Source organism: Adiantum capillus-veneris, chromosome 6, assembly GCF_014529385.1.
Source record: "Adiantum capillus-veneris isolate H3 chromosome 6, ASM1452938v2, whole genome shotgun sequence".
Taxonomy (NCBI): domain Eukaryota; kingdom Viridiplantae; phylum Streptophyta; class Polypodiopsida; order Polypodiales; family Pteridaceae; genus Adiantum; species Adiantum capillus-veneris.
The window spans coordinates 3,203,494-3,491,851 of NC_140936.1; the positions used below are offsets into that span (position 1 = coordinate 3,203,494).

Sequence of the window (288,358 nt, forward strand, 5' to 3'; positions counted from 1 at the left end):
CATAAAATATCCCAACCATGCATCAACTCATCATCCACCAATGCAACTCTCATGCCTGCATGCATATCACAAATAATTTTTCCAGGAGGATTTCAATCAAATCAAGCACTACCCCAATGCATAAGCCAAGATTCTACGTATTGAAAGTCATTTATGCATGAGACTTTTCACATAATCATAACACACATGAATAAGATGTCATGACTTTGAAATAGCTAGAATTTGCAATACAACTCAATTTTGTGCCCCTTAACAGGCAATCGGACTCACATCCCACTCTGTCAATAATCCTTTCAACATAAGATTCAAGTGTTATTGTTTTGCATAAAAGCCCAAATTTTAATGCACAATCTTGACCAAGCATGAATGCATCATCCAAGCTCAAAAGTGAACAACTTGCATCTCAAAAGGAATTTTCTTTTAGTGCCAAGAAAGAAGCTTTCAAGTGTTATCATTTTGCATAAAAGCCCAAATTTTAATGCACACTCTTGACCAAGCATGAATGCATCATCCAAGCTCAAAAGTGAACAACTTGCATCTCAAAACGAAATTTTTTTTAGTGCCAAGAAAGAAGCTTTCATGTAAACCAAACACTGAAATGTTTAAGTGCTAATTGATGAATTTAAGTCCCAACTTTTGATTGATAGACTTTTTCCCCCCCAAAAAAGACAAGGTCACAAACAATGACTCAATATACCAAAACTTGAAATTTTAATGGAGCACGACTCATTTTGATCCAATTCTTGAGCAAAAAGCAATACAGGAAGGTAAAGAAGGAGCAAGCAGGAGTGGCGGTGTCATCTAAGATATCGTCAAGAGGATCAATGTTGGTAGAGAAAGTCCTAGAGCCATTAGATGCTATGTTGTAAGCATTTGAGGCTAGATTGAAGACCAACCAAACTCTAGAGCAATGATGGATGACTTACCCTCCTCTTGAGGTAGAGAAGCAGAGGCTAGAGATGCGAACAAAATTGATAGAGATTGCACAACCATTAATGGAACCTACACTATCTAGCCCACCTCTCAAAACAAAACAACAAAGAGTTCATTGCCAAAAACTGTAGTATATATCAAATGATCGAGCTAACCTACTAACACTAAGATCTTAGGCGGCTTTGGCACATGTCTGACACCTTGAAGCATAAATTTAGTGCCGTTATGCATGCATAATTTCACATCTCCAATTACACAAATGTCAAGCTAATACAAGTCACCAAGCTTGACTGAATCATGCAGAAGCATAGCTGGAGAACCATTCCCTATGGGGAGTAACATGAAAATTGGCAATTGAGTCAATGATCTAGTTTTTTGCATAACACTCATCAAAAGCCAATAATGCATCTAGACTCTATTGGTAGTGAATATTAAGTCATCTGATGGCTGCAACACATGCAAAACAACCTCAATTGGTGAAGACTCAATCATCGAGATCCTCTCTCTCGTCAAATGCAACAAACTCTCTTCAAATGGCCTTTCTTGCTACAATGATAGCATTCCACATTGCGTAGATCACATCCACGACACTTGTTATGAGCATTCTTACAATCTTGTGAATGGCCACAACTACGACTACAACCTCTTTGCATGGGATGACCATCACCAGCCATATATGCATCACCATGTCCACTAGTGTCAAGAGATAGACATCTAATCTCTTCTATGAGCGAACCACTAGTAACATCACTAAAAACAAGCTTACTCTTTGGGGTGGAGTTTCTAATGGCAGTTTTAACTGTGTCGTATTATGTAAGGAAACAACATATTAAGAAAATAGCTTTCATTTCATCATTGAAATTGAGTCCCTTAGGTGTAAGCTACAAAAACAAGTTATTGAATGTGTGAATTGACACTACTGCCCTCTTTCCTATTCAAATGCATGAGCTTTTTCACGAGAAAAAATTTGTTCGCAGTACTCTTGCTATCCCAAGCTGTGCATGACTCCCATAATTACTTTGTAGTAGTCTTATCCATAATGGTAAAGTAAATAGACTCACTAAGGTGCAAGAAAATGGTCAACATAGCACGAGCATCAAGCTCCTTCCTTTGATCATCAACGTAAACACCCTCTTTATGATTCTTCAATGGCGTACAATGGCGGTATCCCTAACAAAGTATGCATGAATTATAACACTCACTGCTAAGTGCAAGAGACGTGCTCAAACAAGTGCCAACATGTAACAGAATATGGCTATAACATTGGTTATACCGGAATTAAAGTAATAATAGAGAGCAGTTCCTTAAGATAATTCTTAAAGAGAATAAGGAGAGCACTTGATTAAAGGTAGCAAGATGAATATTATACCTAGTTAGCCTAGCATGAACAATATTTGTAAAAGAGAGAGAGAATTAGAGAAATTGACAACAATTGAGGACCATATTTACTTGGAGCCATGGTCCCCTTGTTGGAATTAGGGTTGCAGAGAAATGCACACTGCTTGGATAAGACGAAGGAAGCTCTAGACACACAACTAAGAGTGTGTTACTTAGTGTGCATAGCAAAATGAATATTATACCTAGTTAGCATGGCATGGACAATACTTGTAAAAGAGAGAGAGGATTAGAGAAATTGACAACAATTGAGGACCGGATTTACTTGGAGCCGTGGTCCCCCCCTTGTTGGAATTAGGGTTGCAGAGAAACGCACACAGCTTGGAGAAGACGAAGGAAGCTCTAGGCACACAACTGAGAGTGTGTTACTTAGTGTGCAATGGAAAGATAGATAGCCCTAGAGTGATGGATGTATATACAATGCATGGGGAAAGAAACCTCCTGAAGAGGGAAGAAAAGCCCCGACAGTCCTAGTGTGTTCACACACATCACTACCACATGTACATGGTAACAAACTCCTTGGAGTGATGCGGTGAACGAGAGCTAGCACATGAGTAAAGGGAAGTGCCATGCCCTGAGGACATGATCAGTCCACAAAGGGGAGTCAACCCAAAGCTTTGCGGAAAGCTTCGACCTTCTCACAAGACAATGCCTTTGTGAAAAGATATGCAAGGTTGTCCTGTGTTGGTACATAAGCCAAGCTCATCTCTCCTGCTGAGAGCCTCTTCCTGACATAGTGTTAATGCAACTCAATGTGCTTTGTGCTAGCATGAAAAATTGGGTTCCTCGCAACAACTGCCAATGTGATCTGAGTGTCAGTGTAGATAGTGTTGGCAGTGTTGGCAGTGTCCTGTCCAACACCCAAATCAGCCATAATGCGTCTGAGCCATACACACTCAACCGTAGCTGTGAAGACTGCCCTGTACTTAGCTTCACGACTCAAAGTGTCCACAGTAGGTTGCTTCTTGCTCAACCATGATATACATGAACTGCCAATCATGAAACAAAAACCACTTGTGGACACTCATGTGTCAAAACAACCAGCCTGGTCTGAGTAAAAAAAAAGCATGCAAGTCTGGCGGCAATGATCCCCCCTTGGGATAAAACAAGCCAAGACGTAAAGTGCCACTAAGGTAGCCAAAACTCCTCTTGACAGCCTGCCAATGCTTAGACCCTGGGCTATGCATAAATCTGATGACTTGTGAGACTGCAAATTGAATATCTGGCCTCGTGTTACATACATAAATGAGGCATCCAGCAATAGTTTTATAAAGAGTGACATCTGCAGGATCACCAACATCATGAGGAATCAATTTTAAACCTGTTTCCATGGGAGTGGCAATAGGTTTGCAATTCTCAAGTTCAAACTTACATAGCAATGTCTCTATGTAACTTTTCTGACACAAGGCAATACCACCATCACACTGCTTAGAGTGTATGCCCAAGTAATGATGCAACAACCCCAAATCTTTCATCTTGAAAGTAGCATTCAAATCAGCCTTAAATTCAGCAATATGTCTCTCATTTGGTCCAGTGATCAACAAATCATCTACATAAATAACCACAATGAGAAGTACATCACCCTCACGCTTTACATATACTGTGCTTTCTGTTGGACTGTTATGAAAGCCTCGTTTGACCAAATCGGTGTCAGCTTTCTCATACCAAGCACAAGGAGATTGCTTCAACCCATACAAAGCCTTCTTACATCTGCACACCTATAACCTTTGCTTTTAGCACTATAACCAACAAAAATACATTTGACACCCTTATCATCCAATTTTCTTATGGCCTTTTTGACAGGAGGCAAATCACATAAAGTCCATGTGTCATTTTCTATAAGTGCATCATATTCTGATTGCATATTGCAGCCATCCAATTTTTGAATTCAGTGCTTCATCAAAAGACAGATGTTTCTCAACATCATGTAAGCTAGACACAACCAAAGCATAACAATCTGATGCATAAGATGCATGGCCAGAGCCTGAACGAGTACAACTAGACAAAGGTGCATCCAATTTACTGTCACGCAATTTATGCACCAGCCATTTTGGCATACCTCTAACCTGCTCATTTTCAACCCTTTCCTCATCAAGTACATCATGTACATCTGCATCAGTAATACGTTGATATGTAACATTTTTGAAAACCCCCATAGGCTTTACATTTGCCTCATTGGAATTTACATTTGAACTTCCACCATTGAAAAGAGGCAACAAAGTGTCATAAATATCATGTGAGCTTGCATTACTGTCTCTAGTATATGACAGCAAGGGCTGAACAGAATCTTCCACAAAAACTACATCCCCTGAAACCAAAATACACTTTGTTTGCGAATGATACAACCTGTAACCTTTGCTTTTAGCACTATAACCAACAAAAATACATTTGACAGCCTTATCATCCAATTTTTTGCGCTATGTTTGTGGCACCAAAGCATATGCCAGACAGCCAAAAACACGCATGTGCTCAATAGAAGGCTTTCTATCATGCCATGCTTCATATGAAGTAATAGACTGCAAAGCTTTCGTAGGATACCTGTTAAGTACAAAAGTGGCATACATGATGGCCTCAAGCCAAAAAGAATGCGGCAAAGCTTGACTTTTGATCAAACATCATGACATTTTCGTAAGTGACCTGTTTTTTGTCTGAATAAAACCATTTTGCTAAGGTGTATGAGGCATTGTACATTGGTGTTTTATCCCACGACTAGCCAAAAATGCATTGAAATTCATGAGACATATACTCCCCCCCTTGATCGGAACGGAGGGTGCCCATAGTATATTTTGATACATTTTCAGCCATAGCCAGAAATTGTTTGAAGCACATAAAAACTTCAAACTTCGCTTTAAGCGGAAATACCCATGCATGCCTGGAGTAATCATCAATGAAAGTCACGAAGCAAAGGTAATGGAGTTTGCATAGGCCCACAAACATCTCTATGTACAAGTTGCAACCTGCATGTGGCCCTAACTGAACCATCCTTTGGAAACTTCGAGCATTGCATCTTACCCAAAATATAGCCTTCACAAACATGTTTGACAGGTGCTTCAAGAGGCGGCAAAGAAGCAACCATATAAGATTTTTGCAAACGCAACAAATTGGCAATATTCAGATGCCCAAAACGTGCATGCCACAGTTTTGCATCTAAAACATCCCTTGAATGTACAACTGCATTTGCAAAATTTTGTCCACACTTGTCATACAAAGTGAGCTTATACAGCCACGACACAAGAGGCTAGGTGCAACAATTTCATCACCAAAACTGAGATCATGAACTGTACATCTGTCATCCACAAATTTGACTACAAGTCCAAGTCTAGCAAGTGCACATACAGATGAAAGATTCTTCTTGATCCGAGGTACATAAACTTTGCATCAACAAGTGTGAAAGAAATGCCGTTTGCAGCAGTAAGCACAATTCCAACCCCCTGAACCGGATAAGAGGCATTGTTTGCACAAGTGACTGAATTCCTATTAGGGACAGACTCAAGAGAGGTGAAAATTTCACGATGTGAGGTAATGTGCTTTGTAGCACCACTGTCAAAATACCACACATAGAATCTGCAGCAACTGACATGCATGCATCCTGGATAGCAGGATTGTAAGTGCACTCTGCACTAAAAGCCCATTCTGCATCAACATTAGCATCACAATCTCCTTTTACATAAGACTCAACAATGGCTGCATTTGTAGTGGAACTAGAATTTGCAGTGGAACCACGCTCTTTCTTCTTAGCCTCTTTGGCCTTCAACTTAGGATCCTGCTTGATCAAGTGATCATTAGCTTTACAATAATGGCAACGCATCTTATTTTTGCCCTTATCACCAGAATTTCCATACGAATTGCTCCCAGCAGAAGCATTAGGAACAAAAGTTTTGCCACTCGCAAAAGAACCATAAGAAGTGATTGCATTATCACCCTTTCTTTGAGAAGCAATAAAAGTCTGTTCAATTGCACGCTGCCTAGTCCTGTTTTTTCTGGAAAGTGACTCTTGCAACAACAATGTGCATAATGTATCAAACTTGACAATTTCAGGATTTCCTTGGGTCTTAAGTCTTTATGTACTAGCAAAAGTCTGGTAAGAATCTGGTAAGGCATCAAGAACAATCTATACAAGGAAAATGTTTGAAATGACTTCACCTGCAGAAATAAGTTGCTCATTGATATCCTTGACACCAGTAAGGAAAGTGTCCATATCATCTTCCTCATGCATAATCTTCGATTCCAGCTCTTTACGCAGCAAAGCAATTTTAGCCTCATTACGGCTTGCATAAAGACCTACTAGAATATCCCAAGCTTGTTTTGCAGATTTCAGTGAACGAATGTGAGGAGTAATGGTGCACTTCACAGAGAACGCAATCAACGCATGAGCATCCTTTACATCCCAACGAGCTTGTTTTGTCGTAGGAAAAACAACTCTAATAGCAACAATCCTTGCAGCAAGACTTGCAACATCCTCAACATCGCCTACATCAATGCCCTGCACAATATTCCAGACTCCCTTTGACACAAGAACATGTTGCATCATGTAAGCCCACATAGGGTAATCGTCCCCATTCAATTTGTCCTCAACAACAAACATCTTGAACACATTTGTGTTATTGTTAGCCATGGAAAATGCCTGCACTTGATGTGAAAACTGCCCGAAATAAGGAGAAACTGAGTGAGACCAGCATGTGCTATATAGCACAACCCACAACAGACTATATGGGACATGTTATGCAGTAATTGGCGTTGACAAAAATTCTGCACAAAATGAAAAAATTGCTTGTGCAAACCTAGCTGTAGTGGAAAGGGAGGTCGAAATGAGCCCGAATAAGAAATCTGAGTCGATTTGCGAACGCTCGTCAAAGCTCATAGAAATCAGAGAAAGTGAGCAAGCGTGTGATGGAGCTGTTGGCAACTAAGCCCGAGAGGACGCAACTTGCTCTGATACCAATTGTTGGAATTAGGGTTGTAGAGAAATGAACACACCTTGGAGAAGACGAAGGAAGCTTGATGCACACAGCTGAGAGTGTGTTACTTAGTGTGCAATGGAAAGATAGATAGCCCTAGAGTGATGGGCGTATATACAATGCATGGGGGAAAAAAAACTCCTAAAGAGGGAAAAAATTCCCCGGCGGTCCTAGTGTGTTCACACACATCACTACCACATGTATATGGTAACAACTCTCCAAAAGGCTTTTGTATTATAGATTCTCCCATGGAGGAGGGACTTGGTATAATACATGTGTTGTGTTGCTTGAGACCTTGTTGATGCAATGCAGATGGTAAGCTTCATGCACTAAAATTATGCCTTATCTAACTTGCAAAAGCATTAACTTGTCCTTGGCCTCAATCCCAAGACCTCAAACACCTTCAAAGGCGGAGAGAGCTAGCAAGGAGTGAGGGTCCGGAAGGGAAGAGGAAGAAGAAGTAGCATACGAGAAAGAAGTAATTTCCTCACCATAGATTACTCTTGGATTTTAGCTTAGTATAATAATATAGATGGTAGAGAAGATGAGTATGCCATTGTAGCTTGGATCTTGGTTGGATTTTCATTCCATAGCCAAGAGGTGTTGGTGTAGGCTCTCTAGTTCTCAAGCTTAGAGAAGGAGATGGAGTTCTTGCTCAACACAATGAGAGAATGTGTGAGAGTGTGTGTGTCTGAGAATGAGAAAAAATCAAGTTCTCTCCTAGCCTTGGTCGACCCCTCTCAGTACCTACTCTTGCTTGCCTCTCATTGGCTCATGCCATGCTTAGCCAATCAAGGGCCTTGGTCATAACTAGCAATATAGGTATCATTTGGACAAGTTTCCTCCTTGCCCCTTTGAGAGAGAGGACTTGAATAATTCTTGGTTAATCTAAATTCTCATTGGACCTCTCTAAAGGTCATCCAATAAGCTTTAAGCACATTATGAGGGAAACCTTGCTAGGGGCTTGACATGTGTCCTATATGCCTCTTGTGGAAGGGGTGACCCTTGAGAGGGTGCATGTGTGTTCTCTCTCCTCCCTTACTTCTTGGGCTCACCCCCTCCTTTATAGACACCTTTTTACTTCAAGAACCTCAAGATTCTCAAGCATCTTAGTCATCAAGTACCTTAGGCACCTTAGTCAGCTCAAGCATGACAAGCACCTCAAGCACATGCCTACCTTGCCTAAAGTCTAAAGTACTTAAAGATACTAGGTCTAAGGAATTTTAACACTAAACTTTGAGGTCTTTAATGAATTCAACCTTAAGGTCTTCTAAGGTCCATTACCTACTCATTGCTATTTGGTAGACCATCTCCCTTTTGGACCCTTCATGAGATAAGTCTAAAAGCACATATCTATATTCTAACTCTTGTTCCCATTTATTTTCCCACATTAAATGATCAGTTCAATATCAAAAAATCATTTGGGATAGTTAGATATTGATTTTATGATAATACCTCTCTCTTGAAACTATAGTCGTCCTTGACTATGAGGTAGATAAGATAAAGCCTTAGTCATTAGTCTATGTTTCTTAGCGTGTAGAGGATCGATCCCTTTTTACCCTATGACATCATTCCAGAGTGAATGGCTAGTGCATTTGGTGCTTGGGAGACTTAGCTGCCGCAAGCATGTTTGCTCTTGAGTCCATACCTTACTCCCAAGTAGAGTGAAAAATTCTACTTGGTGGTTGGGAGACGTCGTCATCACAAACATGATTCTAAGTATGCATTCTACTTAAATTTGTGCACAATGTTACCATATACATGTGTTAGTGATGTGTGTGAACACACTAGGACCGCCAGGGCATTTTTTTCCTCTTTAGGAGGTTTTTTCCCCCGAGCATTGTATATACATCCATCACTCTAGGGCTATCTATCTTTCCATTGCATACTAAGTAACACACTCTCTATTGTGTGCCTTGAGCTTCCTTCATCTTCACCAAGCTGTGTGCATTTCTCTGCAACCCTAATTCCAACAATTGGTATCAGAGCAGGTTACGTCCTTCCGGGCTTAGTCACCAGCTGCTCCAGCACACGCCTGCTCACTTTCTTCGATTTCAGTGAGCTTTGGCAAGCGTTCGCAAGTCGACAAAAATTTTGGGTGACCTCGTAGAGCTCAATCTGCTCAGATTTTTGATTTGGGCTCAGTTCGGCCTCCATTTCCACTACATGTAGTACTGCACAGGCTATTTCGTCATTTTGTGCAGAATTTCTATCAGTGCCGTTTTTTGCATAACAGGTGCCTTATATTCTTGTACGGTTTGTGCTATATAGCACGTGTTGTTCCCGCTCCGTTTCTCCTATTTTTGGGTAGATTTCACATCAGGTGCAACATTTACCATGACTGACAACAACAACACAGATGTATTCAAGATGTTTGCTGTTGAGGACAGGTTGGATGGGGACAATTACCCTATGTGGGCTTATATGATGCAACATGTTCTTGTGTCAAAGGGCGTCTGGAATATTGTGCAGGGTATTGATGTACGTCCTGGTTCTGAGGATGTAGGCGATGTTGAGGATGTTGCAGGTCTTGCTGTAAGGATTGAAGCTATTAGAGTTATTTTGCCTATGACAGAACAAGCTCGTTGGGATGTAAAGGATGAGCAGGCTCATGCATTGATTGCATTGTCTGTGAAGCGCACCATTGTTCCTCACATCCGTTCAGCAAAATCTGCAAAACAGGCTTGGGATATTCTAGCAGGTCTTTATGCAAGCCGCAATGAGGCTAAAACTATTTGTTGCGTAAAGAGCTAGAGTCGAAGATTATGCATGAGTAAGATGATATGGACACTTTACTTGCTAGTGTCAAGGATATCAATGAGCAACTTATTTCTGCAGGTGAAGTCATTTCAGACAGTTCCCTTGTGCAGACTATTCTTGATGCCTTACCAGGTTCCGACTAGACTTTTGCTAGTACTTGGAGATTGATGACCCAAGGAAATCCTGAAGTTGTCAAGTTTGATGCATTATGCACATTGCTGTTGCAAGAGTCACTTTCTAGAAAAAACAGGACTAGGCAGTGTGCAATTGAACAGGCTTTTATTGCTTCTCAAAGAAAGGGTGGCAGCAGCAACGCGGCCACTTCTTATGGTTCTGCTGTGAGTGGCAAAACTTATGTTCCTAATGCTTTTGTTGGTAGCAATTCGTCTGGAAATTCTAGTGATAAGGGCAAAAAGAAGACGTGTTGCCATTATTGTAAAGCTAATGATCACTTAATCAAGTCGTGTCCTAAGTTAAAGGCCAAAGAGGCTAAGAAGAAAGAGGGTGGTTCCACTGCAAATGTTGGTTCCACTACAAATGCAGCCATTGTTGAGTCTTCTGTGAAAGGAGACCGTGTTGCTGATGTTAATGCAGAATGGGATTTTAACGTAGAGTGCACTTACAATCCTGCTGTCCATGATGCATGCTTGTCAGTTGCTGCAGATCCACATGTGTGGTATTTCGACAATGGTGCTACAAAGCACATTACCTCACATCGTGAATTGTTTACCTCTCTCGAGTCGTCCCTCATGGGAATTCAGTCACTTGTGCCAACAATGCCTCTTATCTGGTTCAGGGAGTTGAAAAGATTGTGCTTACTGCTGCAAATGGCAGTTCCTTCACACTTGTTGATGCACTTTATGTACCTAGGATCAAGTAGAATCTTTTGTCTGTATCTGCACTTGCTAGACTTGGACTTGTAGTCAAATTTGTGGATGATAGATGTACAATTCATGATCTTAGTTTTGGTAATGAAATTGTTGCATGACAAGTGTGGGCAAAATTTCGCAAATGATGTTGCAGATTCAAGGGCTATTTCAGATGAAAAACTTTGCCATCATGTTTTGGTCATTTGAATTTTGCTAGTTTGCTGCGTTTGCAGAAATCTGATATGGTTGCTTCTTTGCCGCCTCTTGAAGCACCTGTCAAACATGTTTGTGAAGGCTGTATTTTGGGTAAGATATAGCGTTCTAAGTTTACAAAGGATAGTTCAGCTCGGGCCACATGCAGGTTGCAGCTTGTGCATAGTGATGTTTGTGGGCCCATGCAAACTCCGTCCTTGGGAAATTACCTGTACTTCGTGACTTTCATTGATGATTACTCCAGGCATGCATGGGTATTTCCTCTTAAAGCGAAGTCCGAAGTTTTTATGTGCTTCAAACAATTTCTGGCTATGGTTGAAAATGTCTCGAAATGTACTATGAGCACCCTCCGTTCCGATTGAGGGGGGGAGTATATGTCTCATGAATTTAATGCATTTCTGGCTAGTCGTGGGATAAAACACCAATGTACAGTGCCTTATACACCTCATCAAAATGGTGTTGCTGAGAGGAAAAACAGGTCATTGACGGAAATGGTATGATGTATGGTCAAAAGTCAAGCTTTGGCGCATTCTTTTTGGCTTGAGGCCATCATGTGTGCCACTTATGTAATAAACAGGTGTCCTACGAAAGCTTTGCACTCTATTACTCCATATGAAGCATGACATGATAGAAAGCCTTTTATTGAGCACATGTGTGTTTTTGGCTGTTTGGCATACGCTTTGGTGCCACAAACACAACGCAAAAAATTGGATGATAAGGCTGTCAAATGTATTTTTGTTGGTTATAGTGCTGAAAGCAAAGGTTACAGGTTGTATCATCCGCAAACAAAACGTATTTTGGTTTCACGAGATGTAGTGTTTGTGGAAGATTTTGTTCAGCCCTTGCTGTCATGTACTAGAGACAGTAATGTAAGCTCACAGGACATTTATGACACTTTGTTGCCTCTTTTCAGTGGTGGAAATACAAATGTAAGTTCCAATGAGGCAAATGTACAGCCTATGGGGGTTTCTGAAAATGTTATAGATCAGCCTATTATTGATGCAGATGTACATGATCACTTGATGAGGAAAGGGCTGAAAATGAGCAGGCTAGAGGTATGCCAAAATGGCTGGTGCACACTTTGCGTGATAGTAAATTGGATGTACCTTTGTCTAGTCGTACTCGTTCAGGATCTCGGCATGCATCTTATCCATCAGATTGTTATGCTTTGGCTGTGTCTAGCTTACATGATGTTGAGGAGCCTCTGTCTTTTGATGAAGCACATAATTCAAAAAATTGGATGGCTGCCATGCAATCAGAATACGATGCACTTATAGAAAATGACACATGGACTTTATGTGATTTGCCTCCTGGCAAAAAGTCCATTGGTACGAAGTGGGTTTACAAGTTAAAATGCAAGCCGGATGGTGAGATCAATCGCCATAAAACTCGACTTGTTGCTAAGGGTTATGCACAGCCAAAAGGCATCGATTATGAAGAGGCTTTTTCTCCCACTTGTCGTATGACTACTGTGTGTTTTCTATGTGCATTGGCAACTCATTTTGGTTGGGATGTACATCAATCAGACATTGTTACTGCTTTCTTGAATGGTGACATATTTGAGGAAGTTTATGTAACGCAGCCTCGTGGTTTTGTCATAAAAGGACAAGAGGACAAAGTGTGCAGATGTAAGAAGGCTTTGTATGGGTTGAAGCAATCTCCTTGTGCTTGGTATGAGAAAGCTAACACTCATTTGGTTAAACGAGGCTTTCCTAACAGTCCAACATAAAGCACATTGTATTTAAAATGTGAGGGTGATGTTCTTTATGTCGATGATTTGTTGATCACTGGACCAAATGAGAGACATATTTCTGAATTTAAGGCTGATTTGAATGCTACTTTCAAGATGAAAGATTTGGGGTTGTTGCATCATTACTTGGGTATACACTTTAAGCAGTGTGATGGTGGTATTGCCTTGTGTCAGAAAAGTTATATAGAGACATTGCTATGTAAGTTTGGACTTGAGGATTGCAAACCTATTGCCACTCCCATGGAAACAGGTTTGAAGTTGAGTCTACATGATGCTGGAGATCCTGCTGATGTCACTCTTTACCAAACTGCTGTTGGCTATCTCATTTATGTATGCAACGCGAGGCCAGATATTCAGTTTGCAGTCTCACAGGTCAGCATATTTATGCATAGCCCACGGTCTAAGCATTGGCAGGCTGTCAAGAGGATTTTCCGCTACCTTAGTGGCACTTTACATCTTGGCTTGTTTTATCCCAAGGGGGGATCATTACCGCTAGACTTACATGCTTTTTCGGACTCAGATTGGGCTGGCTGTTTTGACACGAGTGTCCACAAGTGGTTTTTGTTTCATGCTTGGCAGTTCATGTATATCACGGTTGAGTAAGAAGCAACCTACTGTGGCCACTTCGTGTTGTGAGGCTGAGTACAGGGAAGTCTTCACAGCTATGGTTGAGCGTGTATGGCTCAGATGCATTATGGCTGATTTAGGTGTTGGAGAGGACACTGCCAACACTATCTACAATGACAGTCAGAGTGCATTGACAATTGCGAGGAACCCAATTTTTCATGCTTGCACAAAGCACATTGAGGTGCATTACCACTATGTCAGGGAGAGACTCTCAGCAGGAGAGATCAGCTTGGCTTATGTGCCAACACAGGACAACCTTGCAGATCTTTTCACAAAGGCATTGTCTCGTGAGAAGCTTGAAGCTTTCCGCAAAGCTTTGGGCTTACTCCCCTTTGTGGACTAATCATGTCCTCAGGGCATGGCACTTCCCTTTACTCATGTGCAAGCTCTCGTTCACCGCATCACTCCAGGGGGGATTTGTTACCATATACATGTGGTAGTGATGTGTGTGAACACACTAGGACCACCGGGGCATTTTTTCCCTCTTTAGGAGGTTTTTTCCCCCGAGCATTTTATATACGCCCATCACTCTAGGACCATCTATCTTTCCATTGCATACTAAGTAACACAGTCTCTATTGTGTGCCTTGAGCTTCCTTCATCTTCTCCAAGCTGTGTGCGTGTCTCTGCAACCCTAATTCCAATACACAAAAATTTCTACTTGGTGGTTGGGAGACATCGTCATCACAAACATGATTCTAAATATGCATACTACTTAAATTTGTGCAGAATAAAAAGAGAACTAATCTTACAAGACAAAAAAATTGTTCATTCAAAAAGAATTTACATTTTCTTACTTTAATGTAGCATTGTAAGCATTGCCAAGGTTCATACTATCCTTAACCTGTGTTCCTTGCATCCAACTAGCATCTTCAAAAGGATAGCTTTTGAACTTACTATGATACCCTCATATAATCTTACTATGTCTGAGTTCCTTGTCTTCATGTCAAAAGATGGATTCAGGTTGGATCACCTCTTCTTGATCATCGATCTCGGGCGGGTCCTCAATTATTGGTTCTCTTGGTGGCTCTCCTTTGTAAGGCTTAAGTAGGCTCACATGAAAAGCATTGTGTATGAGCCAATGATTGGGCAACTGTAGTTGTAAGGCCAACTCGTTGATTGGTTTTAGGATTTGAAAAGGACCATAGTATCTTTTTACTAACTTAGCATAATACTTTTGGTGACCCGTAGGATTATTGCCCGTCGTTTGCCTCAATCAAGCCTTGGGAAACTTGAGAAGGACCCAATCATTTTCCTTGAAAGTTAAGGACCTTCTGTGCTTGTTAGCAACAACCTTTTGCCTTTGTTGTGAGATGGATATGGCCTCCTTAATCGTTTGAAAAGATTCTTGTAGGTCTTGGCTATACTCATCAGCAGTAGCAAAGACCTTCCCATGTACCTTAAATAGAAAGGGGTTTTTAAGTATTCCCTCAATGATTTCAAAGGGTGCCTTCCATGTAGTAGTATGGACAGTTATTGTACGCATACTCTACAAGAGGTAGGTACTTCTCCCATTGTGAGCGTTTATTTACTTCCATGACATAGGTCTTGAGTAGATCTAGAATTGTAAGGTTAGCTATCTCACTTTGACCATTTGTTTGTGGGTGATAGACCGAAGAGAAATTTAGCCTTGTACGCATACTCTACAAGAGGTAGGTACTTCTCCCATTGTGAGCATTTATCTACTTCCGTGACATAGGTCTTGAGTAGACCTAGAATCGTAAGGTTAGCTATCTCACTTTGACCATTTGTTTGTGGGTGATAGGCTGAAGATAAATTTAGCCTTGTACTTAGATTCTCAAAGAAACCCTTCCAAAAATTACTGGTCATTCAAGGATCTCTATCTGACACTATGAATGTTGTCAAGACATGGTGTTTGAAAATCTGCGATATAAAGAGGGTTGCCATTTGATGTGCCTTAATAGTCTTTTTGATAGGTATGAAATGTGCTTGTTTACTAAGCCTGTCAACTATTATCCAGATTCTCGTATTCCCATGGATAGACTTGGGTAATCCAAAGATAAAATCCATGGATATACTTTCCCATGGTGAATTAGGAATTGGTAATGTCTGGAGTAATCTAGGATGCTTCCCTCTATCATACTTGGTCTTTGGGCATACCACACATTTTGAAACATACTCTTGTATGTCTACTTTCATGGTAGGCCAATAGAAACGCGTCTCTACTCCTTGAAGAGTAGGTTGAATCCCTCTATGCCCTGCATAGGAAGGAGCATGGGATTCATACATTACTTTCTTAGGAAGGGAGTTAGTAACACATAGACTATTGCCATGGAGAAGATAACCATCCTGCAAGGTGAACGGTTCTTCTTTCTTCTCTAAGGCAAGGGATGAAATTATAACCTTGAAATCAGGGTCAGTAGCATACTCATCTATAATAGAAGATAGATCATTGTGAGTTGCTATAGACATTGCATTTACCTTTGGTCATCGTGATAATGCATCTGCCACTTGATTGTGCTTGCCAACGATATGAGCAATATGAAAATTAAATTGCAAAAGAAACTGTTCCCACCTCATTTGTTTGTTGGAAAGCTTGTTTTGCATCATGAAGTACTTGAGACTTTGGTGATCCGTTTGTACGATGAATGGAGTCCGCAAAAGATAATGCTTCCATGTGTCAAGGACATCTACAATAGCTAGTAGCTCCTTTGTATATGACCAACACTTGCTCATCATAATTGAGTCTTCAAATTTTGTATGTTATGGCATGCCCGTCTTGAAGCAAAACTGCTCCAAGGAAATCTCAACGAGCATCACATTGGACCTCAAATGGTTTCGAGAAATCCGATAGTGTAAGCACATGTTGAGAGGTAAGATTTTCTTTGAGCTTGTCAAAAGCATTTTGATCTTTTGTAGTCCATGTATACTTAACATTCTTATTTGCTAAGTCATGTAATGGTCCTACGATTCGCGAGAATTTTTGTATGAAGTGTCTATAGTATGCACACATACCAATAAAGCCTCGTAGACAATGTAGATTCCTTGGGTTAGGCCATCCTTTTATCACCTCTAACTTTGTTAGATCCATACGGATACCATCTTGAGAGATAATGTGACCTAAGTATTGATACTCTTGATGGAAAAATTCACTCTTCTTTTGATTATTGAGAAGTTTATTCTCCCTCAAAGCTTGAAAGATTATGTGGATATGTTGCTTATGTTCCTCGAGAGAATTGGAGAATATGATGATATCATCAAAGAACACTCCAGTAAACTTACGATGGGATCTGAAATTTTTCTCCATTAGGTGGTTGAATGTGGTTGCAGCATTTGTCAAGCCAAAAGGCATGACAAGATATTCATAAAGACCAAATGTTGTGTGGAAAGCGGTCTTTACAATATCTTCATTCACTATCTTTATTTGATGATAGCCAGTTTTAAGGTCAATTCTACTGAAGTAGGTAGAGCCTTGTAGCTTATCAAAAAGATCTTCTACCTGCGGTATGAGAAATTTGTTCTTGATAACAATCCAATTTAGTGCTCTTTAGTCAACACACATACGGTATGTGCCATATTTCTTTTGCATTAATAGGATGGGTGAACAAAAGGGAGAGGAACTAGGACTCACCATCTCCTTGTCTACTAGTTCAGGCCTCATAATCTCCTCTTGTTGATCTTGAGAAACTCTATAAGAAGGCTTATTAGGCGGTGAGCTCCTAGGTAGAAGCTCTATCTTATGGTCATCATCCCCTCGTTTTGGAGGTAACTCTCCAAGGATGTCATCAATAATAACATCTTGGAATCCATTTAGGAAATTAGACAAGTCTAATTTATCTTGATTCCTACCATTTCCATTGTATAAAACATTAGAATAATTTATGGAATCTTTGACAAAAATCATATTCGCGAAAACTAAGCTTTTCATTGACTTATCAAAAGTAGGGGAATTGACAAGAGATATAGTATGACCCGACTCATTAGCATGTATATACATGTTCTTCTCCTTGTAAGTGAGATAAATTCTCCTTTCAATGAACTTCATATTGGCAGCCATGCGGTTGAACCATGGTGCCCATAGGATAACATCCTCATGTTGGAGAGGGGAGATGAAAAAGTACTCTTTGTTGACGTAGATTTGGACATGAAGCCTCAATTTCTCAATCAAGGGAGTAATGGAGGCTTGTTGTCCCTTGAAATCTCCATCGGCAGTCACAATATCTCCCATCTCAAAATCTTGTATGCCCAATTTAGTGGCCAACTCCGTTGATATGAAGTTGTGAGTAGAGCCTGGGTCAAAAAGGATAAAGGAATAATGCTCTCTCACCTTTCCCCAAGCATAGGAAAGGGATGATCCTTTGCAATAAGTATCCTCTTTTGGAGCTTCGACCTTGGAAGCTCTAGGAGTCTCATTGCGTGCATTTCTTTTGGGGCAAGAACGATAGCCATGTCCTTGCTCCCCACACTTGAAATGTTTATGGTCTATGAGAAAAGCTTCTAACTCTTCAGAGAGAGTTTATCTTTACTTTTTTAAACTCCTTTCTCCTTGGTCTTGTTGTTGTTGTTGCTAGGATTGCCTTGGAAAAAGAGTTTTGAGCATTGTTCTTCCCTCTAGGTTCATTTCGGTGTTTAGTTTCCATGGGCTTAAAATTTCTTTTAGCCCCTTGTTGGAAACTGATTCTTGAAGCAACCATAGTATGCTGTATCACTTCAGTGATGGTCCTAGGTCTTTGAGAGTTAACATACTCGTCCATATCTTCAAGTAGTCCTGCACAAAATTGTTTCTTTTGTTCAACAACGTCTATCTTTTGCTAGACGGTAGCTTTGAGATGTAAATCCCAAAACTTGTCCACATACTTGTGAGTAGACTCACTATGAGTTAGCTTCAAACTTCGCCATTTGGTAAGCACTTTGTCTTTGGTGTCGCTTGCAAGAAATTGCTTCATTATGGAAACTCGTAGAGTTTTCCATGTCTTGGGAGCTTTGACATTACCTTGTAGACTAGCCCACCATTGTTGGGCAGACTTTTGAAAATGCATAGCTACATGAAGTAGCTTGGAGGACTCCGTGAAGCCGTCATCTCCAAAGGCCGCATCAAATTTTTGGATGAAGGCCAAACCTTTTTCCATAGCACCAAAGGTGCTATCATAGGTGAGAAAAGAGATTCTCTTTCCTCCCTCCTTGAACTTCTTAAGCTTGCAGGACCTTTTCTAGCAGCATAGGATTTCTAATGACCTCCCCTCTTATATTCTCTAGGAGAAAAACCGCTGCTTTCATCGAAAGAGGATGAAGATGGAGAAGAGGGCGACCTCTTTCTCTCCTTTTTCATCTTTTGATTCCTCTCTTCCCTTTCAGAATGACGAGGAGAAGGACTATATGACGATCTTTTCCTCTTGGGAGGAGTTGGGGATCATTGAGACCGACGTCTTTGTGGAGCCACATCCTCTAAAAAAATTGAATATTCACTTCTTTCTCTTTCATAGGGTTCTTCTTCTTCTTCTCTCACCGGAAAGAGTCTTCTGTTGGGAGTCTCATTACGAGGTTTCCTATGTTGGAATTAGGTTTGTAGGGAAACGCACATAGCTTGGAGAAGGCGAAGGAAGCTCAAGGCACACAATAAACAGTCTGTTACTTAGTGTGCAATGGAAAGATAGATAGCCCTAGAGATGGGTGTATATACAATGCACGGGGGGGAAAACCTCCTAAAGAGGGAAAAAATGCACCGGCGGTCGTAGTGTGTTCACACACATCACTACCATATGTATATGGTAACAAATCCCCCCTAGAGTGATGCGGTGAATGAGAGCTGGCACGTGAGTAAAGGGAAGTGCCATGTCCTTAGGACATGATTAGTCCACAAAGGGGAGTAAGCCCAAAGATTTTCTGAAAGCTTTGAACTTCTCACGAGACAAAGCCTTTGTGAAAAGATCTACAAGGTTGTTCTGTGTTCGCACATAAGCCAAGTTGACCTCTCCTGTTGAGAGCCTCTCCCTGGCATAGTGGTAATGCACCTCAATGTGCTTTGTGCGAGCATGAAAAATTGGGTTCCTCACAACTGCCAATGCGTTTTGACTGTCAATGTAAATAGTATTGGCAGAGTCCTGTCCAACACCCAAATCAGCCATAAGGCGTCTGCGCCATACACACTCAACAGTAGCTCTATGAAGACTACCCTGTACGCAGCCTCACAACTCGAAGTGTACACAATAGGTTTCTTCTTGCTCAACCATGATACACATGAACTGCCAAGCATGAAACAAAAACCACCTGTGGACACTCGCGTGTCAAAACAACTAGCCCAATCTGTGTCAAAAGAAGCATGTAAGTCTAGCAACAATGATCCCCCTTGGTATGAAATAAGGCAAGATGCAAAGTGCCACTCAAGTAGCAAAAAGTCCTCTTGACTTCCTACCAATGCTTAGACCCTGTGCTATGCATAAATCTGCTAACCTGTGAGACTGAAAACTGAATATCCGGTCTTGTATTGCATACATAAATGAGGCAGCCAACAACAGTTTTATAAAGAGTGACATCAATAGGATCACCAGCATCATGTAGACTCAATTTCAAATCTGTTTCCATGGGAGTGGCAATAGATTTGCAATCCTCAAGTCCAAACTTACATAACAATGTATCTATGTAACTTTTCTGACACAAGGCAATACCACCATCACACTGCTTAAACTGTATGCCCCAGTAATGATGCCAGAGTCCCAAATATTTCATCTTGAAAGTAGCATTCAAATCAATCTTAAATTCAACAATATGTCTCTCATTTGGTCCAGTGATCAACAAATCATCTACATAAAGAACCGCAATTAGAAGTAAATCACCCTCACGCTTTAGATACAATGTGCTTTTAGTTGGATTATTACAAAAGTTACCCTTCTCATACCAAGCACGAGGAGATTGCTTCAATCCATACAAAGCCTTCTTACACCTGCACACTTTGTCCTCTTGTCCTTTCTTGACAAAACTGCGAGGCTGTATTACATAAACTTCCTCAAATATCTCACCATTCAAGAAAGCAGTAACAATGTCTGACTGATGTACATCCCAACCAAAATGAGCTGCCAATGCACATAGAAAATGAGCAGTAGTCATACAACAAGTGGGAGAAAAATTTTATTCATAATCTATGCCTTTTTGCTGTGCATAGCCATTTGCAACAAGTCAAGCTTTATAGCGATCAACCGCACCATCAGACTTGCGTTTCAACTTGTAAACCCACCTTGTACCAATGTCATTTTAGCCAGGAGGCAAATCACATAAAGTCCATGTGTGGTTTTCTATAAGTGCATCATATTCTGATTGCATGGTAGCCATCCAATTTTTTGAATTTTAATCTTCATCAAAAGACAGAGGTTCCTTAACATCATGTAAGCTAGACACAGCCAAAGCATAACAATCTGATGCATAAGATGCATGAACAGAGCCTAAACGAGTATGACTGGACAAAGGTGCATCCAATTTACTATCACATATTGTATGCACCAACCATTTTGGCATACCTCTAGCCTGCTCATTTTCAGCCCTTTCCTTATCGAGTACATAATGTACATCTGCATCAGTAATAGACTGATCTATAACATGTTCAGAAACACATTTGCCTCATTGGAATTTACATTCGTACTTCCACCACTGAAAAGAGTCAACAAAGTGTCATAAATGTCCTGTGATCTTATATTACTGTCTCTAGTACATGAGAACAATGACTGAACAAAATCCTCCACAAACATAATACCCCGTGAAACTAGAATACGCTTTGTTTGTGGATGATACAACCTGTAACCTTTGCTTTCAGCACTATAAACAACAAAAATACATTTGCCAGCCTTTAATCCAATTTTCTACGCTGTGTTTGTGGCACCAAAGCATATGCCAAATAGCCAGAAACACGCATGTGCTCAATAGAAGGCTTTCTATCATGCCATGCTTCATATGGAATAATAGACTGGAAAGCTTTTGTAGGCCACCTGTTTGATACATTAGTGGCACACATGATTGCCTCAAGCCAAAAAGAATGCGGCAAAGCTTGACTTTTGACCATACATCGTGCCATTTCCATAAGTACCTCTTTTTCCTCTCAGCAACACCATTTTGCTGAGGCATATAAGGCACTGTACATTGGTGTTTTATCCCATGACTAGCCAAAATGCTGTAAATTCATGAGACATATACTCTCCCCTCGATCAGAATGGAGGATGTCCATAGTACATTTTGAGACATTTTCAGCCATAGCCAGACATTGTTTGAAGCACATAAAAACTTCGGACTTCGCTTTAAGTGGAAATATCCATGCATGCCTGGAACAATCATCAATGAAAGTCACGAAGTAAAGATAACTTCCCAAAGACGGAGTTTGCATGGGCCCACAAACATCACTATGCACAAGCTACAACCTGCATGTGGCCCTAACTGAACCATCCTTTGGAAACTTAGAATGCTACATTTTACCCAAAATACAGCCTTCACAAACATGTTTGACAGGTGCTTCAAGAGGAGGCAAAGAAGCAACCACATCAGATTTTTGCAAACACAAAAAACTAGAAAAATCAGATGTCCAAAAGGTGCATGCCATAGTTTTGGTAAGTGACATTTTTTTTGGAAAGTGACTCTTGCAACAACAATGTGTATAATGCATCAAACTTGACAACTTCAAGATTTCCTTGGGCCATAAGTTACCAAGTACTAGCAAAAGTCTGGTAAGAATCTGGTAAGGCATCAAGAACAGTCTGTACAAGGGAGCTGTCTGAAATGACTTCACATGCAGAAATAAGTTGCTCATTTATATCCTTGACACCAGCAAGGAAAGTGTTCATATCATCTTCCTCATGCACGGGGGGAAAAACCTCCTAAAGAGGGAAAAAATGCCCCAGCGGTCCTAGTGTGTTCAAACACATCACTACCACATGTATGTGGTAACACCCCTCCAAAAAGCTTGTTTTGCAGATTTCGCTGAACAAATGTGAGGAGTAATGGTGCGCTTCACAGACAATGCAATCAACGCATGAGCCTGTGCATCCTTTACATCCCAACAAGCTTGTTCTGATGTAGGCAAAACAACTCTAACAACAGCAATCCTTACAGCAAGACCTACAGGATCCTCAACATCACCTACATCGTCAGAACTAGGACGTACATCAATGCCCTGCACAATATTCTAGACACCCTTTGAATGTAATCCCACATAGGATAATTGTCCCCATCCAATCTTTCCTCAACAACAAACATCTTGAACACATCTGTGTTGTTGTCAGCCATGGTACATGTTGTATCTGATGTGAAAACTTCTTGAAAAGTGGATAAATGAAGCAGGAACAGCACGTGCTATATAGCACAAACCGTAGAAGACGAAAAGGGACTTGTTATACACAAAACGGCATTGACAAAAATTCTGCACAAAATGACGAAACAGCCTATGCAGTACTGCATGTAGTGGAAATGGAGGCCGAAATGAGCATGAATCACAAGTCTGAGCGGACTAAGCTCTATGACCTTTCTAGAAAATTTAGTCGACCTACGAATGCTTGCCAAAGCTCACTAAAATCGGAGAAGTGCGCAGGTGTGTGCTGGAGCTGCTGGCGACTAAGCACGGGAGGATGCAACTTGCTCTAATGCCAATTGTTAGAATTAGGGTTGCAGGGAAACACACACAACTTGGAGAAGACGAAGGAATCTCAAAGCACACGATAGAGGTATGTTACTTAGTATGAAATGGAAAGATAGATAGCCCTAGAGTGATGGGCGTATATACAATGCACGGGAGAAAAAACGTCCTAAAGAGGGAAAAAATGCCCCGGCGGGCCTAGTGTGTTCACACACATCACTACCACATGTATATGGTAACATCCTAAGCTCTCTCTTGTCTTGGGGAGTTTTAAGAGTCCCATGGATATGAAGTTGTTGGGCAACTTTGGCTTGTAAAACGGGGTTGCCCATAGCTTGTTGCAACCTAGTGACAATCGTCAATATTCATTCTACTCTCCTTATTATTATCAGCCATGCTAACTAAACTTATGTTTATGCTGCTTTCTGCTTCAAAAACTCAAAACTTTAGTTGCTACTCTTCTTTACTTTCAAAAATTATCTCTCAAGCAGCCACACCCATGGTTTAGAGACTGTTGATTGCAAAGAGTAGTGGAGAGGGTCTAACATTGCTCGATTAATTATGGTTCCTACTGAGCTTGCTAGTAGCTCAATAATGGTTAGCAAGCCCCGTAAGACTCCATTATTAAGTCTATAGTTTCCAATGGTGTACCTCGAACAAAGTTCTTTTTAACCGGGATAATAAATCCCTATCCCACTTACCCTCTTGCAATGAACATGTCCAACCTTTTATGGACAACTTAAGGACCTCTCTTCTTAAGCAAGAAAAGAGAAATCAATGGCCCTGATACCAATGTAATGGAATATGGCTATAGCATTGATTGTAGTGGAATTAAAATAACAATAGTGATCATTTCCTTAAGAGAATTCTTAAAGAGAATAAGGAGAGTACTTGATTAAAGGTAGCAAAATAAACATTATACCTAGTTAGCTTGGCATGAACAATACTTGTAAAAGAGAGAGAGGATTATAGGAATTGACCACATTTGAGGACTGGATTTACTTAGAGCCGGTCCCCCCCTCCAAAAGGATTTTGTATTATAGATTCTCCCATGAAGAGAGACTTGGTACAATACATGCTTTGTGTTCCTTGAGACCTTGTTGATGCAATGAAGATGGTAAGATTCATGCACCAAAATTATGTCCTTAAATCACTTGCAAAAGCATTAACTTGTCCTTGGCCTCAATCCCAAGACCTCAAATACCTTCAAAGGTGGAGAGAGCTAGTAGGGAGTGAGGGAAGGAAAGAGGAAGAAGAAGTAGCATACGAGAAAGAAGTGCTTTCCTCACCATAGATTACTCTTGGAGCAAGAGAGGGATAATAATAATAAAAAACACTATATAATACTCATTAAGGGCAATATAGCAGTATGAAGCATTTAAAAAAAAAAACTCCCTCTCCTCTCCTACTCCCCTTCTACCTCCTTAGTTGAGCGCAAGGAGAGAGTGAGGAGTGGATTAGGATAGAAAGAGAGGGAGTCTTAAAGAGTGAGTCTCCCCCCCCCCCCCCCCTTCTCTCCCCTCAAACCCCAAGATCAGTGAGCGCCAAGGGGCCATTAATGGAGTGGATTTACAGAGTGAAAGAGAGAGAGAGAGAGAGAGATTAAGTGAGTATATCAAGGTACATAACAAAATACTTCAATTGGAAGAGTCAAAGTGTGTGAGGTGGATGGTGAAGTAGGCATTTATGTAATTCCCACCAATCCTATATTTATGGGACAACCATAGTTGATCGCCATAAGAGCTATGCAGCTAGAGTTAAAATGCAGAAAGAAACTGGTACAAAAGCCAAGGGAGTCCAATTTAGCATGAAGAATGGTAAGGAAGACATGGACTTGGAGACTATAGTGGATGAGTTTATCATATGATAACTCAACCACGAAGGGGAGTCAACAATGTCTAGAGAGAGTGAAAACTCAATCAAGGTAATGGGGTTGGTTCTAACCAAGCCTAACAAGGTAAATATGCCATACATCCCATTAGTGGAGGAGAATAGGCTAGCTAGAATGCTAGCTAAGGATGCCATAAAGGAGGAAATGCGAGCCTATATAGCTTTAGAGAGCTACCCAAGGTTTTCTATTGATTGTTATGATAAAAAGTAGCTTAAAGATATATACTTAGGCACAACTTATGCCTAGGTAAAAGAGATTTATAAGAAGCTTAAAGATATATACTTAGGCACATTGTATGCCTTGGAAAAAGAGATACTGAAGCAATTGAGGTCAATTATGTTAATCAATTGATTGGAATTAATTTATCTCTATTAATGGACAGTATTGGACCCCAGGAGTTAATTGACACTATTAATGGACCACTAATGGACTCCATGGAGAGAGAGAGAGAGAGAGAGAGAGAGAGAGAGAGAGAGAGAGAGAGAGAGAGAGAGATGAGTTAATTGATACCATTAATGGACCACTACTAGACCCCATGGAGAGACAAAAGAAGAGAGAGAGAGAGAGAGAGAGAGAGAGAGAGAGAGAGAGAGAGAGAGAGAGAGAGAGAGAGTAACATTCTTCATAATATGGAGATATTTGGAATTTCATATTGTCTATAAATACACGCTTGTAATGATCAATTTACAACAAACCAACGTTCATTTTCATCGTCCTACAAGGTTAGTCTGTTTGTGGATACTCTTTGCAATGTGCCAATTCTTTTGGATTGTCCAGCAAGATATGCAATGGCAAATTCTAAAGATTTTGGGGGGATCAGTATGAGTGAAATAATTTTTGTTTTGTCTACGCTGGATGGAGACATACATACACAACTAAGAGATGGTGTTTCTCTAGAAACCAAATGCCGTACATTCTAGACTCAACCTTGTCAAGGAGATTCCTGCTGGTCTTGGGAAATATCACACGCAGTGGTATTGGGAATTCTATCAATAAAATTCCAAATGTTATTTTGGTGGAGTTGTTTGACAATTTGTCTGAAGGAGAATCTCCATTTGATAGCGAGCCTTCTATGGAGGAGGTTCGGATAAAGGAAGAGAGAACTGGACCCACCACTACTAAAAGTAACACAGAGCACATAGTACTTAATGGCCACCAATACCCCAAGTTGAACAAAATGATAGCAAGATGCTCAATTAGGGAAAGGGTGGAGGAGGTGCCACAAGAATACAAAGGCAATTGTGTCTATGGGTTAGACTCAATACCTGATGGTGTCTCCAAAATGGTAGAAATGGAGCAGATGTATGATGGGATGTATGATGGCCATTGCCGGGTGAAACCTGTACACACGAGAATGAAGTATCCAACTATCATTAGGCATAGTAAATGCGGTGGACACTTCGTCTTCCCTAACATTACATGTACAATTAGATCAGTGAACCGACGTCCAAATGAGACTTCTTAGACAAAAAAATTGGTGACATCAATTGCTTCAATGAGCATGCTCAGCTCGACAAACAGAATCCTAAAATGCTTCCATTGTAGGAAAAGTTTGGTTCTACTTCGAGAGTGCCCCTGCACTGTTTATTATCAGCTTGTTGACAATAACTAGACATGTCTATTCATCCACCTAGAAACCCACAGTCACAAGGTAGTTAGAGGTGTTTCACGATCTTCGATAAATCGTACAAGAGAGCTAGTTTCTTGTATGGTCACCGATCTCTACTAGTGGTCCGAGACAATTGCATCTGAATATTTCTAAACAAATGGTTATGGGAGCAGTGGTTGGAGAGAACGGAGAAAAATTGAACAACAACAAACTCCTATCGATCTTGGAGGAGATGAAGCCTATAGCGGAGATAATGTGTCGTGCTCTCTATAGTTGGTGCTCCTCAATGCAATGTGCGTGAGATCTCACTCCACAAAATGAAACACTGAAAACATTGAAAACATTGAAAACAATGAAGAACAAAACAACAATAGCAAGACTTAGTAGTGAAACCGAACAGTGTGAACATCAACTAACTCAAAGAAACCAATATAGACATTGGCATGGCAGCACACTTACCTCCAGCCCAGAACTCATGGGTACAATGGGGGTGTCGATTCTCATCTATGTAGGGATCATGAAGATGTGTTGTGCGTGAACTCAAGATGATCGATTGTAGACAACTGACCACACAAAGTAGATGATGATGCGTACCAACCCTGGAACCAACCACTCATAAGTAAGGAGTCACCAATGACTAGCAGATATCCCAATCCAGCTAAGCCTATCTTCAAATTGAGGCGGTGGTGATCTGACCTCGGTGTCTACTAGACCACTATCCGTATCACTTGCCACGTGTCAGTGTGAACTCCTGACCAACTAAACTAATTGTCTGTCTTGCACCAATGACACTGTAGCCCTGCTACAGGGACAACTGGGAGGGGTGGATAGGGGCGAGGGGGGTTAGATAAGGGCGAGAGGAGAGGGGATAGGGGCGAGGGAGGAGGGGGTGGGTAGGGGCGAGGGAGGGCTCGATAGGGCCGAGAGGGACGAGGAGGTGGGTAGGGTCTAGTGGGTGGGTAGGGTCTAGAATGTGGATAGGGTCTAGCGGGTGGGTAGGGTGTAGGGAGGCTAGGTAGGGGCAAGGGAGGAGGGGGTGGGTAGGGCGAGGGAGGGCTCGATAGGGCCGAGAGGGACGAGGATGTGGGTAGGGTCTAGTGGGTGGGTAGGGTCTAGAATGTGGATAGGGTCTAGCGGGTGGGTAGGGTGTAGGGAGGGTGGGTAGGGGCGAGGGGTTAGAGAGGGATGAGGAGGTCGATAGGGTCTAGCGGTTGGGTAGGGTCTAGAGAGTGGGTAGGATGTAGGGAGGGTAAGTAGGGGCAAGGTGCTAGAGAGAGACGAGGAGGTGGGTAGGGTCTAGGGAGGGTAGGTAGGGGTAATGGGACTGGTGGACTTGTGCTTGGCACAAAGGGTGGACGCTTCCTGTGGTAGTACTTCAGAGGAATTAGTAGTGGAATTTGTTGCTCTTTTGACTGCCTTGTATGTGTCATACAATAACCAGAATCCCACCCAAGCTTGGGGCACAAAGGGTGGACGCTTCCTGTGGTAGTACTTCAGAGGAATTAGTAGTGGAATTTGTTGCTCTTTTGACTGCCTTGTATGTGTCATACAATAACCAGAATCCCACCCAAGCTTGGGGCACGAAGATCTGTAACTTTTTGAACACTGGTCCAGACGCCACTAGACCAATGCGAGTGACTGGACCACTTAGCTAGACCTGGATGAGAAAGGACTAGACCAGGCCGAGAGACTACTAGACTGAGACGAGAGACTAGTCGAGTGTGTCTAGAACTAAGTAGGTCAAGGTGAACCAGACTCGATCGAGCTGAAGCAACCCAAACCAGTCGAAACCAATAGACCAATACAGAGAGCTAAACTCAGTAACTCCTCGACTTGACCTTCCACGGAGTGAGACTTTATATGAGGTCCCATCGGGCGTGCCAAATATGAGAGCACCTGTAGCGAAGATAATGTGTCGTGGTCTCTATAGTGGGTGCTCCTCAATGCAGTGTGCGTGAGATCTCACTCCACAGAATGAAAACACAGAAGAAAACGAAGAACAGAACAACAATAGCAAGACTCTTTAGTGAAACCTGAACAATGTGAACATCGACTAACTCAAAGAAACCAATATAGACATTGGCATGGCAACACACTCAGCTCCAACCAAGAACTCATGGGTACAATGGGGGTGTCGAGGCTCAGCTAGCTGTATAGGGATCGTGAAGACGTGTTGTGCGTAAACTCAAGATGATCGACTCTAGACTGTTGAGCACACAAAGTAGATGATGATGCGTACCGACCCTAGAACCAACCAGTCATAGATAAGAAGCCACTGACAATGGCTAGCAGATATCCCAATCTAGCTAAGTCTATCTCCAAACTGAGGCGGTGGTGATCTGGCCTCAATGTCTACTAGACCACCATCCGTATCACTTGCCACACGTGTCACTACCCACGCGAGAGTCCGTCCACCAGTGTGAACTCTTGACCAACTGTAACCAACTTAACTAACTGTCTGTCTTCTTGCGCCAATGACACTGTAGCCCTGCTACAAGACCATTGGTCCATACGCAAAGGTACATTTGAAATTTCCATGAGAAACCACTCAATGTGCTTGGCATATTATGTTTATCTTTTGGTTGCTCATTTCAGATTCAAACATTGATGAAAGAAGCCATTGCTGCTAGAATTGGAGTGGGGACAGAGTCTCCGCTACTTCGGCTAAAGAACACATGTGGGTATAGGTATTTCCATGGCATGTTGTTCCCTGGACAGTGCAACAATGTAGGGAAAATGTGCCACGTGTTCAAGATGTCAACCACTAGGCCTAGTTCAGGTGTCGAGATTGTTAATAGACTGTGTCAAGATGGTATTGGAGAGTTGCGACTAAGTTGGGTTTGCTTTGACCACATTCGGAGGATCGTGGATGAACAACAATGGTCGCACATGTTTATGATCCTGCGTAAGTAGCTATTATGCAGAAGACTTTCCTTTTTTTTTTTGTCTGCATCATTTGTAGGGTTATCATGCAAATTTCACAGGATTCAAGAAATGCAAACCATTGCTATATGTGAGATGAAAGAAGAAGATACCCAAGCACAGATCAGTGATCCTAGATAATAGATATTTGTCAATTGATTTCAAAGGGTTCATGGTTAATGAGGCAGAAGAAAACTGTAATGCAATACACACAATGTTTAACGGAGGTCAAAACAATAAAATGGAGGGCAGAGAGCGTTCACGTCTGTTTCATTGGGAGCAAAGCCTCCAAATCCACACGAGCCAATATGTGCTCAAGAATTTCCAAGATGAGCACAAGCGTCTTTGTGAACTATGGCATTGTGCACAAAGTGAAGATGAATCCACAAATCTATATAGAAACATATGAGCTTGGCGGGCCTCGAACAAAGTGGCTAACTCAAATCTATGAGTTGTGGCATGTGAGATACCCTCTTTAGAGAAAACACTTTGTGGGGGTAAAAAGTGTCAGACTATGTTATTTGTATAGATTAAAAGCAACACCTTGTATCACCATTGAGAAAAAAAAAGCAAAAAATTGAGGTTTTGTTTGTTCGTTCCCACGATAAACTTGACAGAAACCAAGCATGCAAGCTGGTTGGCAGGCGAGGGCAATAGAGAGATGCTTAGCTTTGTATGACACGTGCACGACTTATCCAATTCCTTTCTTGAGAGTGTGAAGATACTAGAGTTTATGAAGGGCAGATATCGTGGAGCTGGACCCTCTGCAAAAAAGTTGTCTTGACGGGCAGAGCAAGGTAGAGAGATGGCAGCTGTTGCAAGAGAGATGGCCAAAAATATCAGGGGAACTCCTCTGTATCAACGTCCAATTGTTGAAGAAAATAATGTCACAGTTTCTAGGAAGAGAAAAAAAACAGGCCATGTAAGATACAAGGAAGAAAACACTTTGCATCATCCATAGTATCTTACATAGGATGTTTCAAGGAGGTGCGCATGAACATGCAGAATGGATATCCGTCAATGCAATGAAAATGAAGAGGGGGTGGTGGCAGAGGAGTCTAAAATACTTAAGACAATGTGGACAATTCGTCGGATCCCAAAACGAAGCAGAGTGCCATGTAAGGATGATTGGGTGGTGCACAAGGGGGAAAGTGCAAAAAGAGCATCCAAAACACAAGTGAAAGTGCAATAGCTCCCTCGTTTTGGGGAATCAGAACTTGGGAAAATGGAGTAGATAGTGTCTATGGAAGAGGTTCTAAGGCTCAATTAAGTGGTTTTGCAATGATAGTGTCGATTACACTTAGCACATCAGTAACACAATCACTCAGTGTCCAGCCAGAGTGCCCTCCATATGGCCTATCGAGAAAGGGACGAACGTGACAACCATTGAATTGATGAATGTGGAGGCTACCGAATACACAATCAAGAAGTGTACAACAATAGAATCGGTATAAGAGTATTATCAACAAAGAGTGTCGGTTGCTGGGTCGAAGCGAGTTGACTCAGTAGTTGCATTGGATGCTAAGATAGTGAGTCACACGGTTATTGAGCCTAATATGATTGATAAATTTATTGGGAAACATCTACCTCGCAAGTTCGAGGCAAGTTTTATGAGATTTACATCGCAAACAATCCCATTTGTACATGTGAAGACTTCACAGATAGCATATCACAGAACAAACCATACATAGCTTGCAAGCATATTTACTTTCTCTTCTTTCATGCTTTGGCTTTGATGTGAACCATAACATGTTTATCCATCAAAGCAAGCTCACCAATGAGGATTTGCTTCGAGTATTCGTGTGTCCTCAGACAAGGTAGTCAAGTATTGCGTGCTATCGTTAGCTCTTGTATCCCAGATACAATCAGTCCATGTTCTACAACTGTGTCTTGTAACATTACTGCATTGGATCATGTTTTTGTTCATTGTCTTTATGTGTCAATGTTCAATTGATTGCGATTTGATTCATTGTCCAATACAACGTGCCAAAATGATCCTATCCAATGCTTGGATGGTTTCACTCTCCCCCTCTCCCTCTCCCTCGTCCTACAGGGAAGAAGGTGAGGACGAGAGAGAGAGAGAGAGAGAGAGAGAGAGAGAGAGAGCGAGAAGACGAGAATTCTAACGTTGTAGGAAACTATCCCAAGAGACCTTAAAGATCTATCCGACGAGGAGAGAGAGAGAGAGACAGAGAGAGAGAGAGATTTTATTATCGTCCTTGGAGGTCGAATATGGCCAATGGGACCAAAGTTACATGTGATGTAGTATGTGTATGGTTGATGAGTGACTCTCGATGCTCCAAAATTGTGGTGATGAGAGTCGCAATGGAGAGTCCACACTGTGGCTAGGAGAGAAAAGTGTGTAGGTCTAAGTCATGGCTGAAAATGTGAGAGAAACAAGTTCGGATGTGACCAAAAGCTGAGCACTCTAGTAGTGTGTGGTACTCAAAGACTCTTGAACTTGCAGTGAGCATAATGTGCATAGTTGATTTGACTCTTATTCATTGCCCCAAGCCCTATCTCGTATCGAAGGGAATGAGAGCTAAGCCAAATGGCTGCAATAGTGCATATCGCTGACAAGGGAATAAGCCCAAGCATGTAAGTGCGAGTACGGTTTCCTCTTTCAGCGAAGAACATGGTTTTGTAGTTGGATGCAATATGGGTGGTGAAATGTATGAAGCGTGACCCACGTGATTTCTTTCAAGCCGTAATACATTGGCATTTTGAAAAGTTCATTTACTTGGGAGTCAATTGAAGGATCATGTAGCAAGTGTAATGCATCTCATCTCCCAAACCACTTCTTTATGTCTTACATCCATCCCGTGCTCAAGATCTTGCTTTTATGCATCTTTTGAACTTTTTTGTTTGCTTTCCATACAATTGTAAGAAGTCGATGTGAAGGGTTTTGACGCATCTTTATCATGTACATCACGACCCTTTCCATGTCCATAACTTCAATTAGAAAAAGATCCCGACTCAAGAAGTAGGAGCATATATGGTGTTTGTGTCTTAACTTGGAGAAAGTTTATAAAAAAACGCTTTTGAACATTCTCAAACTCTTTTTAAGTAAACTTTGAGATGCTCCCATCCCACTTTAACTCCATAAAGAAGAAACGGTGTCACAAATGCATAAAAAAGGTACTTTCAAAGAACCGAACACTTCATGTTTTTCACATTACACATGTTCTCAAATGCGTAATATGCTCTCTTTCTCGCTTCCAAACGACGCATAGCACATTCATGTCATTTGAACAGAACCTCAAGGCCAAGGTACTTAAAGCTCTCAACAACTTCAAGTGTCTCATTGTTATACACAATGCATGAAAACATAGAGAGGTTGAGACAGTGCGCAATGTATATGCAAATAGGAAGAGATCGACATATAGAGAGATAGATAGAGTGCGAGAGTGAAGGGCTAGAGACAAAGAAATATACTCTAATGCATAGAAAAGGAGGAAAATAGAGGTAGGAAAATACGACGGGATAGATTGATAAGATGAGAAAGATAATTGTCTTTGTAACATTATTGCATTGGAGACAAGTTGTTTTCATTGATTGCCTATGTATCAATGTTCAATTGATTGTGCTTCAATTTGTTGTCCACTACTACACGCCAAAATGACCCTATCTAATGTTTGGATGGTTTTGCTCTCTCTCCCTCGTCCTATGGGGGGAAGGAGAGAGAGAGAGAGAGAGAGAGAGAGAGAGAGAGAGCTATGTATATGGAGATCGAAAGAGATGGACAAAGAGAGGGATAAATGAAATGATAGAGAGAGTGCAAGAGTAAAGGGGGAGAGAGAAATAAATATTCTTTGATGCATAGAAAAGGGGGGGAATAGAGACAGGGAGATAGGACGGGATAGATTGATAAGACGAGAAAGAGAGATTTATAGAGAAAGAGAGCTACAAAATAATTACAGAAAACTCTCTTCAAAAACTCGCTATACTAAATGCTATCACTTTTTGAGTGAGCTTGTTTCTGAAATATGTCATTCAAGGAATATTTGGAAAAAGCTACCTCCGGAGCTCGCTCGTTATCAATCCCCTGAAATGTATAGCTTTCTTTTCTTGCAGCACCTAAAAACTCGATTGTAAAAAACAAAAATTTCCATGTTTATTCACTTTTTGAGTGAGCTTGTTTCTGAAATATGTCATTCAAGGAATATTTGGAAAAAGCTACCTCCGGAGCTCGCTCGTTATCAATCCCCTGAAATGTATAGCTTTCTTTTCTTGTAGCACCTAAAAACTCGATTATAAAAAACAAAAATTTCCATGTTTATTCAAGGATACTATATCATCAAATTGGGGAGTGGTCATTAGCAAAGAACAAATTAACTTGTTCTTGTACCATACAAGAAAGAACAAATCAATGCTATGGTATCAATGTTAAGCAGTTGCCCCAACCTTTTTGGGCTCAGCAAGAATAATATTTGGTGCTTCTCAAAAGGAGGCTTTGCTAATTTTGCAAAACATGAGACAATAATCTCCCTCATGTTCTGAAGATTCCACTATTGAAATGGGGCTACAGCATGCTTTCACTTGAAACAGCTCAAGAACTGAGTAGACTGGGAATGTGGTTATACCATCGAGCACAAATGTCAGTTCGCAAATGCTGCCGCTGTCGTGTTACCTGTGCCACTTCAGGGAAACGTACCTAGCTAGTTTTTTGCAGAGACCTTTGGAGGTCACCTTCAATCCAGAACCTGACAAGAAAGGAATCGATGATGATCTGCAAAAAACTTCCAACTTTAGTCTTAATGCTAGTATAGGTCTGCATAATTTCAACAAAATAAAAACCTATTGAAAGAAGCAAAATGCAAACGTGAATGGTAAGAGTAGGAAATGAAGAGTCTCACGAGAATGGAAAGTCAAAAGACATTTTGCTCTATATGGCCACACTTGCATGCACTCTTTTCTTCTTTCCCTAGCGTTTTCAGTTTCTTAGAGTTTACATTGGTTTACCATTTCCTTGGCCTTTTCTGATACTTAGAATTTCTTCGGGGGATTATGTATGATTCTTTTTTTTGCTTCCCCAAAAGAACAGAAAGCTTCCCTTTCCCCTCTGAAGTATGACACTAGGGGCTAAAAGCCTTAAAGTAGGATTAGTTACTTAACAAGCTACATTTCTAATGAAAAACCTTTAATTGCTAATAATTATTTTTGCAACGCCCTTCATGGATTGACTTAAGACAGCTCACATAAGCAAAGAACATTGGCACAACACAGTAGTAAAAGAAAAGTCACTTGTGACCACTACCTGGGTGATATGCGTGGCCATACAAGGTAGAACAAGGAGGCCTGGTTCACCCATCAAGCCGCCAACGCTCCCTATCACGACAATAACGACTGGCAGGGTTTTCTGCACGAAACCAACTTAAATGAAAAGTGCTTTACAGCCCAAAAACTTATGATAAAACACCTGTATGCAAACAAAAGTGAGACCTTTCCCTTGTAATATACAGTGCATCAGTCCTAGTAATGGACCCTAATCAAAGAACGTGGTCAGTCTCACATCCTTCTAATGTGTGTAACAATCATCACTAGATGAGAGTGACAGCTGATCGCGGCAAAGCTTCCTTCTCTCAAAGGAACAGTCAAAATATAGTCCTACTGTTTGGACTTGCGGGCGGGCTTTGGTCTACGTTTATGCTTCTTGGTGTGTACCTTCTCTAGTCTACTAGGATGCCTATGTGGCTTCCTCATGTGATAGACATGAATAGCATGTGCTTACTTTCCATCTAAGATGATGATGTGTTTGGTGTCACCCCTCTATGCATGCCTATATAAGAGGTTTATAATCTCTCTTTTCTAATACATATCAGGAATCCGTTAAGAGTTTACATTGTGTTTCTATCTCTTCGATTACTGTGGGTTTTAGGTTTGCGCAGGCTCTCCCCCCAACATTGCGCAACCTCTCTCTCTCTCTCTCTCTCTCTCTCTCTCTCTCTCTCTCTATACCGTCCCTGCCCTGCTCCCCCTGCTGCGTCCTGTCCTGCTGCCCCTGCTCCCACGCCACCCCCCCCCCCCCCCCCCCCCCCCCCCCCCCCCGGTCGCCTCATGCTGTCCACCGCCCCTGCTCCTGCTGCTGCCCCGCGCCCCTGCCTAGCCCTTCTCTCGCGCCCCTGCTCCCGCCCCGTTGCCCCCCCCCCGCTCCCACTGTCCGAGCGTAGAGAGAGAGAGTGGAAGGAAAGGAGGAGGCGCAGAGAGAGAAGCAAAAAAAGCGTAGAGAGAGAAAGAGAGGAAAAAGTTACGTAGAGAGAGAAAGAGGGCAGAGAAAGAAAGCTGGTTTTCAAGCGTAGAGAGAGAGAGAGAGAGGTGAGAATCGTAGAGAGAGAAAGTTTGCGAGAGTAGAGAAAGTTTGCGAGCCACAGGTGAGCGGATATAGATGGGAGACAGCCTGTAGACAGGAGACCAGATCGGAGCATTGAGGACGAGGCTCAGGGGGAGTGGTAGTTCTATTCAGGGAGGAGTTGCAGCCATTGATATATATAGCGCGCAAGGATGAACATGCTAGGTACATGTGGGTGAAGCTCAGGGCAGAGACGGGCAGATACCTCTACATTGCTATCTGTTACTTTCCTCCTAGTATGTCAGTATATGCATCACCTAGAGGACAATCCCCCTTTGCTAATTTGGATAATGACATATGGGAGTTTTCTAAGGATCGTGACATTATCATACTAGGGGATTTCAATGCTAGAATTGCCCACCACCAGACAATATTTTATGATACTTCCAAAAAGATGCTTAGGGAGATGGACGTTACAGAGATGGGCCTATCCAGATTATCACAAGATGAGGAATACACTGAGTATGGCAGATACTTGATAGATATGGGAACCGCACATAGATTGGCCATTTTAATTGGCCTACAAAGATTTTCGACAGCCGGAGGTTTTACTTGCTTTCCACACCGACATGGTGCCAGCACAGTGGATTATGTTATGGTAGGGAATGGATTCCGTTGTTACTATATGCTGATGAGAGTCGCAATCCATTTCCACACCGACATGGTGCCAGCACAGTGGATCATGCTATCGTGTCCTTCACCCTGACGTTTCCGTTCAGCACAGCTCCATTAGGAGAGGTCCCCACACACATCCGGTATACCTTCATCAAGGAGACGGATTCTGTGTATATGGATGAGATATACAGGAAGCTATGCACCCAGGAGCCAAAACGGCCACTAGATGAACTCACTCAGATACTGACAGAGATGCTCCATGATGCAGCATCAGCGGCATACCCCCACAGCCAGCCTACACGGAGACGATCTGGGAACATACCTCAGAACAGTCGGTATGATGAGGAGTGTAGAAAGATGAGGATCAAGTTACAGAGGGAAGCGCTCATAGGTATTACCACACATAGGCAGCCACGGATTATCTTTCGCTACCTAGTGCGACGAAAGAAAAGGGCTTATCTATCCCAGCTAGAGCGGGAACTGTATCAGCTATTTATAACTCAGGACTTAGGTGAAGCATGGAGGCTATTCCACGAACATTCACCACCACCAACGGTCACCTCCACTGAGACATGGGGGGAATATGCCACATCTCTCTACATAGCATCAGGACAACCACCTCTGCCGGACCCACTAGAGACATGCCCGGAGACACATGCTCTCTTTACTACCGAGAGGGTAGGGAAAGCTATTGACAGGATGAAGACAAGGAGAGCACATGATCATGATGGTCTAGTAGCAGAGCACTTCATCCATGCCAGAGATATGCTTGCAGAGCTCCTGGCTATGATGTTTAATCGAGCCATGTATGAAGGCATTCCTAAGACTTGGAGTATGTCCACGATTGTGCCTATTTTCAAGTCAGGAGATTCCATGATTCCCCGGGAATTATTGCACCATCATGGTTGGTCACACATTAGCTAGGCTGTATGCGTCCATTCTTGAGCAGGAGCTGAGTAGATGGGCAGAGCGAGAGGGCATAAGAGCACCAGGGCAAGTAGGTTTCAGGAGAGGTTTCTCCACTCTTGACCAGATTCTGACACTCAGAGCCATCATTGAGGAGGGTAGACACCATGGCAAGAGGATCTATTGTAGCTTTGTGGATTTCCGGAAAGCTTTTGACACAGTGCCGAAAGCCAAACTTATACGCAAACTACAGGACATGGGTGTGCCTATAGAGCGGATATGGGGTATTCTGGCTCTATACAGGACAGTGATGGGGCGGGTACTCACCACTGAGGGAATGTATGACATGGTCCTCTCCACTATTGGAGTAAAGCAGGGATGCCCCCTATCCTGACTCTTTTTGGGATGTATGTGGATGAGTTTTCGGACTATGTAGAGCGTCAAGGAGACAGGGGGGCTCAGCTAGCAGGGAAATGGATTCCGTTGTTACTATATGCTGATGATATTGAGCTGATTTCTGACTCTCCAGAGGGGATGCAACGTCATTTGGATGCTTTGCATGCATTTGCTCGTGATAGTGGATTGTCTGACAACCTGGGGAAAACCAAGGTTATGGTGTTCAACACCACACCACAGTGGCTCAGGAGGTTAGCGCCCACATTTACGTATGGCCAGGAGACTGTGGAGACTCACTTCTTTCTCGTTCCTTTGGTGGAGGCTCTTGAGTTCTCCTTTGGGAAGGAGATGCATCATCAAGGAGTAAATTCTTGAGCCCTTCGTATGGATTCTCTTCTTCTTCTTGAATCGGAGAGAGACCTCTTTTGGGAGTCTCATAAGGAGGCTTCCTAGGTGTTCTCTCGTCATGGTGATGAGCTTGGAGAATCCCGTGAGCACGGAGCTGCCGTTGCACTTCACTTTGGAGAGATGGATTGACCATGGCTTGTTGAAGCCTAGAAACAAGATAGTTAACAAGCATTGGAGCATCATTAGTAGCTTGCTCATTAGCAAAATCAAAGTTATCAACATTAATTTCACTCTCTTTACTATTATCAGCCATTCTAACAACTTTTAGGTGTACTTTGGCACTTCAAGCCCTAGTTGCTACTCCTCTTTACCCCTTTAGAAAAAGCACTCAAGCTATTGTACCCGTGGCTCGAATAGAAGAGAGGAATAGAAGAGAGGGTCTTTCAACACCAAAACAGCACCGGCTCCTATCAAGCTTCTAATAGCTCAATAGTGGTTAAGCCGTAGGCAAGCCCCGTAGGACTCCACTATTAAGACCATAGATCTCGACGGTGATGCCCTGTTAACTGCACGAAGGCAGGCGCACTACAAGGCTGAAAAATCCCTATTCTACTTACTCACAGGCAATTAATAATACCAACCATTTATAGCTAGCTTGAGGACCTCCGCCATTGTTTTTTTCTGTCTATTAGGGTTTTGAAACTGTTTTTTGCCGTTTTTTAAAGTTTTGCCACTGTTTTTTGCTATTTTTTAGGGTTTCAAAAGTGTTTTGGTGTTTTTATAAAGTTACAAAGCTGATTTTCTCTGTTTTTAAGGTTTTCAAAAGGTTTTCTTGCTATTTTTTAGAGTTTCTTGTATTTTTTTGGTTGTTTTAGTCTCTCTCTCTCTCTCTCTCTCTCTCTCATGGTCTCCCTCCATTGGGTTACCCATTGACCCCCTTTCATATGGCCTCTCCAATGGCTATAGCCCGCCTCCCTCTCAACATGAAGTTCTCGATTACCAACAAGCAGATATCAACATTTGGAAGTTGAAGTGAAGGAGTGGAAGAAAGAGATGGAGGCAACCTTTCTTCAAAAGATGAGGGAATGGAAAGAGGAGAAGAAGAACCTATGTGAAAGGATTTCTCGCGTCAAAGAGCAAGCAGCTTCACAAGAAGCCACAATACGAACTCTCCAAGGTGAACTTCTTGCAGCAAAAAGTGGGCGGCTCAAAGAAGGCGATATTCAGCCATCCATGATGGAAGAATTGAATACCATGAGAAAAGAAATATGGGATATCAAGGAAGATGAGGAGAAGAAGTCATGGGCCGCGGTCATCTCCGCAACACACAAGAAATAAGAAGAGGCCAAAAAATGGATTGAGGTCACCAAGAAAGGGAAAGGTAAGGAAGCTCCTTGTAAACCCACTCTTATTAACATGACCCTCGAAGAGGAACAAAGGAGAAGGATGCGGGCTCTACATGCGAGGGTGACTGGCCTCAAGGACACAAACAATGTGGAAAAAGAGGTCACAATCCTCACATCCATGATGGGGGTGGACAAGCCTTTACACAAAGGCATGGAGAGTGGGCAAGAAGAGTGGTGGCCCGGGAGAATCTTCAAAAGAGAGAGCTCTCATACTACGCTTTCCCTCCTTGGAAGAGAAGAAGAAATTCCTGAAAAAGAGGCCTACTCTCAAGAAGGCATGTATTTTCCTCGGTGATGATCTCACTCTCTCACAGCTTGCACATATGAGAGAGGTAATGCCAGAGACTACGACGGCAAGGGAGAAGGGAAAGACGGCCTTTTACAGAGATGGTCGGGTGGTGATTGTAGAGCGGCACTCTACATGACGGTGTGAGACCTATGGGACCACACTGAAGATGGCTAATTGGAATTGCAATGGATCTATGAGGTTGGACGTTGGTGCCTTTGAGGACTGTTTCAGAGAGAGGGACATTGTTTTCCTCTTAGAGACTCATCAGGCCCCTAGACAGCTTATGCCACATGTGATGGGATACAGACGGGAGACAGCCCACTGGACAATCGTGAGATCTGTGCATGGGAGTAGAGGTTCAGGAGGAGTAGCAGTGCTATTTAGGGAGGAGTTACATCCACTACTACATATTGTACGGAGAGATGATCATGCTAGATACATGTGGGTGAGGCTAAGAGCTGACACAAGCTGATCTCTATACATTGCCATATGTTACTTCCCCCCCAGAACATCAGTATATGCTGCATCTAGAGGACAGTCGCCTTTCTCTATACTAGATGATGATATATAGGAGTTTTCTAGGGATGGTGATATTGTCCTCCTAGGGGACTTCAATGCCCGAACGGGAAACTCTCAGATAGTCTTCTATGACACTTCAGATGAGATGCTTAGAGAGCTGGATGTGGGTGACTTGGGGCTTGACAGATGCTCACATGACAGAGAGCAGACAGAGTATGGGAGATACCTCACGGAGATGACGACCACACATGGGTTAGCCATACTTAATGGCTCACAACTATTTCCTGGAGCAGCCGGTTTCACATGCTTTCCACACAGACACGGGGCCAGTATAGTGGACTATGTTATGGCACAGCAGTCTTTCTCGACATCCAGAGTGCGGATGAGGATGGATTCTATTAGTAGTAGTAGTAGTAGTATTTTTGTTCTAGTCTTTTTGTACTCAGACATGGTATCAGATTCACAATTTTGTAACAGTTTGGTCTCATAGGTCATTTTGGCCTTTTGAAGATGTTAATATAACATTTCGTTTCATTTCTCTCTCTCCCACTGCGTCGCCTCTCCTTGTCTCCCCCAGCCCTTGGCGGCCGTGCCTATATGGGGTAACTCCTATGTGAAAAGAAAAAGGTGATGGCTTCTCCACACAACAAAACACCCCCTAGGACGCTGAAGGCGACTTTCATGCTAACACACAAACGGCTCGCAAAGATGGAAAAAGAGATGAAGAAGTGGAAAGCAGAGATGGAAGGTTGGAGGGAGGAAAATGCACGTTTCCTCCAAAAGCAAGCTAGCAAGGAGAAACAATGGAAAGGGGAGAAAGAGGACATGTGGGCTGAAATCGACACGCTTAAAGCTTAAAGTGAAGGTATCGGCCCTTAAAAAAGAGCTGGCTGAAGTGAAGACAAGAGGGGAACTCGAAGAAGGGGAAATTCAGCCCTCAATGATCGAAGAGCTCAAAGTCATCAAGTAGCAAGTGCATGCAATCAAAGAGGATGAGAAGCAACATGAAGCAAAGACGTCTACATGGGTGGAGGTGATCACCAAGACACATAAGATGGATGAAGCGGAGAACTGGATAGAAGTCGCCAAGAAAGGAAAAGGGAAGGAGGCATCAACCCCCACACCAACCATCATCAACATGACATAGAGGAGGAACAATGGAGATGCTCGCGTGCTATACATGTGAGAGTTACCGGTTTAAAAGGTCGAGATAAAATGAAGGAAGAAGGGAGGTCATGGAGTTGATGGGAATAGATAATACAACGCACACAGAGGCATGGAGAGTTGGTAAAAGAAGTGGAAGCGTTGGAGAGACATAGAAGGAACGTGCTCTCATTTTGCGCTTTCCCACTATTGAGGCAAAGAAAGAGTTTTTGAAGAAAAGTCCCACAATAAAGAAGACCGGCAGGCGATGATCTCACTCTATCACAGCTTGCCGACATGCAAGAAGTTATGCCAGAGATTAGGGCGGCAAGGGAAAAAGGAAAGATAGCCTTATATAGAGAAGGGAAGGTGGTCATTATGGAGCGACACTCCACATGACGGTTGGAGACCTATGGGACCAAACTTAAAATAGCAATGTGGAATTGCAATGGGTCTATCAAGCTTGATGTGGGTGCCTTTGAGGACAACTTTACAGACAGAGATAATGTGTTCTATTCAGAGACTCACCAGGCCCCGGGTCAAATGATGCCACATGTGACTGGATACAAATGGGAGATGGCTCATCGAGTAGATGCGAGATTTGAGCATGGGAGTAGAGGATCAAGGGGGGGGCGTAGCAATTCTTTTCAGGGAAGACTTGCAGTCGCTTGTACATATTGTTTGGAGATACGATCATGCCGGGCTGACACAGGCAGATTTCTCTATATTGCCATATGCTACTTTGCTCCAAGTACATCAACCTATGCATTACCTAGAGGAGAGTCTCCTTTCTCTTTGCTTGATGATGACATATGGGAGTTCTCTAGGAATGGGGACATCATTCTCCTGAGTTCAACTCTCCTCACCGGATAGATCTTTAAGGTCTCTTGGGATAGCTTCCTATGACGTTAAAATTCTCTTCTTCATCTTCTTCTTCTTCTTCCTGGGGGACTTCAATGCTTGAACGGGAAACTATCAGATAATCTTCTATACTGGATGGAGAGGCCCTTGGTATCTATGATTTCCCTGATGATTAGAGCCAAGGCCTCACTACCTCACGAGATTATTAGAGCAGATCTAGCTGCCACTCCGGTGGTGATTGAGGCACTTACTAGATTAATCTCTTTTCATACATAGCCTGTGGGACCTTCCCAAAAACAAATATGCCCGGCTTGCTCTTAAGTCTTCCCACTTACAAGGAGACATGACCTGCTGGTATGGACAGAGGACTTCTTGGTTTAGATGCATGGTTTAGCATGGACAGACTGCCTCCCTTCTAGTACCCTTTGGAGGGCTCCCCTCTCACTGTGACACAGACAAAGATTACTAGACTTATCTGCCAGGACTTGATTCAGATGGACACTACGAGGACTTGGATAGAGCCTACTTTGGAGTTGGGTACGAAGATGGCTTTTTAGAGAGAACATTTTCTCCAACTCACGAAAGATGGCTTTGTAGTCAGGCCCAGCTATATGGATACAACTTATCATATGGGGTGTGGTGTGCTATTGGCCAGAGCACATCATCACACCAGCTTGAGATCGAGACTGGCAGATATAGAGGAGTTTCGGCTGAGGCCAGGGTATGTCGTGCATGCCATAGGGACCCAAAGACAATTGCATTACATATATCATTGCTCCGTATACTATGAGATTCGCGGGCGATTCCATTGCTTATTTAGGGAGGGTTTTGGACCACTTTCCAGAGTTATGGGATACCAGGATCAAAGATGCTTGGGTCTGTTCTTGCTTGAGTTGAAGAGACAGAGAGATTGCTTGTTGAGGCGACCAAAGAGATAGACTCAACGATAGGTTACAGACTATTTCAGGCCACCCATTAGCACTAGACAGACAGGTTATGCAGAAGAGTTTGGATCCCACCTACAAGAGGCACATTGATTGACCGTGCGATGGACCTAGGGAGATCCAGGCATCCAAGATCATAGAGGAGGGCATCCCAGCATAGACGGAGATTACAGAGGAGGATTCATAGCCACGCACGATACCGAGTCAGTTTTTGACCATGGAGGACATCGAGGAGATCTGACACCGATGGATGCTCGATTTACTCTGAGCTGGAGGATTATGCCCTTTTTAGTAGCTTAAGTTTCTTGCATCCCTCATTATTATGTACCTTTGTATTGACTAGAGAGTCTCTAGTCTTTCCCCCACTTTCACTTTCACTACAACATTTTGCTTAGGATGTTAGTCTTTCTTTCAGCACACAAACTTTGTATTAGATACACGAGTTTGTAACTTGTTGGTCTCATAGGTCATTTTGGCCTTTTGTAGACGTTAATATATCATTTCATCTCATCTCATCTCTCTCTACAGCAGCGCGCGAGCAGGAGGTCTGTGGCGGACAGCGAGCAGGCCCCCCCTCTCTCTCTCTCTCTCTCTCTCTCTCTCTCTCTCTCTCTCTCTCTGTGCAGCAGTTGGCGAGTAGGAGGTCTGTGGCGGACAGCGAGCAAGCCCTCTCTCTCTCTCTCTCTCTCTCTCTCTCTCTCTCTCTCTCTCTCTCTCCGTCAATCAATCAATCAATTTTGTTTCATTTGTCTTTCCGATAGACGGATGACATACACACAATGTACATTTGATTTGTCTCATAGGCCGATTTCGGCCTGACATAGACGTTAAAAATCTTTCTTTCTTTCTTTCTTTCTCTCTCTCTCTCTCTCTTTGATACTTTAGTAGCCTCAGCTATGATGTATGGGGTACAGGTATGGGGACCTTCTGTAGGCCAGGATGGTTGGAGAGGTATGGAGAGGCCCTTGGTATCTATGATCTCCCGATTGATTAGAGCCAAGGCCTCCGTACCTCACGCGATCATTCGAGCAGAGCTAGTTGCCCCCCCCATGGAGATTGAGGCGCTTACCAGATCAGTGTCCTTTGTGCACAGCCTATGGGATACTACTAGAGACAGATATGCTAGATTGGCCCTTGAGTCTTCCAGACAGTTAGCTCTACAGGGGGACACTTCATGCTGGTATGCACAGATGACTTCATGGTTTCAAACGCATGGCTTCACCATGGACAGGTTGCCCCCTTTCCAGTATTCTCTTCAGGCACCCTCGCTGTCTCTTACACGGGTGGAGATCACTAGACTCATTCGTCAGGACCTGATCCAGCTCGACACCAGGAGGACATGGATAGAGCCGCCTCAGGAGTTGAGCACAAAGATGGCTTTCTATAGAGAGCATCTTCTCCACCTCACAGGAGATGGGTTTGTGATTCGACCCAGCTACATGGACACACATATGTCTCATGGTTTGCGTTGTGCCATTGGTCAGATACGCACATCCTCACATCAGCTCGAGATTGAGACCGGTAGATTCAGAGGGATACCAGCAGACAGCAGGATATGCCGATTATGCCAGAGAGAGCCAGAGACAGAGTTGCACTACATATGTCATTGCACAGTGTTCTATGAGATACGGGGGCGTTTCCACTGCTTATTCAGAGAGGGTTTTGGTCCTCTATCTAGGGTCATGAGTTATGAGGATCAGAGATGTCTTGGACTATATCTACTTGAGTTACACAGGTATAGAGACACTTTACTGGGGAGAGCTAGAGAGAGGCAGTCCCAGAGACACATTACAGATTTCTTTTCACTAGATATGGGACAGCCAGAGGAGCAGCCACCACTGCAGAGCTCGTCCCACACTCATTCGACCACTACTGGCACTCTCATCGACCGAGCATTGGAGCTACAGAGATACAGACGACCGCGACTGAGGAGAGGAGCTACACAGCATCGACGGAGACTACAACAGAAGATTCGAGCCATACTCTCTCGACATCCAGAGTGCAGATGAGGATGGATCCTCACCATTTCTTCCATCTTTGTTTCACACACTGTTACATCCGGTTTACCGGGTACCTATTGTATCAGCTGCTACACCCACGTAGTTTTAGATTGTAGTAGTAGTAGTAGTATTTTGTTCCACTTCTAGTTCTTTTCTAGTTCTTTTGTACCCAGACATGGTATTAGATTCACTATTTTGTAACTGATTGGTCTCATAGGTCATTTTGGCCTTTTGAAGACGTTAATATAACATTTCATTTCATTTCATTTCTCTCTCTCTCTCTCTCTCTCTCTCTCTCTGTGTGCTGCTGTGCTGCATCTCTCGCGGACCTGCTGCTGTGCTGCACCAGCACGCGGACCTGCTGCACCAGCGCCCTCCTCCTGCTCCAGGCACATTACTGCTGTACAGCGCGCTGCTGTGTCACCCCAGCTGCTCAGCGCGCCCACCCCACCTGCACAGCACCCCCAGTACCCGCCTGTTGCTGCCGCTGTTATATCAACCTGCTGCTGCTGCTGAACTGCCCCCCTCCAGCCTCCCCCTCACGCAGCCCCTCCTTGCTCCCGATCACACAGCCATCTCTCTCTCTCTCTCTCTCTCTCTCTCACACACACACACACACACACACACACACACACACGGATACATACCCACACACACACTACACACATACACGCACGTACTCCCCTTCTCCCCTCTTCTTCACAATATGAAGAGAGGGTAGCTCCGAATACAACTATGTCTTCCCCCATCATCAAGACGCCGAAATCGACAATGAAGACAACCTTCATGCTCACGAACAAGAGGCTTGCACAATTGGAGAAGGACATGAAAGAATGGTGGATGGAGAGAGAGATATGGAGGGAGGAGAAAGCCACCTTCATCAAGCTATGGAACGAAGAAAAAGAGGACATGAGAGCGGAAATCCAAAACCTCAAAGAGGAGAAGGAGAGAAGGGCACGGGAGAACGAGAAGGAGAGGGAGAGATGGAGGAAAGAGCAAGAAGAGATGAAGGCACAAATCGACCTCCTTCATGCTTCCATCACATCCCTCACCCCCGAGGAAGGAGAGATTAAAGAGGAGGCTAAGGAAGCCCTCAAGGAGGAGATCACCAAAGCCCTCACCGCAAGCATTGAGGACAAATTAGAAGCCACCAAAGAAGGATGGGTCGAAGTGGTCAAAAAGAATATCAAGAAGGTAGCAAGAGAGGAAGCCCAAAAAGATGAGGTACTCATCGTACACACAACCATCGAGGAGGAGAAAATGCGACAAGCTCGCCGTCTCAATGTGCGAGTGACCGGCATCAAAGAAGAACAAGGGTCCACACCCGAGAGCGATGGGAAAGCCTTATGCAAGAAAGTGGGATACAAGGAAGAAGAGATCCCTTTCTCCAAAGTTTGGAGAGCCGGCAAAGATCCAAAGAAGAGAGCTCTCATCCTCCAATTCGCCTCCGAGGAGTCTCGAACTTCTTTCCTCCAAAAGAGGGTCATCTTGAGAGGGCTAGAAGGCCCCCCGATTTATCTTGATGATGACCTCACAAAGATGCAACAAGATCACCGCCGCACGTGCATGCCTAGAGTCCACCAAGCCCGCAAAGAAGGGAAGAAGGCAGTATATCGAGATGGTAGGGTTATCATTGATGGCAAGACCATCGCATAGGGACTCGCGGCCTGTGGGACACACGAGGAGATTCATGTCACGGTTTGGAATTGCAATGGAGACCTATGGACACACCCAGAGAGACTTGAGGAGGTGATGAGAGGTCGAGACATCATTCTACTTACAGAGACACACGAGAGCCCAGAGAGAGGGTTACCACGGATACATGGTTTCCAATGGGAGTCTCTACATCGGGGATGTATGCGCCAGCACACCACTCGCGGTTCAGGAGGAGTGGCCATACTCTTTAGACAGGGGCTTCACAGCAGACTACAGATTGTTGCCCGGGACCCACAGGCCCGATACATGTGGATTTGCCTCGAGCTCTCACGAGACAGGATCGTCTACATTGCCCTTTGCTACTTTGCTCCCACAGGCTCCAGATTCGCCCCTATTGAGCAGGAGTCACCGTACGCATGCCTCACGGAGGAGATTATGGAGTACTCCACACTGGGTGAAGTCTTCCTTATAGGAGACTTCAATGCTCGTACGCGCAGTGAGCAGTGAGGCATATGACCACGAGGACCCAGAGGCACTACACACTCTAGATGAGGAGGCTACTATGAGAGATACAGCAGACAGAGCTCCAGTCACAGCCTACGGACGACACCTACTTCGACTTGGCTCCCAGCACCGTCTCGTTATTTATAACGGGATGGCCCAGTGGCCCACCTCAGGGCGCCTGACTTGTATGCCACATGGAATTACAGAGGGAGGGGGGAGTACAGTCGACTATATTCTGGGACCCAGGGAGGCTACACACCTTATCACATCCTTCACCATTCCACCCATACCCATCGGAGCCGACCACACATACCTCTCTTTCTCCATCACCGGAGATACCATCCCACACAGCTCCACAGCACACACTCCACACACCACCATCCATTTCACACATGAGCTAGCCTCTCTTTACTCAGCCGAGGTCGAGCATGGCCTATGCCTCCTCCACCCATCCACACCACTCTCAGTTCTCACATCACATATCTCTTCCGTTCTCCACACTTTAGCTATTAGCTCTTTTCCACACACCACTCACACAGGACGCACTCCCCCCCCCCGGGACTATGCCTCAGAACCGCTGGTATGATGATGAGTGCAGAGAGTTATACGGATGCCTCCGTGCACGGCGAGCCTTAGGAGAGATCACAGAGAGAGAGGCCAGACGAGATATGAAGACGCTGACACGCCAAAAGCGGCGAGCATTCGAAGAGGCACAGGAGCTTGAGCTATACCGCCTATTCATGAGCATAGATAGCGCGACGGCATGGCGCACCCTGCGCGAGCCACGTCCGACCACAGCTATTGAGGATCCACAGATATGGCATGATTATGCAGAGCGCCTCTATGAGGTGCCAGGGCAGCCTCCTATCCCACAGCCACATGAGCCACGCCCCACGTGCTCCTCCTTCTTTACAGCAGAGATGGTAGAGAGGGCCATACGCCGCATGCAGCACAGACGATCAGCTGACCACACTGGATTACAGAGTGAGCACATCATTTATGCGGCCTCCACTATAGCCCCGTTGATTGCACATGTCTTCAACCGGGCTATAGGGGAGGGCTTCCCAGAGGAGTGGACACAGCACACCATAGTGCCTATCCACAAATCTGGCGACACCCTGGACCCAGGGAACTACAGGACTATCATGATTGGCCACACGATGGCCAAGCTATATGGAGCAGTACTTGAGGCACAGCTCAGCTGCTACGCAGAGACCGAGGGTTTACGAGCTCCAGGCCAGGCAGGTTTCAGACGAGCTTTCTCCACCACTGACCACATCTTCGTTCTGCGCTGCCTCATTGATGGGGCAAAGGCGCGGAAGAAGAGGCTTTACTGCTGCTTTGTGGATTTCCGCAAGGCCTTTGACACAGTCCCACGCGAGAGACTCTTCCAGCGCCTTCACAGCATTGGGGTACCGACAGAGATGATTTGGGCCATATATACTCTCTACGAGAGGGTGACGGGTCGAGTTCGTTGCCCAGGCGGCTTTTCAGAGACCATTGCTAGCACCATTGGTGTTAAGCAAGGATGCCCACTCTCCCCGACACTCTTTGGGCTCTACATCGACGAGATCTCCGACTACATACTACGAGCAGGGGGAGAGGGGAGCGACTTGGCAGGTACTCCGGTCCACATCATGTTATATGCTGATGATTTTGTGTTGATTTCAGAGTCACCCGAGGGCTTGCAACGCCATCTTGAGGCCTTGGACGAATTCAGCACACACAAGGGGTTGACTGTGAACCTTGGCAAAACCAAGGTCATGATCTTTCACACATCCAGTGCAGTGAGGAGCGCTGCCACCTTCACAGCAGCAGGAGGACAGGTTGATGTAGTCACCTCCTATGTCTACCTTGGCATCACATTCACCAGCCTACCAGGACCCTTCACTATGAGGCAGGCTGCTGCTGACAGGCTCACCCGAGGATATGCAGCTCTGACCATGCTAGAGCGGAGATGCCACCAGGCACACTTTCAGGAGCCCCGCACGAAGGGGTGGCTTTTCGACACCTTAGTCACCCCGGCCCTGATGTACTCGGCGGCAGTATGGGCACCAGGATTGACAGCTGACCAGTGGACACAGCTTGAGAGGCCACAGGTATGTATGATCTCACGCTTGCTCCGCAGCAAGAAGACAGTGCCACATGACATTATTAGAGCCGAGCTCGCCACACCACCTATGGTTGTAGAGGCATTATTCCAGACAGTCTGCTTCATCCAGAGGATGAGAGAGCTACCTCCTGACAGACTTACTCGTAGAGCATTTGAGGCAGCTATACAGCTATCAGAGAGTGGGCATGAGAGAGCTTGGTACTCACAGGTCAGAGCATGGTTTGAGGGACACGGTCTTGACATGGAGAGCCTACCACCATTCCAGTACGACCCCCACTCACCATCTGTTCACCTCTCTCGCAGTGAGAGAAACTTGGTATTGAGACAGGATCTGTGGCAGCTATACACTAGGAGAGTCTGGGAGTCACCTGGCTTGGGGACGAGGATGTCAGATTACAGAGACCAGTTTCTCACCATATTGTCTGGGGGGTTCATACAGAGACCACGCTATATGGACACATATATGCCACATAGCTCACGGGTGGCGATTGGTCAGCTGAGAGTGGCTTCACACAGGTTAGAGATTGAGATCGAGAGACATACTGGTGTTCCCAGGGAGGAGCGAGTCTGCAGAGCCTGCACAGAGGAGGTGGAGAGTGAGGAGCACTTTGTATGTAGATGCAGAGCATACACTGAGATCAGAGGCAGGTATGAGGCCTTATTCAGAGGACAGCCCACTCTCCGAGAGATCATGGACTCTCGAGATCAGAGACAGCTCGGACGTTTCTTACTAGAGATACAGAGCCATCGGGACACACTACTACAGCCACGCACAGCTACACAGACAGCGGGGAGACAGTCGCAGCTCACAGACTTCTTTCAGAGGATTGCCACCCCTACCTCACCAGATACTCAGAGAGGAGTGACACTCCCACAGGCGGTGGTGAACCGAGCTAGACGACGACCACGAGTCACAGGCTACAGGGGCGTGAGCTCCCACCACCGACAGATCGAGGAGATCCGAGCCCGGGAGCGCCGTGCCACTGAGGAGCGAGTAGCTCAGATGAGGGCCGACCCGACAGCTTTCATCCGGGTAGCCTTGGCATCAGCCCCGCCCATGTACCACATCTTACATCCCCCCATTTGTACAGGATGGAGCTAGATAGCTTGATGCATTCTCATGATTGTACTACCTTGAGCATATAGACATGCATATACCCCTAGAGATAGAGCTCCATCCCTCCTCAGATACTCCATTACCTACATTCAATTCAGTTTTGTTTCATTTGTCTTTCCGATAGACGGATGACATACACACCATGTACATTTGATTTGTCTCATAGGCCGATTTCGGCCTGACATAGACGTTAAAAATCTTTCTTTCTTTCTTTCTTTCTTCTTTCTCTCTTTGCAGCAACGCGCAGGTTTGGCTCTCTCTCTCTAGCGCGAGGTTGAAGGTCTATGGCGGACAGCGAGCAGGCCCTCTCTCTCTCTCTCTCTCTCTCTCTCTCTCTCTCTTTGTGCAGCAACGCGTGCAGGGTGAGCTGTAACGCACAGGTTTGTCTCTCTCTCTCTCTAGCGCGAGGGTGAAGGTCTGTAGCGGACAGCGAGCAGGTTTGGCTCTCTCTCTCTCTCTCTCTCTCTCTCTCTCTCTCTCTCTCTCTCTCTCTCTCTCTCTCTCTCTCTGTGAGGGCCGTGAGCAAATACGCCATCACACTAGAGCAGGTTTCGGGGCTGCAGACCTTAGGGCAGCACCCTTAGCTTTACGGGTTGCAGGTGCGGGGACAGCAGGCCCGTCCCACAGTGGGGGCTGCTCTCGGGTTCCATGCTCCAGAAGAGACGGGTCGCCTGAGGGGCTGGTTAATGCACACTCAGCAGCGAGCAATGCTGCCTGCGAATACCTTACACAAGGGGTTGCTGGACTTACTGTTTACAGCCAGATAGAGGGGCAGCGAGAGGCTGTTCCTGATTATCAGAGGCGCCCATACGGGGCTGTGGCGCAGGTCCTCCTCACGAGTACACGAGGGGGCAATAGGTCAGACATACAGGAAGCTTGCGGGGCTCTGGCAGATGCGAAATTGTTGCCGCGAGCTGACCCAGTAGGGGGCCGCGTGTTTGCTGGTTGCATAGGCCGCGAGTAAGTGAGCCCGATACATCTCTTGAACTACAAAACATGCACAGGACGCGGAAGCCGTCAATGTCTCACCTGTTTGCAAGTTGCGTGCAAAGGCAACCTTCATGCTCGCAAACAAGCGGATGGCGCAGATGGAGAGGGAAATGAAGGAGTGGAAAACAGAGATGGAAGGATGGTGGAAGGAGAAGGCCAACCTCCTTCAGATAGTCTTCAATGAAGGCGCACAATGGAAGAAAGAGAAAGAGAGCCTTAACGCAGAAATACAGACAGTCAAAGAAGAACTCTCAGCCCTCAAACAGGAGAACCCAAAAGCCGAGATACAGACACTCCAAAAAGAAGTCTCTGCCCTTAAACAGGAGCTTGCGGCTAGAGTAAGCTGTGGACTAGAGGAAGGCGAATTTCAGCCCTTGGTAATAGATGAAATCAAGGAAATCAAGGAACAGGTTAGGATGATCACAGAGGAAGAGAAACTGAGTGCGACAAAGACATCTTCATGGGCGGAGATGATAACAAGGACACAGAAAAAGGCGGATGACGCCGAAAAATGAATTGAGGTCGCCAAGAAAGGGAAAGGTCAAGAAACCCCTTGTACACCAACGCTTATCAACATGACCCTCGAAGAGAAACAAAGAAGGCGGATGCGAGCACTACACGTGAGAGTGACCGGTCTCAAGGACATAAACAATGTGGAGAAAGAGGTCACAAGCCTTACATCCATGATGGGGATGGAGAAGCCTTTGCACACAAAGGCATGGAAGGTAGGTAAGAAAAGTGACGGCACGGGAGTGTCTTCAAAGGGGAGAGCTCTCATACTACGCTTCCCCTCGCTGGAAGAGAAGAAGGAAATCTTGAGGAAGAGGCCTACTCTCAAAAAGGCAGGTATTTTCCTCGGGGATGACCTGACTCTCTCACAGCTCGCACATATGAGAGAGGTAATGCCAGAGATTACAGCGGCAAGGGAGAAGGGAAAGATAGCCTTTTACAGAGATGGACGGGTGGTGATTTTAGAGTGGTGCACTGCATGATGGTGCGAGACCTATGGGACCACAATGAAGATGGCTACCTGGAATTGTAATGGGTCTATGAGGTTGGACGTGGGTGCATTTGAGGAGAGTTTCAAAGACAAGGATATTGTATTCTTCTCAGAGACTCATCAAGCCCCTGGACAGGTAATGCCACATGTGATGGGAGACAGCTCACAGGACAAATGTGAGATCTGAGCATGGGAGTAGAGGTTCAGGAGGAGTAGCAGTGCTATCAGAGAGGAACTACAACCATTACTGCATATTGTACGAAGAGATGATCATGCTAGATATATGTGGGTGAGACTAAGAGCTGACACAGGTCGATTCCTATATATTGCCATATGTTACTTTCCTCCCAGTACATCCGTGTATGCTGCATCCAGAGGGCAGTCACCTTTCTCTATTCTAGATGATGACATATGGGAGTTTTCTAGGGATGGTGATATCATTCTCCTAGGGGACTTCAATGCCCGAATGGGCAACTCGTTAGACAGTCTTCTACGACACTTCAGATGAGATGCTTAGAGAGCTGGATGTGGGTGAGTTGGGACTTGACAGATGCTCAGACGACAGAGAGCAGACGGAGTATGGGAGATACCTCATGGAAATGACGACTACACATGGATTAGCCATACTTAATGGCTTACAGCGATTTCCCGAAGCGGCCGGTTTCACATGCTTTCCACACAGACATGGGGCCAGTACAGTGGATTATGTTATGACACAACCGAGCTTTGTCCCCTGCATTCAAGATTTCACAGTGGGAAGCCAAGACAGTGGGCATAGCAGTAGATCATGCTCTCTTGACACTGTCTGTTAAATTTCAGTATAGTACAACCCAGACATCAGGAGGCAGGTCACACACCCGCTATACAGTTACACCAGAGACTGATTTCGTTTATACAGAGGAGATCTGGGACCGTCTATTGGAAGGCACAGCTGACACAAATGGTACAGACCTCTCAGTGGAGGAGTGCACCACTCTACTGACTGAGAAATTGCATGGGGCTGCATCAGTGGCATACCCACACACTCAGCCGGTCAAGAGACGACATTCTGGGAGCATGCCCCAAAATAGTTGGTATGATGAGGAGAGCAGAGAGATGAGAGCCCAACTTCAGAGGGATCTTTTAGGAGTCATCACTTACAAACAATCTCGGATTGCTTTCCGACGCCTTGTGCGACGGAAGAAGCGAGCTTACCTAGCTCAGATGGAGCGAGACTTATATCAAATGTTCTAGGGACTCAGGAGAGGCATGGCGACTCTTCCATGAGCACTCCCCTCCCCCAGTGATTACTTCACCTGATGTGTGGGGCTAATATGCGGCATCATTATATACGGTTCCTGGACAGGAACCCCTTCCAGACCCTACCAAGCCTTGCCCAGCTACGATCACTTTCTTTACACTTGAGATGGTACAAAGCGCCATCGACACGATGAGGACCGGGAAGGCATATGATCATGACAATATAGTAGCGGAGCACTTTATACATGCCAGGGATATGCTGATGGAGGTTCTCGCAGTGTTGTTCAATCGTGTCATGTGTGAGGGATTACCTGAGACTTGGAGGTTGTCTAATATTGTGCCCATCTTCAAGGCTGGTGACCTTACAGAGCCTGGGAATTACCGCACTATTATGGTTCGACACACATTGGCACGGTTGTATGCATCTATTCTGGAGCAACACTTCAGTAATTGGGCAGAGGGCGAGGGTGTACAAGCAAAGGGTCAGGCCGGCTTCAGAAGGGGTTTCTCCACTCTTGATCATATTCTGACACTTAGGGCCATCATTGAGGAGGGCAGAGCACATGGGAGACAGATCTATTGTAGCTTTGTGGATTTTCGCAAAGCATTTGACATGGTACCAAGAGCTCCATTGATGCGCAGACTGCAGGAGATGGGGGTGCCCATAGAGGTGATTTGGGGGAATATGGCTTTATACAGATCAGTGGTGGGACATGTACGCACTCCGGAAGGGGTATCTGATTTAGTTCACTCTACTATTGGAGTGAAACAAGGCTGCCCATTGTCTCCTACTCTACTTGGTATGTATGTTGATGAGGTGTCTGATTACATTGACAGAAAGGGTGACAGGGGTGCCCAGCTGGCAGGGACGTGGATCCCATTGTTGCTATATGCTGATGATATTGTGCTGATATCTGACTCACCAGAAGGTATGCAACGACATTTGCATGCACTACGCAATTTTGCAGAGGATAGTGGACTGTATGTAAACCTAGGTAAAACCAAGGTTATGATGTTTAACACCACCCCGCAATGGGTCAGGAGATCAATACCTACTTTCAGATATGGTCAGGAGATTGTGGAGTATATAGATGCATACACTTACCTGGGGTAGTCTTTACTGGGCCGAGATTTTCTTTGAGAAGAGCAGCAGAGACTAGACTAACTAGAGCTGGTGCGGCTCTGGGAGGAATGGAGAGGATGTGTTCGCAGGTTCAGTTCCAAGAACCTAGGACAAAGTTATGGCTCTTTGATACTTTGGTTGCCTCTACTATGTTATATGGGGTGCAGGTTTGGGGACCTTCTATAGGCCAGGATGGTTGGAGGGGTATGGAGAAGCCCCTGGTATCTATGATCTCTCGGTTGATTAGAGCCAAGGTTTCCGTACTGTATGATATCTTTCGAGCGGAATTAGCTGCCCCCCCTATGGAGATTGAGGCGCTTACCAAATCAGTCTCCTTTGTACACAGTCTGTGGGATACTACCAGAGACAGATATGCCAGGGTGGCTCTAGAGTCCTCCAGACAATTAGCTCTTAATGGGGATACATCATGCTGGTATGCACAGATGGCATCATGGTTTCACACACATGGTTTCACCATGGACAGGTTGCCTCCTTTTCAATACTCTCTACAGGCACCCTTGAGGTCTCTTACACGGGTAGAGATTAATAGACTCATTCGTCAGGATCTGATCCAGTTGGACACGAGGAGGACATGGATAGAGCCGTTACAAGAGTTGGGCACAAAGATGGCTTTCTATAGAGAGCATCTTCTCCACCTCACGGGGGATGGGTTTGTGATTCGACCTAGCTATATGGACATGCATCTTTCGCATGGTTTGCGTTGTGCCATTGGCCAGATATGCACGTCCTCACATCAGCTCGAGATTGAGACTGCCAGATTCAGAGGGACACCGGCAGATAGTAGGATATGCCGCTTATGCCATCTAGAGCCAGAGACAGAAGTACATTACATATGTCATTGCACAGTGTACTATGAGATACGAGGCCGTTTTCACTGTCTATTCAGAGAAGGTTTTGGGCCTCTATCTAGGGTCATGAGTTATGAGGATCAAAGATGTCTTGGACTATATTTACTTGAGTTACACAGGCATAGAGAAACTTTACTGAGGAGAGCTGAAGAGAGACATCTTCAGAGACAGATCACAGATTTCTTTACACTAGATATTGTACACCCAGAAGAACAGACAGAGCAGCCGCCAACGGTGGAGAGGTCTACCCGCACTACTGGCATTCTCATAGACAAAGCATTGGAGCTAGGGAGATCTAGACGACCCCGATGGAGAAGAGGAGCTACACAGTTTCAAAGGAGGCTACAACAAAGGATTCAAGCCATACTCTTTCGTCGTCCAGAGTGCAGATGAAGATGGATCTCTACTCCCCTCCCATATTGTCTTCACATTGTACTGCTTAGTTTAGGATCCCGCAGTATTTATATTTTGTTATCCTAGTTTAATTTATTTTGTTAATTTGACTTTGTATCAGATACACCGCATTGTAACTTTCTGGTCTCATAGGTCACTTTGGCCTTTTGAAGACGTTAATATAACATTTCATTTCATTTCATCTCTCTCTCTCTCTCTCTCTCTCTCTCTCTCTCTCTCTCTCTCTAGCACGTAACCTGCTGCTGCTGCTGCTCGCGTAACCCGCTGTCTGTTCTGTCCTCTCTCTCTAGTGCGAGGCTGAGCACGTGAAGGCAGAAGGCTTACGCAGGTGCAGAAACGAGCAGGCAGGCAGAGGGCTCATGCCATACTCAGCAGGACAGCGAGCATGCCCTCTCTCTCTCTCTCTCTCTCTCTCTCTCTCTCTCTCTCTCTCTCTCTCTTTCTCTCTCTCTCTCTCTCTCTCTCTGTAGGTGACGCAACAGGTGAGTGGAATTTTCTTTCTCTCTCTCGCATAAGGTTCTGTCTCGCAGCAGGTGCAAGGTGCAGGGCAGCAAGAGGTAGCACGCAGGGCAATTCATTTCTGCCTGTGTGTTAGTGTTTCGGGCATCAGGAGGCAGCGCGCAGTGAGATTCTCTCTCTGCAGATGACGCAACAGATGCAAGGCAGCAAGAGGTGACGCAGCAAGTACAAGGCGCAGAGAGACTACAACAGGTTCAACGCGCAGGCTGAAGAGGGCGCAGGTGCAGGACACGTAGAGGCTGCAGCAGGCGAGCTTCTCCCACAGAGGGGGCTACGCGTGGATTGAGCCAACGCCCAACAGGGGCCTGTCTGAGCCATGAGTTGACTCTGCTGGGGGGGGGGGGGGGGGGGGGGGGGGGGGGGGGGCGCACGTGCAATTTTCTTTTTTTTGCCACTGCGCAGGACAACGAGTGCAAGGTCTTCATTTGAGTTGCCTCGGTGGCTTACGCCCGTAGTGGGCTGAATTGATGTATACACCCGCATCGGGGGGTTGGCCGAGCTGAGGAAGATACACCCTCGCTAGCCTATCCTTGTTTTTGGATAGGTTTCTAGTGTGCCCTGCCCGCTTGGACTCAGCCGAGCCAGAGCATCGAGCTATATCCGCATCGCCAATGGAGGCCATGAGCGCTTCGCCAGTGGAGGCCATGAGCACTTCGCCAATGGAGGCCATGATCATTTCGCCGATATGTAAGCCCCATACGAAGGCAACTTTTGCGCTTACAAACAAGCGGATAACACAAATGGAAAGGGAGATGAAAGAATGGAAAGCAGAGACGGAGGGATGGTGGAGAGAGAAGGCCAACCTTCTTCAAATGTTTCTTAATGAAAGCGTGCAGTGGAAGAAGGAGAAAGAGGACTTGCACGCAGAGCTACAAGCATTTAAGGCGGATTCACAGGCACTTAGAGAAGAGGTCAGAGCCCTCAAGCGAGAACTTGCGGATAGAGTAAGCAGTCACCGTCAGTGGACTGGAAGAAGGGGAATTTCAGCCCTCGGTGATAGACGAGATCAAGGTCATCAAGGAGCAGGTACGGATGATCACAGAGGAGGAGAAACAGAAGGTGGTAAAGACATCTTCGTGGATGGATGTGATCACGAAGACACAGAAGAAGGCGGATGGGGCCGAGAAATGGATAGAAGTCGCTAAGAAAGGGAAAGGGAAAGAAACCACATCCGTCCCCACTCCTACAATCATCAACATGACTCTAGAGGAAGAACAACGAAGGAAAACTAGAGCATTGCATATAAGAGTAACCGGTCTAATAGACCGAGATGATGTGGAAGGGGAAGTTGAAGAACTTCTCCGCATGATGGGTAGTGAGGCTACTCATACAAAGGCGTGGAGGGTAGGGAAGAAGACACAAGGCAATGGGGAGACGTCAAAGGGGAGAGCTTTAATCAGCCGTTTTCCATCCATGGAGGCAAAGAAGGACTTCTTGAAGAAGCGCCCTACACTAAAGAAAACGGGCATATTCCTTGGAGATGACCTCACTCTCACACAGCTGGCGCATATGAGAGAGGTAATGCCAAAGATTCAAGCGGCAAGGGAGAAGGGAAAGACGGCCTTCTACAGAGATGGCCGAGTGGTGATTATAGAGCGGCGCTCCACATGACGGTGCGAGACCTATGCGACCACACTCAAAGTTGCCACCTGGAATTGCAATGGATCTATGCGCCTTGATGTGGGTGCCTTTGAGGATAGTTTTACGGGAAGAGACATCGTCTTCTACTCTGAGACACATCAGGCCTCGGGGCAATCTATGCCTCACATTAGTGGATATAGATGGGAGACAGCCTGTAGACAGGAGACACGATCAGAGCACAGAGGGCGGGTCTTAGGAGGAGTGGCAGTGTTATTCATGGAGGAGTTGCAGCCATTGATGCATATAGCCCGCAGGGATGAGCAAGCTAGGTACATGTGGGTGAGATTGAGAGCGGAGACACGCAGATATCTTTACATTGCTATTTGCTACTTTCCCCCGAGTACGTCAGTGTATGCACCACCCAGAGGACAGTCCCCCTTCTCTATTCTAGATGATGACATATGGGAGTTCTCTAGAGATGGTGACATCATCATTCTAGGAGATTTCAATGCTAGGACTGCCCATCATCAGACATTATTTTATGATACTTCAGAGGAGATGCTGAGAGAGTTGGATGTTGCAGAGACGGGCCTATCCAGACTATTACAGGATGGAGAACACACTGAGTATGGACGACACTTGATAGACATGGGGACTGCACATGGATTGGTCATCTTGAATGTCCTACAAAGATTTCCCGCTGCTGGGGGTTTTACGTGCTTTCCACACAGACATGGAGCCAGCACAGTGGATTATGTCATGGCACAGTCGAGCCTCATCTCTAGTATCCAGGACCTTACGGTTGGACCCAGACCTGTTGGTGTGGCAGTGGATCATGCTCTTGTGTCGCTGACCATTTCTTTTCAGTTTAGTGTAGCACACAGGCAACGGGCAGCAGCCCCTACTCGCTACGATGAGGACCGGGAAGGCATATGATCATGACAATATAGTAGCGGAGCACTTTATACATGCCAGGGATATGCTGATGGAGGTTCTCGCAGTGTTGTTCAATCGTGTCATGTGTGAGGGATTACCTGAGACTTGGAGGTTGTCTAATATTGTGCCCATCTTCAAGGCTGGTGACCTTACAGAGCCTGGGAATTACCGCACTATTATGGTTCGACACACATTGGCACGGTTGTATGCATCTATTCTGGAGCAACACTTCAGTAATTGGGCAGAGGTCGAGGGTGTACAAGCAAAGGGTCAGGCCGGCTTCAGAAGGGGTTTCTCCACTCTTGATCATATTCTGACACTTAGGGCCATCATTGAGGAGGGCAGAGCACATGGGAGACAGATCTATTGTAGCTTTGTGGATTTTCGCAAAGCATTTGACATGGTACCAAGAGCTCCATTGATGCGCAGACTGCAGGAGATGGGGGTGCCCATAGAGGTGATTTGGGGGAATATGGCTTTATACAGATCAGTGGTGGGACATGTACGCACTCCGGAAGGGGTATCTGATTTAGTTCACTCTACTATTGGAGTGAAACAAGGCTGCCCATTGTCTCCTACTTTATTTGGTATGTATGTTGATGAGGTGTCTGATTACATTGACAGAGAGGGTGATAGAGGTGCCTAGCTAGTAGGGACATGGATCCCATTGTTGTTATATGCTGATGATATTGTGTTGATCTCTGACTCACCAGAGGGTATGTAGCGACAGTTGGATGCATTACACAGTTTTGCAGAGGATAGTGGATTGTCTGTAAACCTTGGTAAAACCAAGGTTATGGTGTTTAACACCACCCCACATTGGATCACGAGATCAGCACCGACTTTCACTTACGGTCAGGAGATTGTAGAGTATACTGATGCATACACTTACCTTGGGGTTGTCTTCACTGGGTTGAGGTTTTCTTTGGGGAGAGCAGCAGAGACTAGACTGATTAGAGCTTATGCTGCCTTGGGAGGCTTGGAGAGGATGTGTTCGCAGGTTCAGTTCCAGGAACCTCGTACAAAGTTATGGCTCTTTGATACTTTAGTAGCCTCAGCTATGTTATATGCGGTGCAGATATGGGGACCTTCTGTAGGCCAGGATGGTATCTATGATCTCTCGACTGATCAGAGCCAAGGCCTCAGTACCCCACGCTATCATTCGAGCAGAGCTACCTGCCCCTCCTATGGAGATTGAGGCGCTTACCAGATTAGTCTCCTTTGTGCACAACTTGTGGGATACTTCTAGAGACAGATATGCTAGACTGGCACTTGAGTCTTCCAGACAGCTAGCTCTTCAGGGGGACACTTCATGTTGGTATGCACAGACGATATTATGGTTTCCGATGCATGGCTTCACCATGGACAGTAGGCTGCCCCCTTTCCAGTACTCTCTTCAGACACCCTTGATGTCTCTTACACGGGTGGAGATTACTAGACTCATTCCTTAAGACCTGATCCAGCTGGATACCAAGAGGACATGGATAGAGCCACCACAAGAGTTGGGCACGAAGATGCCTTTCTATAGGGAGCATCTTCTCCACCTCACAGGAGATGGGTTTGTGATTCGACCTAGCTACATGGATACACATATGTCTCATGGTTTGCGTTGTGCCATTCGTCAGATACACACATCCTCACATCAGCTGGAGATTGAGACAGGTAGATTCAGAGGGATACCAACAGACAACAGGATATGCCGCTTATGCGAGCTAGAGCTAGAGACAGAGCTACATTACATATGTCATTGCACAGTGTACTATGAGATTCGGGGCCGTTTCCACTGCTTATTTAGAGAGGGTTTCAGTCCTTTCTCTAGGGTCATGAGTTATGAGGATCAGACGTGTCTTGGGCTATATCTACTTGAGTAACACAGATATAGAGACACTTTACTAGGGAGAGCTAGAGAGAGTCCCAGAGACAGATTACAGATTTCTTTTCACTAGATATGGGACAGCCAGAGGAGCAGCCATCACTGCAGAGCTCGGCCCACACTCATTCGACCACTACCGGCACTCTCATCGATCGAGCACTCGAGCTACAGAGATCCAGACGGCCACGATTGAGGAGAGGGGCTACACAGCATCGACGAAGACTACAGCAGAGGATTCGAGCCATACTCGACATCCAGAGTGCACATGAGGATGCATTCTAGTAGTAGTAGTAGTAGTATTTTCGTTCTAGTCTTTTTGTACCCAAACATGGTATCAGATTCACAATTTTGTAACAGTTTGGTCTCATAAGTCATTTTGGCCTTTTGAAGACGTGAATATAACATTTCATTTCATTTTATTTCTCTCTCTCTCTCTCTCTCTCTCTCTCTCTCTCTCTCTCTCTCTCTCTCTCTCTCTCAGGATAGTTTCCTACGACGTTAAAACTCTCTTCTTCTTCTTCTTCTTCTTCTACCCACATACCCAGCCTTAAGCAGAGACGCTGTTCGGGGAGCATACCCCAGAACAGTTGGTATGATGAGGAATGCCGGGACACTAGAGCTAGACTTCAGAGGGAGGTGCTTTTGGGGGACATCACTCACAGATCGACTTCCGACGCCTAGTGCGGCGAAAGAAGAAAGCATTTTTGGCTCGCCTAGAGCAGGATCTATACCAGTTATTCTTGAGTCAGGACTCACGTGAGGCATGGCGGCTCTTTCATGAGCACTCCCCCCTCTGCCATCAATTCTACAGAGGCCTGGGGCCAGTACACACCATCTCTGTACACAGTTCCTGAGCAAGCCCCCCTTCCCGACCACCCCGATCCATGCCCACACACATGTGCTTTTTTCACTGCTGAGATGGTGAGGAAGGCCATTGACAGGATGAGGACTGGGAGAGCATATGATCATGATGGCTTGGTGGCTGAGCATTTCACGCATGCCAGAGATCTACTAGTAGAGCTTCTAGCAGTTATGTTTAACCGTGCCATGTGTGAGGGCTTGCCTGATACTTGGAGCCTATCTACTATTGTACCTATCTTCAAGTCGAGAGACCCTATGGAGCCTGGGAATTATCGCACTATCATGATTGGACACACATTGGCACGGTTGTACGCATCTATTCTTGAGCAACAGCTGAGTAGATGGGCAGAGAGGGAGGGGATACGCGTAGCCGGGGGCAGGCAAGGTTCAGGAGGGGTTTTTCTACTCTTGACCATATCTTGACACTCAAAGCCATCATTGAGGAGGGTAGATCACATGGGAGACGATCTATTGTAGCTTTGTGGATTTCCGCAAAGCATTTGACACAGTACCCAGAGCTAGATTGATGTGCAGATAACAATAGATGGGAGTACCCACAGAGCTCATTTGGGGGGTCATGGCCTTATACAGGTCAGTAGTGGGCCATGTACGCACCTCAGAGGGTCTATCCACACGGGTTCACTCAACTATTGGGGTGAAGCAGGGTTGCTCGCTCTCTCCTACTCTATTGGGTATGTATGTGGATGAGGTTCCCGACTACATTGAGAGAGATGGTGATAGAGGTGCACAGCTGGCAGGGACATGGATTCCACTATTGTTATATGCTGATGATATTGTGTTGATCTCCGACTCTCCGTAGGGGATGCAACATCACTTGGATGCTTTGCATAGATTTGACTAGGAAAGTGGTTTGTCCATCAACCTTGGTAAAACCAAGGTCATGGTATTTAATACCACTCCATAGTGGATCAGGAGGTCAGCGCCCGCATTCACATATGGCCAGGAGACAGTGGAGTCTACAGATGCTTACACTTACCTTGGAGTGGTTTTTAGTGGGCCAGCATTTTCATTGAGGAGGGCAGCAGAGACTAGATTGACCAGAGCCCATGCAACATTGGGTAGATTGGAAAGGATGTGTTAACAGGTTCAGTTTCAAGAGCCTCGGACGAAGCTCTGGCTCTTTGACACTTTGGTGGCTTCTGCATTGCTTTATGGAGCTGAGATTTGGGGACCTTCATTGGATCATCACGGGAGGACAAGCCGCGCTGATGGATGGGGGGACATGGAGAAGCCTCTGATCTCTATGATCTCGCGGCTCATTAGAGCTAAGGCTTCAGTACCACGTGCTATTGTCCGAGCAGAGCTAGCTTCCCCCCCACTAGTGGTTGAGGCGCTCACCAGATCTGTCTCCTTCATACACCGCATGTGAGAACTTCGCAGAGATAGAAATGCCCGCCTTGCACTTGAGTCCTCTCAACAGTTAGCCATGCAAGGAGATACAACATGCTGGTATGGGGAGATGACATCATGGTTTCAAGCGCATGGGTTCAGCATAGACAGATTGCCTCCCTTCCAATACTCACTGGATGCACCCTCTCTGACTCTTACACAGTCAGAGATCACCAGGCTCATCCCCGCCAGGACCTGACTCAGCTAGACACTAGGAGGACATGGATACAGCCAGCACAGGAGTTGGGCATGAAGATGGCTTTCTATAGAGCACATCTTCTCCAGCTTATGGAGGACGGTTTTGTGACGAGGCCAAGATACATGGACACCCACTTGTCTCATGGGATACGATGTGCTATTGGGTAGATACGCACATCTTCACACCAACTGCGGATCGAGACTGGGAGTACCGGCAGAGGCCAGGACATGCCCCTTGTGTGACGTCGAGCCTCATACAGAGTTGCACTACACATGCCACTGCCCCGTCTACTACGAGATACGAGGCCGCTTCCATTGCTTGTTCAGAAAGGGCTTTGGACCACTCTCCAGAGTCATGCGATACGAGGATCAGAGATCCCTGGGTTTGTTTTTGCTCGAGCCGCACACACGCAGAGAGAGCTTGATAAGAGGAGAGGCTAACCAATCTCAGAGATAGATCACAGACTTCTTTAGAGCTGCCACTAGACACCCGGAGGAGCTACGACCACAGAGAGCTCGTCGCCTCACACCAAAGGCACACTAATCGACCGAGTGACCGAGTTGGGGAGATCCAGACGCCCACGACTACTGAGGACTACACAACATCGACGGAGGCTGCATCAAAGGATTCGGATCACTTTGGCCCGACATGCACGACGCCCGGTCAGACCACTGACCATGGAGAAGATTGATGAGATCCGCTAGCAACCGATGCTGGATCTCTTGTGATCTAGCTATCCCAACTAGCTGCTTAGTTCACACCTAGCAGTTTAGGATTCCATGGTATTTTTGTAGCAGGCTACAGTGTCACTTTCACAGGACACAGAGTACAGTTGGTCTGGTCTGGTCCACACTAGAAGGACTCTCTGGGTTGAGCAGTGACACGTGGCAGGATACAGACGATGGTTTAGTGGACATCGTGGCCAGGTCACCACCACCACTTAGCTTGGAGATTGGCTTAGGTGGCTGATATTTATGAGCCGTTGGTGGATCATCTTCTAAATATATGGTCTAGCGTCGTCGTTTTGAGTAGCGAGTCTATACACACAGCACGCTTCACCATCCCTGCACATCTGAGTCTCGACACCCCCATTGTACCTGTGAGTCCTGGGTTGGAGCTGAGTGTGCTGCCGCGCCAGAGTCTATATGGTTCTTTGAGATAGTCGAGTCATATGTTATGGTTTGCTGTTGTGTCTCTGTGAGCTCAGTCGTTATCTGTTGTTCCTTTGTTTTCAGTCTGTTTTGAGTGAGATTGTCACGCACATTGCACTGAGTAGCACCCACTGTAGAGAGCACGACACACTATCCACGCTACATGTGCTCTCATTTTGGCGATCACGGTGGGACCTCAACTGAAGTCTCACTCTCTGTTGAGATACGAACAGTGAAGCTAGTTGGTTTTTACCTAGCTTTGCCTACCTTGCCTTGCACTTTGTAGTCTGGTGGTCTGGTCCTCTCTCACCCTGTTCCAACTGGTCTAGTCCTCTCTCGCCCTGGTCCAATCAGCCCTCGTCCCTGGACTAGTCCTCCTCGTCCCTAGTCCAGTCCTCCTCGTCCCTGGTCAGTCTGGGTGTCACTCTCCAGGACACCCTCCACAAAACTGTCCCCTTCGGGCTTATTGCCACTTCTGCGAAAAGTCTGGGCATGAGGACAAGGACATTACTACCTCAAGGGATTGCGACAAATACAGCAAAGTCTTGGTCCTACTCTTCAACAAGGGCCAGCACCTGCATCCAACATGGTTTCTCCCTATCACCTCAAATCTTCTATGCCTCTACCTCCAACTCCATGCACCAGGAGCAAGGACCACCTCGCCCTTCGACTCACCCATTGAATCGGCCCATTTTGTGCTACAGATGCGGGGAATATGGTCATATGATGAAAGAAAGTTAGGGTCATGCATAAACCTGGCTTGCTGTGAGTACAATTGCCCATGCATTGGATTTTTGCCAGTGCACATCCTTGCTATATTTGATATTAGACATGACCAGAATATTCCACAGCAGAAACACACAGTGCACAGCCCTGCAAAAGTAAAAGCAAATAAATCGGGTAAAACTCCGGAAATGCTTTGCATGTTGACCTTGGTTGTTTCCTTAAATCACCCTGCATTTTCGACAATTTTTAAAGCCTGACTTCATTACATGCCAAGAGCTGTTACAGCAAGAAAATTCTGCATCCGGACTGATAGAAACAAATTCCTTCCACAGCTTGCTTGCATAAAAGGGACCTGAAAACAAAAAGAGAAATTACTAAATGCTTACTTAATCTAAACTGGTGGAACATGGATGAGCTTGAGAAACATAACGAAGATTAAAAGCGCACTTGTTTCACATACAAGGCCAAGGAGAATTGCACTCAACTTGGAGAGCACTTCCTTCCTCTTATCAATGAAACCTGTGGAAAAGAAAAACAACAGCAGCTAATCGATTTCACAGTACTCTTCAGCTACACAGGTTAGAAGATTACGAATGGCCATGACTGGCAAAACAAACCAAGTCACTGTGGTGGTTATAAGACATTATATGTCACAACAATGTACTAGTTATATTAGCAACATTGCTAGCTATGCTGGGTGGGGCTCCAGCTAAAACCAAAAAGGAGGATCTTGTCCAGCTCAACATAGTATTTTTAATATGCCCATAGCAATTCTCTCTGAACTTGCCCAATCCGGGCCCTTGCACAGAGTGCGGAGGCTTTACATGCCAGAGAAGAGGCATGGATACAATATCGCCTAGTCTCCTTGCAAACCTTTTTCCTAAATCAAATCTCTCTCTAGCTATCCACGCTGCGAGAGAGAGAGAGAAATGAAATGAAATGATAAATTAACGTCTACAAAAGGCCAAAATGACCTATGAGACCAAACTGATTAGAATGGTGAGTCTAGTACCAAGTCTGGTTACAAACAAAGAAAACTAGAAACTAGAAACTAAGATAGGAGTGCTACCGACTCCTATGGAAGGCTGGTAAGCTGAGCAATGGTATAATGCCACAAAGGTACAAAGTGGGGATAAGTGTCACCATGATACAGTATAGCAGTAGCATGAGGTCTATCCCGATCGACACTCTGGGTATCGTGCTAGAATCCTGTGGATCCTCTGCCGCAATCTCCGTCGGTGTTGCGTGGCTCCCCTCCTCAGTCGTGGTCGTCTCGATCTCCCCAACTCTATAGCTCGGTCAATGAGAGTACCACTGGTGTGTGTATGGGTCGGAACCGAGCTCTGTGGTGGTGGTGGCTCCTCTGCCTCTGTGGTACTCGAATCTGAGATGCGTCTCTGGGACTGTCTCTGTCTATGCACTCTCAATAGAGAGTCTCTATGTCTCTGTATCTCAAGTAGAAATAATCCGAGACATCTCTGATCATGATATTTCATGACTCTATCTAACGAATCAAAACCATCTCTCAATAAACAGTGAAAGCGTCCCCGAATCTCATAGTAGACTGTGCAATGACATATGAAGTGAAACTCTGTCTCTGGCTCTGCATGGCATAACTGACATATCCTCTTGTCTACTGGTATGCCTCTGAATCTTCCTGTCTCAATCCCAAGCTGGTGTGAAGATGTGTGTATCTGTCCTATGGCACATCGTAACCCATGAGATAGATGTGTGTCCATGTAGCTGGGCCGTGTGACAAATCCATCTGTTGTGAGTTGGAGAAGATGCTCTCTATAGAAAGCCCTCTTCGTACCCAACTCCCATGATGGCTCTATCCATGTCCTCCTGGTATCAAGCTGGATAAGATCCTGCCGAATGAGTCTAGTAATCTCCACCCGTGTAAGAGCCAAAGATGGTGCATCAAGAGAATACTGGAAAGAAGGCCGCCTGTCCATGCTGAAACCATGCCTCTAAAACCATGAGCTCATCTACGCATACCAACATGATGTATCTCCCTGTAATGCCAGCTGTCTGGATGACTCAAGAGCAAGCCTAGCATATCTGTCCTTGGTGGTGTCCCATAAGCTCTGTACAAATGATACTGATCTGGTAAGTGCCTCAATCTCCATAGGTGGGGCAGCCAGCTCCACTCGTATGATGTCATGTGGAACTGAGGTCTTGGCTCTAATCAGCCTAGAAATCATAGATACCAAGGGCCTCTCCATATTACTCCATCCAGCACTGTCAACAAATGGTCCCCAAACCTGAACCCCGTAGTGCATAACTGAAGCGACCAAAGTGTCGAAGAGCCAGAGCTTTGTTCGAGGTTCCTGGGAACTGAACCTACGAACAAATCCTCTCTAAACCGCCTAGGGCTGCATAGGCACGAGTCAATCTAGTGTCTGCTGCCACTTTTAGTGTGAACCTCGGTCCACTAAAGACCACCCCAAGATATGTGTATGCATCAATGTACTCCATACTATCCTGACCATATATGAATGTAGGTGCTGATCTCCTGACCCATTGTGGCGTGGTATTAAATACCATGACCTTGGTTTTACCAAGGTTGACAAACAATCCACTATCCCCTGCAAAACTATGCAATGCATCCAAATGTCTCTGCATACCCTCTGGTGAGTCTGATATCAACACGATCTCGTCAGCATACAATAAAAGAGGGATCCATGTCCCTGCAAGCTGAGCACCTCTATCTTCTCCTTTGTCAATATAATCAGAGACCTCATCAACATACATACCCAATAAAGTAGAGGACAATGGGCATCCCTGTTTCACTTTGATAGTGGAGTGAATTATGTTAGATATCCCCTCTGGTGTGCATACATGACCCATCACTGAACTGTACAATGCCATAATCCCCCATATCAGTTATGTGGGTACCCCCAATTCCATAAGTCGGCGCATCAATCTGGCCCTTGGTACTGTGTCAAAAGCTTGCGGAAGTCCACAAAGCTGCAATATATCCGTTTACCATGTGCTCCACCCTCCTCAATGATAGCTCTGAGTGTAAAGACATGATCCAGTGTGGAGAAACCCCTCCTAAAACCAACTTGTCCAGGTGCCCGTATGCCCATAATCTCTGCCCAACTGCTCAACCTATGCTCAAGGATGGATGCATACAACCGTGCCAATGTGTATCCTACCATGATAGTACGGTAATTCCCCGGCACTGTGGGGTCTCTTGTCTTGAAGATAGATACAATAGTAGACAATCTCCAAGACTCAGGAAAGCCCTCGCACATGACACGGTTGAACAACCGTGCAAGCATCTCTGCCAACAAGTCCCCAGCATGTATGATGTGCTCTGCTACCAAACCCTCATGATCCTGTGCCCGTCTGGTCTTCATCCTATCAATGGCCTCCTTTACCATCGCAGTGGTAAAGAAGGTGCTCGTAGCCGGACATAGCTGTGGTGGATCTGGTAGGTGGCTGTCCAGGTACAATGTATAATGATGCTGCATACTGCCCCCATATCTCTGTAGAAGTAATCATTGGTGGGGGAGACTGCTCATGGAATAGACGCCAAGCCTCTCCTGAATCTCTACTAAGGAAGAGCTGATATAAATCCTGCTCCATCTGGACCAAGAAAGCTCGCTTCTTCCTCGTACTAGTAGTCGTGTAGCAATACGAGACTCTCTATAGGTGATCACTCCCAATGCAAGCTCCCGTTGGATCTGAGCTCTCCTCTGTCGACACTCCTCATCATACCAGCTATTCTAATTTCTGAGGCATGTGCCCAGAACGACGAGAGAGAGAGAGAGAGAGAGAGAGAGAGAGAGAGAGAGAGAGAGAGAGAGAGAGAGAGAGAGAGAGGGAATGGCCGTTTTCAGGTCTCCGTTCCCCGTTCCCATTCCAAGTTCCCGTTCCGAATCCCTATTCCGTGTTTCAAACGTGAGTACCCGTAACAGGGAATGGCATTTTGTTCCGGTTTCCCATTCCGGTTTCCCATTCCTGGTAACTATATGAGAGAGAGAGAGAGAGAGAGAGAGAGAGAGAGAGAGAGAGAGAGAGAGAGAGAGAGAGAGAGAGAGAGAGAGAAAGAAAGAAAAGAAAGAAAGCTTTATTAACGTCTTCGAAAGGCCGAACTCGACCTATGAGACAATATCATATACATGTGTTGATGCTCTAGGCATCGGAAAATAAAAAAAGGGTACAAACTGAAATGAGCCTATACTATGCAAGAGGGTGTGGTAGGGTGGTGCATGTGGTGTACAATGTATAGTGTGGGTCCTCGTGTCGAGGTGTGCTCACGCATCATCAGGCTCAACTAGGGGCTGCAAGGTGATACCACCATGAGATGATAGGGAGGGTATCTAAAAACAAGCAACATATGTAGGGTAGAGAATGTGGTACATCGGTGGTGGCCTGCTCAAGTATCTCTGGAATGCTGGATCTCCTGGTGCTGGTACATGACTCTGCTCTAGATACTGATGGTGTAAGGTTAGTATTCTCGAGATCTCCCTCTGGTGACACCCATGTGTCCTGTATCCTGGGAGCCTCGGTCTCCGACGTGCCCTCTGAGACTTTGCCTGCAGAAGGGTAAGCCCTCTACTCTGTGTAGGTAGTGTGGGGGGGTCTGGTCCTGCTCGTCGGAAAAACTGTGTGATGGTAGTCTGTGTCCTGCTATCCTGACTCTGGCGTGGCTGTAACAACTGCTCTCGAACCTCTAAAGCCGCAACCAGGAACTGGCCAAACCTCCTCTGCTCTCGGCCTATCATATGCTGCTGTAATGAGTCTCCAATGCCATATCTCTCTCTCAGCTTTGTATATGCTGGGCATCTCATGACAAAATGCTCCTCACTCTCCACCTCCGTCTGGCAAATCCGGCATGTACGCTCCTCTCGTGGTATGCCTCTGGCTCTGCCACTCTCAATCTCTAGCTGATGTGATGACACTCGTAGCTGGCCAATATTGACCCGAAGTCGGTGTGGCATGTACTCTTGCATGTATGATGGAATCTCAATGAATCCCTGCTCTGAGAACCTCAGAAAATGCTCATAGTAATATAGCATTTTAGGAGGTAGGGTGTCTGTGGGCCTGCGCCATGTCCTCTGAATATGAGAGAGAGAGAGAGAGAGAGAGAGAGAGAGAGAGAGAGAGAGAGAGAGAGAGAGAGAGAGAGAGAGAGATGAAATGAAATGAAATGTTATATTAACATCTTCAAAAGGCCAAAGTGACCTATGAGACCAGAAAGTTACAATGCGGTGTATCTGATACAAAGTCAGATTAACAAAATAAATTAAACTAGGATAACAAAATATAAATACTGCGGGATCCTAAACTAAGCAGTACAATGTGAAGACAATATGGGAGGGGAGTAGAGATCCATCTTCATCTGCACTCTAGACGACGAAAGAGTATGGCTTGAATCCTTTGCCGTAGCCTCCTTCGAAACTGTGTAGCTCCTCTTCTCCATCGGGGTCGTCTAGATCTCCCTAGCTCCAATGCTCCGTCTATGAGAATGCCAATATTGCGGGTAGACCTCTCCACCACTGGCTGCTCCTCTGTCTGTTCTTCTGGGTGTACGATATCTAGTGTAAAGAAATCTGTGATCTGTCTCTGGGGATGTCTGTCTTCAGCTCTCCTCAATAAAGTTTCTCTATGCCTGTGTAACTCAAGTAGATATAGCCCAAGACATCTTTGATCTTCATAACTCATGACCCTACATAGAGGCCCAAAACCTTCTTTGAATAGACAGTGAAAACGGCCTCCTATCTCATAGTACACTGTGCAATGACATATGTAATGTACTTCTGTCTCTGGCTCTAGATGGCATAAGCGGCATATCTTGCTATCTGCTGGTGTCCCTCTGAATCTGCCAGTCTCAATCTCGAGCTGATGTGAGGACGTGCGTATCTGGCCAATGGCACAACGCAAACCATGCGAAAGATGCATGTCCATATAGCTAGGTCGAATCACAAACCCATCCCCTGTGAGGTGGAGAAGATGCTCTCTATAGAAAGCCATCTTTGTGCCCAACTCTTGTAACGGCTCTATCCATGTCCTCCTCGTGTCCAGCTGGATTAGATCCTGACGGATGAGTCTATTAATCTCTACCCATGTCAGAGACCTCAAGGGTGCCTGTAGAGAGTATTGAAAAGGAGGCAACATGTCCATGGTGAAACCATGTGTCTGAAACCATGATGCCATCTGTGCATACCAGCATGATGTATCCCCATTAAGAGCTAATTGTCTGGAGGACTCTAGAGCCACCTTGGCATATCTGTCTCTGGTAGTATCCCACACACTGTGTACAAAGGAGACTGATTTGGTAAGCGCCTCAATCTCCATAGGGGGGGCAGCTAATTCCGCTCGAAAGATATCATACAGTACGGAAACCTTGGCTCTAATCAACCGAGAGATCATAGATACTAGGGGCTTCTCCATACCCCTCCAACCATCCTGGCCTATAGAAGGTCCCTAAACCTGCACCCCATATAACATAGTAGAGGCAACCAAAGTATCAAAGAGCCATAACTTTGTCCTAGGTTCCTAGAACTGAACCTCCGAACACATCCTCTCCATTCCTCCCAGAGCCGCACCGGCTCTAGTTAGTCTAGTCTCTACTGCTCTTCTCAAAGAAAATCTCGGTCCAGTAAAGACTACCCCTAGGTAATTGTATGCATCTGTATACTCCACAATCTCCTGACCATATTTGAAAGTAGGTACTGATCTCCTGCCCCATTGCGGTGTGGTGTTAAACACCATAACCTTGGTTTTACCTAGGTTTACACACAGTCCACTATCCTCTGCAAAATTGCGTAGTGCATCCAAATGTCGTTGCATACCTTCTGGTGAGTCAGATATCAGCACAATATCATCAGCATATAGCAACAATGGGATCGACGTCCCTACCAGCTGGGCACCCCTGTCACCCTTTGTGTCAATGTAATCAGACACCTCATCAACATACATACCAAATAGAGTAGGAGACAATGGGCAGCCCTGTTTCACTCCAATAGTAGAGTGAACTAAATCAGATACCCCTTCCGGAGTGCGTACATGTCCCACCACTGATCTGTACAAAGCCATAATCCCCGAAATCACCTCTATAGGCACCCCCATCTCCTGCAGTCTGTACATCAATGGAGCTCTTGGTACCATGTCAAATGCTTTGTGAAAATCCACAAAGCTACAATATATCCGTCTCCCATGTGCTCTGCCCTCCTCAATGATGGCCCTGAGTGTCAGAATATGATCAAGAGTGGAGAAACCCCTTCTGAAGCCGGCCTGACCCTTTGCTCGTACACCCTCGCCCTCTGCCCAATTACTCAAGCGTTGCTCCAGAATAGATGCATACAACCGTGCCAATGTGTGTCGAACCATAATAGTGCGGTAATTCCCAGGCTCTGTAGGGTCACCACACTTGAAGATGGGCACAATATTAGACAACCTCCATGTCTCAGGTAATCCCTCACACATGGCACGATTGAACAACACTGCGAGAACCTCCATCAGCATATCCCTGGCATATATAAAGTGCTCCGCTACTAGACCGCCCTGATCATATGCCGAGAGAGAGAGAGAGAGAGAGAGAGAGAGAGAGAGAGAGAGAGAGAGAGAGAGAGAGAGAGAGAGAGAGAGAGAGAGAGAGAGAGAGAGAGAGAGAGAGAGAAATGAAATGAAATGAAATGTTATATTAACGTCTTCGAAAGGCCCTAGTGACCTATGAGACCAGAAAGTTACAAGGTGGTGGATCTGATACAAAGTGAGAGTAACAAAATAACAACAATACAAAACAAAGATATATACTATGGGATCCTAGACTGGTCGATGTGATTTAAGCAAAAATGGGCGGCTTGCTGGGATAGCTGAATCACAGGAGATCCAGCATCGGTCGTTGGCGGATCTCATCAATCTCCTCCATGGTTAGTAGTCTGATCGGGCGTTGTGTATGCCTGGCTAGAGTGCTCCGAATCTTCTGACGTAGCCTCTGTCGATGCTGTGTAGTCCTCCGCAGTCGTGGGCGCCTGGATTTCCCCAGTTCAGTCGCTCGGTCGATCAGTGTGCCTCTGGTGTGAGACAAGGGGGAGCTCTGCTGTGGGAGTGGCTCTTGCGACTGTCCCGTGTTTGCTCTGAAGAAGTCTGTGATCCGTCTTTGAGACTGGCTAGCCTCGCCACTCATCAGGCTATCTCTGTGTCTATGCAGCTCGAGCAAGAACAAACCAAGGCATCTCTGATCCTCGTATCCCATGACTCTTGAGCAAGGTTGTAAGGTACGTAGTATTCGGTACGTACTGTACGTTGTACCGTATGGATTGGGCCATAAGGTACGTAAAATTCGTAGTATATTTTTTAAAAAAGCTAAAAATACAAAGAATTTCAAATTTATATACAACCTGTCTAGTTTAAAAACACTGCACAATACTTAAACATAGCCACAACTTTCAAAAAACACTTAAAATCACCCCACAAGTTAAGTAACCGCTAGATAACTCTGCAACACAATTAACGCACACTTCCAAGTTGAATACAAAACTTACAATCTTTCGCGAGGTCAGGACTCTAGAGTGCCTCCTTGCAGACTCCAAACACAAAGAGAGGGAGGGAGGGAGGGAGAAAGAACCTTATCGGTGGCGGCAAATCCTTCCTTGGTCTCTGTGCAGAGACTCTGTTCTACTCTCTGATTCTCTGTTGTGATAATAACCAGTATAGGATAGGTGGACTTATTAAAGGCCTCGCCCACCTAATCCGACCATGGGGAATAGGCACCGTTGGCGATTTTTTTTTTCAGAGGTTTATTTTTTCAGAGTTTTTTTTTTTTTTTTTTTGGGTACGTACGGAATCGTACGGTGCGTACGGATACCGTACGGACGTACCTTACGGTACGGAACCATACCGTATGTACGTACGGAAACAACCTTGCTCTTGAGAGTGGTCCAAAACCCTCTCTGAACAAGCAATGGAAGCGGCCTCGTATCTCGTAGTAGGCGGGGCAGCGGCATGTATAATGCAACTCTGTCTCAGGCTCCATGTCACACAAGGGGCATGTCCTGGCCTCTGCTGGTATTCCGCTGTATCTCCTAGTCTCAATCCGCAGCGGGTGAGAAGATGTGCGTAACTAGCCAATAGCACATCGTATCCCATGAGACAAGTGGGTGTCCATGTATCTGGGTCTCGTCACAAAACCATCCTCCGTAAGTTGGAGAAGGTGGTCTCTATAGAAAGCCATCTTCGTGCCCAACTCCTGTGCTGGCTGTATCCATGTCCACCTGGTGTCTAGGTCTTGGCGGTTGAGCTTGGTGATCTCTGACTGTGTAAGAATGAGAGATGGTGCATCCAATGAGTACTGGAATGGTGGCAGCCTGTCTATGCTGACCCCATGCACCTGAAACCATGATGCCATCTCCCCATACTAGCATGTTGTATCTCCTTGCATGGCTAACTGTGGAGAGGACTCAATCGCAATGCGAGCATATCTGTCTCTAGGAAGTTCCCATGTGCGGTTTATGAAGGAGACTGATTTGGTGAGCGCCTCCACCACCGAGGGGGGGGCGCTAGCTCTGCTCGGATAATGGCCCGTCATACTAATGCCTTGGCTCTAATGAGCCACGAGATCATAGAGACGAGCGGTTTCTCCATGTTCCCCCATCCATCTGTGTGACCCGGCCTCCCGTGGTGATCCAATGAAGGTCCCCATATCTCAGCTCCATAGAGCAATGCTGAAGCCACCAAAGTGTCAAAGAGCCAGAGCTTCGTCCGGGGCTCCTGAAACTGAACCTGCTAACACATCTTCTCCAACCTACCCAATGCTGCGTGGGCTCTAGTCAGCAGTCTGGTCTCTGCTGCTCTTCTGAGTGAGAATGCAGGTCCGCTAAAAACCACTCCAAGGTAAGTGTAAGCATCTGTGTACTCCACAGTCTCCTGGCCGTATGTGAATGTAGGTGCTAACCTCCTGATCCACTGTGGGGTGGTATTAAACACCATAACCTTGGTTTTACCAAGGTTGACAGACAAACCACTTTCGTGGGCAAACCTATGCAAAGCATCCAATTGACGTTGCATTCCCTCTGGGGATTCGGAGATCAACACTATATCATCAGCATATAACAAAAGTGGAATCCATGTCCCTGCCAACTGTGCACCTCTATCATCATTGCTCTCAATGTAGTCAGAAACCTCATCCACATACATACCGAAAAGAGTAGGAGAGCGGGCAGCCCTGCTTCACCCCAATAGTGGAGTGAACCGGTGTAGAAAGTCCCTCAGGGGTGTGTACATGCCCTACTACTGATCTGTACAATGCCATGATCCCCCAGATGAGCTCTATGGGTACTCCCATTTCCTGTAATCTGCGCATCAATCTAGCTCTGGGTACTGTGTCAAAAGCTTTGCGGAAGTCCACAAAGCTACCATAGATCCGTTTACCATGAGATCTGCCCTCCTCGATGATGGCCCTGAGTGTCAAGATCCTGAACCCTGCCTGCCCAGCTGCACGCATTCCTTCCCTCTCTGCCCATCTACTCAGCTGTTGCTCAAGAATGGATGCATACAACCGTGCCAATGTGTGTCCAATCATGATAGTGCGATAATTCCCAAGCTCCATGGGGTCTCCTGACTTGAAGATAGGTACAATCGTAGATAGGCTCCAAGTGTCCGGTAGGCCCTCACACATGGCACGGTTAAACATAACTGCTAGAAGCTCTGCTGGTAGGTCTTTGGCATGCATGAAATGCTCAGCGACTAAGCCATCATGATCATATGCTCTCCCAGTCCTCATCCTGTCAATAGCTTTCTTCACCATCTCAGTGGTGAAAAAAGCACATGTGTGTGGGCATGGATAGAGGGGGTTGGGAAGGGGCGGCTGTCCAAGTACTGTGTACACAGATGATGCGTACTGACCCCAGGTCTCTGTGGAGGAAATAGGCGGGGGGGGGGGGGGGGGGGGGGGGGAAGTGCTCATGCAAGAGCCTCCACGCCTCACGCGAGTCCTGACTCAAGAATAGCTGGTATAGATCCTGCTCGAGTCGGGCCAAAAACGCCCTCTTCTTCCGCCGCACCAGGAGTCGGAAGTCAATCTGTGACTGTCTTTGAGTGACGTGCCCCAAAAGAACCTCCCTCTGGAGTCTCGTACTAGCTGTTCTGAGGCATGCTCCCTGATCGGCGTCTCTGCTCAGGCTGGGTGTGTGGGTATGCCTCTACTGCTGCATCATGTAATGTTTGTGTTAGTATAGTAGTTAGCTCCTCCAGAGGTCGCCCCAGGTCCTCAGTGCATAGGCGTCTGTAGATCCCGTCTATGTATACAAAATCCGTCTCCCGTGTGAAGGTGTAGCGAGTAGGGGCTGCTACCCATGGCCTGTGTGCTACACTGAACGGGAAGGAGATGGTCATCGACATCAGAGCATGATCCACTGCCACCCCGACCGGTCTGGGCCCAACTGTGAGATCCTGGATACTAGAGATGAGAGAGGCTGTAGGAGATACGCAGCTTTGTAATGGAGGTTTCACATGTTGCTACCTCTTTGGGTCATGTTTTATCTGGACTCACCATGGTAGAACAAGGCCCTCTTTGTCTCTCCTCTTTTTTTTTGCAGACAAGCAAAGAAACTTAGCATTTTTTGTTATGCAGGATGGAGCTTCTATGCGCCATAAAGCTAGCCAATGTGTGCATACTCTTGTTTTTTTGTGATCAAAGATAAATATATCTGATGTATAATTATTTGCATGTGGTAGGGAAAAAATAATGATACAGTAGGAGTTGACGTTGTAGGGGCCAAATAGCGCAATCTCTTCACAACTAGTGTATTGAGCATTGGCAACAAGGTCTGTCAGCTGCCTAGTCGCTCTGAAGGTGGAGATCCTGAGACTTGTAGAGGTTTATAAATAATGAGCTCCTCTTTGAGTAAATATACCTTCTTCTTCAGCTATACTTCCTACTTCGTCAATGGCTGACCCTTAAGCTTGATAATAGTCTTTATTCAATAGGAAAGCAAATGGTGATTCCACGTATAAATTTCCTTGTCCACGTCTGGGAACAAGGCTCCTCTGGAGCCTATAAGATCTGCTACAAAGAAGTTAAGAAACAACCTTGTATTTAGATATCTTAAGAACTTAAAAGCCCACAATTGTCTTTTGTTTCCTTTTGCTTCTTAAAGTGGAGCCCAGTCTCTCCAATGTTCGAATATAATAGCAGACAAGATAATAATTGATGTGTGTGTCATTATCAAGTACCGTACAGGACCGCTCTACTCAAAAAAGATTTGTTAAACATCCAACAATGATGGTGACTTTATTACAGGCGAATCTTTGCTCTTCAAGGTCTAACAGAAACAACCATAGTGTGTCCTCAATTTTGCTCAAAGTGGAGCTGTAAAAGGATGCTTCACTCTCGTAGTACAACAACCCAGATAAACCTTTGCTACTTTGCTTGGTGAACGACTGTATATAGCCTTAACCACGGATACTAGAATCAGATAATAAAGTTATGTTCAAACAAAGACCGTTTTTGGCATCAATAATTATTATTATAAGTGGTATCAACGCTTTTGTGGTATGATCTGCAGCTGAATCCCACCTAAGTATGGCCGCAGGCCTTAATAGGACAAAAGCATCCTGTACCATGGTTCTGAGGAAGGCAAAGAATTGGAAACTCCGATCAAAGTGTCAAAGTGGTTGTCTTCTAAAGAATTAAGAGGACTAATACCTTTTTCTACAGCGGAGGGAGAAGTTGGAAACATTCAACCATAAAACACATAGGGCACCATGAAATGTGGAGGGACTTAAAGGTGACCTCCCTCATTTGCAGGATTGTCAGCACCTGCCCCAGTCGTGGGGAGGTTCGAGATTTGGTGCAGGCACGCCTCTTAGCCTAGGTCTGCAAGCTTATCAACATGCAGATTCTCGGCCGAGGCTATTGCCAGATTTAGTTTGAGGGGGCCAGATATCGTGGCCAAGGTATTTCAGATGATTCCTGTTGCTCCAGGAGCTTGGAGGGCTTACTTCAGACAATGGCACCATGGTTTCGACCCTGCAATTGATGGGACTTCTAAGGAGACATAGTTTCCAGTTTTAATCTGCTTCCTTGGCTTATGCCGTAAGTACCTCCCCTTACTGCCTCCAATGGGGGATTTGATTGGCACCTTCATTCAGACTCCGAGGACAGCCACGACAGTTGCTGCGGAACCGGCGGGTATACCTTCGATTCTCATTTTGGTTTGCAGCCCCCATGCTCTCTCGCAAGAGATTCGTCTTCAGAAGGTGGGTATGGGTTGGATTAGACAGAGAGTTGAGTACTCCGGGCTGCCTAACCAGTGTTCCATTTGCCATCAGATGGGGCACCTAATGAAGGCTTGCCCCTGTAGAAGACCCAGCTCAGCTCGACAGTCCCAGTCTCAGCCTCAACCTCAGCATCAACAGTCAGCAGCAGGAGGCCGCTGCTTTCAACGGACTCTCAACCTTCTAACCTCTCCCACTCAGGATGACCACGATTCGCAGGAGGTACAGGATCGATGGGGCCATTGGAGACCTTGGCCTTGACCTAGTGATGAGCCGTGAGCTCTATCGTGGGTTCCTGTAGGGAACCAGTTTTGATCCTTTAAGTCGTCAGGAGCAGCATCACCACGAGGAAATTGCCAAGCCCATAGGGACTGCCTCAACTTCAGCCTCGCCTCCATCCCCTCCACCTCCTTTCCATACCAACCCCCCCCCCCCCCCCCCCCCCCCCCCCCCCCCCCCCCCCCCCCCCCCCAAATCAACCCCGTCACAAAGTGATGATGTGGCATGACCAACTAGAAGAGAAATGGCAGAGTGGACAAGAGAAACTGAACCGACCAACTTGAAGAACTTACGAGCACTGGCCGTAGGGCCTAAAACCCTAAAGACCAAAAGCCTCGACTTTGGGAGAGATTTCCGTAAATCGCGTTGACATGCTGACGTGGCAGGCTGTACAGAATTTCCGCAATTCGCATTGCAGGTGCAACGTGGCAGGATCCACGGATCTCTGTGATTTGCGCTGGGCTGCTGACGTGGCAGTTTTTACGTGAGCTTTTAGGATCAATTGCTTTTGGGTTTAGTGCTTTTGAACCTGATTGCTTTTGGGGCTCTGCTTCTGGGCATCCCTTGTAAGAATAAAAGATCCCTTGGGCCTCTTACTCTGCAGAGCATCTGGACGCAGAGGACCTTGGGAGTTGTACCTTGATGTGATATATAATAAAGAAATATTGAAAGGGGCGCCAGTGCTTCTCAGCGTGAAACTCCGGCGTGCCGTGTCGACTCTCTCTCTCTCTAGAATCAATAGCCATCCCCACTCCCACAATCATCAACATGACCCTAGAGGAAGAGCAAAGGAGGAAAGCTAGAGCTTTACATGTATGAGTGACCGGTCTAAGAGACCATGATGATGTGGAGAGGGAAGTCAAGAACTTCTAATTATGATCGGTAGTGAGGCCACTCACACAAAGGCATGGAGAGTGGGAAGAAGAGAGAAGGAAATGGGGAGACTTCCAAGGAGAGAGCATTAATCTTTCACTTCCCCTCCATGGAAGCAAAGAAGGATTTCTTGAAGAAGCATCCTACACTAAAGAAGACAGGGATATTCCTTTGGGATGACCTCACACTCTCACAGCTTGCTCATATGCAAGAAGTTATGCCTGAGATAAGGACAGCCCGAGAGAAAAGGAAATTGGCCTTCTATAGAGACAGAAGAGTGGTTATTATGGAGAGGCGCTCCGCATGACGGCGCGAGACCTATGGACCACACTCAAAGTTGCTACTTGGAATTGTAATGGATCTCTACGCCTTGATGTGGGTGCTTTTGAGGATAGTTTCATTGGGAGGGACACCATCTTCTATTATGAGACACATCACGCCCCTGGGCAGTCTATGCCACATGTCAGTGGATACAAATGGGAGACAGCTTGCATACAGGAAACTCGATCATAGCACAAAGGACGAGGCTCAGGGGGAGTGGCAGTCTTATTCAGGGAGGAGTTGCAGCCATTGATACATATAGCCCGGAGGGATAAACAGGCTAGGTACATATGGGTGAGGCTGAGGGCAGAGATAGGCAGATACCTCTACATTGCTATTTGCTACTTTCCTCCGAGTACGTCAGTATATGCACCACCTAGAGGACAGTCCCCCTTTTCTATTTGGGATGATGACATATGGGAGTTCTCTAGGGATGGTGACATTATCATCCTGGGTGGAACCGGCCCATAGGGCGGTAGACTTTGGCTTTTGTAACAGGCTACAGTGTCACTTTCACAGGACAGTTAGTTTACAGTTGGTCTTTGGTTTGGTTGGTTCACACTAGACGAACTCGCTGGGTAGAGACACGTGGCAGGGATACGGTGGTTTAGTGGACATCGTGGCCAGGTCACCACCGCCACCTAGTGGGGATAGACTTAGGTGATGTTCTTTATGAGCCGTTGGTGGCTCTTTATGATTGTATATATGAGTAGTAGTTTTGGGTCAGGGACTGGTACGTAGTCGTCTAGAGTGAGTGAGTCTATACACAGAGCACGTCTTCACCATCCTTGCACATCTGAGCCTCGACACCCCCATTGTACCTGTGAGTCCTGGGCTGGAGCTGAGTGTGCTGCCACGCCAAAGTCTGTATCAGTCTTTGAGATAGTCGAGTCATATGTTCTGGTCTGCTGTTGTGTCTTTGTGAGCTCTGTTGACGTCTATTGTTTCCTTTCTGTTCAGTCTATTTGAGTGAGATTGTCATACACATTGCATCGAGGACCACCCACTGTAGAGAGCATGACACATTATCTGCGCTACAGGTGCTCCCATTTTGGCGATCACGGTGGGACCTCAAAGGAAGGCTCACTCTTGTGGAGATACAAATCGTGAAGCTAATTGGTTGTTACCTAGCTCCGCACACTTGCTTGCACTGTGTAGATAGTCTGCTGGTCTGGTCCTCTCTCGCCCTGGTCCAACTAGTCCTAGTCCTCGTCCCTGGTCCTGGTCTAGTCCTCGCCCTGGTCCAATCCTCCTCGTCCTACTAGCTAGGTGGTCTAGTCGCTGGTCCTGGACCAGGTGGTCTAGTCACTATCCTCACTTGTCCTGTTTTAGACCTGCGTTGTTCAGCCCACAGTTAGAGTCTTCTTGCCCAAAGCTTGGTTGGATTGGTGGTCACTGCATGACACATACAAGGCAGTCAGTTGAGCGTTAGCGCATTACCGAGCCCTCTGAAGCACTATAACAGAAGACGACCTGTGGTATCTAGTAGAAGTCCATTAACCTCATCACCCATACCTCCACATACGACATCCCCCATTCCTTCATCCAGTTCCACATCTTCCACATCACCTTCTCCAGCAAAGCTCTCTCCTATTCTGCTACAACAGGCTCAACAAGGGGCCATGGAGGCGTTGGCTAGTGTGTTGGCCAAGGTAAACATCAAGTTCCCCACCTTCAAAGGACTCTCTTCGGAAGGTGCTGCCGACCATGCACGGAGGTTCGTATCTCTCTGTAGAGGACGTGGTCTTAACAGAGAAGATGCTTATCTGGTACTTTTTCCATCCACCTTGGACGGCTTAGCAGACAAATGGTACAGCCAGTTTGCAGAGAATCATTTTGCAACTTGGGCAGACTTAAGACAACAGTTCTGTGCAACTTTCAGGCCGGGTGACTACCAAGAGAAAGTGTTGGATGAGTTGGCCAACATGGTGCTCCAGCCAGAGGAGACTTTTGCAGAGCTTATGACTAAAACCAAGTCTCTGGTTGCCAAGCTTCCCCAGCAACCCGGTGAATTCATGGTTAAGAAGTAGGTTGGAGAAGGCGCTCCCCAAAACCTCTCAGCAAAAACTCCGAGAGAGCCTCCGACCCGACGCCACTATGGAGGAATTCATCGCAGCTGCTACTAGGATAGAGGGAGCTAGGAAGCTGTTCAACAACTCTCCTCACATAGATACTCCCTCTGTGTTCTCGGAAGGTAGTCCTGTTGATCCATTGACTTCCTTGCGCAGGGAACTTGAAGCCCTCAAACTACAACGCGCTCTCCAAGAAGAGAAATCAATCTCTCTGAGACAAGAGAAACCATGGCACCTTGAGGCTTTGGATCAAATCAAGAGAGAACTAGAAGAGCTTCGGTCTCAGCAGGAGACTAAAGCTATGGTATGGTGCAGCTCTTGTCGCTCTCCTGGACATCCTCCACAGGACTGTCCCCTTCGGGCTTATTGCCACTTCTGCGAAAAATCTGGGCACGAAGATAAGGATTGTTACTATATCAAAGGATTGCGGAAAATACAACAAAGTCTAGGTCCTTCTCTCCAACAAGGGCTAGCACCTGCATCCAACATGGTCTCACCCTATGGCCATCAAAACCCGTTGCCCCCTGTGCTGACAACACCCCCTATACAGCAAGGTATGCACAACAACTTTGCACCCCCCAACTTTTATCATGCTAGTACTCCCTCAGTTCCCCAAAGCTTCTACACCTCAACCTCCAGCTCCATGCAACAACAAGAGGAGCGACCACCTCGTCCCCCGTTTCGTCCGTCTAATCGGCCAATCTTATGCTACAGATGCGGTGAATATGGGCATTACCAAAGTAAGTGTCCTTTACCTGAAGGGTCTTCTCCTTGCAGACATTGTTCGGAGTCTAAGGACCACTACAGTAAAGATTGTCCCAAACAAAGGGCATCCTTATCTTCAGGCCCGAATCAAAACCAACAAGAGTTTACATTCCTGAAAATCAATCTAATCACAGTGAACACCACCCCTTAGCCAACACCTGCTACACATAGAGTTCGGCCAGAAGAAGCAGCAAAGCCCGCTGGCGTGCTCACTTGAGCACAAAGAGCAGCCCTGGGTTTAAGTTTGCCAACGGGACCATCTTGTTCAACCCTTCCGCAACCTGTTCAAAATGTCGAACCCGTAGGTGGTGAAAAGAATAGGCCAATCTCTATGCTTTCGGACATTGATGCAGCCTTCCTGGCAGCAGTGGCCGACTTGCAACAGGTCAAAGTTTCCGAGGAGGCCCAGATTGTAGGAGCTACGCCCACAGCGGAAGCAATCTTGAAGAACACCTTTCAGCAGGTGTCTCTTTATGAGATGCTCCCGCTAGATGCAACCCTTAGAAGTGACACCCTCTCAATAATTCAGTCTTTGTACCCTGGTACAGGGCCTAGTGGTGGGCACCTACTTGTGCAACCCTTGGAGTCTTACATGATTTCATATCCAGCTGCTCCCCTCACCGACTATAAAAGTCCACGTCTTACTGTATCTATTCTTGGGCATCAATTCTCAGGCGTCATAGTGGATGGTGGGCCTGAAATCAATCTAATGGCCGAATTTACCATGTCAGCCTTAGGTCTGCAGCCTACCCGCCCTGCTCCATCCACTATTACATTGGCAGACCAGAGGACAGTCTACCCTGTGGGCATAGTAGAGAAGGTGCCTTTGAAGGTACAAGACTTCACATTTAGCTTGGAATTTGTGGTGGTCGGTCTTCCTCAGGTGGAGGGAGGACTCCCTTTGCTGATTGGTAGACCATGGTTGCGGCATACTAAGGCACTTCATGATTGGGGAAACGACGCCATGTGGATACATACTCCTGGCTCCCAAATGCAACCAATTCGGCTTGAAGGAGGGATGGATCCAGTGGCTCATCACAGCTCATTGTCAGTACAGTCCAACCCCGACCCTGAGCAGCCCATCCCACCTGACGGGTCTGACGAGGACCTACTACAGTGGTTGGAAGCTACCACATCGATGCCATGCTACATGGTCTCTATTCAAAACTCACTTGTGCCGCCGGTAACACTCTCTCTTCCAACTCCTCAGGAGGACTAAAATGTCCAAAGTCCTACAGCGGACAGTACAACAGTCGAAGAAGTAAGTGTGTCAGCCCCAAATTCTCATGCTTCGAATGACCCGCCGATGGAAGCCCTCGGTCTCGGGGAACCTATAACACATCACCGAAGGGGGAAGAAATCTCCTCTGCATGAACTCGCCAAAGATTCCCCCCTTCCTGTAGCATCTCCCAAGTCGGACCCCCTTCAAAAGCACTCTGTTATGTCTGGGTCTGAAGATTTACCCTTCGAGGAGCTTCCACCAGGATGGTTACAAGAAGAGTATGTGGAGTTTCCAATCGATCAAACACCTGCACATGATGTCTCGAAGCTCCAGGAGGCAGCTCACCTCTCATCTTCAGAAGCACCCTCTCCAGCTACACCCCCTGACCCGGTAAGAAAACGGCCTTTGTGACTCCCTGGGGTATTTTTATCTACACTAGAATGTCTTTCGGGTTGAAAAATGCTTCACCTTCTTTCAATAGGGCGGTATATCTCATCTTTTTCCTCTGCTTACGGATCATCTTCACATCTTCATGGACGATTTTTCGACCTTCTCAGTTGCTCAATGTTCAACCCCAGTGGAAAATCTAGAAGAACACCTCGCTCAGCTCTCTGCTGTCTTCCTCAGGTGCAGAGAGGCACGCCTAAAGCTAAATCCTAACAAATGTCATTTTTTGGTTACTGAGGGCACACTTCTAGGCCATGTGGTGTCTGCTAAAGGTTTAACGCCTGACTCAGAGAAGATCGTGGCAATCTTAAAGTTACCACCTCCCATCAACCCAAAAGGGGTGCAGATCTTTGTAGGCCACACAGGTTATCATTGCAGGCTTATACGCATGTACGCACAGGTGGCTCAACCCCTAACCCACCTAACCAGTGTTGCTGTTCCCTTTGAATGGTCAAATGCAGAGACTGAAGCTTTTGCATACCTTAAAAAACGCCTCACTGAAGCGCCTATCTTAGTAGCTCCCTACTAGTCACTCACCTTTCATGTGCATACAAATGCCAGTCAACTGGCTGTGGGTGCCGTGCTGACTCAGCCTAGTAAGGAGTACAACCTGGATCGCCTTGTTCACTATGCAAGTCGCCTACTCACCAAGGCAGAGCGCAACTATAGCACCACAGAAAGGGAAGGTCTAGCTATTGTGTATGCTCTGCAAAAATTTCGGCATTACTTATTAGGAGTCCACTTCACAGTTATTACTGATCACCATGCCCTGCGATATCTGCTCAACAAGCCGTAGGTTGCAGGTAGAGTATGGCGATGGCTACTCTTATTTCAAGAGTTTGATTTTGAAGTGGTACTCAGGCCCGACAAACATCATGTCCTTGCCGACCACCTTTCTCGCGTTCACACTGGTGAAGAAGCAACAGGGGTTGCTGACAACTTTCCCGATAGCAGTCTCTCTAAGGTGGATACCACCCCGGAATGGTACGGCGATGTTTTGCATTTGCTTTCTACTGGCCTATACCAAGAGAACGCTTCTCCACTGTAGAAGAGACGCCTGTTGCTGAAGTTCAGGCCATTCACTTTGATTGGGGGCCAGCTATACAAATCAAGGCAGGATGGTGTTCTGAGGCGGTGTGTCTCCCCTCATGAAGTCGAGTATATATTGGAGGATGCCCACAGTGGTCCCACTGGTGGCCATTACCCTGGTCATATTACTGCACAGAAGATTCTCCAGTGTGGCTTATGGCGGCCCTATATCTTTCGCGATGCAATTGCCTATGTAAAGGTATGCGATGTATGTCAGCGCTGTGGCCCTAAACCAAGCAAGCAGTCAAAAAACGTCCTCTGCAGGTCTCTATGGCATGGCAACCCTTTGAGAGATGGGGCATAGATTTTGTAGGTCCAATTACTCCCTCCGCCCAACCCAGCAATCGGAAGTATCTCTTGGTGGCTACAGATTACGCAACGAAGTGGACAGAGGTACTAGCAACAACGGACTGCACTGGCACTACAGTAGCCAAGTTTCTCTACGAAAATATTTTGTGCAGATTTGGATGTCCCTTGGAAATCACGAGTGACAGGGGTAGTCACTTTGTGAATGAAACAATTTCAACCTTGCTTGCCAACTACAAGATTTTTCACCGAAAATCTTGTTCCTATTACCCTAGAGCAAACGGGCAGGCAGAGAGCACTAATAAGGTTCTGATAGCACTCCTGCGGAAAGCATGTCATCTTCATCCCTCGACTTGGGCTCAAGCTATCCACGGTACCCTTTGGGCATATCGAACTTCTTTCAAAGCCACAACCAATTCCACCCCATTTCAATTAGCTTTCGGTTTGGAAGCGATAGCACCTTTCGAATTCGACTCAGGATCTCCGCGAGTGGGCAGTCTTTGTGCCAATGGAGATTTGGGGTCGGCATCTGTCTCTCGTCTTTTCCTTCTGGATGAAAGCCAAAGTTTGGCTTCACTGGCTTTGGAAGCAGAGCAGCTTCGTCGTAAAGCCTGGCATGATCGCCATCTCAGAAAGCCGCAAATAACGCAAGGAGCACTGGTGCTACTTTATCAAGCCAAGTTTCTGAAAAAAGCAAAGAAGTTGGTCCCAGCATGGCAAGGACCATATAAGGTGATGGAGATTCTACCCCACGGAGCTGTACAATTAGCCACCCTCGAAGGAGTTCCGCTGCCTTTAGTCAATGGATCTCGGATCAAATGCTATCATGCTTAAGCTGCCGATCAAGAGTCTAACCGGTCTACAATCAAGTGTTGAGCTTCGCCGATTCCTGGACCTTTAAATAACTTCGGAATCACTATCTTCGGCATCCTTGCTATTCCTTTTCATCTTATCTCATACACCCTCTCCTTACACGGCTCTCCTTCTGCAGACTCTGTTAAGCTCAATGGGTTTGATTCTGGAATTGGATAAACTCTACCCTTCACTGTCTATCTTCAATCTCTGTCTGTATCCTATGTAAACCCCTCTGTGTTGTGTGTGTAGGAATGATTCTAGTCTCGGGCATAACCTACCCTCCTCAACCCCGACTCATGCCTTTTTTTTTTTTGCAAAGCACAGGATTCTTTGATCTATAACGTCTCAAGTGAAACTCAGTTCTCCTGCTATCCATAAATGCATTAGTATTTTTGAGTGGGGTATTTAGGAAGGTAATTTTTTCACCAGCAGGTTTACTTCGCGTTTTATCTGCCCCGGATTCCTTCGGAGGGTTAGATGATCTCCGATTCCAGGAATCTTTCCTACTCGTGCCTTGCTAGTACCTGTACCTTCTCGGTAATGCTTCTGATGTCCTTTCACTCCTTTCCTTTGCTTCTTCTTCTCTTTGCTTGTGAGTGCCTTGAAAATATCATTATCACCTCACCTCACCTCACCATGAAGCATTGTTGTCGTGACGCCCTTTCTATAACCAAGTGTGGTAGATTGGCTATGTCATTTCATTCTCCTCTTCAATAACCCTCTTAATAGCAGGTCTTGAGTTCAACTCCTCGGCTTGATATTTATGGTCTCTGGGATAGTTTCCTACACGTTAAAACTCTCTTCTTCTTCTTTTACCACCCTCTGCTCTCACCCCTAGCCCTTGCCTCTCCTCTCAAATCCCCTCCCCTAGCCCTCCCCCTATCTAATAACCTCTCGCCCCCTCCCCTCGCCCTCCACCTCCCCCTCCCCTATTCCCTCGCCCCTCGCCCTTTCCCATTCCCTCGCCCCTAGCCCTAGCCCTCCCCTTCCCCCTCGCCCTCGCCCTCGCCCTCGCCCTCTCCTATCTCCTATCCCCTATCCCCTCGCCCCTTGCCCCTATTCCCTTGCCCCTCGCCCTTTCCCATTTCCTCGCCCCTAGCCCCTCGCCTCTCGCCCTTGTCCCTCCCCTCGCCCCTCGCCCTTTCCTCGCCCCTAGCCCTAGCCCTCGCCTCTCGCCCTAGCCCTTCCCAGCGCCCTCGCCTCTTGAACTCCAATCCCCTCGCCTTCATCGCCCTCGCGCTCGCTTGCCAGTGCTTTCTTTAAAAAAAAAAAAAAAAACATAAATCAAAGGCGTTACTTTCTTGCAAAAAGCACTTCCCAGCGAAAGGCGTTATTTTTCCTGCGAAAAGCGAAAAGCAGATAGCGTTTATTGACGCTTTGGTACTCCATTCAGTCAGTCATCCATTACTGAAATTGATCTCGCCCTTGCTCCTGCTACAGTGGGACTCATCAATCAGTTGAAGATTCTCGGGCACAGTTTATCAAGATGGTTCGCACTCGGAATAGAGAGAAGCACCTCCAGTCCGAGGAAGAGTCCTCTGCCTCTGGGGATAGCTCTGACAGTAAATCAATTATACTCCTAGTTCAGAGAATCTTTCAGAGGAATCTTCAGAGGAAGATTCACCCCAATCAGTCATTGCTGATAGGGTCACCACTCTCCAGGTGCCTCGCCCTTCTGGTGCCCTCTCCAAGGTACCTTAACTAATGATATATCATTTACATGCGCCGAACCCGGCACTCAAGGATGTGTTCTCTCAACAGCAAATGATACACTTGGGTCTTCAAAATTTGGCTCAGGCCGATTTGTCCTGCACAATCTCTACTGCAAAGCTAAGTTCCCTCTTGCTCACTTTTCCAAAGCTGAATCGTACCACAGTTACAGTGGAGGATATCGGACACGCTATGGGAATATTGACTGTGCTGGCCACCAAAACTTTCTTGAATCTCTCACAAGAAGAAACTGCAAATGCCTGCCAGGAGCTGTTGCTGGACTCACATGCAGACTATCACAAGAGTCAGCAGTTGTATTCAGTTTTACAGTATTATTTTTTACTGTCTGCATCGAGAAGAACAGGGGTTCCATCTTCTCCAGCAATATGCGATGCTTTTTTTTGTCTCTACCACTGCCTGCCGTATCCATTTCACCATCTGCTGTTTAAAGCGCTTCAGGACAGAGCAAAGCGTTTTCGGACTCAGCGTAAAGGGAAAGCAAAAAGGTTCAATTGCCATGCAGCCCCTATTATGTATTGAGTAGTGCAGATTATGCAGCAAAAGGTAGATGCAACAGCTATTCTCACCCTCCAAGATGATCCAAAAGAACAAGACCAAGGCTGTTCCAAAATGGCCAAAGCGAAAGGCATCTTGCGCAAGAGGGCAAAGGTACAAAAAGATTCGTCTGAGCAGATAGCAACACTACCCTTCTCCGAATCACAGGTCAAAATATTTGACGTCCATACTACAACACCAGCAGTGCGTATGTCTACTTCTGTGGCCACCTCAACTTTCACACCACCTCTTGTGAGTAGTGTTGCAGTCACTAAAACACAACCTCCAGTTGTGTCGGCAGCACCATGAACTACTCTTAGTGCAGGGGTACCTAGGGATACTGTAGGGGCATCTAGCTCTGGGACACCTACATCTGTTCAGACGAATCTTTAGATCAGTCATAGCTCCCCCCACGTGTCTCTGGCCAGCGAGTCCGTCTAGTGTGAACCGACCAGACCAAAGACCAACTGACCAAAGACCAACTGTACACTAACTGTCCTGTGAAAGTGACACTGTAGCCTGCTACAGGTTGCCCGCCACAAGACCGCTGCCCGTCCAGAAGAGCGGAACTGAAGAACTGAAATATCGGCGATATACTGTTGGTGGTCGGATGATGGAGGAGGAGGAGGAGGAGGAGGATAGAAAGGTGGGTAAGGAGATGGAGAGAGTCTTCAACCCGACGCCACTTTGGAGGAGTTCATCGCAGCTGCTACTAGGATAGAGGGGGCTAGGAAGCTGTTCAACAACTCCCCTCACATAGAGACCCCCTCTGTGTTTTCGGAAAGTCCTGCTGATCCATTGGCTTCTTTACGTAGAGAACTTGAAGCCCTAAAACTACAACGCGCTCTTCAAGAGGAGAAAAATATCTCTCTTCGCCAGGAGAAACCCCACATCTTGAGGCTTTGGATCAAATCAAGAGAGAGCTAGAAGAGCTTCGGTCTCAACAGGAGACTAAGGCTATGGTATGGTGCAGCTCATGTCGCTCTCGAGGACATCCTCCACAGGACTGTCCCCTTCGGGCTTATTGCCACTTTTGCGAGAAGTCGGGGCATGAAGACAAGGATTGCTACTATATCAAGGGATTCAGCAGATACAACAAAGTCTAGGTCCTTGTCTCCACCAAGGGCTTACACCTGCATCAAACCTGGTGTCACCATATAGCCATCAGAACCCGATGCCACCTCTGCTGACAACACCTCCTATGCAAGGTATTCACAACAACTTTACATCCCCCAGCTTTTCTCATGCTAGTACTCCTTCAGTTCCCAAAGCTTCTACACGTCAGCATCCGGTCCAATGCAGCAAGGGCAGAGACCACCTCGCCCCTCAAATAGGCCAATTTTGTGCTACAGGTGTGGGGAGTATGGACACTATCAGAGCAAATGTCCCTTACTAGAAGGGTCCCCTCCTTGCCGACATTGCCCTGAAGCTAAGGATCACTATAGTAAGGATTGCCCAAAACAACAAGCGTCCACATCTGCAAGCACAAGCAAGAACCAGCAGGAGTTTACATTTCCAAAGCTTAACCTCACCACAGTAAGCTCCATTCCACAAGCACCGCCTTCCACTCTTGTAGTTGCCTCTCAAGAAGGGTTGAAGCAAGTGGAAGAGCCGGCTGGGTGCTCACACGGGCACAGAGAGCTGCTCTTGGCCTCAGCCTCCCTTGCGGTCCAATCTTTCCATCTCATGTCACACAAATGAGTCAAACTCCAGTAGTAGCTGACAAACCAGCAGGTAGTGTCAAGAGCCAACCTACCTCGCTTCTATCAGATATTCATGGTGCTTTCATCGAAGCAGTAGAGGACTTGCAGAAGCTGAAGATACCAGAGCAAGCTCTAATCAAAGGAAACAAGTCCATAGCAGAGTCTATCTTGAAAAACACTTTTCAGCAAGTGTCACTGTACGATATGCTTCGACTTGATGCAAATTTTAGAAGTGACACCCTTTCCATCATCCAGTCTCTGTACCCTGGTGCAGGGCCTAGTGGCGGGCACCTACCTGTGCAGCCCTTGGAGTCCTACATGATTTCATATCCAGTTGCTCCCCTCACCGACTACAAAAGTCCTCGTCTCACTGTGTCTATTCTTGGACATCAATTCTCAAGCGTCATCGTGGATGGTGGATCTGGGATCAATCTGATGCCATAATTTACTATGTTGGCCTTAGGTCTGCAGCCTACCCACCCTGCTCCATTCACAATTACATTGGCAGACCAGAGGACAGTCTACCCTGTGGGCATAGTAGAGAAGGTCCTCTGATGATACAAGATTTCACATTTAGCTTGGATTTTGTGGTAGTCAGTCTTCCTCAGGTGGAGGGAAGATTTCCTTTGCTGATTAGTAGACCATGGTTGTGGCATACTAAGGCACTTCATGATTGGGGAAACGACGCCATGTGGATACATACTCCTAGCTCCCCCATGCAACCAATTCGGCTCAAAGGAGGTATGGATCTAGTGGTTCATCACAGCTCATTAAGCTCATTGTCAGTACAGTCAAACCCCGACCCTGAGCAGCCCATCCCACCTGACGGGTCTGACGAAGACCTGCTGCAGTGGTTGGAAGCTACCGCCTCGATGTCATGCTATGTGGTCTCTATTCAAAACTCACATGTGCCGGTAACACTCTCTCTCCCAACTCCTCAGGCGGACACAGATGTCACAAGTCCTACAGCAGACAGTGGACCAGTCGAAGAAGTAAGTGGGTCAGCCCCAAATTCTCACGATTCAGATGATCCTCCTATGGAAGCCCTCGGCCTCGGGGAACCTATCACACATCACCGAAGGGGGGAAAAATCTCCTCTACATGAACTTGCCAATGATTCCCCCCTTCCTCTAACATCTCCCAATTCGGATGCCCCGCCCAGTCAAAAGCACTTTGTTATGTCTGTGTCTGAAGATTTAACCTTCGATGAGCTTCCACCAGGATGGTTACAAGAAGAGTATGCGGAGTTTCCAATCGATCAAATGCCAGCACATGATGTCTCGAAGCTCCAAGAGGCAGCTCATTTTTCAACTTCTGAAGTACCCTCCACAGTTACACCTACAGACCCTGTCAAAAAAGTCAACCTAGGCGACCGTGACAACCCTCAACACGTCCTCTTAGCAGCTTGGTTATGGGAGCATCCCGAATTACTTGATCAAGTAGTTTCTTTTATTCACTCTTTTAAGGATGTTTTTGCTTAGTCCTACAAGGATTTGGAAGGGATCCCACCAGAATTGGGTCTCCACACTATCCCTCTGGTTGAAGGGGCTAGGCCTGTCAGAGGACGAGCTTACAAGCTCAACCCAAAGTATGCAAAGGCTGTCAAGTCAGAGCTCGAAAAAATGCAAGAGGCAGGGATCATTGTACCTGTGGAGCACTCTGAGTGGTTATCACCCATGGTGATAGCGCCCAAGAAGCAGTCCAATAAAATCCGTGTGTGCGTAGATTACCGCACTCTGAACAAGGTAACTATCCCAGATGGTTTCCCTACACCTTTCACTGAGCGTGTGCTCGAAGATGTAGCAAGGCATGTATTGTACAGTTTTATGGATGGGTTCAGTGGATACAATCAGTTGGACATCCATCGAGGTGATCAACTGAAAACGGCTTTTGTGACTCCCTGGGGTATTTTTATCTACACTAGAATGTCTTTTGGGTTGAAAAACGCTCCACCTTCTTTCAATCGAGCGGTATATCTCATCTTTTGTCCTCTGCTTATGGATCATCTTCGCATCTTCATGGACGATTTTTCGACCTTCTCAGGTGCTCAATGTTCAACCCCAGTGGAAAATCTAGAGGAACACCTCGCTCAGCTCTTTGCTGTCTTCCTCAGGTGCAAAGAGGCACGGCTAAAACTCAATCCTAACAAATGTCACTTTTTTGGTCACTGAGGACACACTTCTAAGCCATGTGGTGTCTGCAAAGGTTTAGCACCAGACCTAGAGAAGATCGTGGCAATCTTGAAGTTACGACCTCCTATCAATCCGAAAGGTGTTCAGAGCTTTGTAGGCCACACAGGATATCATCGTAGGTTCATACGAATGTATGCACAGGTGGTTCAACCATTGACCCGATTCACTAGTGCTACAGTACCCTTTAAATGGTCAAAACCTGAGGCTGAAGCATTTGAATACCTCAAAAAGCGCCTCACTGAAGCACCTATTTTAGTGGCTCCAGATTGGTCTCTCCCTTTTCATGTGCATACGGATGCCAATCAATTGGCTGTGGGGGCTGTGCTGACTCAGCCTAGTAAAGAGTACAACCTGGATCGCCCTGTTTACTATGCAAGTCGCCTGCTCACCAAAGCAGAGCGCAACTACAGCACCACAGAAAGGGAAGGTTTGGCTATGGTGTATTCTTTACATAAGTTTCGTCATTACTTGTTAGGGGTTCACTTCACTATCATCACAGATCATCATGCGCTACGCTATCTTCTAAATAAACCCCAAGTTGCAGGAAGAGTGTGGCGATGGCTACTCATATTCCAAGAGTTCGACTTCGAAGTAGTTCTTAGTCCAGGCAAGCGGCATGTCATGGCCTACCACCTCTCTCGCATACACACAGGTGAGCCCAATACTGGCGTTGATGATGATTTTCCTGATAGTCGTCTTTTTAAGGTAGACACAATCCCAGAATGGTATGGAGATGTGTTACATCTGCTCTCTACTGGCCTATATCCTGAGAATGCTTCTCCCGTGCAAAAAAGAAGACTCTTGCTGAAGTCTAGACCGTTCTCTTTGATTGGCAGATAGCTCTACAAATCTGGGCCAGATGGTGTGCTGCGCAGGTGCGTCTCCCCTCATGAAGTAGACCACATTCTGGAGGATGCACACAGTGGTCCTACAGGTGGCTACTACCCTGGTTACAACACAACGCAAAAAATCTTACAGACAGGCTTATGGTGGCCCTATATATTTAGAGATGCTATTGCTCCTGTCAAGATTTGTGATGTCTGCCAGCGATGTGCGCCCAAGCCTAGCAAGCAATCAAATCGCCCTATGCAGGTATCTATGGCGTGGTTGCCCTTTGAGAGATGGGGCTTGGACTTTGTTGGTCCAGTTACTCCATCTACTCAACCAGGCAATCGTAAGTATCTCTTGGTAGCAATAGATTATGCAACAAAATGGGCTGAAGTGATGGCTACCATCGACTGTACAGCCGCCACTGTCGTAAAAGTTTTGTATGAAAATATTTTTTGCAGGTTTGGTTGTCCTCTGGAAGTCACCAGTGATCGAGGTAGTCATTTTGTCAACGACTTGATCTCCACTCTCCTCACGAATTACAAGATTTTTCATCGCAAATTGTGCTCTTACTATCCTCGAGAAAATGGGCAGCCTGAAAGCACTAACAAAGTGCTAATCGCGCTTCTCAAGAAAGCTTGTCATCTGCATCCAACATCTTGGGCTCAGGCTATCCTCGGCACAGTTTGGGCTTATCGCACCTCCTTCAAGGAAACCACTAACTACACCCCATTCCAGCTAGCTTTTGGCTTAGAAGCAATTGCACCATATGAGTTCAACTTAGGTTCAGCAAGAGTGGGAAGTGTTCGTGTCACAGCTGGGATTGCTTCAGCAAACTTCTCTCGTTTCTCAATGTTAGAAGAAAGCAGGAGGTTAGCTTCACATGCTCTCCAAGTTGAGCAACTTCGTCGCAAAGCGTGGCATGATCGCTATCTCCGAAAGCCAAAAATAACGCAGGGAACCCTGGTGCTACTCTATCAAGCTAAGTATCTGAAGAAAGCTAAGAAGTTGATCCCAGCCTGGCAAGGGCCATTCAAGGTACAGGAGATTTTTCCATAGGGGGCTGTTCAGTTAGTCGCTTTGGAAGGCGTTCCTTTGCCACTGGTAAATGGATCAAGAATAAAGTGCTATCACTCACTTGCTTGACTCTATAGAATCTGGTTGTGTTATAACTCCCACATACAACATGACTGTCCCGTCTCAATCTTCGGCTCTCTCCATCTCTCCATTTTCCCTCTTCTCAGATTTACCTTATCTCAAGTTCTCATCTCAGTTGTAATCTGTGTTATCGTTAAAATTCTCTTGTTTTATGCATGCATCGAATTCCTTCTCACCTCATTGATATAATTCGAGTTGGATTCCAGCTATTCTCTAACTTTTTCTTTTTAATTATTGGAATTCACACATAGATTGGATAATCAGCTTCCTGTTTCTTTCTGTCTCCGTGTCTATCTGTATCTTGGGTATCTCTATCTTTGGTCCTTACAGCTTACAGCTCTCTCTCTACTGACCTCTCTCCCTCTCCTGGTGGATTTCTTCAAAATGGCCGACGTACAACTCTAATCGGATAGAATGATTTTCTCGATATTCTGGCGCATCTCTCTCTGTCTATCCCGTATCTCTCTCACACCTGCTTACACACACTAATGTCATTAGTCGCTTCTCACACACTCTGTTTCTATTAGTGTGTTTCTATCAGTGTGGAAGTCCTGATAGGCCATTAATTCTTCAGCATCTACACTCTCTCTCTCTCTCTCTCTCTCCCTCTCTCTCTCTCTCTCTCTCTCTCTCTCTCTCTCTCTCTCTCTCTCTCTCTCTCTCTCTCTCTCTCTCTCTCTGTGCTACTGTACTGCACCAGCGCGCGGACCTGCTGCTGTGCTGCATCTCTCGCGGACCTACTGCTGTGCTGCACCAGCACGCGGACCTGCTGCACCAGCGCCCTCCTCCTGCTCCAGGCACATTACTGCTGTACAGCGTGCTGCTGTGTCACCCCAGCTGCTCAGCGCGCCCACCCCACCTGCACAGCACCCCCAGTACCCGCCTGTGGCTGCCGCTGTTAAATCAACCTGCTGCTGCTGCTGAACTGCCCCCCTCCAGCCTCCCACTCACGCAGCCCCTCCTCGCTCCCGATCACACAGCCATCTCTCTCTCTCTCTCTCTCTCTCTCTCTCTCTCTCTCTCTCTCTCTCTCTCTCTCACACACACACACACACACTCACACACACACGGATACATACCCACACACACACTACACACATACACGCATACACACACGTACTCCCCTTCTCCCCTCTTCTTCACAATATGAAGAGAGGGTAGCTCTGAATACAACCATGTCTTCCCCCATCATCAAGACGCAGACATCGACAATGAAGACAACCTTCATGCTCACGAACAAGAGGCTTGCACAATTGGAGAAGGACATGAAAGAATGGTGGATGGAGAGAGAGATATGGAGGGAGGAGAAAGCCACCTTCATCAAGCTATGGAACGAAGAGAAAGAGGACATGAGAGCGGAAATCCAAAACCTCAAAGAGGAGAAGGAGAGAAGGGCACGGGAGAACGAGAAGGAGAGGGAGAGATGGAGGAAAGAGCAAGAAGAGATGAAGGCACAAATCGACCTCCTTCATGCTTCCATCACATCCCTCACCCCCGAGGAAGGAGAGATTAAAGAGGAGGCTAAGGAAGCCCTCAAGGAGGAGATCACCAAAGCCCTCACCGCAAGCATTGAGGACAAATTAGAAGCCACCAAAGAAGGATGGGTCGAAGTGGTCAAAAAGAATATCAAGAAGGTAGCAAGAGAGGAAGCCCAAAAAGATGAGGTACTCATCGTACACACAACCATCGAGGAGGAGAAGATGCGACAAGCTCGCCGTCTCAATGTGCGAGTGACCGGCATCAAAGAAGAAGAAGGGTCCACACCCGAGAGCGATGGGAAAGCCTTATGCAAGAAAGTGGGATACAAGGAAGAAGAGATCCCTTTCTCCAAAGTTTGGAGAGCCGGCAAAGATCCAAAGAAGAGAGCTCTCATCCTCCAATTCGCCTCCGAGGAGTCTCGAACTTCTTTCCTCCGAAAGAGGGTCATCTTGAGAGGGCTCGAAGGCCCCCCGATTTATCTTGATGATGACCTCACATAGATGCAACAAGATCACCGCCGCACGTGCATGCCTAGAGTCCACCAAGCCCGCAAAGAAGGGAAGAAGGCAGTATATCGAGATGGTAGGGTTATCATTGATGGCAAGACCATCGCATAGGGACTCGCGGCCTGTGGGACACACGAGGAGATTCATGTCACGGTTTGGAATTGCAATGGAGACCTATGGACACACCCAGAGAGACTTGAGGAGGTGATGAGAGGTCGAGACATGATTCTACTTACAGAGACACACGAGAGCCCAGAGAGAGGGTTACCACGAATACATGGATTCCAATGGGAGTCTCTACATCGGGGATGTATGCGCCAGCACACCACTCGCGGTTCAGGAGGAGTGGCCATACTCTTTAGACAGGGGCTTCACAGCAAACTACAGATTGTTGCCCGGGACCCACAGGCCCAATACATGTGGATTCGCCTCGAGCTCTCACGAGACAGGATCGTCTACATTGCCCTTTGCTACTTTGCTCCCACAGGCTCCAGATTCGCCCCTATTGAGCAGGAGTCACCGTACGCATGCCTCACGGAGGAGATTATGGAGTACTCCACACTGGGTGAAGTCTTCCTTATGGGAGACTTCAATGCTCGTACGCGCAGTGAGCAGTGTGAGGCATATGACCACGAGGACCCAGAGGCACTACACACTCTAGATGAGGAGGCTACTATGAGAGATACAGCAGACAGAGCTCCAGTTACAGCCTACGGACGACACCTACTTCGACTTGGCTCCCAGCACCGTCTCGTTATTTATAACGGGATGGCCCAGTGGCCCACCTCAAGGGGCCTGACTTGTATGCCACATGGAGTTACAGAGGGAGGGGGGAGTAGAGTCGACTATATTCTGGGACCCAGGGAGGCTACACACCTTATCACATCCTTCACCATTCCACCCATACCCATCGGAGCCGACCACACATACCTCTCTTTCTCCATCACCGGAGATACCATCCCACACAGCTCCACAGCACACACTCCACACACCACCATCCATTTCACACATGAGCTAGCCTCTCTTTACTCAGCCGAGGTCGAGCATGGCCTATGCCTCCTCCACCCATCCACACCACTCTCAGTTCTCACATCACATATCTCTTCCGTTCTCCACACTTCAGCTATTAGCTCTTTTCCACACACCACTCACACAGGACGCACTCCCTCCCCCGGGACTATGCCTCAGAACCGCTGGTATGATGATGAGTGCAGAGAGTTATACCGACGCCTCCGCGCACGGCGAGCCTTAGGAGAGATCACAGAGAGAGAGGCCAGACAAGATATGAAGACGCTGACACGCCAAAAGCGGCGAGCATTCGAAGAGGCAATGTCTTCAACCGGGCTATAGGGGAGGGCTTCCCAGAGGAGTGGACACAGCACACCATAGTGCCTATCCACAAATCTGGCGACACCCTGGACCCAGGGAACTACAGGACTATCATGATTGGCCACACGATGGCCAAGCTATATGGAGCAGTACTTGAGGCACAGCTCAGCTGCTACGCAGAGACCAAGGGTTTACGAGCTCCAGGCCAGGCAGGTTTCAGACGAGCTTTCTCCACCACTGACCACATCTTCGTTCTGCGCTGCCTCATTGATGGGGCAAAGGCGCGGAAGAAGAGGCTTTACTGCTGCTTTGTGGATTTCCGCAAGGCCTTTGACACAGTCCCACGCGAGAGACTCTTCCAGCGCCTTCACAGCATTGGGGTACTGACAGAGATGATTTGGGCCATATATACTCTCTACGAGAGGGTGACGGGTCGGGTTCGTTGCCCAGGCGGCTTTTCAGAGACCATTGCTAGCACCATTGGTGTTAAGCAAGGATGCCCACTCTCCCCGACACTCTTTGGGCTCTACATCGACGAGATCTCCGACTACATACTACGAGCAGGGGGAGAGGGGAGCGACTTGGCAGGTACTCCGGTCCACATCATGTTATATGCTGATGATATTGTGTTGATTTCAGAGTCACCCGAGGGCTTGCAACGCCATCTTGAGGCCTTGGACGAATTCAGCACACACAAGGGGTTGACTGTGAACCTTGGCAAAACCAAGGTCATGATCTTTCACACATCCAGTGCAGTGAGGAGCGCTGCCACCTTCACAGCAGCAGGAGGACAGGTTGATGTAGTCACCTCCTATGTCTACCTTGGCATCACATTCACCAGCCTTCCAGGGCCCTTCACTATGAGGCAGGCTGCTGCTGACAGGCTCACCCGAGGATATGCAGCTCTGACCATGCTAGAGCGGAGATGCCACCAGGCACACTTTCAGGAGCCCCGCACGAAGGGGTGGCTTTTCGACACCTTAGTCACCCCGGCCCTGATGTACTCGGCGACAGTATGGGCACCAGGATTGACAGCTGACCAGTGGACACAGCTTGAGAGGCCACAGGTATGTATGATCTCACGCTTGCTCCGCAGCAAGAAGACAATGCCACATGACATTATTAGAGCCGAGCTCGCCACACCACCTATGGTTGTAGAGGCATTATTCCAGACAGTCTGCTTCATCCAGAGGATGAGAGAGCTACCTCCTGACAGACTTACTCGTAGAGCATTTGAGGCAGCTATACAGCTATCAGAGAGTGGGCATGAGAGAGCTTGGTACTCACAGGTCAGAGCATGGTTTGAGGGACACGGTCTTGACATGGAGAGCCTACCACCATTCCAGTACGACCCCCACTCACCATCTGTTCACCTCTCTCGCAGTGAGAGAAACTTGGTATTGAGACAGGATCTGTGGCAGCTACACACTAGGAGAGTCTGGGAGTCACCTGGCTTGGGGACGAGGATGTCAGATTACAGAGACCAGTTTCTCACCATATTGTCTGGGGGGTTCATACAGAGACCACGCTATATGGACACATATATGCCACATAGCTCACGGGTGGCGATTGGTCAGCTGAGAGTGGCTTCACACAGGTTAGAGATTGAGATCGGGAGACATACTGGTGTTCCCAGGGAGGAGCGAGTCTGCAGAGCCTGCACAGAGGAGGTGGAGAGTGAGGAGCACTTTGTATGTAGATGCAGAGCATACACTGAGATCAGAGGCAGGTATGAGGCCTTATTCAGAGGACAGCCCACTCTCCGAGAGATCATGGACTCTCGAGATCAGAGACAGCTCGGACGTTTCTTACTAGAGATACAGAGCCATCGGGACACACTACTACAGCCACGCACAGCTACACAGACAGAGGGGAGACAGTCGCAGCTCACAGACTTCTTTCAGAGGATTGCCACCCCTACCTCACCAGATACTCAGAGAGGAGTGACACTCCCACAGGCGGAGGTGAGCCGAGCTAGACGACGACCACGAGTCACAGGCTACAGGGGCGCGAGCTCCCACCACCGACAGATCGAGGAGATCCGAGCCCGGGAGCGCCGCGCCACTGAGGAGCGAGTAGCTCAGATGAGGGCCGACCCGACAGCTTTCATCCGGGTAGCCTTGGCACCAGCCCCGCCCATGTACCACATCTTACAGCCCCCCATTTGTACAGGATGGAGCTAGATAGCTTGATGCATTCTCATGATTGTACTACCTTGAGCATATAGACATGCATATACCCCTAGAGATAGAGCTCCATCCCTCCTCAGATACTCCATTACCTACATTCAGTTCAGTTTTGTTTCATTTGTCTTTCCGATAGACGGATGACATACACACCATGTACATTTGATTTGTCTCATAGGCCGATTTCGGCCTGACATAGACGTTAGAAATCTTTCTTTCTTTCTTTCTTTCTTTCTCTCTCTACCTTCGACTCCGAATTGCTGGCACAGCCGTTGTACACAGGGAACCTGAAGCCGCTGCTGCAACTATTAGCTGCTTACTATATTGCTTTGTGCTTTTGCTTACTGCTTCCTGCTAGCTTTGCTGACTTTTTCCCTCGCCCCTACCCAATATTGCTTTTTGCCCTGCTTACTAAGTAGTGCTTTCCCCTGTAAGTGGTGCTTTCCCTGGAATACTGACATACTGACTTTAACTGCGCCCCTACCTACCCCTTACTCCCCTCGTCCCTACCACTCACCCCTACACACTTTTCCCTCGCCTCTACTTACCCTCCCACACCCCCTCGCCCCTACCCTACCCACCCTCTCACACCCCCTCGCCCCTACCCTCCCTTACTCCCCCTCGCCCCTACCCCATCTTTGGCCCTCGCCCCTACCCTACCCCAACCCCCTCGCCCCTACCTACCCTCTCACACTCCCTCGCCCTACCCTCCCTTACTCCCCTCGTCCCTACCCATCCTCCCACACCCCCTCGCCCCTACCCCATCTTTGTACCTCGTTCCTACCCTCCTCTTGGGCCCTCGCCCCTACCCTCCCCTTACTCCCTCGCCCCTACCCATCCTCCCACACCCCCTGGGTAGGGGCGCTCGCCCCTGCCCTCCCCTTACTCCCTCGCCCCTACCCTGCTCTTTGGTCCTCACCTCTACCCTACTCCAACTCCCTCGCCCTACCCTCCTCTTACTCCCCTCGCCCATACCCTACCCAAACCCCTCGTCCTCACCAATCTCAAAGACTGATACAGACTCTGGCGTGGCAGCACACTCAGCTCCAGCCCAGGACTCACAGGTACAATGGGGGTGTCGAGGCTCAGATGTGCAGGGATGGTGAAGACGTGCTCTGTGTATAGACTCACTCACTCTAGACGACTACGTACCAGTCCCTGACCCAAAACTACTACTCATATATACAGTCATAAAGAGCCACCAACGGCTCATAAAGAACATCACCTAAGTCTTATCGCCATTGGGTGGCGATGGTGACCTGGCCACGATGTCCACTAAACCACCGTATCCCTGCCACGTGTCTCTGCCCAACGAGTCCGTCTAGTGTGAACCGACCAGACCAAAGACCAACTGACCAAAGACCAACTGTAAACTAACTGTCCTGTGAAAGTGACACTGTAGCCTGCTACAGGTTGCCCGCCACAAGACCGCTGCCCGTCTCGGAGAGCGGAACTGAAGAACTGAAATATCGGCGATCTGCTGTTGGTGGTCGGATGATGGAGGAGGAGGAGAAGGCTGATAGAAAGGTGGGTAAGGAGATGGAGGCCATGTGTATGATGAGGGGTAGTGACCATGAGGAGGATACATCGGGTATGAAGTAGCCACCCCATGAGCAGCAAGTTGAGTAGGGTGAGTATGTGGAGCGGGTGGAAACCCAAGAAAAGACTGGGTAGGCTGAGAGGGTAGAACAGGTTGTTGGAATCAAGGGAAGCCGTAGAAGTGCTGAGGAAAGGATGGGGAGGCGGAGGGGGAGGCCATAGAGGGTCCATGAAATTGTGATGAGACCGATCTTGCTGGCTTAGACTCCATATTGGTAGGAATGGTTTTCTTTGCTGTTTGAGAATCCCCTGAATGGGCTTTGGAAACGTCCGTCTGTATCTGTGTTGCCATAGCAGGAACTTGCGTAGAAACAGGGGTTGTAGTTGTAGTTGCAGCTACAGCTGTAGTTGTAACTGTCTGTGAAATGGCTACAGCTTGGTATTTGGCACATGAGGGACACAGTGTATGTACCACAAGAGAGAGGTCCTGAACTGTTGCGGCCATATCATTTGCCTCTTTTAACTATTTTTGCTGAGTGTGGACAATATGTTTGAGGTCCACTACCTGTTGAGTTAAGACTTTTATGCGATCTTGAGCCGTAGCAACTAACATGTCCCTATCCATCGCTCGTTGAAGATGAGCACGCACTTCCCTTTTGCATATTGTCATAGCAAGCGCGATGCAGACCGTTGGTACCTTGCAGTGAGAGGGCTACATTCATATCGTCGCAATGGCTCTTCTGTCCGCATCTAAAAGTCTGTCAGCCTGAGGTGCAAAATTCTCATATATGTCATGCTGTTCAGATGTAGGTGTCCCAGAGCTAGATGCCCTGCAGTATCCCTAGGTGGCCCTGCACTAAGAGTAGTTCATGGTGCTGCCGACACAACTGAAGGTTGTGTTTTAGTGACTGCAACACTACTCACAAGAGGTGGTGTGAGAGTTGAGGTGGCCACAGAAGTAGACATATGCACTGTTGGTGTTGTAGTATGGACGTCAGAGATTTTGACCTGTGATTCGGAGAAGGGTAGTGTTGCTAGCTGCTCAGACGAATCTTTTTGTACCTTTGACCTTTCTATAACCAAGTGTGGTAGATCGGCTATGCCATTTCATTCTCCTCTTCAATAACCCTCTTCAATAGCAGCTCTTGAGTTCAACTCCTCGGCTTGATCTTTATGGTCTCTGGGATAGTTTCCTACACGTTAAAACTCTCTTCTTCTTCTTTTACCACCCTCTGCTCTCACCCCTAGCCCTTGCCTCTCCTCGCAAACCCCCTCCCCTAGCCCTCTCCCTCGCCTCTAGCCCTCCCCCTATCTAATAACCTCTCGCCCCCTGCCCTTGGCCTCCACCTCCCCCTCCCCTATTCCCTCGCCCTTCGCCCTTTCCCATTCCCTCGCACCTCGCCCCTAGCCCTAGCCCTCCCCTTCCCCCTCGCCCTAGCCCTCGCCCTCCCCTATCCCCTATCCCCTCGCCTCTCGCCCCTATTCCCTCGCCCCTCGCCCTTTCCCATTCTCTAGCCCCTCGCCTCTCGCCCCTGTTCCTCCCCTCGTCCTCGTCCTCGCCCTCCCCTCGCCCTCGCCCTCGCACCTAGCCCCTCGGCCTCGCCCTTCCCTATTCCCTCGCCCCTCGCACCTAGCCCCCAGCCCTAGCCCTCGCCTCTTGAACTCCAATCCCCTCGCCTCTTGAACTCCAATCCCCTCGCCTTCATCGCCCTCGCGCTCACTCGCCAGTGCTTTCTTTATAATTAAAAAAAAAACATAAATCATAGGCGTTACTTTCCTGCAAAAAGCACTTCCCAACGAAAGGCGTTATTTTTCCTGCGAAAAGCGAGAGCAGATAGCGTTTATTGAAGCTTTGGTACTCCATTCAGTCAGTCATCCATTACTGAAATTGATCTCGCCCTTGCTCCTGCTACAGTGAAACTCATCAATCAATTGAAGATTCTCGGACACAGTTTATCAAGATGGTTCGCACTCGGAATAGAGAGAAGCATCTCCAGTCCCAGGAAGAGTCCTCTGCCTCTGGGAAAGCTCTGACAGTAAATCAGATTATACTCCTAGTTCAGAGCAGCTTTTAGAGGAATCTTCAGAGGAAGATTCACTCCAATCAGTCATTGCTGACAGGGTCACCACTCTCCAGGTGCCTCGCCCTTCTGGTGCCCTCTCCAAGGTACCTTTACTAATGATATATCATTTACAGGCGCCGAACCCGGCACTCAAGGATGTGTTCTCTCAGTAGTAAATGATACACTTGGGTCTTCAAAATTTGGCTCGGGCGGATTTGTCTTGCACAATCTCTACTGCCAAGCTAAGTTCCCTCTTGCTCACTTTTCCAAAGTTGAATGGTGCTACACTTTCAGTGGAGGATATCGGACAGGCTATGGGAATATTGATTGTGCTGGCACCTCTGCTCGCCACCAAAACTTTCTCGAATCTCTCACAAGAAGAAACTGCAAATGCCTGCCAGGAACTGTTGCTGGACTCACATGCAGACTATCACCGGAGTCAGCAGCTGTATTGAGTTTTACAGTATTATTTTTTACTGCGCGCACCGGAAAGAACACGGGTTCCATCTTCTCCAGGTTCTCCAGCAATATGCGATGTTTTTTTTTGTCTCTACCACTGCCTGCCGTATCCATTTCACCATCTGCTGTTTAAAGCGCTTCAGGACAGAGCAAAGCGTTTTCGGACTCAGCGTAAAGGGAAAGCGGACAGGTTCAATTGCTATGCAGCCCCTATTATGTATTGGGTAGTGCAGATTATGCAGCAAAAGGCAGATGCAACAGCTATTCACCCTCCAAGATGATCCATAAGAACAAGACCAAGGCCGTTCCAAAATGGCCAAAGGGAAAGGCATCTTGCGCAAGAGGGCAAAGGTACAAAAAGATTCGTCTGAGCAGCTAGTAACAATACCCTTCTCCGAATCACAGGTCAAAATCTCTGACGTCTATACTACAACACCAACATTGCGTATGTCTACTTCTGTGGCCACCTCAACTTTCACACCACCTCTTGTGAGTAGTGTTGCAGTCACTAAAACACAACCTCCACTTAGCAACACTACCCTTCTCCGAATCACTGGTCAAAATCTCTGACGTCTATACTACAACAACAACATTGCGTATGTCTACTTCTGTGGCCACCTCAACTTTCACACCACCTCTTGTGAGTAGTGTTGCAGTCACTAAAACACAACCTCCACTTGTGTCGGCAGCACCACGAACTACTCTTAGTGCAGGGGCACCTAGGGATACTGCATTGGACGAGATTTCTCGTGTGAAATCTCTCCGAGTTTACCTGTACCTGCGGGGGATTAGCAACTAGTTAATCCAGTACCTGTGCAAGAGGCTCTTGCCTTGGCAATCGCGCATGAACCCACACAACTGTACATACAAATGAATAGCCCTCGAGTGGGGCATCACGTTTCTGTATTCAAAAGGGGAGAGGTGCGCGAGAGCGGAATCATCACGCTACATAGAGCAAGGGAGAAGGCAAGCTTTCCATTGAAGCTTCATCACCTGCACCAACTACTCACACTTTTTTGTAAATTTGCTTTAATTACTTTACAAGTGGGAAACCTCACGAAAAGAAATTAGTACAAAGAGCAGAGCACTATGAGGCTCCGAAAGCTAGAAGCAGTCAAAGTAAATCCTGTAGGCATCAAGAGTGATGTCTCCAGCGTCATAAGCAAAATGTAATGCTTGACCAAGAGATAATTTGATATAGGGGAAGTGTCATCATAAGTGCCGTGGAACATGAAGCAGTCTCTATGGTGCCAGATGGCCCATAGAGTCCAAAATCTGACCAAGGTGAAGAGCACCTGCACCAACTACTCACACACACTCTATAGTCACTTAATGATAAAAAGTCAGCTCTCTCTCTTGAAATGGGCGGGGCTCTCTTCATGCAAGCTTGGCAAGTCACTCTAGAGCCGCCACATGGCACTTTTTCCCACTGTAGCGGAGATAGTGTGTCGTGCCCTCTGTAGTGGGTGCTCCTCAATGCAATGTGCGTGATATCTCACTCCACATAATGCAAACACAGAAGACAAAAACCAATAGAGCAACAACAACAGTATGACTCAGCAGATCAGCAGATCACAAACAGCACGAACATCGACAAACTCAAAGAAACCAATACAGACTCTCGCATGGCAGCACACTCAGCTCCAGCCCAGATCTCATAGGTACAATGGGGGTGTCGAGGCTAAACTGTGCAGGGTACAACTCTGATGATAGACTCTAGATGACGGACCACACAAAAGGAGATGATGATGCATACCGACAACTGGAACCAACCACTCATATGTATCTCCTAAGAGCCACCAACAGCTGGCAGATATCCCAATCCAGCTAAGCCTATCTCCTAACTGAGGTGGTGGTGATCTGGCCACAGTGTTCACTGGACCACCATCCGTAACACTTGCCACGTGTCACTGCCAAGCCGCCCAATGTGAACTCAAGCCCAACTGCAACTAACTGCTTGTCCCATGCCAGTGACACGGTAGCCCTGCTACAGGTTGCCCACCACAAGACCACTCACCGTCTAGGTGAGATGGTGAGATAGAACAGTTAGACTAGAGAGAACTGTGAAACACCAGGAAAAGCACAGTACACTCGGAGTGAAGAAGGTGATGCTTGGAGAAGATTTTGAGTTCCTAGGAGATGTACTAATGAAGCAATGCCAATATTTGCAAGATGTGTTGAAGAAGTAATGACCCCAGCTCAATGAGGTAAGCTGACTAGAAAGTAGAAACGGAAGACTGAACAATGCGTGCTTATTGCTGATTCTAGCAGAAAATTCACTTTGGGCTGCCCTGTATACATGGATTTCACTCTAGAGGGCAAGGGGTAGGTAGGGGAGGGGTGAGGGGGTTGGGTTAAATAGGGATGAGAGGAGAAGGATGGGTGGGTAGGGGTGAGGGGGAACTAGATAGGGGCGAGGGGGGGATTGGGTGGGTAGGGGCAAGGGGGGGAGAAAGGGGTGGGTAGGGGCGAGGAGGGCTAGATAGGGGCGAGGGGGACAGAAAGGGGTGGCTAGGGGTGAGGAGGGCTAGATAGGGGCGAGGGCGAGGGCGAGGGAGGGGGTGGGTAGGTGCGAGTAGGGGGAGGGTAGGGGCGAGGGCGAGGGCAAGGGAGGGGGTGGGGGTGGGTAGGGGCGAGGAGATAGGGGGTAGATAGGGGCGAGAGGGTGTGAGGGGATTGGGTTAAATAGAGATGAGAGGAGAAGGATGGGTGGGTAGGGGCGAGGGGGAACTAGATAGGGGCGAGAGGGGTGAGGGGGTTGGGTTAAATAGCGATGAGAGGAGAAGGATGGGTGGGTAGGGGCGAGGGGGGACTAGATAGAGGCGAGGGGGGGAGAAAGGGTGGGTAGGGGCGAGGGGGGGAGAAAGGGGTGGGTAGGGGCGAGGAGGGCTAGATAGGGGCAAGGGCGAGGGCGAAGGAGGGGGTGGGTAGGTGCGAGTACGGGGAGGGTAGGGGCGAGGGCAAGGGAGGGGGTGGGGGTGGGTAGGGGCGAGGAGATAGGGGGTAGATAGGGGCGAGAGGTTGTGAGGGGGTGGGTAGGGGTGACTAGGGGGAGGGTAGGGGCGAGGGCGAGGGCGAGGGCAAGGGAGGGGGTGGGTAGGGGGTAGATAGGGGCGAGAGGGTGTGAGGGGGTGGGTAGGGGCGAGTAGGCGGAGGTTAGGGGCGAGGGGATAGGAGGTAGATAGAGGCGAGAGGGTGTGAGGATGGTAGGGCAAGGTCTAGGGGGTAGTGAGGGAGGAGGGGGTGGTAGGGACGAGGAGGGAGAGAGGGGTGAAGGGGCGAGGGTAGAGGGGTGTGGCTGGGAATGTCTATGAGCAGACAAATATCATGAGCAGGGAATTCATCAAGCTTGAAATATACATTATTTTTTTGTTGTATCCCGTCTTGAGGGAGCTCTATGAAGGGAGTTCGCTAGACACAAAGGAGAGCTTTATCCTGGTCGGCGAAGCAGACACCAATGGGGCTGATGTTTGAGGGGCGGTGAACTCCTGTAGAGGAGATTTCTTCCCGCTTCTATGATTCTTCATAGGCTCACCAAATCCAAAGGCTTCCACCCAGGGCGTATGGGGAGTAGCTTCTGTGACCTTCAACCTTTGAGTTGGTTCATTAGGTTTGGTTACTGTGGAAACATTGGCAGAGGGTGTACCTTCAGGCAAAGACTCCATAACAAGGCATAGATTTGGTAGCATCCAACCACAACAGACCCTCATCTGACCCGTCAGGTGGAGTAGGCTGTTCCAATTCAAGGCTGGTTGCTAGGGACAAAGAACTATGTTGCACGACGGGATCCATGCCTCCTTCTAGGCCAATGGGTTGCATCGGGGAGCCAGGAGATGTATCCACATGGCATTGTTTCCCCAATCATGAAGTGCTTTAGTGTGTCGCAGCCATGGTCTACCGATGAGCAAGGGAAATCCGCCCTCAACCTAGGGAAGACGAACCACAACAAAATCCAAGTTAAAAGTAAAGTCTTGTACCTGCAGAGGCACATTGTCCACTATGCCCACTGGGTAGACTGTCCACTGGTCGGCCAATGTAACTGTGAATGGAGTAAGGCGAGTACGTTGTAGACCTAGAGCTAACATAGTGAACTCGGGCATCAGGTTGATGCCAGATCCACCATCCACTCTCACTCCTAAGAATTGCCTCCCCAAGACGGACATGGTGAGACGAGAGCTTCTATAATTAGTGAGGGGAGCAGCGGGATGGGATATTATATAGGACTCTGATGGTCGCACTCGGAGGTGCCCGCCACTAGGACTTGGTCCAAGATAAAGTGGCTAAATAACAACAAGGGTGTCACTTCTAAAACTCGCATCTAGCCGCAGCATGTCATAGAGGGACACTTGTTGGCAGGTGTTCTTCAAGATTGTCTCTGCCGTAAGCTTTTCTTTTTCTACCAGTGGTTTCTCTGGTACCTTGACCTTCTGTAGATGTAAACTGCTTTCAAGAAGGCTTCATCAATATTGGAGAGCAAAGATATGGATTCTTGCTTATCACTGGGTGATGGCTTGTCAACAGCTGAAGGCATGGTATCCACTGTTGTGAGAATGTGTGGGGGAGTTGAACGTGTTGGAAGGCTAAGACCGAGAGCAGCTCTTTGGGCCCCAGTGAGGACGCCCGCTAGCTCCTCTACCAATTGCGGCTTATCTTGAGGGGTAACCACATGGGCAGAAGGGGGCGGCTGAGGAATGCAGCTAACTGCTATCAAATTGAGCTTGGGAAAGGTAAACTCATTTTGGATTTGACTTGGGTTCGAAGTCGTGGATGCACGAAGTTTAGGGCAATCCTTATTGTAGTGATCCTTCGTTTCAGCGCAATGACGGCAGGGAGGGGACCCTTTTGGCAAGGGGCATTTGCTTTGGTAATGTCCATATTCCCCACATCTGTAGCACAAAATGGGTCGATTCACTTGAGATCACGGAGTTGGAGGTGGAGGCATAGAAGCTTTGAGGTGATGAGGGAGCATGAGTATGATAAAAGCTCTGAGAGGAAAAAGTGCTCTACATGCCTTGCATAGGAGGGGCTGTCAGCAAAGGTGGATGTGGTTTGGATGGCTATAGGGGGAAACCATGTTGGATGCAGGTGGTGGCCCTTGTTGAAGAGTAGGACCAAGACTTTGTTGTATTTGTCGCAATCCCTTGAGATAGTAGCAATCCTTGTCCTCGTGTCTAGACTTTTCACAGAAGTGGCAATAAACCTGAAGGAGACATTCATGTGGAGGGTGTCCTGTAGAGCGGCATGAACTACACCAAACCATAGCCTTAGTCTCCTGCTGAGACTTAAGCTCTTCTAGCTCGCGCTCGATCTGTTCCACTGCTTCGTGATGTGGAGGCTTCTCCTCTCTAAGAGAGAAGGGCCTCTCCTATTGAAGAGCTCGCTGTAACTTTAGGGCTTCCAGTTCCCTGCGTAAAGAAGTTAAAGGATCATAAGGACTTTCCAACAACACTGAGGGGGTCTCTATCTGAGTGGAGTCGGTGAACAGCTTCCTTGGCCCCTCTATCCTAGTCGCAGCCGTAACGAACTCCTCCAGGGTGGCGTCAGGTCGGAGATTCTCCCTGAGTTTTTGCTGAGAAGTCTTTGGAAGAGCCTTCTCTACCCATTTCTTAACCATAAACTCACCTGGTGACTGAGGAAGCTTGGCGACCAAAGACTTTGTTCGAGTCATGAGTTCTGCAAAAGTCTCTTTGGGCTGAAGCAGCAGGTTGGACAACTCATCCTGAACCTTTTCTTGGAAATCGCCTTGCTTGAAAGCTTCACAAAATTGTTGTCTTAATGTAGCCCAAGTAGTAAAGTGGTTCTCTACAAACTGACTATACCACTTGCCTGCTAAGCCATCCAAGGTAGGTGGGAAAAGTACTAAGTAGGCATCTTCTCGGTTGAGCCCACGACCTTTGCAGAGAGAAATAAACCTCCGGGCATGGTCGTCAGCATCTATGGAGAGACCCTTGAAAGTCGGAAACTTAATATTCACCTTAGCTAGAACGCTTATGAGCTCCTCCATGGCTGTCTGTCCAGGAGCTTGCTGTAACACAGTGGATGAGAAGTTGATTGATGGGGGTGACGGGGGAGATGTAGAACTGTTTGAGGGGGAAGGTAGGGGTAATGGGGCTGGTGGACTTCTGCTTGGCAGGAAGGGTTGACGCTTCCTGTGGTAGTACTTCAATGGACTTAGTAGTGGGCTTTGTCGCTCTTTTGACTGCCTTGTATGTGCCATGCAGTAACCACAAGCCCACCCAAGCCTTTAGCACGGAGACCTTCACTTACTACACCAGGGCGAGTGACTAGACCACCTCCTAGTTAAACCCGGACGAGAGAGGACTAGCCCCAGCCTACTAGGTTGCAAGCACACTTCCTAGGCTACCTAAACCCTAGAAGTAGGAACAGCTTGTCCACATCCAAATAGGGTTAGATGTGCATATGACAACACATCTATCTCATGGGTTACGGGGTGCCATTGGTCTGATATGGACATCTTCACACCAGCTTGAGATAGACTGGTAGATTCAAAGGGATACCAGCAACAACCAGCTGGATATGCCGCCTATGCCATACAGAGCCAGAGTCGGAAATGCATTATATATATATTAGTGCACAGTGTATTACGAGACACGGGGTCACTTCCACTGTCTATTCAGGCTTCGGACCCTTTTCTAGAGTCATGAGCTATCAGGACCAGAGATGTCTTGGAGTGTATCTACTTGAGTTACACAAACACAGAGACAATTTATTGAGGAGATCTAAAGAGAGACAATCCTAGAGACAGATTACTGATTGATTTCTTCACAACAGACACTGGACAGATAGAGGAGTAGCCACAACTGCAAAGCTCAGCCCATACTCACACCCGTGGTACTCTCATTGACTGAGAATTGGAGCTAGGGAGATCAAGACACCCGCGACTAAGGAGAGGAGCTTCACAAGATCGACGGAGATTGCAGCAGAGGATTCAAGCCAGACTATCTCGACATCCAGAGTACAAATGAGGATAGATTCATGACCCATTATATCACCCTCTTGTATTGGGCACCCATTGTATCAGTGATCACACATACCCCACACAGTTCCAGTTAGTAGCACTTCTAGATTCATTTTAGGCTTTAGCATCTCTTTTTTTGTACCCAGACATGGTATCAGATTCGCCAGTTTGTAACAGATTGGTAGCATAGGTCATTTGGCCTTTTGCAGATGTTAATATATCATTTCATTTCATTTTCTCATCACTTGAGTGACATGAGGATGATTGCTTTTGGCCAGTTTGTAAAGGATTGGTCCCATACCTTTTGAAGACGTTAATATATCATTTCATTTTCTCATCACTTGAGTGATCTAAGGATGACTGCTTTGTTAAAGACCTTTTGGCCACTAGTACGCTTTGCATTGCCAGTACCAGATGGCTCAACGTGGAACACTTGGCTTTGCTTATCATTGTCAACCCTTCGACTGCTCCGTTTTATGTTTTCATCTAGGAGGATTCTTCGCCAGAGGCTGAGGCATGGCAGTTGCCAGGAGATATTGGTCTATGATTTGTAAGATTTCTTGTCACATCGGCCTCTTGCAGCCTCGCAGGTGTTCGGACATGGACTACTGCCCAGCCAAACTCCTAGTGAAGTACTGCCCATCCAAACCCCTAGCGAAGATTGCACGGTTTGCTGCTGCAGCAGCTTCAGTCTTCACAGTTTTCTCATGAGCCTTGTCACATGGAATGTTCAGGAACTCAATGGACCACAGTTTTCGCATGCCAGGGTTGATTGAGACAGGTTTTGTAGCAATGTCTAGTGGGGGAGTGCACTGACATTTTGCTGCTTCAAGAGCACCACTTATGCAAGAGCCGTATTCCGCATTGTAGATAGTTTCTTGGTCATCAACATGACACATTTGGTATTCAGGGTGTGGCACTAGGGGTGCTCAGGGAGGTGTATGTATCTCCGTGTGGATTCCTTGCGGCATGCTATTGCGGAGAGTGGGAAGATTGTACCTCGTAGGGCCAAGCGGCTTACCATCAGTTTTTTGGAAGAGCTGATTGGCTAGTTGAACGTCTATGCCTCCAACCATGTGAGTGCTTCAGCAGAGTTTTGGGCTTCTATTGTCAGGGCCTTACCTATAGTGGAGCATCAGTGTATTGCAGTTTCACAAAAAACTAATAGGAGAATCTGTCACACCCAAAAAATTAGTCTACTGAAGCAAGAAGAGATCACTTCATAGAAGCTCCAAACAAACAGTCAACATATGTCTGATAAGGGTAGTCAAAGCTGTAGGAAATCCATAACCAGTGAAGCTTAGAAATCCTTTGGCTCTATTTGTGCTCTTACAAAGACACAAAGACCATTTTACAGTGAAGTAGCTCATTCATGTGAAAAGAAACACACCTCCAATCTTTAAAAGATTAGCCCACAACATGCTCTATCCGATTGATCCAAATTTGCGTATGGAAATGGGAGGTGGCAGGACACAGATACGGTACATATTGGAATTTAGAAACAGATTTAGCTATCCAGATTTTGAAGCCTTTTACTCGAACAAGACTAGAGGGTTTATAGTTTCTCAGCATTCAAATAAAGGCATCCAGCTCTTTCAGACCAATATAGCATGTCAAAGTGTTGAGGAAAAACATCTATACCAGATCCATAGAGTCGAATAACCTGGTCAGAAAAGAAAATGTAGAGTAAGATGTACCACATAAATAGAAAATTCCATGCCTCAAAATGCATTGCAGAACTTACAATAATTACACAAGCAAAACAGATATGGTCCTTATCTTTCTCCACAACCAGCTTCGTGCTTGTTTTCACACAAGTTGAATTTTATATAAATGTTTACTTATGTTTCAGTGAAATGCCAACTATAACCACAGCCCCTTTTGAATCGTGAGTGGAGAATCAATTTGATGACAGATATCCAAGACGTGGCTCAAGGGAGACAGCTCCTGGCTTTCACTTTCGTGAAAGAAACCTAATCTAGAACAGAAATCTTAGCTATCATCCAGTACCAAATGATCCAAAGCTTATTCAATGTATATGGAAAAAAGAGGATTATTTTCACACAGGAAATTCTTTAATGTTGTTTTGCATCTAGAAGAAGCCTCATTGTAAGCTGAAACAACACGAGCATCCAAGTAGGGAGAAATTTGGATTAATCAACAGGCTACAATTTTCAAACATAACACAAATCATATCGAATCTGAATAACATTATGCATTTCGGACGAGTATAAAGTTTTTTATTCTATGCCAGACAATACAAGCCCCATCTCGATTTTTCATAAAACAATAGTTTCTTTGTTTAAACTCATGCATTCAGTCTTTCTGTGTGACACAAAGATAGAGCGTTCTTTTTCTGCAGAGCGCCCACCAAAGGACGTTAGTCTCACAAAAACAAACATCAAATCACATTAGGCACTGTTTCACACCCTAGACAAACCTTGTCATACCAGCTTTATCTCTCCCCTTTCTCTTTGAAGCATAAGTGCGGCTGTATGAAATGGCACATTCAATTTTTATACTGTACCAGCCCATTGACCTTAGTTTCATTGACCTGGTACTTTTACAAGAAGGCTAAGATAGGATTCAATGCCATGTCTTTTGCCATGCAATTGCCTCTTTAGTCGTTAACAACTAGAACACAATTCTTTAGTCGTTAACAACTAGAACACAACTAAAACAAACATCAAATCACATTAGGCACTGTTTCACACCCTAGACAAACCTTGTCATACCAGCTTTATCTCTCCCCTTTCTCTTTGAAGCATAAGTGCGGCTGTATGAAATGGCACATTCAATTTTTATACTGTACCAGCCCATTGACCTTAGTTTCATTGACCTGGTACTTTTACAAGAAGGCTAAGATAGGATTCAATGCCATGTCTTTTGCCATGCAATTGCCTCTTTAGTCGTTAACAACTAGAACACAATTCTTTCATTGGCCACTGTATACATTCCATATCAATGTTTCCCTTGCAGAGAATTATAAAGGTCACAGCCTTTTTACTAGAAAAGGCTCACACACAAACACAAACTGGCTAGGATTGAGATCACACCCTTTTAACAAGAAGATGCTTTCACACACAATTACACACAGGGAATAAGGTTGCAAGAATACTTTTCCGATCACCAATGGTATCAACGATGTCTGCACAAGGCTTTTAATTAGAGAACCCGCAGGTAAAGAGAATCCTAAATTGGGTGCGACCAGCTTTGAAATCATCACTGGCATCTGGAGGAGCATGTATCAAATGTGAGAAGCGAAATAACAGACTTACAGAAAACTTAGGTTTCAGAACAAAAATGTGAAACATGTTGAATGCTATGGAATATCAATGTTATAGCTGCTCAAATATTCAAAACACTTTCTGCAGCAAAAGTGTAACGCTACAACCCTTGCTTTTAAAGGAAATTAATTTGTTTTGCATTAGAAAAGCTTGCATTCATCTCTCAAGTTTGGGGAGTGGTCACGGATTCACGCATAAGCATGGGTGGTCGTACCATTGGTCATTTGATGCGATTCAAGAGTCAGACCTTGTGAGAAAGCAGCCCTTTTAGATTCATTTGTGGGACAGCTAGCAATCCTACCTATTTACCCTTATTTACTGAGTTTGCAGTAGGGTATGCCAAAACCCTATGGTAGGGGCATCTACATGAAAGTATGAACTTGTCACATTCTTTGACACACAATGAAAATTACCCTAACTGTCTGATGAGATTGTGGGACTTTCCTTCCCGCTGGGACGAACTCATAGGCAAGCATTGCTTGATGATTCTTTTGAAGGTAGGCAAAGCAAATATGGGCAAAGCACTCCAAGCATGATCTCTAAGCACTTGCATCCCGTCTGTGCATAAACATGTGTAAATATGCCCTATTAGCTGCACATAGGAGCATTTGCAAGCCTGCACCCCAAGAGGACATGTAGTGCACAAACATACTGTGTTTGGGCACCTTGGCTACCCAGTGGGCATGGATGTTAGTGTCAATCGGTTGCCGCCTTGGATCTCTAGCAAGATCATGAATACGTTTGTTTATTGGAAATCGTAGGCATTGCCTTTTCATGCACACCTAAAACTAGCTCATGCAATCAGACTTTCTATGATTTTGTATTTCGTACCTTCACTACCTTGGGATTCTATCATTCAACCCATCTGCTTCACGCTTTGGAAGATAAATAGCCTCAAGTCAAGGATGGTTTGGGTCCCATGTATACGTAGATAGATCCAAGATAAGACAAAATTCACCTTTGAAGGAAAGTGCAAGGTATAGACTAATGGTAGTCAATACTATGCCATCCCCAACAACGTCCTTGGTGCCCAATGATGGGTATAGAACGATGTACCAATATATGCTCTCTCTCACACACACACACACACTTTTTTGTAAATCAATTTGATTTATCTATCTGTGGGAAACCTCAAAGAGAGGAAAACCCACCAAAAAGATTTACAAGGAAAGGAACACAACAGTGTTCGGCTTGTACAAAATATCTAAAAGCATTCATAAGAAAGCTCATGTATCTATGCCGTGATATCACCAACTTCCAAGGCGAAACACAAAGACTGCCGAAGGGAAATCTTGAAGAAAGGTAGGGGATCTGTATGAATGCGATGGAACATATAGCCATTACGTTGTCGCCACAGGCTCCAATACGCCCAAAACCTGACCCAGATGAAGAAGGCTGCAAAGCACTGCAACGCCGACGAGAAGATACCAAAAACCCAAAACCGCTTATGGAAGACCGTTGTGGGAAAACGTAGCCGCATACACGCAGATACCCAACGAAGAAAGTCTCGAGTGACACAGCAATCCCACAAGAGGTGACAACATCCTCCTCGGCAGATAAGCAACGGACACATGATGAAGGACGGATACGTCGCATCCTAAGAAAGGTACCCACTAGGAGCACACCAAGTAAACACCGCCAAAGAAACAAACGCTCTTTCAACGGCAAATGACTTTTCCATATTGCAAATATAATCCTGCGCCACCAAATATCTGATTTATGCATGTGCCAAATAGCGTTGCAATGATCAGCAATCCATGTACGAGGCAGAAGAAAAGCATATGCCCGGCCAGCAGAAATATCTTGAAATGGCATTTCCTCGAGCTTCCAGTCAGACATGCGATCACCATCAGCCAAAGGTGAAATGGGCAAGAAACCTGTCAACATTTGCTGTAATTCTCTCCAAAACTGGCAATAGTGCATGCCCAATCCAAAGCAGTGAGCGGCAAATGGAAACTCGAAAGTGAAACCAGCTGCATCCACCACATCCTCAACCACTCGAATGCCACGGCAGGAGAGGAAATACGCCTGGCGAGGCAAGTGGTCGACCAAAGTAAGAGAAAAAGCCCGACTCCAATGAAGGCTCTCCGTACAAAGTGAGTTTCCTTCACTCCGAGCATTCCCTGAGAGATGAATCGTAACCTGTTTCCATGCAGAAAGCAGGGTGGAAGAAAGTGGGCATCCAGGAATATGACCATCCATCTTACCAAATACTACCTCCCACATGGATGATTGCCAGTGACCAAATGAGGATGTAACCACATGCTGACTCAAGTGTGCAAACATAAGAGTCCAAGGCTGAGATGGTTGCACAAGTGTAGGCAAAAGCATAACCTTCCTAGCAATGACATGCCTACGCAGGTCCAAAATATTCAAACCACCAAAGCGCTTTGGTGTACAAAGTTTTGCCATGGATATCAAGCGCAAACCTTTTTTGTAAGCACGCGTTCGCCACAAATGAGACAAAATGGCCGACATGAGAGAGTCAAGACAATGACGGGGCCAATGCAACAATGGCAAAAAGAACTGAACATATGCCATGAGGATACTCTGAACAATTCGTAGGCGAACATGTAGCGGCCATGTAGAAAGCTTCCAGTAATGCAATTTAACATTCAAGCGATTCATAACCCAATCCACTTTCTGCGTGTGAGTAACATTCCATCCAACTGGATAACCCAAATGCCTAGTGATTATATTTGGAAGAACAATCTCTCCTGGCCATAACAGAGCATGCCAATCACAAGAACGAAGTGGCAGAAGCTTTGATTTACGGAAATTGACTTTAAGACCAGCCGCGATCGCAAACAATTCCTAAGCGTTCATAATCTCTTGAGCATCGTTTTGCTGATTGCGGAGCATAAATAGCGAGTCATCTGCATAAGCCTGCCCAATAAAAGTACGACCCGATGGTAGCTTCAAACCATGAAGACGCTATGCAGAGGTCAAATGATCAAGATACATCAACAAAGGATGAGAGGCAATTGCATACAACAAAGCAAGGTGGTACCAAACGTACTGTACGTTGTTCCGTACAGGAAAATTTTTTACGTACGTAAAAATACGTACTCTTGTAAAAAAACCGCAAAGTACTAAATTTTCTAGGACATTTCCAATAGAAAACAAGAGAAGCCAACAACTTATAGAGACATTCAAAGACACGTTTTACAAGACAACCATATACTATGTAACTATTGCAAGAGATTTGGATTTTTATTTTAAATCAGCATTGTACGGGCTTCCCACACACCCCAAACCCAACAAAAAAAAAACGGCGTACGGATCGTTCCGTACGGTACGGATCTGTACATAACGTCCGTACGGTACGGAACTGATCAGTACGTACGTTTTGATCCAACCTTGCAACAAAGCACTAATAGGGCAACCTTGCCGAACCGAACAACCAAGCGGCCACGATTCTGTCAATTCCCCACCCAGGACTCCCGAAGACGTACTAAAATCATATAAGAAATAAACCACATTGGCCAACTTAGGACCAAATCCTAGACATCTCATTGTGGCAGCAATGAAGTCCTAGTGCACAGTGTCAAAGGCCTTTTCAATATCAACTTGCATAACCAGCACATCTTGTTGCGTATACTTAGCATATTCCATGCCAAACATAAGATTGGCCAAATTGTCCATGATTTGACGACGAGGAATGAAACCATACTGAGCCTGATGAAGTCCTGTAAACAAATAGTCCTTGATGCGGTGGACCGACATTTTAGCCAAAATCTTGTATATCACCGGCATCAAAGTTATGGGCCGCCAATGAGAAAACTGCTCGCAAAGCGCTTGCTTGGGCAACAACTTAAGTAAGCCCTCTTTCCATGAAATTGGTAGATCTTGTTTTTCCCATGCTACATTTATCATGAAGATCAAGGGTTGTTTAAGAGCATCCCAAAATGAGAGGAAAAATTCCATAGTAAGTCCGTCCTAACCAGGAGATCTCCACCGGCCCAATGCAAGCAAGGCAGCATGCAATTCGGAGACAGAGAAAGGATCCTCATGGCATTGTGCCTCCTGCGAAGACAGGATCGGACGAACATAAGAAAGCAACAATTCACGTGCTCGACAAGCTGCCGAAGAAGGCTGAGATGGAGCAGCAAACACCTTACGGTAATGTGAAACCATAACCTCAACAAGTTCCCGCTTCGAAGAAGTCGAAGCACCCGAGGGAAGCATAAGTCGAAGAAGTCGAAGCACCCGAGGGAAGCATAACCCGTTTAATCGACTGAGAGACTCTTGAATGATGCAAATGCTTAAAAAATTTCTTCGAAGCACATCTTTATCCATAAACGCCTGTTGACGTGCACCCGTCTGCCACTTAGCAAGCTTCCTCTTATCATTTTGCTGAGTACACACTTTAGCTTCACCTAACTCCGTCATTTCAGAGTCAGACAGTGGGCGGAAATCAGCCAACTGTTGTAAGCGTTGACTAACCTGTTTCGCATCAACGACATTCTCCCGAATACGCTGTATATGCTGCCTACCATAGTCAGAAATCACACTTTGTACTCTCATGACAAAACGATACCAAGCAGCATCCAAATCAATATGCATTTGAGCCAACAGCAGAGGAATAATATCGGCAATCATGTGACGAAAAGCTTCATGAGTAAGATAGGCATTATTAACATGCAACAAACGTTTCCTGTGAAGAGGCCGATCACAAAGAGACTATCCAAAACACAACGACAGCAAAAGAGGATAATGATCTAATAGCTGCAGAGCATAATCTATCCTCATGTCACATACAAATTCTTCATATTGTTGCCCATTAAGCAAATACCAACGATCCAATCTTGCTCTATAAGAGGAATGAGCAACATGCTGAAAGGTAAAACCAGATGTAGCAGGATACAAAGAACTCCATATATCAATCATTTGAGCACAGGCAACAAGAAGATCCCAGTTGTGTTTCTCCGCAAGCAACATATGCGAATTTCCTGTGGTGTTGTCAAACAAATCAGGAGTATTATTGAAATATCCACACAGAAATGCATTCGAGGTCCATGTGTGAGACAAGATTTCTCACCATAAAGCAGCTCTTTGCCCAGAGGCCGTATATGCATATGTACATCCAAATTCATGAACTCGACCATGCGGATCATTGTACAACAGAACAGGCTGAAGCTCATGTCGAACCAGCATCAATACACCAGAGAAATCTTGCAAGCCAGCATACACAATCCAATATCCGGCAAAATAGGAACATTGACCAGCAAACTAGTGCTGATTATGCTCTTGCAATACAACTATGTCTGCTGCCACAAACGGGAGCACATAGCAATATAAAATATACTCGGATAAATAAAATTTATCACTTAATATTGAAGCCAGAGGATACAGAGAGAAATAGATAGAGAGAGAGAGAGAGAGATAAAGTGAGAAGATCGACACAGTACTGGGGACCAGAAGATAGGCTGGTCTCCCCTCGTAATAGTATCTTTATTACTGAGGAGAAGTCTATACAAGCACTTGAACCGAACGTATTACCACGTTCGTTCTAGAATAAGACTTGATGGTTCCCGGAAGCCTCGGCTTCCGAATCCTAGGGCAAAACCCTATTCCAAGGAACTTCCGTTCCTTATTCCAGATCCTTGAGAACCAAGGTTCTCGCCTCTGGATCTCACCTTCCAGACTCAGGGCATGACATCCCTGCAACTCTCTTTCCCAACTCTGTTTCCAGAGTCCTCTTCCTGCAGAACAACTCTGCTTTCCCGGACGTGAAGTCCTTACTTGGGAATCTCAACTTCCGAATCACAACTCAAGAGACTACCTCTCTCCGATCCGTGGATCTACTTCCCAAGCTTGGGTATGAAACCCTTGGGCTGATCTGGCTCTACTTCCTAAGAGCGCTTTCTCCTGCAGAGGCTCATGTCTTCCTCTGCTCCTACTCCCTCACGAAGAGGAAGTACACCTGCAATCAAATACTCAAAGATCATAACATGAAAATCGTTACCTTCAAAGTCTCGACGCTCGAAACGCAACTTGGTTCTCGAAAAAGAAATTCCCGAGAAGAGATCTCTACATAGAAAATCCTCTCCTCCAATCCTACACACAAAAGAGGTGTGTTCTTGGGTTCCTTCTCGTAAATCAGCCCCGTCTACGACGTTTATGGGCTGAAAACAGAGAAAAACAGCAACTTGTCACGATGGAAACACGCTTCGTAGGCACTTCTTCGCGAGGGAACTCGCGCACTGGGTCTTGGCGACATCTGGTACACTTGGGGCAGCCATGGGCATCACCTCCAACGTCTTCTTTACGGCTAAAATTTGCAGCAGCATCTCCTCCTTGCAAAGATTGGTCCTCCCCTCTGAGTGAGGGCATGCGATGCTTTTATAGCTCCTAGCCACGGGCACGAATAGCTGCTCGCGTAGAGATCGTGGTCGTTTTTTTTTTTTTTTTCATTATTTTTTTCGTTGTTCTGCCAGAAAAAGAGAGAGAGAAAACGCTGGCTGATCTGTTGCCTTATTTATCAGATGGCTGCCCACTGCCGGCGTATTTTAAAAATAGTCTGAACCTACCCAAAAACTCCATAAAACCTTATAAGTTAAAAACAATGTTTTCACAGCACTTCCCAGGCGTCCCTGGATGCAATCACATGCATAGTTGCAATGCAGACATAGACTTCCTCGCGGAAAAGCATCTGCTTTCCCGAAAAGCAATCCCACTTTCTCAGAAAGCATCTGTTTTTCCTCAAAGTTTCCTCTGAACCCATCTTCATTCAAGTGCTTGCTTTTTCCTTGTGCACAATTCTAACACAGTTCGGAATTTCCTCCCGACTATGGATATTCCCTTTCCGATGCACCCGTCACCCACCTTGTGACGCATCAGGAATACCCATCACCTAGTCCTTTCCTACCGAACTTACGGTACAATCTCCTTCGCGATGCTCTATGTCACCCATCCTATGACGCATCAGAGATGTCTGTTCCCGGATGGTTGAATACTTCTTCTTGATGCTCCCCGGCACCCATTCGATGTGACGCATCAGAAGTACCCGTTCCTGGTGGCCTTACAGATATTCCCGTTCTTAGTGCTCCCGTCATTACTTTGACTGACGCACTAGGAATACTCTGTACTCGGATGTCTCCAGTGAGAAAAACCCTCACTTAAAATTCCAATATTTCATTTAGAATTATTTTTCCTAGTGTTCCCAGCGAGAAAACCCTCTCACTTATAAATCCAATAATTCATTTAGAATTATTTTTATGTCAGATAAAGACAATTTAGCAACATCTCCCCTACATGTATGTACATAGTGCTAGGTCAGCCACCATTTGTCAAGGTTGCATAACCCACGCACATTGTATGAGATGCATTTAATATGACTTTGCATTGGAAACATATGTACAAAAAGCAACAAGAATCAAAATCAAGTGGAGGTGCCCATAGACACGTCTCCATCCACTGCATCCGTACGAGGACCCATCCTCTGAGTCAGTGCAAGAAACGTGTCCACAGTGTTCACATGCGATGTGGAAGCCTCACCAAGGAGTACATCTTTGTAAGAGTGCATCAATCAACGTGCAATTGTCATTACATGGAAGTTGCTTAAACGATGTATTCTTGTTAGCATTAACAGAAGGAACGTAATTACGGGAAGAAAGTGGCGTGCGAATCTTCAGTGCTTTTTTCGGCACCACCCATCAGCAGGTCCAACATTTTTGCCTTTGGCAGCAGTCCCATTTCCAAGATCAGTAACTTGTTGTACCTTGCCTTTCCCTTTGTCCACATTCGAAGCCACTTTAGCAGTAGAAACTCCACTTTGCTTGGCTTCACTTGTGGGTTTCCCAGTAGGGATAGAGGTGAACAAAGAAACAGCAGAGGGAGGGGGTTGCAAGACCAGGCTCTGGACATTCGGATTGCATATGACCAAATTTGCCGCATCGAAAACATGAATTCGCAAATTTTCCCCTTTTAAGTTTAAAGGGACGCTTGCCTACCCATGGATCACCTGAGTCAACCATAATACCATCAGGGGTAATCTTGTCCGTGTCCCATAGAATGCAAAACCTGTTGATATTCGCATCCAATTTTGGAGGACAGATAACCTTTCCAAGCTGCGCAGCCAACAGCGGCAGGAAATGTCTCCACGTGCGCGGGAAATCAACAATTTCCACCCACACCGGGCATTTGTGACGAATAAGACTCTGGTAGTCTTTAGTGAGTGCCCACGGGAGAACATGTGTCATCTGCGTATTAAAAAAGAGGGGAGACATCTCAAGCAAAAGATTTCGAGCTTCCATATCTGCGAGCAAAACTTCATAAAATCCAGGCACCCCAAAGTAGACACCACGAACAGATTGTCGCTTAGGTCCCCATAAGTTGGTAGGAGTTCTTCTTTTGTTACTTGTTCTTCTTAGGGTTTAGGCCTCTCGGCCGGCATCTGTAAGTTGGCTCCATTCTTCAAGGCTTTGACACGTCACCAGTTTGTGACACTTTGACACTGGGGACATATCCCTGGAAATCTTGTAACTCTTCTATGTTTGCTTTGAGCACTTTCATATCACAAAACACTTCCGTGTTCCTCTCTTTGTATTTGATCTTTTTCATGGGTTTTCCTCGCTTTGAGGTTTCCCACTTGAAAATTAATCAAAGCAGATTTACAAAAAAAAAGAGAGTGTGTGTGTGTGTGTGTGAGTGAGAGGAAGTGAGGTCGCGAAGTTCTCCTACTGTCCTCCGTCGCGAAATTTTCTTGCGCGTTGCGCGCTGCAGCAGCCCTCTGTTGTTTTGCCAGCGAGGGTGTGTGTGTTGGGGTATGTATTGTTGCCCCTGCGTGTCTGCTCCTACGAGTTTTTGCCCAACGCACCCTCCTGCTCGACGCTGCTGAGGATTGCAGTTTTGCCAAGCAAGTCTGTCAGAGAGTGCGGCAGGTTTTGTACGTCAGTTGTGGCCAACGTGGTTCTGTTTGGTCTCGCTAAGCAGGACTGACAGGGCAGTTTGCACAAAGGTTCGATTTTGAGTAAAGATTCATTCCTCTGGGCAGAATTCAGAAGATGTATATTGTTGTGGGTTTTGGTTGCTTTTTTCTGTGAAATATGTATAGAGATGTGGTTCGTCTGTTATTTGCAAGGTTTTCTCCACAGTAGATTGCAGAATTTTCTCGCCAGTCGGTTTTGTTTGAAGAAGGGGTTTCTTTTAATTTATGTTTGACTCACTCTGCGTCTTTAAGCGTCGGAAAGCGATGGAACCCACGTCGGAGGTAGCCTCTAAGATCAAGGCATGCTTGTACGAGGACTTTGAGGAGGCTCGACAGGCATGGAATGGTCAGGCGCCTGCTCTTGAGGTGTGCATTCCGATACAGGACCTCATGGACCCAATTGCGCAGTACGCTATGAATGCAGTTATTTTGTTTTTCTCGGGGAAAATGCCTATTGCGCAAGATGTCGGCCAATGGGTCGATTTTCTCCTCCGTCCGATGGGGCCCCAGTGACTTAAAGGAAATAAAATAAAGCAGAACCCACCCACACACGCAATCGATGACGTGGGAGCTGTACGGACTGTCCGGATTTTCCGCTGGTTAATGACGTTGCAGACTGTATGGATTTTCGCATTTTGCGTTCACTGTTGACATGGCAGTTGTACGGATTTTTGTGATTTACGCTGGCAGATTTTGGACATTGCTTTTGGACCAGAAGCTTTTGAGTTTGAAGGTTTTTCATGTAAACTACTTTTCATAGGCCAAGGGCCTTTCAATATGTGCTAAGGGCTCATTCTCTGGCATGCTTCCTGGAGAAGGTGCAGAGTCTGGAGTTTCGACTTGTACTATGTTGATGCAATATAAAGAAATACCGAAAGGGGCGCCAAGGTTTGGGGCCAATACTCTTTGGGATGGAATTCCGCCACTCCGTGTGCGTGTGCTCCCCCTCTTTCTCATTCACTCGGTATTGAAGTGCTAAAAGTCTATTGAGTCTGTTCTTTTCTATTGGCACATGGTGCCTGTCTTGTGACACAAAGGCAAAATGTAACGATTGCCTCAGCGAAATCTTGACCGAGGGAAAAGGATCCGCCTCATACCGATGAAACATGTGCAAATTGCATTCCCGCCACAAAGACCGTAGCGACCAGAATCTGACCCACGTGAAGAAGATCACAAATCGTTGAAGGGAAGGTGAAAGAATGCCAAAAACCGAGAATCGTTTATGGAAAATTGCTGAGGGAAAACGAAGGTGCATACAAGCAGAGACGCGGTCCAAGAAATCATGGTGAAGAGACAATCCCAAAGCAAATGCTTGAAAGTCTCATCAACAGTCGAGCAACTGACACAACGAGAAGAGCTCATGTGACACGCCGCAAGGAGAGTGCCGACCGGAAGAACTCCCAGCAAACAGCGCCAAAGAAAGAGACGCTCCTTAAGAGGCAAGTGGGACTTCCAAATTGCAATAAGAGACTTTCCCCACCATTGATCAGATTTGTGTAAAGACCAAAGCGCATTACAATGATCAGCCAGCCAAGAGTCCTGCATAAGGGAAGTATAGATAATGTAGGCGGACACCACATCAAAAGGAACGTCCCATAAATTCCAATCCTGCATACGATGTCAGGAATTTTTTGCACTAAGAGATTGTGCATATGTACATATACATGCATGGTGCATTGAATAAAGGATTGCCCATTTTCCAGAGCCACGTAGTTACGTGGGGCCCACATGTGTACAGCTAGGACAAGATGTACATAGTGCATCGATTTTCATCCTTACCAGTACCAGTGTGTTTTTTCTATAATAATGAGGAGTTGGTAGCGCGTAAAACTTCTCGAGAAAGCTATCTGCGGGCCGATGACATGAGGTAAGCAGGTGCCTCAGATGGCATCTAGTGGCGTCAGGAGGTCGAACGGGGTCAATATTTGCACGTGGATAAGTACGGACACAACGTGGATGTTTTCTTATGATAATTATGCAGAAAGGTCATCATGAGGACCATCTTTTGGGGCCACTTCACGTGGTTGCGGGATGCATTATTGGAAAAAGTTGAGTGCTAGGTGTGCGGATGGATGCAACAGGGTGACAACTATGCACTGCGAGGTCAGTTTTTGGCCTGTTCGGGATCCGTTTGAGGTCAACTAAAAGGCCAAGGGTACCCAAGCAATAAAGCTAAGTGTGGGAACTGAAAAAACAGAGAGAGGACCAAAAAAAACGTGGAGAGAAGAGGAGGAATAGCCGCAACTGTGTTTTTGGGGTTTTTGGACCTTGGTTTTGGTCGTGAACTGCTCATCCAAGGTCGGATTTGAGCACTTTGACATTGTAGACTAGGGTTTTGGGCCGTTCCGGACGCGATGGCGCTGTCCATTTTGCCAAATTCCTCACTCTTTTTCTACTGTTTTTGTTGTGTAAGTTTCTCCTGAGCGAAGCTTCTGCTGTAGTTTGTGATTGTATCTGGCTTATTTTACCCATATTGTGTGAGCTATTTGCCCCATTGGTGTTGGCCCAAGCTCTATTGTATCTAAACATCAGAAATTCTCCTCTTTTGAGCTGAGTTTTTGAGTGTGTGTGTGTATGTGTGTATCTCTCTGTGTGGAGTGGGCAAACGGATAGTCTCTCTCCTCTCACTCCATAGGTGTGTTCCCTGTCTCGGCCAGGTGGGTTGTCTAAGTCGAGTGGTGCCCCATAGTGTGTGTGTGTATCTTCCCAAGAGTGTGTGTCGGGTCGTTATAGAGACGTTCTGTGTGTTTTCACCCCGCTCATATTCTATTGGCGCCCCCACGGAGAATCTTCTTCGAGTACCTTCTGCTTCAAGCTTCAAGCTTTGAGATTCAGGATTACAGGTTACAGGTACAGGTGATTCTTACAGGTACATGTAGTTGGAGTACAGTGATATACTAGCAGTGGTGTCACTTGCAGTTGTGGGTATGCATCATTTGGCGCCTATTTGAGCGCATTGTCTGTTGGTACTGTACGTTACTTGTGGAGGTTGCCATTGTACGCCTTTGTGGAGCCATATTTGGTTTTATTTGGCAGTCCCAGCCATTTCTGAGACTTGGTCTGGAAGATAGTCATTTCTGAGACTTGACTATACGCGATTTGCATTAGCCTTAGTGTGAGGGTCGATAGCGTGAGGTTTTATTGAACTGGGGGATTCTCAAATGTGGAGATCCCTTCGGTGATACAAGTAGCTAGAGCACCCTTTTCGTGACCTCGCCATAGTCTATGTACTAGTGGTTCCTACTTGATGCTCGGGTTCTATTGTCGACAGTTTATGCATACATACATATACAGTCTATATTTTGAGTTCTCACTGCTCTACTTCTGGGAAAACTTTGTCAAAATTTTTCCAAGTTATGATGGCTGGTCTTTTGGTCTTTTAAGGATTTTATGCTGTTATGCTGCTGAAATTTTGGCAAAATCAGAGGATAAGACAGGTGTGCTTTCTTGGGAGCTGCATGGTTGACTTTAATGGATGATCAAAATGGCCTTCAATTCACTCCCTTTCATTTAACTCAAAGAATCCAGATAAATGTTCATGTGTCCAGGAATATTTTTTTCCAGCAGCGCATGGTCTTTATGTTTGGGCCAAGAAGATTAAGAGAGATCCTGGAATGTCCTTTGCCTGTTGTAATTCCAATGATTAACTATAAAAACTCATTTGATGTGCATGTGTTTGTCCTTATCTAAAGACAAGCTCTATTGAAGTTTCTGGGAATTGAGTCAGTCAAAAGTTTTGGGTTCTTGCACGTGTGTTAGAAGGGGTTCTCAAAGCATCGTAACTTGGGTAGCCATGGCTTTCTCTTATCCGGAGTTCCATGGAAGAAGTGATGAAGAAATGGAAGACTTTTTAGAAAAGATGGAAGTTGCATGCATTAGCAACCAGATTCATGACCCGGCGTAGATGTTACGCCTTCTCCAAATTTGTTTGAAGAGTGATGCACGAGTTTGGTCCAAAGCATTTGAAGAGGAGTTGCGTGTGGTTGATCCACCCGTAAGGTTGAGTTGGGACAATCTACGACATGGATTGGAAGTGGAGTTTGTGAAGATAGAAGATCCTGACAAAGTGTGGCAAGACGTACAGGCTTTAGTGCAAAAGGAAGGTGAGCCAGTAGATGCATACATACGCAAGTTTTCATTGGCATGGGAGAGGATGTGCAAGGCTTTAGCACCACAGGTACCCCCACCTAACATGATGAAGAAGGAAAAGTTCTTGGCTGGTCTTTGGGAGAATATACGTTGGAGAGTGGAGCTAAAGAAGCATAGGACATATGAAGATACGCTAGAGGTGGCAAGGAACAAAGAGTGGAAGCTGAGGAAAATGAGCCAGCTAGGAGTAGAGTTGTTGCCCATAAGATCTGAATTTCAGTCTATGGATACTTTGCCAGGTCGCATGCCAGGGGTTCATCATGAACCAGTGGTTTCTATTACTCCTCAGGTTATGCCAATAGTGGTCACTACAGCAGTGCAAGATGATGGGCTAAGACAAGACATGAGGCAAGTGGTAGATTTGATGAAGAATCTCAGCCTAAACATGGTTGGTCAAGTGGGAAATAATCGAGGTCGAGGGAGGTTTACAAATTAGCCAGGAGGTGAAGAAAGACCAAGGAATGGTGTTGGACAAAGTAATGGTAGGTTCTGGAGGCAGACGCCCACATGTTATAATTGTGGAGAGTTGGGCACATCAGCCCACAATGTGATAAGCCACCAAGGATGGGTGGAGACATGTATCCATTGCCAAGACAGGTGCTAACTAGGTCAAATGATTATGGCATCGAAATTAAGGGAAATGAAGGAACCAGTGGATTAACCCAGGAGGAAAAGGGAAAGACAAAAGTGATAAGTGTAGTCACCTTGGAGAAGGCATCAAAGCTAGAGGATACATTAGTGATGCCTATTGGGAAGAGGACCACAGAGGACAAGGAAGGAAGAAGTGCCCCAGGTCCTAGTAAGAAGAAAGGAAAGAGCCATGAAGGCAAGGATGTCAAGGCCAAGAGAAAAAAGAGAGCTCGTCGCAAATTTCATGTTTCAGATTTTCCACTAGGGGATGGGCAATTAAGCTATGACTTGAAGGAGGATCTGACGAGCAGGTAGCTTATAGAGATGGTGCCAAAACTAAAGCGACAGTAGAAGAGGATGGTTAACCCAATGGAGAAAGAGTCAGAGAGAGGTTCAGTAAACGTGTTAGCGATGGATGAGCTACCAGACATTTGTCCAATAGTAGATGTTTGGCATAAAAGAAAAATCTGGGACAAGGTTATGTGGATGGTGGAGCCCAAATATGTGTCATAACACACTCATGCGTTGAGAAGATGGGCCTTACAGTGAGTTGGGTGTCAAGCTTTCGGATTAGATTGGCAAACCATCAAAAAGTAAAATGTTTGGGTGTTGTAAAGAGCTTAGAAGTGGAGGCATATGATGCAAAGGCAGTGGTTGATTTTCATGTGATGCCAGCAGGGTTGCGAGCATATCCTATTATACTGGGTAGACCATGGTTACGTGCAGTGGGAGTTGTTCAAGATTGGCGACGTGGTACTATTAGCCTCTATGGACAAACAGGTGTCAAGAAGCTATATAATATGGACACAAGGAAACGATTGGAGGAGCCTTATGAAGATGACGATGAGTCTAGTAATGAAGATTATTCCACAGTGTCTGACAAGGACAGTGATAGTACTACCAGCAGTGATGAGGATGCTGATGTTACATTTCTTTTGATGGATAAAGAAATCCAGGAGTCTGGTTTAGTTGCATTTGCGAATGAAGTTAAAGATGAAAGTGAAGGGCCTCATGAAGTGATTGAAGGGCTGATGCAAACCAAGGTTGAGTTGTCAAAGAAGCAGGAATTGATGACACAACTGATCAGTGGAGACCTCTCAGCTATGGAGAGGGAGATATATTTGCACATGCAGGTCTATGCCAAAGTAATGGGTGATTTTAGTGATGCAAAGTTGATATATGGCATCTCTACACATTTTCCTTCGGAACCAGGTGGAAGCCTGATTAAGTTTTTGATGCAGGGAATGCAAAGTGTTTTTGTGTGGGATCCAGGTGGTATGAATATCTCTTTTTGCTGCTGCTGAGCATGAATGCTCTAGCAGGCTAGGGGATGGGCAAATTATGTATGGAGTTTTTTGGAGTAAGAGATTGTGCATACGTACATATACATGCATGGTGCATTGAATAAAGAATTGCCCATTTTCCAAAGCCAGGTGGTTACGTGGGGCCCACATGTGTACAGCTAGGACAGGATGTACATAGTGCATCGATTTTCATCGTTACCAATACCAGTGTGTTTTTTCTATAATAATGAGGAGTTGGTAGCGCGTAAACTTCTCGAGAAAGCTATCTGCGGGCCGATGACATGAGGTAAGCAGGTGCCTCAGATGGCATCTAGTGGCGTCAGGAGGTCGAACGGGGTCAATATTTGCACGTGGATAAGTACGGACACAACGAGCATGTTTTCTTATGATAATTATGCAAAAAGATCATCATGTGGACCATCTTTTGGGGCCACTTCACGTGGTTGCGGGATGCATTATTGGAAAAAGTTGAGTGCCAGGTGTACGGATGGATGCAGCAGGGTGACAACTATGCACTGCAAGGTCAGTTTTTGGCCTGTTCGGGGTCCGTTTGAGGTCAACTAAAAGGCCAAGAGTGCCCAAGTAATAAAGCTAAGTGTGGGAACTGAAAAAACAGAGAGGACCAAAAAAAACGTGGAGAGAAGAGGAGGAACAACCACAATTGTGTTTTTGGGGTTTTTGGAGCCTGTTTTGGCCGTAAACTACTCATCCAAGGTCAGATTTGATCACTTTGACATTGTAGACTGGGGTTTTGGGCCGTTCCGGGCGCGATGGCGCTGTCCATTTTGCCAAATTCCTCACTCTTTTTCTGTTGTTTTTGCTGTGTAAGTTTCTCCTATGAGCGAAGCTTCTGCTCTAGTTTGTGATTGTATCTGGCTTATTTTACCCATATTGTGTGAGCTATTTGCCCCATTGGTGTTGGCCCAAGCTCTATTGTATCTAAACATCAGAAATTCTCCTCTTTTGAGCTGAGTTTTTGAGTGTGTGTGTGTGTGTGTATCTCTCTGTGTGGAGTGGGCAAATGGATAGTCTCTCTCCTCTCACTCCATAGGTGTGTTCCCTGTCTCGGCCAGGTGGGTTGTGTAAGTCGAGTGATCCCCCATAGTGTGTGTGTGTATCTTCCCAAGAGTGTGTGCCAGGTCGTTATAGAGGCGTTCTGTGTGTTTTCATCCCGCTCACAACGGCATCAACTGGCCAACGGCGGAATGGGGAGGAAAGGGCCAGCATATGCTCAAGCACACTCAAAATCTGACGATAATGCAAGCCCAACCAAAACCATGTTGCTACCTGAGAGAAAGTGAGCACATTCCTGGTCGAATCCACCCATCATCCACTGTACGTATGCCTCGGCCAGAGAGGAAGTAAGCTTTGCGAAGCGACCGATCAACCAAAGTAAGAGAGAACACCTTACTCCAGTGAATGCTTTCCAAACTCAATGAATTTCCATATGTTTGTTGCCTGCCATGCCAAGAGAGATGATCCGTAACAACTTTCCAAGCAGAAAGCAAACTAGAGGTGATCGAGCAACCAGGAATATGACCGACCATCTTGCCAAACACAATCTCCCAAAGGAAAGTTTGCCAATGACCGAAGGCGGGAGTGATAACATGCTGGCATAAATCTGCAACCATAACTATCCATGGTTGAGACTGTTGTGCCAAAGTAGGCAATAACATAGCCTTCCTTGCCAACACGTGGCAACGGAGGTCCAAAATATTCAGCCCCCCAAAACGCTTCGGAGTGCAAAGTTTCTCCACTCCTAATAGATGGAGGTCTTTCTTATGCGAACTAGTGCGCCACAAGTGAGATACAATATCTGATATAAGCAACGAGAGGCAAGAGCGCGGCTCGCCGTCTAGTGCAGCAACCACAAGTAAAACTGAACATATGCCATCATGATACTTTGGACAATACGAAGTCGAACATGTAACGGCCATGTAGACAATTTCCAGTAGTGCAATTTTACATTCAATCATTGCATGACCCAGTCGACTTGTTCGGTATTAGTTACCTACCAACCGATAGGATATCCCAAGTGTCTGACCACCACATGCGGATCAAGAATTTCGCCAGGCCACAAAAGATGATGCCAGTCACAAACACCAAGAGGCAAGAGTTTGGATTTCTCAAAGTTAACCCTAAGCCCTGCTGCCATACCAAAAATATCCAATGCCTGCTTAATCTCTCGAACATCATCCTGATTATTGCAAGGCATGAACAACAAATCATCAGCATAGGCCTACCCTATAAAGTCATTGCCATTCGGTAGTTTCAGCCCGTGAAGACGACCAAGCGAAGTCAAGTGACCCAGATACAATAACAAGGGGTGAGTGGCAATCGCATACAACAAAGCACTAAGTGGGCAACCCTATCTGACAAAGCATCCAAGAAGCCAAGGTTCAGTAAGCTCACCATCAAGAAGGCATGAAGATGTACTATGAGCATATAATAAGTATACCATATCAGCCAACTTTGGACCAAATCCAAGGGCCTACATTGTAGCGGCAATGAAATCCCACTTTACCATATCAAACGCCTTTTCAATGTGGACCTACATTACGAGAACATCCTGTTGTGTATACTTGGCATATTCCATTCCAATCAGTACATTAGCCAAATCATCCAAAATTTGGCGACGAGGAATGAACCCATTATGCGCAGAATGGATACCTGTCACCAGAGGTATCTTGATACGGTTCACAATCATTTTAGCCAAGAGTTTAGGCATAAGAGTAATCGGCCGCCGATGCGAGAACAACTTAAAAGTGCTTTTTTAGGCAACAACTTCAACAAACCCTCTTTCCAGAATATCGACAAATTCTGTTTTGCCCACGCAACGTTCATCATGTAGAGTAAAAGTTCTTTGCACACACACCCACTCACATAGTAGCACATATCCGCTCCTCAGAGAATGGCTTGGACAACAATTTTGGATTTATGGACACATGATAGCGAGGCGTAGCACTGACGCACTAGACACTAGCACTTGCACAAAGACGACAGTCACTAAACATTCAAATCAAACCACACGAAGTCCTTCGAGATATTGGATCATGACATATGTGGTAGCTTTCAGCTCCCATTGTCTAGAACAAGGACTCTCACAGCCATAGCCACCTTCTTGAGAAGTTTCATCGCAAGATGTTTCAGTGCATCAAGTGATGGATGATACTGGACATGTTCTTTCATTCTCTGATGCAGCATCTCGCTTTCACTTGGGGCACCATTACTCTTCTCTTTGACAGGAGATCCAGAGGATGCTTGCTGATTTTTCCCCTGTTCCTCCTTTGAATGTGGACTCACTTTTTCCTGATTGGAAGCTTATTGATTTGAGGCCGGACTGCATTTTTGCTGCCAATGTCTATATTCTATTGCAATCTGATGTATGGATTGTGCGGCATGGTAATCAGTTGTGGTCCCTCTCCAAATCAGCCTTGCGGTGGAAGCGAACCTTGGCTAGTGTCTGGCAAAATCACATACCTTTGAAGGAACGTATTTTCTTGTGGCGCTCCTTGGTGGGAGATTCACCTGTTGGCAGCTTGTTGCGTGCTCGGCATACTGCACCCTCTCATTGTCTCAAATGTCATGATGCTGAGGAGAGTATGCCACACTTATTGTGGGGATGTCGCCGATTCCGGTCCTTCATTCGACAAGTGTCGGCTACTCTTCGGTTGCGTTTTCCTTCCGCCACTTTTCACATACGGTTTTGGCTTTTTCGGGACAGTCTTAGTTTACAATCTTTTTTGGTTGGGTCAGAATTTGGGTTCTGTGGACCATTTGGCACATCGCAACTCCTCAATGTTTCAAGGCATTGCTGTTGACCCGTTTCCCTACTTCAAATTTTCGTTGGGTCAGGTGTTGCATTTTGCTTATGATGCTAGAGACATCACGCTTGATACCTATTGGATTTATTTTGACTGTTTCTAGCCCTTGGAGCCCCATGCTGCTCCACTTTTTGTATCTTTTCTGCTTAGTGGGTTTTCCTTGCTTTGAGGTTTCCCACTTGTAATTTACATCAACAAGATTTACAAAAGAAAAAAAGTGTGTGTGTGTGTGTGTGTGTGAGAGAGAGAGAGAGGAAGAGAAAATGAAATAACTGTTATATTAAACGTCTTCGAAAGGCCAAAATGAACTATGAGACCAAACTGATATAACCTTGGTGGATCTAATACAATGTCTGGGTACAAAAATAAAAGTAAAGTGAAAAACTAAAATCTTAACTGCTAGATGTGAACTAAGCAGCTAGCTTGAACTGTGTAGGATATGAGTAGCGCGGTGAAAGTAGTGACTGGGGGCTAATACAACACAATGTGGGTGTGCGTGTGGGAATATAATGGGTGAGATCTAATACAAAGGCTGATACAAGATGAGCAGGGTGTACAATCCTCAAAAGAGCTAAATCATAGGAGATCCATCATCGATCGTTGGCAGATCTCATCAATCTCATCCATGGTCAGTAGTTTGATCAAGAGTCGTGCATGTCAGGCCAAAGTGATAATCCTTTGATGCAACCTATGTCAATGTTGTGTAGTCCTCCGCAGTCGTGGGCGTCTGGATCTCCCTAGCTCGGTCGCTCGATCGATCAACGTGCCTTTGGTGTGAGAAGAATGTGAGCTCTATCGTGGTAGCTACTCCTCTAGCTGCTCAGTGTCCGGTCTAAATAAGTCAGTGATCTGTCTCTGAGACGGTAAGCCTCTCCTCTCATCACGCTCTCTCTGTGTTTGGGTAGCTCAAGCAAAAACATACCCAGACATCTTTGGTATTCATACCCCATGACTCTATAGAGTGGTCCAAAGCCCTCTCTGAACAGGCAGTGAAAGCGGCCTCGTATCTCATACTAAACTGGGCAGTGGCATGGGTAGTCCAACTCTATCTCAGGCTCCATGTGACGTAGCGTACATGTCTTGGCCTCTGGCATGTGTAGTCCAACTCTATCTCAGGCTCCATGTGACATAGCGACCATGTCTTGGCCTCTGCTGGTACTCCACTGTATCAACCAGTCTCGATCCGAAGCTAGTGTGAAGATGTGTGTATCTGGCCAATAGCACATCGTATCCCATGAGATAAATGGGTGTCCATGTATCTGGGCCTCGTCACAAAACCATCCTCAGTAAGCTGGAGAAGCTCTCTATAGAAATCCAACTTCGTGCCCAACTCTTGTGCCGACTGTATCCAAGTCAGAGAGGGTGCATCCAATGAGTACATGAAGGGGGGCAATCTGTCCATGCTGAACCCATGTACCTGAAACCATGATGTAATCTCCCCATACCAGCATGTTGTGTCCCCCTGCAAAGCTAACTATTGAGAGGACTCAAGTGATAGACAAGCGTATCTGTCTCTGGGGAGGTCCCACAAGCGGTATATTAAGAAGACCGATCTGGTAAGCGCCTACACTATTGGGGTGGTAGCTAGATCTGCTCAAATAATGTCATGTGGTACAAAAGCCTTGCCTCTAATAAGCCGCAAGTCATAGAGACCAGAGGCTTCTCCGTGTCTCCCCATCCATCGGTGCGACCCAACCTCCCGTGATGGTCCACTGAAGGCCCCCATATCTGAACTCCATAGAGCAATGCAGAAGCCATCAAAGTGTCAAAATCCAAAGCTTCGTCCGAGGCTCCTACAACTAAATCTGTGAACACATCCTCTCCAATCGACCCAATGCTGCATATGCTTTGGTCAGTCTAGTGTCTGCTGCTCTCCTCGATGAAAATGCTAATCCACTAAAGACCACCCCAAGGTAGGTGTAAGCATTTGTGGGGTGGTGTTAAAACACCATAACCTTGGTTTTACCAAGGTTAACAGACAAACCACTGTCGTGAGCAAACCTATGCATAGCATCCAAGTGACGTTGCATCCCCTCCGGAGAGTCGGAGATCAACACAATATCATCAACATATAACAATAGTGGAATCCATGTCCCTGCCGACTGTGCACGTCTATCACCCTCTCTCTCAATATAGTCAAAAACCTCATCCACATACATACCAAATAGAGTAGGAGAGAGCGGGCAGCCCTGTTTCACCCTGATAGTGGAGTGAACTAATGGAGATAACCCCTCTTGAGTGCGTACATGCCCCACTACTGACCTATATAATGCCATAATCCCCCAAATCAGCTTTGTGGGTACTCCCATCTCCTATAATATGCGCATCGATCTAGCTCTGGGAATTGTGTTGAATGCTTTCTAGAAGTCCACAAAGCTACAATAGATTCATCTCCCATGTGATCTGCCCTCCTCAATAATGGCTCTTGAGTGTTAGAATGTGGTCAAGAGTAAAAAAACCTCTCCTGAACCCTGCCTGCCCGGCTGCGCGTATCCTCTCCCTCTCTGGCCATCTACTCAGCTGCTGCTCAAGAATGGATGCGTGGAACCGTGCCAATGTGTGTCCAATCATGATAGTGCGATAATTCCCAAGCTCCATAGGGTAACCTGATTGAAGATAGGTACAATAGTAGATAAACTCCAAGTATCAGGCAAACCCTCACACATGGCAGGGTTGAACATCACTGCTAGAAGCTCTGTGAGCAGGTCCCTGGCATGTATAAATGCTCAGCCACTAAGTCATCATGATCATATGCTCTCCCAGTCCTCATCCTATCAATGGCCTTCTTCACCATCTCAGCGGTGACAAAAGCACATGTCTGTGGGCATGGCTTGGGGGTGTCGAGAAGAGGCGGCTGTCCAAGAACTGTGTACAAAGATGACGCATACTGGCCCCACGCCTCTGTAGAAGTAATGGCAGGAGGGGGGCAGTGCTCATGAAAGAGTCGCCTTGCCTCACCTAAGTCCTGACTCAAGAATAGTTGATATAGATCCTGCTCTAGTCAAGCCAAAAATGCCCTCTTCTTCCACCACACTAGGCGTCGAAAGGCAATTTGTGACTGTCTATGAGTGATGTCCCCCAAAAGCACCTCCCTCTGAAGCCTGGCTCTCGTCTCGCGACACTCCTCATGATACTAGCCGTTTTGGGGCATGCTCCTCCTCAGTGCACATGCGTCTGTAGTTTACATCAACAATGCTCCTCAATGCACTTGTAATGTAAATCAACAAGATTTCATAGTTACCCGGAACGGGAACGGGGAACGGGAACGGGACGGGAACGGGGAGGAGGAGGGGGGCCGGAACGGGAACGGGGCTGGAACGGTCCACCTAAAGTAAGGATTGAATTACCTCCATTCAGCTTAGTCTCAAATAAACTCCTAAACAACCCCAAAATTGCTCCCTAACCTGCCCTCAAACAGCACCAAAGATGTTCCCCGAACAGCCCTAAATCTGCCCCCAAAAGCCCACTTTTTTCTCCCCAAATGCCTACTTTTGCCCGTTCCGCCCCGCGTTTCGCCGTTCCGCCTCATGTTCCGCCCATTCCGGAACACCGTTCCGGTTACACCCTGTTCCGGAACGGCGCTTCGTTCCCATCTCTGTTTCGGGAACGGGACTCATCCGGAACGCCGTTTCGGAACGTTTGGGCTGTGTTCCCCCCGTTCCCTGTTACAGTGCAAGATTTACCAAAAAAAAATTGTGTGTGTGTGAGACACGCGCGCGCGCGCACACACACACACACACACACACACACACACACACAGAGAGAGAGAGAGAGAGAGAGAGAGAGAGAGAGAGAGAGAGAGAGAGAGAGATCATGAAATGTTATATTAACGTCTTTAAAAGGCTAAAGAGAGAAATGAAAATAAAATGAAATGTTATATTAACGTCTTCAAAAGGCCAAAGTGACCTATGAGACCAGAAAGTTACAATGTGGTGGATCTGATACAAAATCTGAGTTAAAAAATATATATATACTACGGAATCCTAAGCTGCTAGATGTGAAATAAGCAGCTAGCTGGGTTGGCTAGATCAGAGGAGATCCAACATTAGTCGACTGGCGGATCTCATCAGTCTTCTCCATGGTCAGTAGTGTGACCCGGCGTCGTGCATGTTGGGCTGAAGTGATCTGAATCCTCTGACGCAACCTCTGTCGATAAGGTGTGCTCCTCCGCAGTCGTGGGCGTTTGGATCTCCCCAGCTCGGTCGCTCGATCGCTCGGCGTGCCTCTGGTGCGAGGTGAGTGTGGGCTCTGTTGTGAAAGTAGCTCCTCCGCGTATCTAGTGTCTGCTCGAAAGAAATCTGTGATCTGTCTCTGAGAGTGGATGGCCTCTCCTCTCATAAGGCTCTCTCTGTGTCTACACAGCTCGAAACAAAAACAAACCTAGGCATCTCTCGTCCTCGTAATCCATGACTCGAGAGTGGTCCACAGCCCTCTCTGAACAAGAAGTGGAAGCAGACTCGTATCTCATAGTAGATTGGGCAATGGCAAGTGTAGTGCAACTCTGTCTCAAGCTCTATGTGACACAGGCGGCATGTCCTTGACTCTGCCGGTACTCCAGTCTCGACCCGTAGCTGGCTAACTGTCGAGAGGACTCTAAGTGCAAGGCGGGCATATCTGTCCTTGGGAAGTTCACACATGCAGTGTATGAAGGAGACTGATCTGGTGAGCACTAGTGAGGGGGCAGCTAGCTCAACTCGGATAATGTCACGTGGTACTGAAGCCTTGGCTCTAATGAGCCGCGAGATCATAGATACCAGAGGCTTCTCCATGTCCCCCCATCCATCAGTGCTACCCAACCTCCCGTGATGATCCAATGAAGGTCCCCAAATCTCAGCTCCATAGAGCAGTGCAGAAGCCACTAGAGTGTCAAAGAGCCAGAGCTTCGTTCGAGGCTCCTGAAACTAAACCTGTGAAAACATTCTCTCCAATCTACCCAATGCTGCATAGGCTCTGGGCAGTCTAGTCTCTGCTGCTCTCTTGAATGAAAATGCTGGTCCACTAAAGACCACCTCAAGGTAAGTGTAAGCATCTGTATACTCCACTGTCTCATGGCCGTATGTGAATGCGGGTGCTGACCTCGTGATCCACTATGGGGTGGTATTAAACACCATAACCTTGGTTTTACCAAGACAGACAAACCAATTTCATGGGCAAACCTATGCAAAGCATCCAAGTGACGTTGCACTCCGGAGAGTCGGAGATCAACACAATATCATCAGCATATAACAATAGTGGAATCCATTTCCCTGCGAGCTGTGCACCTCTATCACCATCTCTCTCAAATTTCAATATACACAGAAATCTCATCCACATACATACCAAATAGAGTAGGAGAGAGCGGGCAGCCCTGCTTCACCCCAATAGTGGAATGAACAGGAGTAGATAGACCCTCTAAGGTGCATACATGCCCCACTATTGACCTATATAATGCCATGATCCCCCAAATGAGCTTTGTGGGTACTCCCATTTCCTATAGTATGTGCATCAATCTACCTCTGAGTACTATGTCAAATGCTTTGTGGAAGTCGACAGTGCAGTAAAAATCCATTTGAGCCCCGTCCCCCGTTCCCCGTCTCTGAGAGGAATACAATGTCCCCGTCTCTGAAACTGTCCTCAAAGGCACCAACATCCAACCTCATAGACCCATTACAATTCCAAGTAGCCATCTTCAGTGTGGTCCCATAGGTCTCACACCGTCATGTAGAGTGCCGCTCTACAATCACCACCCGACCATCTCTAAAAAAGGATGTCTTCCCCTTGTCTCTTGCGGCCCTAATCTCTGGCATGACTTCCTGCATATGGGCAAGCTGTGAAAGGTGAGGTCGTTGCCAAGATAGACGCCAGTCTTCTTGAGGATGGGCCTCTTTTTCAAGAACTCCTTCGCCTCAATAGAGGGGAAGCGCAGAATGAGAGCCCTCTCTTTTGATGTATCCCCCATGCCTCCACTTTTCTTGCCAACTGTCCATGCTCTTGCATGTGTCGCTTTATCTATCCCCATTACTACCATGAGCTCCTTCACTTCTGCGTCGACTTGATCCCTATCTTTAAAGCCGGTGACTCTCACATGTAAAGCCCTTGTACGCCTTCGTTGTTCCTCTTCAAGTGTCATGTTGATGATAGTGGGAGTGGGGGTCATAGTAACAGGGAATAACCGTTTTCAGGTCTCCGTTCCCCGTTCCCATTCCAAGTTCCCGTTCCGAATCCCCGTTCCGTGTTTCAAACGTGAGTACCCGTAACAGGGAATGGCATTTTGTTCCGCGTTCCCGTTCCTGGTTAACTATGGTCGGGGTTGATACCTCTTACTTTGCCCTTCTTGGTGACTGCAATCCACTTCTCCACCTCATCACTTTCTTTTGGGTTTTGGTGATCACCTCTACCCATGAAGATGTTTTAGCTTCCTGCTGCTTCTCCTCTTCCTTGATGGCTTGCATTTGTTCTTTGATTACCTTAAGTTCTTCCATCACTTAGGGTTCGATTTCTCCCTCTTCAAGTCCACCATTGGCTCTTGCTTTGGCTAGTTCTTTCTTAGGGGCTGAAATCTGCTTCTTGAGTTCTTCAATTTCGGTCCGAAGCTCCATTTTCTTGTCAGTCTGAAGCTTGTCCTCGCTGATTTTCCATTGAAGGAAGATCGCCTTCTCTTTCTTCCACTCTTCCATCCCCGCCCTATACTCCTTCATCTCCTTCTCCATGATTGCTAACCGCTTGTGGGTGGCCATAAATGTGGCTTTCTTCCCTGTCGAGGATGCCATGAGGTGAGAGAGAAAGAAAGAAAGAAAGAAAGAAAGATTTTTAACGTCTATGTCAGGCCGAAATCGGCCTATGAGACAAATCAAATGTACATGGTGTGTATGTCATCCGTCTATCGGAAAGACAAATGAAACAAAATTGATACAAGACTGAACTGAATGTAGGTAATGGAGTATCTGAGGAGGGATGGAGCTCTATCTCTAGGGGTATATGCATGTCTATATGCTCAAGGTAGTACAATCATGAGAATGCATCAAGCTATCTAGCTCCATCCTGTACAAATGGGGGGATGTAAGATGTGGTACATGGGCGGGGCTGGTGCCAAGGCTACCCGAATGAAAGCTGTCGGGTCGGCCCTCATCTGAGCTACTCGCTCCTCAGAGAGAGAGAGAGAGAGAGAGAAATGAAATGAAATGTTATATTAACGTCTTCAAAAGGCCAAAGTGACCTATGAGACCAGAAAGTTACAATGTGGTGGATCTGTTACAAAGTCAGAGTAACAAGAGTAACAAGATGACAAAATGACAAAACAAAATACTATGGAATCCTAAACTACTAGGTGTGAACTAAGCAGCTAAACAACTAGCTAGGATAGCTACATCACCGGAGATCCAGCATCGGTCACTGGCGGATCTCATCAACCTCCTCCATGGTCAGTATTCTGACCTGGCATTGCGCATGTCGAGCCAAAGTGATCCGAATCCTCTGATGCAACCTCCGTTGATGCTGTGTAGTCCTCCGCAGTCGTGGGCATCTCGATCTCCCCAGCTCAGTTGCTAGGTCGATCAGTCTGCCTTTGGTGTGAGGCGACGGGCTCTGTTGTGGTAGTAACTCCTCCACGTGTCCAGTGGCAGCTCTAAAGAAGTCTGTGATCTGTCTCTAAAACTGGCTAGTCTCTCCTCTCATCAGGCTCTCTCTGTGTCTGCGCAGCTCGAGCAAAAACAAACCCAGGCATCTCTGATCCTCGTACCGCATGACTCTAGAGAATCGTCTAGAGTCCTCTCTGAACAAGCAATGGAAGCGGCCTCGTATCTCGTAGTAGACTGGGCAGTGGCATGTGTAGTACAACTCTGTCTCAGGCTCGATGTCACACAGGGGGCATGTCCTGGCCTCTGTTGGTACTCCGTTGTATCTTCCAGTCTTGATCTGCAGCTAGTGTGAAGATGTGCGTATTTGGCCAATAACACATCACATCCCATGAGACAAGTGGGTGTCCATGTATCTGGGCCTCGTCACAAAACCATCCTCCGTAAGCTAGAGGAGATGCTCTCTGTAGAAAGCCATCTTCGTGCCCAGCTCCTGTGCTGGCTGTACCCATGTCCTCTTGGTGTCTAGCTGAGTCAAGTCCTGGCGAATAGGCCTGGTGATCTCGGACTATGTAAGAGTCAGAGAGGGCACATCCAGTGAGTATTGGAAGGGAGGAAATCTCTCTATGTTGAACCCATGCACCTGAAACCATAATGTCATCTCCCTATACCAGGATGCTATATCTCCCTGCATGGCTAACTTTCGAGAGGACTCAAGTGCAAGGCGTGCATCTCTCTCTAGGAAGCTCCCACATGCGGTGTATGAAGGAGACAGATCTGGTGAGCGCCTCAAACACTAGTGGGGGGGGCAGCTAGCTGTGCTCGTACAATAATACGTGGTACTGAAGCCTTGGCTCTAATGAGCCGCGAGATCATAGAGACCAAAGGCTTCTCCATGTCACCCCATCCACAACTGCGACCTGTCCTCCCGTGATGATCCAGTGAAGGTCCCCAAATTTTAGCTCCATAAAGCAATGCAGAGGCCAACAAAGTGTCAAAGAGCCAGAGCTTCGTCCGAGGCTCCTGAAACTTAACCTGTGAACACATCCTTTCTAATCTACCCAATGTTGCATGGGCTCTAGTCAATCTAGTCTCTACTGCCCTCCTCAATGAAAATGTTGGCCCACTAAAAACCACTCCAAGGTAAGTGTAAGCATATGTATACTCCACCTTCTCCTGGCCGTATGTGAATGCGGACGCTGACCTCCTGATCCACTGTGGGGTGGTATTAAATACCATGACCTTGGTTTTACCAAGATTGACGGACAAACCACTTTCCTGGGCAAACCTATGCAAAGTATCCAAGTGACTTTGCATCCCCTCCGAAGAGTCGGAGATCAACACAATATCATCAGCATATAACAATAGTGGAATCCATGTCCCTGCCAGCTACGCACCTCTATCATCATCTCTCTCAATGTAGTCAGAAACCTCATCCACATACATACCAAATAGAGTAGGAGAGAGCGGGCAGCCCTGCTTCACCCCAATAGTGGAGTAAACTGGTGTGCATAGACTTCTGGGTGCATACATGCCCCACTACTGAACTGTATAATGCCATGACCCCCCAAATGAGCTCAGTGGGTACTCCCATCAGCTGTAGTCTGCGCATCAATCTAGCTCTGGGCACTGTGTCAAATGCTTTGCGGAAATCCACAAAGCTACAATAGATCCGTCTCCCATGCGATCTGCCCTCCTCATGATGTCTCTGAGTGTCAAGATATGGTCAAGAGTCAAAAAACCCCTCTTGGAACCTGCCTGCCCGGTTGCACGTATACACTCCCTCTCCGCGCATCTACCCAACTGTTGCTCAAGAATATATGTGTGCCAATGTATTTCCAATCATCATACTGCAATAATTCCCAGGCTCCATAGGATCTCCCGACTTGAAGATATATACATTAGTAGATAGGCTCCAAGTATCAGGCAAGCCCTCACACATGGCACGGTTAAACATAGCTGCTAGAAGCTCTGCTAGTAAATCTCTGGCGTGCGTGAAATGCTCAGCCACTAAGCCATCATGATCATATGCTCTGCCAGTCCTCATCCTGTCAATGGCCTTCCTCACCATCTCAACGGTGAAAAAAGCACGTGTGTGGGCATGGATCGGGGGGGTCGGGAAGGGGGGGCTGCTCATGAACTGTGTACAGAGATGATGCATACTGGCCCCAGGCCTCTCTAGCAGTGATGGAAGGGGGGGTTGGGGGGGGGGGGGGGGGGGGTGTGCTCATGAAAGAGCTGCCATGCCTCACGTGAGTCCTGACTCAAGAATAGCTGATATAGATCCTGCTCTAGGCGAGCCAAAAATGCCCTCTTCTTCCGCCGCACTAGGCGTCAAAAATCAATCTATGACTGTGTGTGAGTGATGTTCCCCAAAAGCACCTCCCTCTGAAGTCTCGCTCTAGTGTCCCGGCATTCCTCATTATACTAACTGTTCTATGGTATGCTCCCCGAACGCCGTCTCTGCTCAGGTTGGGTATGTGGGTATGCCTCAGCTCCTGCATATGTAGTGTCTGTGTGAGTATAGTAGTAAGCTCCTCCAGAGGTCACCCTGGCTCCTCTGTGCACAGGCGTCTGTAGATCCCATCTATGTATACAGAGTCTGTCTCTCGCATGAAGGTGTAGCAAGTAGGGGCTGCTGCACGTAGCTTGTGTGCTAAACTACATTGAAAAGAGATGGTCAACGACACAAGAACATGGTCCACTGCCACACCAATAGGTCTGGATCCAGCCTTGAGATCCTGGATACTAGAGATGAGGCTCGGCTATGCCATGACATAATCCACTGTGCTCGCTCCATGTCTGTGTGGAAAGCATGTAAAACCCCCCGTAGCAGGAAATCTCTATAGGCCATTCAAGAAGGCCAATCCATGTGCAGTCCCCATGTCTATCAAGTGTCGTCCATACTCAAGTGTGTTCTCCATCCTGTGATAGTCTGGATAGGCCCGTCTCTACAACACCCAACTCTCTCAGCATCTCCTCTGAAGTACCATAAAATACTGTCTGATGATGGGCAGTCCTAGCATTGAAATCCCCCAGAATGATGATGTCACCATCTCTAGAGAACTCCCATATGTCATCATCCAAAATAGAGAAGGGGGACTGTCCTCTCAGTGGTGCATAAACGGACGTACTCGGGGGAAAGTAGCAAATAGCAATGTAAAGATATCTGCCTGTCTCTGCTCTCAATCTCACCCACATATACCTAGCTTGCTCATCCCTACGGGCTATATGTATCAATGGCTGCAACTCCTCCCTGAATAACACTACCACTCCTCCTGAGCCCCGCCCTCTGTGCTCTGATCGTGTCTCCTGTCTACAGGTTGTCTCCCATCTATATCCACTGATGTGAGGTGTAGATTGCCCCGGGGCCTGATGTGTCTCAGAATAGAAGACGATGTCTCTTCCTGTAAAACTATCCTCAAAAGCACCCACATCAGGGCGCATAGATCCATTACAATTCCACGTGGCAACTTTGAGTGTGGTCCCATGGGTCTCGAACAGTCATGTGAAGCGCCGTTCTACAATCACCACCCGGCCATCTCTATAGAAGGCCGTCTTTCCCTTCTTTCTTGCCGCTTGAACCTATGGCATTACCTCTCTCATATGCGCAAGCTGTGTGAGAGTGAGGTCATCTCCAAGGAATATGCCCGTTTTCTTTAGTGTAGGACGCTTCTTCAAGAAGTCCTTTGCCTCCATGGATGGGGGAGAGAGAGAGAGAGAGAGAGAGAGAGAGAGAGAGAGAGAGAACGAAATCCACCTTATGTACACAGGTGTCTTCACACTATGCATACATGTCTATTCCACATTTATCCACATACATTTCCCAAATTTTGCAATCTGTCTCTACTTCTGTCCCTGCTTAATTTCTGGCTGTCAACCAAACATTGAAAAAGCTGAACTGAAAAACACTTTTCAGATTTCTGAACTTTTCCAAATTTCTGCACTTTCTGGTATTACTGTGATTTCTGAAATTTTCTATGACAATGGCATAGTTGAGGGTGTCCTCCTCTGCAAAGTAGATGGTCTCAAATCTCCTGCAGAAAGTCCTTGCAAGCTTGAAGGAAGTCAAGAGTCGTGAAGCTGCACGCTACCTTGCAGGAAGACTTGGAGAGAGACTCCTTGCTTCGTCAATAAGCAGCCCCCAGCTTGTAGAAGAAGCAGGCAGGCCCTCTGTTAGCTAAATTTTTTTTTAAAAAATTAACCCTTAGGAAATGACATGACTAACCCTGACTGCAAATTTGACGCCGTAGCGTTTTGTGGCCCGTTTATTGTTGTCGCATCGATCTGCTTGCTTGCTGCCCTGTTGCAAATTGCCGTGCAAGGCTGCAGCTGGGTGCGTTGGTGCTGCGGGTAGGCACGTCAGTTGCTGCAGGTGCCGAAACTGCAAAGGATGTCTGATGAATCTGCTGCTCGTGACCTGCTGGAGAGCAGCCTCCTACGCTATCAGCAGCAGTTTCCGCAGTTCGCCATCAGCAACAGTTCACCATCAGAGAGAGAGAGAGAGAGAGAGAGAGAGAGAGAGAGAGAGAGAGAGAGAGAGAAATGAAATGAAATGAAATGTTATATTAACGTCTTCAAAAGGCCAAAATGACCTATGAGACCAATCAGTTACAAAATAGTGAATCTAATACCATGTCTGGGTACAAAAGAACTAGAAAAGAACTAGAAGTGGAACAAAATACTACTACTACTACTACAATCTAAAACTACGTGGGTGTAGCAGCTGATACAATAGGTACCCGGTAAACTGGATGTAACAGTGTGTGAAAGAAAGATGGAAGAAATGGTGAGGATCCATCCTCATCTGCACTCTGGATGTCGAGAGAGTATGGATCGAATCTTCTGTTGTAGTCTCCGACGATGCTGTGTAGCTCCTCTCCTCAGTCGCGGTCGTCTGTATCTCTGTAGCTCCAATGCTCGGTCGATGAGAGTGCCAGTAGTGGTCGAATGAGTGTGGGACGAGCTCTGCAGTGGTGGCTGCTCCTCTGGCTGTCCCATATCTAGTGAAAAGAAATCTGTAATGTGTCTCTGGGACTGCCTCTCTCTAGCTCTCCCCAGTAAAGTGTCTCTATACCTGTGTAACTCAAGTAGATATAGTCCAAGACATCTCTGATCCTCATAACTCATGACCCTAGATAGAGGACCAAAACCCTCTCTGAATAAGCAGTGGAAACGCCCCCGTATCTCATAGAACACTGTGCAATGACATATGTAGTGCAACTCTGTCTCTGGCTCTCTCTGGCATAATCGGCATATCCTGCTGTCTGCTGGTATCCCTCTGAATCTACCAGTCTCAATCTCGAGCTGATGTGAGGATGTGCGTATCTGACCAATGGCACAACGCAAACCATGAGACATATGTGTGTCCATGTAGCTGGGTCGAATCACAAACCCATCTCCTGTGAGGTGGAGAAGATGCTCTCTATAGAAAGCCATCTTCGTGCTCAACTCCTGAGGCGGCTCTATCCATGTCCTCCTGGTGTCGAGCTGGATCAGGTCCTGACGAATGAGTCTAGTGATCTCCACCCGTGTAAGAGACAGCGAGGGTGCCTGAAGAGAATACTGGAAAGGGGGCAACCTGTCCATGGTGAAGCCATGCGTCTGAAACCATGAAGTCATCTGTGCATACCAGCATGAAGTGTCCCCCTGTAGAGCTAACTGTCTGGAAGACTCAAGGGCTAGTCTAGCATATCTGTCTCTAGTAGTATCCCATAGGCTGTGCACAAAGGACACTGATCTGGTAAGCGCCTCAATCTCCATGGGGGGGGCAGCTAGCTCTGCTCGAATGATCGCGTGAGGTACGGAGGCCTTGGCTCTAATCAATCGGGAGATCATAGATACCAAGGGCCTCTCCATACGTCTCCAACCATCCTGGCCTACAGAAGGTCCCCATACCTGTACCCCATACATCATATCTGAGGCTACTAAAGTATCAAAGAGCCATAACATTGTCCGAGGTTCCTGGAACTGAACATGCGAACACATCCTCTCCAAGCCTCCCAAGGCCGCATAAGCTCTGGTCAGTCTAGTCTCTGCTGCTCTCCCCAAAGAAAACCTCGGCCCAGTGAAGACTATCCCAAGGTAAGTGTATGCATCTGTATACTCCACAATCTCTTGACCATACGTGAAGGTCGGTGCCGATCTCCTGATCCACTGCGGTGTGGTGTTAAACACCATGACCTTGGTTTTACCAAGGTTTACAGACAATCCACTATCCTCTGCAAAACTGTGTAATGCATCCAATTGTCGCTGCATACCCTCTGGTGAGTCAGAGATCAAGACAATATCATCAGCATATAACAACAATGGGATCCACGTCCCTGCCAGCTGGGCACCTCTATCACCCTCTCTGTCAATGTAATCAGACACCTCATCAACATACATACCAAATAGAGTAGGAGACAATGGGCAACCCTATTTCACCCCGATAGTGGAGTGAACTAAGTTAGATATCCCCTCTGGGGTGCGTACATGTCCCATCACTGATCTGTATAAAGCCATAATCCCCCAAATCAACACTGTGGGCACCCCCATCTCCTGCAGTCTGTGCATCAGTCGAGCTCTCGGTACCATGTCAAATGCTTTGCGGAAATCCACAAAGCTACAATAAATCCGTCTCCCATGTGACCTGCCCTCCTCAATGATAGCTCTGAGTGTCAGAATATGGTCAAGAGTGGAGAAACCCCTCCTGAAACCTGCCTGTCCCTTTGCCCGTACACCCTCACCCTCTGCCCAGTTACTCAACTGCTGCTCAATAATGGATGCATACAATCGTGCCAGTGTGTGTCCAACCATAATAGTGCGGTAATTTCCAGGCTCTGTAGGATCACCTGCCTTGAATATAGGCACAATAGTAGACAACCTCCAAGTCTCAGGTAATCCCTCACACATGGCACGATTGAACAACACTGCAAGAACCTCCATCAGCATATCCCTAGCATGTATAAAGTGCTCCGCTACTAGACCGTCATGATCGTAAGCGCTCTCTTTACCATCTCAGTGGTAAAGAAGGTGCTCGTAGGTGGACATGGCTCTGTAGGATCTGGAAGGGGATCCTGCCCAGGAACCGTATATAACGATGTCGCATACTAGCCCCACACATCAGGAGAAGTAATCACTGGGGGAGGGGAGTGCTCATGGAAGAGTCGCCATGCCTCGCCTGAGTCTCTACTCAAGAACAACTGATACAAGTCTCGCTCCATCTGCGCCAGGTAAGCTCGTTTCTTCTTTCGCACAAGGCGCCGGAAAGCAATCCGCGACTGTCTGTAAGTGATGACTCCTAAATGAAGATCCCTCTGAAGCTGGGCTCTCATCTCTCTGCACTCCTCATCATACCAACTATTCTGGGGCATGCTCCCAGAATGTCGCCTCTGATCCGGTTGAGTGTGTGGGTATGCCTCTGATGCTGCATCATGTAGTGTCTCAGTCAGTAAAGTAGTGCACTCCTCTACTGAGAGGCCTGGAGAAACTGTGCATAGACGATCCCAGATCGCCTCTGTATAAACTGAGTCAGTCTCTGGTGTAAATGTATAACGGGTGTGTGACCTGCCTCCTGATTTCTGGGCTGTACTAAACTGAAAAGATACGGACAGTGTCAAGAGAGCATGATCCACTGCTACGCCCACTGGTATGGCTCCCACTGTGAAATCCTGAATACAAGGAATAAAGCTCGGCTGTGTCATAACATAGTCCACTGTACTGGCCCCATGTCTGTGTGGAAAGCATGTGAAGCCTGCTGCTCCAGGAAATCGCTGTAAGCCATTAAGTATGGCTAGCCCATGTGTAGTCGTCATCTCCGTGAGGTATCTCCCATACTCAGTCTGCTCTCTGTCATGTGAGCATCTGTCAAACCCCAGCTCACCCACATCCAACTCTCTAAGCATCTCATCTGAAGTGTCGTAGAAGACTGTCTGACAGTTGCCCGTTCGAGCATTGAAGTCTCCTAGGAGGATGATATCACCATCCCTAGAAAACTCCCATATATCATCATCTAGAATTGAGAAAGGCGACTGCCCTCTGGATACAGCATATACTGACGTACTGGGGGGGAAGTAACATATAGCAATATATAGAAATCGACCTGTGTCAGCTCTCAGCCTCACCCACATGTATCTAGCCTGATCATCTCTCCGTACAATATGTAGTAGTGGCTGTAGCTCCTCCCTAAACAACACCGCTACTCCTCCTGAACCTCTACTCCCATGCTCAGATCTCGTGACTGTTCTGTGGGCTGTCTCCCATTTGTATCCCACCACATGTGGCAATAGTTGGCCAGGGGCCTGGTGAGTCTCTGAAAAGAAAACAATGTCCTTGTCTCTGAAACTGTCCTCAAAGGCACCAACATCCAACCTCATAGACCCATTACAATTCCAAGTCGCCATCCTCAATGTGGTCCCATAGGTCTCGCACCGTCATGTAGAGCGCCGCTCTACAATCACCACCCGACCATCTCTGTAAAAGGCCATCTTTCCCTTCTCCCTTGCCGCTTGAATCTCGGGCATTACTTCTCTCATATGCGCAAGTTGTGAGAGAGTGAGGTCATCGCCTAAGAAAATACCTGTCTTCTTGAGAGTAGGTCTCTTCCTCAAGAATTCCTTCTTCTCTTCCAATCAAGGGAAGCGTAGTATGAGAGCTCTTTCCTTTGAAGATTCTCCGGGGCCCTCACTCTTCTTGCCCACTCTCCATGCCTTTGTGTGTGAAGGCTTCTCCACCCCCATCATTGATGTGAGGCTTGTGACCTCTTTTTCCACATTGTTTATGTCCTTGAGGCCGGTTACCCTCACATGTAGAGCCCGCACCCTCCTTCTTTGTTCCTCTTCGAGGGTCATGTTGATAAGAGTGGGTGTACAAGGAGCTTCCTTACCTTTCCCTTTCTTGGCAACCTCAATCCATTTTTCGGCCTCCTCTACTTTCTTTTGCGTTTCGGATATGACCGCGGCCCATGACTTCTTCTCCTCATTGATGTTGTCAATTTCTTCCCTCAAAGAGGGCTGAAATTCCCCCTCTTCAAGCCCATTTTTTGACCGTGTTTCCAACACTTCTTTGTGGAGGTCCAAAATGCTATTCTCCAACGTGGCGATCTTGTTGAGAAGATGATCCTTCTCGTCCTTCCACCTCTTCTCCTTTTCTTCATTTTCTCGGAGGAAAACGGTCTTCGCGTTCCTCCAATCTTCCATCTCTTTTCTCCATGCTTTCATTTCCAATTCAATGATGGAAATTCGTTTGGAGTGAAGCATATATTTGAGTTTGCTTGTTGCCATAGGTGAGGTTGGGGATGACATGAGAGAGAGAGAGAGAGAGAGAGAGAAGAGAGGATTGATGTTTCTAAAGTGCAGAAAATGCAGCAAACCCTAAAACGCAGATCTGTCCAACAACCCCCAAAAAAAAAAAAAAAAAAAAAAAAAAAAATCGCGAACCCTAAAATACAGGTCGCGAGCCCTAAAAACAGGTCGCGAACCCTAAAATACAGCAGCGAACCCTAAACGAAAGCATGGTAAAGAGAGAGAGAGATGGCGTGATGAGAGAGAGAGAGAGAGATGGCGTGATGAGAGAGAGAGAGAGAGCGAGAGAGTATACTGGCAGTAGAGAGAGAGAGAGAGAGAGAGAGAGAGAAAGAGAGAGAGAGAGACAAGGGCAGGGAAAGGGATTTATTTTTTTCTTTTTTTGTTAAGAGGGGCAGAAAGGGGGGGGGGAGAGAGAGAGAGAGAGAGAGAGAGAAATGAAATGAAATGTAATATTAACGTCTTCAAAAGGCCAAAATGACCTATGAGACCAAAAGGTTACATGTGGTGAATCTAATACCAGGTCTGGGTACAAAAAGTACAAAGAACTGAAAAGAAAATAGTGGGTAGGGGTGGGGTGAAAGCTAATACAAGGGGAATACAAAGGGTGAGCTGATACAATCGAGCTCTCTGACAATCGAGGCATCATATACATATACATCGGTATCCAAAAGGCTATAGAGATTTAACGTCCTCCAAGGTAGGCACTCTGTCGGGATGGCTCCTATGTCACGCCAGTATGGTATCGATCCTCTATCGCAATCTGCGTCGATGTCGAGAGGGCCCCCTCATCCGTGGGCGACGGCACCGCCCCAACTCTATCGCCCGATCAAGCAGTATGCCTCAGGTGCCTCTCGTGTTGTTATGCTGTTGGGGCTGCTCAGACTCCTCTGTCTGTGACTGAAAGAAAGAAATGAAATGAAATGTTATATTAACGTCTTCAAAAGGCCAGAGTGACCTATGAGACTAGAAAGTTACAATGTGGTGGATCTGATACAAAGTCAACGTAACAAGATGACAAAATGACAAAATGAAAAAATAAAATACTATGGAATCCTGAACTGCTACGTGTGAACTAAGCAGCTAAACAGCTAGCTGGGATAGCTAGATCACAGGAGATCCACAATCGGTCGCTGGTGGATCTCATCAATCTCCTCCATGGTCAGTAGTCTAACCGGGCGTCGTGCATGTCGAGCCACAGTGATCCGAATCCTCTGATGCAGCCTCCGTTGATGCTGTGTAGTCCTTCGCAGTCGTGGGCGTCTGGATCTCCTCAGCTCAGTCGCTCGGTCGATCAATGTGCCTCTGGTGTGAGGCGACGAGCTCTGCTATGGTAGTAACTCCTCCGGGTGTCCAGTGGCAGCTCTAAAGAAGTCTGTGATCTGTCTCTGAGACTTGCTAGCCTCTCCTCTCATCAGGCTCTCTCTGTGTCTGCGCAGCTCCAACAAAAACAAACCTAGGCATCTCTGATCCTCGTACCGCATGACTCTAGAGAATGGTCCAAAGCCCTCTCTGAACAAGCAATGGAAGCGCCGTCGTATCTCATAGTAGACAAGGCAGTGGCATGTGTACTGCAACTCTCTCTCAGGCTCGATGTCACACAGGAGGCAAGTCCTGGCCTCTACTGGTACTCAGCTGTATCTCCCAGTCTCGATCCGCAACTGGTGTGAGGATGTGCGTATCTGGCCAATAGCACATCGTATCCCATGAGACAAGTGGGTGTCCATGTATATGGGCCTCGCCACAAAACCATCCTCCGTAAGCCAAAGGAGATGCTCTCTGTAGAAAGCCATCTTCGTGCCCAGCTCCTGCACTGGCTATATCAATGTCCTCTTGGTATCTAGCTGAGTCAAGTCCTGGCGAATGAGCCTGGTGATCTCGGCCTGTGTAAGAGTCAGAGAGGGCGCATCCAGTGAGTACTGGAAGGGAGGCAATCTGTCTATACTGAACACATGTGCCTGAAACCATGATGTCATTTCACCATACCAGCAAAATGTATCTCCCTGCATGGCTAACTGTCGAGAGGACTCGAGTGCAAGGCGTGCGTATCTGTCTCTCGGAAGTTCCCACATGCGGTGTATGAAGGAGACAGATCTGGTGAGAGCCTCAACCACTAGTGAGGGGGCAACTAGCTCTGCTCGTACAATAGCACGTGGTACTGAAGCCTTGGCTCTAATGAGCCTCGAGATCATACATACCAGAGGCTTCTCCATGTCCCTCCATCCATCACTGCGGCCTGTCCTCCCGTAATGATCCAGTGAAGGTCCCCAAATCTCAGCTCCATAAAGCAATGTAGAAGCCACCAAAGTGTCAAAGAGCCAGAGCTTCGTCCGAGACTCCTGAAACTCAACCTGTGAAAACATCCACTAAATACCACTCCAAGGTAAGTGTAAGCATTTGTATACTCCACCTTCTGCTGGCCGTATGTGAATGCTGGCGCTGACCTCCTGATCCACTGTGGGGTGGTATTAAATACCATGACCTTGGTTTTACCAAGATTGACGGACAAACCACTTTCCTGGGCAAACCTATGCAAAGCATCCAGGTGACGTTGCATCCCCTCCGGAGAGTCGGAGATCAACACAATATCATCAGCATATAACAATAGTGGAATCCATGTCCCTGCCAGCTTTGCACCTCTATCCCCATCTCTCTCAATGTAGTCAGAAACCTCATCCACATACATACCAAATAGAGTAGGAGAGAGCGGGCAGCCCTGCTTCACCCCAATAGTCGAGTAAACCGGTGTGGATAGACCCTCTGGGGTGCGTATATGCCCTACTACTGACCTGTATAATGCCATGACCCCCCAAATGAGCTCAGTGGGTACTCCCATCTGCTGTAATCTGCGCATCAATCTAGGGTGCGTATATGCCCTACTACTGACCTGTATAATGCCATGACCCCCCAAATGAGCTCAGTGGGTACTCCCATCTGCTGTAATCTGCGCATCAATCTAGCTCTGGGCACTGTGTCAAATGCTTTGCGGAAATCCACAAAGCTAAAATAGATCCTTTTCCCACGCGATCTGCCCTCCTCAATGATGGTTCTGAGTGTCAACATATGGTCAAGAGTAGAAAAACCCCTCCTGAAACCTGTCTGCCCCCGGCTGCGCGTATCCCCTCCCTCTCTGCCCATCTACTCAACTGCTACTCAAGAATAGATGCGTACAACCGGGATCCAATCATGATAGTGCGATAATTCCCAGGCTCCATAGGGTCTCCTGCCTTGAAGATAGGTACATTAGTAGATAGGCTCCAAGTATCAGACAAGCCCTCACACATGGCACGGTTAAACATAGCTGCTAGAAGCTCTGCTAGTAAATGTCTGGCATGCGTGCAATGCTCAGCCACTAAGCCATCATGATCATATGCTCTCCTAGTCCTCATCCTGTCAATGGCCTTCCTCACCATCTCAGCGGTGAAAAAAGCACATGTGTGTGGGCATGGATCGGGGGGGTTGGGAAGGGGGGGCTGCTGATGAACTGTGTACAGAGATGATGCATACTGGCCCCAGGCCTCCGTAGAAGTGATGGGGGGGGGGGGGTTCATGAAAGAGGCGCCATGCCTCACGTGAGTGCTGAATCAGGAATAGCTGGTATAGATCCCGTTCTAGGCGAGCCAAAAATGCCCTCTTCTTCCGCCGCACTAGGCATCGGAAGTGAATCTGTGACTGCCTGTGACTGATGTCCCCCAAAAGCACCTCCCTCTGAAGTCTAGCTCTAGTGTCCCGGCATTCCTCATCATACCAGCTATTCTGGGGCATGCTCTCCGAACAGCGTCTCGCTCAGGTTGGGTATGTGGGTATGCCTCTGTTGTTGCCTCATGTAGTGTCTGTGTCAGTATAGTAGTAAGCTCCTCCAGAGGTCTCCCTGGCTCCTCTGTGCACAAGCGTCTGTAGATGCCATCTATGTATACAGAATCCGTCTCCCGCGTGAAGGTGTAGCGAGTAGGGGCTGCTGCCCGTAGCCTGTGTGCTACACTAAATTGAAAAGAGATGGTCAACGACACAAGAGCATGGTCCACTGCCGTACCAACAGGTCTGGGTCCAACCGTGAGATCCTGGATACTGGAGATGAGGCTCGGCTGTGCCATGACATAATCCACTGTGCTCGCTCCATGTCTGTGTGGAAAGCATGTAAAACCCCTCACAGCGGGAAATCTATGTAGTCCATTCAAGATGGCCAATCCATGTGCAGTCCCCATGTCTATCAAGTGTCGTCCATACTCAGTGTGTTCTCCATCCTATGATAGTCTGGATAGGCCCGTCTCTGCAGCATCCAACTCTCTCAGCATCTCCTCTGAAGTATCATAAAAGACTGTCTGATGATGTGCAGTCCTAGCATTGAAATCCCCTAGAATGATGATGTCACCATCTTTAGAGAACTCCCATATGTCATCATCCAAAATAGAGAAGGGGGACTGTCCTCTCAGTGGTGCATAAACGGACGTACTCGGGGGAAAGTAGCAAATAGCAATGTAAAGATATCTGCCTGTCTCTGCTCTCAATCTCACCCACATGTACCTAGCTTGCTCATCCCTGCGGGCTATATGTATCAATGGCTGCAACTCCTCCATGAATAACACTGCCACTCCTCCTAAGCCCCGCCCTCTGTGCTCTGATCGTGTCTCCTGTCTACAGGCTGTCTCCCATCTATATCCACTAATGTGAGGCATAGATTGCCCCGAGGCCTGATGTGTCTCAGAGTAGAAGACGATGTCTCTTCCCGTAAAACTATCCTCAAAAGCACCCACATCACGGCGCATAGATCCATTACAATTCGAGGTGGCAACTTTGAGTGTGGTCCCATAGGTCTCACACCGTCATGTGGAGCGCCGCTCTACAATCACCACCCAGCTATCTCTGTAGAAGGCCGTCTTTCCCTTCTCCCTTGCCGCTTGAATCTCTGGCATTTCCTCCCTCATATGCGCAAGATGTGTGATAGTGAAGTCATCTCCAAGGAATATGCCCGTTTTCTTTAGTGTAGGGTGCTTCTTCAAGAAATCCTTCTTTGCCTCCATGGACGAGAAACGGATGATTAAAGCTCTCCCTTTTGAAGTCTCCCCATTGCCTTGTGTCTTCTTCCCTATCCTCCATGCCTTTGTATGAGTAGCCTCACTACCCATCATGCGGAGAAGTTCTTCGACTTCCCCTTCCACATCATCTCGGTCTTTTAAACCGGTTACTCTTGTATGCAAGGCTCTAGTTTTCGTTCGCTGCTCTTCTTCTAGAGTCATGTTGATGATTGTAGGAGCGGGTACGGATGTGGGTTCTTTCCCTTTCCCTTTCTTAGCAACGTCTGTCCATTTCTCGGCCTCATCTGCCTTCTTCTGCATCCTCGTGATCACATCCATCCATGAAGATGTCTTTGCCACCTTCTGTTTCTCCTCCTCTGTGATCATCCATACCTGCTCCTTGATGACCTTGATCTCCTCTACAACCGAGGGCTGGAATTCCTCTTCTTCCAATCCACTGTTTACTCTATCCGCAAGCTCTCGCTTGAGAGCTGTGACCTCTTGTCTAAGTGCTTGTGAATCCGTCTTAAGTGCTTGTAGCTCTGCGTGCAAGTCCTCTTTCTCCTTCTTCCATTGCACGCCTTCGTTGAGGAACATTGAAGAAGGTTGGCCTTCTCTTTCCACCATCCCTCCGTCTTTGCTTTCCATTCTTTCATCTCCCTTTCCATTTGTGTTATCCGCTTGTTTGTCAGCACAAAGGTTGCCTTCGTAGGGGGCTTGCATATTGGCGAAACGTTCATGGCTTCCACTAGCGAAACGCTCATGGCCTCCATTATAGCTCGACGCTTTGGCTCGGGTGAGTCCAGGCGGAGAAGTAATAACCACGGTCCGAATGCGGGTATACGCACTACCACAGCCCACTGCGGGACACTTAGTCTGCTCTGCCAAATATCCAGAGGCTCAGCCCCATTTTTGTTTATTCACGATACCTGCACCCTGTGAATATATTTGTTGTCCTCAATTATGCATACATAATATAGCTGAAAATCTGTCTGTCTGCTGAGCAATTCTAGAAATTCTATGCCTTTTGAGAAGATTGCAGAAACAGTAACAGTAACAGTAACCTTGTAGCTGACGGGCTGTGTAGAGGGCTTCGCGGCAATAACCAGCAAATGTAGAAAACGTAGAAAACAAGTGAAGTGCTGCCCTGGGTGAAAGAACAGGTCGTTGCAGCAAAATGCAGGTTTGCGCACTAAGGCACCTGTTGTTGCTGCTGCACTTGCGCGCCCCTCTACTGTTGCACTTGCACGCCCCCTCTGCTGCTGTGCCTACGCGCTCTCCTGCAGTTGCACCTGCTGCTGCTACACGCCCCCTTGCTGCTGCGCCTGTGCGTTCTCCTGCAATTGCACCTGCGCGAGCCCGTCAGCTTGGGGGGGGGGGAGAGAGAGAGAGCTGACTGTTGAAAACTCGAGATTGTTAACCGGCTGCTGGTGGAGAAAGGGGTACCAACCATAGTCAACCAGAACAGGAAATCAGAATAGAAATGAAATGAAATGAAATGTTATATTAAAGTCTTCAAAAGGCCAAAATGACCTATGAGACCAAAAAGTTACGAAGTGAATCTGATACCATGTGTAAGTACGGAAATTACAAAGTTACAAAGAACTAACACTAAAACACTAAGGAAAAAAGAAAATAGGGGGGGTTTTGTGGGTTCAGATGAAATCTCTCATCGGTCGCTGTCAGATCTCATCGACCTCCTCCATGGTCAGTATTCTGGTTGGGCGTCTTGCATGTTGAGCTGAGTGATCTATATCTTCTGTTGCAGCCTTCGTCGGTAGTGAGGTCGTGGGCATCTAGATCTGCCAAGCTCAGTGGCTCGCTCAAGCAGCATACCTCCAGTATGAGTAGGCTCTGTTGGCTCTCCTCTAGCTAGTGTAAAGAAATCCGTGATCTGCTGTAATGACTGCTCTGTTGGCTCTCCTCTAGCTAGTGTAAAGAAATCCGTGATTTGTCTCTAAGACTGTCTTTTCCCTGATGTCCTCAGCAAGCTCTCCCTAAGTCTGCGCAGCTCTAGCAGGAACAATCCGAGACACCTCTGATCCTTTGTATCTCATGACTCTAGAAAAAGGTCCGAAACCTTCTCTGAATAGGCAGTGGAAGCGGCCGCGTATCTCATAGTATGCCAGGCAGTGACATGTGTAGTGCAGCTCTGTCTCTGGCTCTAAGTTACATAGGTGACATATCCTAGCCCCTACCGGCACCCCTCGAAATCGGCCAGGAGCTGATGTGAGGATGTGCGTATCTGTCCAATAGCGCATCTTATCCCATGAGATAAGTGTGTATCCATGTATGCAGGCCTAGTCACAAAGCCGTCCTCTGTGAGTTGGAGAAGATTCTCTCTGTAGAAGGCAAGAGAGAAAGTTGTGCATTGCTACACGCATGAAGTGCCCTTTGTCAATACGTGGTATGGATGGTGTGGATGACCTTTATGTGCATAAAGTCATAGTGGCAAGCGCTCATGATAGGAAGGATAATAGCTCGGATACAGGTGTGGAGGCCCATATGCGCAAAGTCGATGCAAATGAAGTATGTGAAGCAACTTTGGAGACCATACACATGCCTATGGTGCAAAATGGCAAGGACATAGTAGATGAATGCAAAAGTTTGAGCACTAACACGGGAAGTGAAGATGACGAGAGTGAAATTGACAGGGATGAGGCAACCTATGATGGTGACACATCTGATGCTTGTGAGAGTTGGTGCGATGATGTATGCGATGATGACATAGTCACTAACTCTTGTGTCGGCTGTATCCATGTGCTCTTGGTATCTAGCTGCACCAGATCCTGACGTATGAGTCTGGTGATCTCTCTCCGTGTGAGAGACAGGGAGGGTGCATCCAAGGAGTATTGAAGCGGAGGTAATCTATCCATGTTGAGACTATGCGACTAAAACCATATTGTCATCAAAAATACCAACATGCTGTATGGCCTTGTAGAGCTAGTTGTCGAGATGACTCCAGGCCAACCCGAACGTATCTGTCCCTAGGGAGATCCCATAGACGTGCATAAAGGATACTGATCTAGTCAATGCCTCCACCACTGGGGGGGAGGGGGGCTAGCTCGGCTCGCATAATCTCATGCGGTATTGAGGCCTTAGCCCGAATCATCCGAGCGATCATAGAGACCAGAGGCCTCTCCATACATCTCCATCCATCTCTGTTGCCAGATCTCCTATGGTGGTCTACTGAGGGTCCCCACACCTGAACTCCATAGAGCATAGCTGGAGTCACTAGAGTGTCAAAAAGCCAAAGCTTTGTTCACGGTTCCTGAAACTGAACTTGCGAACACATCCTCTCCGGTCCTCCTAAAGCTGCATATTCTCTCGTCAGTCTAGTCTCTGATGCTCTCCTTAATGAAAACACCGGTCCACCGAAGACTACCCCAAGATAAGTATATGCATCTGTGTACTCCACAATCTCCTGGCCATACGTAAATGTGGGTGCCGACCTCCTGACCCACTGTGGTGTGGTGTTGAACACCATAACCTTGGTTTTCCCAAGATTGACAAACAATCCACTATCACGAGCAAATGTATACAGAGCATCCAAATGATGCTGCATCCCCTCTGGAGAGTTAGAAATCAGCACAATATCATCAGCATATAGTAACAGCAGAATCCATGTCCCTGCTAGTTGAGCCCCCCCCTGTCCCCCTGACGCTCTACATAGTCCGACAGCTCATCCGCATACATCCCAAAAAGAGTCGGGGATAGGGGGCATTCCTGCTTTACTCCAATAGTGGAGTGGACCATGTCAAACATTCCCTCAGTAGTGCGTACCCGCCCCATCACTGTCTTGTATAGAGCCAGAATACTCCATATCAGCTCTGTAGGCACACCCATGTCCTGTAGTCTGCGTATAAGTATGGCTCTCGGCACTGTGTCAAAAGATTTGCCGAAATCGACAAAGCTACAAAAGATCCTCTTGCCATGGTGTCTAACCTCCTCAATAATAGCTCTGAGTGTCAGAATCTGGTCAAGAGTGGAGAAACCCCTCTTGAAACCTGCTTGCCCTGGTGCTCTTATGCCCTCTCGCTCTGCCCATCTACTCAGCTCCTGCTCAAGAACACATGCATATAACCTGGCTAATGTGTGACCAACCATGATCGTGGCATAATTCGCTAGAATCATGGGATCTCCTCACTTGAAAATAGGCACAATTGTAGGTGGTTGCCCTGATGCTGTGTAGAGAGATGTGGCATATTCCCCCATGTCTCAATGGAGGTGACCGCTGGTGGTGGTGAATGCTTGTCGAATAGCCTCCATGCTTCGCCTGAGTCCCGACTTATAAATAAATGATACAGATCCTGCTCTAGCTGAGATAGATAAGCCTTTTTCTTTCGTCGCGCTAGGCGGCGAAAGATAATCCGTGATTGTCTATGTGTGGTAATACCCATGAGCACTTCCCTTTGTAATTTGATTCTCTACACTCCCTCATCATACCAACTGTTCTGGGCATGCTCCCAGACCGTCTCCGTGTGGGCTGGCTGTGGGGATATGCCTCTGATGCTGCATCATGGAGCGTCTGTCGGTATCTGAGTGAGTTCATCTAGTGGCCATCCTGGCTCCTGGGTGCATAGCTGCTTGTATATCTCATCCATATACACAGAATCCATCTCCCTCATGAAGGTATACAGAGTGTGTGTGGGAATCTCTCCTAATGGAGTTGTGCTGAACTGAAAGGTTAGGGCGGGAAACAAGATAGCATAATCAACTGCTACTCCAACTGGCCTAGTACCCACCATGAAATCTTGAAAGAATGGAATGAGACCTGGCTGGGCCATAACATAATCCACTGTGTTGGCACCATGTCGATGTGGAAAGCAAGTAAAACCTCCAGCTGTCAAAAATCTTTGTAGGCCATTCACAATGGCCAATGTATGTGCGGTTCCCATATCTATCAAGTATCTGCCATATTCAGTGTATTCCTCATCTTGTGATAGTGTGGATATTCCTCATCTTGTGATAGTGTGGATAGATCCCTAAGCATCTCCTTGGAAGTATCATAAAATATTGTCTGGTGATGGGCAGTCCTAGCATTGAAATCCCCTAGTATGATAATGTCACCATCACTGGAGAACTCCCATATGTCATTATCCAAAATAGTAAAGGGGGATTGTCCTCTAGGTGATGCATATACTGACGTACTAGGAGGAAAGTAACAAATAGCAATATAGAGGTATCTGCCCGTCTCTGCCTTGAGCCTCACCCACATGTACCTAGCCTGTTCATCCTTGCGTGCTAGATATATCAGTGGCTACAACTCCTCCCTGAATAAAACTGCCACTCCCCCTGAGCCCCGTCCATGATGCTCCAATCTCGTCTCCTCTCTGCAGGCTGTCTGGAATTTATATCCGCTCACCTGTGGCATGGATTGCCCAAGTGCTTGATGCATCTGAAAGTAGAAAATGATGTCTCTTCCCGAGAAACTATCCTCAAAGGCCCCTACATCAAGACGGAGTGACCCATACAGTTCGAGGTTGCCATCTTTAGTGTAGTAGACAGGGCAGTGGCATGTGTAGTGCAACTCTGTCTCAGACTCGACGTCACACAGTGGGCATGTCCTGGCCTCTGTTGGTACTCCGCTGTATCTCCCAGTCTCGATCCCTAGCTTGTGTGAAGATGTGTGTATTTAGCCAATAGCACATCGTATCCCATGAGACAAGGGGGTGTCCATCTATTTGGGCCTCGTCACAAAACCATCCTCTGTAAGCTGGAGGAGATGCTCTCTGTCGAAAGCCATCTTCGTGCCCAACTTCTGTACTGGCTGTATCCATGTCCTCTTGGTGTCTAGCTGAGTCAAGTCGTGGCGAATCAGCCTGGTGATCTCGGACTGTGTAAGAGTCAGAGAGGGTGCATCCAGTGAGTATTGGAAGGAAGAATATCTGTCTATGCTGAACCCATGCGCCTGAAACCATGATGTCATCTCCCCATACCAGCATGCTGTATCTCCCTGCATGGGTAACTGTCGAGACGACTCAAGTGCAAGGCGTGCATATCTGTCTCTGGGCAGTTCCCACACGTGGTGTATGAAGGAGACAAATCTGATGAGCGCCTCAACCACTATTGGGGGGGCAGCAAGCTCTGCTCGTACAATAGCACGTAGTACTGAAGCCTTGGCTCTGATGGGCCGCGAGATCATAGAGACCAGGGGCTTCTCCATGTCCACCCATCCATCACTGCGGCCTGTCCTCCCGTGATGATGCAGTGAAGCTCCCCAAATCTCAGCTCCATAAAGCAATGCAGAAGCCACCAAAGTGTCAAGGAGCCAGAGCTTCGTCCGAGGATCCCGAAACTAGACCTGTGAACACATCCTTTCCAATCTGCCCAATGCTGCATGGGCTCTGGTCAATCTAGTCTGCTGCCCTCCTCAATGAGAATGCTGGCCCACTAAAAACCACTCCAAGGTAAGTGTAAGCATCTGTATACGCCACCTTCTCTTGGCCGTATGTGAATGCGGGCGCTGATCTCCTGATTCACTGTGGGGTGGTATTAAATACATGACCTTGGTTTTACCAAGGTTGACAGAAAAAACACTTTCCTGGGCAAACCTATGCAAAGCATCCAAGTGACGTTGCATCCCCTCCGGAGAGTCGGAGATTAACACAATATCATCAGCATATAGCAATAGTGGAATCCATGTCCATGCCAGCTGTGCACCTCTATCACCATCTCTTTCAATGTAGTCAGAAACCTCATCAACATACATACCAAATAGAGTAGGAGAGAGCGGGCAGCCCTGCTTCACCCCAATCGTGGAGTAAACCGGTGTAGATAGACCCTCTAGGGTGCGTATATGCCCTACTACTGACCTGTATAATGCCATGACCCCCCCAAATGGGCTCTGTGGGTACTCCCATCTGCAATAATCTGCGTATCAATCTAGCTCTGGGCACTGTGTCCAATGCTTTGAGGAAATCCACAAAGCTACAATAGATCCGTCTCCGACGCAATCTGCCCTCCTCAATGATGGCTCTGAGTGTCAAGATATGGTCAAGACTAGAAAAAACCCTCCTGAAACCTGCCTGCCCGGCTACGCGTATTCCCTTCCTATCTGCCCATCTACTCAGTTGCTGCTCACGAATAGATGCATACAACCGTGCCAATGTGTGTCCAATCATGATAGTGCGATAATTCCCAGGCTCCATAGGGTCTCCCAACTTGAAGATAGGTACAATAATAGATAGGCTCCAAGTATCACGCAAGCCCTCACACATGGCACGGTTAAACATAACACCTAGAAGTTCTGCTAGTAAATCTCTGGCATGCATGAAATGCTCAGCCACTAAGCCATCATGATCATATGCTCTCCCAGTCCTCATCGTGTCAATGGCCTTCCTCACCATCTCAGCGGTGAAAAAAGCACATGTGTGTGGGCATGGATCAAGGGGGTCAGGAAGTGCGGGCTGCTCAGGAACTGTGTACAGAGATGATGCATACTGGCCCCAGGCCTCTGTAGAAGTGATGGCAAGGGGGGGGGGGGGGGGGGGGGGGGGAGTGCTCATGAAAGAGCCGCCATGCCTCACGTGAGTCTTGACTGAAGAATAGCTGGTATAGATCCTGCTTTAGGCGAGCCAAAAATGCCCTCTTCTTCTGCCACACTAGGCGTCGGAAGTCAATCTGTGAGTGATGTCCACCAAAAGCACCTCCCTCTGAAGTCTCGCTCTAGCAACCCGGCATTCCTCATCATACCAACTGTTCTAGGGCATGCTCCCCGAATTGTGTCTCTGCTCAGGCTGGGTATGTGGGTATGCCTCTGGTGCTGCATCATGTAGTGTTTATGTCAGTATAGTAGTAAGCTCCTCCAGAGGTCGCCCTGGCTCCTCTATGCACAGGCGTCTGCAGATCCCATCTATGTATACAGAGTCCGTCTCCCGCGTGAAGGTGTAGCGAGTAGGGGCTGCTGCCCGTAGCGTGTGTGCTACATTAAACTGAAAAGAGATGGTCAACGACACAAGAGCATGGTCCACTGCCACATCAACAGTTCTGGGTCCAACAGTGAGATCCTGGATACTAGAGATGAGGCTCGGCTGTGCCATGATATAATCCATTGTGCTGGCTCCATGTCTGTGTGGAAAGCATGTAAAACCCCCCGCAACGGGAAATCTCTGTAGGCCATTCAAGATGGCCAATCCATGTGCAGTCCCCATGTCTATCAAGTGTCATCCATACTCAAGTGTGTTCTCCATCCTATGATAGTCTGGATAGGCCCGTCTCTGCTAATTTCAACTCTCTCAACATCTCCTCTGAAGTATCATAAAATACTTTCTGATGATGGGCAATCCTCGCATTGAAATCCCCTAGAATGATGATGTCACCATCTCTAGAGAACTCCCATATGTCATCATCCAAAATAGAGAAGGGGGACTGTCCTCTGGGTGGTGCATAAACTGACGTACCCGGGGGAAAGTAGCAAAGAGCAATGTAAAGATATCTGCCTGTCTCTGCTCTCAATCTCACCCACATGTACCTAGCTTGCTCATTCCTGCAGGCTATATGTATCAATGGCTGCAACTCCTCCCTGAATAACACTGCCACTCCTCCTGAGCCCCTCCCTCTGTGCTCTGATCGTGTCTCCTATCTATAGGCTGTCTCCTATCTATATCCACTAATGTGAGGCATAGATTGCCTTGGGGCGTGATGTGTCTCAGAGTAGAAGACGAGAGAGAGAGAGAGAGAGAGAGAGAGAGAGAGAGAGAGAGAGAGAAAAAGAAAGAAAGAAAGAAAGATTTTTAACGTCTATGTCAGGCCGAAATCGGCCTATGAGACAAATCAAATGTACATTGTGTGTATGTCATCCGTCTATCGGAAAGACAAATGAAACAAAATTGATACAAAACTGAGCTGAGTGTAGGTAGTGGAGTATCTGAGGAGGGATGGAGCTCTATCTCTAGGGGTATATGCATGTCTGTATGCTCAAGGTAGTACAATCATGAGAATGCATCAAGCTATCTAGCTCCATCCTGTACTAATGGGGGGGTGTAAGATGTGGTACATGGGTGGGTCTGGTGCCAAGGCTACCCGGATGAAAGCTGTCGGGTCAGCCCTCATCTGAGCCACTCGCTCCTCAGTGGCACGGCGCTCCCGGGCTCGGATCTCCTCGATCTGTCGGTGGTGGGAGCTCGCGCCCCTGTAGCCTGTGACTCGTGGTCGTCGTCTAGCTCGGTTCACCTCCGCCTGTGGGAGTGTCACTCCCCTCTGAGTGTCTGGTGAGGGGGGGGCGGAAATCCTCTGAAAGAAGTCTGTGAGCTGTGACTGTCTCCCCTCTGTCTGTGTAGCTGTGTGTGGCTGTAGTAGTGTGTCCCGATGGCTCTGTATCTCTAGTAAGAAACGTCCGAGCTGTCTCTGATCTCGAGATTCCATGATCTCTCGGAGAGTGGGCTGTCCTCTAAATAGGGCCTCATACCTGCCTCTGATCTCAGTGTATGCTCTGCATCTACATACAAAGTGCTCCTCACTCTCCACCTCCTCTGTGCAGGCTCTGCAGATTCGCTCCCCCCTGGGAACACCAGTATGTCTCCCGATCTCAATCTCTAACCTGTGTGAAGCCACTCTCAGCTGACCAATCGCCACCCGTGAGCTATGTGGCATATATGTGTCCATGTAGCGTGGTCTCTGTATGAACCCCCCAGACAATATGGTGAGAAACTGGTCTCTGTAATCTAACATCCTCGTCCCCAAGCTAGGTGCCTCCCAGACTCTCCTAGTGTATAGCTGCCACAGATCCTGTCTCAATACCAAGTTCCTCTCACTGCGAGAGAGGTGAACATATGGTGAGTGGGGGTCGTACTGGAATGGTGGTAGGCTCTCCATGTCAAGACCGTGTCCCTCAAACCATGCTCTGACCTGTGAGTACCATGCTCTCTCATGCCCACTCTCTGATAGCTGTATAGCTGCCTCAAATGCTCTACGGGTAAGTCTGTCAGGAGGTAGCTCTCTCATCCTCTGGATGAAGCAAATTGTCTGGAATAGTGCCTCTACAACCATAGGTGGTGTGGCGAGCTCGGCTCTAATAATGTCGTGTGGCACTGTCTTCTTGCTGCGGAGCAAGCGTGAGATCATATATACCTGTGGTCTCTCAAGTTGTGTCCACTGGTCAGCTGTCAATCCTGGTGCCCATACTGCCGCCGAGTACATCAAGGCCGGGGTGACTAAGGTGTCGAAAAGCCACCCCTTCGTGCGGGGCTCCTGAAAGTGTGCCTGGTGGCACCTCCGCTCTAGCATGGCCAGAGCTGCATATCCTCGGGTGAGCCTGTCAACAGCAGCCTGCCTCATAGTGAAGGGTCCTGGTAGGCTGGTGAATGTGATGCCAAGGTAGACATAGGAGGTGACTACATCAACCTGTCCTCCTGCTGCTGTGAAGGTGGCGGCGCTCCTCACTGCACTGGATGTGTGAAAGATCATAACCTTGGTTTTGCCAAGGTTCACAGTCAACCCCCTGTGTGTGCTGAATTCGTCCAAGGCCTCAAGATGGCGTTGCAAGCCCTCGGGTGACTCTGAAATCAACACAATATCATCAGCATATAACATGATGTGGACCGGAGTACCTGCCAAGTCGCTCCCCTCTCCCCCTGCTCGCAGTATGTAGTCGGAGATCTCGTCGATGTATAGCCCAAAGAGTGTCGGGGAGAGTGGGCATCCTTGCTTAACACCAATGGTGCTAGCAATGGTCTCTGAGAAACCGCCTGGGCAACGAACCCGACCCGTCACCCTCTCATATAGAGCATATATGGCCCAAATCATCTCTGTTGTTACCCCAATGCTGTGAAGGCGCTGGAAGAGTCTCTCGCGTGGGACTGTGTCAAAGGCCTTACGGAAGTCCACAAAGCAGCAGTAAAGCCTCTTCTTCCGCGCCTTTGCCCCATCAATGAGGCAGCGCAGAACGAAGATGTGGTCAATGGTGGAGAAAGCTCGTCTGAAACCTGCTTGGCCTGGAGCTCGTAAACCCTCGATCTCTGCGTAGCAGCTGAGCTGTGCCTCAAGTACTGCTCCATATAGCTTGGCATCGTGTGGCCAATCATGATAGTCCTGTAGTTCCCTGGGTCCATGGTGTCGCCAGATTTGTGGATAGGCACTATGGTGTGCCGTGTCCACTCCTCTGGGAAGCCCTCCCCTATAGCCCGATTGAAGACATGTGCAATCAACGGGGCTATAGTGGAGGCCGCATAAATGATGTGCTCACTTTGTAATCCAGTATGGTCAGCTGATCGTCTGTGCTGCATGCGGCGTATGGCCCTCTCTACCATCTCTGCTGTAAAGAAGGAGGAGCACGTGGGGCGAGGCTCGTGTGGTTGTGGAATAGGAGGCTGCTCTGGCACTTCATAAAGTCGCTCTGCATAATCATGCCATATCTGTGGATCCTCAATAGCTGTAGTCGGACGTGGCTCGCGCAGGGTGCGCCATGCCGTCGCGCTATCCATGCTCATGAATAGGCGGTATAGCTCAAGCTCCTGTGCCTCTTCGAATGCTCGCCGCTTTTGGCGTGTCAGCGTCTTCATATGCCGTCTGGCCTCTCTCTCTGTGATCTCTCCTAAGGCTCGCCGTGCATGGAGGCGTCGGTATAGCTCTCTGCACTCATCATCATACCAGCGGTTCTGAGGCATAGCCCCGGGGGGGGGAGTGCGTCCTGTGTGAGTGGTGTGTGGAAAAGAGCTAATAGCTGAAGTGTGGAGAACGGAAGAGATATGTGATGTGAGGACTGAGAGTGGTGTGGATGGGTGGAGGAGACATAGGCCATGTTCAACCTTGGCCGAGTAAATAGAGGCTAACTCATGTGTGAAATGGATGGTGGTGTGTGGAGTGCGTGTTGTGGAGCTGTGTGTGATGGTATCTCCGGTGATGGAGAAAGAGAGGTATGCGTGGTCGGCTCCGATGGGTATGGGTGGAATGGTGAAGGATGTGATAAGGTGTGTAGCCTCCCTGGGTCCCAGAATATAGTCGACTGTACTCCCCCCTCCTTCTGCAACTCCATGTGGCATACAAGTCAGGCCCCTTGAGGTGGGCCACTGGACCATCCCGTTATAAATAACGAGACGGTGCTGGGAGCCAAGTCGAAGTAGATGTCGTCCGTAAGCTGTGACTGGAGCTCTGTCTGCTGTGTCTCTCATAGTAGCCTCCTCATCTAGAGTGTGTAGTGTCTCTGGGTCCTCATGGTCATATGTCTCACACTGCTCACTGCGTGTACGAGCATTGAAGTCTCCCATAAGGAAGACTTCACCCAGTGTGGAGTACTCCATAATCTCCTCCGTGAGGCATGCGTACGGTGACTCCTGCTCAATAGGGGCGAATCTGGAGCCTGTGGGAGCAAAATAGCAAAGGGCAATGTAGACGATCCTGTCTCGTGAGAGCTCGAGGCGAATCCACATGTAGCGGGCCTGTGGGTCCCGGGCAACAATCTGTAGTCTGCTGTGAAGCCCCTGTCTAAAGAGTATGGCCACTCCTCCTGAGCCGCGAGTGGTGTGCTGGCGCATACATCCTCGATGTAGAGACTCCCACTGAAATCCATGTATCCGTGGTAACCCTCTCTCCGGGCTCTCGTGTGTCTCTGTAAGTAGAATGATGTCTCGACCTCTCATCACCTCCTCAAGTCTCTCTGGGTGTGTCCATAGGTCTCCATTGCAATTCCAAACCGTGACATGAATCTCCTCGTGTGTCCCACAGGCCGCGAGTCCCTATGCGATGGTCTTGCCATCAATGATAACCCTACCATCCCGATATACTGCCTTCTTCCCTTCTTTGCGGGCTTGGTGGACTCGAGGCATGCACGCGCGACGGTGATCTTGTTGCATCTTTGTGAGGTCATCATCAAGATAAATCGGGGGGCCGTCTATCCCTCTCAAGATGACCCTCTTTCGGAGGAAGGAAGTTCGAGACTCCTCGGAGGCGAATTGGAGGATGAGAGCTCTTTTCTTTGGATCTTTGCCGGCTCTCCAAACTTTGGAGAAAGGGATCTCTTCTTCCTTATATCCCACTTTCTTGCATAAAGCTTTCCCATCGCTTTCGGGTGTAGACCCTTCTTCTTCTTTGATGCCGGTCACTCGCACATTGAGACGGCGAGCTTGTCGCATCTTCTCCTCTTCGATGGTTGTGTGTACGATGAGTACCTCATCTTTTTGGGCTTCCTCTCTTGCTACCTTCTTGATGTTCTTTTTGACTACTTCGACCCATCCTTCTTTGGTGGCCTCTAATTTGTCCTCAATGCTTGCGGTGAGGGCTTTGGTGATCTCCTCCTTGAGGGCTTCCTTAGCCTCCCCTTTAATCTCTCCTTCCTCGGGGGTGAGGGATGTGAGGGAAGCATGAAGGAGATCGATTTGTGCCTTCATCTCTTCTTGCTCTTTCCTCCATCTCTCCCTCTCCTTCTCGTTCTCCCGTTCCCTTCTCTCCTTCTCCTCTTTGAGATTTTGGATTTCCGCTCTCATGTCCTCCTTCTCTTCGTTCCATAGCTTGATGAAGTTGGCTTTCTCCTCCTTCCATATTTCTCTCTCCATCCGCCATTCCTTCATGTCCTTCTCCAATTGTGCAAGCCTCTTATTCGTGAGCATGAAGGACGTTGTCTTCTTTGTCGGTGTCGGCGTCTTGATGATGGGGGAAGACATGGTTGAGAGAGAGAGAGAGAGAGAGACTCACAAGGCCTTGAGTTTCTTACAACTGCCAAGTTCAGGAGGTATGGAGCCAACCAAACTATTGTGATGAAGTCCAAGTTTCCTGAGTTGTGTAAGATTGCCAAGAGATGGTGCTATAGAGCCAGACAGTTGACGGAATGGTAAATTTAAAGCAATCACTTGTTTTGTCTGCAAATTGCAAGTGACTCCAGGCCAGAGGCACGGGTCCTTATCATCCTCATTCCAATTCGCTAGTGTTCCATCTGAAGACGTGATAGCTAACTTGAACTTGAGCAAAGCCTGGCCATCAGGGCTCAAAGCATGTACAAAAATTGTCGATAAAAGAAGTAGGATTGAGACGACGCCTAACTGCCGCCTCTCCACCATGACTGAAAGGATCCTAGCATATTCAAATTCTGGTGTAAATAGCACAACCCTAAACTAGAGAGAGAGAGAGAGAAATGAAATGTTATATTAACATTTTCAAAAGGCTAAAGTGACCTATGAGACCAGAAAGTTACAATGCGGTGTATCTGATACAAAGTCAGATTAACAAAATAAATTAAACTAGGATAACAAAATATAAATACTGCGGAATCCTAAACTAAGCTGATAGGTGTGAAAGGTGAAAGGCGTGAAATGTGTGAACTAAGCAGTACAATGTGTAGACAATATGAGAGGAAAGTAGAGATCCATCTTCATAAAGATCCATCTTCATTTGCACTCTGGACTACGAAAAAGTATGGCTCGAATCCTTTGCTGTAGCCTCCTTCAAAACGAGAGAGAGAGAGAGAGAGAGAGAGAGAGAGAGAGAGAGAGAGAGAGAGAGAGAGAGAGAGAAATGAAATGAAATGAAATAAAATGTTATATTAACGTCTTCAAAAGGCCAAAGTGACCTATGAGACCAAAAAGATACAATGTGGTGGATCTGATACAAAGTCAGAGTAACAAGATGACAAAATGACAAAATGACAAAATGACCCCCATGTCTATCAAGTGTCGTCCATACTCAGTGTGTTCTCCATCCTGTGATAGTCTGGATAGGCCCGTCTCTGCAACATCCAACTCTCTCAGCATCTCCTCTGAAGTATCATAAAATACAGTCTGATGATGGGCCGTCCTAGCATTGAAATCCCCTAGAATGATGATGTCACCATCTCTAGAGAACTCCCATATGTCATCATCCAGAAGAGAGAGAGAGAAATGAAAATGAAATGAAATGTTATATTAACATCTTCAAAAGGCCAAAGTGACCTATGAGACCAGAAAGTGACAATGTGGTGGATCTCATACAAAGTAAGAGTCAGAGTAACAAGATGACAACAATGACAAAAATGAAATGACAAATGTCACAATAAAATACTATGGAATCCTAAACTACTAGGTGTGAACAGCAGCTAGCTGGGATAGCTAGATCACAAGAGATCCAGCATCGGTCGCTGGCGGATCTCATCAATCTCCTCCATGGTCAGTAGTCTGACCGGGCGTCGTGCATGTCGAGCCAAAGTGATCCGAATCCTCTGATGCAGCCTCCGTCGATGCTGTGTAGTCCTCCGCAGTCGTGGGCGTCTGGATCTTCCAAGCTCAGTCGCTCGGTCGATCCGTGTGCCTCTGGTGTGAGACGACAAGATCTACTGTGGTAATAACTCCTCCGGGTGTCCAGTGGCAGCTCTAAAGAAATCTGTGATCTGTCTCTGGCACTGGCTAGCCTCTCCTCTCATCAGGCTCTCTCTGTGTCTGCGTAGCTCGAGCAAAAACAGAGAGAGAGAGAGAGAGAGAGAGAGAGAGAGAGAGAGACCGTAAAAATACCAAGCAAGTTCGAAATCAATGTCAATGACAAAGCCAAAGCCGTATTCGCTCCAGCTGCCTGCCACAAACCTTTGTTTAACCATACCAGGATTTGAACACAACCATAAGGACATGAAGCAACCATGCAGGATTCAGTAGCAAGGCTAACACCTGAGTCAGAAGAACTCCACTTGATAAAGTTGTGGGCATGCAACAAAACAGAGCCAAACCTACAATAGATTTTCAGTTGATAGTTGTTCAGTATTCTAACAGAACAGAGGCAAACTTGCAATATTTTCTCATTGTGCAATCATCAGTATGTGAACAATAGTTGAACAAAATTTAAACGTTCTTTAAAATCAAGCTTACCATTCACAAACTCTTGTGGATTGATAGGAACTTGTAGAACCAAAACTGCAATCGAAGGGCTAATAAAAAGAGAGGAGACCTGAGAGAAACACATTCAACAATGTTTGACGTTACATACATGAATGAAAACCTGATTTTGCTATCCAGTCTACCAGAACATTTATCTCTATGCCAAAACATGAAACTACTGGATCATAACCAATTTAGAAGGTAGCCTTACGGAAGATCAGACAAAAAATAAGCACAATGAGTCTTGAATTATACCTAAAAGTAATGATAAGTATGCTGCTGCAAATGAAATAGCATCAATTTGTGTGAAGAATATGTAAATGCAGTAAAAAATAATGAATCTATACTGATGTGACACTCTTCTTCCTCTATATCGGGAACAAATACTTCCCACGATTTTAGTTATGCGGGTAAAAAGGAAGATATATTTCTTGGTTTCAAAAGCACAGTTAAAGATTTGACTTTGAAAGAGTCAACAAATTACCACTCCGAAAAGAAGAGGAAGCTGTGCTCGTAGAACGCCACCTAACTCACTTGTCCGTAAAGTTAAACCTTGAGCAGTAGTGGACACCAAAGATTACGATGTGATTCAATTTGACCAGAAAAGAGAAGTTAGGAACAGCAATCATATATTGAACAGAACTCCATGTTTGGACTTCTAATACACGCACTACTTCAGGGCAGTTTTGTCATCATGAAAAGAGGGAGGGAAGCGACACTGATGTCAACCATTCATCAATGGTCTTTAGGCATTGACAAAAATTATGAAATTACAATGAGACCCATGGCTGTCATAGAAACATACTGGAACACAGTAGAGCATAATATTCGCGACAAACGAAATAGATCTTTGAGGCAGCAAAGTGGGCTCAGCATGAAACACAGTCGCTGGCCATTTCTTATGTAATGAACGGCAGGCGTTTCTCCACTCTATAAGGTACGCTTGCAGTTTGATTATTGGCAATAGGATTGATAATTCCTCTCGAATGGAGAGACCAATAACATGCAGTGATTCCTGACTCCTTGTTGCTTATCCACTTTTATGATGTGTGGATTTCATGTCTTATTTGCAGATGAATAGAGTTGAAGGCATTGCACAGATGTCATTGTGGTTGGGGTAGATGAGGTCATGATAAAGTTGAGTATGCAAACGATATGAGATTTCTTGAAATGGCCAATCAGTCCCCTGGAAAACCATTTTTCACTGTACCTACAAGCCCACGACTCAATAAAAACATAGTAAAGCAGCACATGATAGCAAGATCGCAATGGGAGAGAAATGAAATGCAATGAAATTTTTTTTGGTCTAAAAAGAGCCTAAAGACATAAAAGACGAGAAAATTACATTCTCATCATATGACCCAAAGGTCTCATACAAAAGATTTTAAGTAAGAACTGCTCAAAATGTAAACTAATAAGCGAATAGGTAAAGTAAGCTGGTAGCATATCTCCCAAAGCCTGATCCCTTAGAGTAGGCTGTCCCTACATAAACCATCACATACACTGTCTCATGGGCCGCTGCATCATGGAAAGTCATGGGAAGCTCAAAAATGGAGAGAAATGACTGAAAATCAGAATTATCAACCTCCAAAACTGCTCCAAAAAGTCAGTTATGAGTTCTATTCTCCCAAACTTGGTAAATTGGCCAAAAAGTGCCACTTGGCACTCATACATGAAATTTCCCCGCATTGGGCTTTCTACTTAAAAATCTCTCAACTGGTGCATCAATTGACTTTGCAACAGAGTAATAAAATGTTCCCCTTGTCATTCTGAAGCTAATGACGCGAATAGATTTCGTGGCCCAAAATAGCAGTTTCCTAAATTTTAGGGGATGCTTCCGTTGGACTCCCATTGGTCATCTGACCATCAATGCCCACAAGACCGCATCCAAAAATGCAATGTAGCCGAGCTGTCGGGTACTTTCCTTTGGTGACCCCACCTTGACATTGTACCTTTATTGAGTTCACTTCCTAGTATCCACCAACTTGCAAAGTGCGACGGGGGGACCTACATGATCTTGAACTGGACCTAGACATCCTTTTACTTTACGAGTTCCAGTGCCGACCAACTTCCCGTTTGCGGGTGAAACTACCGTTCATATTGACCATACAATGTCCGACCATTTGCAAAAAGAGGGTCTCAAAAATTAAACAAAAATCATTGGAAAGAAACCGACAACTAAGGTTAACAGTTGCCACGTCCTCGTGACATACCCCCCTCTTGAAATCGCAAACGTCCTCGATTGCATACCATAAATACATGACACTGATGTGTTGTTAGCACTCTTTTAACATCGCATGTATCCGCAAGAAAGAGTGTCAAAACATATGTACAAATGATATAATGAGACCTTCATACTTTTGTCAAATTGTACACTGCTATTGCACTGAATCCATGAGTACATTTGATGTGCTAGCTCTATCATTACCCCTCCTTTGCACACATTGGGTTGGGGCATAAGTAGGTTGTAACCCAAAGGCTTCAAGGTAAAGCTGCAATACATTTGGTGACTCTGATAGTTCATGCTCTTCGATCCACTTTCCATCCATAGGTGGATAGTTCCTGAACTTCACCACATAGCATCTTGCAACTTGTCCCTTAACTTTTTACCTGTGCAAGAGGCTCTTGCCTCTGCAAACAAGCATAATTCCACAACATTGTAGCGTACTACCCACGACCAAGTAAGCTCAAATTTCAAGATGATTTACCAATGCGTAAAAGAATCCAAGCAATCGCCTCAGAGAATCGGTGAGCAGCGTGCCACTTGGCAAACCCACATCACTCCCACAGGAGATCTAGTGGCCAGTCTACCACCGTGAGACCTCTCCCTATCTCATCTCGGTTCATACTTGCAAACCCTAATAACGCAGCAAAACATCAGCCCTAATTTGACTACTTTTTGGCAAGGGGAACATGCGGAATTTCCTGTTTGTCTTATGAAGAGGAACCCTCTTCCATAATGCCCTTCCCTTTGTCGGCCATAGTGTAATCCCAAGTTCCTATACTTTGTGTCTTTACCCAAAACAACCGAGGCTCACTCTTTGAGAAAAAAGTGATTGATGTCCCGGCAACGGAGCCTTGAAACCGGCCCGTGGGGTGGTAGGCTTTGGCTTTCACCCGAAATTCTTTACTTTAGACACACACACAGAGCACTTTGCAAAGATAACCTGTGACGGGAATTAACACTTAAGCACACACACGGATCGGAAGCTAGAATGCTCCCAGCTTACGCCGACAACCTGTAGCTCCCAAAATTTGCGCCCCTTTTCGTATTTCTTTATTCTTTAGGAGGGTAAATTACAAAGTAGGGTCCTCGGAATCCCTTTATCTGTATCCCGCTAGATACCATCTGTTTTGGCCAAATTTCGGCAACATAACAGCCCTAGAACTTGCACGAAAACAATTCCCCTGCTAGAACTCACTTCCATTGGCGTATACCCTCTGATTCCTACCCAAAAACAGTAAATTCAGCACGCTGTATTTACTGGTTTTTTTCCTATTTTCAGCTCCAAGCAGTCCCCTAGCTGTCCTCCGCCAGGGGGACACGATTCCCAAGGGTTCTGGCATCCATATGGCTGAAAAGCAGTCAATTTACAGCGCTGAATTTGCACCTATACGGTGAGGTTATGACCCTCACCGGTGCCTGCTTTGGATAGCAGCTAGCTACCCCTGTTCCTGCTCAAGGAGGCTCTTGCCTCATCACAAAAGCATGAAACCACACAACTGTACATCAATCAAATGCAGAGCCCTCTTGTGGGGCATCACATAACTGCACGTAGGGGGGAGAGAGAGCAGTGTGTAGCGTGCAGGGCATCACTCCTAGCATTACACTGTACATGAGAGGGAAAGAAAGCACTCCATAGCTCTTAACCTGTGACAGGTTCTCAATGAAGCATCCCCCCAGCATAAATCGAGCGTCCCCTCTTCTGCGCTTGACCTGTAATGCATCTGTGAACAAATAGATGCAAAAAGGGGAAGATTTCCATGGCTGTCAAAACCTGTGTATCGCTGAAAACGCAGCAAAACAGCGCTGTAAACATTCATCTGATGCCTTCCAATGCTGAGAATGAGCTCCTTGGTCCTAGGTAAAGTCAGGGAAGCTCAAAAATGGAGAGAAATGGCTGAAAATCAGAATTATCAACCTCCAAAACTGCTCCAAAAAGTCAGTTACGAGTTCTATTCTCCCAAACTTGGTAAATTGGCCAAAAAGTGCCACTTGGCACCCATACATGCAATTTCCACGCATTGGGCTTCCTACTTAAAAATCTCTCAACTGGTGCATCAGTTGACTTTGCAACAGAGTAATAAAATGTTCCCCTTGTCATTCTGAAGCTAATGACGCGAATAGATTTCGTGGCCCAAAATAGCAGTTCCCTAAATTTTAGGGGATGCTTCCGTTGGACCCCCATTGGTCATCTGACCATCAATGCCCACTGAACCGCATCCAAAAATGCAATGTAGCCGAGCTGTCGGGTACTTTCCTTTGGTGACCCCACCTTGACATTGTACCTTTATTCAGTTCACTCCCTAGTATCCACCAACTTGCAAAGTGCGACGGGGAGACCTACATGATCTTGAACTGAGCCTAGACATCCTTTTACTTTACGAGTTCCAGTACCGACCAACTTCCCGTTTGCAGGTGAAACTATTGTTCACATTGCCCATACAATGTCCGACCATTTACAACTTCAAAAAGAGGGTCTCAAAAATTAAACAAAAATCATTGGAAAGAAACCAACAACTAAGGTTAGCAGTTGCCACGTCCTCATGACAGGGTGGACCTCCTTACCCACTGCACCGTGGTGTTAAACACCATTACCTTGGTCTTACCAAGGTTCACAGACAATCCATTGTCCAGTGCAAATGACGCTGCATCCCTTCTGGAGAATCGGACATCAGCATAATATCATCAGCATATAATAGCAACGGAATCCATGTCCCTGCAAGTTGAGCACCTCTTTCACCCTCTGTATGTACATAATCTGAAAACTCATCTACATATATCCCAAAGAGAGTCGGAGATAGGGGACAACCCTGTTTCACCCCAATGGTGGAGTGAACCATGTCAGACATGCCCTGAGTAGTGCGTACCTGTCCTACCACTGTCCTGTATAAAGCTAAGATCCCCCAGATCAGCTCTGTGGGCACCCCCATGGCTTGCAATCTGCATATGAGTCTGGCTCGTGGCACTGTATCAAAGGATTTGCGGAAATCCACAAAGCTACAATTTATCCTCCTGCCATGGTGTCTACCCTCCTCAATAATGGCTCTAAGTGTCAAAATCTGGTCAAGAGTGGAGAAACCTCTCCTGAACCCTGTCTGTCTTGTTGCTCGTATGCCCTCTCTCTCTGCCCATCCACTTAACTCATGCTCAAGAATTGATGCATATAGCCTAGCCAGAGTGTGACCAACCATGATGGTTCGATAATTCCCAGGAAGCATAGGATCTCCCGACTTGAAGATAGGCATAATAGTGGACATACTCCAAGTCTCAGGGAAACCCTCATACATGGCTCTAGAAGAAGAAATGAAATGAAATGTTATATTAACATCTTCAAAAGGCCAAAGTAACCTATGAGACCAGAAAATTACAATGTGGTGGATCTGATACAAAGTCTGAGTACCAAAATAAAAATACTATGGAAGCCTCAGCTGCTAGATGTGAATTAATCAGCTAGCTGGGATTGTGTAGGATATGAGTGGGGAGGGTGAGGCGAATGGGGGGGCTAATGAAACACAATGAGGGTGTATCCTCAGAAAGAGCTAAATCACAAGAGATCCGGCATCGGTCGCTAGCGGATCTCATCAATCTCCTCCATGGTCAGTAGTCTGACCGGGCGTCGTGCATGTTGAGCCAAAATGATCCGAATCCTCCGATGCAGCCTCCGTCGATGCTCTGTAGTCCTCTGCAGTCATGGGCGTCTGGATCTCCCCAACTTGGTTGCTCAATCGATCAGAGTGCCTTTGGTGCGAGAAGAATGTGGGCTCTGCTGTGGTGGTAGCTCCACCGATTGTCCAATGTCTTCTCTAAAGAAATTTGTGATCCATCTCCGAGACTTGCTAGCCTCTCCTCTCATTAGGCTCTCTCTGTGTCTGCGCAGCTCAAGCAAAACAAACCCAGGCATCTCTAGTCCTCGTATCCCATGACCCCGGTGGAGAGTGGTCCAAAGCCCTCTCTCAACAAGCAGTGGAAGCGGCCTCGTATCTCATAGTAGATTGGGCAGTGGGATGTGTAGCACAACTCTGTCTCAGGCTCCATGTGACACAGGGGGCATGTCCTGGCCTCCGCTGTATCTCCCACCAGTCTCGATCCGAATCTGGTGTGAAGATGTGTGTATCTGGCCAATAGCACATCGTATCCCATGAGACAAGTGGGTGTTCATGTATCTGGTCTCGTCACAAAGCCGTCCTCCGTAAGCTGGAGAAGATGCTCTTTGTAGAAAGCCATCTTCGTGCCAAGCTCTTGTGCTGGCTGTATCCGTGTCCTCCTGGTGTCTAGCTGAGTTAGGTCCTGACGGATAAGCCTTGTGATCTTGGACGGTGTAAGAGTCAAAGAGAATGCATGAAGGGGGGCAATCTGTCTATGTTGCACTCATGCGCCTGAAACCATGATGTCATCTCCCCATACCAGCATGTTGTATCCTCCATGGCTAACTGTCGAGAGGACTCAAGTGCTAGGCCGGCATATCTGTCTCTAGGAAGTTCCGGCAGGCGGTGTAGGAGGGAGACCGATCTCCTGAGCGCCTCAACCACTAATGGGGGGGCAACTACCTCTGTACGGATAATATCACGTGGTACTGAAGGCTTGGCACTAATAAGCCGTGATATCATAAAGACTAGAGGCTTCTCCATGTCCCCCCATCCATCAATGCACCCCGACCTCCCATGATGATCCAATGAGGGTCCCCTAATCTCAGCTCCATAGAGCAATGCGGACACGTCAAAGAGCCAGAGCTTCGTCCGAGGCTCCTAACACTGAACCTATGAACACATCTCCAATCTACCCAATGTTGCATGGGTTCTAGCAGTCTAGTCTCTGTTGCTCTCCTCAATGAAAATGTTGGTCCACTAAAGACCACCCCAAGGTAAGTGTAAGCATCTATATACTCCATTGTCTCCTGGCTGTATGTGAATGCGGGTGCTCACCTCTTGATCTACTATGGGGTGGTATTAAACACCCCATCCTCGGTTTTACCAAGGTTGACAGACAAACCACTTTCATGGGCAAACCTATGCAAAGCATCCAAATCCTCCGGAGAGTCGGAGATCAACACAAAATCATCAGCATATACCGATAGTGGAATCCATGTCCCTGCCAGTTGTGCAATGCTATCACCATCTCTCTCAACATAGTCAGAAACCTCATCTACATACATGCCAAATACAGTAGGAGAGCAGGCAGCCGTGCTTCACCCCAATAGTGGAGTGAACCAGTGTAGATAGACCCTCTGAGGTGCGTACATGCCCCACTACTGACCCGTATAATGCCATGATCCCCCAAATGAGCTTTGTGGGTACTCCCATCTCCTGTAGTTTGCGCATCAGACTAGCTCTGGGTACTGTTGTCAAATGCTTTGCAGAAGTCCACAAAGCTACAATAGATACATCTCCCATGTGATCTACCCTCCTCAATAATGGCTCTGAGTGTCATAATATGGTCAAGAGTAGAAAAACCTCTCCTGAACCCTGCGTGCCTAGCTGCGAGTATCCCCTCCCTCTCTGCCCATCTATTCAACTATTGCTCAAGAATGGATGCGTACCAACCGTGCCAATGTGTCTTCAATCATGATAGTGCGATAATTCCTAGGCTCCATAGGGTCTCCTGACATGAAGATAGGTATAATAGTAGATAAGCTCCAAGTATCAGGCAAGCCCTCACACATGGCATGGTTGAACATAACTCCTAGAAGCTCTACTAGTAGATCTCTTGCATGCATGAAATGCTCAGCCACTAAGCCAGCATAATCATATGCTCTCCCAGTCGTCATCCTCTCAATGGCCTTCTTCACCATCTCACTGGTGAAAAATGCACATGTGTGTGAGCATGGATCCGGGGGATCGGGAGGGGCCGGCTGTCCAAGAACTGTGTACAAAGATGATGTGTACTTGCCCCAGGCCTCTGTAGAGGTAATGACCGGGGGGGGACTCAAGGGCTCGACTGCTTGACCCCCATCCTTGAACTCTTTGGTCTTCTTATTCATTTGTTCATATTGTCGGAAGAAGACGAGCTCTCCTCCTCTAAACTGCTAGATGGCCCCACATGCCTCTTTTCAAATGTATGATTTTCTTGCTTTTTCTCCGCTTCTTCTGCCTTTTCTCATCCTCTCTTGAACTAAAGGATGACGAACTGCCGGAACTCTCAAAAGAAAATTTGCGATTTTCCCCTCCTCCATCCACTTTGCATCGAGGGCCAAAAAGTACCCTTGACCAAATTATCCAATGGACCTAGCTTACCTTCCTGTTTTGTTCTTGTGTCCTGTGACCTACTGGTAGCCCTGCTGGCCTCCCCTGTCCTTGCCACCTCACTCTAGATCTTTGGATTCTCTGATCTACCAGTTCATTCCCTTTCTATTCTTTTCTTACGCCCTGGACTTGTTGGTAGCCTCGCTTGCCTACTCTATCCGCTGGCACGTCAGTCTCAATCATCGAAACCCTCATATGCACGATCATCTAATCCCCTTTATTCTCTGGAATCCTCTAGTGAACTTGCATCTAGTTCCCTTAGTTCGTCAGAACCCTCTGCGCTATCATTTGATTCCCTTACTGCTCCAGAATCCTGTGATGAGCTGCCATCTGGTTCCCCTGATTCATTCTTTGCACTAGAAGACTCTTGCCATGTTGACGTGGATAATGTCATGTCTGTAGGATAAGTCAATGAGCCGGCATGCATTCCAAATCCTTGCTTAGCATGTCCCATAAGTCTCTGAATAGAGTCAGACTTCTATTCTAGACAATACTGTCGAATCTCTTTTGGCAAACCACAGCAAAACCGCTCAATCTGGTCCCTCAAACTAACCTTCCAAAACGAGGACACTAGCAAATAAGCATCCCAAAATCACTGGCAGTAGTCATCCAACGTGTCTTTCTTGGTCATCCTAAGATGATGCGAAGCCGTGATGACATCTTCTTCATATTCGTCATTATCAAAATTGACGTAAAAATTCTCTTAAATTTTACACACATCGTAGGTGCTTCTCTACGTAACAACACAGTAGACCACCATGTCTACGCATTTCCTTTCAAGTAAGATGCCGTCTTCGCACCTTGGAGCGTTCCGAGAACCGACCTCTAGAGAAGGCGACGTCAAACTGCTTTATAAACTCAAGGGCTTGATGGATGTCCTAATAGCCTGAAAACGTGTCAAACCTGACGGCCTGTCAGAAGAGGACGAGCTCTCCTCTTAACTGCTAGATGGCCTCCCATGCCTTCTAGATTTTTTTCAGATATCTGCTTTTTCTTCACTCCTTCCACCTTTTCTCATCCTCACTGGAACTAGAGGATGACAAACTGTCGGAACTCTCTGAAGACAAAAAGAAATTTTGGGTCATCCTTGAAACGAGCACGCTTCTTGGATCTGCTTGCCACCTCAAAAGTCAACTTTCAGCCCAAATAACAGGGGAAATCTGCCGATTTCCTCTTCTTCCGACAGTGCTTCAAGCCTTTCATTATCCGGTTCATCTTCCCCTCTGTCCACCTCTTTCTACGAGTACAGTTTCCACTTTTTTGTACTCAACTTGTCTCTCAGTTTCCTTCCCGATTTGAGAGGAGAATCAATGGCCTCTCGCCTTCTCGACTGAATCTCATCCATCATCAGATGCTTCACATATTTCGGGTTCTAGGTACTTCATCAATCTTTTTACACGCTTGTCGACCTGCAACTAACTTGTCTTCATTGGTTTCTTCAATTCCCTCGCTTGGGTTCAACTTTACTTCACCTTCCCGCAAAGAGATGTTGGTTCTGTCAACTGTGTGCTCCAGAAGGGATCGGATCCTTCATAGAAGAATCTTTATGAGCTGATACCACTCTTACAGGCTAGGACACTGCAAGCGAGAAATCAATAGCAACACATCAACAAAAACTGCAAAATCAATGAACTTGACAAGAGAGAGAGAGAGAGAGAGAGAGAGAGAGAGAGTAGACAAGGCACGGCAGAGTTCCGCCCCCAAACGCACTGGCCCCAAAGACTCGCGCCCCTTCCTGTATTTCTTTATTATAAAATCGCAATAGCACAACTCCGAAGGGTCCTTTGCTCTCAAACTCTGCGTCCAAATGCTCTGCACAGTGAGGCCCTGAGGTCCTTCATAAACTTACAAGGGATGCCCAGAAGCAGAGCCCCAAAAAAGTTTCAGTTCTAAAAGCACATCACCCGAAAGCATCAGTACTCAAAAGCTCACGCAACTGCCACATTATCAGCCCAGTGCCAATCGTTGAAATCCGTACAGCCGGCCATGTGGCACGTAATCAGCCCCAGAGTTCAAGCTTTCGATATTTTGGGGTTCGTGCCCCATGACCAGTGCTCCTTAAGTTCTTTAGATCACTTGGGGTCAGGTTTTTAATTCCTAGCCCCTTTTTGGCCTCTCAACCACACTCACTCGGTTTAGACTTTTTTTTTTTTATTATTAGTTAATGAAACCGCCCATAGGGCTACAACCACCTCTTCAAGAGAGGGCTACAACAACCATGATGGGGAGACTCTCCCAATGAAAAAACAGCATATGTACAATGAGGCTAAATCAAGAGATGGGAGGAGGGAAAAGCCACACAGGTGGTCCGTAGTGGCATCAGAGTACACCCTGGACCATGGTGTAGAAGTCCCAGGACGCCACAGTCGAAGGAAAGCTTCTCTGCGCTCTCGCATGCGGTCGAAGCTGCCCTGTAGTCTCTCGAGCTGTCCTCTGAGAGTGTGGATCAGCTCTAGCCAAAGACTGCGAACAGTCTCTGCCGGTGGCACAGGGCGATCCTCAAAGATGCGGAAGCAACGGGCCCGCCAGATGAACCAGAGTGTCAGGCCCCTCATGAGCTCCCAACACTCCTCTCTCTCACTGCACCACTCCTGCGGAGTAAGATCTGTGGCAGGCTGGAGTGTAGGTCGCCCCCCCTAAATCACTATCATCCTGCTGGTGGAAGATAGCTCAAACTAAAGTGCCGGGCCCGTGAGGGTGGACCAAGCCGCTGCTCCCCAAGTGTACTGTCGAGCCGTGAAGAGAGCAGGCATCAGCCGAACAGCACGAAGCCACACTTGCTGTGCCAAAGGACAGACCCAAAGACAGTGACGCTGACTCTCCACAAGATGGTCACAAGCTGCACATGCGGCCGAGAGACCACTATGCACTAGCCAGCTCCCAACTGTTGTAGCTCTGTGTGCGACCATCCATTGAAACAAGGTGATTCGCCTCGGTTGTCTGGAGTCCCACCAACTCTCCCAAAAGGCTGTCAAGAACTCAGCTGTGAGACCCTCCTCCTGCCAATGAGGTGCTACAGCGGGGCGAGCCTCTCTCTGTGCTGCTAGTATGTGACGTCCCAATCGAACACTGTACTGAAAGAACGGGACACCTGGGTGGTCTGCAGAAGAGAAAGGGTCCCTCCAAAGCCACTCTCCAGGATCCCACTGTACTCGTGCCAGTGGACAGCACTCTCAAGCCCATAGTCTCCAGTGTCCAGTCTCAAGAGCTGCTGGTCACGATCGATGACACAAGTCCTCACACAGATCCTCTGAAAACAGCACTCTGCCACCTGCGGGGTCTCTACTGCAACTCGCTGTAAACGTCACTCACCTTGTAACTCGAAAAAAAGGGATGGAACAGTCTTTGAGCAGGCCCGGACTGAGATGAGAACCTCCAGTCGTGTGAAGGCTCCCATCCACCTGGGTGCTACCGGCTTGAAAGGTGTGAATCACTCAGCTGGAACTGCCTCTGAGATGTCCTGGCACATGCCCTGCACCCCTCTCATGCCCTGTAGAGCTGGAAACCCTACAACTCCTCTGACAGGCCTGAAAACTCTAACCAGTCACCTAACGAGCGCGTTGGACCCGCTGCCATGGGACCCCAGGAAACATGAGACCGACTAGCAACCAAGTGGCCTCTCTAAGTGCTAACCATGGGGTTCCAAACAAGGGGTTGTCGTAGGCGCTCCTCAGTGCAAGTAGGTTGTCGCTGCTCCAAGCCTCGCCGCAAGTGCTCCCAAGATCGAAGCAAACTCACAACGAAGCGGTCCTCCAATCTCCTGCTCAAACCAACTCTGCGCATCTCTCTGAAGATCCATCTGGTCGAAGGTCGCCAGGGGCCTCCAGCCTGAGGCACCCTAGCACGAAGCCGCTGTAGCAAGAACTCCTTCCAGGGCTCCTCACCTGGAAGAAGTCCTTTGACTATGAACTTCCCAAGAAGGGCTCTGCTCTGCTGTGCTGGGTCAATGATCCCAAGCCCTCCCTGTGAACAAGGAAGAGTGATGACCTGCCAAGCCACTTTGGCTCGGGCTATCTGAGTGTCATGTCCTGACCAAAGGAAGTTCCTGATCAGCCTCTCTACCTGGCTGATACAAGAACTCGAGAAGATCCAGCAAGAAGTGATGTACCACATAGTCGCCAACACCACCTGGTTGGCCACTACTACTCTGTCAGCCAAAGAAAGTCGTGTTGAGCTCCAGTGTAACAACTTCCTCCTGATAGACAGGAGGAGGGGAGCAATCTCCTGCTCAGGAGAAAGTCCAAACCAACCTGACAGCCCAAGTACTGAACTACAGTCCCTGCGGGAATCCACCTTAAACCCTCCCCTGGCATCCAATCGGGCACAGGAGCACTACCAACCGAAAAAGCCACTGTCTTTCTCCAGTTGATCAGTGCGCCAGATGCACAATAGGTCTCAAGAGCCTCCTCACACCTGTGAAGGTTGGCCTCCTGGCCATCCAAGTACAAGGCTGAGTAGTCAGCAAACTCAGCATCCAGTAGCTCATCTCCCTGAATAGGAAGTGCTAAGCCCCGCAAACCAACCTACTGCGACACCAAGAACCTGCTCATCGCCTCAGCATAGAATAGAAAGAGGAAGGGGGCAAGAGGGCAGCCCTGTCTGACCGAACGTGTGAGCATGAAATGATCGCCTCTACCTCCTGACAAAAGTACCTGACTGTGTGCTCGTCTGTACAAAGCTTACACCCCTCTGATCCAAGCATCTGAGAAGCCCATCCTGCGTAGAGTGCCCTCCAGAACGTCCCAGTCAACTCTGTCGTAGGCCTTCTCAAAATCGAGAAGAAGAATCACCAGATCCTCACCACGAAGCCTCGCTAGGGCAGAAGCCTCCCAAAAAGTAAAGATGTTGCCAAGGATACTACGTTCCTTGACAAAACCAGTCTAGGTCCCATGTATAAGGCTCTCTAGAGGTGGCCGGATCCTCAAACTCAGAGCCTTGGCAAGAATTTTGTAGGTTGAGTTGAGGATGGTGATAGGGCGCCACTATCGAATCTCATCCAAGGAGACACCCTCCTTGGGAATGAGGTAGATCTGACCCTCACTCATGCTATCAGGCATCTCTCCTGTGTGCAAGATGTACTGGAAAGCACTACAGAGATCAGGGCCAAGCAAGTCCCAATACTCCAAGAAAAAGCTAGGAGTCAAGCCATCCTCACCTAGACAGCTACCACGGGGGAGTGCACTAAGAGCCATGTGCAACTTCTCAAGCTGAAGTGGAAGCTCAAGTGGCTGGCGCATCTCCTCAGTCACAAGGCAAGGCATTTGTGCCCACACCTGCTCCCTACATGCATCCTGACTCTCTGACTGAGGTTCTGCAGATACTAACTCACGGTAAAAGTCGGTAGCAATTGCACGCATGTCCTCTGGCTCAGAAGCAAGTCACTCGTCAGGCCTCCTCAACTGACTGACCTTGGCATGCGTATGCCGAGGTCCCACTGCCTCGAAGAAAGCATCAGTCACTCTCTCACCCACCTGCGTCCACTGAGATGCCTGTCGGTGAAAAGAAAACTCATGGCGCCGCTCCTCTGTGCTACCAAGCTCCTGGCGAGCCTGCTCTAACAACTCCTCCAACCAAGGACTGTCTGGATGCTACTATTGCATCCTCTGCAAGGAAGCGATGCCCTGTCTGAGACGCTGCTCCTCCTCTCTCACTGCAGTCAGGCGAGTCAAGGACTCCTCGAGAAAGAAATGACTAAGCTGAGCTAGTCCTGAGGCCACTCTGTCAGCAGAAGAATCCTGCATGTCCAAGCTCTGTCGAAAGAGCCTCTACTCGCTCTCTGAGTGCAGAGTCCAGCAAGACCCTCTCAAGGATGCGTAGCATCGTGCTCCCCCGCCTCTGCCTATCTGTCAGTGTGAGGATCACTGGTGCATGGTCCGAGAAGGAAGTCCTGCCAAGATGCCAACTGTCCCACCCGAGTCACAGAAAGTCACTAGTGTAGAAGCGATCTATCCGCGATGGATTCACTCGTCCCACTTTGCGGTCCGAACGAGAGAAGGCCAGGCTGTCTGGGGGCCTTACAAAGCTAGAGTGCTGCCACACATCCGAAACCCTCAGAGTCATACAAAACCTCTCCCAAGCTGCCAGCTCAACTCCCTGCACAGTAGCGTGGCTACCACCAATCCTGTCAAAAGGGTCCTCCAACATGTTGAAGTCACCCCCAATGCACCATTGCTCTGCTTGCGGCAGAGACTCAACAATCTGTGACCAAAACTCTACTCGTGCACTCGCCACATTGGGCGCATATATGTGCAGGAAGTCCACAAGGCAACCCTGAACCTGTATAGTGATCCACTGAGCCTTGCCTGGCACAATAATCCCTCTACCAACAATGGCCTGCTATAGAGACTCCGCAATAGTCATACATACCCCACCCTGGATGCCTCCAGGTCCAAAATCAGCTGACCAAAAAGTCTCATAGCGACCACGCAAAATCTGACCACAACACCGAATGCGGCTCTCACAAAGATGATGCTCCTGCAGCATAAGAATGTCAATCTCACCACCCACAAGGCATCTCTGTAGCTCCCGACCCCTCTGTCGCTGAAACTGGGGCCCTCCTAATCCCTGCACATTCCATGAGATGATCCTCATGGAGTAAGTGAGAGAAAACAGATGCTGCAACAACAGCCAATCTCGCTATCTTTGAGGCCAGTTTGGATGGGGAGTAATCCGCATCCGAACGACCTCTAGACAAGCACGCAAGAAGTGACTGTCCCGCCCAGGCCCAAGCCAAGCGTGCAGCCCGAAGGGCTACATCCTCTGTCCAAGAATCCTCATGCACAAAAACATAACACGGAGGGCACTGAGTGTCAGTAAACAAGTGTACCACAATGTGCCTGCAACCTGCTGCATCTGGAGGTGTCACGCTGAACTTGGCAAGAGGAAAAAGTGTCTGCACCAGATCTGTCATTGCTAAGTCGCCTGTGTGATGTGAGAACTCAATAGCCTGTGTCTGGAGCCAGTCCAGGACTGTGTGCTGGGTCCACTCCCTACCACAACGGAAAGGAGAAACCCCATTTTGTGTCCAGGGCCTCACAGCCTCTAGCTGCAAGAAAGAGGACGTGGACTCGAAAGCTGGCCTCCTCCAAGTCGGAAGAGGAATCACCCAGAAACCGAGTGAAGCTATAATCGAAGAAATCAAAGCGTCTGCGAATGTCGAAGCTGGTCAGACCTCTGGGGATTGCTGCAGAGGGAAAAGTGAGCACCAAAAAAGGCGGCCTCAAGTGGGGCTGTCCCTCACGAGCCACACGGCTCGTAGAAAAAGCACTACCAAGAGAACGCCTCGCGGCAGAAACGTGGCCAGTACCCTGTGTCTGAAGAGGAGTGGCGGAGGGGTCCGGAGACAAGGCTGTGGGCCCCATCGAGGAGAGGGGAGGGGCGGGGGGAGAAGGTGGAGGTTTGGGGGGGGGGGGGGAGGAGGCGGGGGAGACGGGGCGGCAGCGGTTGAGGGAGGAGGAGGCGGTGGTGGAGGAACAGAAGTGGACGGGGCCTCCTCAGGCAGCTCTTGCTGAAGGGGATCGAAACGGTTCCCGGTCAAAACCCAGTGCTGCTGAGCTGCAGCATGTTGGCCACCAGGAGCAGCAGTGGGGTGAGCTCTCCCCTGACGGTGGCGGCCAGGCACCTGCTGCCAACCATCAGCTGGCTGGTCACTAGTCTCTGCTGAAGTACCAGCCTGTGTATCCTGTGTACCTGGCTGCTTGGCATGCTCAACCTTGGGTGGCTGCGCATGCGCTATGGGTCGAGGTCTCCTGCGAGGACAGGCCTTTGCCATATGGCCGATCTGTCTGCAAATAAAACACTAGTTCGGGAGACCTGAATACTCCACACTCTGTCTTATCCATCCCCCACTCACCCTAGGCAGCAGTACCACCTTGGGGAGGGAGTGTGTGTCACGAACAAGAACCCGCACAGTAGGTAGACCTGCGGCCTTGGCCACAACTGAAGCTGCCATGCGTGGAGACTCCAAAACTGTCCCGAACATGGAACCAATCCTGGGTAGGAGGGGATGGTACTTCGGCTCAGGCGTGGAAAGCAAACTGAAATTGGCAAGTTTGCCTCCTCCTCGAGCACATCTGTAGTAGGGTCGAAACCGTGATGCCAACGTTGGAAGTAAGCTCGAGCTGCTCTGATGCCGAGAGAGCTCATCGAAATCACTTTGGTCGCCATATTTGGAGACTCGAACTCGACCTGGTCCCGAGGATCTGGACATCTGTAATCTTGCCCACATCGGAGAGAAGACGGCCTGCAGTAAATCCAGAACTTCGCCCCGACTGGGCCGAGTGCCAATGATTTTACAGATAACCGAAGTGGCCTGCAGGCGCTCCACTTTGGCCATCAAGCTTGCTTGCTCTTCTGGCGAAAGAGCAAGTCGAAGGGTCGGCTCCGCGGTGTCGGGCGAGGGGGCTTCTGTGGAGTCCCTCTAAGGTGGAGCAGAGGCCGCCATTCTGTGTTTGCTACTGAAAAGATAGGGGCATTGGTGTCGAGGCGTATACCAGCAAGCTGAAAAAACAGCCTACAGGCAGGCAAAAGGCGAAAAGAGAATAGGAGCCGGGGGGGTGAGTCGGAGGGCTGAGGCCAAGGGGCGGGCAGGTGCAGCGATGGCGAAAAGGCGCGAGGGCAGGCAAATGAGGGGGGGGTGGGCAGGGGCAGCGAGCGCGAGCAGGGGGGGGGTGGGCGGGCTGGGGCAGCACAGGTGTGCGGGAGCAGGAACAGGGGCAGTGGGCAGCGCGCAGGGGGTGGAGCAGGGCCTCGCGAGCTACAGGGGGGGAGAGGATGTGATGGCGGGGGGGTGAGCGCTAGCAGCAGTCAGCTCGTCCACATGTGCTTGTTCAAAAGAACTTACCTTGGGGGTCACATGGGTTTAGACTTCTTTTGTTCTTCTTGGTTCAGTTTCTCTTGTCCTCTCGGCCATTTCTCTTCTAATTGGGCACACCACGTCATCACTTTGTGACAAAACCGTATTTTCACTTTGGACCTATGCTTTTTCTACTCCATCAAGGGGTGCAACATTTTAGAAGCTTTTACATTCCCAAAAAGGAGAAAATGGGGTTCCCCATGCATTTTGAAGTAATTATGCATAAACTCAACTGAAACAGTCTAATAGTTATGCCGTGTTTCCTTCTATTCGTTTTTTCAACTTTGTCCTTGGCAGGAGTGTCTACTTGGCTCCATCCTTCACATTTCCACCATGCTCATCAAGTTTTTGGTCAAACCTTTTGGAATCAATTGTAATAGTACATAATAATGTACAGAAAGAAGCCACTACAGCTGGAAAATACTGACTGTGTTGAATTATCTCACCAGAAATTAAAAACACACCAAATGTTGCCCATTTAGATAAGCCAAACTTGGATGCTTGCTGACCCAAACTTGGAAACAACAATCCAAACACAACTGCGGAGATAAGAACTGCACAAAGCCAAACAATGTTGTTATAGGTTAAAAAGCAGTAGAATTTCAAATGGCACAGTGGAAATGGCAACGAAAAGCTGAAACATCACTTTAAATTTGTTACTGCACAGAAATAAAAGTGTGAAAACACACACACACACACTAACTAGCTAACTAAATGCATCTTCATCTGGACGGCCTGTGTATCTAATGACTACCGTCAAATTTTTGTGTGTGTGTGTGTGAAAACACACACACACACACTAACTAGCTAACTAAATGCATCTTCATCTGGACGGCCTGTGTATCTAATGACTACCGTCAAATTTTAGTCCCAAGCAGCATCTTCATTGATATGACATGTAGCATCACAGATGTATTGCAAATATTGTTAAAACCTGCCAATGAAGATCCTCACTAGAATAATCAGCTATTAGAGTATTCATCCCTTACACAACTGATTGGGTCCAGAATTCACTCTTCCAATCCACCACCTTTGGCATTTGTGTATTCCCAGATTCATGCTTATTATCGTTGGCAAACATGAAGGTTCTGTTCAGACTTAATTAAGGCCACGGTTCATCAACCAGGCGGGAATACTTCTCATAGTGAGAAAAATTTCAGGTCGTTTAAAACCCAAATAGAAGCCCATCAAAGAGGTATTTCTTGGTGTGACCTTTGCAGCAGAAAACAAAATGTAATCAAGCTTTAAGTGACATCATGTGTAAATAATAATTTATCTGCAAACTTAAAAGTTTCACAAAGAAAGGATCCTTGAGGGAGCAAAGCTTTACTACAAAATTTACAAATGTGGACACCTACTTGAGGGCAGGAAATTGGCATTAAGAAAATGATTCCCCAAATGCAACACTGTTGACAAAGCTTCCACAAATGATCTGCCTTCCTTGCTGTCATTTCCCTACAATTCATCATAAAAAGAAATAGATAGTGTAAAGAACTAGTGTCCCTGTAGAGCTTGATAGTGTATAAACAAGAACTCTAGAGTTTAATCCGAAGGAGCACTCACTGCTGCTGTCTCGCCCCCACCCCTGCGTTGCCTCGTGCTGCCCCCCTCACTCCAGCCCCCCTCGCGCTGCCCCCTCGCTTCAGCCCCCCTCCTTGCACCCTCGCCCAAGGCCCGCCCCTGCGGGCCTGCACTGCTCCCTCGCCCCAGCCCCCCTTGCGCTGCCCCTCCTGCTGGCTGCCATTCTGCCCCACTTGCTGCCTTCCTGCCTGCTCGCTGCCAACCCCCACCCCCCCCGATGGCTTGGGTTTCTGCTGACGCCTCGGCTGTGATGACTTGACCTTCACCGTCGCAGCTCTCTCGGAAACCTCGTCGTTTGGTCCTCTTCATCCGCAACATTCACAGAAGTAAGACAGATGGAGGCTCATGCTCTGCCTCAAAGGGACTATCCCGAAGCCCCCTCGCCCGACCTGCAGAGCCCACCATCCGACTTGCTCTCTCGCCGACACAGCAAGCGAGCCTAGCTGCAGAGATGGAGCGCCTCCAAGCAACCTCTGTCATCTGCAAGATCATTGGCACCCGACCTAGCAGAGGAGAGGTGCATGACCTCATCTAGGCCCACCTTTTAGCAGATGAAACAAACACAGGGAGTGGATCTCCCGGCTACATGGACCGCCTACAAACACACGTCGGACGAACCACCCGACCATAGCCACCATCCGGCAACTCCCCCATGCTGGGGCCAACGTCCAAGGACGTAGGCATACACCTATAAGACCGAGCGTCCAATACCACCCGGCCTCACCTCCTCGAGGTGACCTTGCGCACTCCTAGCCTCGCGGGCTAACCACTAGCACTCTGCCAATGGGAGTCGATAATTGCAAATAAGGCCTTGGCCTCCCTTTTATAATAATGACCGGCCACACTGGCCGAGGTCACACTACGTCCACCCGGACACTGGATGCCCATCCCAACGGCGTCAGCGCTAGATCCCCTCTCCTACGAGTAGGAAATAACATACTCCCCCCCTTAAGAACCATTGATGTCCTCATCAATGAAGTGGGGATACTGAGCTTTCAAAGCTCTAACTAGTTTCCAAGTAGCAAACCTTTCAGATTGACCCTTCCATTTAATTAAGTACTCGTCATAGGCCTTTTGGCGCAAATGACGGGTACGATGATCTAAAACTGCCTCTGGTTCTCGAGGAATATACTCAGTTTGCATACTTTGCCATAGATTTTCCTCGATAGGCAGAAGAACGTCGGCTTCGCCCAATTTTATTTTAAGGAGGCTAACATGAAACACTGGATGTACACTAACATCCGAAGGAAGAACCAGTTTATAGGCAACTTGGCCAATCTTCTTTGTGATCAAGGATGGACCACAATATCTAGCTGAAAGCTTATAATGCTTTCCCTTCGCATGGTCTTGGAATCCTTGGGTATCTTCAGATTGACCCATTGTCCCACCTCTAGAGTCCTGGGAGATCTCTTTTGATTAGCATGAGGTAGTGACTCGATCACGAGCCGTTCTTATACGATCCTTAGCCAATTCGAGTATTTCTTGCATGTAATACAGGAAATCACAAGCTTGGCGTTCCTTGACTTCTCTAAGCCAATAGCAATTGGGATTTAGGCTCAAATCCATACATCAGCATGAACAGCTAAATCCAGTAGCAGAATGTTTGCTACTATTGTAGGCAAACTCTAATTGTGGAAGATACCTTTCCCAATGAGACTGTCTGGTGAGAGACATAGGCTCTCAACATGTCCTCTAACATCTGATTCATCCTCTCAGTTTTGTCCGTCGGAATCAGGATGGTCAGAAGATGACATACTCACCTTCGTCTGAAGATAGCAAACACATCTCGCCAAAATCGGCCAGTGAACTTAGTATCTCGATCACTAACGATATCCTCTGGCAGACCATACAGCTTGTAAAGTTGGTCGACAAATAAAACCGCCAACTCATGGCTATTTACTGTCGACTTCGTTGGTATAACTTTCGCCATTTTCGTAAGTCTATTGACCACAACCCAAATGGCATCATTGCCCCGACTAGTATTTAGAAAACCAACGATGAAGTCCATGGAAATACTTTGCCACTTGGCATCTGGGATTTCCAATGGATATAGCAGGCCAGCTTTCTTAAGCCGCTCTGCCTTATTGACCTGACACTGAGCGCATCTCTTCACATAGCTCTCTATGTAAGAGCGCATCCTTGGCCAATAGAAATATCGCTTGACCAAAGCTAAAGTTTTGCAGATGCCTGGGTGCCTAGCGCTAGGAACATCGTGGCATTCTAACAAGAATCCTTTGTCGAACCTCATCGATTTTCGGCACGCAGACTTTTCCATTTCTGAACAATAGTCCACCTCTAATGGAATATTGTCGTTGTCTCTTCTCTCCGGCACGACTCACTTGGGTCTCTGGACCACCCAAGCCTGTACGCGAGTCATGCCCCGCTTCGACCTCGTTCCATATCTTGCCAAAATAGCTACCGGAATGACATAGCCCTCGGAGAGAGAGATAGAAATCCGTCGAGATTTCAGCCATAGACAAGGCGTTAATCTCAAGAATCATGTTGAGTGCATCGGCAACTCGATTGCTGGATCCTTTTCTATAATGGATCTCAAAGTCAAACTCTTGCATAAGCTCAACCCATCTAGCCTTCCGGCCTCTGAGATCACCTTGATCACAAACATAGCGCAAGGTGTGATGATTTGTCCATGCAACAAACGTAGAGCCATACAAGTAGTGCCGCCGTTTCCTCAAGGCGTGGACTACAGTGTAAAGCTCCTTCTCATACGTTGGATAACGCATCTCAGCGTCAAAAAGTTTCTTACTTTCAAACGCAACAGGACGTCCATCTTGGTATAATGCCGCACCAATGGCATAATCGCTAGCATCCATTTCAACTGTCACAAACTGGTGGTGTGGCTTCCCGGTATGCACACACACACCTTTCCTTTGGCTAGGATTGGCATGGTGGGCAGAAATGATGACATGGCTGAAATGGGGACCCTGCTAAAATTGCTAACTTGGCAATGTAGTACGAAAACCCGGATAAGTGCTGACGTGGCATGTACCGACTCCCGTGATTTGCGGCGGAAGTTCAGGGCTGATCGTACGGAAATCTCTACGCAAGCTTTTGGCCAGCTTTTGGCTATGCAAGAGAGACAGCTTTTACTTTTGAAGTTGCTTTATTTACTAAGGCATAAGAGAAAGAGAGAGAAAAAGCTTTTTGCTTTATTTTTAAGAGGTTTAACTTGAAGCTTTTGGGGACAGCTTTTGGGCTCTGCTTTTAGCATCCCTTTGTATTCTTTAAATAAGCAGGCAGGGCCTCATAACTCAGAGCATATGGACGCAGAGTCTGAGTGTGAGCGCCTGCCCGCACTCTTGTACTTTGAACACAGATTAATACAAAAAGAAATACCGAAAGGGGCCCCAGTCTTTGGGGCCAATATCTCTAGGCACGGACCTCCGCCGGGCCAGTGTCGAATCAATTGTGAACTGTGAACTGTTTGAAGTGATTATTTGTGGTGTCGTGGTAGATTCTTGACTTGGAGTGTCCAAGTCTGTTACAGTGGTATCAGAGCTCGGCCGATTTCTCTCCTACGGGAAATCCGATTCCCTTTTTTTCCGCGGCACCTATGGCTTCAAGCAAAGATCAGTCGACTCCCTCTGCATCCAAAGATGCGGGAAGGGATCACAACGAAGATTCAGGCAAGGAGTATGGCTCGCCTCCGCCTACTCAGGCGGAGTGTCAAGAGATAGAGCGTTGACAATTGATCGGCAATGCAACAAATGATGATGCTTCATTTTGCCAAGGACCCGAAATTGGCAAAATATATGAGCTAGACTTCTTTCAAGGAAGTGCACGCGCAGTGGCAGAAGACCACAAAACCACCTTGAAAACCCGCTCTCAAGAAACCTCCTACTCCCAAGAAGTATACAAAGAAAGAATTAGAAGAGGTGGTTGATGCACGAATTGCTAAGCTTTTTGACGCGCAGAACAACGACAAAAAGCAGAAGAAAGGCACTGACTTCCCGGGTTAATTGGGTCGTCAATCTACTTTTGAAAAGACAAGAAAGCAGAAGAAGCATGTTCGATTTGAAGGAATACCCAGTTCTTCTTCTTCTTCTTCTTCTTCTTCTTCTTCAAGTTCTTCTAGCTCATCTGACTCGAGCGAAGAACACAGAAAAGGCAAAAAGCGAAGCAAAAAGCAACGCTTTGGAAAGGGCAAGAAAAAGGCAAAGAAGTCTAAATCTCGCCCCGTGGTTGACAATTCTACAGAGGACTCGTCTAGTTCGGACTCTGATGACAACGGTTTTTATGCAAAGAAGAAAATATTTACAAAGCCAACCAGTATGACTTTCTGGAAGACAAAAGCAAGAAAATCTGAGAGTTTAAGGAGGTGGACAGTTAATTAAATTTGACACGTTTTCTGGTTATAGAGATGCTTCGAAGGCTTTGTCTTTTGTACAACAGTTTGACATTGCTTTCACGGGAGGGCATTACTCCGAGCAGTCTAAGATTCGAAGAGCTGCCTCTTACTTTAAGGATAATGCTCGAACTTGGTGGTCCACGCTTCTATTAAACAAGACTGCGCCAGTTAAATGGCTGCAATTCAAGAGGCTTTTTATTTCTTCTTTGCTAACTCAAGAGTATGAACACGATATACGAACTGCTTGGAACCATCTTTAGATGACCAAGAAGGATACAAAGGAAGCTTATTGCGAGAGATTCTGGAGCTCTTTTCTACCCGCCTCTTCATTTAAGAAGATCTAGTTCAAGGAACAGATTGAACGGTTTACCTTGGGTCTTCCTACAGAGATACGAGATCACTGCTTGGAACAAAAGTCAGCTTCCATTCAGGAGTTGATGAGTCATGCGAAACGGGGTTTTGCCATTCACTCTGGCAGTTTGACCTACCCCACAGATGAGATCATGACACAAAGAGCCGAACAAACTTCGACAAATGAAAGTAGAAAGAGAAAGAGCAACCCAGAAAAGAAAGTTGCACGACCCAAACTCACTCCTCAAGAGCGAGCTCGCTACATAAAGGAGGGGAAGTGCTTTGGATGCGGGGAAACTGGACATATCTCCGCGAAGTGCCCGAAAAAGGCACAGAAAGAACAGAACGACAAGCACTACGAAAGGCCTGAGAGTTCAAGAGCAACTAAGGAACATGGAAGAAAAGACAAGATGAGAACAGGACTGGTTCCAGATTGTGTGGGTACCAATCCCAGCACGATGGACGAGAGTACAGAACTTTGCCGAGCTTGGGGCAAAGTGAAAGACCAAGAATCCCTGATTTTTTTTTATGGAGGAGCCAAGGCCAACTTCATTTCACCGCAATTGGCAGCGCGGCTCGAGATCACTCCCGATCGGATGGGACCACTTGCAAAGGTAGTTCTAGCGGCACCCGGCCGGGACGTAGCCATTACACCTGTCATTGGAAAACTTCGGTTGCATTGTCAGGGGTATTTAGGGCATGAGGACTTTTACATAATTCCTTTGGAAGGTTGTGATGTTCTCTTAGGAATTCCTGGTACCACAAGAACAACATCGTGGTCGACTATCGGGCGAGGAAAGCGACATTGACCAAAGAGAAGGGCAGAACCATTGTACTTGATATTAAACTTAAGGGCGAGTCTATCTCTATTGTATCGGCTTCGGCCATTTCAAAGTTAATGAACTCCAGTCTGTTTGTTTACTCGATCTTTATGAAAGAGTTGAGTGATGAGGATAGGACAAATATGTCTGAACTTGATAAGGAACGCCAAGATTTTCTCCTCTCATGTCAATTGCTTCTCGGAGGGCCTGCCAGGCGAGTTACCACCCGCTCGTCCTGAAGATCATACCATTGATCTGATACCTGGAAGCACACCACCGAACCGGCCACCTTAACCTGTGAGCCGAGCCCAGAACGAAGAGATTATAAACCAAGTAAAAGACCTCTTGGAAAAGGGTCTTGTCCAGCCTAGTACTTCATCGTATTGCTCTCCAGTGTGGTTGGTTTTGAAGAAAGACGGATCTTGGAGAATGTGCATCGATTATAGAGCTCTCAACAAAATCACCATCAAGAACAGATTTCCGATTCCTAGAATTGATGATATACTTGACCGACTTCAGGGATCCTCATGCTTTAGCAGGATCGATTTGCAAAGTGGATATCATTAGATCCGGATCGCACAGGGAGACGTCTACAAGACGGTCTTTCAAATGAATTTTGGGTTATTTGAGTTTTTGGTGATGCCTTTTGGCCTAACCAATGCTCCTGCGACATTTAACCGGATGATGGACACGATTTTTCAAGAGTACAAGCTATTTGTTGGCACTTTCTTTGACGATATCATTGTTTTCTCCAAGGATGAGGCAGAACGTAGAGATCATCTGCTTCAAGTCTTTCAGGTATTACGAGATCACAAGTTAGTGATTAATGCGAAGAAAAGTGAATTTTTCCTACCAAAGATACACTTTTTGGGACACTTTGTGTCAGCATCAGGATTGCAGATGGATCCGGCCAAGATAGAGACTATCCGTGATTGGCCCGATTTGAAGAATGTCCGTGAAGTTAGAAGCTTCTTGAGATTGTGTTCGTACTACAGGCGGTTCATTCGAAAGTTTGCAAAGGTTGCTTCTCCTTTGCATATCTTGACACAAAAAGAAGTCCCTTGCTCGTGGGGACCCACAGAGGTGACTGCCTTTCAGACATTGAAAGAGAAATTGACTCGGAACCAATTTTGACTTTGCCGGACTTGCAGAAGTCATTTGAAGTAATGCTTGTGGTCGTAGTTTGGGTGCGGTCTTAATGCAAGAAGGCCATGTCATTGCTTACGAAAGCCGATTGTTCTCAAGGCCGGAATTGACAGCACAGATTTATGAGAAAGAGCCTTTGGCGGTTATCCATGCTCTTACTCAGTGGCGGCACTGCCTACTCGAAGCATATTTTACTGTCTTTATAGACCATCACAGTTTACGCTACTTCTTGTCACAGAAGGAGCTATCCAAAAAGCAAATGCAGTGGGCGAACATCTTGTCACAGTTTCACTCTCAGATTGTCCATGTTCAAGGACAGAAGAATTTGGTGGCAGATGATTTGTCTCGGAAGCCGTTGGTTCTGGCTATTTCCGTGATGCATCATAGGAGCTTCGAGGATATGGTCGACCAGTATGCCACATATACGGATTTTGCAGACGTTTTCACACGGATACGGGATGGGAAGACGGTAGCGGGATATTCCATTCGGGATGACTACTTGATGAGGAAAACCATGTTGTGCGTTACACAGCCGTTGAGGGAAAAGGTTATGACCGAATGCCACTGTCCGCCTTTTACAGGTCACCGCAGCATTGCTACCACCATGAAAGGGGTAGAGAGATCCTCCTTTTGGCCGAGACTCGAGAAGGATGTGGACGAGTTTGTGCGCAGTTGCTTGGTATGCCAGAAGGTCAAGTTTGACACGCATAAAGCACAGGGATTGTTACAACCTTTGCCCATACCCACCCGCCCCTGGGAAAGTATTGCAATGGATTTCATTTTTGATCTCCCGAGAACACAGAGTGGTCAGGATGGTATCTAGACTATCATTGACAGATTTAGCAAGCAGACTCATTTCATTCCAGTGAAGAAAACAGTCAAGCCGGATCACTTGGCGAGACAGTTTGTGGCCCAGATTTTCAGATTACATGGCATGCCAGAGACGATTGTCTCCGACAAGGACCCCAGATTCACAAGTTTGTTTTGGAAGGCAATTTGGGAGAACATTAGCACACGGTTGTAGTTCTCGTTATCTTTTCACCCGCAGACTGACGGGCAATCTGAGATTGCCAATTCAGTGGTTTTCGATTTATTGAACTCTTATATCTCGGATCAAAAGACAGACCTTCCCATCTCAGTCTGCTTCCCAGCCTGAGGAGACAGTGCCTTCCGCTCCTATCCAGGATTGCTAGTGTCACGTGACACATCCAACCCTATGTGTCCGTGGACAAGCTACAGAATGACCAGGGTTCAGTCAGTCACGTCAGTCTAGAATAGGAAGTGATCTGGCACTTTTGTGAGTCTGTTCGCAGACCGTGCATGACCAGTCACGTAGAGTAGATGCATATCCTCCGGTTGCACACAGCATGATCATTAGCATTACCATCAGAATCCATCAGGGGAATTTTCCAGTGCATTAAACCTATTTTCCCTATTTTTGACATTTTTCACTTATTTATTAAGTGACTTTTGTTGGGAACTAGGTAGGGCAATTTTGCTAAGATAATATAAAAGGAAACCAGAATTAGCACTTTCTGGCAGAAGAGGCAGCAGGAGCATTGCTCAACAGGCCAATTCTGAGCAAGAACAAGGACCCCCATCAGCCTGGCGTTTTTCCTCAAGCATTTCAGCGTTTCCTATTCAGCAAAGAATCCATCGCCACCAGACACCCAGTACCACTTGCAGATTCAGCCATTCAGCTTGGCGTTTTTCAGCCCTAAGACTTCAGCGATTTCAGCCATCAGAGCAGCGTTTTCTGGACCAGCATACCAACGTTTTGGTAAGCATTGGATCAGCGTTTTTCAGCAGTATCACAGCCAGCATACCAGCGTTTTTAGCACTGCAGATCAGCGTTTTTAGGGACAGCATTTCAGCGTTTTGTCGCAGCATGAACCAATGTTTTTGCAATAGCAAATCAGCTCCGTCAACTTCGCCCATTGCAGATTAGCCAAGCATTCAGTTTTCAGCCAGTCTCGTCATCGTCGGCACCACTGTCGGCCTCGACATAGCCCAGTTAGATTTGCGTCAGCATCTTGTACCAGATTGTGCAATCAATAGTAGACCATTCTCGCCATATAGAGTGGGGCCCTTGGAGGAGGGTTTGACAACTTCCTTGGTGCCGTATCTCTTCTCTCTATCTCTCAGTCTCAGCATCTTCACTCACAGTGTCCATTCACTTTGTTTGTGTCCATTGCACTCTCTCATTAAAGAACGGAAGGCTCTCCCTTCCCTAAGTAAAAAGGAACCTTGAGCACAGTTCGGAGCACTCATCTTGAGCAAAGTTCAACATTCACTTCCGCTGCACCTTACATTGGTATCAGAGCTTTGGCAGTGTTCTGTATCACTCAAGGAAAGGACCACAAGAACCACAGAATTATTTTTTTTTTTTCTTGTTGCAGTGGAACGTAAGCCAAGTTCTCTTGGGCGTGTTGATTCCTAATCGTGTTTTTGAAGAGTGACAGGAATCCCAAGAAAGGAGGGCTTGTCCAACCTCCCCTTGGGCCTCTTTTCACTCATTGAGAGCGGACAATGCACTTAGAAGCCAGCCAATCGACGTGAGGTGGGAAAAAGCAACCTTGGTGTAAGCGCAAGGCTACCAAGGGGTGCAACCCGCAGAAAAGAGCAGAACTCGGATGAAGAGAAGATCCTTCTCTTACACAGATTGCAGGCGAAAGAAGAACCGCAAGACCCTCAAGAACTGCAAGAACCTCAAGAACCCAAGAACCACAAGACCCCAAGTTCCTCGTGAACTTAAGAACCCAAGACTTCAATGGATGGTCATCACTCGAAGCGGAATGGATACTTCGCTTGGAGGTGATGAGCATGAGAGAGGCAAAGAAGAATTTTCCCCACCGGGAGGTTTTTCCGACCCTCCCCCTTCCCCATCTACGCCAAGGATTGCACTAACTCCTATGGAGGAGTTGAAGCAGTTGTTTATGGAAAGAAAGTTAGAACGCGAAGAAAGAAAAGCAGAAAGAAAGGCCTACGAAGAAAGAAGGGCAGCCATAGATCGTGAATACGACGCAAGAGTGGCAGCCATAGAGCGTGCACACACAAGCACGATTGGAAGCCAAAGAAAGACAAGCCAAATTTGATTGCAAGAACAAAGCAAGACAAGAAGAATTTGATTTCAAGAACAAAGCAAGAAAAGACAAGAGCGACCAACACATGAAAGGGTTCTTGCGACTCTTTTCAATTGGGCAAGCACCGTTTGAACAGAATCAGGAGAAGGAGATTCTCTCCGTCTCTTCTTTTCGAAAGCATGAAACATGATTTGCATGATTATGAGCATGATGATTTGAATGATAATGATGAGCATGATGATTTGCATGATAATGATAAGCATGATGATCAAGATGTGATTTCTCACAAGCATGATGATTTGCATGAAGAGGATGTGATCGTTCACAAGGATGATGTGTTAGTTGCTACTTTCTCTAGTGAAGCTAACCTCATTGTAGATTCGATCAATCACGAAGAACCGATCTTGGCTCTCGGGTCGAGGTCCAAAGAACCTTCACAAGAAGATTCGATCAATCACAAAGAACCGATCTTGGCTCTCGAGCCTAGGTCCAAAGAACCCCCACAGGAAGTATTATGTGTTCGCATGATTAGTCAGCACGCATTGTTCGAGTGTTTCATTCGTGATCGTTTCCTGTATTTTAGTCAGCGTCCTTATGTGATCCCTTTTCCTAGGCATGACATATTGTACATTGAGCACGTTTCATTCATGAATGCGCATGGATGTATGCGGATTTCTCATGAAAAGCTGAAAAGTATGCATTCAAGGAAGTCACTTTCCATGTCTCTTCCTTGGCACGACACAGTTGTAGAAAGAGCACAAGAAAGTTTGAGCACCAAGCATGGGCATTTCCATTGTGAATTGCCACAATTGATTGATTTACATGGAATGGGTATGTTCATGGTTTTGTGTTGGAAGTGGTTTCAGGAATTTTCAGCCTCGGAGATTCTTGAAGGTGGACCTACGTCCATAGAAGAAGTGGAAGCATTGAAGGAGACTCATATCCTTTTGTGTCGCTTTCGGTGCGGCCCAAAGAAGAAGGCATTGCAGACCTTTATGAAGTTCAAGTATCGCACGACCCACGCATCAGAGTGGGCCGTCGAAGAGTCCTTTCCAGGATTCGAGAAGTTGTTGGCGATCTCCCTCGACGCCATACAATTCAGTACCAGTACCTCACTTTGAAAAGGAGGGGATGTCACGTGACACATCCAACCCTATGTGTCCGTGGACAAGCTACAGCATGACCAGGGTTCAGTCAGTCAAGTCAATCTAGAATAGAAAGTGATCTGGCACTTTTGTGAGTCTGTTTGTAGACCGTGCATGACCAGTCACGTAGAGTAGATACATATCCTCCGGTTGCACACAGCATGATCATCAGCATTACCATCAGAATCCATCAGGGGAATTTTCCAGTGCATTAAACCTATTTTTCCTATTTTTGATATTTTTCACTTATTTATTAAGTGACTTTTATTGGGAACTAGGTAGGGCAATTTTGCTAAGATAATATAAAAGCAAACCAAAGTTAGCACTTTCTGGCAGAAGAGGCAACAGGAGCATTGCTCAACAGGCCAATTCTCAACAAGAACAAGGACCCCTATTAGCCTGGCGTTTTTCCTCAAGCATTTCAACGTTTCCTATTCAGCAAAGAACTCCATCGCCACCAGCCATCCAGTACCACTTGCAGATTCAACCATTCAGCTTGGCTTTTGTCGCTCCCCGCCCCCCCACTTCTCCATCTCCCACCAGCCCCACTGATTCCACATCTCCTTCCACTCCACCTCGCAGCCAACCCATGAGGTAGGACCTTCCTCGGCTGCTAGGAGATCTCTTGGCAGCGCTTTTGCCTCGAGTCGCTTGGCGAGAGAGGGATAGCCTTTCTTGCAAAACCCCCTTCTTGTGCAAACATCTCCCTTTGAAGCAGTTCCTCGTGGACTGACGAGCTTCGACATTCGTCGCAGGTGGGACTTCTTCGCATATGACTTCACACAGTTTCTCGGCGACCCTTCACCACACTTTGAGGCAGCTTGTTTCAGCGTTCATGTATTGTTCCTTGCAGCTAGAGGGATAAAGGCCTTGGACTCAACGGTTGGCTTCTCTTTTCCCTTATGTGGCAGGGACCAGTCTGAGTGGACTCTGGACTCAGTGATGGAGTGGTTGCAGGCACAGGCCCTCGAGTTCTCTCACCACATGAGAGACTTGAGGGTTACAGACCTGGTACAAACTTTGTGGCCGTTGGCCAAGTTCTCAATGACACCTCCGAACTCGGCGGGATGTAGACACATTGTGGTACACTTCTTTGCTGACACGCACAGCCCACCATGCTATGTATACATACATGAGGACTCTTGGACAGAGGAGGTTTCCCTGTGCGCGGCAAGCTCTTCTTTGGCCTAGGCTAGACATTCTTTGCAGTCACGCCTATCTCGGGGACGCGTAGATGCGGATTACTCCCCATCCAAGCTAGCCTCGAAGATAGCACAGCTAGCTGATGCTGCAGCATCAGTTCTTTCTTGTTCTCCATGAGGATTGTCTCGTGGAACGTGCAGGGATTAGGTGGGCCCCAGTTTCAGCGTCAGCGGGGTCGATTGCGTCAAGAGCTTCAACGATGCCTTGTGGGCGGAGAGATTGATCTTCTTATGCTGCAGGAGCATCATCTTTGTGTCGACAGAGTGACTGGGGCGTTCTTTGAGGCAATGGGCCCCGTCATGTGCACACCAGTGTCAACAAGTTGAGGAGACCTGACGGGTCAATTGCTTCAGAGCCAGAGGATATGCGTGCAGTTGCTACTTACTTTTACCATGACCTGCTGTCAGCAGAGCCTCAGTCAGAGCGTCAGAATGCATGCAGAGAGCAAGTTTGGGCACAGATGCCTTGTCTTGTGACTAAGGAGATGCGCCAGAGGCTTGAGCTGCCTCTTCAACTAGAGGAGCTTCATGCAACCCTCATAGCACTTCCCCGAGGTAGTTGTCCCAGTGAGGATGGTTTGACTTTCAGTTTTTTCTAGGAGTACTAGGACTTGCTTGGCTCAGACCTTTGCAGGCCTTTTCAGTACATCTTGCACACAAGAGAGATGCCTGACAGCATGAGTGGGCTTGATCTACCTCATTCCCAAGGAGGGTGGCTCCTTGGATGAGATTCGTCAGTGACGGCCCATCACCATCGTCAACTCAGCCTACAAAATTCTAGCCAAGGCTCTGAGTTTGAGGATTCAGCCACTTCTAGAGAGCATTATACATGGGACCCACACAGGTTTTGTCAAGGAGCGCAGTATCCTTGACAACATCTTCACTTTTTGGGAGGCGTCTACCCTCGCTCGCCTCCGAGGTGAAAATCTGGTGATACTTCTTCTCGATTTTGAGAAGGCCTACGACAGAGTTGACTCGGACTTCTTGAAGGGCTATGCAAGATGGGCTTCTAAGATGCTTGGTTCAGAGGTGTGTCAACTCTCTACAGACATGCAGAAAGTCAGGTGCTTTTGGCAGGAGGTAGAGAAGATCGTTTCATGCTCACACGCTCAGTCAGACAAGGATGTTCTCTAGCCCCCTTCCTCTTTCTGTACTATGCAGAGGCGATGAGGAGATTCTTGGTTTCACAGCAGGTTGGTCTACGTGGCTTAGCGCTCCCTATTCGGGGCGATGAGCTACTGGATGTTGAGTTTGCAGACGACTCAGCTTTGTACTTGGAGGGCCAGGAGGCCAACCTGCACAGGTGTGAGCAGGCTCTAGAGACGTTTTGTTGTGCATCAGGCGCACTGATCAACTTGAGGAAGACAGTGGCTTTCTGGGTTGGCAGTGCTCCTACGCCTGATTGGCTGCCAGGTGAGGGTTTTAGATGGATCCCCCCCATGGACTGCAGTTCGCTACATGGGCTATCAGGTTGGCTTGGACTTGTCTCTTGAGCAACAAATTGCTTCCCTCCTCCTGTCCATCAGGAGGAAGTTGCTACGTTGGAGTTTGGCACCACTCTCTTTGGCAGGCAAAGTTGTAGTGGCCAACCAGGTGTTGTTGGCTACTGTGGTACATTACATCTTATTGGATCTTTTCGAGCTCCTACATCATCCAGGTAGAGAGGCTGATCAAGAACTTTCTTTGGTCAGGGTGCGACACTCGGATAGCCCGGGCCAAAGTAGCCTAGCAAGTCATCACTGTACCTTGTTCTCAGGGGGGGTTGGAGATCATAGACCCAGCACAGCAAAGCAGTGCCCTTCTTGGGAAGTTCGTTGTCAGAGGACTGCTTCCAAGAGAGGAGCCTTGGAAGGAGTTTTTGCTTCAGCGGCTTAGAGCTCAAGTGCCTCAAGCAGGAGGCCCTAGGAGACCTTCCATCAGATGGATCTTTACAGAGATGCGCACAATAGGTCTGAGTAGGAAACTAGAGGATCGTTTTGCTGTGAGCTTGCTTCGCTCTTGGGAGCAGCTGCGGAGAGGCCTGGAGCAACACCAACCCACCTGCACGAAGGAGCGCTTGAGACAGCCCCTTGTTTGGAACCCCATGATCAACATTCAAAGAGGTCACTTGGTTGGTAGTAGGCCTCATGTTTCTTGGGGTCCATGGCAAAGAGTCCAGCACGCACTCTAGGTAATTGGCTTCAGTTCTCAGGTTTGCCAAAGGAGTTACAGAGCATCCAGCGCAGGGCATGAGAGGGGTGCAGAGCATGTGTCAAGATATCACAGAGGCAGTACCAACTGAGTGGCTCACACCTCTAGAGACAGCAGCTCCCAGATGGATGGGGGCCTTCACGCGACTGGAGGTCCTCATCGCAGTTCGAGCTTGCTCAGAGACTATACCCTCCATGTTCTTCGAGATACAGGGAAAGGGTCAACTCCACAGAGTCTCAGTAGAGGCTCAACAGGTTGCAGAGTGTTGTTTTCAAAGGATCCGAGTAGTGGGTATCTGCGGGAGGATTTGTGTCATCGATCCTGACCCAACAGCTCTTGAGACAGGCCATTGGAGGCTTTGGGCTTGGGAGAGCTATCCACTGGCACGAGTGCAGTGGGATCCTGGAGAGTGGTTTTGGAGGGACCCTTTCTCCTCAATCGACCATCCAGGGGTCCCTTTCTTTCAGTACACTGTTCGACTGGAACGTCACATACTCGCAGCACGAAGAGAGACTCGTCTTGCTACGACATCTCATTGGCAGGAGGAGGGTCTCACAGCTGAGTTCGTCAGCCTTTTGGGTGAGGTTGTGGGACGCCAGACAACCGCGGCAAGTCACTTTGTTCCAGTGGCTAGTTGCACATAGAGCTACAGCACTGGGGAGTTGGCTAGTACATAGTGGCCTTTCGGCAGCATGTGCAACTTGTGACCATCCTTTAGAGAGTCAGTGTCACTATCTGTGGGACTGCCCTATGGCACAGCAGGTTTGGCTTCGGGTCCTTCGGCTGATGCCAGCTTTTTCCACAGCACGACAGGACACTTGGGGGGCAGCTACTTGGTCCACTCTCACGGGCCTTGCACTACAGTTTGAGCTATCCTCCACCAGCAGGATGATAGTGATACAGGGGGGTCGACCTACACTCCAGCCTGCTACAGAGCTTACACCACAGGAGTGGTGCAGCGAGAGAGAGGTGTGTTGGGAGCTCGTCTGTGGCCTGACACTCTAGTTCATTTGGCAGGCCTGAGCCTCGCCTTGTGCCACCAGCGGAGACTATTCGAGATTTTTGGCTGGAGTTGATCCATACTCTCAGGGGACAATTCAAGAGGCTTCAGAGTAGCTCCAAACGCATGCAGGAGCACAGAGAGGAGTTCCTTCGACTCTGGCGCTCTGGGCCTTTCTTCACCATGGTCCGGGTGAGTTCAGATGGCACTACCGTCCACCTCTGTGGCTTTTCCCTCCTCCCATCTCTTGATTTAGCCCTCATTGTACATATGCTGTTTTTTCATAGGGAGAGTCTCCCCTTATGGTTGATGTAGCCCTCTCTAACAGAGGTGGTTGTAGCCCTATGGGCAGTTTTATTAACTAATAAAAGGATATTTTTTCTCGGAAAAAAAAGAACTCTAAAGTTGAAGGGCACTAATTGAGAAAAGCGAAGGAAACTATGGTGCATGTGGTCATATCCATAGCTGGTTATGGTGTTAAATACACACCACAAAGGATAAAACAAAACAAATTACTTCTCCATTTTGAGGCACTGAGTAGTTATCTCACAGTTGGGCTTAGAGGATTACATATGCATATTCATGATGAGGAGCAATCAGATGCAGAATTGGCTAATGAAACTTCTTGGTATTTACAAGGCCAGGAGGCTCTTTGATTAAAGTACTATGGATTTTGGAGCATGATTGGATCATTGATACTGGTGCTACCAAACACACGATTTCTTCTTTGATTTTCTATCTGATTTGAGGCCGTATGCAGTGGCATTATTATCCGAGACAGCTCACTGGTCCCTATACACGGGGAGGGGGATGTGGAGCTTATTTCAGACGTGGGGAATGCATATCTCCCAAGCATGTCTGTTACCCAAGTGCAATTCAAATGTTATCAATGCGCAAGGTTTACAAACTAGAAATGGAGGTCATATTTGATGAGTATGAGGTGTCAATTGAGAAAACGTCTCCAACCAAGAAGCCAGAGGAGATACATTGCAAAATGAGTTGTACCAACTTTCACCTCTTTCTTCTGTCGTGACTCACTACCATGTTACCCTTGGACTAGATCCATTGGATGACCTTTTCCTTTCTGAGCTGAGAGTGATTCTGCTCTCAAACAAGTTACCTCAAACTTGTTTGCACTTGAAGTGCCTTACCAGAGTAAGTTTTATTCGCAAGGATCAGTCATCTCCAGTTGATATGGAGCAGATGGTGGACATACATGAGTTCCAACATATGGGTGTCTTCACATTGATTCTTGACACGTGAGATTCTAATGACACTTGCCAACACCCTTTTCAAACCATAATTCCTCTCTGCAACCCTAATTCCAACAATTGGTATCAGAGCAGGTTGCGTCCTCCCGGGCTTAGTCGCCAGCAGCTCCAGCACACGCCTGCTCACTTCCTCCGATTTCTGAGAGCTTTGGCAAGCGTTCGCAGGTCAACAAAAATTTCAGGCATACTTGTAGAGCTTAGTCTACTCAGATTTTTTATTCGGACTCATTTCGGCCTCCGTTTCCACTACAACCAGGTCTGCGCAGGCAATTTTGTCATTTTGTGCAGAATTTCTGTCATTGCCAAATACTGCATAACAGGTCGCATACAGTCTATTGCGGGTTGTGCTTTATAGCACGTGCTGGTCTGTTAGGTGCAGCGGAATGATTGTTTGCGCTTTGCTCAAGATGAGTGCTCCGAACTGTGCTCAAGTTTCCTTTTGTTCTTATGGAAGGTAGAGCCTTCCGTTCTTAATGAGAGAGTGCTATGATCACAAACAAGTGAATGGACACTGTGCGTGCAAGTGTATGAGAGTGAGAGATAGAGAGAGAAGAGAGATACGACACCAGAGACGACGTAAAACCCTCCTCCGAAGGCCCCACTCTCGTCGGCGAGAATGGTCTACTTATAATTGCACAATCTGGTACAAATGGAATGCATGGGACTAATGCAAGTCTAGGTTATGTCAGGGATGACGACGGTGACGACGAGACCGACCTAAGGGCTGAAATCTGCAATCTTTCTATTGCTGTCCAAAAACGTTATGGGCTGAAATCTGCTGTGGGTCCAAAAACGCTGATTTTTGGGGCTGTTTCTGTGGGTCTTTGTCGCTGAAATTCTACAGGTTAAGGACTGAAAACAGAGGTCCTTAAGGGCTGAAAACTGGGGTTCTTACCGGGCTGAATCTGCTACTCGTTAGGGCTGAATCTGCTCGTCTTTCTGCTGCTAAATATCGCCAGGCTTGAACTGTCAAAAACGCTAGAGATGTGGGGATCAAAAACGCTAGATGATGGGCTTTGCCAGCGGTGAAGATCTGATGAAAAAACCCTATACTTAGTTCACTCTTTGAGCTTCACGCTCGGCCTTTCTTTGTGCTTTTCTTTCGTTTCGTTCATCCCGCTCGCGTTCTAAAGCAATGCGATTTGCTTCTTGTTGTGTGGCAATTCTTTCGTTTCTTTCTTCGCGCTCGCGGTCCTTGGCTTCCTGTTGTTCTGCTTTTCTTGCTAGTTGTGCCAACGCAACTCGATTCGTTTCTTGTTGTTGTGCCATCATCTCCAACATCGACTTGACCATCACCTCCATAGAAGTTGGTACAACTCGTGGCATAGATGGCGAAGGGGAAGGGTCGGAAAAATCTCTTGGTGGGGAGAACTCTTCATCGCCTCTCTCATGCTCACCACCTGTATGCGAAGTATCCATTCCGCTTCGGGTGATCACAATGCACTATGATCTTTGGTTCTTAAGTTCACGAGGAACATGGGTTCTTGAGGGTCTTGAGGTTCTTGAAGTTCTCTTTCTCTTGCAAACCACGTTTGAAAAGGATCTTCTGTTCACCCGAGTTCTACTCCTTTCTGCGGAGGGCGCACCCCTTGGTGGCCTTGCGCTCACACCAAGGTTGCTTTTTCCCACCTCACGTCAATTGGCCGGCGGCTAAGTGCATGGTCCGCTCTCAATGAGTGAAAAGAGACACAAAGGGAGGCTGGACAAGCCCTTCTTTCTTGGGATTCTTGTCACTCTTCAAAAACACGATTAGGAATCGACACGCTCAAGCGAACTTGGGTTCGTGCGACCGCAACAAGCAAAAAAAAACTTGTGATTCTTGTGGTTCTTTCCTTGAGTGATACAGAACACTGCCAACGCTCTGATACCAATGTTGGGTGCAGCGGAATGATTGTCTGCGCTTTGCTCAAGATGAGTGCTCCGAACTGTGCTCAACTTTCCTTTTGTTCTTATGGAAGGTAGAGCCTTCCATTCTTAATGAGAGAGTGCTATGATCACAAACAAGTGAATGGACACTGTGCGTGCAAGTGTATGAGAGTGAGAGATAGAGAGAGAAGAGAGATACGACACCAGAGACGACGTAAAACCCTCCTCCGAAGGCCCCATTCTTGTCAACGAGAGTGGTCTACTTATGATTGCACAATCTGGTACAAATGGAATGCATGGGATTGATGCAAGTCTAGGCTATGTCGGCGATGACGACGGTGACGACGAGACCGACCTAAGGGCTGAAATTTGCAATCTTTCTACTGCTGTCCAAAAACATTATGGGTTGAAATCTGCTGCGGGTCCAAAAATGTTGATTTTTCGGGATGTTTCTGTGGGTCTTTGTCGCTGAAATTCTGCAGGTTTAGGGCTAAAAACAGAGGTTCTTAAGAGCTGAAAACTGAGGTTCTTACCGGGCTGAATCTGCTACTCGTTAGGGCTGAATCTGCTGGTCTTTCTGCTGCTGAATATCGCCAGGCTTGAACTGTCAAAAACGCTAGAGATGTGGGGATCAAAAACGCTAGATGATGGCCTTGCCGGCGGTGAAGATCTGATGAAAAAACGCTATGCTTGAGACTTGCTGGCGATGGTGTGCTGATGCAAAAACGCTAGGCTGAGAGGTATGGCGATGATGCTCCTTCAAAATGCTAGGCTTGGCTTGTGGAAGGAAAACGCTAGGGGCTGAAGTTCTTCTTGCTTGGTGGGGGAAACCGCCAAGGTCCTGTTGAGAAGTTGCCTCATGAGCTTGGCTCTTGTTGCCTCTTTTGCCATTTAGTGCTAGTCTAGGTTTGCTTATATACAAACTTACTCAATTTGCCCTACCTACTTTCCAACAAAAGTCACTTAAAAATAATAAGTGAAAAATGTCAAAAATAGGTAAAATAGGCTAAATGCACTGGAAAATTCCCCTGAAGGATTCTGATAGATTCTGATGGGCTGTGATCATGCTGTGTGCAACCAGAGGATAAAGTGACTGAGCATGCACGGTCTACGAATAGACTCACAAAAGTGCCAAATCACTTCTAATCTAGACTGACTGGACTGACTGAACCCTGATCATGTTGTAGCTTATCCACGGACACATAGGGTTGGATGTGTCACGTGACATGGTCTCACTCACTTTCTCCTCATTTCGGGCAGTTTTCACATCAGGTACAGGCATTTTTCATGGCTGACAACAACACAGATGTGTTCAAGATGTTTGCTGCTGAGGACAGATTGGATGGGGACAATTACCCTATGTGAGCTTACATGATGCAACATGTTCTTGTGTCAAAGGGCGTCTGGAATATTGTGCATAGCATTGATGTACGTCTTGGTTCTGAGGATGTAGGTGATGTTGAGGATGTGGCAGGTCTTGCTGCAAGGATTGTTGCTATTAGAGTTGTTTTGCCTACGGTAGAACAAGCTCGTTGGGATGTAAAGGATGCGCAGGCTCATGCATTGATTGTGTTGTCTGTGAAGCGCACCATTGTTCCTCACAATCATTCAACAAAATCTGCAAAACATGCTTGGGATGTTCAGGCTGGTCTTTATGCAAGCCGCAATGAGGCAAAAATTGCATTGCTGCGTAAAGAGCTTGAATCGAAGATTATGCATGAGGAAGATGATATGGACACTTTCCTTGCTGGTGTCAAGGATATCAATGAGCAACTTATTTCTGCAGGTGAAGTCATTTCAGACAGTTTCCTTGTGCAGACTATCCTTGATGCCTTACCAGATTCTTACCAGACTTTCGCTAGTACTTGGAGACTTATGACCCAAGGCAATCCTAAAGTTGTCAAGTTTGATGCATTATGCACATTGTTGTTGCAAGAGTCACTTTTCAAAAAAACAAGACTAGGCACTGTAAAGTTGAACAGGCTTTTATTGCTTCTCAAAGAAAGGGTGGTAACAACAATGCAGCCACTTCTTATGGTTCTTCTACGAGTGGAAAATCACCTGTTCCTAATGCTTCTGCTGGCAGCAATAAGGGCAAAAAGAAGATGCGTTGCCATTATTGTAAAGCTAACGATCACTTGATCAAGCAATGTCCTAAGTTGAAGGCCAAAGAGGCTAAGAAGAAAGAGGGCGGTTCCACTGCAAATGCTGATTCCACTACAAATGCAGTCATTGTTGAGTCTTCTGTGAAAAACGACTGTGAAGCTGATGTTGATGCAGAATGGGCTTTTAGTGCAGAGTGCACTTACAATCCTGTTGTCCATGATGCATGCATGTCAGTTGCTGCAGATTCACATGTGTGGTATTTCACAGTGGTGCTACAAAGCACATTACCTCACATCATGAATTGTTCACCTCTCTCGAGTCTGCCCCTCATGGGAATTCAGTCACTTCTGCCAACAATGCCTCTTATTCGGTTCAGAGAGTTGGAAAGATTATGCTTATTGCTGCAAATGGCATTTCTTTCACACTTGTCGACGCACTTTATGTATCTAGGATCAAGAACAATCTTTTGTCTGTATCTGCACTTGCTAGACTCGGACTTGCAGTCAAATTTGTGGATAACAGATGTAAAGTTCATGATCTCACTTTTGGTGATGAAATTGTTGCATCTTGCCTTTTGTGCCGTGGGCTGTATAAGCTCACTTTGTATGACAAGTGTGGACAAAATTTTGCAAATGCAGTTGCAGATTCAAGGGCTATTTCAGATGCAAAACTTTGGTATGCACATTTGGTCATCTGAATTTTTCCAATTTCCTGCGTTTGCAGAAATCTGATATGGTTGCTTCTTTGCCGCCTCTTGAAGCACGTGTCAAACGTGTTTGTGAGGCTGTATTTTGGGTAAGATACAGCATTCAAAGTTTCCAAAGGATGGTTCCGTTAGGGCCACATGCAGGTTGCAGCTTCTGCATACTGATGTTTTTGGGCCCATGCAAACTCCCTCCTTGGGCAATTACCTTTACTTCATGACTTTTCTTGATGATTACCCAGGCATGCATGGGTATTTCCGGTTAAAGCGAAGTCCGAAGTTTTTATGTGCTTCAAACAATTTCTGGCTATGGCTGAAAATGTCTCGAAATGTACTATGGGCACCCTCCGTTCCGATCGAGGGGGAGAGTGTATGTCTCATAAATTTAATGCATTTCTGGCTAGTCGTGGAATAAAACAGGAATGTACAGTGCCTTATACGCCTCAGCAAAATGGTGTTGCTGAGGGGAAAAACAGGTCACTTACGGAAATGGCACGATGTATGGTCAAAAGTCAAGCTTTGCCGCATTCTTTTTGGCTTGAGGCCATCATGTGTGCCACTTATGCACTTAACAGGTGTCCTACTAAAGCTTTGCAGTCTATTACTCCATATGAAGCATGGCATGATAGAAAGCCTTCTATTGAGCACATGCGTGTTTTTGGTTGTTTGGCATATGCTTTGGTGCTACAAACACAACGCAGAAAATTGGATGATAAGGCTGTCAAATGTATTTTTGTTGGTTATAGTGTTGAAAGCAAAGCTTACAAGTTGTATCATCCACAAACAAAGCATATTCTGGTTTCACAGGATGTAGTGTTTGTGGAAGATTCTGTTCAACCCTTATTGTCATGTACTAGAGACAGTAATGTAAGCTCACAGGACATTTATGACACTTTGTTGTCTCTTTTCAACGGTGGAAGTTCGAATGTAAATTCCAATGAGGCAAATGTACAGCCTATGGGGGTTTCCAAAAATGTTACAGATCAGCCTATTACTAATGCAGGTGTACATGATGTACTTGATGAGGAAAGGGCTGAAAATGAGCAGGCTAGAGGTATGTCAAAATGGCTGGTGCATACATTGCGTGACAGTAAATTGATGCATACATTGCGTGACAGTAAATTGGATGCACCTTTGTCTAGTCATACTCATTCAGGCTCTCGCCATGCATCTTATGCATCAGATTGTTATGCTTTGGCTGTGTCTAGCTTACATGATGTTGAGGAGCCTCTGTCTTTTGATGAACCACAAAATTCAGAAAATTGGATGGCTGCCATCCAATTAGAATATGATGCACTTATAGAAAATGACACATGGACTTTATGTGATTTGCCTCCTGGCAGAAAGGCCATTGGTACAAAGTGGGTTCACAAGTTGAAACGCAAGCCAGATGGTGAGATCGATCGCCATAAGGCTCGACTTGTTGCAAAGGGTTATGCACAGCAAAAAGGCATAGATTATGAAGAGACTTTTGCTCCCACTTGTCATATGACTACTGTGTGTTTTCTATGTGCATTGGCAGCTCATTTTGGTTGGGATGTACATCAATCAGACATTGTTACTACTTTCTTGAATGGTGACATATTTGAGGAAGTTTATGTAACGCAGCCTCGCGGTTTTGTCAAGAAAGGACAAGAGGACAAAGTGTGCAGATGTAAGAAGGCTTTGTATGGGTTGAAGCAATCTTCTCGTGCTTGGTATCAAAGGCTGACACTCATTTGGTCAAACGAGGCTTTCGTAACAGTGCAATAGAAAGAACATTGTATGTAAAGCGTGAGGCTAATGTACTTCTCATTGTGGTTCTTTATGTAGATGATTTGTTGATCACTGAACCAAATGAGAGACATATTGCTGAATTTAAGGCTGATTTGAATGCTACTTTCAAGATGAAAGATTTGGGGATGTTGCATCATTACTTGGGCATACAGTTTAAGCAGTGTGATGGTGGTATTGCCTTGTGTCAGAAAGGTTACATAGAGACATTGCTATGTAAATTTGGACTTGAGGATTGCAAACCTATTGTCACTCCCACGGAAACAGGTTTGAAATTGAGTCTTCATGATGCTGGTGATCCTGTTGATGTCACTCTTTACCAAACTGTTGTTGGCTGCCTCATTTATGTATGCAACACTAGGCCGGATATTCAGTTTGCACTTTCACAGGTTAGCAGATTTATGCATAGCCCAGGGTCTAAGCATTGGCAGGCTGTCAAGAGGATTTTTCGCTATCTTAGTGGCACTTTACATCTTGGCTTGTTTTATCCCAACGAGGGATCATTGCCACCAGACTTACATGCTTTTTCGGACTCAGATTGGGCTGGTTGTTTTGACACGCGAGTGTCCACAAGTGGTTTTTGTTTCATGTTTGGCAGTTCATGTATATCATGGTTGAGCAAGAAGCAACCTACTGTGGCCACTTCTAGTTGTGAGGTTGTGTACAGGGCAGTCTTCACAGCTACGGTTGAGTGTGTATGGCTCAGACACCTTATGGCTGATTTGGGTGTTGGACAGGACATTGCTAACACTATCTACACTGACAGTCAGGGCGCATTGGCAGTTGCGAGGAACCCAGTTTTTCATGCTCGCACAAAGCACATTGAGGTGCATTACCACTATGTCAGGGAGAGGCTCTCAGCAGGAGAAATCAGCTTGGCTTATGTGCCAGCACAGGACAACCTTGCAGATCTTTTCACAAAGGCATTGTCTCGTGAGAAGCTCGAAGCTTTCCGCAAAGCTTTGGGTTTACTCCCCTTTGTGGAGTGATCATGTCCTCAGGGCATGGCACTTCCCTTTACTCATGTGCCAGCTCTCGTTCACCGCATCACTCCAGGGGGGATTTGTTACCATATACATGTGGTAGTGATGTGTGTGAACACACTAGGACCGCCGCGGCATTTTTTCCCTCTTTAGGAGGTTTTTTCCCCGTGCATTGTATATACGTCCATCACTCTAGGGCTATCTATCTTTCCATTGCACACTAAGTAACATACTCTCTACTGTGTGCCTTGAGCTTCCTTCGTCTTCTCCAAGCTGTGTGCGTTTCTCTGCAACCCTAATTCCAACATAGGTTTGAGCCTAACCCCTCCTAACTTACAGAGCGTGGCTGAGGGGGCCCTAACCCCATAAAAATAAAGCAAAGACCCAAATCGCGTGGAGGTGATGATGTGGCACATTGTACGGACCCCTAGCAAAAATTACGGAGGATGCTGACGTGGTAGTACGGATCATACAACATTTTGCAGAAAGCACCCAAGGGACGCTAGCTTTGGAGTTGGTAGCTTTTGGGAGACCAATGCTTTTCATGTGAGTTGCTTTTGGGGCAGAGGCCACCTGTAAAACATTTATATGCAGAGCTAGGGCCTCTCTCTCTCAGATTAGCTTGGGAGCACTACAGAGAGAGGACCCTCGGACATTGTACCTTGTGAAGCATCAATAAGAAAGAAATACCGAGAAGGGGGGCCAATCTTTGGGGCCAATGGCACAGTGCATCTCGAAGAGGAACTCCACCTTCATGTCGACTCTCCAATGCAAAGGAAACTATTCCACTGACTAACCAGCTTCGAGAAGATGAAGTCAACCCAACCCTAGTGGGGGATCAGCAGATACCAACGGGAATTCCAAAGGGGGAAAACCTTCTTCCGAGGAATCAGAGGAAGAGCATGGCTTGTTCCCACCCGGAGATCTTGACAGGTTGGAGTATCGGCGTCAGCTACAAGTTGACACTTGTGCCGAAGTACGTGAAGTACCTGAAGAACCATCCGCTTGATAAGGTCCATTCACGATGGCGTGATGCCACCCTTTCACCTCTCAAGTCGGCAATGACTTAGAAAGCACATCGAGTGCAGAAAAGTAGAAGATGTACTCATAAGAAGAGTTTGACGACGCTCTTAAGCACAGGTCGGCAAACTCATGAAGACTACAAAGAATTCTTGGAACAAGAGCCGTTCAACAAAATCTACTTTCGATAAAGCAAGCAAATCCAAGAAGTGTGTTCTCTTTGAGGATGATCCCAGTTCGTCATCTTCCTCTTCAAACAGTTCACAGATCTTCTCTTCCTTTGACTCCAACAAGGAAGACACGAAGCACCGAAAGCGGAAAAATGACTCAAAAAAGCAAGAAAAGAAAATCCCACAAGAAGTCTAGAAAGCCTCGAAAGCATCCTATTAGTTCCAAGGAGCAAAGTTATTCATTCATAAAGTCATAAAGCAGAATATTGTGAGCACATCAGTATCCCTCTCAGTTTCCTTTCCAATATCTATTCTGGAGCGAGTATTTCCTTGCCCAGTTCTCTTTAGTCTGTTGGTCGTTCTCATTCTTATGCCTTTTTGGGGCACCGCACAGATATATGTCCTTGTTCCCTACAGTCAAAGCACTTCCCCGTTTTGAGGTATTCGTAATTCTGTTCCTCTGTCATTCGGAGACGTGTATCTTTCTTTATTATGCTTCTGTCATCATTTGTCGAAAGTTGATATGTTGGATACGTCAAGTTACCTGAATGCATAGCAAACCCTTGCTTAGCATGTCCCATCAGTTGCTGTATGGACTCAGATTTCTGTAACAAGCAGTAATTTCAAATCTCTTTGGGAAGTCCATAACAAAATCGCTCGAATCACATCACGTTCGTACTCCTGGGTGAGCCACGAGGAAATAAAAAGTCGCTTGAACTTTAGCCACTTCGTCGGTGCTTCTTTTTGTAACAAAAGAGTGGACCACCATGTCCGTGCATTTCCTTTCAAATAAGATGCTATCCTCTTGATCTATGAGTGCTTTGAGTAGCGGCCTCCAGAAAAGGCTATGTCAAACTGTTGAATAAAAGCGAGGCCTTGTGAGATCTCGAAAGCCTTAAAAGGTATCAAACTTTAGTGCTTATCCACCCTCCTTAAATTCTTTGGTCTTCTTGCTCTTATCCTCGAGAAAGTCGTATTGATTGGCGCTATAAAAGTGCTTCCTCTTAGAATTAAACATCTGGTCATCAGAGTCCGAACTCTCAAAAGAGGATGAGTCCTGCTCAAAACTGTCAAAAAATTTCCGAGATCTTTGGTGGGATCTACTTTTCTTATCTCTGGTAGGAAAAATTCACTTTTCTTTGCATTAATCACTAACTTGTGATCTCGTAATGCCTGAAAGACTTGAAGCAGATAATCTATGTGTTCTGCCTCATTCTTGGAGAAAACAATGATTTCGTCAAAGAAAGTGCCAACAAATAGCCTGTACTCTCAAAAAATCATGTCCAAATGTCGCAGGAGCATTGGTTAAACCAAAAGGCATCACCAAAAACTCAAATAACCCAAAAGTAGTCCGAAAGGCTGTCTTGTAGACGTCTCCTGGCGCTGATGATATCCACTCTTCACGTCAATCCTGCTAGAGCACGAGGATCCCTGTAACCTGTCGAGTATATCATCGATCCTAGGAATCGGAAATCTGTTCTTGATGGTGATTTTGTTGAGAGCTCTATAATCGATGCACATTCTCCAAGATCCGTCTTTCTTCAAAACCAACAACATTGGAGAGCAATACGGTGAAGTACTAGGCTAGACAAGACCCTTTTCCAAGAGGTCTTTCACTTGGTTCATAATCTCTTCATTCTGTGCTCGGCTCACACGGTAAGGTGGCTGGTTTGGTGGTGTGCTTCCAGGTATCAGATCAATGGTATGATCTTCAGGACGAGCAGGTGGTAACTCGCCTAGTAGGCCTTCTGAGAAGCAATCGGCGTGAGAGTGGAGAAAATCTTGGCGTTCTTTATCAAGTTTCGACATATTTGTCCTATCATTATCGCTCAATTCTTTCATAAAGATCGAGTAAACAAACAGACTGGATTTCATTAATTTTGAAATGGCCGAAGCCGATACAATAGGGACAGACTCGCCCTTCAGTTTAATATCAAGTACAATGGTTCTGCCCTTCTCTGTAGTCAAAGTCGCTTTTCTCACTCGATAATCGACTACGGCGTTGTTCTTGTGGTATCAGGGAATCCCTAAGAGAACATCAACCCTCCAAAGGCATTATGAAGAAGTCCTCATGCCCCAAATACCCCTGACAATGCAACCGAATTTGCCAATGATAGGTGTAATGGCTACGTGAAACCGGTCCGTAGGGCGGTAGGCGTTCGCTTTCACCCGAAATTCTTTACTTTAGACTCACACACATAGCACTTTACAAAGAGAACCAGCGACGGGAATTAACACTTGAATACACACAGCTCGGAAGCTAGAATGCTCCGAGCAGACACCGACAACCTGTAGGCCCCAAAATTGGCGCCCCTTTCAGTATTTCTTTATTCTTTAGGAGGGTAAATTACAAGGTAAGGTCCTGGGAATTCTTTGACTGTATCCCACTAGATACCATTTGGTTTGGCCAAATTTCGGCAACATAACAGCCCCAAAACTTGCGCGAAACCAATTCCCCTGATGGAACTCGCTTGCACTGGCGTATACCCTCTGATTCCTGCCCAAAAACAGTAAATTCAGCACGCTGTATTTACTGGTTTTTGCCCTGTTTTCAACCCTAAACAGTCTCCTAACTGTCCTCTGCCAGTGGGGCACAATTCCCATGGTCCTGGCATCCGTATGGCTGAAAAACAGTGAAATTACAGCGCATACACAGCGCTGATTTTGCACTTGTACGGTGAGGTTATGACCCTCACCAGTGCCTGCTTTGGAGCAGCAGCTAGCTACGCCTGTTCCTGCTCAAGGAGGCTCTTGCCTCAGCACAAAAGCATGAACCCACACAACTGTACATCAGTCAAATGAGTAGCCCTCTTGTGGGGCATCACATAACTGCACGTAGGGGAGAGAGAGAGAGCAGTGTGTAGTGTGCAGGGCATCACTCCTAGCACCACACTGTACATGAGAGGGAAAGGAAGCACTCCATAGCTCTTAACTTGTGACAAATGCTGAAATGAGGCCTCTCCCAGCTTAAAAATCAGCGCCCATTTTTCTGCAGTGTGTAGTGTGCAGGGCATCACTCCTAGCATCACACTGTACATGAGAGGGAAAGGAAGCACTCCATAGCTCTTAACTTGTGACAAATGCTGAAATGAGGCCTCTCCCAGCTTAAAAATCAGCGCCCATTTTTCTGCAAGAGGAAACTGCATGAAATTTCGACACTTGGCGCATTTTCAAGCATTTTCCCGTTTCGGATTCGTCACTTAAAAATATCCCAACCGAATCGTCCGTTGACTTCACGGCAGAGTTGTAAAATGTTCCCCTAGTCATACCGGAGGTAATGACGCGAACACATTTCACGGCCCAAAATAGCAGTTCCCTAAATTTTAGGAGATGCTTCCGTTGGGCTCCCACTGGTCTTCTGACCATCTATCCTCATTGGGACCGCATCCAAAAGTGCAATGTGGCCCAACTGTCGGATACTTTTTGTTGGTAGTCCCACCTTGACTTTACGCCTTAATTGAGTTCACTTCCTAGTATCCACCAACTTGCTTAGTGCGACGGGGGGACCTATATGATCTTGCTCTGAGCCTAGACATCCTCTTACCATACGAATTCCAGTGCCGACCACTTCCCGTCTGCGGGTGAATCTACCGTTCACATTGGCCATACAATGTCCGACTGTTTGCTACTTCAAAAAGAGGGTCTCAAAACAAATAAAATAAACCCCATTGGAAAGAAACCAACAACCAAGGTTAGCAGTTGCCACATCTCTGTGACATGGTTAATAACTGCCACGTCCTCGTGACATACCCCCCTCTTGAAATCGCAAACGTCCTCGATTGCATACCATAAATACACGCCACTGATGATCTTGTGCTATCAACACTCTTTTATCATCGCATGTATCCGCAAGAAAGGTCGTAACATACATAGATACAAATGACTTAATGAGGCCTTCATACTTTTGCCATTTCCATCTATGGCACTGAATTCATATGTACATTTGATGTACTAGCTCTATCATTATCCCTCCTTTGCACACGTTGGGTTGGGGGCTAAGTGGGCTGTAACCCAAAGGCTTCAAGGTAAAGCTGCAATACATTTGGTGACTCTGACAGTTCATGCTCTTCCATCCACTTTGCATCCATAGGTGGATAGTTCTTGAACTTCACCAAATAGCGTCTTGCAACTTGTCCTTTAACTTTTCTGTCCTTATGTGCCAAAACTTGCTCAGGTACCAGGATCTCATCAAGTTCCTCAACTTCTGGCTGATCCTCAACTGGCATATCTTCTGGCACATCACCCACGAAGGGTCTTAGAAGACTCACGTGAAACGCATTATGAATCTTCCACGCATCAGGCAATTTCAGCCTGTAAGCCACATCACTGATCTTGTCAAGCACTTGGAAAGGCCCGTAGTAACACATGCTGAGCTTAGGAAACAGCCGTTCCTTGCCCTTCATCTTCTTTAACCTTGCCTTATCGAACCTTAACAGAACCCAATCACCAGGTGATAGTAGCAATTCACGACGATGACGATCAGCAGCCTTTTTCTGCTTTGCCTGAGTCTTCTCCAAGGCAACTTTAATCTTCTTATACATCTCATCCATGTTCTCAACATATCGATCTGCCTCAAAGATCTTGTCCTTTATATGCAAAATGGGAGGAACCTTTTTGCCGCCTTCAACAATCTCAAAAGGTGCTTTGCCAGTAGACAAATGCACCGTATTATTGTACGCATACTCAAGCATAGGCAAATACTGTTTCCACTTGCCCTTATTATTTGACACATAGCATTTCAGCAGATCTAAGACAGTAGAATTAGCCTCTTCTGACTGTCCATCAGTTTGTGGATGAAACGAAGACGAGAACTTGAGCGTAGTACCCATGTTCTCAAACAATCCTCTCCAGAACAAACTGGTCATGCGAGGATCACGATCACTGATAATCGATTGTGGCATACCATGGTACTTAAACACATTGTACATGAACAAGCGTGCCATCTGATCAGATTTTATCTTCTTCCTGACATGGATAAAATGGGCCTGCTTGCTGAACCTGCAGATAATGGTCCATATACCATCATTCCCTGTTGGCGTTCTTGGAAGATCAAAGATAAAGTCCATAGCAATGCTTTCCCATGGCTTATCCGGAATCGGCAGTGGTTGTAACAACCCTGGTGCCTTTTGCCTGTCAAACTTGACCTTTTGGCAAACTATGCATGCTCGCACAAAGGCATCCACATCTCTCCTCAAGGTAGGCCAATAGAAGAATGTCTCTATCGCCTTAACTGTTGCATCAATGCCACGATGCCCTGCATATGGTGGGACATGACTCTCTTCCATGACCTTATGTCGTAGTGGCCTAGTGACACAAAGTCTGCCATGCATCATCATAAAACCATCTCTGAGGAGGTAGTGCTCGTGATGTTGCCCCTCTTGTAACTGTTCAAAGATCCTTGCAAAATCTTCATCAGCAGTATATTGTTCCTTCATGTCATCTAACTCATGATGATAAGGAATTGACACAGCTGAAATCTGTGGCTTTCTTGATAACGCATCAGCCACAACATTCTTCTTGCCTTCCACATGCATAATCTGGAAGTGGAACATGGAAAGAATGTTTGCCCATCGCATATGCTTTTCGGATAACTTTGACTGTGTCAAGAAGTATCGCAAGGTCTGATGATCCGTTTGGACAACAAAATCAGCACCTAAGAGGTAGTGCTTCCAGCTAGAAAGCGCATGAATCACGGCCAAGAGCTCTTTCTCATTGACTTGCATAGTCCCCTCTGGCCCTTGCAAAATTCGGTTTTCATAAGCTACTACCCGTCCGTCTTGCATTAGCACTGCTCCGATGCTACTGCCACACGCGTCACACTGGACCACAAACTTCCTGAGATCTGGCAAAACAATAACTGGATCTGAAGTCAACTTTTCCTTTAAGAGACTAAAAGCTGAAATCTCTTTTTGGGTCCATCTGAAAGTGACCTCTTTCTTTTGCAATGCGTGAAGAGGCGATGCTATCTCTGCAAAATTTCTAATAAACCTTCTATAGTAGGAACACAATCCCAAGAAGCTTCTGACATCGTGCACAGTCTTCAAGTCTGGCCATGTCTTGATAGCTTCGACCTTTGCGGGATCCATTCTAACACCATCCTTTGAGACTATGTGGCCCAGAAAGTGGATCTCTTCGAGGAAGAATTCACTTTTCTTAGGATTGACAAGTAACCTGTGACTGCGCAGCTCTTCGAACACAATGGTCAAGTGACGCCTATGCTCCTCTTCATTCTTCGAATACACTATCATGTCATCGAAGAACGTTCCAACAAACTGTTGATGCGAGCGGAAAATCCGGTCCATCATTCTGTTGAACGTGGCAGGAGCATTTGTTAGCCCAAACGGCATCACTAGAAACTCATAAAGACCAAATGTCGTTCTAAACGCAGTCTTGTGCACATCCTCTAGCCTTATACGAATCTGATGGTACCCACTCTTAAGGTCTATCCTGCTGAAAATTGTAGCACCCTCTAAACGATCGAGAATATCATCAATGCGAGGAATAGGAAACCTATTCTTGATGGTATTCTTATTCAACGCACGGTAATCAATACACATGCGCCATGAGCCATCCTTCTTCTGCACTAGGAGCACTGGGGAGCAAAAGGGTGAAGAACTAGGCTGAATCAGCCCTTCTCTAATAACTCCTCAACCTGGCCCATAATCTCTTTCTGCTGCGCTGCACTAACCCTGTAGGGAGGTCTATTTAGTGGGCTAGACCCTGGCACCAAATCTATCCGATGGTCCTCAGGTCTCTCTGGCGGCAATTGCGACGGTAATGAATCAGAAAAACAGTCACTAAACTTTTGCAAAAATACTGACCTTTCTTTATCTAACACAGATAAATTTGACTGATCACTATCTGAGACATCACGTGCAAAAATCAAGTACACAAAAAGATGATTCTTTATTACAGAAGTGATAGCAAAAGCAGATACAATAGGAACTGACTCTCCTTTAAGCTTTACATCCAAGATGTGAGTTTTGTCCCTATGCTGTACAGTGATCTTTTTGTTGTAGGCATCCAAGACTCCATGCACTCGGAACATCCACGGGATCCCCAACAAGGCGTCACAACCTTCGAGCGGCATGATGTAAAACTCTTCAGTGTCCACATATGACTGAATATGCAGACGCAGTTTTCCAATGATGGGAGTAACACACTCTGAGTGGCCAGGACATGCCAACCCTGCCTCTGCTTTGTACCCCATCTCTTCAGCTTTGATGCCCAGCTTCATAGCTAACTCTGGTGAGATAAAGTTGGCTTTGGCACCTGGATCAAAGAAGATGAGTGCCGTCTGATCCCTAACTTTACCCCATGCCCTGCATAACTCACTGGCATCTGTGATGGGCTTGTCACCCACCATGTCTAGCACTAAACTTGCCGTGGGTTTTGGCTTCTTGCCTTTCTGGTCTTCTTTATCCTATGAGTAAGCTGGCCTTTTCCTTTGTGGACAATTGATAGAAAAGTGACCAGGCTGCTCGCATATAAAGCATTTGTTCTCAGCCATTAGGACCTTCTTTTCCTCGAGCGACTTGCACACAAAAGGCTTCCTTTTCTGTTTCTTTGCCTGCGCTCCAGAAGTCCCGGCTGAATCCTTGTCTTTGGTGGCCTTTTCTGACCCCTGTGACGCATCAGGAGCCGTCTTCACAAAGGGCTTCTTCGCTGAATTTTTCTTTTGCTGCCCTCCTTTGTCACTACTCGGAAATCCACTGTCCTCTCCTTTCAACAAGGCAAGACCAGTGTTCGCAACTTCCATAAGCTGAGTAAGGGTAGCCACTCTGTTCTTTGTACAGTAATCGCGAAGCCCTTTAGGCAACCCACAACAGTACTTCTCTATCTGCTCTGTCAATGGCACAAATCTGTAGGAGGTCACTGAGAGTAATGCTTTACAAAACCTCCTATTGTACTCCAGCAAGCTCTTACACGAAGCTGAAGTAAGCTGGTGCCAATCTGTCAGGACATCGGCTTCAAATTCATTTGATAGCCAAGCAGATGCAAACATTTGCTTGAAGTAAACCCAAGTGGCGGGTGCCTGTCCTTGCATTAACAATGTCGTCCACCATGTAAGCGCATTGTCCTTTAAGAAAGTGGCAGCTTTTCTGACCTTCGAGGCCTCTGTAAAATTCCCTCCCGCATAGGCTGTATCAAACTGCTGGAGGAAAGTGAGAGCCTTTGTTTTATCCTCGAAACCACTGAAGGTACTGAACTTTACTGCTGCACCACCTTCTTTGTAAGCCTTTGGCTTCTCTAGTGCCCCCAAGTTGTCATAAGGGATGGTCTGCAACATGGGCACTGTACTAGGCATGATCGGCACGTGTTGGCCATTCACATTTTGCGTCAGAGGTGCGATATCTGGCTGCTGTCCAGAAAAACCAGCCATGCCAAAATGACCCTGTGGCACCCCAAACTGGCCCTGGTTGCCGTGGAAACCTTGCTGCATGCCAATACTACCATACATGGGGTTTGGCATGATGCCTTGCATACCCCCAAACACTGTTCCTGGCATGTACGGCTGACTTCCAGACGCATAACCAGCCATACTTTGGAACACTGATCCACCCCCGAAATACCCAGGATGTACCGTGGGTGGTGGAAAAACTGAGTGCATTGCCTGGTATCTAGCTCCCTGTCCATTCAAGACAGCTTGCTGGCTCTGAAAGGTGGCGGGCTGAACTTGCATAACCTGTGGAATAGGCGTTCTAGCCACCTGTTCAAGCACGGGAGGAACCTGCTTTGGATCCCCCAACTCCGCAACATGCGAGTGTTCCCTTTCCTCCTACGCCACATGAAGTACCTGGGCTTGAGCTTCAACAAGCTCCGTACGCGGCGTAGGTTGCCTATTTTGCTATTGCACTGGTGGCGCTTGCAAGAATTCCATAAACCTCGGATTCTGCACCAGCTACGAAAAGACATTCACCGCGGCAACTAACTGAGTCTTGAACGCATCATCCTCAAGTTGCCCTGTCATAAAGCCCTGTACTACTGGAGGGACATTCACGTTGACAGGAGGTACAGACTAACATGGCCGTGAGCTCTCGCCAATCTCAAAAACCATAGGAATCTCCTGCCTGTCCTTTGAAGAGGAACCCTCTTCCATAATTCCCTTCCCCTTGTCGGCCATAGTGTAATCCCCGTGTTCCTGCACTGTGTGTCTTTATCCAAAACAACCAAGGCTCACTCTTTGAGGAAAAAATGATTCTGTCTCGGCAACGGAACCATGAAACTGGCCCGTAGGGCGGTAGGCGTTGGCTTTCACCCGAAATTCTTTACTTTAGACTCACACACATAGCACTTTACAAAGAGAACCAGCGACGGGAATTAACACTTGAATACACACAGCTCGGAAGCTAGAATGCTCCGAGCAGACACCGACAACCTGTAGGCCCCAAAATTGGCGCCCCTTTCAGTATTTCTTTATTCTTTAGGAGGGTAAATTACAAGGTAAGGCCCTGGGAATCCTTTGACTGTATCCCACTAGATACCATTTGGTTTGGCCAAATTTCGGCAACATAACAGCCCCAAAACTTGCGCGAAACCAATTCCCCTGATGGAACTCGCTTGCACTAGCGTATACCCTCTGATTCCTGCCCAAAAACAGTAAATTCAGCACGCTGTATTTACTGGTTATTGCCCTGTTTTCAGCCCCAAACTGTCCTCTGCCAGTGGGGCACGATTCCCGATGGTCCTGGCGTCCGTATGGCTGAAAAACAGTGAAATTACAGCGCATACACAGCGCTGATTTTGCACCTGTACGGTGAGGTTATGACCCTCACCAGTGCCTGCTTTGGAGCAGCAGCTAGCTACCCCTGTTCCTGCTCAAGGAGGCTCTTGCCTCAGCACAAAAGCATGAACCCACACAACTGTACATCAGTCAAATGAGTAACCCTCTTGTGGGGCATCACATAACTGCACGTAGGGGAGAGAGCAATGTGTAGTGTGCAGGGCATCACTCCTAGCACCACACTGTACATGAGAGGGAAAGGAAGCACTCCATAGATCTTAACCTGTGACAAATGCTGAAATGAGGCCTCTCCCAGCTTAAAAATCAGCGCCCATTTTTCTGCAAGAGGAAACTGCATGAAATTTCGACACTTGGCGCATTTGCAAGCATTTTCCCGTTTCGGGTTCGTCGCTTAAAAATATCCCAACCGACGCGTCCGTTGACTTCGCGACAGAGTTGTAAAATGTTCCCCTAGTCATACCAGAGGTAATGACGCGAACACATTTCACGGCCCAAAATAGCAGTTCCCTAAATTTTAGGAGATGCTTCCGTTGGGCTCCCACTGGTCTTCTGACCATCTATCCTCATTGGGACCGCATCCAAAAGTGCAATGTGGCCCAACTGTCGGATACTTTTTGTTGGTAGTCCCACCTTGACTTTACGCCTTAATTGAGTTCACTTCCTAGTATCCATCAACTTGCTAAGTGCGACGGGGGGACCTATATGATCTTGCTCTGAGCCTAGACATCCTCTTACCATACGAATTCCAGTGCCAACCACTTCCTGTCTGCGGGTGAATCTACCGTTCACATTGGCCATACAATGTCCGACCGTTTGCAACTTCAAAAAGAGGGTCTCAAAACAAATAAAATAAACCCCATTGGAAAGAAACCAACAACCAAGGTTAGCAGTTGCCACATCTCTGTGACATGGTTAATAACTGCCACGTCCTCGTGACGCTACGTCCCTGCCGGGTGTCGTTAGAACTGCCTCCGCAAGTGGTCCCATCTGATCGGGAGTGATCTCAAGCCGCGCCGCTAATTTCGATGAAATGAAGTTGGCCTTGGCTCCTCCATCAAAGAAGATCAGGGCCTCTTGATCTTTCACTTTGCCCCAAGCTCGGCAAAGTTCTGTACTCTTGTCCATGGTGTCAGGATCGGTACCCACACAATCTGGAACCAGTCCTGTTTTCATCTTGCCTTTTCGTCCACGTTCCTCAGCTACTCTCGAGCTCTCAGGCTTGTCGTCGTCCTTATCATTCTGTTCTTTTTGTGCCTTTTTAGGGCACTTCGCGGAGATATGTCCATGTTCCCCGCATCCAAAGCACTTCCCTTCCTTGATGAATCGAGCTCGCTCCTGAGGAGTAAGCTTGGGTCGTGCATCTTTTTTCTCTGGGTTGCTCTTTTTCTTTCTACTTTCATTCCCAGAAGTCTGTTCGGCTCGTTGTGTCATGGCCTCATCTGTGGGTAGGTCAGACTGCCAGAGTGAATGGCAAAGCCCCGCTTCGCATGACTCATCAACTCCTGAATAGAAGCTGACTTCACTTCCAAGCAGTGATCTCGGATCTCTGTAGGTAGACCCAAGGTGAATTGCTCAATCTGTTCTCTGAACGAGATCTTCTTGAATGAAGAGGCGGGTAGAAAAGAGCTCCAGAATCTTTCATAGTAAGCGTTGATTGTATCTTTCTTGGTCATCCGAAGATGGTTCCAAGCAGCTCGTATATCTCGTTCATACTCTTGCGTCAACCAAGAAAAAATAAAAAGCTTCTTAAATTTTAGCCATTTAACTCGCGCAGTCTTGTTTAAAAGAAGCGTGGACCAACAAGTACAAGCATTCCCCTTAAAGTAAGAGGCAGCTCTCCGAATCTTGGAGTGCTCTGAGTAGCGTCCTCCCGCGAAAGCGATGTCAAACTGTTGTATAAAAGACAAAGCCTTCGAAGCATCTGAGTATCCTAAAAAAGTATCAAATTTGATCGAGTGGCCACCTTCCTTAAACTCTCGAACTTTCTTGCTTTTATCTTCGAGAAAGTCATACTGGTTGGCTTTATAAAAATTCTTCTTGTTCACATAAAAGTTTCCGTCATCGGAATCTAAGCTGTCTGTAGACGAGTCCTCAATAGAACTGTCAGTCTTTGGGCGAGATTTAGCCTTCTTTGCCTTTTTCTTGCCCTTTCCGAAGCGTTGTTTCTTGCTTCGCTTTTTACCTTTTCTATCTTCTTCGCTCGAATCTGAAGAGCTAGAAGAACTGTCAGAAGAAGAAGAAGAAGAAGAATCGGGTACTCCTTCAAAGTGCACACGCTTCTTCTATTTCTTTCCTCTGTCAAATGTCGACTGACGACCCAAATAACCCGGGAAGTCAGTGCCTTTCTTCTGCTTTTTGCCGTGCTTTTTGGCTTTCTTTTGCGAGTCAAAAAGCTGAGCAATCCGTGCATCAACCACCTCTTCTAGTTTCTTCTCTGTAAACTGTTTGCGATCAGAATGTTTCTTGAGAGCGGGTTTCAGGGGTGGTGTAGTGGTTTCTTGCCACTGCGCATGCACTTCGTGAAAAGAAGTCTCGCTCATATATTTTGCCAATTTCGGGTCCTTCGCAAAACTGAGCATCATCTTTGTTGCATCGCCGATCAATTGACGACGCTTCATCTCTCTTTGCACCGCCTGAGTAGGCGGAGGCGGGCCTTACTTCTGCCGGAATCTTCGTTGTGATCCTGCCCGCATCTCCAGATGCAGAGGGAGTCGATTGATCCTTGCATGAAGCCATAGGTGCCCCAGAAAAAAAATTGGGGATCAAATTTCCCGTAGAAGAGAAATCGGCCGTGCTCTGATACCACTGTAACAGACTTGGACACTCCAAGTCAAGAATCAATCACGACAGCACCAAATAACCACTTCAAAACAATTCACAGATCACAATAGATTTGCACTAGCCCGACGGAGTTCCGTGCCTAGAGATATTGGCCCCAAAGACTGGCGCCCCTTTCGGTATTTCTTTATGTATTAAAATCAATGTCAGAGTACAAAGAGCGGTTAGGTTTTCACTCTCAGACTCTGCGTCCACATACTCTGAGAAGTGAGCCCTAATCCGTGTATTTAAAGGTTACAAGGGATGCCCAAAAGCAGAGCCCCAAAAGCTTCCAGTTCAAAAGCAATCTCTCTCTCTCTCTCTCAAGAGAGTAAAATAAAGCAGGTATTCTCTTGCTCTCTCTCTATCTCCAAAGCGTAGCCCAAAAGGCATGCCCAATTTGCGTTGCCAGGAAGAGAAAAAGCAAGCCCGCAAATTCCGAAAATCTGTACACTGCTGCCACGTGGCATTTGCCGCCAGATTAGGGTTTCCAGCCACTTTGGGGTTTTAGCCAGCAGTTAGGGTTAGGGTTTCCAAAAATTAGGATTTTTGGCAAAAATTACGGTTTCTGCTATCGATAGCCACGTCATCACTTTGTGACAACAATTGCTGAACCTAAGCTCACTCCAAATAAAAAGGTAGACCAAGGAATTTTAGGAGGATACATCACGTCGGAAGAGCAAAGCACTTATTCTAAGGAAGGTTGTTGTTTTCATTGTCACATTAAGGGTCACATAAAAAGAACTTGTCCTAGGCTTGAATCTAAGGAATCTAAAGAACCCACAGAACCCACTTCCTCTGTCAATGCAATAAATGAGAACACGAGAGTGACCCAAGTCTCTCATGATCCTCCCATTGATGAGTCTCTCATTAAGTGTTATGGTCATGTGAATGGTCAGCGTTTTGTCATATTGTTTGACCCTGGTAGTATGCATGATGTGATTAGTGACTCTCTTGTCGAAAGAGCCCGCTTGGAGGTTAGCAAGACATCTCCTTTCGAGGTCTCGGGCTTCGCTCCCGGTAAGGACTCTCTCATCACACAAGAGTGCCTTGATGTTTTGTTCACTGTTCAACAAGCGTTCTTCCGCAGAAAATTTGTAGTCTCTCCTCTCTCAGGATGTGATATACTTTTAGGCATTCGATGGTTTCGTGAGCATAACCCTCTCATTGATTGGGCAGCTAGTACGTTCACGTTCAATGCTAAAAGTGACTCTCCCATTGTCATTCGTGGGGAGCAAGTTGTTCCTTCTTCATCTCTCATTTCTAATGTGCACCCGAAGATTCAAAGGATTCAGAGAAGGAGACTATCTCAGTCTCGTCTTCTCCAAAGCATGACACACATGATTTGGATGATAATGACAAGCATGATGAATTGCATGATGATGATAAGCATGATGAATTGCAAGATCAAGATGTGATTATTCACGAGCATGATGATTTACAGGATACTAACGTGATTGTTCACAAGGTTGATGGTTTAGTTGCTACTTTTTCTAGTGAAGCTAACCTCGTTGCAGATATGATCAATCAGAAAGAACCGATCTTGGCTTTTGAGTCGAGGTCCACAAAACCCCCACAAGATGATTCGATAGATCCCGAAGAACCGATCTTGGCTCTCGAGCCTAGGTCCCAAGAACCCTCACAGGAAGTATTATGTGTTCGAGTGATTAGTCAAAACGCATTGTTCAAGTGTTTCATTCGTGATGCTTTCCAGTATTTTAGTCATCGTCTTATGTGATCCCTTTTCCTAGGCATGACATATTGTTCGATGAGCACGATTCACTCATGAATGAACACGGATGTATGCAGATTACTCATGAAAAGATGAAATGTTTGCATTCAAGGAATTCACATTCCATGTCTCTTCCTTGGCATAACACAGTATCCGAAAGAGCACAAGAAGGATTGAGCATCAAGCATCGGCATGTCCATTGTGATTTGCCACAGTTGATAGATTTAGATCAAAAAGTCAAGATTCGACCCCTTTGTTTGCGTGTGTTTGATGCACGGTTTGGCACTCCGTCTATATATTCATCTACATTGCATGCACAGTCTTTAAAGAAGACTAGAATTTTTCCAATCACTTTACATAGAATGGGTATGTTCATGTTTTTGTATTAGACGTGGTTTCAGGAATTTTCACCCTCGAAGATTCTTGCAGAAGGTAGACTCATGACCATAGACAAAGTTGAAGCATTGAAGGAGCCACAGAAGACTTTGTGTCGCTTTCGGCTCGGCCCAAAGAAGCAAGCGTTGCAGACCTTTATGAAGTTCAAGTAGCGCACGACCCACACATCAGAGTGGGCCGGCAAAGAGTCCTTCCCAGGATTCTTTCGGACGCTGTTGGCGATCTCCCTCGACGCCATACAGTTCGGTACCAGTACCTCACTTTGAAAAGGAGGGGATGTCACGTGCACATCTAACCCTATGTGTACGTGGACAAGCTACTTCATGACATGGGTTCAGTTCAGTTAATTTAGGAAGTGATCTGGCACTTTTGTGAGTCTGTTCGCAGATCGTGCATGACCAGGAACTTAGAGTAGATGCATATCCTCTGGTGGCACACAACATGATCATCAGATTACCATCAGATTCCATCAAGAGTATTTTTACATTGCATAGCCTGTTTCCTATTTTAGCCATTTTTCACTTATTATTTTTAAGTGACTTTTGTTGGAAACTAGGTAGGGCAATTTCGCTAAGCAAGTATATATAGAAACCTAGCGCTAGCACTTTTGGGCAAAAGAGGCAGCAGGAACCAAGGTTCAACAGGCATCTTCTCAGCAAGACCCCCCCGACGTGTCAACCTCGCGATTTCAGCCTACAGACAGCGTGTCGTCGTCGCCATCGACATCGTCACCGACATAGAGTCAGAATTCAGCAGATAAAGATTTGCAGATTTCAGCCCTTAGTGTTTTCAGATTTCAGCCCATCTCATCGTCGTCGACATCGTCAGCACGTCCAAAGCATTGTAGAGATTTGTGCAATCATAAGTAGACCGCTCTCGCCATAGAGAGTGGGACCTTCAGAGGAGTGTTTGACAGCTTGTCTGTTGTCATATTCTTGTCTCTCTATCTCTCAGTCTCAGCACCTTCATTCACAGTGTTTATCCACTTTGTTTGTGACCACTTGCACTCTCTCATTAAAGAACGGAAGGCTCTCCCTTCCCTAAGTAAAAGGAACCTTGAGCACAGTTCGAAGCACTCATCATGAGCAAAGTTCAACATTCACTTCCACTGCACCTTACAGAACCGTTTGGACAGCAGTAGGATCTTCTTCAACACTTTTGGTGCAAGTTTCTATGATTGTGTGGATTGGCAGATTTGTTGTGCCTTCTGCAAATGCACGTCTTTCTTGGAATTGTCGATGGAGCTACCTATCCGATGGGTAGCAGGTTGATGATTCAGTTGCACTTTTGTACCAGATTGTGGATTATAGATGACAAAGGGGGATTTCTTTCCTTCTTGAAGCCAAGGATGCTCTTTGATTTTTCTTGTCCATCCAAGGATGGAAGTTCCCAATTCCAGCTTCAGTTGGCTCTTGCTCATCCGGTATGTAGCAGTTCATGTGCATGTTCCAGTGCATGTGTTGGAGTTGGCTTGGACAAGCAGAGGAGGATACTTTTATCTTCAAAACCACTTCTTGTTTGATCATCCGACTTCCTTGGATGAGGTTTACAAGTGGAGCATCTGGTGCAAGATCCTTAGCCGACAATGACAGCAGTTAAAGGAGGTTTTGTTGGAGTGTGAACTTCTCCTATCTCCATGTTCTCTCCTTCCACAATCGTAGTGTGGCCTATCACAAGGCTGTGACGACCACTAACCTTAGTTGTTGGTTTCTTTTCCTTGATTTCTGGGACCCTCTTTTTGAAGTGACAAATGGTCGGACATTGTATGGCCAGTGCCAAACGGCCAACGGCCAAGAGTTTCACCCACGACAATGAAGGCCAAGTCGGGCTAGTGGGCACTAAAATCCGAGCAGGCTTGGCTCACTTCATAGTCATTTAGGCCCCACTCGACACGAGCTGCTCGATACTAGGAATTTAACTCAAAAGGAATAGGGGACACATGGCGGCTCCAAAGCAGTTTTCCAGACTCATCCCAACTGAGGGCGATCAATTTTGAGAGAGGAGGCTGATTTTTTACTCATTGTGACTACAGAGTGTGTGAGTAGTAGATGCAGGTGATCACAGCTTTACTGGAACGCTTGTCTTCTCCCTTGTCTCATGTAATGCGATGATTTTCTCTCGCGCATCTCTGTCCCCCCCCTTTGCACATATGGTAATGCCCCACTAGTTGGGCTTCTCAGATGACCATGTACAGTTCTAGGGTTTTTATGCGTGTTTGCCAAGGCAAGAGCCTTCTGTACAGGAACCGGATTAGCTAATTGCTAATCTCCCACAGGTACACACAGTTCCATCGCAAAGGATTCGCTACATAGTGGACGACACTGTTGATGCAAGGACAAGCACTCGCCACATGGGTTTACTTCAAGCAAATGTTTGCATCTGCGTGGCTGTCAAATGAATTTGAAGCCGATGTCATGACAAATTGGCACCAACTCACTGCGGGTACCTGCAAGAGCCTAGAGGAGTACAATCGGAGGTTTTGTAAATCGTTTCTCTCAGTAACCTCCTACAGGTTTGTGCCACTGACAAAGCAGATTGAGAAGCATTACTTTGGGTTGCCTAAAGGGCTTAGGAACTGCTTTACAAAGAACAGAGTGGCCACCCTTACTTAGCTTATGGAAGTTGCCAACATTGGTCATGCCTTGTTGAAGGGAGAAGACAGTGGGTTCCAAGGCAACGTGAAAGGGGGCCAAACAAAGAAAAATTCAGCAAAGAAGCCCTTTGCAAAAGCGGAGTCACAGGGGTCAGAAAAGGCAAAGAAGCTAAGGACTCAACCAAGACTTCTGAAGGACAGGCCAAAAAAAAGAAAAGGAAGCCTTTTGTGCGCAAGTCGTTCGAGAAAAATAAGGCTTTAATGGCTGAGAACAAATGCTTTATATGCGAGCAGCCTGGTCATTTTGCTGCAGATTGTCCATAGAGAAAGAGGCCAGCTGACTCAGAGGACAAAGAGGACAAGAAAGGGAAGAAGCCCAAACCCACAGCCAGGTTAGTGCCAGATATGGTGGGTGATAGGCCAAACTCAGATGACAGTGAGTTATGCAGAACGTGGGGTAAAGTCAGGATCAGACAGCACTTATCTTCTTTGATCCAGGTGCTAAAGCAAACTTTATCTCACCAAAGTTGTCCATCAAGTTAGACATCACAAGTGAAGAGATGGGGTACACAGCAGAGGGAAGGTTGGCATGTCCTGGCGACTCAGAGTGTGTTACTCCTATCATTGGAAAGTTGTGTATTCTGCATATTCGGTCATATGTGGGCGTAGAGGAATTTTATATCATGCCACTGGAAGGGTGCGATGCGCTGTTGGGAATCCCTTGATGTAAAGCTTTAAGGGGAGTCTATCCCTATTTTATCTACTTCAGCTATCACTTCTGTAATTAAGAATCGTCTTTTTGCGTATTTGATTTTTCAGATAATTGTCAGTCAGATTTATCTATGTTAGATAAAGAAAGGTGAGCATTTTTGCGAGAGTTTAGTGACTGTTTCGGACAATTGTAAGTCAAATTTCTCGTGTTGATAAAGAAAGGTCAACACTTCTGTGAGAGTTTAGTGACTGTTTTCTTGATTCATTACCGTCTCGGTTGCCGATAATTGTCAGTCAAACTTATCTATAGGTCAGCATTTTTGCGAGTGTTTAGTGACTGTTTTTGTGATTCACATAATTGTCAGTCAAATTTATCTCTGTACGTGATGTTTCACATAATTGTCAGTCAAATTTATCTGTGTTAGATAAAGAAAGGTCAACATTTTTGGGAGAGTTTAGTGATTGTTTTTCTGATTCATTACCGTCTCGGTTGCCACTGGAGAGGCCTGAGGATCATACAATAGGTTTGGTGCCAGGTTGTAGCCCACCAAATAGGCCTCCGTACAGGGTTAGTGCGGCTCAGCACAAAGAGATTATGGGCCAAGTAGAGGAGCTATTAGAAAAAGGGCCGATTCAACATAGTTCTTCACCCTTTTGCTCCCCAATCTTTTAGTGCAGAATGTGTATTGATTACCGTGCGTTGAATTAGCATACCATCAAGAACAAGTTTCCTATTCTAAGGATTGATGATATTCTTGACCGACTAGAGGGTGTTGCAATTTTCAACAGAATAGACCTTAAGAGTCGGTACCCTCAGATTCGTATCTGGCCAAAGAATGTGCATAAGACTGCGTTTAGAACGACATTTGGTATGTATGAGTTCTTAGTGATGCCGTTCGGTCTTACAAATGCTCCTGCTACGTTCAATAGGACCATGGATCGGATTTCCGCCCACATCAAAAGTTTGTCGACACATTCTTTGATGACATGATAGTCTATTCAAAGAATGAAGAGGAGCATAGGAATCACTTGACCATCATGTTCGAAGAGCTACGCAATCACACGTTGAGTTCTTTTTGAAAGAGATCCATTTTCTTGGCCACATAGTATCAAAGGATGGTGTTCAAATGAATCCTACCAAGGTTGAAGCAATCAAGACATGGCCAAACTTGAAGATTGTGCACGATGTCTGTAGCTTCTTGGAATTATACTCTTTATAGAAGGTTTATCTGGAACTTTGCGAAGGTTGCTTCACCCCTACATGCTTCGCAAAAGAAAGAGGCCACTGTCAAATGGACACAAAAAAAAAAAAACAGCTTTTAATCTCTTCAAGGGAAAGATAACTTCGAATCCAATAATTGTTTTACAAGATCTCAGGAAGTCATTTGTGGTTCAGTGTGATGCGTGTAGCAATAGTATCAGGGCAGTGTTAATGCAAGAGGGTCGGATAGTAGCTTATGAAAGCAGAATCTTGGAAGGGCCGAAAAAGACTGCAAATCTATGGGAAAGAGCTATTGGCCGTGACTCATGCGCTTTCGAGTTGAAAGCACTACCTGGTCGGTGCTGATATCGTTGTCCAATCAAACCTTGCAGTACTTCTTGACACAGTCAAAGTTATCTAAAAAGCATATGCGATGGGCAAACATTCTCTCTATGTTCCACTTTCAGATTGTGCATGTGGAAGGCAAGAAGAATGTTGTGGCTGATGCATTATCAAGAAAGCCGCAAATTTCATCTGTGTCAATTCCTTATCATGAGCTTGATGACATGAAGGAACAGTATGCTATTGATGAAGATTTTGCAAGGATCTTTGAATAGTTACAAAATGGACAACGCCATGAGCACTACCTCCTCAGGGACGGTTTAATAATGATGCATGGCAGACTATGTGTCACTAGGCCATTGCGACATAAAGTTATGGTAGAAAGCCATGTTCCACCGTATGCAAGGCATCGTGGTATAGATGCGACAACGAAAGCAGTCGAGACATTATTTTATTGGCCTACTTTGAGGAGAGACGTGGATGCCTTTGTAAATGCATGCGTGATTTGCCAAAAGGTCGAGTTTGACAGGCAAAAGGTACCAAGATTGTTACAACCACTGCCTATTCCAGATAAGCCATGGGAAAGTATTGCTATGGATTTTATCTTTGACCTTCCAAGAATGCCGACACGGAATGATGGAATATAGATCATCATTTGCAGGTTTAGCAAACAGGCCCATTTTATTCCAATCTGATCAGATGGCACGATAGTTTATGTAACAATGTGTTTAAGTACCATGGTATGCCACAGTCTATTATTAGTGATTGTGATCCTCGTATGATGAGCCTATTTTGGAGAGGCTTATTTGAAAGCATAGGCACTACGCTAAAGTTTTCCTCCTCATTTCATCCACAAATTGATGGACAATCAGAAGAGGCTAATTCTATTGTCTTAGATCTGCTGAAATGTTATGTGTCAGATAATAAGGGCAAGTGGGAAAAGTATCTACCCATGCTTGAGTATGCCTACAACAATACGGTGCATTCGTCAACAAGAAAGGCACCTTTTGAAATTGTTGAGGGTGGCAAAAAGGTTCCTCCCATTTTGCACACAAAGCACACCTTTTGAAATTGCTGAGGGTGGAAAAAAGGTTCCTCCCATTTTGCACACAAAGCACAAGATTTTTGAAGCACATAAATATGTTGAGAACATGGATGAAATGTATAAGAAAATCAAGCTTGCCTTGGAGAAGACTCAGGCAAAGCAGAAAAGGGCTGCTAATCATCACCGACATGAATTGTTGTTTTCACCTGGTGATTGGGTACCCTTACGGTTTGAAAAGGCAAGATGATAGAAGATGAAGGGCAAGGAAAGGTTATTTCCCAAGCTCGGCATGCGTTACTATGGGCCTTTTCAAGTACTTGACAAGATCAACGATGTTGCTTATAGGCTGAAATTGCCTAACACTTGAAGGTTCATAATGTTCTATGACCCTTTGTGTGTGATGTGCCAGAAGATATGCTTAATGACGATCAACCAGAAGTTGAGGAACTTGATGAGATCTTGGTACCTGAGCACGTTTTGGCACATAAGGAAAGAAAAGTTAAGGAAAATTTGCACGATGGTATTTGGTAAAGTTCAGGAACTATCCACCTATGGATGCAAAGTGGATGGAAGAAAATAAACCGCTAGTCACTGAATGTATTGCAGCTTTACCTTGAAGCCTTTGGGTTACCTACGTATATATAAACTCAACGTGTTCAAAGGAGGGGTAATGATGGAGCTAGCATATCATGTGTACATACGGATTCAGTGCAATAGAAGTGTACATCACTCAACAAATGTGGGTCAAAAACCTGCAAATACAGCCATGGACAGGTTCGGGCAGCTTGGTGAGAGTTAGGTGAAAGCGTTCGAATCGTTTATTTGCAATAAGAATAAAGAAATACCGAAAGGGGAACCAATCTTTGGGGCCTACAGGGTGTCGTTGTCTGCTTAAGGCGCTCTAGCTGTCGTAAAGTGTCTTGAATGAAATTTACAGTCACAAATTTGTTTGAGAGTTCCTTTGTGTCATAAAGTTGAATAGTATAAAGATCAAGTGAAAGCTAAAGTCTACCGCCCTCTAGCAAGTCTACAGGCCGGTTTTAGTGGCCCACATATTTGGTCATTCCTTTGCCCCTTTGTGAGCTTGTCAATAACAGTTATGGGATAGGTTTACGATCTCTAGTGAGCTTTTCAGTAATAGGGTTGCAACCTTTTATGGGCGGTTTGCTTGATGTTCGACAGCAGATTTGTCGAGATCCTTTGGATGACAGGTTTGCACATAGTATCGACATTTGGTGGAGACATCTAGTTCCTACTCCTGCGGTCAGCAACGTCTGGATGCTTCTGTTGGGGTATCAAGCATGTGGGGGAACCCTCTTAGTGTTAAAAACTATCACATATAGGCAATTTACCTCTAAATTTTCTAGGTGTCAATTTTTCAAGTCTTAAGAACAAGACAAAAGAAAGAAAAATGAGAGTTTGTCCCAAGCAATATGTGTTAACTAAGCGAGCTGATAATTAGATGGTAACCTATCTTGGTAACTCCTAAAACTGTGTTAAGAGACCTTGCCTTCCTAAAAATTCAACCATGCTACTGAAGTGTTCTATGTCAGTAATATGCCATACTTTTTATCTCATGCTATCAAAGTTCATTTGACCCTCATTGAGTAAACGGCCTTGAGCACACTAAGGAAGCAATTGCAATTGGGGGAGTCCCTTCATGTTGCACCCAACCTAAATTTAGAAGTCACATTTGATAAGATTTTGAACCAACCAAAAAGCAATCAATACGCACATTCATGACTACAAATTTCATCATCTTGGGACCTTGGCCAAAAAAACACTTGAAGTTGCATCAAGATTAGTGGCAAGACATCAAGCCGCAATTGCAGAAAAAACTCTAGAGCCTCTTTCTAATCGATGCTATGGCTATGAGCACTTAGGGCTTCAAGAAAGGAGTCCTACTTTTCTACTATCGGACTATGCATTAAGTTATTGAAGTCCACGTAGTTTTTCTAGTGGCTACCCAGTTGCACAACGAGTATTCAAATTAGGTTGAGCATTCATGTGAGAGAAGCTCCTCTATGAGCTCAATGAATGCTTCAATTTGCTCTGCCTCAAGTAACTCTGCTTTCATTGGCCCATTTGATTTCCTTATTCATTCGCTTGGATTTTCCTTTGCTCAAAAAATCTTGTTCATCACATGGTAAGACCCCTATGAATATAGTTTCACATCCATTAGAGTTAGAGCTCCACCCCCTATCCCTGCATGTATACACACCTCCACACCAGCCTATTTTCTTTTGTGGCATGTTTACTTTCTGCACTTTTTTTTTTGGAGGACACACATGTACATCTCTCTCTCTCTCTCTCTCTCTCTCTCTCTCTCTCTCTCTCTCTCTACCTTGTCAGTGGCTTCACAGATATGAAGTGAAAAGTCGCTTTGCTGTGGTGCATGCAAAGGAGGGCAGCGGCGGTACAATTCAGGTGCAGCAGGGAGAAAGGGGAAGGGCGGAGGTAAATGTTGAGGTTTGCGGCCTTTGTAGCTGTGAAGGGGAGCTTGTCCAAGCAACCGTGAGTCAGAAATGTGAGAAGGCAGGCATGGACGTAGAAGGGCGCTGCTAATATTGCAGAAGCTCATTACGGCCATGACTGGCTGTCCGGAATCAAAGAGACTCTTGCGTACATGAGCGGGCCCCAGGACGGGGAGGAGCAGCTAGCTAAATGGCCATAGAGAGTCGAGACTCCGTTTGTAGGTGGACCTGAACAATCTTCAGACTTCCATCTTTGACATGTCTCAATGACAAGACCCCGATTGCCATGCTAGATTGCATGGACAGAAGAAGAGAATTTTTACAAGGGAAGCACTAGGACTACATACCTTCATCTTCTTTTGATTATTTTAATGGGCTTTTCATTTCCTATGATTTTTTCATTTTCATGGGGCTTTCGATTTTTATACTTACCCTTCACTCAGTGCTACATATTGGTGGGTTCTTTATTATACTTGGATGGAATCTGAGGAGATTCCATCCCAATGTTTGTGCGCAGCGCTATCAGAGGCCAAAACAGAGACGCGTGTAAGAATCGAACCTGGTGCATAACCTGTGGCAAATAGTCGTGCTAAACCACCATGCTCTCAATGCTACCTTGCAGCCTCGAGTGCCCCTTTGCTATAGAAAGAGTTGATTTCTGCCCTGTCCCCCCTTGTCAGCAGCATACGCGTCCGTTGTTGTCCAACGCTGCTTGTGCAAAATTCTCCTGCTTGGTTCGTCTGTTGCAGGCCACGTTGCCCCCCTTGCTGCAGGTCGCGACCAGTCTCCAACTCGTCTCCGAAGGCATCTCCTAAGATTCTAAGTTTTAACAATTTTTTTAGAATCGTGCGGACATACTATGAGGATGTTATAACATTTTTATCCGTACTAAACCTGCATGAAAATGCGAATGTTGCATGTTGCTGCCCTTGGTGACATCACGTCTTGTCGTTGCCCCATGACCTCGCGTCCAAAACCTACCAAGGTAGTCGTGTGAGGGCTTTTCCATGGCATGCATGAGTTGTGCGATGTTGTACACCTTTTTGAGGTGTAAGTTGACTCTCTCCATAGCAATTGGCACCCCTCCTATCTACTTAACATAATATGGCGGAAGGGAGCCCCTTTACACGTGGTGCAAGCTGCGAGATGAAGGCTAGATTCCAAAAATAAGAGTGGCTCCTAGACATGCGATAAAGAGGGAGAGAGAAAGAGAGAGAGAGAGAGAGAGAGAGAGGCCGTCGAAGGCGGCCGGTCATACTAGTCTCTTCTAAGGCGCAAAATTCGATAAGGCCACTCATAGCATCCCCCCAGGGCCCCATCGCCACTCAAAAGTAGCTTTTGACTAGTAGTGGATCTGATTTTTTTGTGCCATGCATAAATGGATGCACATGCATGCACGTGCACTTACATTGTTATATTTTGGGCAATGTCAATTACTGTTGCCTATTTTCCTATTTTCCTAGAGTAAAGCCTTGCTTTCTCCTTTAGTCTACTATAATTTGTTTGCCTTGATGCATTAAGTATATTGCAAGATTGTATACAAGCTGGTTCAGCTTTAATGCCCCTTCTATTTTTTATTTGTACAGTGCACAAGGCACTAAGGCCGTCTTGAAAATGCTTTGCAGGTTCTTCTCAATGATGCATACCTAAAAATGTCTGCCAGTTTAGAGTTACTTATCTTGTGACAAAAGATGCACGTTCCAGGGTATGGTTTGAAGCTTGCCAAAAGTAGGGTCTTGATCTGCAATTTCCTTTTTGCTCGCTTGAAGCTCAAGCTCGGTGGGTATTCTACTAAAGTTCTTTTGTTTCTTTTAAAATAAGGTTCCTACGAAGCTCTGGTCAAAGCCTAATCAACTACATCTTGAACGGTTCATCTATTAAGTATGGAGCCTGATTCTAAAATTGCACATTGTAAGGTCCCCAGTATGAGGGAGAGGCCATTTTGCGTGAGAATAATCACTCGTTTGAAAACCAAAAATTCATACCTGGTCTTGAGCTTTGCTCAACACCTGCCTCGCCAGAATATATTGGCCGGACGTTGGCTAAAAAGTGATCGAAAAGCAACCGGCATATACATGGCCGGTGGCCGATTGTCTATCGCTCGTGACCAGTATGTCAAACCAAGGGTAGGGCCAGGACACATATGTTGTACGGGGGTCTATATATATAGCTACAAACCAGAGGGCTAGGAGCCTATATATAGTATGGTTGGGTGGTTAGAGCATGTGACTACACTGGTATCAGAGCTTTAGGGAGAGGGGCAGCAGGGAGAGGCATGGAGGGCTTGGCATGCATGGGATTTTGCATCTCTCTCTCTCTCTCTCTCTCTCTCTCTCTCTCTCTCTCTCTCTCTCTCTCTCTCTCTCTCTCTCTCTCTCTCTGTAAGGCGTTTCTGTAGCAGCATTTCCGAAGTGAACAGGTTCAACAAAATTGATTCTCATCTCCTATTTTACATACAATGTCTTCCGGCACTCGCAAGGGTTCTTCTTCTTCAACAAGGTCCACAACCATTGTGGAAAATGATCCAAAATCTCCTAAGTATGGAGATAGCAACACAACCACCCAACCAACGACATCGGAAACCATGATCATGGCGTACTTGGTATCATTGCAAGAGACCGTAAACAAACAAGGCGAAGACTTACGAGCACTTGCAATGGAGAATGGCACACTAAGGGTACTTGTGGTTGAGAATGAGAATCTCAAGAGGACACTTGAGATGCAAACAACACGTTTGATGCAACTTGAAGAGGAAGTCAAGGAATGTAAACGCTCTCTTGTGGACTTGAATGCTTTGAAGGAGCGGATGAGCAAAGTAGAGCATGACCATGTATTGAAAGAGGAGAAATTTGACACTATGAGCCGGGATGTATGCGACATGAAAAATGTATGCACAAACAAGTCTTGGGCTGATGTATGTGGTAGCAATGTGGTTTCTAATTCCTCACTCATGCAAGCTATGGTTCAAACAAAGAATGTTGAGAATGTGGATGTGGAGGAGTTGAAGGAACAGGAGCGACGTTCCAAGAACATTGTTATTCGTGGAATTCCTGAAGAGAAGTTACAGACACCTCCTTCTCTTGCCATTGTTATTGAAGATTTCTTCAAAACCCACTTTGGCATGTTCGGAGTTATGGTCTATGGAGCACATAGAGTGGGGAAGCAAGGAGCTCCTCGCTCGGGAGAACGGCCAATTGTATGCACCATGCCGGATGAGACCAAGCGAAAGATTATCCTTGATAATAGTTGGATCTATTTGAGGGATACAAAATGTTTTGTATGTGAAGATCGCACTATTAAGCAACAAAATATGCGTCGCAAGGCATATGAGGAAAAGAATAATAAAAACAAGGAGATCTCTCATGAAGAAAATGTGCCCAAGGAGGAGGCAAGTCTCTCAAGCAAATAGGGATGCGTGACCTATGAGACCGAGTTACAATTGAAAATATGCTTTTGGAATTGTAATGGATACCCATGGAATGTGGGGGTTGGCATTGATGAACTAACAAGCAAAGCCGATGTTGTACTTCTTGTTGAAACTTGGGAGCATGATACACAAAGGATTAACGGCTTGGAGGATTACAATGTACATTCATTGATGTGGTCAAAGAATCTCAAGCAACGAAGAGGACAAGGAGGGTTAGCATGTATGGTTAAGAAAGGATTGGAAGATTTTGTATCAATTGTGAAAGATGACAAGTACAAACGTTATGTATGGCTGAAAATTATGACACCAAAAAGAGCACCCATTTTTGTAGCCGGTTGCTACATTCCTCATCATGATTCTCCCTTTTATGCTTGCATGGATAGAGATCAACCATTTTCTGATTTGGAAGAGGACATTGCTTATTTCAAAGGTGAAGGTGATGTTATTGTATTTGGGGATATGAATGCTCGCACAAAAACATTGCAACATGATACTCAACAATTTGATATGCCATACATTTCAAGGGAGTTGGAGGAAGTTCACTTGTATGATCGTACTTCAATGGATGAGAAAGAGCCGGATCACTATGGAAAGTTACTTTTACACATGTGTAATAGCACGGGTATGCTCATTGCCAATGGTGTATCTTTGTGGAGTGGAACCAATGGATTTACATGTAGAAGACATAATGGGGATAGTGTGATTGACTATATGCTACTCTCTGAAGCCATCATGTATCGCATAAAGAGTTTTATGTTTGGTCAATGGACCCCGGAATCCGACCATCGCACCTTATGTATTGACCTTTCATGTGGAGAAGCAACTAAGCATGATAATCTCAGCCAAAGGAAAGAGAAGTTATCACTATGTATGGATTTCAAACGGGCACCAATGTACATTGAAATGGTTGAGCAAAAATTATGGATGACAAAGCTTCAATGTGATGCACCATTGGAAACTAAATGGGAAGCTTTCAAGAAAGCTATTTGTTCTTGTGCGGAAGAATGCTTTGCCATAAAGCATCTCCATGGTATCCACAAAGATAGATCATGCAAAAGGTGGTTTGATAAAGAATGTCAAGATGCTCGAAAGTCCTTGATAAAGCTTAATGCAACTATGGACAAAGACAACTATCAAAGTCATTTGCGTACATACAAGGCATTGATTCAAAAGAAGAGAAGAAGATGGGAAGTAAAGCAACAAGAATTTCAAGTCCAAGAAAAGGCACATGCATGTGGAAGATTTTGGAGAAACTTGAGAGGCAAGCAGGTTGAGAATTTTGGTAACTTGAGTCTAGTGGATATGTACACACATTGTAGGCAATTATATGAGCAAGAAAATACTGAAAAAATGCCATTTTATGGTTCACTCTCATGTATGCCGTCTTTTTTTACTATTGAGGATGTATGCGGTGGGCTTGAAAAGTTGGCCACTCGCAAAGCGGGAGATCTTCAAGGTATCAAGCCGGAGATGATCAAATGGACGGGAGATTTTACCCATGAGTGGATGTGTGATATGTTCAACCTTGCACTTCAACATGGTATGCCTTATGATTGGAGTACTAATTGGGTTAAGCCTTTGCATAAAGGAGGGGATGTAAAGAATGTAAGCAACTACCGGATTATAATGATTGGGTCTCTTATGGCAAAGTTATTTGGGTGCATAATGGAGATGAAATTGAGTGATTGGGCTGAAGAGAATGACAAGCGTGCAAAGGGACAAGCGGGTTTTCGTCGATGCCATAGCACCATTGATCATCTTGTCACTCTTCGTGTTCTCATGGAGGAAAGTCGGTTGAAAGGCAAGCGATTGTATTGTTGTTTTGTGGACTTTAAGAAAGCCTTTGATATTATTCCACGTAACAATTTGTGGAGAAGGATGGAAGAACTCCAAGTGCCAAGTGAGTTTATGCTTGCAGTTTCTCGAATCTATGAGAAGGTGATTTGTCAATTGCGCATGGGAAGAGAAATTTCAGAAATTTTTGTAAGCACTATTGGGGTTAAACAAGGATGTCCATTGTCACCAACTCTCTTTGGTCTATGCATCGATCAATTGGAACAAATGGTACTTGACTTTATGCAAGAAGAAGGCATTGAAGAGGTCACTATTTGCAATGCGGTAATCATGCTTTTGTTGTATGCGGATGATGTAGTGCTTCTAGCACACACTTTAGAAGATGCACAAAAGCTTATGGTTGTCCTTGAGAACTTTTGCTTGCATAGTGGGCTGATTGTAAATGAATCTAAAACAAAGGTTATGCTTGTGAAAACCAACCATAAGGAGAAGCCATGCATTGTGTACAACAACGAGACACTTGAAGTTGTTGAGAGCTTTAAGTACCTTGGCCTTGAGGTTCCATCCAATCACAAGTGGAATGAATGTGCTATGCGTCGTTTGGAAGCGGGAAAGAGAGCATATTATGCATTTGAGAACATGTGTAATGCGGGAAACATCAAGTGTTGGGTTCTCAAGAAGTATCTTTTTGATGCATTGGTGACACCGGTTCTTCTTTATGGAGTTGAAGTGTGGGGCGGGAGCATCTCAAAGTCTACTTGGAAAGAGTTTGAGAATGTCCAAAAGCGTTTTCTTACAAACTTTCTCCAAGTTAAGACACAAACACCATATATGCTCTTACTTCTTGAGTCGGGATCTCTTCCAATTAAGGTTATGGGCATGGAAAGGGTTGTGGAGTACATGATAAAGATGCGTCAAAACCCCTCACATCGACTTCCTACAATTGCATGGGAAGCAAGCAAAAAAGTTCAAAAGACGCATAAAAGCAAGATCTTGAGCACGGGATGGATGCAAGACATAAAGAAGTGGTTTGGGAGATGGGATGCATTACACTTGCTACATGATGCTTCAATTGACTCTCAAGTGAATGAAGCTTTTCTACAACGCCAATGTATTACGGCTTGGGAGAAATCCGGTGGGTCACGCTTCATACATTACACCACCTATATTGCCCCCAACTACAAAACCATGTTCTTCGCTGAGAGAGGAAACCGTACTCACACTTACATGCTTGAGCCTATTCCATTGTCCGCGATACGCACTATCGCAGCAATTCGGCTTAGCTCCCATTTCCTTCGATGCGAGATAGGGCGTTGGGGCAATGGAGAAGAGTCAAATCGATTGTGCACATTATGCTCACTGCAAGTTCGAGAGTCTGAGTACCACACACTACTAGAGTGCTCAGCTTTTGATCACATCCGAACTTGCTTCTCTCACATTTTCAGCCATAACTTAGACCTACACACTTTCCTCTCCCAGCCAAAGTGTGGGCTCTCCATTGCGACTCTCATCACTACAATTTTGGAGCATCGAGAGTCACTCATCAGCCATACACATACTACATCACATGTAACTTTGGTCCCATAGGTCATATTTGACCTCTGAGGACGATAATAAAATCTATCTATCTGTCTATCTCTCTCTCTCTCTCTCTCTCTCTCTCTCTCTCTCTCTCTCTCTCTCTCTCTCTCTCTCTCTCTCTCTCTCTCTCTCTCTGACATGGGAGCTCCTACACGATGGGTTTGAGCAGTGCGGGCATTGCCCCTTGCACACACAAGGAGATGAGAGAAACAAGCACAATTTGGTGAGTTTCTTGGCTTGAAGGGGTTGTGAGGCCTTCCTTTGCAAATCGCGTTTCTGTGCAAGCTCGCTAGGAGGCATCAATCTCGCAGTGGCTCTCCTTCCTCTCTTTGGTGCACTGATGCAAACGGCTGCCATGAAGTTTTTTGGCTGAGTTCATATTAGGGGTGGCCCTTAAGTACACAAAGGGTGATTCCCACCTTGCAAAAAAGTGAGTGTAAGTTGGATTCATGCTTAAGTTTTGGATCTTCATGCTCTCAAGGAATTCTGAGACTTAGCACATGTGGATGCTCAGCAAATTTAAAGAGTGAAGTGTCATAATAATCAATATCTAATTCTCCTAAATGATTTTCTCATATTAAACTGATCATTTAATGTGGGGAAGTGCCAGGGGAGAAAAAGCTAGAATATTGGTTAAGCTAGCAGACCGGCCACAGTAGGGATCCAAAGGAGGGAAAATAGGGATCCAAAGGGGGGGGCATCTACAAAAGAGCCATGTGCAACAATGGGCTAAAAAGACCCTAAGGTTCAGCCCATTAAGACTTCCAAAATGCTAAGGTTCCAAAATTCAAAGGTTGTGTCCAAAGGTCAACCCTAGGGAAAATTGGATGCTTTGTGTGTGCCCTAAAAGTCTTTGCACATCCCTACATGGGAGGGGGCGAGCCGTAAAGGTAGGGGATGAGAGAGAAAGCCACACACACACACATAGGCTCCCTTTACACAAAAGGGAATGAGGGACACATGTCAGCTCCCTAGGCTAGATGCCCACAAGGTGTGCCCAATTTCTATTGGATGACCCTTGAAGTGGACCAATGAGAATAAAGCTAGAGTAAATCTAGTTTAATTAATTTAAAAACATTTAATAAAAGAAGCCAATGAGAATTAAGTCTTCTAGAAGACTATTGGGCAGTCTCCCAAGGGGTCTAATGAGCATTCAAGAGCCCCATGGCTTGCCTGATTCCTATTGGCCAGGAGGCAAAGGGGTCCAATGAGAGTTTAGTTTAATTATTTAATTACCTAAAGCTCTCACAAAAGGGGAAAGGGAGACACATGTCAGAAGGCTATCACTTATGCTGCTTAATACCCATTGGCTTGACTTGGGGAGGTCCAATGAGGCAAAAGCCAAACCAAATTAGCAACAAGGGCTCGCCCAAGAGAGAGAGGGGGCTGATTTTTGCAAGGAATTATCACACACACACTCACACTTGACCATGTGTGAAGAAAGAATACTCTATCTCCTCCCAAGCTTTAATGGAGAGCTCATCACCTACTCCAAGCTTGTGAGATAGAAGCCTACATCAACACTCTCTTGGCATGTGAATGCAAATCCAACCAAGATCCAAGCTTCAATGCATGCTAATCTTCTCTACCAAGCTAATTACTAAGCTAAGCTATGCTAATATGAGTGATTATGTGAGGAGATGTACATCTTTCTCGTAAGATACTCCTTCTTCCTCTCAATCTACTCTCATACCCTGCTAGCTCTCACCATCTTCGAAGGTGTGTGAGGTCTTGGGTTTGAGAACGGGGATAATTCAAGTTGTGTTTGATTAAGTGTTTTGCTTAGTGCATGAAGCTTCCATCTTCATTGCACTAGCTAGTCTTGAAGGAACACAAAGAATTGTATTGTACAATGTCTCTCTTGATGGGAGAAACCATAATACAAAGCCTTTTGGAGGGGTGACCGGCTCCATGCAAATCCGGTCCTCAATTGTGGTCAATAGCTTAATTTCTCTCTCTTTTGAAAGTATTGTTGATGCTATCTAACTAGGTGTTATGCTTTTTGTTGCTCTCTCCACCCAAGCACTCTTGTAATTCTCATTAGGAATCTATTCTAATGAAATGCCCACTATGTTCATGCTCATTTCCGCTACACACAAGTTATTAGGCCATTAAATGTTACATTAGTATCAGAGCTCAAGGTTTCTCTTTTCTTGCTCAAGAAGGGAGGTCCTCAAGCTAGCTACAAATGGTTGGTATTATTAATTGCCTGTGAGTAAGTAGAATAGGGATTTTTCAGCCTTGCAGTGCTCCTGCCTTTGTGCAGTTAACGGGGGATCACCGTCGAGAGCTATGGTCTTAATAGTGGAGTCCTGCGGGGCTTGCCTACGGCTTAACCACTATTGATCTATTAGAAGCTTGACAGGAGCCGGTGTTGTTTTGGTGTCGAAAGACCCTCTCTTCTATTCCTTGCAATTAATGGTATTCGAGCCACGGGTACAGTAGCTTGACTGCTTTTTCTAAAGGGGTCAAGAGGAGTAGCAACTAGGGCTTGAAGTGCCAAAGTACACCTAAAAATTTTACACCTAAAAGTTATTAGAATGGCTGACAATAGTAAAGAGAGTAAAATTAATGTTGATAACTTTGATTTTGCTCATGAGCAAGCTACTAATGATGCTTCAATGCTTGTTAACTATCTTGTTACTAGGCTTCAACAAGCCATGGGCAATCCATCTCTCCAAAGTGAAGTGCAATGGCAACTTCGTGCTCATGGGATTCTCCAAGCTCATCACCATGACGAGAGAACACCTAGGAAGCCTCCTTGTGAGACTACCAAAAGAGGTCTCTCTCCGATTCGGGAAGAAGAAGAGAATCCATATGAAGGGCTCAAGAATTTACTTCTTGATGATGCATCTCCTTCCCAAAGGAGAACTCAAGAGCCTCCACCGAAGGAACGAGAAAGAAGCGAGTCTCCCGCCACCTCGGCAGAGATGGCTCCACGAAGACGGCGGGCTAAACGCTCTCCATCACCACCAAAGCGGAGAAGACCATCACACTCTTCTCCACGCCATAATTCAAAGAGGGATGATAAAAAGCAAGAGAAGAAAAAGGCGAGAAAGAGGACACCCTCTTCTCCATCTTCTTCATCCTCTTCCTCTTATGAAAGCTATGGTGAAGACGACAAAGATCAAGACAAGAAAAAGGCGAGAAAGAGGTCACCCTCTTCTCCACCTTCTTCAAATTCTTCACCTTCTGAAGAAAGTGATGGTGCAACCTTTGAACCATCAAAAAGAAGAGGCCATAGGAAATCCTATGCCGCATGGAAGAGGTCGTCCAAGTTGAAGAAATTCAAAGAGGGAGGGAAGAGCATCTCTTTCCTTACCTATGATGGTACCTTTGGTGCTACGGACAAAGTCTTGGCCTTTATCCAACAATTCGATGCGGCGTTTGGAGATGAGGGCTTCACGGAGTCCTCTAAGCTACGCCATGTAGCTATGCACTTTCAAAAGTCCGCCAGACAATGGTGGTCTAGCCTACGAGCCAACGGTGAAGCTCCACGAACATGGAAGGCTTTAAGAGCTTCCATTATGAATCAATTTTTGGCCACCGATGCCAAAGACAAAGTACTCACCGAATGGCGAAGCTTAAAGCTCTCTCCCAATGAATCCATCCACAAATATGTAGACAAGTTTTGGGACCTACAACTCAAAGCCGCTGTCTTCAAAAGGTTGGATTTTGGAGAGCAAAAGCAACAATTTTGTGCGGGCTTAACCGAAGAAATGGCGGAGTATGTCAACTCCCAAAGGCCAAGTACCATATCGGCGGTAATACACCACACTATGGTCGCCTCTCGAATCAATTTCCAAACGGGGGCAAAAAGAAATAATAAGCCCCCGGAAAACAAGGGTTCCAATGAGCCTAAGCGGAAGGACAATGTCCAAAAGTCTCCTAAGGGCAACTCCAACAAAGCTAAAGAGAAGGGAGTTTACAAAGGTAAGAATAAACTCTCTCCTGAAGAGCTTGAGCGTTATCGTAAGGATAACCGGTGTTTCAAGTGCGGCAAACAACGGCATGCGTACCGCGCTTGTCCCTAAAAGAACAACCGCCAAGATCCTCCTAGAGCTTCCTTGGTTGAAATCCAAGAGGAGGAGACTCACCAAACTCACCACAAAGGATCTCCTCTATGCCATGCTTGGGGAAGGTAAGAGAACATGATGCTTTTATTCTCTTTGACCCTGGTTGTACTCACAATTTTATATCTATAGAGTTGGCCACCAAGCTAGGAATACAATCCTACAAGATGGGAGATGTCCTACCCGTAGACAGTGCCTTCAAGGGGCAAGAAGCTTCAGTCACTCCCTTAATCGGGAAATTGAGGCTTCATGTCCAAGGCTATGTGGACAAAGAGGACTTCTTTATCTCTCCTCTCAAGCATGAGGATGTAATCCTAGGGGCACCATGGTTTGACCGCCTGGCTGCCGATGTTAAATTTCCTGAAAGGAGAATCTCCTTTAAGTTCAGGGAAAAAGACATGTATATAGATGCTAAGGAAATGGGTAACACCATCCCCATTGTACATACACCAGCTTTCAACAAGTCAATAAAGAGATCTATTTCCGTGTACATGATTTTTGTTAAAGACTCTCAAAATGAACCTAATGCTTTAGCAAAAGAAAATAAAAGCAACCAAAAGGAATTAGAGTTATCCGATTTTCTCAAGGGGTTTCAAGATGTTTTTATTGACGACATCCCTTGTGAGCTACCTCCTAAACGAGGTAATGATGACCATGCAATTGAACTTCTTCCAGGAAGTTCACCGCCCAATAAACCTCCTTATAGAGTTTCTCAAGCTCAACAAGAGGAGATTATGCGGCAAGTGCATGAGTTAGTTGAGAAGGGTATGGTTAGGCCAAGCTCATCTCCATTTTGCTCACCTGTGCTATTAGTGCAAAAGAAAGACGGCACATATCGTATGTGTGTTGACTATAGAGCACTAAATAGGATCACTATCAAGAATAGGTTTCCCGTTCCACGGGTAGAAGACCTATTTGATAAGCTACAAGGATCGACCTACTTCAGTAGGGTTGACCTAAAAAGTGGCTATCATCAAATAAGGATAGTTGATCAAGACATTGTAAAGACCGCATTTCGTACTACATTTGGTCTTTACGAATACATTGTCATGCCTTTTGGCTTGACCAATGCACCAGCCACATTCAACCGCTTGATGGAGAAGCTGTTCAGGCCTCATCGAACCTTCACTGGAGTGTTCTTTGATGATATTATCATCTACTCTAATTCATTGGAGGAACACAAGCAACACCTCCAGGTAATATTTCAAGTTTTAAGAGAGAATAAACTTTATGTTAATCGAAAGAAAAGGGAATTTTTCTTGCAAGATATTCAGTATTTAGGTCACATTATCTCTCAAGATGGCATCCAAATGGATCCATCCAAGTTAGAGGTAATAAAAGGATGGCCTAAACCAAGGAATCTTCATGAACTAAGCAGCTTCATAGGTATGTGTGCATACTATAGACGCTTCATAGAAAAGTTCTCACAAATTGCGGGACCATTACATGACCTAACAAAGAAAAGCGTTAGGTATACATGGTCTGCTAAGGAGAACAATGCTTTTGAAAAGCTTATCTCTCAACCTGTGCTTACACTATCGGATCTCTCAAAACCATTTGAGGTCCAATGCGATGCTTGTGGTGATAGCCTTGGAGCTGTTTTGCTCCAAGAAGGGCACGCCATAGGCTATGAGAGTCGAAGGCTCGACCCTGTTGAGCAAGCTCTAGGCATATACGAAAAGGAACTCCTCGCAGTTCTACATGCCTTAGACTCATGGAAGCACTATTTATTGGGGACTCCTTTCATTTTGCGAACGGATCACCAAAGTCTTAAGTACTTCATGACGCAGACCAAGCTCTCCGACAAACAAATGAGGTGGGAAAATTTCCTTTCGCAATTTCATTTTCATATTACTCACATTGCTGGCAAGCATAATCAAGTAGCCGATGCACTCTCAAGACGACCGAGAGTGAATGCGGTTTCCATAGCAACTCACAATGATCTATCTTCAATGATAGATGAGTATGCTATTGATCCCGATTTTAGAGATGTGATTTCAGCCCTTGCATTAGGGAAGAAAGAAGAACCATTTACTTTACAAGATGGTTATCTTCTCTATGGCAATAGACTATGCGTTACTAACTCACTACGTGAGAAAGTAATGTATGAATCTCATGCTCCCCCGTATGCGGGGCATAGAGGGATTCAGTCTACCTTAAAGGGAATTGAAACATATTTCTATTGGCCTACCATGAAAGTGAACATACAAGAGTATGTTTCCAAATGTGTGGTATGTCAAAAGACAAAATTTGATAGAGGGAAGCAACCTGGATTGCTTCAACCCTTGCCAATCCCTAATTCACCATGGGAGACCATATCCATGGATTTTATCTTTGGATTGCCTAAGTCTATCCATGGGAATACGGGAATATGGACGATAGTAGATAGGTTCAGTAAACAAGCTCATTTTATACCTGTCAAAAAGACTATCAAAGCCCATCAAATGGCAACCCTCTTCATTTCACAAATTTTCAAATACCATGGCTTGCCAATGTCTATAGTGTCGGATAGAGATCCTAGAATGACCAGTAATTTTTGGAAGGGTCTCTTTGAGAATTTAGGAACAAAGCTAAACTTCTCTTGGACCTATCACCCACAAACTGATGGCCAAAGTGAAAGAGCTAACCTAACCATTCTCCATCTACTAAAAGCCTATGTAACAGAATTAGATCAAAGATCCCAATGGGAGAAGTAGTTACCCTTTGTGGAGTATGCTTACAATAACACTGTACATACTTCGACGGGAAAAGAACCTTTTGAGGTAATTGAGGGAAGATAAAAAAGTCCCTTGCTACTTAAGGTACATGGGAAGATCTTCGCTGCAGATGAGTATAGCCGAGACCTACAAGAATCTTTCCAAAAGATTAAGGATGCTATCTCTATCTCACAGCAAAGGCAAAAGGCTGCTGCTGACAATCACATATGAGCCCAAGCCTTTAAAGAAAACGATTGGGTCTTGTTAAAGTTTCCCAAGGCTCGATTAAGGCACACGACGGGCAAGAATCGTACGGGCCACCAAAACTACTATGCTAAACTAGCAAAAAGGTACTATGGTCCCTTCCAGATTCTTAGGCCAATCAATGACATGGCCTATCAACTTAAGTTGCCCAATCATTGGCTCATACACAATGCTTTTCATGTGAGCCTATTAAAGCCTTACAAAGGAGAGCCACCTCAAGAACCAACTATTGAAGACCCACCGGATATCGAGGACCAAGAGGAGGTGCTGCAGCCCAAGTCAATTCTCCGACATGAAGACAAGGTATTAAGAAGTGGTAAGACTATCCGATGATATCTTATTAAGTTTAAGAATTATCCTTTTGAAGATGCTAGATGGATGCAAGGCATACAATTAAAGGATAACCTAAACCTTGTCAATGCTTACAATGCTTCCCAAGAATAAGCGAACGTACAAAATGTTAAAAATGAACAAAGTTTTTGTCTTATAAGACTCTCTTTTTCTTTATTTGTGCACAAAAATAAAGTAGTATGCATGCTTAGATCAAGTTTGTGGAGACGACGTCTCCCAAACACCAAGTAGAGCTTGTCACTCTACTATGGAAGACTGATAGGATTGGTGTGCAGACATGCTTGCGGCAGCCTTAGGCTCTAAAGCGCCAAATGGACTAGTCATCCATTATGGAATGATGTCGTAGGGTAACATAGGGATCCTCTACCCGCTAAGAAAAGGACTCATGAATATGCTTTATCTTCTCTACACCATAGTCGAGGACGACTATGATTTCAAAAGAGAGATAATGTCATAATAATCAATATCTAATTCTCCTAAATGATTTTCTCATATTAAACTGATCATTTAATGTGTGGAAGTGCCAGGGGAGAAAAAGCTAGAATATTGGTTAAGCTAGCAGACCGGCCACAGTAGGGATCCAAAGGAGGGAAAATAGGGATCCAAAGGGGGGGTCATCTGCAAAAGAGCCATGTGCAACAATGGGCTAAAAAGACCCTAAGGTTCAGCCCATTAAGACTTCCAAAATGCTAAGGTTTCAAAATTCAAAGGTTGTGTCCAAAGGTCAACCCTAGGGAAAATTGGATGCTTTGTGTGTGCCCTAAAAGTCTTTGCACATCCCTACATGGGAGGGGGCGAGCCGTAAAGGTAGGGGATGAGAGAGAAAGCCACACACACACACATAGGCTCCCTTTACCCAAAAGGGAATGAGGGACACATGTCAGCTCCCTAGGCTAGATGCCCACAAGGTGTGCCCAATTTCTATTGGATGACCCTTGAAGTGGACCAATGAGAATAAAGCTAGAGTAAATCTAGTTTAATTAATTTAAAAACATTTCATAAAACAAACCAATGAGAATTAAGTCTCCTAGAAGACTATTGGGCAGTCTCCCAAGGGGTCGAATGAGCATTCAGGAGCCCCATGGCTTGCCTGATTCCTATTGGCCAGGAGGCAAAGGGGTCCAATGAGAGTTTAGTTTAATTATTTAATTACCTAAAGCTCTCACAAAAGGGGAAAGGGAGACACATGTTAGAAGGCTATCACTTATGCTGCTTAATACCCATTGGCTTGACTTGGGGAGGTCCAATGAGGCAAAAGCCAAACCAAATTAGCAACAAGGGCTCTCCCAAGAGAGAGAGGGGGATGATTTTTGCAAGGCATTATCACACACACACTCACACTTGACCATGTGTGAAGAAAGAATACTCTATCTCCTCCCAAGCTTTAATGGAGAGCTCATCACCTACTCCAAGCTTGTGAGATAGAAGCCTACATCAACACTCTCTTGGCATGTGGATGCAAATCCAACCAAGATCCAAGCTTCAATGCATGCTCATCTTCTCTACCAAGCTAATTACTAAGCTAAGCTATGCTAATACGAGTGATTATGTGAGGAGATGTACATCTTTCTCGTAAGATACTCCTTCTTCCTCTCAATCTACTCTCATACCCTGCTAGCTCTCACCATCTTCGAAGGTGTGTGAGGTCTTGGGTCTGAGAACGGGGATAATTCAAGTTGTGTTTGATTAAGTGTTTTGCTTAGTGCATGAAGCTTCCATCTTCATTGCACTAGCTAGTCTTGAAGGAACACAAAGAATTGTATTGTACAATGTCTCTCTTGATGGGAGAAACCATAATACAAAGCCTTTTGGAGGGGTGACCGGCTCCATGCAAATCCGGTCCTCAACTGTTGTCAATAGCTTAATTTCTCTCTCTTTTGAAAGTATTGTTGATGCTATCTAACTAGGTGTTATGCTTTTTGTTGCTCTCTCCACCCAAGCACTCTTGTAATTCTCATTAGGAATCTATTCTAATGAAATGCCCACTATGTTCATGCTAATTTCCGCTACACATAAGTTATTAGGCCATTAAATGCTACAGTGAAGTAACTCTATTGCAATCGACTTTCACGAGCCGAGATCATCCTGCGGCTCTCTTACAATAGACTTTCACAAACTTCGACATGGGCTAAGAATCAACAAGGTCGTCGACAAGAAGTAAGACTTCTTGTAGATTGCAATAGTAACTCTATTGCAATCGACTTTCACAAGCCGAGATCATCTTGCGGCACTCTTACAATAGACTTTCACAAGCTTTGACATGGGCTAAGAATCACGCAAGGCCCTCGACAAGAAGTAGGAAATTGTGGTCACTAGAATCAATGCGAACTCAAAACAAATTCTGTGAATTGAATTCGGCAAGGCCGATTTAGTTCAATAAATTGCTTGGCTTTCATCAGCCTTAGAGCAAGGCCAGTGAAAAAGAAACAAAGCAAGATCATTTAGACAAGGCTAGATATTGCCTTGTTTTTTAGCGGGGATTCAAGCATGGCTAGGATCTCATATAGCCTAGACAAGAATTAAAATCGGCAATGGCAGGACCATGGTTTTTGACTTGGCAATAAATGGCCTCGATAAGATGGCTCTTGACAAGGTGGTCTTAAGCGACAATTTCAAGCACAACTAAGTAGAAACACGGGTTTGGTAATAAGGGTATATGAAAAACCATTGCAAGTAGGACTTCAAGCTTATTAAGTTGATCAAGACGCGATGGTACATGGTGAAGCAAGGCTTCCACACATGTGAGGCATCCTGCATAGGCAAACCGCATCATGGGGTGATACAAATGTTGATGCCAAGGGTTGTGATTTGAGCAAGTTGGTAAGCAAGTTAAATTTAAAGTTTACAATTTTGAACTTATTCAATCTTGAAAAATTATCCTGTATGTGTTTTCATGTAACCCTAATTCCAACAATTGGTATCAGATGTCCTCTCCAGCTTAGTCGTCAGCAGCTCTAACACATGCTTGCTCACTTTGCCTTGGAGCGGTACTACTTCAAGAAGGGCATGCCATACCATATGAGAGTCATCGGTTGCACTCGTATGAGAAGATACTTGGCATCTATGAAAAAGAGCTTCTAGTTGTCTTACATGCCTTGGATACGTAGAAGCATTACTTAATTGGGACAACTTTCATCATTCAAATGGATCACTAGAGTCTCAAACAAGTACTTTATGACACAAACCAAGCTCTCGGACAAAAAAATGAGGTGGGAAAATTTCATTTTGCAATTTCATTTCACATTGCTGACATTCCTGGCAAGCACAATGAAGTAGCCGATGCACTCTCGCATAGACCTCGGTGCAATGTTGTGTAAATAGCCTCTCACAATGATCTAACCTCTATGGTAGATGAGTATGCTACTGAACCAGATTTTCAAGATGTTATGTATGTTATAGCACTAGGAAAGACACAAGAACCATACATGGTTCAAGATGGCTATCTTCTCTATGGCTCTTGGCTATGTGTTACTAAAAGTTTTAGAGTTAAGGTCATGTATGAATCACATGACCCACCATATGTTGGGCATAGAGGGATTCAAGCAACAATGAATGCAATTGAGACGTATTTCTTTTGGCCTACAATGAAAAAAGACATACAACAATACGTAACTCAATGCAGTACTTGCCAAAACAAAAAGACTATTAAGGCTCCACATATGGCACAACTATTCATCTCTCAAATATTTAAGTACCATGGTTTGTCAGCAACTATTGTTTCCAATAGAGATTCTAGAATGACCATTAATTTTTGGAAGAGACTCTTTGAGAATCTTGGAACAAAGCTCAATTTCTCGTTAGCGTATCATCCTCAAATGGATGGGAAAAGTGAAATTGTGAATTATGTTTTGTTTGATCTACTCAAAGCCTATGTAATAAAAGTAGACCAACACAAGCAATGGGAGAAGTATCTACCTCTAGTTGAATATGCATACAACAATACTATGCATTCTTCTACAGGTAAAGCACCTTTTGATGTAATCTAAGGAAGGTCAAAAGTTCCCCCCATTTTGAAAATGCATGGGAAGATCTTTGCTCTGCTGATGATTATAGTCGTGACTTACGTGATGCTTTCACTAAGATCAAAGAAATTATCTCTATCATACAACATAAACACAAGGCTAGTACTGAGAAGCATAGAAGAAATATTCAGTTCAAAGAGAATGACTAGGGTCTCTTAAAGTTTCCCAAAGCTCGCTTAAGCCACACTAAGGGCAAAAGTTGGCATGTATAACTCACAGGTCATCAAAGTTATTATGCAAAATTAGCACGCAGGTATTATGGACCATTCCAAATTCTATGTCCAAGCAATGAAACCGCTTATCAATTGAAGCTCCCCTCTCATAGGCCAATCCATAATGCATTCCATGTAAGTCTACTAAAGGGCTACAAGGGTGATCCACCACAAGAGCCAGTAGCAAAAGATCCTCCAAAATTTGAAGGGGATGAAGAGATATTACAACACGAGCAGATCATATGCCACCACGAAGTCAAGGTGCTACGCAATGGTAAGGTACTACGTAAGTATCTCATCAAATTTAGAAACTACCCTTTTGAAGATGCTAAATGGATGCAAGAGCCACAATTGAAGGATAGTATGTCACTTGTAGCTACCTACAATGAATTTCATGCAAAGCCCTTGTGTTTTTACATCGATGTATTCAATGAAAATGCAATGAATAAAGACATGATTCTCACTATTGAACACTATTTTCTCAAGTTCTTTATTAATGTTTATATGTATTGTGTATGCATACCAAATGTTAAACACTCACGACAGAGTTTCTCCCGAGTACCGAGTAGACTTGCAATCTACTGCAAGGAGGTGCTAGTGCTGATAGGGTAGACATACGTGCGGCATATTTCCTCCCAAGTACCAAGTAGATTGGTCATCTACTTTGGAACGATGTCGAATGTGCTAAAAGTGGATCTTGAGCAAAAAGCCAATGGACCAAAGATATCTCTCTTGAATAGAAGCATAGTTGAGGACAACTATGATTTCAAGGGTGGGGTAGCGTCACCAAATTTCATTTTTGGTCTACTTAAATGAGTTTCTTCTTGCTAGAATTGGCAATCCTAGGAGAGAAAATAAAAATAGTAGAAAGGCCAATTATGTACAATGGACACAAGAATATATTTGTGAACTAGAGAGTTCCAAATTCAAATGCATTCTTCACAAGTGCCAATAGAATTCAATAAGGATTCAATTGGGATCTTATGGGGCAAAGACGGGATATTAGCGAGTCTAAAAGAGTCCAAAACGGATCCCAAAAGCCTCCGAAAGTGAGAAGGATAAACAAAAGGTGGAATTGGAAGCCAAGGTGTTATTATCCACACTTGCCAACCTAACACTATGTGGAGATAAGGGATGTAGTCCACAAGCCTCCCATGTAAAAGAGAAGGTGAGAGGAGTAGCTCTAAAAATTTAAAACTACTTTTTCAGGACCTAGGGTGAGTATTTTTGGAATAGCTAGCATTTTTGTGAAAATGACATAATGGACTTATTGTAAACGGCGCGATGAACAACTTTGTAGTTCAGATTTTTTTCATTTGAGGACTGCAAGGGGGAGTTTTCTTTGTTTTTCTGCAGGGTTACACTGGAAAGAGCACGAAAACTATTGTCTTCTTGTCTCATGAAGCTCCATGCAATTTTCAGCCAAAAGAAGCTCTCCATGCTCTTCTCAAGGCTCGTCACCTTCTCTCTCTCTTCCACACAAGTTTATATAGCTATGGCTGCTTAAGTTTATACATAAGTAATTATGCAGGTTACTACTTCTTTTTAATGCTTACATATCTTCTTTCCAACCTAATTCTTGCTTAATCTTTGCAAATCCTATTACCTGCGAGGTGTTTAGGGCCTTGGGATTGAGTTCAACGAGGTGTTTTAAGTGAAAAGTGTAATTGCAAACTCTGCCAAATTTTAGAGCTTTTATCTCTTCAATTTGTGCATTTAAAAGTGCGATTAGTCAATGTATTGATGAAAAACTCTTCTGAAGAAAAAGAGTTTATTAAGATAAATTTATTTTAGAGGGGGGGCGGCTTCAAAAAGTCCAGCCCTCAAGTGGTGTCTAATTCTTCTCTCTCTCTTTCTTCTTGCAGCTTCGGTACATGTGTGTGATGGGTGATTGAATCTAAGTTAATGTATGCTCTAAAATTGTCATGCTTAAATATTCTCATTGTTACACAATTAATTGATTACTCTAATTAACCTATAATTTTTGTTGCATCTTAATTCCAATTCTCTGACAAAGATATTAGGCATGTTCCCTCTCTTTGCAAAAACTTAATCTCTATAGGTCAATTGGATGATGAAGGCCACAATGTTGTTTTCGAAAACAAGGTCTCAAAAGGATCTTTGGTGGTTGCAAAGGGAGAGGGAGACAAAGTGGGTAAACTCTACTTGTGTATCGTTAGCACACAATTTTCCATTTGTGTAGCATCTACACAAGTTGATGGTGCAATATGGCACTATTGGCTTGGGCACATGAGTGCCAAAAAAATGCAAATCCACAATCAAAGAAACTTCTACCAAGTTTGAATAAAGTAGACTTGCAGTTCTATGAGGATTGTGTTTTTAGAAAGCAAAGGAGAATAAAATTTCTTAAAAGTAGAAAATAAAAGGAAGAACAAAATGCTTGGATTGGTTCATTCTGATATATGAGGTCCTACTAGTACACCATCCCTTGGTGGTTCATTGTATTATGTGACATTTTCAAATGATGTAAGTAGGAAGACATGGATTTATCTCATGAAAAATAAATCCAACGTGGTCTCTATATTTCAAAGGTGGAAAGCTTTTGTAGAAAATGAAGTAGGCACTAAGTTGAACTGCCTTAGATTTGACAATGGAAGATGTAACATTTAATGGCCTAATAACTTGTGTGTAGCGGAAATGAGCATGAACATAGTGGGCATTTCATTAGAATAGATTCCTAATGAGCATTACAAGAGTGCTTGGGTGGAGAGAGCAACAAAAAGCATACCTAGTTAGATAGCATCAACAATACTTTCAAAAGAGAGAGAAATTAATCTATTGTCAATAGTTGAGGACCGGATTTGCATGGAGCCGGTCCCCCCTCCAAAAGGCTTTGTATTATGGTTTCTCCCATCAAGAGAGACATTGTACAATACAATTCTTTGTGTTCCTTCAAGACTAGCTAGTGCAATGAAGATGGAAGCTTCATGCACTAAGCAAAACACTTAACAAACACAACTTGAATTATCCCCGTTCTCAGACCCAAGACCTCACACACCTTCGAAGATGATGAGAGCTAGTAGGGTATGAGAGTAGATTGAGAGGAAGAAGGAGTATCTTACGAGAAAGATGTACATCTCCTCACATAATCACTCATATTAGCATATCTTAGCTTAGTAATTAGCTTGGTAGAGGAGATGAGCATGCATTGAAGCTTGGATCTTGGTTGGATTTGCATCCACATGCCAAAGAGTGTTGATGTAGGCTTCTATCTCACAAGCTTGGAGTAGGTGATGAGTTCTCCATTAAAGCTTGGGAAGAGATAGTATTCTCTTTCTTCACACATGAGCTTGTGTGAGTGTGTGTGTGATAATGCCTTGCAAAAATCAGCCCCCCCCTCTCTCTTGGGCAAGCCCCCTTGCTATTTGCTCCTCCTGCAGCCTCATTGGCCCTCCCCAAGTCAAGCCAATTACAATTAAGCAGCATAAGTGATAGCCTTCTGACATGTGTCCCCCTTTCCCCTTTTGTGAGAGCTTTAGGTAATTAAATAATTAAACTAAACTCTCATTGGACCCCTTTGCCTCCTGGCCAATAGGAATCAGGCAAGCCATGGGGCTCCTGAATGCTCATTGGATCCCTTGGGAGACTGCCCAATAGTCTTCTAGGAGACTTAATTCTCATTGGTTTCTTTTATTAAATGTTTTTAAAGTAATTAAACTAGATTTACTCTAGCTTAATTCTCATTGGTCCACTTCAAGGGTCATCCAATAGAAATTGGGCACACCTTGTGGGCATCTGGCCTAGGGAGCTGACATGTGTCCCTCATTCCCTTTTGTGTAAAGGGAGCCTGTGTGTGTGTGTGTGTGGCTTTCTCTCTCATCCCCTACCTTTAGGGCTCTCCCCCTCCCATGTAGGGATGTGCAAAGACTTTTAGGGCACACACAAAGCATCCAATTTTCCCTAGGGTTGACCTTTGGACACAACCTTTGAATTTTGGAACCTTAGCATTTTGGAAGTCTTAATGGGCTGAACCTTAAGATCTTTTTAGCCCATTGTTGCACATGGCTCTTTTGCAGATGGCCCCCCTTTTGGATCCCTATTTTCCCTCCTTTGGATCCCTACTGTGGCCGGTCTGCTAGCTTAACCAATATTCTAGCCTTTTCTCCCCTGGCACTTCCCCACATTAAATAATCAGTTTAATATGAGAAAATCATTTAGGACAATTAGATATTGATTATTATGACATTACCTCTCTCTTGAAATCATAGTCGTCCTGGACTATGGTGTAGAGAAGATAAAGCATATTCATGAGTCCTTTTCTTAGCGGATAGAGGATCCCTATGTTACCCTACGACATCATTCCATAATGGATGACTAGTCCATTTGGCGCTTGAGAGCCTGAGGCTGCCGCAAGCATGTCTGCACATTAGTCCTATCAGTCTTCCATAGTAGAGTGACAAGCTCTACTTGGTGTTTGGGAGACGTCGCCTCCCCAAACTTGATCTAAGCATGCATACTATTTCATTTTTGTGCACAAATAAAGAAAAAGAGAGTCTTATAAGACAAAAACTTTGTTCATTTTTAACATTTTGTACATTTGCTTACTCTTGGGAAGCATTGTAAGCATTGACAAGGTTTAGGTTATCCTTTAATTGTATGCCTTGCATCCATCTAGCATCTTCAAAAGGATAATTTTTAAACTTAATAAGATATCGTCGGATAGTCTTACCGCCTCTTAGTACCTTGTCCTCACGTGGGAGAATGGACTCGGGCTGTAGTATCTCTTCTTGGTCCTCGATCTCCGGTGGGTCTTCAATAGTTGGTTCTTGAGGTGGCTCTCCTTTGTAAGGCTTTAATAGGCTCACATGGAAAGCATTGTGTATGAGCCAATGATTGGGCAACTTGAGTTGATAGGCCATCTCATTGATTGGCCTAAGAATCTGGAAGGAACCATAGTACCTTTTTGCTAGTTTACCATAGTACTTTTGGTGGCCCGTAGGATTCTTGCCCATCGTGTGCCTTAATCGAGCCTTGGGAAACTTTAACAAGACCCAATCGCTTTCTTTAAAGGCTTGGGCTCTTCTGTGCTTGTCAGCAGCAGCCTTTTACCTTTGCTGTGAGATAGAGATAGCATCCTTAATCTTTTGAAAAGATTCTTGTAGGTCTCGGCTATACTCATCTGCAGTGAAGATCTTCCCATGTACCTTAAGTAGCAAGGGACTTTTTGATCTTCCCTCAATTACCTCGAAAGGTGTTTTTCCCGTGGAAGTATGTACAGTGTTATTGTAAGCATACTACACTAAGGGTAAGTACTTCTCCCATTGGGATCTTTGATCTACTTCCGTTACATAGGCTTTTAGTAGATCGAGAATGGTTAGGTTAGCTATTTCACTTTGGCCATCCGTTTGTGGATGATAGGCTGAAGAGAAGTTTAGCCTTGTCCCTAAATTCTCAAAGAGACCCTTCCAGAAATTACTGGTCATTCTAGGATCTCTATCCGACACTATGGACATTGGCAAGCCATGGTACTTGAAAATTTGTGAAATGAAGAGGGTTGCCATTTGACGGGCTTTGATAGTCTTTTTGACATGTACAAAATGAGCTTGTTTATTGAACCTATCTACTATCGTCCATATTCCCGTATTCCCATTGATAGACTTAGGCAATCCAAAGATAAAATCCATGGATATGCTCTCCCATGGTGAATTAGGGATTGGCAAGGGTTGAAGCAATCCAAGTTGCTTCCCTCTATCAAATTTTGTCTTTTGGCATACTACACATTTGGAAACATACTCTTGTATGTTCACTTTCATGGTAGGCCAATAGAAATATGTTTCAATTCCCTTTAAGGTAGACTGAATCCCTCTATGCCCCGCATAAGGTGGAGCATGAGATTCATACATTACTTTCTCATGTAGTGAGTTAGTAACGCATAGTCTATTGCCATAGAGAAGATAACCATCTTGTAAAGTAAATGGTTCTTCTTTCTTCCCTAATGCAAGGGCTGAAATCACATCTCTAAAATCGGGATCAATAGCATACTCATCTATCATTGAAGATAGATCATTGTGAGTTGCATGGAAATCGCATTCACTCTCGGCCATCTTGAGAGTGCATCGGCTACTTGATTATGCTTGCCAGCAATGTGAGCAATATGAAAATGAAATTGCGAAAGGAAATTTGTCCACCTCATTTGTTTGTCGGAGAGCTTGCTCTGCGTCATGAAGTACTTAAGACTTTGGTGATCCGTTCGCAGAATGAAAGGAGTCCCCAATAAATAGTGCTTCCATGAGTCTAAGGCATGTAGAACTACAAGGAGTTCCTTTTCATATATGCCTAGAGCTTGCTCAACTGGGTCGAGTCTTCGACTCTCGTAGCCTATGGCATGCCCTTCTTGGAGCAAAACAGCTCCAAGGCAATCACCACAATCATCACATTGGACCTCAAATGGTTTTGAGAGATCCGGTAGTGTAAGCACAGGTTGAGAGATAATCTTTTCTTTAAGCTTTTCGAAAGCATTGTTCTCCTTAGCAGACCATGTATACCTAACGCTTTTCTTTGTTAGGTCATGTAATGGTCCCGCAATTTGTGAGAACTTTTCTATGAAGCGTCTATAGTATGCACACATACCTATAAAGCTTCTTAGTTCATGAAGATTCCTTGGTTTAGGCCATCCTTTTATTACCTCTAACTTAGATGGATCCATTTGGATGCCATCTTGAGAGATAATATGACCTAAATACTGAATCTATTGCAAGAAAAATTCACTTTTCTTTCGATTAACATAAAGTTTATTCTCTCTTAAAACTTGAAATATTACCTGGAGGTGTTGCTTGTGTTCCTCCAATGAATTAGAGTAGATGATAATATCATCAAAGAACACTCCCGTGAAGGTTCGATGAGGCCTGATTAGCTTCTCCATCAAGCGGTTGAATGTGGCTGGTGCATTGGTCAAGCCAAAAGGCATGACAATGTATTCGTAAAGACCAAATGTGGTGCGAAATGCGGTCTTTACAATGTCTTGATCAACTATCCTTATTTGATGATAGCCACTTTTTAGGCCAATCCTACTGAAGTAGGTCGATCCTTGTAGCTTATCAAATAGGTCTTCTACCCGTGGAACGGGAAACCTACTCTTGATAGTGATCCAATTTAGTTCTCTATAGTCGACACACATACGATATGTGTCGTCTTTCTTTTGCACTAATAGCACAGGTGAGCAAAATGGAGATGAGCTAGGCCTAACCATGGCCTTCTCAACTAAGTCATGCACTTGCCGCATAATCTCCTCTTGTTGAGCTTGAGAAACTCTATAAGGAGGTTTGTTAGGTGGTGAACTTCCTGGAAGAAGTTCAGTTGCATGGTCATCATTACCTCGTTTAGGAGGTAGCTCACAAGGGATGTCGTCAATAAAAACATCTTGAAACCCCTTGAGAAAATTGGATAACTCTAATTCCTTTTGGTTGCTTTTATTTTCTTTTGTTAAAGCATTAGGTTCATTTTGAGAATCTTTAACAAAAATCATGTACACGGAAATAGATCTCTTTGTTGACTTGTTGAAAGCTGGTGTATGTACAATGGGGATGGTGTTACCCATTTCCTTAGCATCTATATACATGTCTTTTTCCCTGAACTTAAAGGAGATTCTCCTTTCGGGAAATTTAACATCGGCAGCCAGGCGGTCAAACCATGGTGCCCCTAGGATTACATCCTCATGCTTGAGAGGAGAGATAAAGAAGTCCTCTTTGTCCACATAGCCTTGGACATGAAGCCTCAATTTCCCAATTAAGGGAGTGACTGAAGCTTCTTGCCCCTTGAAGGCACTGTCTGTGGGTAGGACATCTCCCATCTCGTAGGATTCTATGCCTAGCTTGGTGGCTAACTCCATAGATATAAAATTGTGAGTAGAACCAGGGTCAAAGAGAATAAAAGCATCATGTTCTCTTACCTTCCCCAAGCATGGCATAGAGGAGATCCTTTGTGGTGAGTTTGGTGAGTCTCCTCCTCTTGGATTTCAACCAAAGAAGCTCTAGGAGGATCTTGGCGGTTGTTCTTTTGGGGACAAGCACGGTACGCATGCCCTTGTTCACCGCACTTGAAACACCGGTTATCCTTACGATAACGCTCAAGCTCTTCAGGAGAGAGTTTATTCTTCCCTTTGTAAACTCCCTTTTCTTTAGCTTTGTTGGAGTTGCCCTTAGGAGACTTTTGGACATTGTCCTTCCCCTTCGGCTCATTGGAACCCTTGTTTTCCGGGGGCTTATTATTTCTTTTAGCCCCCGTTTGGAAATTTATTCGAGAGGCCACCTTAGTATGGTGTATTACCGCCGACATGGTACGTGGCCTTTGGGAGTTGACATACTCCGCCATTTCTTCGATTAAGCCCGCACAAAATTGTTGCTTTTGCTCTCCAAAATCCAACTTTTTGAAGACAATGGCTTTAAGTTGTAGGTCCCAAAACTTGTCTACATATTTGTGGATGGATTCATTGGGAGAGATCTTTAAGCTTCGCCATTCGGTGAGTACTTTGTCTTTGGCATCGGTGGCCAAAAACTCCTTCATAATGGAAGCTCTTAAAGCCTTCCATGTTCGTGGAGCTTCACCGTTGGCTCGTAGGCTAGACCACCATTGTTTAGCGGACTTTTGAAAGTGCATAGCTACATGGCGTAGCTTAGAGGACTCCGTGAAGCCCTCATCTCCAAACGCCGCATCGAATTGTTGGATAAAGGCCAAGACTTTGTCCGTAGCACCAAAGGTACCATCATAGGTAAGGAAAGAGATGCTCTTCCTTCTCTCTTTGAATTTCTTCAACTTGGACGACCTCTTCCATAAGGCATAGGATTTACTATGGCCTCTTCTTTTTGATGGTTCAAAGGTTGCACCATCACTTTCTTCAGAAGGTGAAGAATTTGAAGAAGGTGGAGAAGAGGGTGACCTCTTTCTCGCCTTTTTCTTGTCTTGATCTTTTTTGTCTTCACCATAGCTTTCATAAGAGGAAGAGGATGAAGAAGATGGAGAAGAGGGTGTCCTCTTTCTCACCTTTTTATTCTCTTGCTTTTTATCATCCCTCTTTGAATTGTGGTGAGTAGAAGAATACGATGGTCTTCTCCGCTTTGGTGGTGATGGAGAGCGTTTAGCCCGCCGTCTTCGTGGAGCCATCTCCACCGAGGTGGCGGGAGACTCGCTTCTTTCTCGTTCCTTCGGTGGAGGATCTTGAGTTCTCCTTTGGGAAGGAGATGCATCATCAAGAAGTAGATTCTTGAGCCCTTCATAAGGATTCTCTTCTTCTTCCCGAATCGGAGAGAGACCTCTTTTTGTAGTCTCACAAGGAGGCTTCCTAGGTGTTCTCTCGTCATGGTGATGAGCTTGGAGAATCCCGTGAGCACGGAGATGCCGTTGCACTTCGCTTTGGAGGGATGGATTGCCCATGGCTTGTTGAAGCCTAGAAACAAGATAGTTAACAAGCATTGAAGCATCATTAGTAGCTTGCTCATGAGCAAAATCAAAGTTATCAACATTAATTTCACTCTCTTTACTATTGTCAGCCATTCTAACAAACTTTAGGTGTAAAATTTTTAGGTGTACCTTGGCACTTCAAGCCCTAGTTGCTACTCCTCTTTACCCCTTTAGAAAAAGCACTCAAGCTACTGTACCCGCGGCTCGAATACCATTAATTGCAAGGAATAGAAGAGAGGCTCTTTCCACACCAAAATAGCACCGGCTCTTGTCAAGCTTCTAATAGCTCAATAGTGGTTAAGCCGTAGGCAAGCCCCGTAGGACTCCACTATTAAGACCATAGCTCTCGACGGTGATGCCCCGTTAACTGCATAAAGGCAAGCGCACTGCAAGGCTGAAAAATCCCTATTCTACTTACTCACAGGAAATTAATAATACCAACCATTTGTAACTAGCTTGAGGACCTCCCTTCTTGAGCAAGAAAAGAGAAACCTTGAGCTCTGATACCAATGTAACATTTAATGGCCTAAATAACTTGTGTGTAGCGGAAATGAGCATGAACATAGTGGGCATTTCATTAGAATAGATTCCTAATGAGCATTACAAGAGTGCTTGGGTGGAGAGAGCAACAAAAAGCATAACACCTAGTTAGATAGCATCAACAATACTTTCAAAAGAGAGAGAAATTAAGCTATTGTCAACAGTTGAGGACCGGATTTGCATGGAGCCGGTCCCCCCTCCAAAACGCTTAGTATTATGGTTTCTCCCATCAAGAGAGACATTGTACAATACAATTCTTTGTGTTCCTTCAAGACTAGCTAGTGCAATGAAGATGGAAGCTTCATGCACTAAGCAAAACACTTAACAAACACAACTTGAATTATCCCCGTTCTCAGACCCAAGACCTCACACACCTTCGAAGATGGTGAGAGCTAGCAGGGTATGAGAGTAGATTGAGAGGAAGAAGGAGTATCTAACGAGAAAGATGTACATCTCCTCACATAATCACTCATATTAGCATAGCTTAGCTTAGTAGTTAGCTTGGTAGAGGAGATGAGCATGCATTGAAGCTTGGATCTTGGTTGGATTTGCATCCACATGCCAAGAGAGTGTTGATGTAGGCTTCTATCTCACAAGCTTGGAGTAGGTGATGAGTTCTCCATTAAAGCTTGGGAAGAGATAGTCTTCTCTTTCTTCACACATGAGCTTGTGTGAGTGTGTGTGTGTGTTATAATTCCTTGCAAAAATCAGCCCCCTCTCTCTCTCTTGGGCGAGCCCCCTTGCTATTTGCTCTTCCTGCAGCCTCATTGGACCTCCCCAAGTCAAGCCAATTACAATTAAGCAGCATAAGTGATAGCCTTCTGACATGTGTCCCCCTTTCCCCTTTTGTGAGAGCTTTAGGTAATTAAATAATTAAACTAAACTCTCATTGGACCCCTTTGCCTCCTGGCCAATAGGAATCAGGCAAGCCATGGGGCTCCTGAATGCTCATTGGATCCCTTGGGAGACTGCCCAATAGTCTTCTAGGAGACTTAATTCTCATTGGTTTCTTTTATTAAATGTTTTTAAATTAATTGAACTAGATTCACTCTAGCTTAATTCTCATTGGTCCACTTCAAGGGTCATCCAATAGAAATTGGGCACACCTTGTGGGCATCTGGCCTAGGGAGCTGACATGTGTCCCTCATTCCCTTTTGTGTAAAGGGAGCCTGTGTGTGTGTGTGTGTGTGGCTTTCTCTCTCATCCCCTACCTTTAGGGCTCGCCCCCTCCCATGTAGGGATGTGCAAAGACTTTTAGGGCACACACAAAGCATCCAATTTTCCCTAGGGTTGACCTTTGGACACAACCTTTGAATTTTGGAACCTTAGCATTTTGGAAGTCTTAATGGGTTGAACCTTAAGGTCTTTTTAGCCCATTGTTGCACATGGCTCTTTTGCACATGGCCCCCCCTTTGGATCCCTATTTTCCCTCCTTTGGATCCCTACTGTGACCAGTCTGCTAGCTTAACCAATATTCTAGCTTTTTCTCCCCTGGCACTTCCCCACATTAAATGATCAGTTTAATATGAGAAAATCATTTAGGAGAATTAGATATTGATTATTATGACAGAAGAGAGTAATATAGCCAAATATTTGAAAGCTTTTGTGCTAATAATGGCATTCAAAGGCAAAAGACAACCCCAAGGACACCTAAAAAAACTAGAGTTTTAGAAAGAATGAACATGACAATCATGTATTGAGCAAGAAGCATGAGGCTACATGTAGGTTTGATGCTTGAACTTTGGAAAGAAGTACTAATATCTATCGACTTGATAAACCGATCACCCTCATTATCATTGGATAGAGGAAATCTAGAAGAGGCATGTACATGTAAAAAGGTGGACTATGCATTTCTCGAAGTATTTGGATGTGAGCCTTCATACACATAGATAGAAGTCTAAGGTCTAACTTAGATGCAAATTCCAAGAATATTTGGATGTGAGGCCTTCATACACATAGATAGAAGTCTAAGGTTTAACTTAGATGCAAAGTCCAAGAAATAATTTTTCATTGGTTATGGAGAGTTGGATTTTGGGTATCGCCTATGGGATCCTGAAGATGGTAAAAACTTTAGGAGTAGAGATGTTGTTTTCAACAAACATAATATGTACAAAGATTAATTGGAAAGAAAAGAAACTGATAATACATGTGATGAATACATGGAGCTTGAGGACAATGAATATTCAAAGAGTGCAAGTATTTACAACAATGCCAAAAAGAGGAGGAACACCAAACTATACCCCAGAGATCTACAAGAGGTAGTAGACCTCCAGAGCAATTTATTTCTTTCTTCAACCATCTCTTGGTCAAAGATTCTGGAGAGCAAGAGTCATATGAAGAAGCCATACAACATGAATCCAAAGAGGAGTGGATGAAGTGCATGCAAGCAGAGATGGACTCATTGCATCAAAATCAAACTTGGGAATTGGTTGATTTTCCCAAAGGTAAACAAGAACAAAATAAATGGGTGTACAAATTGAAGAAGGAAGAAGATGGGAAAAAGAGATACAAGTCTAAGCTTGTAGTAGAGGGGTTTTCTCAAGGTTTGCAATCCAAAATGCAAAAGTAATTTATACACTTTTGGTTAGTTATTTAAAACTCAACAAGGATATGTGTCCTAAGACACAAGAGGAGATAGTTTATATGTCTAAAGCTCCATATACTACAACAATTGGTTCTCTAATGTATGCTATGGTTTGGAACAACTTAGATATTGCAAATGCGGTTGAAGAGCGGTTGAAGTTGTGAGTAGGTTCATGGAGAATTTAGGTAAAGAACATTGGCAATATAAAGAGTGTTCGATCAAATGGAAACATTCTTCTATAGAGAGTTCTACATGGGAGCGAGTAAGCACTCTCCAAAAAGGTTCCTCAACTTTAAAATTTCTCCTTCCAATAAATTTTTTGAGGACGAGAAATCTTTTTAAGGGGGAAGGAATGTGACATAGACTATAGTTGGGCACACACATGTGCACACCAATATGAGCTAGGGGTAATGGCTAGAGCTTTGGCTGACGAGCATGGGAACTATCAGTGGAAGTATTAATAATTATTAGTCCAAGTGTATATTTTAAAAGAGGGGTTTTCCACGCTAGCCTTCGATGGTGCACCATGCCATGAAAGGGGGTTGAGACAGAGCTCGTGTGTGTGTGTGTGTGTGTGTGTGTGTGTGTGTGTGTGTGTGTGTGTGTGAGTGCACGAGCTCAAAGCTCTATAAAAGCTCACTAGCAACAGGCTGATCATCAAGGGACTGTGTTTGTAATATTAGAGTTGGCATGATCATAAGTGCGATCTCTTTCTTTGTTTGACTATGCAACACAAGCATCACCCCTTGTGATAAGCTCAAGATATTTTCCATGAATCTTCTCTGTGAGTAGACTATCGCAAGCAAACTATTGACTACATCAATTTATGCCAGCTTGCCTTTATGCACAGAGTTACTTATGGCTTTGTAAAAAGTATCCCATGAGAAATATAGAGAGCACAAAAATGATCAAAACATTGAACATACGTATAAAGGGTAATTACTAACTAGAAATGCACATAACTAATCAGTCTTTGACCATAAATGACTGCCAAAACTCCATCAAAAGCACTTATTCCTCTCTATACATGTCCTATGTTGAGGCCTTGTGTAAGGGATACTCCAACAACTTGTATCACTAAAAGGATCTTAACATTCAAGAATCCCCTAGCTCAATAAATCCTCACCATGACCCTCCAAAGGCTCAACAAAGACTCAGAACTATGGTCAAGCTCAACAATGACCATCTACTAATCAAGTTTCAAAAATTATTAGGACTTCCATGAATGGAAATATGGCTCCACAATCAACATACAATGGTAATACCCGCAACTAAACACACATGTAACAGAGTAATCACTGCTAGATGTACTAGGATCTACACATAAACAAGTTCCAATGTAGATGTAAGAATAAACGCATGTACGCATGGCTTGTACGGATGTGTACAAAAAAAGAAATTGTATCGGCATCTAATCTTTGATTTGAGGAAGGTGCATGCTAAAAAATCAATGAGAAAAGACTCTACGTTGTGGAAGAGGAAATGGGTCCCTTGGTGCAAGATAACTGGTAATCGATCCATTGCATTTACTATTCAATCAGTCTTTTTAATCTTAAAATATTCTATGTGAATATATGTTGTTTGTAATCTTCTTTTCATATAATGTTTCTAGTAGGTTTCAACAATCTGTCTTAGCAATGCATAGTGGCTCGACCAAAGATTCATTTGATATCGATGCACTTCTAAATTTGAAACCAGATTGCACCTATGACTTCTTCCAAGGTAGTAGATTTTTGGGACAATATAAATAAGGTAAAAAGTGCTTTGTTTTCAAGATGTCCACATTAGGACCATCATCTGGTGTTGACTTGGTGAACTGAATGAGATGAAATGGAATGGAAGATCTACGCTATGCTTGGGTTCAATTTCATCACACCAAGTGGGACGTGGATTGGGTAACAATGGCACGTCAAGTATATAATCCAACATATGTTTTTTAAGCATATTAAATGTTATAATGACCATTGTCTTGCAACAAAATAATTTTTATTTCGATGAGATAGCATGCAAGACCGGGTTGCTATAGCAACATGCAAAATGAAGAAAGAGTACAAGATTTGCAAATTTTTTTGGGACTACCTCAATGAAACGTGGACTATTCAGCACACTCACGCAAACAACAAAGTGACTCGTAGGGGTACACCTAATGGAGGGCAAAGTTACTTATCGTGGGATGTGTAATGGAGGGAAAAGATATGGAAAATTGATTACACAATCCATTGTGGGAATTGTGGATCCCTCTTCCGAAGTTATAACTCCCTCTTTTGAAGGATATCCCAAGATATCCCAAGCATTCAAGGGGAATTGTGTTGGAGTAAAAGAGATGTGCCTTACCTTGGGCCGAACACAATGTTAGATCATCCACTTACTTTCTTCTTATTCTTTGTACATGTACAAGAATAAGGGGCTCTCTCAATCTTATGGTTGAGAGGTTAGCTCCATCCACCGTTAGTAGCGGCTAACACTTCTTCATCAATTGTGCACAAGTAAGGGATGTGCACCATAATATATCCCATTCATTTTGTATAGGTATTGGGCTCATTCGAGTTCTAGTTTGTATAAGCTATAGGCTAAAGGGCTCAATTTAATTTTATTATAAAAAGGCTTGGAGTCCATGTCTATAAAAGTAGCCTATGCTAAATGATATTATTTGTTGAGCTTTTCTCTTTGTAGGGTTGATGGTTATGAGATTTTTGGGCTTTCAATGCCCTTGAACTTTTGATTCTTCTTAATCAATTGCTCATTCTTTCTTGTTAATCCACTTAGAATTTGAATTCTAGATCTCCAATCCCTTTCTAATTAATCTCTTCTAGCCACACCAATGGCCATGGTGTGTGAGGGCCATGCCTACCTTCTCTTCTCTTCTATACAAAGTGTGTAATTAGTGTTTGTGCATGCAAAGTAGCATTGAGGCCGGGGTTGGACTAGAATGGCCACACTAATGTGAAGCAGGCATGCTAATCACATTGCTTGTGTACATGTGTGATTAAAGGTTGTGAATATGGTTATTAATGTAAAAGCTAACTTCAATCGCATAATGTGTGAAAAGTGATTAGTAAGTAGGATTGCATGTTTGATAAGAGGAATCCCCTTCCATGGCTTCTCAATCCTCTATTTTGATACGTCTGATGACAATCATGTCTCCAAGGGTTATCGCTCCATGGATTGATAATTTTGTTGGTCGTGGGTTGCAATTAGATCGATGCTAGGACGCCCCCAATATTTGGCACCATTGCTGGAGATCGATAACCTAAGCTAGTGAGAAGAGGATGCTAAGAATAGAGTAGTTGCATTACTAATTTCACTGGTTTTGAGTGCGTATAACTCAAATTAGTGTGACTTGATTTTGTGTGTGCAAGTAATGAAGCTAGTTTCTGAGTTATGATACCCCAAACCCCTCAACAGGATGTGAACCCCTCCCATGTAATACAAGAAAGGCTTTTTCTTTTTGCTCCTTTGGAAACATTGTACATGCATTTCAAGGTTTTTAGCTCTCCAATCATGTGCCACTTAACTGTGTAGAAGCTCACTCCCTTCACATCCAATTTCTTTGCCTGCTTATTATTTTTAGGATGCTAGGTTGATGAAAAACCAATTTAATATATGTCAAAGTTCTCATATTGCGCACTAAATGGTAAACTTAAATTGCTTGAAATGCACATTCAAAAGCACATTCCCAACGCTTCCAATCGCTTGGTGCTTACCTTGGTGTCAAAGACATGACATGCAACAGTGAAGTCAACACTAAGAGAATAGGAGGCTTGGTGACTACCCAACGCCCCCATCGCTTGGTGCTAACCTTGGCAAATAGGCATCAACCCAGTAAACATCCACGGATATTACATTGTTTTGAGTCAGGGATCGAGATTGTCGGTCCAATGGGAAAAGGATAAGAGTGATTGCCAATGAGAGGTGCACTCTAACTGGAACATTCAAGAGTTAGTTGGCACGGGCACCCAAGTGTGAATAGGTAAGCTCATATAAAAGTCACATAAACCTAAAAATCACTTATTCTCTCATTTGTGCAGTCGAAGAGTGCTCTTGCTCCATCTCCATCTTCTTCTTCATCTCCTTGTGTGCATGTGTATGCATGAGAGAGAGAGAGAGAGAGAGAGAGAGAGAGAGAGAGAGAGAGAGAGCATCGCGACGACTGCACGGTGGCGGCGAGGCGGTTGAGCGCGGCACGGCGGTAGCTCCTTATTCTTTGCGCCGAGGAATCCTCCACGAAGGCCAGCGTAGGGTGGTGAATGACACACCTTGCTCTCTTGAGTTTGCTAGATTAGTATGGTTGTGTGCTTGCAGCCATTTGTGGCTCGCACAGACTGTACGGCAAGTCCCTTGCTTTGACACGTGCGATAGACGCGCACATGTTTGGCACTATTGCGAGGGAAATTACCTACATTAAGCTCGAATAGCACTCTATGCTGTTTTGTGGTGCGTTATGAAATGTAGGAAAGGTAGAGAAAGAAGGTGTGTGGCTTGTTGAGAAGGAATTGTGACCTTTTTTTTGTACAGTGTACTGTTTTTGTTAATGTACTGTGTTTTCTGTTAATAACGTGTTAGCTTTAAGGTATTAGATCTATAATGTTAGGTCTGTAAGGTACAGTAAGTAGATCTGTTAGTTAATTAGTTGATGTAGTATTGTGTTAGTGTGTAACAATAGCTCTATTAGTTACAAGTAGGTAGGTTAGGTGTGTGTGTGCTTGCACACGCAGCGTGGCCTCAGTGACTTTATCCAATATATATATATATATATATATATATATATATATATATATATATATATATATATATATATATTTAAAGGTAGGACCGGGATCGCGAACATTCCCTAGGCCCAAGCCCACCCTCAGGCCTTGGTCTCCCTTTAAAATTACTTATTTTAGCATCACGCCTAAGTAAAAATTGACCCTTTTGAGGACCATCGGAGCTTCGGGTAACTGATCGTTGTGCTGTAAAACACACCACGACCCCCTAAGCAATACGCTCGTTTCAAGATATCACATGCTCTAATCCAAAAATCGATCGTAAAAAGACATTAAAAAAACATCAAAATACGAGTTAAAACGGGGTGCAAAATGCCCAAAAAATCAAGCGGTTAACCTTCGAGGGTATTTGCCGACGCTTGTAGGGTGCCAAAGGCACATGCATTTGCACTCTAGTCGTGTGCTAGGGGCGGAGCAACTAGCAAGCATTTTGACTTACACGAGTTCTCAATATCCACCTACCTTAGGTTCCGGGCCCTCAACAAGAACCCAAGGTAGTACCACTCAGGACCCGCATATTGCATATAGTAACTCTTCCTCTGACTATGATGTCATGGAGGTTTACCCAATGCCTAATCCTAATAGCTCAATCCGGACATGCATGCCATGGGCCCACGGTCCGGGCCGAGCATGCCTAGCGGCTTGAAGGAAACCTTTAGTAGAGCCACTCGCTCCGAACATGGAACTAACGATGTAAATGAGGGGGGTAAATTCGCCATTCATGACCAACATAGACCCCATTCTCTTGGAGAGTGTGCACGTGAATACTCCATTTATTGCACCCCCTAACTCTTTAGAGCGATTCCCCTCCGAGGTTATATTACTAGATGGTAGAAGCCTTGCCGAAGTGCAAGAGGTTGAGCGATATATCATTGTGGCTAGGGAAAAGTAAATCGAGAGCTTACACAAGGGAGAGCAATGAAGAGAGTTAAAAGCGAAAGCCCCTATGTCAATATCCTTGCTATGAGAATAATCGAGTGTTCCTGAATTAGCGACCACTAAGGGTCAACCCATAGAGAGCCACATTGCATCTAGTTCAAAAGACACCCCAAGAACCTCAATCCTAGATGGAGTGTTCCTAAATGAGACTTGGGAGTACAAACTACAAACGAAAACTCTAACCGACCTATACACAGGTCACACCTATCACGTGGGTTGGTTAGATGTCCTACAATCCAGAATGGGTGCTACTAGTGTAGAGGATCAACAACAAAGAGTTTGTGAGGTCATCCATAGGGTTATTGAGCTAGAGACACAGAACAAGGAGATCCACATGCCTTCAACGAGTCTCATGAGATTCTTGGATAGAGGTAAGGCTAAACAACCAACCTTATCGCAAATGGAGACTCCCTCGGTAAGTTCGATGGATCCTCCATATGTTGTTTTTCCAAGGGTCTCAGTGCAATCTGAGCCGACAAGTGATAGCTTTACCTTTCCAAGTCTAGCTCATCTTTCCCTTGATGACACCACGGCTACCATGCCTACCCCAATGATGGGCATGCCAAGAAGCACGCCATGGACCTCATTTGTTAGTAAAGCACCGCTACATGGTAGCTCAATGCCTGCAACAGTACCTACAAGTGTGTACCAATCATATACACCTATGGGTCCTCGTACTCATAGTAGTCCCTACCCCTCCCATTGTTTCAACAACCTATGCTCCACAAACAGAACACCCAAGCTCTTATTTCAATGGGACCATACCGGCTAGTATTAGCATGTCACATTCAATGTCTGCTATTCCTAGGGCCACACATATGAACTTTGGGCCGCCATATGGCACAACACCTTACCAAACGTGGAACCCAAGGGCTTCCTATGCGCCAAGCCCAATGCCAATACCTACTCCACATGTAGTCTCTGGAGCACCTTCACCCATGGTGCCTGCTCACTTAGGTGACTTGGCAACGTTTGCTCAAGCTATTGATCGGTCTATTTCTGAGAATATGCGTAAGACGTCTGATAGAGAGCCTAGAAGTAAGGCAGTACAAATAGCCAAGCTCACACAAAAATTTAATGGAGACGGGGATGTGAGAAAGCATATTGAAGTGTTTGAACAAATATACGATTCTCGAGGAGAGCATAATGACCTGTATAAGAGTAACGCTTTAACCCTAACCTTAAGTGGGAAGGTTGGGGATTGGTATAGAACCCTAAGGGTGGAAGAAAAAACAATTTACCCTACTCTTAGGAGTCTATTATTGAAAGAATACATACGAGAGCGAGTGCTTTGGGGTGTAACATCTCAACTCCAGAAAGCCCAATGAGAGGAAGGAGAGTCGGTGAGAGACTTTATAGTCGCTTGAAGCATTTGAATTCTCGTTTTAATCCAAATGAGCGCTTCAATAAAAATCAATTGCTGGATAGATTCATTAGGGGATTATGACATGAGGATATCTACAATGGCATAGTCATTAGAGGTATCACCACTTAGGAAGCAGTCACCACCAATGCGGTCCAATTGGAGGATAATTTAATGATTCAAGGAGAAAGAGTATATGTTGAGCCTAAATCTACTAGCTCGCAAGCATCGGGGCATCAACCAATGACCCTAAAGCCTATTGCTAAGGAGCCAAAGATATCTCAGATGACCTTAGTAGATCTCACCAAGGCCATTCAAAAGATTCTTAGAGACAATCGTGTTCCGCAAAACAATCATATGTATCCAAGAAGGGAGCAATAATGGTGCTCAGCATGCTATGGTCCGCATAGTACCAGTGAATGCCCTACTTTTAGAGTAAAATTCAATGGGAATTGCAATGCTTGTGGGAGGTATGGTCATCAAGCTAAGGATTTCATAGTATTTAAGCGCGTGATGGCCAATAGACCAACCTTAGCATGGACAGACATAGCTCGTGTGCCTGCATTGATGTCGGCTCCACCTCTTGAACAAACATCACAACACATGGTCCTTAGGGCCCAAAATGTTGGTAAAACAACACCCTTACCACCTCCAGTGCAAGACTGCAATTACCACATCCGAGAATCACGTCTGTGAATCAAGTGGGTTGTGAGTCATCTATTGCTTGTTTGGAAGGCTGTGAGGAAGACATAGAGCCTAATATTGCCTATGGGATTGATGCGCTTGAAGAAAGTCCACAATACTACATGGAGGACTATTGGGGAGAAGTCAAACCTGTCTATCAAGTAGCTGCTCTTGATGCAAGAGGCCAAAATATCAATTACACTACCAAGAGACCACCTCGTCAATGCTATGAGTGTGGAGGTCCACATCATGTAGCCGAGTGTCCTATTAGGCTACAAAAGAATGCCACACTAATGAAAACCAATCAAGTGAGCCCGATAATCATGTGTAATTGATGTGGCATAGATCATTTGATTGCCCAATGTCCGAATAATCCAAATGCACCAAAGATCACGCCATTAAACTTGATTGAGGTTACCGAGGAGCCATCACAAAGTACACATGTGGTACCAGTAAACGTACTCACACGATCGATGCTCCAAAACCAAAATTATACTTATGAAGAAAGAGACACGACATCAATTGCCCAATCTCAGAAAAAGAGGAAAACACGAAGGAAGAGATCTAAAAATGGAGCGAAGTCAGACCCTAGTTCAAAATGACTAGGATCCAAGAAGAAGATAGGAACTTACCCAAACCCTACATAGGAGATCAAGCAAGTCAAGCAATTAAGGAGTTTGGTAGAAGATACCCAAAGGGATCTAGAACCAACACCTAGGAAGATCTAGATTACAGACACAGTGTTCCCTACGCAACAACCACCTCACCAAGTCCATAGACCCTTAGACATACTTAGTGTCATCCAAGAAGAAAGTGACTTAAAGTCATGGGAAAGTGGGCGTACTCACTTCTTGTTGGAAAGAATGTTTACAGAGGGACTACCTGACCCTGTCGAAGAAATGGAGATCCCATCTTCCCCACATCAAGGGACTGAAACCCAAAAGATCCCGTTAAACATTTCCGAATTGATGGATTTCATGGCTACAGAAGTTAGAACCACCATCATGTCCAAACTATATGGAGACGCTGAGCTATTCTTAGCTCTTTGATCTTTCCTCAATGGAGAACTGAAGGGCGGGCTACCACAATTTGCACAGATGGATGATGCTAGGGAGATGCCAATAGAGGAGGAACACTTAGATCCACAACGCAACTTAGATGAGAACCTTGTTGTAGAAATACCTGTTAACAAGTTGGGACAATACTTTGACGGCAATATGCGACCATACCAATCACTACCAAGAGATTAATTATGAAGGAAATCCTTGATGGTGGCGCTAGGGTTAGCATTGTGACTAAAAATTGATGGGAAACTATGTGAAGACCTCACCTTGGGACCACAAGCATAGTAGTAAAGATGGCCAATGGGTCTATTGTTAAACCTATTGGGATGCTAGAAGATCTCAAGATCAAGGTCTTTGGACATAAAATAAGAAATACATTCATCGTCATGGATTTGTCCAAGCACACTATGGCATTTGAGATGATCTTAGGACGTCCTTTCATGAGGGAAGCAAAAATGGTGCATGACTGGTCTAAAAACCATGTCTACTTGCAGTTCCAAGATTCTATCATTCAAGTGGATCTTGTAACTGATCAATCACATCCTCTAGGAAGCAGGTTTATAATTGATTATAGATCTGACACCACAGTTCATTCGGCCCCATTGCAATATTGTTACACATGTAAAGTGGACACTGATGTTGGGGAAGATTCGTCTTATATGGATGTACTACCTGGGATGACTGAGTCAGACAATGTGGATTGGGTTCACTTAGCAGAAATCATAGACACTTGGGGAAACATGGGGACGACCTGGGTAACACCTGAGGGGGATGAAATGCCACCAATCATACCCTTAAATATGCTAGAATCAATGCATATAGCTTCTGATGACCTACAAGATGAAGGTTTGACTGGCATTGGAACCATTAGCGTCTCACAAGACTATAGCCCACACGATTTGGGTCAGAATCATGAATTGAAATTGACTCTAAGGACAATGAATCTGAGTTAAAATTTAGTGCAAATATGGAGACAAACCATTCAGGGCCCAGTACCCTAGATGACAATCTATCCAAGGGAGTAGAAGACACAAGTAGCATCTAGTGACTCTTCACTAGATCGGTCGTAATCGAAAATTAGACAAGAAGAGGAAGAGTTATAAGAGGCGACGATATCGAGAAAATGTGTGTGCTAGAATAAATGAAAAGAAAACAGCCAAAGAACAGGTAGAGCTTAAAAAGATCCAAGCAAGAGTTGAGGCTCGAGAAAGACAACAATATCTTAGATGCCAAAAAGAGGCTAATCTAGGAATGATGGAAGCATTTTTTGAAGACACTGATGATAATTCATTGAAACCTGAGCCACCTCTACGATATCCAATTGAACAAAATAACCTCTATGCGAAAGTACCATATGACGCATTATTGGATACAGGAGCTCAACATAATTTGTTATCCTATGGAGTTTGGTGTCAACTAGGAAAACCACCCCTATCCACAAGCACCATCCAAGTCAAAGGTGTTAATAAGAAGAAGACCACTGTTTTTGGAATCCTACACACTCCTGTTATTTATGACAATGGAACCGTGGTTCAAAGCTTTTTGGTCATGCTTGTTGGTACTATGGAGGGTAATGTAAACCAAGAGCGCAAATGGATGTCTGCAGTCAAATGTAGTATCAATTGGGAGACCGAGAGTATCACGACACAGAAACCAACTCATGGCCCTACGGCTCAAGGAGTAACACCTGTAATCTCACCTCTTCATAACACAAAAAACAACAAAATATTGCCAATCCAAAAAGTCCCAACATCCTTGCTAATAGCACAACCCTCTAAAGCTTGGCTACGACAGACAGTGCTACATCAAAGGCTCCACGTGATCTGACCAAGGGTACATATCAGTGGGTCCCCAAGGCATTGTTATGGGACCCCCCTATGGTTCAAGTTAATTCACAAAGGAAAAACCTCAAAGGAAGGTGTCCACTCAGATTAAGAAGGTGAAAACCAAATCATGTTGGATTCCCAAACAACTATTAGAAACCCAAGGCTACTCTGATGGAAATGATCAAATTTGGATACCTAAACGTAAATCATGTCCTTCCTTATCCACTACAAAACCATGTGAGTCAAACCTTGTGATTCCAAAGTCGATGAAAGACCATGGGAAGGGAAAGATCACAGAATGCTACACACCTATTCCAAAGCTAGTTTGGGTTCTAAGGCAAAACCAATCTATTCAGTTTAGCTCAGGAAAGGGGGAATTCCATGAAGCTTCTAGCTCCTCATGTAATGCATGAAGGAGTACGAGCGGAAGTGTGACGCGAGATAGAGTGCGAGAAGAAGAGCACGACGATATGGTGAACTCGCTCTCTGTAATGTGTAGAGCATAGTGAGTTCTTATTAGGTTTTTACAAAAGAATATGTGTACATACCTGGCGGCCCGCCCACTTACCTGGGTGACCACATTGGGCTTTATACCCCAACAACCTCCCACTTAAAGTCCAATGTGGTACTTTAAGTGTGAGAGAAGCTACTATACAAGCTAATATACAAGAGATGTAGAGAGGTGATGTACTACCCTACACCTAACTGCTTGCGAAAATGAGCAAAGCTCTCTGAGGGAAGTCCTTTTGTAAGTAGATCAGCAGGATTTTCTATGGTGTGAACTTTGACAAGCTGAAGTTGCTTATTCTCAAGCATTTCCCTGATGAAATGATACTTCACATCCACATGCTTTGTCTTTGAGTGATAAACTGGATTGCGAGCCAATTGTATAGCACTTTTACTATCACAATATAACACAGGCATCTCTTCTTTGATTTCCAAATTTGTTACTAGTCGATTAAGCCAAATTGATTCTTTGCATGCCTTTGATGCTGCAACATATTCAGCCTCTGTAGTAGACTGAGTAACACAATCTTGTAATCTAGAACTCCAGGATACTGCTCCACCAGCCAATGTAAAGAAATACCCTGACGTAGACCTTCGGTTGTCTAATTCACCTGCATAATCTGAGTCTGTAAAACCCTTTACACTTAGCTCCTTACTCCCATATCATATACGCATACTCTTTGTAGCTTTCAGGTATCTCAATATTCCTGTCATTGCCTCCCAATGTTTCTTGCCTGGGTTTGACATGTATCGACTTACTACTCCCACTGCAAATGCAATGTCTGGGTGAGTAGCAATCATTGCATACATTAAACTACCCACTGAAGACGCATATGGAATCTTATCCATTTCAGCCCGTTCTTCCTCAGACACAGGACAATCTTGTTTGCTAAGTTTCACATATGGTGGCAATGGAACACTTAATGCCTTTCCCTTCTCCATATTGAAACGTTGCAAAACCTTGTCAATATACTCTGTTTGAGATAACCAAATCAACTTCTTTGATCTGTCTCTCTCAATGCGTATACCAAGTATATGACTTGCCTCACCCATGTCTTTCATGTCAAACGATTTTGCCATCTTTGACTTCAAAGCTGAAATTTCTTCCAAGTGCTTGCCAACAATCAACATGTCATCCACATACAAAATAAGGATCAGCCAAATGCCATCCTTAGCCTTCTTTGTATATAGACAGTGATCGAACTCACTATGTTTGTAGCCTTGAGAAAGCATAAACTTGTGGAACTTATGGTACCATGCCCTCGGTGATTGTTTTAAGCCATAAAGACTCTTTAACAACTGGCATACCAAATATTCCTTGCCTTTCTCAACAAACCCTTCTGGCTGCTGCATGTAAATTTCCACATCTAAATCACCATGCAAGAACGCTGTCTTGACATCCATTTGGTGCAACACCAAATCTAATATGGCAACCAATGCAAGAAAGCATCTCAATGTAGTCATCTTGACCACCGGAGAGAAGACTTCATCAAAGTCAATGCCTTGTTCTTGCTTAAAGCCCTTGGCAACAAGCCTTGCTTTGTACTTTGGCTGACTATCATGAGCAATGATCTTATACCTATAAACCCATTTACAAGGTAGAGCCTTTTTGCCCTGTGGTAATTTAACTAGCTTCCATGTTTGGTTTTTATGCACAACTGTCATCTCTGACTGCATGGCCAATTGACAATTCCCGGAGTCCTTCATTTGCATCGCTTCCTTGTAACATGAAGGCTCATTGCAATCAGTCAACATGACATAGTTCATAGATGGAACAAACCTATCAGGAGGTCGCGTGACACATCTAGATCTACACACAATAGGTGGCTCAGGCTCAGCCACAACCTGTGGTTCCAATCTATCCTGTCCTTGCTCCTCTTGAGCCCTGACATTTTGTCTTGCACGTGCAGGTCCATCTTCTTGGAAGACAACTCTTCTAATCTCCTCAACCCTCTCTGGTTTAGAATGATATTTGGATTCATTAAAGTGAACATCATTGCTGCCGATAACCTTTCTGGATTCGGGATCCCAAAGTCTGTACCCCATCTCACCAGAATTACCATAGCCTAGAAAGATGCACTTTCTACTCTTTGGCTCAAGTTTGTTCCTAAATTCCTTTGGAACGTGAGTATATGCCTCACAGCCAAAGACTCTGAGATGCTTGTATGAGGGCATTTTGATTGACCATACCATCTCTGGCACTGAATCCTTCTGCAAAACATTGCTAGGAGATCTATTTATAAGATGAAGAGCTGTTGAACAGCTTCAGCCCAAAACCCATTTGGCAGCTGTGCATTAGACAACATACTTCTGACCTTCTCTTGTATGGTCCTATTCATCCTCTCAGCAACACCATTTTGAGGAGGATTGTAAGGAGCAGTAAGTTCACGTTTTATACCTTTTGACTCACAAAAGTCCTGAAAGGCCTTTGAAACATACTCTCCACCATTGTCAGTGCGTAAGCATTTAGGCTTCTTGCCACTCTGATTCTCCACAAGTGTCACAAACGTTTTGAAAACACTAAACGCTTCATCCTTGTGCTTGAGAAAGTAAACCCATACTTTCCTCGAGTAATCATCTATAAATGTCATAAAGTAAGAAGCTCCCCCTAGAGATAGGTTAGGCATAGGTCCACACAAATCACTATGAACAAGTGCCAACTGTGTATCTCTTCTACTGCTTCTATGCTTATGTGGCTGCTGTGTTTGCTTACCATACAGACAATGCTCACAAAATTCAAAATCATTAAATGAAAATCCAGGCAAATAACCAGAACGAGACAAGATTTCCATTCCCTTCTTGGACATATGTCCTAACCGGCTATGCCACAAAGAAACGTTCGGCTGCTCGGTTACATTGATTACATTTTTAGAGACATTTGATACATAAATAATGTAAAGTCCTCCAGACTTTACTCCATGTGCTACTGTCATGGAACCCTTGGATATATTCCACATGTTCTGTCCAAAAGTGGTGACGTAGCCAGCATCATCAAGTAAACCTGTGCTGATCAAGCTCTTTGTAATTGCGGGAACATGTCTCACATTCTTCAGTGTGAAAGAAGAGCCATTCTGAAACTTCAATTGAACATCTCCAACACCTAAGATCTCACATGTCTGCCCATTGCCTAGCCGAACATGATCTTTAGTGGTCACATAAGAGGTAAACCACTCCTTGTTTGGAGACACATGAAGTGATGCCCCTGAGTCTATAACCCAGTCACTCAGTGCATTTCCATCAGATGTTTTAAGAAGAGCTGAGTCCATTGTATTCTTCAAAAAGTAGATGTCTCCTGACACTAGACTGTCATCCTTTGCAACAGTGTTTGTCACATTTATTTCTTGAATCTTCACTGAGGACTTGTTCTTCTCACCATGGTCTTCAGCTTTCTCTTTGCCTTTTTCTGCTTTCCATTCTCTGCAGTCTCTTTTCATGTGACCCTTCTTGCCACAATGGTAGCATTCTATGTCACTCTTGCCTTTAGCACTGCGGGACTTGCTATGAGACTGATTCCTCTTTCCACCTTTGTACTTTTCTTTGGTCCTTCCCCTGACAACTAAGGCTGTTCCTTTGCCTTTGTCCATTGTCTTTCTATTGGTTTCTTCAGTAAGCAGACTTCCTTCTACACCTGCTATGTTCAAACCATCTGGAGGTGCATAATTACTCAAAGCTGTGCGAAAAGTGTCCCAACTTTTCGGCAATGTGATCAACAAGAACATAGCTCTAACAGGTTCATCAAACTTGACACCTTGAGCTGACAACTGACTGTAGATGGTGTTGAATTCATTCAGATGATTGGACAAAGGGGTCCCTTCTTTCATCTTCAAGTCAACAAGCTTCTTAAGCCAATATACCTGTGAAGCTACACTCTACTTCTCATAAAGATCACTCAGCTTTATCCATGCTTGATAAGCCAACATCTCGTCTGCTACATTGAAGTAAACGCTTTCTGCCAAAGTCAACATAATGGTAGAAAGTGCCAATTCATCCATTTCGCTCCATTCATCTTCGTCCATATCTTCTGGTTTTATCCCCTTAACCTTTATAGGTTTTATCTGCTTCTTTTGTACCAACACGTCCCAAATCTGCTTCTTCCACAATGGGAAATTGGTTCCATCCAGCTTCTTGATATTGTGAAGAGCAGTGTCCTGTGATCCAGCCATAGCTACGCTCCACAGTGGTTTACCTTCCTGGGAAAAATTCGACAGAGTTTCTTCTGTAAACTGACCTTTGAACCAATATCAACCTGTCAAATGAACCAAGAAAGCTTCAGATTCTGCATAAATTTTGGCAGAGTCTCCTTTGTAAAATGGCTCTGGTGTACTCAAAAACAGCTCAAAAAACCACTGTCTCTCTAACACTGTAAGCTGTGGGTAAACCTGTCCTGCACCTATACTGTCTCTCACTGTCCTGTCACTGTCGTGTAAGCATAGATTGCGACAATGCCTCAACGGCAGTAAAGCAAAGATGCAATCCCAACGGTCTAACTCACAGTCAATACATCCTAGCTACCTATCTAAGGGTGCTCGAGGGATCGCTCCAAGACCTGTATCACCGAAAGGATCTCAACATTCGAGAATCCCCCAGCTGAATAAAACCTCACTCGACCCTCAACAAAGGCTGCAGTAAATCTGACAGTACATAGACTTCCCACAAAATCATACATCCACAAAATTTCCCACTATATGCTGTAACTGCTGCGGCGGTTGTTTGCTGCGTGACTCACAGCCAGCAAACCCTCAACATACATACATCATCTCTGACAATACATCCCATGTGGAAGTACCTGCAATGTCAGGATGAAATCTGGAATATCAAGCAGCAAACACAAGCTACCTGATGAACTAGTGGATGTCGCCTACAGTCTGTGTGTAGATGCGCCCGTGTCGTATGTGACACGCCTCCAAGAACTGTGAGCCGTCCTTCGATGTGTAGACAGCCACAAATCAGCACTCTGGGAGTGCCGATATCCTCAGCACTTGCAATCGTAGGCCGAAACCCCAAATTTGCAGAGTCGGATCTGCACTCGCCGAGACCACGTAGTCGAAAATGGCCTGCGCAGAACTTTGTTGAAGCCGAACGGTGGCCGAGATGACCTCAGAATGAAATTTCGAGAACATCAAGCCCTTCGGGCTTACCCACAGGATTTGGGGCTGTGTCTTTGCTTGTCGAATTTCACTCCAATCTGAGCTGGTGACTCTAGCCTCCTGCAGTGCTGCCCTGAGCCTCGATCTGAGCTCTGATACCAATTGAAGGAGTACGAGCGAAAGTGTGACACGAGAGAGAGTGCGAGAAGAAGAGCACGACGATATGGTGAACTCGCTCTCTATAATGTGTAGAGCATAGTGAGTTCTTATTAGGTTTTTACAAAAGAATATGTGTACATACCTGGCGGCCCGCCCACTTACCTGGGCGACCACATTGGGCTTTATACCCCAACAATACATCCATAGAGTTAAAAGCTTCTACACAACCTTCACCTACCATAGGCAGCCTCCATGAAGCTACAAAAGATTCGACACCTCCCATTGTTCAATTATTACCTGATGCACTACTTCAAGTTTGTTCATGGCAGAGTACCTTACCACCCTTGCAACTCGATGAAGCACCCAAGGTAATAGAGAACTATTGGCTAAAATCCTCACCTATTACCAATTGGAATAACTGGTTCCAAAAGGTGATGACATCCTTTTAAAGTATGATCTACCCAAGGAAGGCGGGAGTCTTCATTCATGTCAGCCTATTGATTATTTCCCTCTTACCCTTCTTTCCTTGACCCTTGAGCTTTTCGATTTTAGGTATTGTATATATATAGATATATAGTAACTAACCACCCTAGTTTGAAACAGAACAAATAAAAATATAAAAATAGTAAAGAGTAAGAGCAATTAACAAACGAGTGTGTGCAATACTAGTCAAAACACTGCCTTACCAAAGAGGATTACACCTACCTTGACGATGAAGATGGCGGTTTAGCCTTACAGCTACCGACCAAGCTGTCCAACCTACACTTACTTTGATCCTCATCACTTGAGTGATGGAGGGTAGGTAGGATTAGTATGATAGGAGTGTTTCTGTTTTAGAGTTTAGTGATTAACAAAGTTCTATTTTCCATTGATGTGCCTCTGGAAGGTGGATGTTTGGTGGTGACTATTGTGCAGTTTGTGACTACATAAGGATGCCTTCGAAAACAATGACAATGGATGTTTACATGTTACAACGGATGTTCTCCATTATATCAGGTGTACTACTTGCTTTTATCTATGCTTTCCACAGTTACATGTTTGCATCTTGTCATTTGAGTTCGAACAATATATAAAATTTATGAAGTTGTGACGTTGCCAATTTAGATGCTATAATTTTTTCAAACTTCTAGTACCTTGTTCTTCTCTTTGAGTTTGGTCTATTAGTTGGTTTTAAGTAGGTATCATGACATTAGGCTAAACTAGGCCACTTAATTGATGACTTTAATTCCTAAATAGTCTATTAATTGTGGTAACTTTAGTAATGTTTTAGGCTATGAGGATATAGTTCTCTCTACTTAATCCACTTAAGTGTGACTTGTGGTGTGGAAAGCCATGTCTTAAGCTGGTATTTGAGACCTCAAGTCTCCCAGCTGCTGGTATTTGAGACCTCCAGTCCCCCAGCGACTTGTAGCAACTATGACAACAACAAAAAAACAAAAACAAAAAAAAACAAAAAAAGAGAGAAATCAAATAGCACAAACTTCCTTGTATTTTATGTTGATCACACTTAAGTGGTATAAGTGACAAGATCACTAGTCTTTAGACCTCAATGAGCATTCCTAGGGTTAACTACACTTTAGTCAACATTTTTAAATTAACTTTGGCTAATCTAGTACTTACTTTAGCCCTAGCTCTTGTGTACTTCTCTTAGAGTCAACCTAATAGACCTTAACTCAAGTGCATTTCATTCAGGTGCTACGCTTGTTCTAGTTGGCAATGTTACAATTCATGAATTTTTTTTGCATTTCCTAGAATATCATGTATGCATCTCACTTATAGCACGCCTTCACATGCTATCTTTGAGCTTTCATAATGTTGTTTTTCTTCTGCTACAGGTACTCCTATTGTGGATCCCGATGCTGCACTATTATATTCCGAGGATGGAATCTACATCAGAAAAGGGGGCATGTTAACTGACGATAGTGGTCAGCACTGGGTGAATAGGAGGCTTGGGGACTGCCCAATGCTCCCTATTGCTTGGTGTTGACCTTGATTTAACCGACGATGGAGACCCTTTTGGTAACAATTCATGCAGTGGAGTCAATACTGGGCAAATAGGAGGCTTGGTGGCTGCCCAACGCTTCCAATTGCTTGGTGCTGACCTTGGTGTCAAAGACATGACATGTAACAGTGAATTCAACACTGAGCGAATAGGAGGCTTGGTGATTGCCCAATGCCCCCTACCGCTTGGTGCTGACCTTGGCAAATAGGCGTCAGCCCAATAAACATCCATGGATATTACATTGTTTTGAGTAAGGGACCGAGCTTGTTGGTCCAATAGGAAAAGGATAAGAGTGATTTCTAATGAGAGGTGCACTCTAAACGGAACATTCAAGGGTTAGTTGGCTAAGTATGGGAGTCCAAGTGTGAATGGGCGAGCTCATATAAAAGTCACCTAAAGC

General features: G+C 45.8%; 1 protein-coding gene across 7 annotated transcripts; it reads right to left on the minus strand.

Moving 5' to 3' along the window:
* Nucleotides 1–33,791: 33,791 nt before the first annotated feature.
* Nucleotides 33,792–238,925, minus strand: LOC147455074 (Sodium Bile acid symporter family). 7 transcript variants are annotated; one of them, XM_086513919.1, is made up of 14 exons: nucleotides 238,471–238,921; nucleotides 190,126–190,222; nucleotides 189,214–189,321; nucleotides 171,935–172,002; nucleotides 171,442–171,520; nucleotides 171,244–171,302; nucleotides 171,083–171,151; nucleotides 114,821–114,934; nucleotides 113,344–113,365; nucleotides 66,015–66,073; nucleotides 65,821–65,906; nucleotides 65,584–65,701; nucleotides 34,755–34,856; nucleotides 33,792–34,226 (listed from the first exon to the last, which is right to left on the minus strand). In XM_086513919.1, the coding sequence occupies exons 1-14, from the start codon at nucleotides 238,714–238,716 to the stop codon at nucleotides 34,152–34,154; spliced, it is 1,302 nt and encodes a 433-aa protein (XP_086370045.1). In that variant the 5' UTR covers nucleotides 238,717–238,921; the 3' UTR covers nucleotides 33,792–34,151. The 7 variants fall into 7 exon arrangements, 3 of the variants coding, with proteins under 3 accessions (XP_086370045.1, XP_086370047.1, XP_086370046.1); XR_015188310.1 differs by lacking the exon at nucleotides 65,584–65,701 and having other exon boundaries at nucleotides 238,471–238,923; XM_086513921.1 differs by lacking the exon at nucleotides 65,584–65,701 and having other exon boundaries at nucleotides 66,002–66,073; nucleotides 238,471–238,924.
* Between the last annotated feature and the right edge of the window lie 49,433 nt (nucleotides 238,926–288,358).

What these genes read in the sequence shown, in the direction of transcription:
- LOC147455074 (XM_086513919.1), bottom strand. Translation starts at nt 238,716, where the DNA reads ATGGCCGTAATGAGCTTCTGCAATATTAGCAGCGCCCTTCTACGTCCA. An exon ending in TGGTGTGTTTTTAATTTCTG is followed by an intron (nt 172,003 to 189,213) that starts GTGAGATAATTC and finishes CTACTGCTCAAG; the next exon opens with GTTTAACTTTACGGACAAGT. An exon ending in TTGTACTCACAGCAAGCCAG is followed by an intron (nt 34,857 to 65,583) that starts GTTTATGCATGA and finishes GGTTTCGTGCAG; the next exon opens with AAAACCCTGCCAGTCGTTAT.